Source organism: Rousettus aegyptiacus, unplaced genomic scaffold (assembly GCF_014176215.1).
Source record: "Rousettus aegyptiacus isolate mRouAeg1 unplaced genomic scaffold, mRouAeg1.p scaffold_m13_p_8, whole genome shotgun sequence".
Lineage (NCBI taxonomy): Eukaryota > Metazoa > Chordata > Mammalia > Chiroptera > Pteropodidae > Rousettus > Rousettus aegyptiacus.
This window is the reverse complement of record NW_023416311.1, coordinates 368,383-648,973: the sequence shown is the minus strand read 5'-3', so window position 1 is coordinate 648,973 and position 280,591 is coordinate 368,383. Positions and strand designations below refer to the sequence as shown.

The window sequence follows — 280,591 nt, the reverse complement described above, 5'->3', positions numbered from 1 at the left end:
TGCGTCTCGCTGGCCAGGCCAGGCCGCAGGGCCCTTCCGTCCGCAGGAGGGTCCGGGAGCCAAGCACCTTTCACCCCGGCCTATTGTCCCTCAGCCCAAATCAGGGTCGTGCTATTCAGAGAGAGCGGGGCAGGGGGCCGTGGGCAGGTGGTGGGCGAGGGCTGCCGCAGGAGAATGCACGGGCACCCTGGGGACCGAAGCGCAGCCAGGCCCGGGCCCCCTGTCTGGCGGGGGCAGGGAGCGCCTGCCACTTCGCCCCGGGCCTCTCGTTCACTCCTCTCTGCTCCCAGCTTCCTGTTTCTGCATGGTGTGGACCTGATAATCACTTTCGCTTCCCCAGGGATCAGGCCGGCTGCCCGCCTGACTTTCGTTCACTGGCTTCAGTTTCTGCAAATTCAGGGAAATATCAGGTCAACACTCATTAGCCAGGCTCGCGAGTTCTCAGCTACTGGCCAGGCCATGCTGACCCCGGCTCGGCTGCACAGGGGTTGGGCCCGTGGGCCAGGTCCTGAGCCCTGAGCAGCAGCTTCCCCGTGGAGGCACCTGGGAGGGCTTCTCAGGGAATTTCCTCTCTCCCTGGGAGGGAGAGGTGAGGCCTGAACCCTGGGGCGAGCGGGTGAGCCGGGGGGGGGGGGGGGGGTGGGTGAGAGAGTGAGCAGACCGGTCAGGCGCCCGGGCTGGGGGCGGAGGGCTGGGCCGGCCGCTCTCCCTTTGCTTCTACCTGAAGCGAAGCCCGAACAGCGCAGTGAGGACGCAGGGAGGCCAGGGCCGGACTGACCCGGGGTCGGCATTTTCCTGGGTGGGTGGAAAAATTAGACACTGGCATAACAGGCTAGATGACTTTGCCGAAGAGGATCATACCAGGGCCGATTTCGATTTCGGAGGCGGGCGATTCTGGTCTGATGGCCTGTGGTCTGGGGCGTGGTTGTGCCTCGTCCCTGCCGCGGGTCCCACGGGGGCCTCCTCTAGCTGTTAGGACGTCTGTGCCCGAGGCTGTGTTGGTGCTCGCAGGGCCAGCTGTCCCTCCCTGGCAGACGGCCCCCTCCCCTCATGTCCGTCTTGGCTGTGTGACTTCCGCCCCCGCCCCCCGTCACTCTGCGGGAGGGTTATGTGTTCCTACCTGGCCGAACACAAACGCCGATGGACAGTGGGCCAGAGTGATGTGTGTCACTTCTAAGCAGAAGTCGTGGGACGTATGCTCCCCAGTTCTCTCTCTCCCCTCCCGTGAGAGTGGCACTGGCCGGCCGAGGGCTAGCCCGTCAGGCGGGAGGCAGCGTGGAGACCGGTGACATGGGTGGGAGACGGGGGCCTCCGCGCGCCCCGGCCTCATCATCACGGCAAAAGCGACGTCGTCTGCAAGGCTCCGACTGAGCTGGTGACTTCCTCCGTGTCCCTTGTCCCCCGCCCCCCACCCCCGTGCCTGACTGGCATCCTGCTTCCAGGCCCGGCGCAAGTGTCCCCTCCCAGCAGTCTCTCGGATCCCCTCGCCGCCCCGCCGGCTCGGGACTCAGCAGGCCTCCCGCCGTTCTGCCTCCTCGCGTCTTCATCCGCGGTGTCGCTGTGACCACGACCTCTGCCCCCTGGACGGCGGCGCGAGCTCGGCGGGGGCAGACGTTGCGTCTGTGTGGTCCTTCACGGTGTCCCCGTGAAGGGGACACAGCAAGCCCTCAGGTAGCACTTTTCAGTCAGATGGACAGATCCGGGTGCAGATGGCGGGTGAGCCCGGAAGCCAGGGCCGGGCGGACGCGCGAACTGCGGGGCTGGGTGGAGAGCGCGACGCGGACCCCGGGCCGGCGAGGCGGCGGTGGGGAGGGGCCGGCGCGTGGACAGATGGGCTGCGGCCGGTCGGTACTAGGATGGAGGGCCCTGGGTGTGGGTGGGCACCGGCCCCCCGTTACACCCCATGCCAGCCCCCCGCCCCCAGCCCCACTGCGCTTTGATGGAGCCGCATGCCTCTAGTATATTCTACCTTATCTTGTGTGTTCATGTTTTTCTCTTACTTCCCTATAAGCTCCTGGAGGCAGGAACCATGTCTGATTTATCTTGTTATCCTCCCCATGGCTTAGCAGAGGTCCTGTCACAGAGAATCTATTTACTCAATAAGTGTTTGCAGAATTGAATTGTGGGGCTACCATCGCTCCCCAGGGCACTGCTAAATCAGGTCTGTTATTTTTTTAACACCATCAAAAGATATTGTCATAACATTGTCATTGATTCAGAGAACCTATTTCCAGAATTTTATCTATTAAAATTAAAATTTTTTTTTATCAAAGGAATAGATACACATGGCAGCCAGTTACATAACACAGAAGCGCTTACCGATGAGGAGCGGGAGGCCGTTCCCCGCGCCTGCAGCCTGCTCCCAGAGGCAACTTCTTTTTAACTATTCGTTCGTTGCCACCAAAATTCTTGCTAATATGCTGAGATCTCTATTTATTATTATTATTTTTGGCCTATCTGCCGCAGGCAGTTCTCGTTTCTCCTTTTCGGCGGAAGCCGGGGATGCGGCTTGGGTGCACGAACAGCGTCCCTCCCCCTTGCTCCTCCCAGTGGTTGATGCATTTGTTTTTCGTTCTTTGAAAATTACCTTGTAGCCTCACACGACACAGTTTAAATGTTGTCCTCCCACTTACTTTATCATTTTCCCTGCCTTCTTCAAAAGACTAGGATGCTGGCGCCCCTTCCACGTTTCCTCCTGCCTCAGCCCCCCCACCCTTCCTCGACTGCCACCCTGTCATTTTCATATTGCCAGGACCGTTTATAGCAGCGACGTTCTGTTCCGCAGACACGGTCAAATTGTTCCTTGCCAGGAGGCCGACACCGGAGTTAAATATAAACCCGCGTTCCCGTTATCACAATGACCAAGGCCTGGGCTGGGACCACATTTTCCTTTTTGCAGGTCTAAAGTCTCCGCCCTCGGGTCATTCAAATAAGAATGTCAAAAGCATTAGGTTAAAAGATTTTTATATTCTTATATCAATGGCTTATAAACGTGCCATGTTTAATTGCTTTCATGTTTAGACCAGGACTTTCTTGTAATTTTTTAAGCCTGGAGGTTCGACTCCTCCACGCGTTGCCAGAAACATCGTGTTCCTCCCTGAACCTTCAGCTTTCCCTCTCTGCGAGACCGTCACCGGACGCGTTTCTCCGGTCGGCCCCCCCTCCCAGGGCCTCCTGGAAGAAAGGGGGTTCGGGAGGATCGGGGGGCTCTGGCTCCCAGGTTGAACTGCAAGCTGTTCTCTTTTTCTGAAATTTATTTTTAAAATATCGGATTTTGTTAAGTGTGGTGGTGGGCAAGAGCCCCGCCGGTTCTGGATGGCTCCCAGGCCGGGCTGGGCAGCCTGCCTCGCACTGGGTCTGCTCACCGTTCTGATTGTGTTATTCTGTGCGGCTTCATTTTCTTCTCAAGAGAATGAGGGTAAGAAATGCAAACTGCGTCACAGGGAAAATGACTAGGAAGTATAATTCTAGGCTTTTCTTTTAGAAAAAAATATCTACATACAAAAGCTATATGCAGATTATGCAACGAGCTAGCTAAGGTTATCAAGCTTATAGGAGAGGGCAGATAACTTGAGAAATCACCTTATGGATCACACGGGGACACTGTAAAGTACTCGCCATTTTCGTTTTTGTGGCAAGGCCATTCATTCAAGACCCTCTGTGACTGTCCCTGGGGTTGGAGCACAGTCTGATGCCAGCTTCCACGCCGGCCTCCCAGTGACTGTGGGCGGAGGCGGAGCCGCAGGTGCGCTTGGGGGAGGTGCCTGACGCACACCTGGCCTTGGCGTCCTTGCCATTGCCACGCAGGCTCACACGTGGACACGCAGCTGGGCAACAGGCTGGCTCCACGTCGGAAGGTGCAGAAACCTCCTTGTGTCCCTAGGGCCTCGCGAGCCAACCAGGCATCTCGGGGTCACTCGGAAAGTGAAGTGTTCGGAGGTGGTGCCCTGTCCCTCCTGGTCACAGCTGAGGAGCCCCTCCCAGGGCTCAGGCCCCTCTCCTGAGTGTGCGCTGCCCGGCCTGGCCCGGCAGCGGTGACCCCTGTGGGGCGCCCTGCGGAGGGGCGGCGGCCCGGGGGGCATGGGCTGGCTGTCCCGTCCCTCCGTGCCCCGCGGACAGCCTCCTCCCTCCTGCCTCCCTCCCGCCTCCCCTGTCCCCCACCTCCCCCGCATCCGCGTGTTGCCCCTGGAATCCTGGCTCCAGTCTGTGTCCTGACTGTGTGACCGAGGGAACCAGCTCTGCGGGGTTACCCACTTGCTCAGGTTACACGGAAGGGCCTTCTATCATCTGGAGGGGACCCTGGTGTCCAGAGAGGGGGAGCGGGGGCGGGCGTGTGACCGGCTTGCGTCTCCGGGGGCGTGCACTGCTCCCCGCTGTGTGCAGCGGTGATGTGTCCTCCGTGGGGTCACCAGGCGGTGCTATCCCGCCGGCCCCTCCCCTCCCCGCATCTTCTCCCTCCACGGGGCGGGGCGGCGTTGGGGACCTGGGCGCTCAGTAAGTGAGCGACAGCGAATCTGGGGATGCGTCTGGGTTTGAGGTTCACGAGATACACAGCGCTGTTCGCCGTCACTTAGCGTGTGGTGACCCACGTCCTCTCTTGTCTGCTGTGCCCGCTCGCGGCGATGGGACGGGGCAGCACGGGCGGGGGAGCCCCCGCGTTTAGAGCGCCCAGGGCTGCGCACAGGACCAGGAGCCGGTGTGTCGTCCCCCCCTCCACACACACCCCGCTTCCCCTGCAGCAGTGACAGGCTTCCTGCCCTGGGTCAGAGACATTTACCAAGTTACCAGCTTAAACAATCAATCACAAAGTTAATGTCAATTAACCATTCTAGAGGAAAAATGAATTACCTTTCTGCTCTCCCCGTGGAAAATCGTGTTACAAAGTCGCCGTCATGTGAACGGGCTCCCAGAGCAGCAGCCGGAGACACTGGGACGGAAAGATAAATGTTGCATTTTCCTGGATTTAAGGAACTTTGCACTTCATTGTGATTTCTTTACTGGTTCTTAATACAAATTTACTTTTTGCATCAGAGAGTGACACCATGTTACACTTATCGAGTGCTTACTGCAGTGCCGTACCGTTACTTCTGCTTTTTTGTTTTTTAGAATGTACTTTTTCATTTGCATATTTTTTGGAGTTTGCTCTGTGAATTTGGCAAATGTATAGACATTGTATCTACTTTTATATTTGTAATTTGTGACCCCCCCCCCCAATCCCACACAAAATTATGTAGGTTCGGGCCCCGCAGAGCTCGAATTAGCTTCCTCGGCTCCCATGTTCCCTGTGCGGCTCTCCGGCCAGACTCTGGGCTGGGTCACGGGCCGTCTGCCCACGTTCAGCCCCGCGTGTGGCCCAGGGCCTGGCACGCGGACAGGCTGTTCCACATAGGTGCAAACTGCAGGCACAGTGGTTCTCAGCAAAGTCCCCAACGCCCAGGCCAGTCCTGGGCACGTGCAGCTCCCACCGGGAGGGGCTCGGCACCGCTTGCACCGCCGCGACTCTCCCCGGAGCAGCGACCAAGGCCTCGCATGTCCCAGACTGCTGCACGTCCTTGTCCTCTTCGCCATTTTATCACTAGTGGGGTCGACACCCCAAATCTCAGCGCTTATCTTTCCCAGTCCTTGTTTGCAAGACTGGAATTTTACCTGCGTCTTCTCCGAATTCCTGCTGGGCCATTCAGGGTCCCTGTTTGGTGGACCGATCCTGCATCCTGGCCCCACGGAGGGTTTCGTGATCTTGGCCAAGCCCCGTGGCGTTGATCGCCTTCCCATCTTTATTCCTAAAAGCGTTTGCTGAGAAGGCACAGGCCCCCTACCGGTTCTCGGGCCCGTGATTAATTAGTCCCCTCAGCAAACCCTGCTGTGCACTGCGCGCCGGGCCCGTGCTTGGCGGACGGGATGAAGCTGTCCTTGGTTCTGCAGAGCGCCCGGAAGGGGTCGGGGAGGGCAGAGCGAGACACAGGGGAAGAGTTCTGCTACGGGACGAGATCGGGAATAATGGGGGAGGCGGCGGTGCCGCCTTGGCTGGTGCGGTCGAAGACAGTGACCCTGAGACTCGAGGCCCGGAAGGTGCCGGCCGCAGGACAGGTGGGGAGTGCACCGTGGAGAGAGGGGTACACCGCAGGATGGCCTGGGGCCGTGCAGGTCCGAGGAGGGTGAGGGCGATGAGGCCCGTCTGGGGAGGGCTGGCTGGCGGGCAGTGGGGGTCGCGGGCCCGGCGGGAAGGTGCCGGGCAGTCGGGCCCTTGTCAGGCACGTGCATTTGCGTTAGGTGTCCGGTCAGGCCCTGCGGGGGCAGAGGCTGCCGGGATCGTGTTTTGGAGGAGCCTGCTTCTCGCTTCGAGGCATGTCGGTGCCAGGGCAGGGCTGTCCCGGGCAGCGCCCTAGGACTATCAGGATGCCCCCCGTAGAGGCTGCAGCGCGAGCGGGATCCTTGGGGTGGCCCTGGCCGCAACCCTTCTGGAAAGGCGGGAGAGGGGAAGGGAGACCATCATGACCAGAGACCGCGTTGCCCCCCTTCTCCCTGGGGGCCTCCACGGAGCACGACGCCCAGCTGCGCCCGTGCCCGCTGTGCAGAGTCAGACTCGCAGCTGGGGGCGGCCACGTGTCACCGGGCTTAAGGGCCAGTGCCTTAGGAGGCTGTCACAGCAGCCCAGGCCAGACAGGAGGCCGCTGGGCGCGGGTCGCGGCCCCGCAGAGGGCATGGGAGGCGCGCTTTCGAGGTAGAAGGACCGGCTCGGCTGAGGGCGGGCGGGGCGAGTGGGAAGCAGCGGATGACGCCCAGGGTTCTGCTCGGGTGACGGTTAGCAACGGCTGTCGGACTCGCAGGCGTCAGCCCCCCGGATGCTGGCCCAACCTGGGTCGCCGGGCAGGGCCTGAGAATCTGCATTTTTAATAAGCCCCCGAGACGCTGTGTCCAGGGAGCGTAGTTCTGTCCAACAGGAGAGCTTTTGAAACTCAGGAGCAGCCGCTCACCAGCGAGTTACATGCAGTGGGGTCCGGGCGTCACACTCCGAGTCCCTTGGGAGCTTTCCGATGCTCTCCCCAGTCCGGCCAGTCCCCGGGAGCCGAGTTAATTGGTCTGGGTAGGGCCTGAGTGCTGACATATTTTAAAAGCTCCTCAGGGATTCTTCTCGTCACGTGTCGCCAGCCGTGAGAGCCTGGTGACGTCGTGTGCCGAGATGTCCGGTGTCCTCTCCCCTTCTCCGCCACGGGCTCAGGGTCGCCCACCTCGGAGGGGCGGCCTGTCGTTGCCCCAGGCGGGAGAGGCCCCTCCAGCGTCTGGACCACCGGACGGGGCCTTCTCCTCCCCCACTCTCACTGCAGACACGTGATGGCGTACGATTCCCAGGGCCCGTTAGCCCCGTCTGGGTGAGAATACAGCAGGAAGTGACATTTAGGAACAGCTGCGCCCCGGCTCCCTGCGTGCCTAGCACAGTGCCTGACCCATAACGAGCATGAAGGACATGGTTGTGGACCACACGGACTACTTCATGAAAAGTGAAGAACCTCAGGAGCCGGGAGCTTTAAATACGAGTGGCGGCCAGCAGGGTCGGTGGCCCAGGGGCAGTGCGCGGGGAGGCTCGGCGCTGACCCAGCCGCTGCAGGCCCCCAGGAAGCAGAGGCGTGTGGCCGTGGCTTTCAGGGCAGTGGGTGGTCCGGGCAGCCAGTCGGGGCACCAGCGCAGGCAGCCAGGCCCACCTGCTTCACGTCCTCATCGGGGCGTTCTGACCACGTGGCTCGGGTTTCTACGTCCTGCAGGTGAGCAGGATGCCGCGGGCGGGAAGCTCTGCAGAACTTCACTGGGGTCCTGCTGCACTCCAGACCCAGGGTGGGCGTGGGTTTCCAGGCAGGATAGAAGTTTCCGGAAGCCGCCTTCCATCCTCAGCCCTCCTCTCCGTCTGCAGTAAGCCCTTCTGCTACCTTGGAATCGGGGCTCTTTACCCACACTGTTGAGATTCCCACTGGGCAAACGTCCCCGTGCGCTGGCTGCCTCCCCAGGGGCCCCGCACAGCGCTGTCCCTAGAGCCGCGAGCCTCCCAGGCCCTGTCGGGGTGAGCAGTCTGCGCCCCAGGACTGCCCTGCTGTTCGTGGTTGAAGCTCCCCGCTCCCACACTCCCTCTTTTCGCTCACCACTTTGGGCCGCCCCAGTCCTCCGTCCTCTGCCGGGGTGCCTGGCGTCATGCTGTCATTCGGGGCCTTTGACCTTCTCTGCAAACACTTGAGAGGGAGAGAGACAGAGGCCTGGCTCCTTCTTAGACCAGGAGGGGGCGGTTCAGGTTCAAAGGCACAGGACGCACGGCTGTCTTCACGATCCGTGACTCCGTGACATTGCGGCAAGCCACTCTGCCGCAGGCCCGCGGACGGGGACGCGCCGCGGTGCTGTGGGGGACAGCCCTCAGTCCCCTGGACTGCGCCCGGGGGACGGCTCCACCGAGGAGGAAAGCTGCTTGCAAATACAGCAGTTGCAAACCCCGGCAGGCAAACATCTGCACGGTCTGTGGAATGTTCCAGAACCTTCCCCTTAGTATCCAATGCATTTCATTAGAATGCCTCTTTCTAGCCAAAAGTGTTCAAAGGCAATACGATCTAATTCTCTCTGCGCAATCACACTAATGGCTCGCTCCCGAGGGAACATCTGCCCCGATTTGGTGTCTCCAGTGAACGTGGCCCTAACAGGTGCTCGCTGAGCGTCTGCCGCGTGCCAGGTGCTGCGGACTCGTGGGGAGAAGGGGCCTCGAGGACCTCAGTTTAGGGGGGAAAGCGCAGTGACAACATGGAGGGGAGGCCCTGGGAGCGGAGCCAGCAGGGGTCACAGCAGCAGTGACGTCCCCCTGGGCTGTGAATGCCGCCTGCCTGCCGACCTTTCAGGCGGGAGCGAGGGGGAGGGCATCCCAGGAAGGGGGACAAAGGGACCAGGGCCGGGCGTGGGCCACTTCCGCGTGGCGGGGCGCCCACGGTGGGAAGCAGGAGCCGGCTGGAGCTCTTGGGGACAGCAGGACGTGGAAGTCGGCCTCAGTCTGACCTGGTGTAGCGACCGACGTGTAAACCTTGCGTGTGGCTTCCCACACACTGCACTGTCGTGGCCGCCGTGGCTCGCCCTCCCGCCTGGGGGGGGGGGGTGGCTCTGGCCAAGCCCTTGCTCGAGCGGGCTCGACCGCCTTGGGGGCTGTCGCAGTCACGCCTCCTGACTCTGCAGGCTCCGCCCAGCCCGCACCGCGGAAGTTGTTTGCCGTTCCCACGTGTGGCTCTGTTCTCGCTCACATCGCAGGCGCCCAGAGACTCAGTGTCTGTGCCACTGGCTCATTCCTGCAGACGCAGGTGGTGTCAGAAAAATGTTGTCGTTGTTGAAGAGCGGACGCTCCGCTTTGGGGCAAACCGAAGTCACCCCGCGTGGTGTCCGCTTGGATCTGCTGTTCATCTGCAGGACTTTTGACCTCGCCATTTTGACCCCTCCGTTTCGAGGTTAAGGACGCGTGCTCCTGCTCGCTTGACCCTGAGAGCATTTTGAATCCAAGACTTTTAATTAGAATTATATCAACTCAGACGGACTTTCCATCCAGGGAGTGTTTTCCGGAGTGAATTCCATTAAGCCAGCTTAATCCCTTGATCAATTTTCTCCATGGCACCGTTAAACCATTTCCAAAAATGTTAACTCTACTGAAATTATTTTCATTTGGATCAATTCTTTTCCATTTAAAATTTGAAACAAAATTTGATGTATTGATTAAGTATTGTCCGTATCAAATTTTATTGACCCTGGCTTCTACTTTGTGTAATAGTCATTTTTTCTATCAGGTCCATTTTTTCTTGGGTCAAAATGTACAGATCTAAGTTTTATGAAAAATTAAGTGTGTTTCTTCTGTCGTTTGTGGTCAATAACAAGGTTTGTTGTATGCAGTCTTATTTAGCTTAGTTTTATTTAGCATTGATTATTTATAGCGGTAATTTAAAAAATCGACCTATCACGCATTGAACTTAAATAGTGATGCTTTGTATTTATTTCTTATTTATGGAAAATTGCGAAAAATTTTATATATGCGCACACACGTGTAAAAGAGACAGAGAGAAAAAGAGAGGGAGGGAGAGATGGTGTGGACGGGGGAGGGAGGGGACAGAGGCAGCCGGGGAAGTGGAGACACTGGGGGGGGGGCGGGGGAGAGAGGGGGAGAGAGAGGGCGGCAGCCAGAGGGCGCGGGCTGGCAGGGGCGCCACGCGCCGGGCTCCACGTATAAATGTCCCCGCGCCAGCGCAGCAGGATGTGGGCGCAGTGCGCCTTGTCCACCAGCGCCTGAGGACACGGCTGTCCGGGGCAGAGGCAGGAGCGGAGCCGGAGGAGGGAGGGCGCGAGGCCGGCAGGGCGTCGGGGACGCAGCGCACAGGCGCCGTCTGACGGCGGTGGCTCTCCACAGCCACCGTGGTCGGAGTCACTGGGCCGCGCCAGCCTGGCCTGGTTCTGCTCACGGCCCGGCCCCATGTGAGGGACCTCGCTACCGAGGGCGTCTTGGACTGTGGGCATCTTCAGGGTTTTCAAGACAAGCGGCCGTAGGCGAATTGTCACTGCGCCTTGCACCTTCCGTGGGAGAGCAGGCCAGTGCCCTGCAGAAGCTCGTCGCCGGATGTCCGTGTCCTGTTGGGTTCCGCAGGCTTCTTTCAGCATCCAGGGCGGCCCTGCCCGGTTCGCTTGCGTCCACTCCCGGAGCCACGCCCCGCGTCGCTCCCCGCCGTGCGCCTGCCCCCCGGGCTCCCTGGCGGTTTCCTGCGGCTGCCCTCCTGCGCTCCCCTGTCCGTCTCGCCTGGAACCTCCACTTCTTGCCCTCTGCCTGAGAACTCGCTCGCCCTCCGAGGCCCTCCCTCAGGGCCGGGTGGCAGGGACTGAGAGGGAAGGGAGCTGGGAGGGACAGGCTGAGGCCTGCAGGGACGCCAGGGCTGGAGCATGTGCAGGGTGGGGGTGCAGTGACACCCCCCGTCCCCTCAGGAGACACTCGTACGAGGAAGTGAGCTGGCGGGCAGGGTCCCTCTGGTCCCCTTGGGGCCGCCTGCTCATCTTTCTGTAGGACATTCTCTTCCACGTCCCTGAGCTGTGCTGCGAGGGGGATGCGTGACCCTCCCTCGGGAGGATCCAGGTTGTGAGATGAGGTCTTTACTTGAATTTTCTTCCAACTTTTCGCTCTCACAGGGTCTTTGCCTGGGCTCTGTTCGGGGCTGGATTGGGGACCATTTGCTAAGAGTTATGAGCTAGGGTAAGGAGAAGTGTATGGGGGACACCTGCTGGGGACAGCTGGGGGACAAAGGGTGGGCGAGCCTGCCGGCGTGTGGCCTTGTGCGACCTCGCGCGAGCTGCAGCCCCTCCGGGGCTGAGCTCCCGCTTCTTCGCGGCGGGGACCACACAGCTCTCTCTCAGGCTGTCGTAGTAAGTACAAGCGTTACGGCGCCTTGAGTGTTTATTTTTCCCATTTAGATTTTCATTCTGTTCCAATTGATTTTTGCGTCTGGTGAAAGGTTGGAACTTAACTTATTTTTTCCCTGAATGAATAGACAGTTATGCCGCAACGCCGCTCACCGAATCGCCCCCTCTGGCCGTCATCGGCGAGACGTCCCATCTCATCGTGCACCAGCGTCTGCCCTGGCCAGTTCTGGACATTTCAGTCGTGTTCGGCTGATCCGTTGGCCTGGCTGGTGTTGTGCTGTCTTATTGTCGTAGCTCCATAACACGCGGTGGCATGTGGCCCCATGCCGTGATTCTTCTATTCCGAGATTTTTTTGGCTCTTCTTGGGCATATTTTCCTCCAGGTGAAGGTTTTTATCAGCTTTTCGAGTTCCCCAAATATCAAGACTCGATTCTAACGCCGCACAGCTCTGTAGGATTTCAGGGGACGTCTCAGTTCGCGCGGGCTGCTACTGGGGGGCTTAAACTATGGATGTTTGTTCTCTGCACTCCGGAGGCTGCAAGTCCAGGACCAGAGGCCGGCCTGGGCGGGTTGGTGACAGCCCACTTCCGGGCGTGTGGGTGGCTGCCTCCAGGCCGTGTCCTCATGTGACGGAGAAACAGACAGCTCTGCCGTCTCCTCCTCTTATAAGGGCTTCGACTCCACCACCAGGGTCCCCCCCATGACCCCGCCTCCAAATGCCGTCACGTTGGGAATTAGGGCTTCACCATATATTGGGAGTGCGGCGGACACAGACAGCCCGTGGCAGGGAGAAAGGGCATCTCTTTAAAGCGGTGACTTCTCTTCGTCAGGACAATGGCGTGCATGTGGACGTCCACGCCCTTCTAACACATCGGTGTCCCAGGAATGGAATCAGGGGAGCTAGTCTTGTCATCCCAGCTAAGTTAGGGACGAGGAGACCCCGGAAGTGGGGACCGACCTCCGCCGCACCTAAGGGGGCAGACGGGCAGGGTGCTTCGGCTCAGCAGCCGTGGTCACGCGCACTCAAGCACCCGGGTGCAGAGGGATTTGCCAGGGCGACACTGCAGAGAGGTGGGGGACACACTTCACGGGGTGGGGTGGACGAAGGGTAGGTGCCCACCGCTGCGAGTCACGTGCCAGTCCAGTGACCAGTCAGAGTGGACAGCACAGGGCGAGTAACACGGGCGGGATTGGACCCGACGGGGCCTGACCTCAGAGACGGGGCTCCTTCTCCTCCGGGCGCTTCTCAGACACCGCCGTCCGCGCGGGGTCGTGGCGCCCTTCGCCGCTCTTTCCCCCGTGCCTTCCTCCACACCCCGCTGCCGCCTCCTCTCGTCCTCGTTCAGTCCTCGGCTCTCTGTCGCACTTTACTTTGGTGACTTTGGCCGACCATGAGGCCCCCCGCTTTCCCGGAGTGGGGGGCGGCTCGTAAGAGGGGAAATGACCTCTGCCTCCTTTGTGTCACTCTCTTCTTGCAGCAAATTGCCAGCATGAAAGCTCTGAGCCATCTGTAACGTCAGATTGCTCTATAAATGACACATAGCATGAAAATAGTCTTCATGTCCTAGAATAACAAATAAGCACCCTCCCTGCCCCACCGTGCAGTGTCCTGTCGGAGCCGAGTCGCCCCATCTAAATTCAGGCAGATGGCACGGTTTTCTTGTCCTTTGTCGTGTGCTCAGCTCAGTTCTGGGGATGAGGGTGCTGTCATTTTGCTTGGGGGCTCTTTGCTTCGAGTCACAATTTTTGAGGTGAGTTTGACACTTGATGGAACGTCTGTAATTAATGCGTCACTCAGGTGCCACAGAGGGAAGGAAACGTGGAGGGACCTTTTTATTGAGATGCAAATTCAACAGTCAATTTAAACATCCTTTGAGCACCTACTGTGCACGAATCACTGCCTGCAACTGGGGCTGCAGAGCTGAGCAAAGGGCCCTTAGCTGAGGGGACGCGGCCTTCGCAGAGACGGCGACCGCCACCGCAGGGCGATGCGTCACGGCGGGTGCGATAAGGAAGATGTTCACACAATGCGCTGGCAGCATTGGAGAGTTGGAGAAAAGGTACTTGCGACACATGTGACAGATAAGACTGTACGACGAGCCGTGACACACCGAGGAGCAGCGCACCAGCACGCAGCACAACAATGGAGAAGGGCGGGGCTGGCCGACAAGCTCACGTTCAGCAGAACGAGGCGCTGTTTCACCCTGCGAGACTGACAAGATTGAAAATGAGAGGATAAGCCCAGAGCTGGCGAGGGTGCTGGGAGAACTGCGCATTCTCATATGGCATCGGTGGAAACGCGACGCATCGGCGTCACGCGGGGACCAGCATCCCGCCAGTCACTCACCTAAAAATACACCTGCTCTTTGCCCTGCTCTGCCCCGCCCTCGGTCGTCTGCCCCGTGTGAACAGAGTTGTTTGCTGAGACAATGAGGTTGGAATCAACTGAACTAAGTGTGGCCCTTCTGTACTGTGGAATATTAGGGAGCCGATAAAAAGTAAGAGTCAGATCTATGACTTCTGACCCAAAGGATGTTTATTATGTTTTGTTAATGAGAATAGCAAGTTGTATAGGAACATATATACTACGATTTTACTTTGGCAAAACCAATGACAAAACCCGTGTGCGTGTGTGTGTGTGTGTGTGTGTGTGTGTAAGTGTTTACATGATTGTGGAGAGAGGATGAAATATCTTCTAAGCTGTTAACACACAATTTTAGTGGGAACAAAGGTGCAAAAGGAGAGAGGTTAGAATAGACCATCCTTACAAACATTTTCCCCTCTAAAAACTGGTTCAGATCTTCTGCATTTTGGGAAGATGGAGTAGATATAATTTTCTCAGTTTCTCTTGCTAAGAAAAACTAAAACTCCTGGGCATTCTACATGAAACAGACATAAGACTCCGACAAGTGGAGAGAAGGCAGGTTGGTGAGCTCGTGCAGTGTGATCTTCACCTTGCATTCCAGACTTGGAGCTGGAGAAGCCAGGAACCCGGAAATGCTAATGGAGCAGAGAAGAAGCACCCCGGTAACACCTGCTCTGTCCAGCCAGAGCGCCAGGGTGGGAGCACCAGGGCGGGAGCACCAGGACCAGGGCGGGAGCACCAGGACCAAGGCGGGAGCACCAGCCTAGCAAGAGCGGAGGCTTAGGCGGTACCTGCTCGGCCGGGCCCAGCACTGCAGAAAGTGGTGGCCCATCCCCAGCCTGGACCCAGAGGCTGAGTGGGGCGCCTAGGGCCCCACTTCCGTGGGACTCCAGCAGACGGGATCAGGGAAGACTGTTTAAGAAGCTGTGACTTCATGCCAACCAGCGGCAAAGTCCTTGCATCCTTGGCCTGTTGTGTCCATGGAGACCACGTGGCGTCTGCACATCTGTCCCTACCTGGCGGCGAGGGCACCTCGCCCTCCCCTGTAGGTGGTGCCGGGGGACGGCGGGCAGAGGCATTCACCGATGCTGGGTGGTAACAAGGCCAGCCCACCAAAGTCTCCAGGGAGACGGCCCTGGGAGGGGACGCTCCTGCCCCTCCAGTGTCGAGAAGCCCCCTGCCCTGTGGGGAGCCTGCATGTCAACCTCCACCTGGCGGGAATGAGGTGGCTGCCCTCTGTTGCTTCCAGAGTGATATCAGAAAAATCCAATGAAAACAGAAGGTTTAAACAGGTATGAAGTCTCATAATACGAACTATTTAGGCTTCCATTAAAAAGTCATTTATCAAACCAAGAACTCGGAAAATCTCAAACTGAATGAAAATAACAATAGATGCCAACACTAAGGTGACAGAGATGCTGGAATTATCTGACAAAGACTTTGAAGCAGCTGTGATTAAAAATGTTTCTACAAGCAATTATAAACATACTTGAAACAAGTAATAAAATAGGAAGGCTCGCCAAAGAAGCAGAAGACATGAAGAAGAACCAAGTGGAAATAATGGAACTTAAAAATGCAATAACTGAAATAAAAATCTCAGTGAGTGGGCTACGGCAGAACAGAGGGGGCAGGATTAGTGTCAGAGACCTGGAAGACAGAACAACAGAAATTCCCCAACCCAAACAGGGATAAAATGGGCTGAAAAAGAAATGAAGAGAGCTCAGGGACTTGCAGAAGATCTAATATTCGTGTCACCAAAGTCCTAGAAATAGAGGAAAAAGAGGACGGAACTTAAAAAAGTACTTGCAGAAATAATGGCTAAAAGCTCCCCAGTTTGGCAAAAGGCATAAATCTACAGATTCAAGAGGCCGAATGAGCTTCCCAAAGGATAAACTCAAAGAAATTCATGCCAAGACATATATTAAGTGTCTGGGAACTAAAGACACAGAAGACATCTTGAAAGCAGTCAGAGAAAAGTGATACCTTACCTTATAGGGGAAAAATAATTTGAATGGCAGTGCATACCTAATCAGAAACCACGGAGGTCAGAGGAGGTGGCATGATATTTTGTACGCGTTGAAATAAAATAACTGGCAATCCAGAATCCTATGCCAGTGAAAACATCCTTCACAAATGAAGGAGAAATGAGACATTTTCAGATGAAGGAAAACTAGGAGACTTTCTCAACAATAGACCTGATCTAAAATAATGGCCGAAGGAAGTTTTCTAAACAGAAAGGACGATGAAAGAAAGGATCTTGGAACACCAGGAAGGAAGAAAGAGCACAGTAAGCAAAAAATATAAGAAACATCACTTTTCTTCTTTTGAATTTTCAAAAAATGTTTGACATTAGGAGCAAAAATTATAACACTGTCGGATGTGATTTTAAAACACGTAAAGGACACATTTAAAACAATAAGTCGAGGTGGGTAAAAAGCATACAGCGTAGGAAAGGTTTCTATAGTTCTCTTGAACTGGCAAAATATGACACCAGTGGACTGTGATAATTGAGACATATGTTGTGTAATATGAACAACAACAACTAAAAACTGTACAAAGAGATAGATGCTCAAAAACACAGTATATAAATAAAAATGGGGTTCTAAATTCTCCAGTAACACGAAAGAAGAAAAAAGAAATCAGAGAAACAAAAACTGAGAGGACAAAGAGGAAACGACAAGCAGAGCAGACCGAAGCCCTAGCATGTCGGTAATTACAGGAAATGTAAACAATCTAAACACACTAACGGAAAGAAAGAGATGGGCAGAGAGGGTTAAAAAATGTGACTCGATCATATGCTGCCTGTGAGAATCTCACTTCGAAATAACAATGCAGGCAAGTCGAAAGTAAAAGGACGGAAAATGATATATTGGTACGAATCAAAGGAAAGCAAGAGTGGCTGTGTCAATATCAGATAAACTTTAAGCAAAGAAAATGACCAGCGACAGGAATAGCCATTACACGGTGACAGAGAATGAATCCGTAAGAGGACATAGCGATCTTGAACGTGTAAGCACCAAACAACAGAGCCGCAAAGTATGTGAAGTAAAGACTCGAACAGAAAGGAGCAGCGGACAAATCGACAATTACAGCTCGAATCTTCACTACGCCCCTCTCAACAAGTGAGAGGACAACTGGACAGACAGTCAATCAGCAGGGGCGTAGAGAGACTCGGTAACGTCATCCGTCAACAGAATCTAATCAACATTGATAGAATACTCCTTTCAACGACAGCAGACTACACGTTCTGTTCATGTGCCCGTGGATAGCACATATCCTGGGCCACAAAACCGATCTCAATGAATTTAAAAGATTTAAAATATATGGAGGGTGTTCTCCAGTCACAGTGGAATCAGGCTTCGGTGGCCCAGTTTCGGATCTGAACTGAGGCCGTGGCAGAGGGGACAGTGAGGAAGGGGCGGGTCTGTTTCGGGGGCAGAACTGGTCGTATGTGGCCGCTCATCGTCGGGGGAGGAGGAGGGAGAGAAGTCTCAGGGTGGCTTTGCTCCCTGGGGAACCGCTGCAGTTTCTCCCAAGATCAGTGATGAATGTGCCGCCAGACATGTGCTCTGGCTCTCGGGAGGTGGGGAGGGGCGAGCTCCACCGGGAGCGTTTGAGCCTGAGCTGCTGCAGGTCGTCCAGATTGCGGGTGTGGCTCGTCCAGGTGCTAAAGGGACCAGCTGTGCCGACACGCACTCGCACAGCGGTCTCGGGGAGACGTGCCCATGCCGCCCCCACGTCATAGAGAAACCGAAGCGTGGGAGTTGAGTGCAGTGGTCCCCCAGCTAGCCGGTGACAGGAGTGTGACTGTGACCCCTGCTCTTGGGCCCCAGCGTCCCGGCTCGTACACGGTTTGCTGGCCTGTCTCCACGCTCAAGAGCCGGTTCCGAGGCTGAGTCCCGGGTCCAAAGAGCACACCGCGCTGTCTCCAACACCGGGTTGCATCTGTGAGTGCCACCGGAGTCACCCTTCTGAGTGAGGGTGCCGGTATTCCCTCGGTCCCTCTGTCTGCCACACCGGGAGCCATGGGGTCGCACAAATGCCACGTCAGTGCCCTGGCCACCGAAGGTGTGGCAGTTCCTCCTGGAACCCCTGCTTCACAGGGGACCCGGCCTCTCCTGCCCAGCGCACAGACGGACAGGCAGGCGCGGGGGTGTCTGGAGGCCTGTTTCAGAGCTGCCGGGACCTTGCCCGGGGCGCAGCTCTGCCCAGGCCAGCTGCTCCTTGCCCGGTCCGTGCGAGGCGGCAAGTGTGGCGTGCAGGACACCCGCGCAGGTTCGGCCCACGCGTGCAGTGCGGCCCTTCCTCACGGGTTTCTGTACCCCAGGCGCTAAGCCCAGGGGTCCCAGCTTCCTGGAAATCCGATAGCACCAGCACTCACCTTGTCACGTCAGAGTTCCCGCGGGCAGGGGTGGCCCCTCTGCTGGCGGTGGGGTCAGGCCCACCCGGGCCTGAGGGGGTGGGAGGGACAGCCGCTTCCATCCACGAGGCGGAGATGGGTGTGCCCAGTGACAGCCTGCGGAGGTTACTGTCCCCTGGGCACCGGGCAGAGTGGCTCAGTGGGTATGTGCAGCTGGCACCAGCCGGAGTCTGCTGGAAGACCAGGGTGTCCCCACGCAGATGGGGAGACCCAGGAGAAAGCAGGTTGTGCTGTCCTAGAAACTAGCGCCTCCCTTCAGTGCGGCCTAGCCGGGCGTTGGCGAGGACTCTGCTCCTCGTGGCCACTCAAGCCCCAGCGAAGGGTGCCTGCCTGCCGGGAGGCCCCAGAGGGAGCAGGACACCTCAGTGCCGAGGGCGAAGCACCGTGCCCGTGCGGCCCCCCCCCCAGAAGTGCCGGGCACTGTGTCTGCTCACGCTTTATTGGCTGTCTCTTATTTTTTTAACGATGGGTCCCTTCCCTACTGGAAATCTCTTCCTCTCTCTTTGGAATTTCTCCTTTCCTCCATTAGCTGACTTTACACTAAATTTCTGTGCATTTTTTATTAATAAAAAAAATCAAGTTATCTTCTTTTTTCCACCCAGACTAACCTGGCTTTATTTAGAATGCCTTATTTCATGAACCAAAATACCTATTAAGCTATGTTCTTATGAAAAGATAGGTCAGTTACCTTCTCGAGAGGAATTCTGAGGTCAGCTTTAAAGAAACTGATTTTTTTGTCTTGACATATAATTCCTCCACTTAAAAAAAAAATCACGTCCAGAGTCAGCGAGGGAGGGTGACTCACCTGTGGCCACGCAGGGCCTGACACTGATGTCCTAACTGTGCGTCCTCAGCTGCGTCCTCCATCCTGTGCCCCACCCCCCCAAGACCGCTCTCCCCTCTGCCCAGCTTGTCTCTAATCCCGTGCAGTTCAACCATGCATGTAAAGAAGCCAACGCCTTGGTGAGAAGCATTAATTTTCGGAAGCTTTTATTCCAGTGACTCCAAAGATAATTGGTAAAAATGGGTGCAGTGCCTGTGAGGCGCAGTTGAAACCCCCGTCTGTGGCCAGGCACCCCGGAGGCGTGAGGCGTGTGGAGGACGCGGGGCCTCAGCAGCGGGGCCCGGTTCCCCGGGGGACGGGCGCGCGGTGAGCGCTGGCTTCGGAGGCGGTCTTCGGGCGCTGAGCGGAGCGGGTGGCTGTGGACGCCGGGACAAGTCCGGGTGGGCCCGGGTTTTCCGAGGGGGCGATGCGCGTTGTCCTCTGCGAGCGCAGGGGTGGCGTGGAAGCGGGGTGCCCGGGACCTCACGCCTGGGGCTGCTGGCGTTTCAGAGTCCACGGGCATGGTCTCCGCGTCTGCAGCCTTCAGATGGTGTTGGTGGTGCCCTCGGCACCCCGAGGAGACATCCCAGTGAGTGCGGGTTCAAGGTCGAAAAGAAACGAGCACCAGGCCGTAAGCGGCCGAGCCCCCACTTTCTCCGCTTCCCACTCTGGCCCGGAAAGGAGGCAGCTCTGTCGCTGCTGGCCACGCAGTTTGGGGAGGAGGCTGGGGGACAGTCCCTGTGGACGCTGGGAGCACTCGAGTGCCTGCCGAGTGTCCTCACTCCATGCCTCACGGTGTTTTTCTAATGTCGCAGGACAGCCTGGGAGGGCAGGGACGTTAACGTACCCCAAGATCACCCTCAATGGACTGGGGCGGGGACAGCGAATGAAGACCCCGGCCAGCCTCCTGCCCTTCAGAGGGACAATTCTGAGGGGCAGTGCTGTCCCTCCGAGAGTCATCGGCGGGGCTGAGCCACCGTTGCCCACAGTGTCCACCTGCTCCGACTGCTCTTCGGTGGCATTCGCTGGCAGGCACCCTCCCGGCCTCACTCTCACCAGCACCCACCGTCCCTCCCAGGGTTCCGTCCCAGGCGGGCTCCCTGCGCCCTCGCGCTCGGCGTCGCTCCTGGCGGGCCCCGGCAAAGGTGCTCGGTGGGCCGGGTCGCGTGCCTGGTTTGCTGAGTCGCGTGTCCGGGTGCCGAGTCACATGTCCGGGTGCCCATTCGCGTGTCCGGGGTGCCCAGTCGCGTGTCCGGGTGCTGAGCACTGGCGAGCAACTTGAGCTGGTCTTCTCCCCTCCCCTGGATCCTCATCCAGAGTCAAGGGCTGCGAGGGTCAAGCTCGGCAGAAGGGAGGGATGGGTGGTTGAGAGGGATTTTGATGCTGCCTTCGGAGTGGCTTGGGGAATAAAAAGCAGGAGGGGCAAAGGCGGGGGTCGAAGTGCAGGGCGAGGCCGTCGCGGGGCGGGACCGGGACTCGCTGGCTCTCGGACCGTGGCCGGCTGCGTGCGGTTGAAACACGCGCCGTTTTCGTCCATGTGTCTGTAATTACACTGCAGTAGCGCATCCCCCGCCTGTTCATCGATCTTAGTTGTTTTCTGTGAGCTGGATGTTTCATAAGTTATTTAACAGACCACTCGGCGAGGGCGAGGCCTCCTTTTAACTGTTATACAAAGTGCTGCAAGACGCACATGAAAACATCTCCAATCTTCCTCATAGCTCAAGTGCAGCAGATCGAAGGAACGGTGGCGTCTCTTTCTAGACGTTTTTGCTGTAAGCGCGGAACAGCTTGGTGGCGCCCGGCGTCCGCAGTGCTTGTTTGCAGGGACTCACGCGTAGGTGGACGGTGCGGACTGGCACGCAGCTTCGAGGGGCACTCGAACCATTTTTATCAAAACTTAAGATACGCCTGTTTATCATCGCGGCCTTTCAAGAAAATTTGACCCGCACTATGCTTGTGTGAGGTCCCAAAAATCACGCTTAACTGGGTGTGTGTGTGTGTGCACATGCGCACGTGAGTGCTGCTCTGTGTGTGAGGAAGACTCGAGTGGCCGGGATGGAGAGTTAGGTGCGTACGGACTCTGGCTCCTTCCTGAACCTGATTGAGGAGGCGCTGGGTGGTGTGTGCAGGGGTGGGGTGGGGAGAGCCGCGGGTCCCAGAGCCGAGCCGAAGCCGTGTGGCGAGGGGGACAGCGACTGCGTGCTGGTCTGAAAGGGCCCCGGGGTGCAGGTGCCACAGATGGCAGAGGCCAGTGGGGACCGCAGGGCGGGCACTGCCACTGCTGTCGCAGGGCGGGAGGCGGCGTCTGGTCAGCACGAGGCCATCTGCGGGGCGGGGAGCCGGTGCCCGGGGCCGCGGGGAGCCCGCCACCCCTGGGCACCCGCAGCAGGGGCGGCAGCCCACGGGGGCAGCGTTGTCTGCGGCCTGGGGTCTGGTCCTTCCCCAGGGAGGAGAGAGGGAGGGGCAGGCAGGGAAGCGGCCCGAAGGCGTCTGACCTGATCCTCCCCACGATCCTCCCCACGGCCCAGCTTGCAGGAGGAGTGCCGGCTGGCACTCAGGACCTCGCCACCAGCCCGCCTGCTCCCCGCTTACTCATCACAGCCGAGGCTCCAGACGGCTCCAAAGCAGCGTGAGCCCATGAGGCACTACAGCAGGACACCACATTAAATCATGTGTGCCATAAGAAGCAGAAGGTTAGACAGAATTAAAACAAAATTAGAATAAGGAAAACAGTCCTGAGAGAAAGAAGCAAAGATCTCAGGAGCATCGAGTTGAACTAGGAAGGGTCGTTTGGAGATTCGGGGCATTAAATTGTACTGTGAGAAACGAAAACCATGTGGTCAGCGGATGAGCCGGGCGGCAGAGTGACCGCGGCTGAAGGACAAATCGGTGGCCTGAAGGGGTCGGCGACAAGCTCCCGGCCAGCGTTCGGCAGGGCCCGTCTTCGGCAGAAGAGAGAGAACAGCGAGGAATTCAAATGCCAGTAAGAGTCTCAGAGGGAGAAGGGGACGGATGGGGAGAAGGCAGCGATTTGCCAGAATCAAAGTCGGGGACAGTAGTCGGGCAAACAGGAGAGACCTTCAGGGTCTCGGGTTCCTGGGACTGTCACCAAGAGCCCCTGATCCAGAGTGTCTCGGCAGGGCACGCGGGACTCCCGAGCGTATTCAAACACGGTAATTGATTATTATTTACTTACAAGCAGCAGTCGGTCCCTGACCTTCCCCTTCCTGCCGGGCTGGCTCGGGGCCCGCGCAGTGACAGCGTTGGGAGGAGGAAGGCAGAATGTGCAGCAGCTCGATGCCTCCTGGTCAGATCTTGATGGATAAAGGGATGCAAATGAGAGCGAGGCCCTTGTTAAGCACTGTCCCCTCGTCCCCTGTCAAGTCACCTCGTCACCTCGTCACACCCGGGTGGCAGCTGCACGTCTTAACCCCATGGTTCCCGCGCCATTTCCTCCTGCAGGCCTTGGCTGCGTCCCCTACCGGCCCGCTCCGCCCGTCGCGGTCGTGCCATAGTCTTTTCTTCGTGGTACGTCCCTTGCTGCTTCTCTTCGCATCCTTCTCCTCCATCGCCGCCGCTTCCTCCTCGCCTTCGACATTTCCAGAGTCATCCATTGCCTCGTCCCTCCCTTTATCCATCTGCCCGAGGTGTCCCAGGCATTGTCAAAGGCCCTGGGGACACGGTGCACGAGGCAGAACAGAGGTGCCCAAGCCCACTCTTGAGAGGGGGACAGATGGCAAGGAAGTCTTCCTGAGCTGGTGACAGCTGACCTGAGACCCGGATGAAAAGGAAGCATCGCCTTTGTGAGAGCAGACGCCCCGAGGCCAGAAGGACCCGTGTGCCCTTCTCTTCCCTCCTTCTCATCTCTCTTCCCTGGAGTGGATTCCGGGATAAGTGTCCGTGCGTTTGTCACGTAGGAACCCTGTCCTCACCCTCTCGGTTCCCTGGGACCTGGTTTCTGCTCCCACTATTTGCCTGAAACTAATTTTCCGCTTGCTTCGCTGTCGTCACGTGGCGGCCCGCCATGGGTTGACGGGTTATTCTGTCACAGGTCCTTTTCTGTTTTAAAGCGTCAGATTTTTGTAGAAAGCTGCTCTATTTATGCCAGAAACAGATTGGCAGGGACCTCATCTGGTCTAATCCCCTAAATTTTCACAGCGCATTTTATAGCATAGTTTTAGTCTAATTTGTAAGACTGATTGATGTAAGTTCTATAAAAGTTGAAAAAGCCCTACCCACTGATAACCGTAATGTCATTTTGTATTCCTTCCTTCCGGTATGTTTTCATGCAAATATACATATTCATTTATTTTACATAAGATAAGTCACATCGGGTTAGGTGTGTATTTTGTTCTTGTTTTCATGATGTGTGAGCATTTCCCCATGTTGTTCAGTATTTGTTAAAATACAAATGTTAACGGTCGTATATTTCCTCATCTGGATAAAAGTAATATATTTGATCATGCCCTTACTGTTAGATAGGTTAGATATTGTTAGATATTTTCAGTTTCTTTTTCACTAATAAAAACAATACTGAGATGAGATTCTTTCTATTATAAGTTTTTGACTGAATGTTTCTTTAGATTAAATCCCTAGAAGAGGAATTAATAAATGCTTATGGATGCTAAATTTTTTTTTTCCCGTTCACTTGTTTGGATTTTCTAGGTAGAAATATTCAAATAATGATAAATGTTGCCATCTCCGTTTCAGTAATTATACCCTTTATGTATTGATGTTTCTTGTCTTATTGCATTGGCCATACATTTACAGTGACGTTAAGTAATTAGGGTCATAGTCGATATGCTGCTTTGTTTCTGTTTTTAACGGAAGAACCTCTAGCGTTACGTTGCCATATATCCCATGGTTGTATTTTATTTAGAAATTTTGCATTTACACTGGTCGATGAAATTGGTCTGTGGTTTTCTTTCTCTACTCTTTCTTTGTCAAGTTTTATGATAAGGTTATGCTAGTTTTGTAAAATGTAATAGGTTCCTCTTTCGCAGAACACATCCTGTGTCAGAGGAGATGGCAATTTCCAGCAGGCAAACGTGTTGGGTATTTGACAGGCCAGTCGGGTGGTTTTCTTTCAAAGATGCAGGCAGAAGATACATAATTGAATTCCCACACTCGGCTCAAACTGGTTATCCTGTCAGGAAGCCGGCTCGCGAAATGACGTACAATTGCTTCAATTACAAGAATTGAAGCATTTAGACAATTCTCCTTCTTCTGTTTGAGATGCAGGCTCTGCCTGTGAGTCTGAAGCTGTCAGGAGTCCAATTTAGCCGATTCCAGACTTGAGGACTTCGTGGTGGGCCGTTCCTGGCCCCGCAGTGACAGCAGTGCCGACATGTCATCTGCCATCGCCGCACACAGCCCTCTCTCCCCGTTACATGCGCCTCGTGCTGGCCCGCTCGCCAGGAGACCTGTCGGGACCTTCGTGGGGCCGATGCTCAGCAGTCGAACCTCACCTTCCGAAGGGCCCTCAGAGTCAGTCGACCCCAACACGCGTCTCCGGCGGCTCTCCAAATTCCGGGCCCGATGTGGCGGGGCTTAGCTCTGCTCTTTCGCCCAGTGCAAACGTGGGGCAGTGGCGGAGATGAGAAGGTGACCAGTTTAACTCGCTCATGTGCCAGGAACTCATCTCTTCTTCTTCCGTTCTCACTGCCACCGTCAGGCCGCCGTCGGCTCTCACTACGTTGTCGCGAATAACGCTGACTGGTCTCGCTGTGTCTAGTCTGTCCATCCGTATCTTCAAAATGTCAGTAAGCGGGCGGGAGCCTGATGTGGTTCCCTCTTTTCTAAAATTTATGAATGATCCCCCAGGTGGTTTCAGATAAAGTTTGAGCATGGCACAGCTTATCCGGCAAATAGGCACGACCCCCCCAGTTTCCTCCCTAGCCTGCCTTTCTGCACCCCCCGCCTCCCCCGTGTAATCGGCTTCCAGCCATTCGCTCCTCTTCTGCACGCCACCCCCGTGCCTGAGAAGCGCCACCTGGTGAACAGCAACTTTTCATTTCAACTCAGATGTCATTTTTCATGGACGTTTTTATGACCAGAGGTCCTAGCCACTGACCTTGCATGCCAGCAGGACACAGCCAGCAGCCTGCCTGGTTGAGACGCTCAGCCAGCGGCCCTGCCCAGCGCGGAGCCTGCGGCGCTGCCTGGTCGCAGAGGCAGTGCGGGGTCTCGTCTGACTGCTGAGCTGAGTCTGCAGTCCTGCACGAGCACGGAGTCCAGCCAGAGGCACCGTCTGGTTGGATGGTGCGGCCTGAGGGGCCACCGACCGGGGGGTTGGCAGAGCACGGCATGTGCACCTGCACCTTTAGGTCCTCAGGAACCAGGAGAAGGGCACACTGGGCCTGAAGTTAGCAGACGGAAGGAGAGTAAGAGACTAGAGCAGAAGCGAGCAAGCTAGAGAACGGAGAGACAACGGCAAAGATGAACGAAACCGAGAGCTGGTTCTTTGACTAGATAAACAGAGTTGACAAAGCTTCACCTAGAAAACTAACCAAGAAAGAAGAGAGAAGACCCAATAAATGACATGATAAACGAAGGAGATGGCATCACGCCGTTACCACAGAAATACAAAGGATCATAAGACTACGATGAACAGTTCTGCGCAAACAAATTGGACACCCTAGAAGAAATGGATAAATTCCCAGAAGCATGCCATATACCGAGACTTACTCAGGAAGAAATAGAAAATGTGAACAGACCAATAATGTGTACGGAGACTGAATCGGTAATCAAAAACATCCCAACACAGAAAAGCCCAGAAACCAGATGGTTCTATCAGTGAATTCCACCAAATATTTAAACAAGAACGAACACAAATCTTTCTTACACTCCTCCAAAAAAGTGAGCAGGAGGGAGCGCTCCCAGACTCACGTTTGAGGCCAGCACTGCCCCGACGCCAAAGCCAGACCAGGGCAGTGCGCGGAAAGGAAGCTGCTCGTGATGAATATAGAAGCAAACATTTCCAACAGAACACGTTCGAACCAAATCCATCGGCACAGTAACAAAGTCGGTAGAGCACGACAAGTGGGATTTATCCCCAGCATGAAAGGATGGCTCAGCATGTGCAAATCGACACGTGTTACACATCACATTAATACAATAAAGGACCCGAAATCACATGATCATCTCAGTAGATGCAAAAAAAGCACTTGACAACATTTAACAGCCATTCATCATAAAAACACTTAACTAATTGGGTATAGAAGAAACATAACTCGGTATAACAGAGGCATAGACAACAATTCCACAGCTGACATCACACTCAATGGAAAAAGGCTGGAAGCTTTTCCTCTGCGATCAGGGACAGAGGAGAGCGCCCACTGTCACCACACCTGCTAGTCATGGCCAGAGAGCAGTCAGGCCGGGGCGGGAACGAGAGGAATCCAGATCAGAAAGGGAGAAGGACATTGTCTCTGCAGATGACGTGATGTTATACGTAGAACATCCTCAAGACGCCACCAAAAAAGTCTTAGGACTAATGAATGAATTCAGTAAAGTTGCAAGATATGAAATCAGTAATCGGTTGCATTTCTATACCCCAACAATGAATTATCTGTAGAGGAAATAAAAAACAATTCCATTTACAGCAGCCTCAAGAAGAATAAAATAAAGAATAAATTTAAACAAGAAAGTGAAAGATCTTTGACAACTATAAGACATTGATAAAAGAAACTAAAGTAGACACAAATAAATGGAAAGATATTCCATGTTTGTGTATTGGAAGAATTAATATTGTCAAAATATTCATACCGCCCGAAGCCATTTATAGGTCAAATGCAATCCCTGTCAAGATTTCAGTGGTGTATTTTATAGGAATAGAAAAAATTTCTAAAATTTGCATGGAACAACAAGGACCCCAAATAGCCAAAGCGATATTGAGAAAGAGGAACAGAGCTGGAGGGATCACAATTCCTGATCTGAATCTACATCACAAAGCTCTGGTAATCAAAACAGCATGGTACTGGCATGAAAACAGACACGTAAACCAATGGAACAGCACCGAGAGCCTAGAAGTGGGCCACACGTATACGGTCAGCTAACATCTGACAGCGGAGAAAAGAATACTCAATAGAGGAAAAGTAGTTTCTTCCCCAGATAGTGTTGGAAAAACTGGATATTCACATGCAAACGCATAAAATTGGACCCCTACCTCACACCACGCACGAAAATTAACTCAAAATGGATTAAAGACTCAAATGTAACACCTGAAACCATAAAACTCCTAGAAGAAAACAGAAGGAAAAACATCCTTGATATTGGTCGTGGCGATAGTTCTGTGGCTATGCCACCAAAGGCGTCAGAAACAAAGGCAAAAATCAGAAAGGGGCGCTATCAGACTGAACAGCTTCTGAACAGCAAAAGAAGCAATCAACAAAATGGAAAGACAGCCCGAAGAACAGGGGACGTTTTTGCAAACCCTTTATCTGATAAGGGGTTACTATCCAAAAATATAAGGAACTCATACCACTCGAAGCAAAAAAAAAAAAAAAAGAAGAAAAAAGAAAGAAAAAAGAAAGAAAAAAAAGATTGAGTTAGAATTGTGCAAAGGACTGGAATAGACATTTTTCCAAAGAATATATTAAAATGGCCAACAGATACATGAAAAGGTTCTTAACACCAATAATTACCTGGGACATGCCAGTCAAACCCACAGTGAGACATCATCTCCTACCTGTTAGATTTTCTGTCATCAACAAGACAACGGGTAACGAGTGCTGGGAGCATGTGGAGAGAGGGGACTCTCGTGCGCTGTTGGTGAGAATGTAAATTGGCACATCCACTGTGAAAAAAAATACGGAAGTTCCTCAAAAAATTAAAACGGGAACTACCACGCTGTTCCCCAGTCCCACTTCTGGGTATATATCTGAAGGAAATGAAATCACTGTCTTGAAGAGACCTCTGCACCCTGCGTTCCCACAGCCTTCTTCACAGCAGCCCGGACGTAGAGGCAATCTGAGCGCCCATCGACGGGTGAACAGGTAAAGAGGCAATGTGCACGGTGGAATATTATTCAACCACGAAAAAGAAGGAAATCCTGGCGTTACGACGACGTGGGTGGACTGTGGGGCGTCATACTCAGTGAAACGGGTCAGAGCAAGACCAAGCCGCACGGTCTCTCTCATACGCGGATCTAAAATCCTAAACTCATAGAAACAGCTGTTGGTGGTTGCCAGGGGCTGCGGGTGGGGGCCGGAGGGGACAGGCTCCCAGCGACAAGGCGGGTGCATTCTGCCAGCGCGATGTGGCATGGTGACCGTGCTTCACGACACCGTGTTGTGTATTTGCAAGGAGTCGGGAGAGGAGAGCTCAAAGGTTCCCGCCAGGGAACACTGCAGCTTTGTCGGTGGCGGGTGTGCCGACTGACCTTACGTGATAGCCGTCGCACAGCATGTCACGTGGTAAATCGCTGCGTTACACGCCTGCACACCGCGACGTGCTGTGCTAGTTAATTTCTCAGCAGGGCCAGGAAAAGACCGTTCTGCCCATTTGAAATTTGAACCATATGCGTATAGAAACTGTTAAAAATAAAATAAATTATGATTTAAGAAAAAGATTAAGCGATATTTAAAAGGTCAGTGATACACAGACGAGGCGTCGCTGCAGTGAGGTGACGTGGTGTGATGACCCCGGCCGGCAGCTCCGGGGCGCTCGCCGCGTCTGGGGGCTCCGCGTGGATCGTGTCGTTTTACCTCCCTGGTCGCCTTGGTTATAGTCTGTCTTCCTTTTATTTTTGTTTGTTTGTTTGTTTATTTCTTTTTAGGTGGGACAACCCTCGCTTGACCTCACAGATTACAAGGACCTTGCCAGCTTACAATCTCTTATTTTTTTAATTTTTTACACTTACAGCGCCTGGTCTTCCTAGGCGGTCTCCCATCCAAGTACTAACCAGGCCCGACCCTGCTTAGCTTCCGAGATCAGATGGGATCGGGCTCGTTCAGGTGGCGTGGCGTAGACAAAATATGTCTTCCTTTAGCTATGGAGTAAGCGAGCCTTAGGTTGAGTAAGTTGTCTAGGGTCACACGGCGGGCAGCTGCCTGAGCCTAGCGTCAGAGTCACGCTGGAACCGTGGAGGATGGCAGGACTCGGTCCCAGAGGGCTCAAGTCGCCATCTTGGTCCCTTCGTTCACGAGCTCTGCCATTCGCAGGCGCATCTCTTGAAGCCTGAGCCAGCCTCGTGCAGCCGTCGCGAGGACCATGAACGCACTGGCGTCTGCGCGGGCTGTCGGCCTTGCCACTGGCCTGTCCCTGAGCCCAGCGGAAGGCCAGTCGTCTCAGCGTAAGCAGCCTGGCTCCCCACCTTGCTGCGTGCCCCCGGCTCTTCCAGAGAGAACCGGGGACTCTGCCTCCTGGTGAGAGAGCACGGGCTCGGACCGTGGTCACCGACCCTCCCCGAGTCCCCGTGTCAGTGGTCCTAACGTGAGGCTGACAGCGGGTTCTCCATCCTGGGGTTGGCTGTGAGGACTGGATGAGGCCACACGTGGAAGTCCCCTGCGAGTTTATGGTGCATCAGAGGGCCTCAGCTGGTGACGCCAAGAGCGATACCTAGGCAAGAAATAATGGTAGCACGTCGTACATTGTGTCTATCGAAAGCACTTAGATATGAATTAAACCTATTTTATTCTCGAATTAGCCCACGACACATCCACTATTAGCATCTCATTTTACGAGCGAGGCCGCCACCGCTCGGAGCATTTGGGTAATTTCCCGGGGGCCCTGCCAGGACTTGTTGCCACCTAGGAACTCCTGCTTTGAGCAGAGCTTCGTCCACGTTCGCAGAGTTCTAGAAAGAGGCCCTTTGCAGGTAACAGCTCGGAGACAGTGTAACTTAGAATCCCACCTCCTAGGCCGTGAAATCAGCAGTCAGGGTGCAGACCAGGAGACCCACGCTGTCTGGCTCCAGCCCTCGATCCCCGTGCGTGTGAAGCCTGCGTGGGGCGGAGTGGACACGTGGCCGGGCTGCGGACGGGGTCGCAAACCCAGCGTCGGTGGCACACCCTCGTCGTGCTTTTGCTGAATCGCCACCGTGGTCGCCACCGTGGTCTCCATAGGGTGGCCGGTGCGGGGGCCGTGGTCGTTCCAAGGTGCCCTGCACATGTGGCCTTCGGTCTTCCCTGAAGGTCCCGGCCCTTCGTCTGTCTCCCCTTTCTCCTGCCCCGGCATCCGGATCTGCCCGGGGGGAGCGCTCGGCAGGTGCCCGTGCTGTCCTCTCCCTCTGCATCCACGAGTCCTTGACTGACGGGTGCAAGGTCAGGGTTGGCGCTTCCTGGCGAGGCACGCCGGCTCCGCGGTGTTGGGGACGCGCCCCCTGTTTTGCTCAGTCAACCGCGCGAGTCACGCGTAACACCTCGCGTGCCCGTCTCTGCCGGCCGCCGCCTCCCCCGGGCTTTGAAATGGTGTCTCTCTGCTTTCGGGTCCCCATTTCGTGACCCGGGACCCAGGCGGTGCAACGTGGGCAGGCGAGAAGCACTTCCTGACGGGGGCGGTGGCTGCCTCGCCGGGCGCCCTCCTCTGTAGCCGCCTGGCCCCGATGCGGGACCCTGTCTGAGGCTCCGTTTTCTCAGCTGGAGAAGGAAGATCATCATGCCCACCTGGCAGGGCCACGTGAGGATGAAAGGAAGTGAACGCGTCGGGGTCCCTGGGACTTCTGTAAGCACAGAGGGCACGTCGCTGTCCTTCCTCCCGCGTTAGCCCGCCCGTGCGTGGGGGCCCAGGGCAGACCCGCCTCGTTCGCACACGTCCCCACGGGCGGAGACGCGGGGCTGGTTTTCTCTGTTGCACCGTGCGCCGGCCTCTCCCGGGTCTTGTCTCTGCGATGAATGACCATGGAATGGCTCGAGCTGAGCCAGGCTGCTTTTCCTTGGATTCTTTTTTGAGTTTGTAAACTGAGCTGTGATCGCCTTGGCTCCAAAGATGGTTAAACGTTCTACAGGGAAAGAGCCCGCAGCCGCCGTGACGGGGGTGGGGGGTGGCGCTCACCCTGCGTCGCAGCCCCGCCTCCTCGCCCCGCATCCAGCCAGGAGTCACCCGTGACCCTGTCGGGGGGCAGTGTGCCTCCTCCCAAGCTCGATTGTCAAGAGGCCACCGCTGCAGCTTGACAAAGAGGATCTCTCTTTCCTGTCGCTTTTTTCTTTCTTCCTTTTTCTCTTTTTAACGCTCAGCAGAAAAAGGCTTTGCCGCATGCAGCAAGGACAACTACGTACCACGACCGAGGAGTGCTTTCGGTTTTGCTGGGGAGGGAGATTGCGTGTCAACCGCCTCTCCGGAGGGAACTTCAAAGGCCGCCCTCCAGAGATTCGCTCAGAGGCCACGTGGCCCGACAGTGAGTGTGTAATGTAACATTTGCTTTTATCCTCATAAATATTTGAACTCTTCCTTCACTCTGGATCCCTTGTCTCAAAGACAAATTTCTTTTACTTTGTCGCTTGACTGCACCTCGTCCCCGGCATTCAAGCCGCTCTCCGTTTTCCGCCCAGGGCTTGTGTGAAGGTGGAGAAAACCAGCCTCCAGCCTCTGCTGTTCGCGGCCTCTTTCAGGGGGTGGGCGGAGGCTGCTCCCTGTCTGAGCTCTCAGGAGACCCTTTGTCTCCTGTAAGCCGCCCTCCCCCGCGCTCAGCCCCCAGCCCCGCTGTGTGTGGGACTAACGCATTCCTTCCCTTTCCCTCCCGCTGCGTCTGCACTTTCTGATGAATGTTAACAACATCGATCGACGCTTCCTCCGCGTCGGGCCCCGCGCTGCGAGCTGGCGAGGGCCCGGGCGGCGTCTGCGGGCAGAGCGCGCAACTGTGCAGACGCAGCGTCCGAACGGCGGTCTGTCTGTCTGTCTATCTATCTACCTACCATCTATCTGATCTATCACCTATCCATCTATCTATCTGTCTATTGATCATCTATCATCTATCTCTCCATCCAGATACCTACCTAGATGCATATCCATCCAGACCCTGTATATAGCTATCTAGATCTGCTGTCTAGATCTACTTATGTATCATCTCTCTATGTAGAAAGATAGAGAGAGAGGTACCGCATCGGTCTGGGTTTGCAGATAGAGGTAGGTGGGTAGACTCACCGTGGAAGGAAGCACAGAGAAAAACCTAAGAGGAACTTAGTCAGGCCTTCGCGTGAAGGGGATCAGGGGAGCCTTATTTAGAGCTCTGTGCTGATGTTCGGTTAGGCGCTAGGGGGTGTGCCGCCGCGCGCGTAGGGGCAGGACACTGAGCAGACCAGGTGCCACGTGGCAGCCGCAGACACTTGTAAGACGTGGCCTGTCGCGCTGGAGGACGAGGATGCGGCGTGGGGCTTGTCAGGGGAACGGGGTCGCCGGGCTGCACAGGCGACCGCGTCCGTCCTGCATCTTTTCACATGGGGCTGAGACCCGCGTGTGGGACGACGCGAGCTTTTCACGCAAATCTGTGAGGCCTTCCGATGCGGAAGGCATTGCCAGTGACAGTGCAGAGTGGACGGGTTCAGTAAGAAATCGGGGCAGGGCGCTCCTTACCCTTTCTGTTTGCCAAATCCTGACCGAAATTTCCTGTAAGTCCCCGAGGACAGGCCGGTACAAAATGAGTCACCCCACGTCCCAGAAGCCCCTGAGTCAAATGCAGACCGAGTGTCCCAGGACGGGCCAGCCGCACGCGTACACCCGGTGAGGACGCACCGGGCGCATGGCTGGGACACCAGGGCCATGGCCCCTCACCGGCCACACTCGTGTTGGAGTCACGCTGCAGCCGGACTCGGGCGGCCTCGTCGCGCTCTCTGCCTCTCCTACCCGCGTGAGACCCGCCTCTGTGGCGGCCCCTTCGCCGGCACCCATGTCTCTCCCAGCGAAGCTCCTGTCTCATGTCGTCGCACACCTGCTTCTCAGAGGCACCGCGCGCACGCGGGAGGGGGCCCGGGGAGCACACGGGAGGCGAGGGGGACGCTGGCACAGAGCTGGGAGGAGGCAGCACTGAGCGGGGACCGCTGCGGGGCGGGCCCAGGGTCGTGGCATGGGGAGAGGCCGGGCGGCCGGGCGCGCATCCCCGGCTTCCCACCTCCCACTGGCGGAAGGTGCCGAGGGCATCGGCTGTCGCACTCCCGGGCTGCAGAGGAGGGTCCTGGGTGTCGGCAGCGGGGGCCTGGGGCAGAAGAGAGGGGTGCGCGCGGTGCCCGGGGAGCGCAGTCCTGGGCGTCGGAGCCGCTGCTGCGTGTCCGGCGGAGTGGAAAGGGGGCTCTAGCGGCTCGTGCTGCCCCGGGGGAAGCAATTCCAGAGCGTGCGTCAGTGTCAAGAATTTCATCTGGTGTCTCGGGAGTGTCTCTCATTGGCCAAACGTGTGTCCCATGACCGTCCCTGAGCCAGTGGCCGAGCAGTGGACCTGGAGCGTCGCGTCACCCTGGGGCGCATGGTCCTGCCGCCTCTCCAGCTCCAGCGGGGCAGGAATGGTCCCTGCGAGAGATGCTGAGCGGATGACGCCCTGACTGCCACTGGATGAGGTTTAGCCCGGGAGGCGGAGGAAGCTTCTGGAAGGCGGTGCAGCCGGGTGCCTGGAGACCTCAGTGCGATGTGGGTTCTTGGGAGCCGGTTCCCGAGTGTGGCTGGGCGCACTTCCTGCCGGGCACCACTCGCCCCTGCTCTGCCGCCCGCGGGAGCCTCGGGCTGGAGTGGGCGCAGAGCTGGGGGCATGGGTGCCTTCCCGCCGCACCCTGTCCCTGCGTGCCGCTCCGCGGTGGGCTGGCCGCCGGGGACGCCAGTCTGTAAGCGGCCCGCGTTTGCGTTCAGCTGGGCAAGCGGCCCCTGCCCATGCCCTGCGTGGCGGGACGGGAGAGGCGCACGGTTAGCAGGTAACAGCTTCATCCCCGCGCACGTGTCAGAGCTGCAATTAGCCGCTCCATCTGTCACTGACACCTGCCGGAGCCAGCCGCATCACAGCGAGCGGCGTGGCCCCAAAAGGAAACATTTCAAAAATATCTGCATTTGTTGTCCCAGGCGTCCCGGCCCCCTGAGTCGCTCCAGCCTCGCTTCCTGCAGGTGTATATGGTTCCGTCAGCCAGCCAGGAAGGCCGCGAGCTTGTGAACATGGGACTGGCGCGGTGCACGCCTCCCTGGGACCACTACTTCCGTCTGAGGACACGAGACCAGCCCTCTGGTCACAGTGTAGGGGTTGGGCTCCCAGGCCGAGATGGGGGCATTGTCAGAGGGCCAGTGGGTGAGCCCCTGTGGCTGCCACAGTCAGCAACAGCCCGTGGTCACACAGCTAGGGAGCGGGGAGCCCCGCCGGCCCAACTCCAAAGTCTTTTCTTAATCACGAGCCATCACTGATGTCGCATGGAGTTTGTGGACACCACGGTCTCATGGGAATTAAGAAAGTCAGGACAACTTACTTTTTGAGGCAAAACAGCCATGGAAAATTAGGCATTTAAAAAAAGTGTTTCTACTTACATAATTAATGCCTGTAATGTAAAAAGTGCAATATGCCTGGGTTATCCTTGAGATAATTACAGAATTAATGCGATAGGACTTCATAGTTCGTTGCCAGTGACAGAGCCTGAATGAGGGACACGAGCTAGGGCTTCACGGGAGGACGACACACGCGGAGGGGGTTCTTCAGAGGGGGCTCGTCTGCGGTGTGTGGGTGTAGGGGACCCTGGCAGCGCCATCGTCGGCTCGTGTCGGCCAGCTGTGCAGACACGTGGGTGTAGGGGACCCCGACAGCGCCATCGCCAGCTCGTGTCGGCCAGCTGTGCAGACACGTGGGTGTAGGGGACCCCGACAGCGCCATCGCCGGCTCGTGTCGGCCAGCCGTGCAGACATGTGGGTGTAGGGGACCCCGACAGCGCCGTTGTCGGCTCGTGTCGGCCAGCTGTTGTCACCGCTCTCTCCCGGGCACTCGTGGAAGGGCTATGCAGAGCGGGCCACCCTGGCCACATGGCTGACCTGTCGGGCGACAGCTGTCCCGAAGCGTCCTCGAAGGGCAGGACCCCGGGGAGAGCGACGTGGTCTTGTTGTCTACCCTCTCTGACTTCCTTCTGGGGCTCCCCACTTTCTAAGTGAGTGTAAGTGGAACCCACGGAGAAAGCCGAGGGCCTGGGCAGGGCTGGGGTTGGGGGGCATGTGAGGCATCGCGGGGTCGACACTTGAGGGTGGTCTGGCTTTCGGGATTATGTGCTCAGCCCCTCCTTGCTTCCCCCAGCCCCAGCCTGGGCGGCATCTGTGATGAGGGGTCCAGAGTCGCCTGCTGCAGTGGCCCGCGATGAGGCAGGAGGAGGGGACTCGGGGGGCTGTGGGGCATCCGGCACAGGGGGCCGGTGGGGGCTCTCGGGGACGTCCCCCCGCCATCGTGCTGCCCGTTCCGGGACCGTGCGCAGCAGCCTCACTTGGAAGGAGTGTCCGAGTCTGGACACGCCAGGTGCAGGACACATGTTCACCCTGCGGTCCGCTCGGGGGGCCTCGGTCAGCTGCGCTCGCTGGGACCGCAGCTGCTCTCCCTCTAGGGACACAGGCGGCGAGATGTGACGCGTGCCCCAGGGGACAGCCCTCGGCTCTGCGGCCGGCCTCATCCCGTCCTCGTCCCGTCCTCCTGGGGCTGAGCTCCCCACGCCGCTCACCCCTGGGCTCCAGCGCCTGCTGCTTCGGCCATTCTTTGCCGCTGAGCTGTTGGGACAGCTGGCTTTACCTCTGACATCGTCTGCGGCCAGGGCCCTCATTCCGACGAGCCGCTTCCGGCCCGCCACCTTCGGCCTGACCCCGACCGCGCTGCCCTGGCCAGGCGCCCCGGGTGGCCCCCCGCTCGCGGCCTCTGTCTCCCCGCGGCCCACGTGGCCCGTCACTGTTCAGCGCTCGGCCCGGTCTTGGCGGGAACTGGCCTCTCGCCCACTCACGCCCCAGCACACGGCGTCTCAGCGGTCATGGTCCTGTAGCGTGCTTTAATTACCTGCTGGAATTGGTTATTGATCTCACGTTAGATTTCTTTCTTAATATTCTCCAAGATTAACTTTTAAAGATTTTATAAACTTCTGCGGTGAGAAGGAAATCTCATTGGGCTGGTACTTGGGATTAGAGCCCGTGCGGCTGGCTTCTCGTTGGCACACACGGCTTTAGCGTCACCCCCCCCCCCCCCCCGAAAAACGAGGGTGGTGACAGAGCCCGTGGGTCCTGAGATCCGTGGCATCGTAGAATCATAATCATGTTGTCCTAGCCATTCACTTTTAAATTTATGTTTTTATAATAATTTTAGCTTTCTTACCGAGGGTCATGATCTCTAGTTACATTTAAGGCTTATTTACACATAATTGGAAAAAGAGTTTTTATAAATAGCACTTTTTGGAGGGAACTTCGCCAACCTCTTTTGACTCCTGAGTCCCTCTCGTAAGTAAATATACTGCTTTAAGCCTGTAGGAATTTTTTAATCTTTTGATAAAAAAAGGTAACCTCTTTTTTAAATAAAGGTTCTGTTATAGCACCATATTATTAGTTAGTATGCTATAGACATCATGCGCCCGTCTTCGAAACATGAAGACGAGTTTTGACCTGTCCCCACGTAATGTGTTTAACTTACCCCGGTCGTCGCCCATCATTCGACGGCCGAACGGAAACGAAGCAGCGCGTTAACGAGGGAAAACATGGCGCCCCGGCGGCAGGGTGGCTCCAGGCCGAAGGTCGCCAGACCGGAAGGTTACGCCCGCCTTGCAAGAGTTGTGCAGGGGCTGCCGAAGCGGCGTCACGGCTACGGCCAGGAGCAGGCGCTGTGCCAGCATCGTGCACGGTCTCGCTTTCCACTCACCAAGCACCGTGACTCCACACCTGCGCTGCGCTTTTGTAGAAAAGCGCTTGCGAGTACCTGCCAGAAACCTTTCTTTACATCTATCGCTTAGAACAACAATTACGTTCTTAAAAAATCAGCACGAAATTTAGAATTCCAAACATCAGTTCATTAGAGGAGTTTTTGTCTTTTTTTGATGCCTCGCAACACAGAAAACTTCTGTCCTGGGGCTGACTCAGGTTGACGCGCGTGGCTGGCTTCACGTGGTAAGTGGGGACAGCTCAGAACTTGCCTTAATTGTGTGAAGATCGTCGCGCGAATGCTACAGCATACTGTTTGATAATATAGTGCCATCACAGAACTTTCTCTTCTTCTTTTTTAAATAAGTCACTTATTTATCAGTGCCGAAAAGATGGGAAAGTCCCTCATGGTTTACAGCAGTGGGGCGCGTGAGCCAAGAGGCCGGAAGAGCTGGCCTAGCGGCAGGGCGCCTCGTTTGCTGCTCTTTGTGTCTGGGCAAAAGTCACGTAACCTGTCTGACCCCCAACTTTCCTCATCTGTAAAAACGGGAAAGACACTCCCTTTCCAGGGTCGTTTGGATGACGGCATAAAATGTGCGAAGTGCCTGGCGCAGAGGAGTGTCTCACCAAGTGGAAGTCGTTATTAATTTGCTCACTTAACGTATTTGTGGAGCGCCTACAGTGCGTCAGGCTTGGGGTTACCGACCTGCGTTGACCCATTTCCCGTTTGGAAAACAAAGTGCAGCTCGCGGCCAGCGTTAATCTGATTTTACAGAAACATGGTCTTTGAGGCCAAAGTAGACCTGACTGGTTTTCAGTGTGAAAATAAAATACAACACCTGTTCTCGGAGCTGTTTCTAACCAGAACGTGTTTCTAATCCCAATGTAACACAGACGTATGTGACGACCGGCATTTAGTGACGCTTTTTCGTGCGGGAGATTTCGAAGCAGGAATGACAAAGGGGCGCCTGGCGTTGCGCACACACACCTCGCGCTCTCTCCGGGCCTCTTGCTGCCGTCTGCCTGCGTCATTAGTTTCTGCAGACGATGGACATGCTAGCGCGACGCGAAAATAATGAGGAGTGAGATTCTGCGTGGCGCACTCGGGGGTCAGGTTAGGACTGTGACTCGCCAGTATTCTCGGGGCGACGGGAAGTGGGTGAAGAGAACGGACAGGTGGGCGCGGTGTTGGCGACTACAGCCCTGTGCCACGCGGCCGTGGGGCGCGGGGCTGGTGTGCAGGGGTCGGGCCCTCGGAGTGCAGGATGGGCTCGGGTGCAGGAGCGAGGCTCTGGCGGTGGAGGGGTTGGTCTGGTGTTGGGGGAACCGCTGAGTAAGTGGTTGGCTGTGGCGGAGAGGTGATGGAGAAGGGGGGCGACCCCGTGGTTGTGCGTGTCGGGGAGGGATGAGGGCGGCCCCGCCTCCCACCCAGGGGGTGCAGGCGGGAGAGGCGGGAAGGGGCGGGAGGGGCGGCCCCGTGGGGCGCAGCGCAGGGGACTCGGCGCGTCCAGTGCCAGGAACACCGGGCCGTACGTGGGATGTTGTCATAACACCAACCCGGCCGGCGGAAGTAGAAGCGGTTTCCCGGGGCGCATGGGGGGTGGAGGAGTGGTGGTGGGGGGGTCCTGACACTGAGCGGTAATTTGCGTGTGGCTAAGGCGGGTCCCGTCAACACCACTGGTGTCTGTGAAGATGACGAATCGTATCTGTGTGGACAGATGAGCTGCCCCACTCAGCGGAGGATGGGCCGTGGCACCCGGGGCTGTCGCTCTGGGCGCTGCGATGTGGGACCATGCAGAGGGCAGGGCGTCGCCAGCCAGGCCAGGAGCGGCGTCCTCGGGGCTCCCGGTGCAGCCGGGCGGGTCCTGCCCCCTCCAACCTCCAACCTCTCTGCTGCCCCTCTCCAGCCAGCTCCGCAGACAGGCCGGCGTAGCTGCGGGGTCAGTGGTCCTCTGCCCTGAGACCGTGCAGCGTGGGAAGGAGCACCCCGTGCAGCATCTCTGTGGCTCCGCCTGGCCACGGTCTGCCCTCGGCGCAGGCACCGTGTGCGCAGCGTGGGAGCCTCGCTCCACGGATGCAGGGCCCCAGGGTCGCGAGGGACGAGGGACGGCCCTCAGCATCACGGCCGGGCTGGGCGGGAACCGGCCCTTGATCCCTCTCAGCCAATGTCACCCGCGTGTGCTCTGTGGACCACCAGCCTCCATGTCTCCCAGGAACTTGAAGAGCTCTGGGCCGCACCCCAGACTCATGGAAGGAACCCTGTTTGTGCAGCCCTCCACGGGACCTTGCGCACGCCGGCGTGGGGGGGGCCGAGCTTACACCGGTCGAGGCCCTTTCACTCTCTCCCTGTCGGCCCCCTTCCCTCAGTTCTGTGGCGGGTGCTCAGAGACCCCGCGGGCACCCCCCGGCATGCTTGGGAGAGACCTTCGTCCCTAACCATCGAGCCACGGAAGGCGTGGAAGGCCATCGGGCGGAGGCGGTGTCCCTCCGAGCGGAGTCCCCTACTGCGGTTCATCCTTTGTCTCGGCGGCTGGGAAAGAGCAGGGCTTTTTAGTATTCTTGTCTGGTAACAAATACCACTTGGAAATCCATTTTATAATCATTTAAACTGGTTTGTTTTGGGTCTATTTACATAATTCCGTGCGACGCATAGCAAGAGAGGCAGCGTGTTATTTCTCAGCAGCGAACACAGAACAGCCACTTTCCAAGGTAATTACCACTTCGTTGCTCCCCGCGAGGTGAGAGGACACTGAGAAGTGTGCCTTCTGGGCCCGGGGCCGCCAAAGCGTGGGAAGCACGTGCTCCTCCGGGGTGCGGAAGCGACGCACGCGTGCGAAGCCGTTGCCCTGTGCGCACCATGGCCTGGCTGCCAGCGCCGGGCGGGAGCTCAGCTGAGACAAACAGGACGCTTCCCGGAGCCCTGAGGGGGGCCCCCGGGCGGGGACCCCCGGTGGCGCCTGCCGAGGACCAGGTCGGAGACGTCGGTCCCGGCAGGGCCTTCCTACGGGGCCAGGTCTGCTTCTCCAGGTGCCGGTCGCGCAGAAGAAGGCCACAGGGAGGAAGGGGCTGAGGAGTGGAGAGCAGAGGCCGCCCGAGCGACCGTCTCCCGCCCCTGCGCCCTGTTTCCCGTAGGCATCTGAACTCCAGGGAACCCGCTCCCTTTCTCCCGCCGTGCAGACTTCGTCATCCGCCTGGTGGCCCTGCTGGTGGTGGCCGTGAGTAACGCTGGTTCTGCAGGGACCCAGCCGCTTCAGGCCACCTGTTCGCATCCCGCCGGCATCCCGCAGGTGTGTCTGGCACATGTTCCCTCCCACGTGGCAGGGAACGGTCGGGCGCCAGTGGTACCAAGACGAATAAGACCCTTTAACCTCGAGGAGCGCAGTTCATAGCTTTGTTCTAAAGCCACGGTCTTGGACCTGATGGCCCAGGGGGCTTCTGCTCCACTGTGCATAAAGTAGGGGTTTGTAACCTGGGGCCCACGGACCCACGCGGGGTCAGACGCACACCAGGGTGTGAAAGTGGCATCTGTGTCGTGACCGTCCTTCTGTTCCTGTGACCTTCCTTGGCGGCCATGTTTCTCTCGCTGGCTTGCGTTCCACTTCAGACCATGACCCCCGGTCACGCCTGCGGATCGGCTGGCCGGCCCCCCGGGCTGGCTCGCCTTAGCTGGGGTGCCAGTTGCCAGGATCCTGGGCTTTTCTCAGAATGCCGTCCACCTCGCCACACCCTGCCCACCGCTGCTGCTGCCCTCACCCCGCACTCCCCCTCCTCGCGCCTCCTAGTCCAGCCGGCCGGCCGGCACTTCTCGTGGCTCACCTGCAGCCACGCTCTGCGGTCAACTTTGCCCACGTGATGCTGGAGAGAGTTTGACCTCAGAAGGCCACTGGCCGTCGACTCGTTCTTGCTCGCAGGGCCGCGCCCTTATTATTCAGACCCACGCACTGCAGTTTGGGGCACGAGCCTCCCCGACCCTCCTGCCTGACGGACAGCCTGTCTGTCTTTCCATCTTCGTGCTGCCCCCACAGACCGGCTTTTCCTCTGGGTCCACGTAGCGGCACGGCTGGTTCAAATCCCGGCTCTGCCTCTTTCTAGCTATGCAGCGCGTGCGTGCACACACACACACACACACACACGCACACACACACTTCAATAATCTACATGTTGGTTTTTTAGCAACTTCATTGAGGACTAATTGACTTACGGTTAATAAACTGCACATGCTTAAAACGCGTGAGCATGTAAATTCTGACCCCGTGTGCACCTGTAGGTCCTCACCACAGTCACGGTGGGGGACACCCCCGACCCCTGGATGTTTTCCAGTGCCTTTTGGCCGTCCCCTCCCTCTCGCTACGCTCCCCACGCGGCCTCTCCCAGGCCACCGCGGACGGGCTTTCTCTGCCGCACGCGCCGCTGCGTTTCCTGGAATTTATTTGAGTGGACTCGGACAAGGCGTGTGTTTTTTCATCTGGCTCCTTTCACTCAGCACGGTTATTTCGAGAGGACTGTATCGCACATCAGTGCTTCAGCACCCGGCGTGGAGGAGCGTCCCGTGAAGCGGCCACCCGGTGCTGCGATGGACGTTCGGGCTGCTCCCGGCGCAGACCAAGCTGCTGTGACTGGCGATCGGGGCGCGGATCCTCGTACGCGTGTCGCTTTGGCTTTTCTTCTACATACCTGGGCGCGGAGTGGCCGGGACATGGGGCAGGTGTGCGTGGAGCTTTCTCGAGCACTGGCGCGCCGTCCTCCGTGGTGGCTGTGCCCTGTCCATTTCCACCAGCAGCGTGCGAGGGCTCAAGGTTGTCCACGCGCCCGTCGCACTCGACGCCTTCGGTCTGAGCCTGGCAGCTCCGATGGCGGTCTGTGGCATCTCTCTGCGGTGCGATTTGATTTCTGTAACAGCTCATGACGTGGGTCATATTTCCATGTACTTCTTTCCAGCCGTGTACCCTCTATGGCGAAGTGTCCATTTGGATCTTTAGCCCAGTTTAAAAAATCAGGGTGTTTTCTTTTTAGTTAACTTGTGAGAATTCTTTATGTATCCCGAGTATAGTCCTTTATCGGATATTTCATTTGTAAATATTTTTCCCATTCTGTGTCTTTTTTTTTCAGTCTCTTTACTGTTCCTTTTGAATAAGTTTTTAATCTCAATGATGTCTAATTTATCGATTCGTTCTTATACAGATCATGCTTTTGCTAGTATCCAAGATGTCGTTGCTTAAATGAGAGTCACAGAAGCTTTCATCTACGATTTTGTTCTTGGAAATTAACTTGCTAGATTCTATAATCTCCAGTTAATTAAACCCACCGACCTCATTTTTCAGACTGCGACAACGCGTTTCTCTTCCAGACTGCCCCGAGCGCCCTCGCCGTCCACTGTCCTGTTGGCCTGGACGCCTGCCATTAGGACGACACGGGCGTCGAGGGCGTGCAGGGGCTGCTGGCCTCCAGGAGTCAGAGAAGCGTCTGGCCTACGAGATGAGAATCGGCTTTGCCAATACACTGCGATGGTCTCGAGTGTATTGGTCGACAGTGGAAGGGGATCGGCCAAGGTCGTCTGTGACCGAGATGTCAAGTTACAGGAGCAGAGCCTGCCCCTCCCCCCAGCCCACAAGCCCACTGCGTGAGGACTTCTGTCCTGCCCCGCGGGGCTGGGGGCCGGGGGCTGGGCGCCGTTTCTAAGCCAGGCGCTCCTGCCTCCTGGCCACAGCCGATTGAACCAGGAAGGACACTGGGCCCCGGCTGGACCGCGCATGCTAATGCATCCTCCCAGCGATTTGGGATTGGATGTGAGACTGGGACTTATTTCTGCTGGTTATTTCAAAACAAAAATATGCAAATTTGGCAAGTATGGGGCAGCCGCATTTGGCTCTTTGCTCTCCAAGTCAGCCAAAGCCGGTCTGAGAGAGGGAATCAGTGGACACACGGAAGCAGAGAGGAAAAGCCATCTGGACCCGGAGAGGGAGGGGCGTGGGGGAGAGCAGACGGACAGCTCTGCGGGGTTCCCGGCTGCCCCCCAGCTCCTGCTCTAGGGGGTGCTGGGAGGCCGTGCTCGCTGACCTTCGTTCCGAGCCACGCCCTGTGTCGCTTTCCCGTCCCGTGTGGTTTGAGGTAACGGAAGGAACTCGATTCAGGCGCTCGTGCTCCAGGGCATCTCTCCAGTTATGGAATGACGGAGCGAAGCCGCAGGTGGCTGGGGCGATGTCAGGGTGTGCATGACGCGGGCTACGCGAAGGGCTTGCCCTGGACCCCCCAAGTCAGTGCTGAAGACACAGATTGACTTTGCGGCAAGGGTGTGTCGGGGAGTGTCCTGACTCTCTGCCGAAAGGCGCGGCACCTGTGCCTCCTCCGGACAGTCAGGCCAGTGGCCGCGGCGGGGCAGCTGGGACTGGGGGGTCAGCCCAATGGGAAGAGTGTGAGGCTGAGGTGACCCAGCGATCTCATGTCACAATTCAGTGAAAAGGTGACTGCAGGGTCTGAGCTAAGGGAACAGACTGCTCGAACGGGCGGATCTGACATAGCAGAAGAGGTTCGGCCGCAGCGGCCGGAACCACCGTTTCTGGGGGAGGTGTGCCCTGACCGAGGACAGCGTCCAGTGTTGTCGGCAGGGCAGGCTGGTCCTTAGCCGGCCCCAAAGTGGGCGTCGCTTCTTTGTCTTTCTCAAAGGGGGCTTTCTGTGACTTCTCTCAGGACTCCACTCACAGGGAAACATGATCGCACTCAGGGTGCTTTCCTGAGAATTGGACGGAATTAGGGAAGAACTCGTGACCACTCTGCACGATTCTGCCTCTCGCGCTGCGGCCGACGCTGTCCGACGTGCCCGGACCAGGGCGGCCACTCGGCGCCCATGGTTTTGTGGCCCTGCACGCAGCCCGTGCGGCCGAGCGAGCGCCCAGAGGTGCTGCCTTTGGCTTTGTGACCGTGGGGTGGTGTCCCCATGGTGTCCCTGTGCGAGGCCCCCTGGGGGACGTGGGGCCAGGAGCCCTGCCACGGAAGCACGGGGCCTTCGAAGGTTGGGGCACCCCGAGAGCCAGCATCTCCCCAGACTGTGCCGACAGGCACGCGCCCCATCCGCTGCTCGTGTCCCCAGAGGGGCGTGCGCCCTCCCTCCCGGGGCCTGCCGTTCCAGCGTCCCATGGCTTTGCCGAGTTCCACCGACCTGGGATGTGCTTCGCCGCAGTTTGAATTTGGAGCCTCCGGACCCACAGAGTGGATATTAGAACCTCCCCCTCGCCACAGGAGCCAGTGCGTGTGACCCCGAGCCCGTCCCCTGCAGCCTGCCCTGTCCTTCCAACCTGGGCACGGCCGTCAGCATGGCTTGTGGGCCCCGAAACGCTCCCGCCCCAGGCCTGCCGGCGCGTCCTCTGACACACATGTCGTCCAGAGCGGGCCCGTGGCCTCCAGAGCTGCAGGCCTCTCGCGCCCATGCCCACTGGCCCCCTGGTGTCTGCCATAGATGGGTCCCTTTGTGTGGCACCCAAGAGTCCACTAAAAGTCGCACACCAACAGACCTAGCAGCTCCCCGCTGCCGGTGGGATGGCCCTGTGATGCCCTGGAATGAGGGAGGATTTCTCTCTCAACTCGAATTCTGGCATCTTGACTTCAAGCTCCCTCTCACCCTCTTCAGCCGTTCTCCACGGGGCACCAGACTGCATGGGCCATTCCTTCTGCTCAGTGTCTACTCCCCTCGTATGCGTGGCGACCACCTGCTCATTCTTAAAAACCCAGTCCAGACGTCACCTCCTCCATAAGGCCCTCCGTGATTCCACCCTGTGCCCCGCCCAGGAAGCTGCAGCACAGCGGTTTTCCCTTTGCAGCACACTGGGTGTCGCAGTCAGACTGTGCCGAGGAGAGCTGTCTTCCTGCGTTTACGTGTTTCCAGAAATAACGGTGCCGACTCCCACCATTAGCGCCTCCTCCGAGCCGGCCATAGAACTTCGGGCTTGACACCCGTTACCACCAGTTGACTCCACGGCAAAGCGCGTCCCCGTCAGGGACGCCACTGTTGCTCCGCCACGCCCCGTGCCCACTTTCTTCCTGGAAGTCTGTGACTTGCTGGGAGGCCTTCCCGGGTCTCTGGAGGATGCTCGGCTCGTGTCTTTTAGGGCCCGGTGGCGTGTCAGACCAGCAGCCCTGAGCCTCTCTGTGAGTAGCAAGCTGCCATTGGTGGACATCTGCCAAACCTTGCTTCTCAGGGACAAACTGGGGACTGTTCTGCTCCGTGTCCCTGAGGCGCCCAGTGGGACCCTCTGCGCGGCCTGCTGACTCACTCGTGTGCTGACTCACTCATGCGCCTCGCCTCGGAGCCTTCCCGCCCCTGGCCCACCCGCCCCGGGGCCTGACCGCTGCCTCTCTGCCGTCTCCTCCCGGGTCTGCTCCTCGTACTCGAATCCCACGCTCGGTGTCTGCTTCGACCCAGAAGGAACTGGTTCCATTAGGCAGACGAGGAAACCGAGGTCATGCAGCGTAAATGACGTCTTCGAGTTGCCTGCCCAGGAACCGGTGGAGGCGGTATAGAGCTCAGCTGCATCGAGAGCCGCCCTCCTTCTCCAAGCCCCGGGTGGAGAGGAGTCTGGGCAGACCGGCCTCAGGAGAGCCGCCCAGGGAAGGCGCCCGAAGGCCCACGTCCTGACGAGCCTGCCCGTTCCTGCTGTCATCCACCACTTGAGAACGAGCCGGCGCACAGGCCTCCGAAGGGCAGTGAAGTGACACTGAGTAATTGAATTCTGAACAAGCCAGACTAATGCAAATATCTGACAAATTGATTTAATTGCATTCACATACAATAAAGCTGAGCTCTAAAAGGTCAGCTAGAGAATGGGAAAGGGCCCGTGGGAGCTTCTGGGGAGAGGCCGAGTTTAATACACATTCATCACATTTTATCATCTAATTAGTCCGCACAATGCCACACTGATAGACGGAGACCCAAACCGGTGTATTGATTGATTGTTTGCTTGGCATCTATCATAGCACCTTACGGCTGTCCCCGACACGGCCAGGCAGAAGTTATTTAGTGGTTCAGCAAAAACGGCTGTGCATTTGGAGAAATTGTTTTTCTGTAAGGGATTTGAGGCTCTAAAAACGTTCAGGCCGGGCACGGAGGCCGCCCCGGAGTGGACCACTGGCTGGCTTCCTGCAAAGGCAGCCGCTGGAAGCCAGCTCGCCTGCACCCCGCTCCTGCAGAATGAATATTTATAAATCGTCTAGTACACAAAACCCGTTTAGGCGGCAAGATATTTAATTCAGGTAATTAACTAGTATCAGCCTTGCATGGAAATACCTGGGCAGAGAGAATGTTCTAGACGCATCAATGGGAAACCAATTGGACTCTGTAATTTTATTCCATTGGACATAAAAGTATGAATTTCAATCGAACAGTGTGTGTGGCGGGTGGGCTCAGGTGGCACATCGGCTCGGTTTTGCTCTCGCCAAAGAGGCCAAATCGGGGGTCCACCCAGCACTCGAGATGTGGGATCATTGTGGGGGCCAGTCTTTATGGCTGTGGGGCCTGCTCTGTGAGAGATGTCGGGGCACACTGCCGTGTCTCAGAGTCACTTGGGAGGCTCCCTTTGGGTGACATTAGGTCAGCAAGTAAGCACGCGGTTGGGTTTGTTCGTTTAAATTTACTTCTGGAGCCCGAGAATTGCATTTTTGTTTATTTAATTTTGTTTTATAATTATATAAAATACCAAGCATGGCCTCGAAGGCAGATCCATGGCACGAGGTCTGTTCAAAGACACCTGCTTTCACCTGAGACTCCTCCAACGCGCTTCCTTCCTTTCCTGGTGTGGTCATTTGAAGTGTCAGGGTTTACTCTATTATGTTAATTTAATATTTTGTCAAGTAATGATGTTATAATAGCATGCTGCAATAACATAATAATACGCGTATAACAGCAAAAACATTCTTATGACATTGATGGTAGCGTGACTATGTTACTCAGCACAGGACAGTGATACGTTGGCACAATTCAACATAACATGACATGCGTGTGTCCAGCGCGTGTAGTAATCAGGCGGACGTGTGTGTCTGTGTGTCGTGCCTCCCGCAGGTGGCTGGCCGTGTGGGACACGCGCGTTCCCCCGACTTGCTGACTCACCGAACACGCTATCCGGAGACCACTCCATACGAAGGGTTTTGAGGAGAAAAGCTCTTAATTCAACAGTAAAATTCTTGTTCAAATGCGAAACATTAGAAAAACAGTTTCCAAATAGGCAGGATCATGGAAGTATTTTACTAACAGCCAGCCGATAAACAAACCCCACCAAGGATTTATCTGTCTCATGTCTGGATGAATTAAAACAAGTAAATCTTGGAAAAGGGAATTGGAGGCCTACGAGGACTGCCAGAAAGTTCTGGGATCAATTAAACAGAGTTAAGACCCAAAATTGCTGTCAACAGCAGCATGCAAATGTGAATAAGCCTTGAAAGATTCCCGCAATAAAATAGCAATATTTTGAAAATGAGAACTTGAGCTTAAAATTTCAGATAATAAGTAACCGGGAGAAAGAAGGGAGAGCAGTAAAAACAAGCGGCGCTATTTTTCTCATCTGCGGACCCTGCGCACTCTCGGTTTTAATAACCGAAGAAGCGGATATCCAATTTCGAAAACGAACCGCGGGTGTGCGTTCTGAGTGACTAGGGACAGGGCGGACCATGGAGCGGATCTTGGGGGGCCGCGGGGCGCTGAGGGCGGCAGGCCGTCCCATAGCCGGGGTGGTGGTTGGAGGGCGCACGCACGCTCTCGGCTCAAGGCAGCCGGCCACCCCCCGGGGCCGGGCCTCAGCTTCCCCTGCCTGGGCCCGCGCGCTAGCGCTGGGTGACGGAGCGCTGCCCGTGTTCTCCGTGTTCACTCCGGTGGGGTCAGCGAGGTCGCCAACCGACCACGGTCGCCATGGGACCTTAGGGGACCCAGCGTAGTGTCCTCCATGGACCTCGAGCTCCGGCATCAGATGTGTGTGTGTGTGCCTGTCCGTGCACGTGTGTATATGTGCGCGTGTGCATGCGTGTGTGTATGTGCACGTGTGCACGTGTACATGTGTGTGCCTGTCCGTGCATGTGCGTGCGTGCGTGTGTACACGTGCACATGTGTGTGCCTGTCCGCGCATGCGTGTGTATACGTGCACGTGTGCATGTGTACGTGTGTGCCTGTCCATGCATGCGTGTGTGTATGTGCGCGTGTGCACGTGTACGTGTGTGTGCCTGTCCGTGCATGCGTGTGTATATGTGCGCGTGTGCATGCGTGTGTGTATGTGCACGTGTGTACGTGTACGTGTGTTACTGATTCTGCTGCTTCAAGTCCCGCCGAGAATGCCACCAGCGCTGACGCATGTGTGTGCTGTGCGCTGGGGGCGTCGGTACCGGGAGACGGGCCTGACTGGTAATTGGCCGCAGGCTTGGCCGGGCCACTTGCCCTTGTGAAATGGACAAATCTCATTACCCCGTGAACCTCAGGCTCCTCGTCTGTAACGCGACGAGTCGGCACCGCTGACCCCTAGGTTACCGGGTTTTTCCGTGCTGCGATGTGAGCCCCGGCGCAGGGCACGGCCAGCGTGGTGTGCAGCGGGCAGTGTCGTGGCACAGCTAAGCGGCTCGTTGGAGCGGAGAGTGTCGGCGTGCATTCCGTGGGGCGAGGCGCCGACCGTGGGCCCCGTGGTGTCAGATGCGTTTCCTCCTGGGGGCCAGGTCGGAAGAGCTTGAGAGGCACGTCCTTCTGTAACGGTCGGAGAGGCTGTCCCTCAGACCCCAGACCGCGTGCCCGCTGTGGTCCGGGCCACCCCAGCGGGGCCGGGCGGAGTCAGACGGGCCTCAGACCTGCGTCTGGCCGCCCCCTCCCCCCCCCCCCAACTCCTCCCGCTTCTTTCGTTTTCCTCCGCTTCCTAGTGCTCGGGCACGTGCACGAAGCACGTCGAAAAGAGAGTCGCTCGCTCAGAGCTCCCCGGGGTGTGGGGGCACGCCACGCTGGGGTCAGGGGCACCAGGCTGACCGGGAGGCGGAGGGGGTGGGGCCAGGCAGTGAGAGCAGAACCCACAGGCAGGGGCGGGGCGGGCGGGCGGCGGGGCTGGACTGGGCGGCTGAGTGATTCGGTGGGCTCTGGGGGGCACAGAGCCCTGGTCTGGTTCTTGGCCTGGGGGGCGGTCAGTGAAGGGGGTGGCGGCCGGAGGGTGAGGGCCCTCGCAGAGCCGTGGTCTGAGGGGATAGCCCTAGGTCTGGGGGGTGGGGGCGAGCCCGTGGAAGGCGTGGCGTGGGACGGGCCGTCACGATCCCCGGGAGCTGGCCGGCTCCGGGAGGGGCAGTCCCTGCGGGGTCGGCGAGGCCCCACGATGTGAGAGCGTCGGAAATACAGAACGTAAAGGGCACGATCGATGCAGCGCGTGGGGGCGGTTCGCCCTGGTCCCCAGCCGGCCAGGTTCACTCATTTTCTACAAGCGCTGGAGTTTGGGACTCCGAGCTTGGATCAATTCCCTGCCGGTCCAACGGCGAAGGATACCTTTCGGCCCTGCACGCGGCGGCGTGCGTTTCGGTTGCCCGCCGTGAATAGCAGAGCATGCGGAGTGCAGGGGGCCGTCCTGTGCGGGAGGCGACACTGCGGACTGCGAGAACGTGACGCTGGCCGCGGTGCTCTGGCTCGTGGCTGACGGCCTGGGGCTGCGGGACGAGACGCGGTGTCCCTGTGGCCTCTGACTGGCACGCGACCCGGTGCCAATGAGGCGGCATTTTCCTGGCCGGGTTATCAGTGCAGCTCAAACCCCTTTGGGCACTGGCCGTCCTTGGTCAGTGGCATCCAAAGCATTGCGTAGAGTTTTGCTTCTAAATTTCTAGGTTGGGACCGGCTCTTAGGATCATCTCTGCCACCATATTGGGGCCTTTGGGCCTGGGGGAGAAGTCAGCGTTTTAGGACTTTGCTCCCGGCTGTGCCAGGGAGCCGCCCCATCTCGTGGGGCCTCGCCGCCCGCTGCGGTGACCGTGTTAGTTCTCGAATGGCACGCCCGAAATGCTCCTTTCCTCTGGTCCCTGGTCAGCGTGACGTTGTGGTGACAGCCATGCTCCTCGGTGATGTGCAAGGCGCTGGTGCCAGAGGACGCCGGATCCGAACCCCAGCCTTTGCCGCTGCACACCGCGTGCTGTCGCGATGCGCCGGACTCCCGCAGGCCCCTCCCCCACCCACGAGGTCGGGAAAGCGAGCCGGACCCGGGTTGGTGTGAGAGCGCGGGGCGTCAGCTCGGGCGTCAGCCCGGGACGTCCTCAGCCCGGAGCCATGCCCCGCACGGGCTCCCACGCCGGCTGTTACTTCACTGTCGTTCATCAAACACGTCGGGCCAGGCATGGCCGGTGCTGCAGGTGTGCGCCTGGCCCCTGTCCCGAGACGGTGCACCCCAGCGCAGGGGCCGCCGTGACGCAGGGAGCCGCAGGTTTGCACGGGGACCTTTCTGGGGAGGGCGCGTGAAACGAGGGGGGCTAAAGCGCAGCGCCGAACGGGGGCGCGCAGGGTCGGGAGGCGCTTGCACGGCCCCGAGGGAGGGGCCTCCGAGCGCCGCGCCCTGGCACCTCTCCTGCGTCACCTGGTCCCTCCCGGCCCGGCAAGGGCAGACGCCACCGGAAGCGGGAGTGTGAACGGCGACGGCTGCCCCGGCAGACGGGAAGGCCCCGCGAGGCGCAGAGCAGGAGAGCGGGGCGGTGGGGTCACGCGTGTGACGTGCGGCCCAGCGCGGCCACCAGGAGGCGTGGGGGGGGGGGCACGGCCAGGCTGGGCAGGGCGACGGATGGGTCAGAGCTCTGCAGCGTGCGAGGCGTGTGGACCTTGTTGTCCGAGGAGCATCGCCAGGCGCCCAGAGTTGCTTGGTGTTTGTGCTCGGTGCCGGGGACCTCTGCAGGTGACTGAGTCAGCCACTTAGCAAGGAGCGCGCAGGACAAGACAGACAAGCACACGTAAACTTTTTCTGAGTGGCCGGGCAGGGGCCCTGAGTGGGCGGAGACACGCGACGTCTCTGCGTTCCGAGGTCGCCCGGGCTCAGTGTAACCGCGTCATCTTCAGACCGCCCGTATTGTCAGACTTGCCGTCACCCGAAGGCCTTGCACGTGGCCTCGCGCAGTCAGAGCCCGGATGGTGCCACCAGCACAAGGTCAATCCCCGTCATGCCGTGACCTCGGGCCCGTGCACGGCAGCACCGAGGGCCACACACGCGGAGTGACGAAGGAGCCAGGGCGCGAACGGCACCTCCGTGGCCTCCGTCCGCCCGGAGACTCCCGTGCCAGGATTTGCAGGGGAGACCTTCGGTTGGAGAGGGGCCCCGCCCTGGGCGACACTGGCCACTCCATCGCCTCAGCCCTTGGGAACGCGGAGCTATGGCTAATTTTCTGTAAGAAAGGTAAAGAAACGGAACATTTCTTGCTTTATATGTTGTAGAGAAGTTCTTATCTGCCGCCTACAAAGAATCAAGAATTCTTTTTTTAAACAATCCAAATAGGCCCCATAATTTATAGACACTGCTCTGGCGAAGGCAACTGGGTCAGCCGACTATTTGCAGCAGCATTTTGCATAACGAGCCGCCCGCCACGTGGGTGCTCAGAATACCCCGCGCTCACTCCAGGCTTCGTCGTCGGCGTGTGGCCGCCTTCGCTGTGCCAGGCCGGACTCCGTGCCTTGGGCACCAGTACGCGGGTCGGGCCCAGGGCTTGTGCGCGTGGCCTTGTTCTTTGTGGGTCAGCCGCGTGCTGGGGTGTGCTCGCCTGGCGGCAGGTCACGTGAGGAGGGAGCCCAGCAGGACACTCGGTGTCTCCTCAGACCTCGGCTCGGGCCTGGCACTCACGCTTCGTGGGTAAGCCAGGCCGCGGGCAGGCCTCAGGGACCGTGGCTCCCGGGGGCCACTGGGCGCTAATCCGGTCTGTGGCTCATGTTGCAGGACGGCTGGGTTGGCTCACGATGCAGATGATGGCCGCTTCTCGGCTGTGGGCCTTTGGTTGGTCACGTCGCGGATGGCATCAGCCCACTGCGCAGGCTTCTCAGCGAGCTCCAGTGGGAGCAGAAGCGTCTGTAAACGCCCGAGCACCTGGAGTTCCCTCGCTGTCATCGTTTCAACGGTGATGGTGGAACTAACCTGGGAGGGTCCTTCCCGACTTCCCCCTTGGACACTGGGTTCCTGCGGGGTGCCCCAGGGACAGCCTGCTGCAGCCCCCGCCGGTTACACGCAGCACCGGGCCCATGGCAGCAGTGGGGTGCGCGCTCCGAAGGTGCACGCCGGTCCGTTCCAGCACCTGGGATCCGCCTGGCTCCGGCGCGTCCCCTGCCCTCTGCTGCAGCGGGGGGACCTGGAACGTGGTGATTGTTCCTAGAAAGCCGCCTGGTCGTCCAGAGTGAGCATCACCCAGCACACGCGCCTGCGGGGAAACCCGCGGCCGAGCTGCGCCGTAGCGTCCCGTCTGTGCCGCCCGCACGCGGGTGGAGGCACCGGGCCTGCGAATGTCCACGCGACCCGGGGCCGGCCCGGCCGCTCTGCGTTCTGTTTCCTCGTCTGTACAGCACGGATAATAATAGCCGCCCTACTTCCTCACATGGTCGCTGTGAAGACAGAATGAGAAACATGTTGCAGAATAGGAAACACTATTCAAACGCAGGACGCTTTTAGGTTCCCACGGCCGCTCTGCGTTAATAATAGCTCCTCGCGTTTGTGCCGCGCTTGTCTGCGGCATCAGCCCGCCCTCGATTTTCCCGGGGGGGACGGAGGCCGGGCGCAGCCCCACATCTTGCTGAGGGCCCTGCAGCATCATGGGTGGTGGGGGTAGCCTGCGCTCTGTCCCCGGAACCTTCCACTTTGGCCTCTAGTCGGCCCTCGGAGCCCACGTGGAAGGGTGTCTGTGAGGCCGGGGCGGCCGGTGGTCAGGGCATGGCGCGCCTTCCTCCTGGGGGGACGGTGACGCCCGGCAACACGGATGGGCCTTGGGGCCCCGGCCCCTGGGTCGCCGGCAGGCTCCGAGCCCCGTCTCACTCCAGCAGCGTCTTGGGGCGGTGGGAGGAGGGCTTCCTGGATTTCCTGCGGCCTGGGGCAGAGCCCCCTGGGGACATGGGATTGCCTCATTACTTAAATGCAGGGAACGCCCGCACCTTTCTGAACGGCTCGTTCTACAGGTGGGGAAATCGGGGGACCAGAGGAGTGGAAGCCCACGCATGGTTAGAGAGGAGGTGTGGGGTTCTCGCAGATCTGGGGATCATTCTCGGCTCTGCCACTCGCCGTGGGGGGCGCTAACGAGACAGGTGTATTTAAAGACTGGGCCCTCAGCCGGCGCGGCGGCCAGCGGAGTCTGGACCAGACGGCGCGCTGGGTGGCGGATGGCCGACCAGCCCACGGGGCTGCGAAAGGCTCTGTACCGTGGTCGGGGAGCCCCCCGTGTTGTCTCCGTCTCCGAGAGCCTCGGTCAACCGGGGGCATTGTTGGTCCGCGTGGGGCGACGGCTCCCTGCGCTTCCGTGCGTCCCCCGACGTTCCCGTCAGAGGTCACTGCCAGGCAGCCTGTCCCCCGGGGCGCGCTGTCCAAACTAAAGTCCCGCCTGTGGTTGGCTGTAGGGAGCCTGCGAAGGTCCATCCTCAGGCTTCTCGCCTGGGGAGGTGGCACTCAGAGTGCGGGCGATTCCCCGACAGGGGGAGTCTGGGGTAACCCCTGGCCCCCGGGCTTCCCTCTGTCCGGCCTGCGTGCCCCACAGCTCCAGAGCCCGCCTCCTGACGTCACACTGTCCCTCCAGCCCGACCGGCGTCTGGACCGGCTCGAGGCAGCTCCCTTAAGGCGTCTGCCACTCCGCGTGTGCCCTGGGGCTGCTCCGCCGGCACTGCGGTCGCACGGCACGGTGCCGCCAGCACTTTCCCGCGTTGCTACCTGTCCCTTCGCGGCGGGACCTTTGACAGCCGCGCGGTGCCCTGGGCGCGGGCGCGTGGGGTGTACTCAGCCACCCCGGGTGCAGGCGCGTGGGGTGTACTCGGCCACCCCGGGTGCGGGCGCGTCCGGTGTACTCGGCCGCCCCGGGTGCGGGCGCGTGGGGTGTACTCGGCCGCCCCGGCTGCGGGCGCGTGGGGTGTACTCGGCCGCCCCGGGTGCGGGCGCGTGGGGTGTACTCGGCCGCCCTGGGTGCGGGCGCGTGGGGTGTACTCGGCCACCCCGGGTGCGGGCGCATGAGGTGTGCGCGGCCAGGTCCAACGTGCACATTCAAGTTGTGGTTGTTTTTCCCCCTTGGTAGAAATGACTGAGCAAAGAACAGCCTTGTGCACAATGCTCTCTGCGTGTTCCTGATGATTTCTCTAGGTTAGTTTTCTAGAAATATAAGTCAAATGATCTTTAACAATTCCCGATACGTATTGCCAAGTTGGACTCAGTCATGCGGCTTGACGAGCCACGTGGTGACACATGCTCGATCACATCCTCATGAACACTGGGAGTTAACATTCTTTAATCTTCACTAATTTTCTAGGTGAAAAATGTCTCTCATTATTACTGTAATGTAAGATCCTTTGATTATTCGCGATATTAAATATTTACTTTAATTGCTTTTTTTTTACTAGCAGATGCCTAAAACCATGGATACTGTTGAACCCTATGTATGCTGTATTTTTTCCTGTACATACGTATGAAAACATTTAGTTGATAAATTAGTCACAGGGAGAGACTGACGATAATAACTAATAATAAAATCGAGCAGTTATTATCATATACTGTAATAAAAGCTGTGTGAACGGCTTTGGGGCCATTAGTAAGTAGATTAAGGGTGACTCGAATGCAAGTGCTGTCACTCCATGGCAGGAAATCTGATACCCATGCTGGCCAAGTGGCCATTGGGCGGGGAGCACATACATTGGAGGTACGGGGACAAAGGGCTGGCTCACATGGGAAGACGGGGAACAGGACATGATTCCCTCGCGTTAGTCAGAATGGCGTGCAGTCTAAGACTTACGCATAGTTGATTCCTGGAATTTTCCATTTAATACTTTCGGACTGCGGTTGACCGTGGGTAACTGGGACCCTGGGAAGCAAAACCACGGTCAGGGGAGCTGCTGAATGTCGCCTGCCACGTCGACAGCGGCTACCTGTCAGCCGCGGAGCCGTGCGCGATTCATCTTCCTCTTCTCATGTGAACTTAGGATTTTCTCCCACAAACACTACTCGCTCTCGGACTCGGAAGGCCCATTATTTGTGTGTTTACCTGCGTTTCGAGCAATGATTCCCAGTGCTGACGCGGCTGTGTGGAAACGGGAGTTCTCATGACCCCACGGTGGGGGCGTAAATTAGATCGACGTTGCGGAAAAGCGATTGGTCGGAGCAGAAGCCATCAGAGCCCGCGTGCTCTCCAAGCGGACAGTTCTGCTGCCCTGAATTTATCCTGAAGTGTACGCGGGGCCTGAGATGTGGGAACGAGAATGTTCATGATGACGCAGGTATTTGCAGTTGAAACCGTGACAACGCGAGTGTTTGGGAAGACGTCACGTGTACAGTAAGTGGCGCCGCCCTGCAGGATGTCGCCTGAAGTGCCTCGAAGAAGCGAGTCATGCTCAAATATGCTCGAGAAACGCCACGCGAAGCGGCCCAGTAGTTTCTCCAGTCGTAGGACTTTCAGAGCCCCTGCAGCTGATGCGCATTGTAACGGTTCAAACAGGCGGGGTTTCCACAGGTCTTATTTTTCCTCAGTGTACCTGGTAGAGTCTTCAGAACGGTGTTCACGACGTCAGTTCTGGAGACCCCGCCATACAGCGTCACGCCGGCGGCACTGTGGAGGGTCACCCCAGCACACGGAGACGCGTGTACAACACGGCACAATCATCAGTGTGTCACAGAAGAGCGTGTGCAATGTGATCTCGCATTAATGGGAGTCCATGGATGCGTCGAAAAGAAACTGGAGAAGAAACATTAATAGCCGAGTATGGAAGTGGTTTCGTCTGAGTGCGGAGGGTGAGCGGCTTTTATTTTTTCTCGCTGCTTAGACACACTCAGTAAGATTTTACCGTGAACGTGTTGCTGCTGAAATAAGGAAAATGGTAAAAGCTATAAAAATGATTTAGAAGAATATGCAGGATATGTACATAACATGCTCTGTGGGAAAAAGATTTCGAAGCAGTTTGTCCATTACAGTTTATTTTTTTAATTTTCATTTTAATTTTTAAAAAATTACAGTTGACATTTAATATCAGTACAGCACACTGGTTAGACATTTGCATAACTTACGAAGTGACCCCCCCCCCCCCCCGATAAGTCTTGTACCCACTGACGCCATACGTAGTATTCGCCACGACGATCTTGAGAAAGAAGAACAAAGTTGGAGGCATTACACCACCTGATATCAAACCATACTACGAGCCTACGGTCATCAAAACAGCACGACGCTGGCATTCAACAAGCAGACGCGCAGATCGACGGAACAGAATCAAGAGCCCAGAAACAAACCCACGCCTCTGCGGCCAATTAACCTACGACAGAGGGGGCAAGAATAGACAATGGGGTAAAGACAGACTGTTCAGAAAGTGGTGTTGGAAAAACCAGACGGATACATGCAAAAAATGAAACGGCACCGCCTTCCGACGCCGTATACGAGAATAAACTCAAAATGGATTAAAGAATTAAATATGAGACCTGAAACCATAAAAGTCCTAGAAGAAAACCCAGGCAGCAAACACTGACATTGTTCAGGGAAATATTTTTTGAGGATACATCTTCTCGAGCAAGGGAAACAAAAGGAAAAATGAACAAATGGGACTACATCAAACTCAAAAGTTTTTGCACAGCGAAGGAACCCATCAGCAAAGGAAAGGACGACGCGGAGTGGGAGTGGCATTTGCCAATGACGCATCCGATACGAAGTTCATATTCACGATTTATGAAGAGCACTTACGACGTTATGATACCCACGCCCATCGAACGATTCAATTAAAACATGGGCAGAGGTCCTGAACAGACATTTCTCCGAAGAGGGCATACGGATGGCCCACGGACACATGACAGGACCATCCACATCACTAAGCAGTTCCCGTCGCTTAGCGCCACGGCCGCCACGGTCACGTCACCACCCACACGCGGGTGGCGACGCCGGCGAGCACACCGCCGCCCAGCGGGCCGAGCGAGGGCACAGCGGCGCGGCCTCGCGCCTCACGCGGTCCCCAGCAGCGGGGTAGGCAGCCGGCGCTCCGGCTTGCGTGTCTGCGAACGCGATCTGTGGTTTTTGTCCCGGCTTTGGAGGGTACTCTTTCTTCCGGCGCTGCCTGTGCAGCCACGTGCTGCCAGGCCCAGGAGCGGGAGGCTGGGAGTGTCGCCGGCGACGGCGTCTGGCGCGCGAGCTCACTGCGTGACGCTGGCACGACGCGGAAACGGAAGTCGGGGACCTGGGGTTTCAGAGGGCTTTGCCCACTGTTCCGCTGGGTCATCTCCTCGCGCTCGGCGCCGGTCCCGCGGCGGGCCTGCGAGGCTCCCCGGCCAGCTCTGCCCGCTGCTCAGGGTGCAGGCCACGGAGCCATCGCGTGCGCAGGGCTGGGGCTCTTCAAGTCGGTGAACAGAAAACAATGCATAAAAGTAGGCAGCTCTTCCTCAAGAATACTTTTCATGAGGTTTTGTGATTTTAAAAAGCGTTGACTGTAACTCTAAAGCGTCGAAACCTTGACATTTTCCTAAAGTGCTTTTAAAAACAGTACACGTGGTTTTCCATGTACAGAACTGCACGTGCACACAAACGGAGGTCTCAGCCACGTGCTGATCGGCGTGCAAGCACTGCGGCTCCCACACCGGGGTCCACATGGCGGGGCAGGTGCTTGCACCGGGAGGGGACGGTGGATTCCCACCAGCCACGAGGCGGACGGTGGATTTGGGCGTCTGGCTCACGTGCATGCATGCGCTTATGGGGGCGCGGCGGGCGGGACTCCCCGCATCACGTGAGCGTGTTCTCTCTTCCCCTCGGCCCCTCCACGACACATCAAGTTGCCTGATGTTAAGCGTTACAGGCCTGACTGTCAGCGGCTTCGCTTTGCCCCCTAAGTACAGTGCCCGCCTCACTCCTTTCTTGGCTGGACCTTATTTTGAGAGCGAAGCTAATGTGTCCGTCCACCTTTGGGTACTGGAAAGGTTTCCTGTTTTAGCCAGATGGACGCGTGTCGGCCCCGGAGCAGTGAAGTGCTGCGCCCCGCCTGCCAGCCTCTGCCGTCCCTTCTGGGCGTCTGACTTCTGGAAAGCTGCGCCCCAGGTGGGGGGCGCGGGGCTGGCTTCCGAGCTGATATTCGCTGTCCCCCAGATTCTGTCCCTCGCGTCTCCACCACTTTGCCCTGAAGGTGAGTGGGAGCCACGTGGAACTTTAATCAAGGATGCGACGGAATTTATTTCGTTGTTTTGGCGATGATCACGCTGGCAGTGAAAGAGAAAAATGGCTTTATAAAGCCGTCGGGCGATGATTTAGGCAAGAGATGCCCAGACGGGAAGAACGGAGGGACGAGGGACGAAGGACGTCCAGAGGCCGGGTCAGCAGCCAGCGATGGAGAACTGGGGCGGGAGTTAAGGGGTTAAGCCAGTTACCTGGAGAGGGGGAGGGAGGGGAAGGGAGGGAGATTTTCTTGTCTTGAATTCCAGGGGGGATTAGAGATGCAAACAAGCAATTAACATAGTAGTGGTAAGGACCATGTCTGTGGAAAAAAGTGTCCTTTTCCCTCGTTCCGCCATTGTCACCGCCTCGGTTTCCCTCCTTCCTCAGGTTTTCCTCCTTCGCGTGCTGCTGCTTCCCGCACCCGCATCTCCGTCCCCCCCCATGAATTCCCGGGTCATTTCTCCGCTGGGCTGAGCAGTTTCTCCGCGCCGCCCGCGCCGCTGTCCCCGTCCGCACACCCGGCGGCGGCGCTGCCCCGGAGCAGGCCGCGTGCGCGTCTGCACGGCCGTGTCCCGTGTCGCTGGTCCCCCCAGGATGCCGGCCCCACAGGGTGGGACGTGGTGTTCAGCAGGCGGCTCGTGCCCCGCGTCTCAGCTGTGCCGACGATGAGGCGTTTGGGTTTTGGAGACCTGTCCCTGCTCGGCAGACGCACCCAGGTCGCAGCGAGCCCGTCCGCAGTTGGAGTTTCCAGTCCCAGGGGCCCTGGATTTGCAGGACTCTGCTCGTGCCCCCTGCAGCAAGCTGGGTGCTCGTCCTCGTAGTGATCCTGGGGGCGTGGGTTCGCTGCAGGCTGGGGGCCGGCAGGACACGGCCGGGACTCATGGGTCCCCAGCGGGCGGCCTGCCCGCAGCCGGGGTCCTCGGAGCAGCCCCCGGCGCCGTCTCCGCCCCGCGTCCTCCTCGCTCTTGCCTCACCTTGCGGAGTCACAGTTCGCGTGCGTGGTGACCACTGCGAGGTCCGCTTTCCCAGCAGCTTTTGGATGTATAACCGGTGTCGTTAAGTGCCATCGCGCGCTGGGCACTGCACCCCAGAACAGACAGTCTTAGGATGGGACGTGGGCCCCCCTCACCCCGATCTCAACCCCGGTGGCCACCAACCCGTTCTCTGCTCCTGCGAGTTCAGTTTTTTTATTCCACATGTAAGTGAAGCCATACAGCGTCTGTCTTTCCCTGTCTTATTTCGCCGGGCGTAGAACCCTCGAGGGTTGTCCGTGTGGTCGCGCATGGCAGGACTTCCTTCTCAGTGATGGCTGGCAGTGCATCCTGTGACTCCCGCCTGGTCCCCCTCGGCTGCAGTGGACGTGGGGTGCAGGCGTCCCTGCAAGACAGCGTTTCGTTTCTGTTGGAGAAACCCCCGGATGCGGGACCGCGGGGTCACGGCGCAGCGGCATTTCTAACTCTTCGAGGACCCACCATCCCGTCTTCCACGGTGGCTGCACCTGGCACACTGCCACCTCTGGTCGTTGCGATGACAGCACCGCACCAGGCGTGAGGCGACATTTCATCGTGGGTTTGATTTGCACGTCCCTGATGATCAGTGATGTTGAGCACATTAGGGACCCGTTGGCGATTTGTGTGTCTTCTTTGGAAAATGCCTGTTCGGTTCCTTGACTCAAGATTGATTCGATCTTTTTTTTTTTTTTGCTGTCGAGTCGTGTGTTTCTTTTACGTTTTGGATGTTAACCCTCATCAGATAGACGGCTCGCGAATGTCTTCCCCTCTGCCGGCGGTGTCTCCTGCTGTGCGGAAGCTTTTTGGTCTGACGTGGTCCTGCTTGTTTATTTTTTGCTTTTCTTGCTGGTGCCTTTGGCACCATATCCATAAAAAACATCGCCAAGACCAACATCAAGAACTCTCCCCCCCCACCCCGGGTTCTTCTAGGAGGATCATGGTTTCACGTTTTACATTTAAGTCTTTAGTCCATGTCAAGTTAATTTTCGGGGATGGTGTAAGATAGGGGTTCGGTTTCATTCTTTTGCTGGTGAATATCCAGTGTTCTGAGCACCATTTATTGAAGAGACCGACGATCTTTTTCTCTTGAGTGTTTTTGGTTCTTCCGTCAAATATCAGCTGACATGCATGGAGTTATTTCTGGGCTTTTGATTCCGTTCTGTTGGTCTCTGTGCTTGTGTTTATGTGAGTACCCTACAGTTTCGATTACCTCTCAGCTTTGTAGCATGGCTCGAAGCCAGGAGCTGTGATGTCTCTGGCACTGTTCTCTCTCTCGGGGTAATTCTTTCTTTGCGATGAGAAGTGGCCCCTGTGTGCAGTTGGGGGACCAGTTGCCTATAAAGTTGGGGAGCCCGAAGGCCTCACTTCATTTTGTCTTCTCGCTGTTCCTTGCAGGCACATCTAATACAATGCCTTTAGGAACATAAGGAGATTCTCTACACCGATTCAAAATTTGCTCCATCAGACAAAGGACACACTGGAAAACACTCTGTGTAGCACGAGCCCTTTCTCATTGGGCTTCCTGGAGGCTGCTGTGGGAAACCGTTCCTCGGGCTTCTGGAAGTCCCATTTTGGATGGAGAAGGTCTCCCAGATGCCTTCTTAAGGTCCTCGGGGTGGGGTGGGGGGCTTATTGTCTGTTTGAAAGGGTGTGACTCACCTTCTGCTCTTTCTGATGTCTTAATAAAGACCCTTACAGCCCCACCCCCCAAGGCCCTTCCCTACACTGAGATCGTTTGCTGGGAGAAAGAGATTGCAGATGAGAAATAGTTTTATTTTTGAACCCAAAGCATCTTGTCTCCTTTACAACTCCTCTAAATTCCACTTGAAAACTGAGTAGTTTGCTAACTAGCTTACTCCCTTCACCTCGGACCGTTTCGTCGATTGCAGAGGAAGTCACGCGGCACCTTCCGCCGCCCGGCAAGTCTCTCGGCCAGGTGCTTGCGTTCTGAGGCACCGTCCTCCTCGTCCGCGCTGCTGAGGACGGCAGTCTGGCTGCATTTCACGCTGCTGCAAAGCAGCGACCTCTCTACCAGGGCTCAGCGCTGTTTTCCTTCCGCTGTGTAAGCGCTTGCCCGCGCCTCCTCGAGGCCCCCTGCACTGTCATCCGCACCCCGCGTGGAGCCTCGTGGCTTTCGCTCCATCTCCTCAAGGTTTTACAGGCATCCACTTTCCAGCCAGTCCTTAGGCCTATACCACTTTTTTAGTAATGGAAATATCACACATCCAGGTACAAAATTTGTGTTCTGGTTGTATTGCTACATAAAAAAAAAAAAAAAAAAATTACCCTGAGACTTAGAGGCCTAAATCAGCCATTTGAAATACACGAGGAACATCCGTAACAGTAACGACCGAACAAAAGCCAGTTAAAAACGGGCAAAGGGCTTGAACGGACATTTCTCCAAAGACGTGACATGAGCACATGAAAAGATGCTCAGCGCCTCTGCTTACGAGAGACATGCGAGGGGACCCACGACGGGAGCCCGCCCCACTCCGCTTAGGGCAGACGCTGTCGAAAAACAGGAAGCAGTAGTGCTGGGGGGATGTGGCGACGCGGCCGCCTCGCTATCAGGACGCGGCCGGTCGGCGGTCTCCGTGGCGACGAGGCCGCCTCGTTATCAGGACGCGGCCGGTCGGCGGTCTCCGCCGCGGGACCTCGCCCGTCACCCGGCTCTTCGCGGCCAGGGCCGTCCCCGGGTCTGGCCCTTCCGCTCAGCGACCTGGGCGAGCACGGAGAGGGAGCGACGCGGGAGGTGACGTCACGGCCCTCCGTCTGCGGTGTCCGGACTCACGACTTCAGTCGGCTCCAGGTTTTGACGTGGTCTCAGCCGCCGTGCTTCAGGAGAAAGCGTTCGCTCGCACTCGAGGTTCCGACCCGAAGGCCGAGCTGCAGCGTGAAGCAGAGAGCGTGTCACTGGCCCTTGCTTAGGCATCGGGTCGCGTTCTCTTTCTTTCTTTGGTTGCAGTGCCTGAGTGCGTGGGACGGGGCTGCTGCTGAGGAGGCAGCATCTTCCTCCTCCGGCCCATTTGCCTTCCCCTCCGGTCCTTTGCGTCTGGGGACCATCGCGCTTTGGCCGTGACTGCCGGTCACGCAGACATAGACCAGCTCTCAACGCAACAGATGCATTGCTAAGGCCCAGAGTCGCACAGCACTTCCAAAGTGAGGCAGCGACTTCTGGAACCTTCTGAGATCTCTGGCCACTCCCCTCCCCCAGCTCTCTTTCACTTGCAGAGCTGGAGGGGACAGCTTGAAAATGCGTCATCTGGGTACGAGACCCTCCGTCCTGCATCGTCACGGTCCCCGACGCACGTGGAGAAGAGCGTGCAAACACTTCTGCATGCCGAGAGTGCAGAGGAAGGACGGGAAACCCCGTGGCTGCCCATTTTCCCAGGCTTTTCAAATGGGTCAGGGTTGGCAGAGTCGGGAGACCAGCGAGGGGCCCCAGAAGGCGCCGCCTCGTGTGCAGAGAGCCGTCTGTCCTTCCACCCCGGGAAGGGGAGGGCCCCGCACTGCTCGCCGGCGGAGCAAGCACGGCGGCGAATCCGTGCAACAGACACGACTCAGCAGCCCCGCTCTCCGCGTGGCCCGCCACCTTCCCGTCTCTCCCTCTCGGGATCCCTGAGCCCCTGGCCCTGTCCCCAGAAGACTGTGCGTCGGCGACGTCTCGGCGCCCCGTAGGCGCTCATCCCGGGCGCCCCCGTGCTGCGCTCGCTGTGCATGCTGGGAAACTCCTGCTCGCCTGCCCGTCTCGCCCTCGCCGGTCTAATTGATGGGGCTCCAACTAGAGAAGCGGGGGGAGGAAACGGGGTGGGGGAGGGAGGAAATGGGGGGCTGGGAGGAAATGACGTTCCTCCTCTGCACCCTGGTTGAGGCCAGGGTTGGAATCTGCGTCGCCTACATATCAGACCGGCCAGAGCCAGGAAGGCACGAGGCCAGGGCCGTCGGGCAGCACCGTGTCCGGAGCGGAGGGTCTGCAGTGCGGGGCCGGCTGCTCCCTGGTGTTCAGTGAGGTACGGTGAGGATGCCGGGGGGCCCGGCAGACTCCAGGCTTCTCTGCAGCGGGGCTCACACGGTCGCTGGCACAGACTTTCTGCCCGTGGCCCCGGAGGAGGGTGTTGGGCTGGGGGAACGTAGCGCTGTCCTCGACTGTCTTGTGAGCCGGCTGGAGCCTGCACTTGCGGGGTTCAGAGTGGGGCATAGAAGTCCCCATTTTGCTGCTGCTGGTTTCCGGGTACGGTGCAGGTGTAAGTGATGCACACATAACAAAGCCATGCTGTTTCTACCCGAAGTGCAACTCTTCTCAGAACACATGACATTCTTACTCCCCATCTGATGAGAAGTAAGGGTTTCCAGGTAGAGAGAAGGAGAAGCAGTTCTGGGAAGACGGATAGCAAATGCCAGGACCCAGCTGCAAATCTACAAGGGTCCGTGGACAGCCGGCCCTCGGACACCACGGGGTCAGAGGCCCCCTCTCTCCATTTCCTACAACTTCTGACTCCCCCCAAAACTTAACTCTCCATAGCCTACTGTTGACCAGAAGCCTTCCAACCACGCATCGTCAATGAACACACGTTTCATGTGTTATATTATTATAGATTGTATCCTTATAATAGGCTGGAGAAAAGAGAATGTTCTCAAGAAAATTATAAAGGGAAAATACACTTACAGTAATTATTGAAGAAATCTGCATACAAGCAGACCTGCGCAGCGCAGCCCCGTGTTCAAGGGCCAGCGGTAGCTGGAGTGCGAGGCGCGTGACAAAGGCCGGTCACAGACAGTGTTCGTAAAGTAGCTGGGATCAGACCGGTTAGCGCAAAGGCCGTATTCTCCTTTTCTAAAGTATTTCCGCAGCACGTCGTGGGTGACGAACAGCAGTCAAAGGATTTCAAGTGGCCTCAGGTTTTCGCGCGAGTGGCGAGTGCAGCGGAGGGGTGACAGCAGAAAGACCAATGGCAGGCCCGTGTCAGCGTCCACTCACGCAACGGCGAGACCAGGACCGACACCCAGAGTGTCAGGGGACAGCCAATAAGACCAATTTGAGAGCAATTTAGGGGCCGGAACCAAGGTAATTCAGTGGCGTTTTAAATGTGGGAGAAACCGAGGTTCACGGCCAAGTCTCTTGCTTCAAGATTAGCTGGGCGGTGTCGCTGGTGGTCCAAGCTCGGAGCACAGGCCGGGGAGCCAGTCATTCGGGTGGTGACTCCGTTTCGATGGGTTAGTGTTGAATCGGCCGGTGGACGTCCAAACGGATTTGTGAGCGTGAGTCTGGGCCTCAGCGGAGGGGCAGGCGCCGGCTTCAGTGGGACATGGCCGTTCCCCGCCTGCCTGACATTGCGAAGGAGGACATCACCCGGACCCTCTCCGGCTGCGGCGACTGAATTACTGCCCTCTGTAAACATCGCCTCACTTCCCCAATTTGTGTCTTTTCCACGAAACGAGGCCTGACTGCCCTTCCCCTTAGTCGGGGGCCCCCTGAGCTCTGAGCCCCGGTTGGCACTTGTCGCTGGCGGGCAGCACCGCTTGGCCATCCGTCCCCAGGCCTGCCCTGTCCCTCTTCAATGCTGTGTGCCGACCCTGCCCAGCCACTGCGCTGGACCTTCCAGGGCCACTGACGACTCCCGGCGGCCAACCGTGCTGGGGTGTCGTCACCCCTTTCCCGGCTGGCCTCCCTGCAGCGCGGGAGGCTGGCTGCTCCCTCCTTCCCCTCCTCTCCGCGGCTTCCGGCTTCAGCCTCCTGACTCGGCCGCTCCATTTCAGTGTTCTTAGCCCAGGGCTCGTTCTCTGCATGTTTCTTTGTTGTTTTTATCATAGTGAAGTTATTTTTCTGATTTTAAAGTTGACATGCAAGTGTTGAAAAATTAAAGTGGGGCAGAACAGCACGTGGCTGACTGATTGAGAACTCCCCGAGGGCATCCCCTGCCGATGGCCAAGGCAGCCTATCCGTAGCCCTCGCCCGCCTCGATTCAAAATCGTGTCTAAACAGTTCTCTCCTCCCTGATTTTTTTGGGGTCGTTTTCGGTTTCGGAAGCAGCTCCACCAACCACGATTACCAGGGAGCCTGTTACTCTGCACTCAGTTTGGAACACACGACACCCCCCAGCGGCATTTCACAGGGAAAGCGCTTGTTTGCAGCTGGCGCCCTAAAGCAAATCAAGATGGACTATGCCTTGCCGAATGCCAGGCGATGGGTTCTGTCCCGGGGTCCAGACGAGGTGGGGATGGGACGAGTGGACTGCTTGCACTAGATCGGGGTGTTAGGGAGAAGCATGGAAAAGAGGGACCGAAAGCCACGGGAGCGGTCTTGGTAGGATCTTCGGGGTCTGCTGACGGCCACGCGGCGAGGTCGGAGGTATGGTCCAGCCTGTCCGTGACCTGCCGGGCTCGCATCCTGGACGCAGCCGCAGGATGGATTCTCGGTCGACAGGGACTTTGGAGTTTTAAGCTAGTACTTCTGGGGCAGCTCGCTGCACAGCCGTTGATAACCAGTAACTCCTTCTGCCCCGTTCCGTGGTCGCGTGGTGGCCGCGCGTGGTGGAAGGCTTCGACTCGCAGGCCCGTGGGCTGGATCCCGGGCTTCACGTCTGCTGCCTCGGTTGGTGGGGCTTTCAGAGGCCGCCCTTCGGGCGAGGAGGGTGTGTGTGTGCGCGTGTGTGTGCGTGCACACATGTGTGTGTAGGAGGGAGGGAAGGGACTGGTCGCGGGAAGAGTGTGGGCTACGGCATGTGGCGCCCCATTCACAGTTGCTGCTTTTCCTCTGGGCAGGGTTCCGCCTCTCCAGCCCATCCACCCCCGCTGGGCCTGTGGCACTGTCGGCCGGCGACGTGGGCAGACGTGGGGCATGCCATTTTGAGCAGCAGTTTTACGGTCACCTGCAGGTTCTCCCGTTTCATCCCTCCCCTGGGCCCAAGAGCAGGGTGTCCCAGGCAGGGGTGCTTCTCCACCCAGGCCCCCGTGGGGAGCATGTGCAACAGCCCCCTGTCATGGACACGCGGCCTGACCGAAGCCGGCCTCGCTGCTGTGCGCCGTCGGGATCTCGGGGTCCCTCGGCCCTGTGGCGTGGCTCCCTCTCAGCCGACTCTGTCGGTGACTCCAGTTCTCTGTGTCTGGCGCAGCGGTCGTGGAGGCCACGGGCCTGCGACGCGCCGTGTGCCCGGGGTGCATGGCGGGGGCGAGCGGTGTCTGCTCTGGTGGCCTCCGCGGCGTGAGCGAGGCCGTTCTCGTGCGCGCCCGTCTCCCTCAGCCTCCATCCTGTCTCTATCTGATATCGTTCATGGTGGATTTTCGCATTGCTTCTGATTTTTAAAAACAGTGCAGTGAGCACCGTTTGTCCCTGTTACTGAGGCGGGGTGGGGGGGGGTGCACCCTCAGACGCTGCGCTGATGCGACCAGACTCACCCCCATCCTGGCACTCCCTGAGGGGGCACAGGCGGAGACGGCGGCTCTCTGAGGCCACGGGGCTCGCCCTCGCAACCCCGTGTGACGTAGGGCGCAGGGTCCCGAGATGTCCCAGCTGGAGGGTCAAAGCAGCACCGGAAGCACAAGGCCACAGGTTCCGCCGACAGAAAGACTCTTAGGGAGAAAATCCCACACCTTTTCGGCAGAGGGAGGACCCTGAAACTCCAAGGGCCGACGCGCTCAGGCCGCCGCCACACGCCGCGAAGCGACGGCTCTCGGATCCAAACTCGGAATCTTCGCCTCCAGGTTAGGGTTCGTTCCGCTGTGATCCGCCAATTCCAGATCCCTTTCTTCACAGAAAGAAATCCTCTCCTCGTTAAATTTCATTCGGGCGTTCTGGGGAAAAATGTCGGGAAAGAATGCGAGTGCGGAGTTCCTTCGCTGTGTGGTTTCTCGAGCATGGCTTCACTCCAGTGCGGCCTATAAATGACATGGATTATGAGGTTATGTGGTATTTAGCTTTATGATAATTACCTATTTGAATAGCTGATAAGAGTTAATTTATCCTGAAGACAACTAGAAATAAAAGAATAATTGGGTTATAAAATTAAAGCAATAACATCTGTAGTTTCTACTACATTGAGCATATTTGATGTAGAGAATATTTCAATTAGGGCGGAAAAGAAAAACCCTGTGAATGCTTTTCTTCTTTATATTCTTCCTCAAAAGATTAGAAGGCCTAGCGCACTCGGAAACTAATCAGACCTAGAGAACTTCCCAGCCCTTCGACACGTCACGCTTTTCTGGAGAAGAGTCTGTCCCCGTGAGGTGGCATGGGGCAGCCTTCTGCCGGTGCGGCGTGCTGGCATGAGCTTTCCCCGGCCAGGCGCTCATGGGTCCCCTCCCGGCACCAGGGGCAGCACGACGGGCGGCCGTGCGACCTCTCCGGGCCTCAGCTTTCTCACCCGTGTTCACCCAGGACTTCACTGAGCCGGTGGGGCCCAAGACTTTTTTGTTCCAGACACCCTGCCGAGCACGGGGGCAGGGGCAGGGGCGGGGGAGGGGAGAGACCAATGTCAAACGGCTGCGGATGAGATACGGACGCGGACGCCGTTGTCCTCCGCACAGCCCGAGCGGGGTGGGAGGAAATGGAGGCGAAATGTAAGGGGGCGTCGCTGGCGCGGGGAGAAGTCGGCCCCCGGTGCAGGCCGTCGTGGGAAGCGAAGCGAATGGCAAAACCCGCTCCAGACGAGCCTGCTCGCCGTTGCCCCCCGTGCCGGCAGTCCTAAGTGACGTGAGTGCCACACGCTTCCCTCCCTGGGCTGACCGTGCCTGTCCCCCGGCCTGGCTCATCTGCAGGGTTAAGAGAAGACTCAGCACGGAAGTGGGAGGGAAGCCGGGTCCTGGGAAAGGTTAAGGCCCGTGGAAGGGCGTGGGGGAGCATTCGAGGGGCTGTGGGCCGAGCGGGGCGGAGGCCGAGTCCCAGAGACACGCGCGTTTCGCCCCGCGCTTTTACCACTGACCCTGCTCTCCGATGCCAAGTGTTTCACATCTAGTCAGCACTCAGGGGGCAGGGATCGTTAGCTCTTTGGCACACCGTGGTTATTTTCAATGTAATTAACTGGCCAGAGGAGAGAGGCGTGTGAGGTGTATAATGCTGTCCAGCGAGGCGCAAGAGCCGCCACGATGTCTTCGATCTGACGAAATAGACAACGCACTCGTGAGGAGAAGGAGCACGTTTGGGGTTGAAGTGCCCTGCGTGGGGAGGCAGGCCAGCACCTCACGTTCGGTTCCCCCGGCTTCTTCGTCTCCTTATTACTGAAGCTTTGTTCCTCAGGGAAGGTGGTGCAGTTGAGACGAGACAGGCTCTACTTCTAGCGCGTTTGGTGCGGGAGCACACGAGACGGCGAGGAGGAGTGCACGTTCTGTAGCCTCCGTTGGGGGGCACCCGGCCCCTGGTGGGCAGCAGGCGGGTCGGGTGGGGGTGCAGGCGGAGCCCGGGGCATGGCGGTGCCTTTGTTGGTTTGTTTTTCATTTTGGTGGAGAGAGCGCACTTTATGCTTGCCTGGCTTTTGCTTCAGCTCTAGACCTGGATTCTTGGTGTCCCTCTTGAACCAGCTGCTGAAGTCGGGGGTCCATAGCGTGGCCGTGGCCCAAGCGGGACCAGCAACCAGCATCGGCTGCCGTCAGCGCCACCTCGCAGCGGAGACGCCTTCGGCATTTAGGCGCGGAGGGGGAGCGCGGCGACTCCACGTTTTTCTTTGGTCAGCCCTTGGTTTCGAGAGCCTGGACGAAATGAGCATTGATCTGTTTTCCGGGGTGGTTTAGGAAGGATTGGGTAAGCCGGTTCACGCTCCTGTATTCCTTAAGCTAACTCGGGGGCCGTCTGGAATGGACGGCAAGGGAGAGTGGCACGTGCCGAAAGCCTGGACGGTTTGGACGCAGGTGCAGGTTGTGCGTCCAGCGAGGAGGCCGGGGAGGATGCGCAGGGCGCAGGCCCATGGGTTGTCGGGGGGCGCATCTGAGTCCCAGGCGGTGGTGGCGCCGGAGCAGGTAAGCCAGGGGCTGGTGGAACTTAGCGGTGTGAACACGCTGTAGTGGGCGGGGCTTCCCCAAGGGCAAGCGAGACACATCACGCATTTCTGAAAGCCACAGGCTTCCATCCGACAACGCTTCCCCGACAAAGGGGACGGAGAGGCTCGGCAATCCACCCCAGCCCCTCGGGGTGCAAGCCAAGACTGCTTACTGCCAGAGGCGTGGGGCACTCTGCTGTTGGCCTGCCCCTCCCCCTTGCTTGTGGGTGCACGTGGGATGCACTGGGATTTTGTGGTCCGGATCAGGTTCCTGTCAAGTTGTAGAGAGAACTCATGGCCTCATAAGAAATGTACTGCCCTACCACTCAGCTCCAATGCCTGGATTTGTGATGCTCAGCGTGGGGGACCCAGCCGTGTCCAGTATCCAGCACCCCTTTGTCTTTCGTGCCTCCTTTTGAGGGCCCCTGTGTATCCCTAAAAAGGCAAGCACGCGGCCCTACTGGTGTGTTTGCTGCATCGTGTGTGTTGCCATGCTTTTTTCTGCAGCCCACAATCAAATTGGCCAGTTTCGTGTGCTTTGTGATGAAGAAGCGTCTGGATCCGATTTATTAGGCCGTATTTGCCTTCAGGGGGCTACCACATGGGCTGGTTCCTGAGACCGCAGCATGCAGGTTGGCCACCGAGGACCAGCGTCTTGCCTGCTGAGGGCGCATAACGAGCGGAAGCGACCGACAAACGCGTGGGCTGTTTCTGAGTGTGGCGATGTCTCCCCATCTTTCCCCGCTCTCCTGAGTCAGTGCGTGAAGGAGAATACTGTCTTAAAATGCAATAACTTTCCGTGACACTTTATCATTCTAATAGGCATAAAATTACCAAACGCCGCATCTCCAGCTTTCCCGCACGGTAGCTAGGGAAACAAATTCACAGGCACGTCTTTCTTCAGAAAGCCAAACGGAGCGAGGTTCAGGGGTTTCCTTTTTATTTTAGTTTGTTGCCATTTCATTTGAGATTCATCCTTTTTTTTGTTCTCTCCCTCTCCAACCCGAGCATCAGTATATAAAAATGGTCAATAGCCGGGACCGGAAAAATTCAGATGCCGTAAACGGTGTGCAGGAGAGGGCCGACGTCTTTCACACGTCCCCGTGGAGAGTTTTAATGTTACTCCCCCTGGAAGGAGGGCCGGGGAGCCACACATTTCGTATTCCCATTTTTAACAATTCGGGCCGTCGCGTTGGCACCAAACTGAAATCACTAGGAATCAACTCCGCCTAATCACCCCTAAAAGCTCTAATGGACCCTCGCTGCCTGCGAGCACATCCCGGACTCAATCAATCTCTTCAGTTTCGGCTCCTCCAGCCGCTCGCGTGTGACCTCATTAGTCCCAATCGCTCATTCCTGTCGCCGCCTGTGTGCCGCTGCGCCTGCATGCCGGCGCACCCTCAGCCCCTGCTGCCGGGTGCTCTTCCACTGAGTCCTTCGGCTCGGCCGCCAGCCCCATGGCCGTGGAGAGCGCGTCTTTCAGCGTTCGGCCCAGCGCCCGGTGCGCGGTTGGCGCCCAGCAGGCGCGTCCGTGCTGACCGCCTGGCGCGGCGCGGCGGCGATCCTTCTTCCTGTCACGGCCCCTCGTGATTCCCTCCGCCAGTGTCCAGGCGGGCCTGCGGGCCGTATATTCTTTCAGCGTTTGTGCCTTTGAAGGCGACTTTATTTCGCCTTTACATTTAGCAGAAATGAAATTGCAGATTGAGGTGATTTTCCCTCAGCGCCGTGGAGGTGGAGTTCTCCGTCGCGTTCTGCCATCGGTTGCCGTTGAGACATCTGCCGAGAGTGTCACCCCCCTGCGGGCCATCCGTGTTTTCTTTCTGGGAATGGAATGATTTTCTTTTCGTGATGTCTCTAAATTTTACTAGGATGTGCCCAGATGTGCATTCATTTTCATTTATACTTCCTGGGTTTGGTGCATCTTTCAGCAGGTCTGGAAAATTCTCAGCCGTTACCTTTTTAAATGTGTTCGCTCCGCCACTCGTTGCATTGCATACTTTTACCATTCCCAGTAGACGTACGTCGGAAGCCATCGGTTCACCCTCCACGTTTCTTAGGTCCTGTTGAATGAAAACATTTTTATTTCTGCCGCATTCTTATTGAATTCTCAGTAGTATCTTCTAGTTCACTAATTCTTGCTAATTATATTCAGTTTGGATTTTATATCATCTACCGATTTAAAGATTGTCATGGCCATGCTTTCCATTTCCAACATTTTTAGGAGACACTTTTTACGTATACATTTTATAACCATTTGTGTCTTCCCATAACTTTATGGCTTTTTGTGCAGTAAAGATTTCCCTCACTGTAAACATTATATGAGACATCATTTTATTTATTTATTTAAATTGGATTTCTGCTCCCCCCACCCCTAGCTTTATGGAGATGCGGTCGACATGTAACATTGCATAACATTTCGCAAGTCCAAGGTGCACGGCTGTTGATTCGACACACTGTTGCATCATGAAACCATCACCGCCACCCCCTTGGCTGATGCCGCTGTCACGTCACACGGCTGCCATTCCTTTCCTGTGGCGAGAGCGTTAAGACCTGCTCCCTTAGCAACTGTGAAGCATGTAATGCGACACTGTTCCCTCCCATGGCGGGCTGCATGTCAGCCCCCAGAACTTACGCGTTTACAGCTGGATTTGTCCCTTCGGTCAACTTCCCCGTATCCCCGGCCCCTGGTAACCGCGTTTCTCTGCTCCCACGCGGTGGGAGCTCCGGAGCCCGCGTGTGCGTGATCGCGGGCAGTGTCCGTCTTTCTCTGTCTGACTGATCTCGCTCAGTGCGATGCGGTCAGGGCCGTCCATCCCAGGTGTGGCAGGCGGCGGGTTCACTCCCTTCTCCTCGTGGCCGAGTAACACCGCCTCGTGTGCACCTGCACCACGATCTCGTCGTCCGTCCAGCGAGACTGTTCCTTTCACCACTCTGGGGCATCCGGCCGCGGGTATTTTTGCTCTGACGCTGTGCGAGGAATTCTCCTGAAACCTGGCGTCCACGAGGCTCTGTCATCTGTGGGTGATGGTCTGACATGGTGTTCTCCAGACTGTGGCTGAGAGGGCTGAGGCCAGGCCGCGGGCCACCGCAGGGCTCACGGCCAGGCCCAGGGTCTGCCCACCTGGAACCTGACGCGTGGTCGGTGGGTCTCTTCCCAGCCTCCTTGGCATCCGACGCTGGACCCATAGTTCCCCACGGTCACTTGTGTCTGAGGACGGGAAGGGATGACGTGCACATGCATCGGCAGTCTGCGTGGTGCAGGACGCCATCACGTCAGCGAGCGCAAGCCACGGTGTGTGTGAGAAGCCATCAGCAGGGTCTGTGTGCTACGGGGCCCGCACCAGGATTAATGGGCTTGTTTTCGAGCACGAGCAGGCGACGGGAGACCCTCCAACATGGAAAAGCGACAGCAAAGCGAACAGACGTGAACCACGGTTCTGGAGGAAGCAGACCGCATGCGAAGAACAGGAGGGAACTCAGACTCTCACATGCGTCCCCAGATTCGCGACACAGGAGGATGGAGGAGACGCTTACCAAGAATCGGCTCCCGGATAGTAAACAGATTTGTCAGGACAGAAAAAAGCTGGGAAATTAGACCTGGGAAGAATTTCAGAAGTGGAACAGAAAAACGAAGAGGTGGAAAATATGAGGGAAACCCCAGCGGGTCAGAGCAGGGGCACTCGGCGTCTGGCCAGGAGACCAACGAGAGGGGAGGGGTCCCTGAAGTCGTGACAGTTCTTTGCCACAGAAGGACGTCGCATTCTGTTTGAAGGTGTTTGCCTAGTGCCCAGCGCGGTGAGCTAGAGCAAAAGGAAACCCCGCGTAGATGTCGCCACGAACCGCCGCACGTCGAGGAGAAAAGGGAGACGCGAAGAGCGATAGAGGAAAGAAACCCGAAACGGGAGCTCAGTCGGCATTGACGGCGCCCGTCAGCAGCCCTGGGAATTGGGAGCTTTGGCTTTTGCGGGAAAATCATATCAGTTTAGAATTCAATATATAAAACATTAGTAGATAGGGTGGTAGCACGGAGATGTCGCCAGACATGGGAGGCCCAGGGAGAGCTCTGCGGGGAATGGGAGGGCTCGATGGAGTGCTAAATTTGTAAGAGGTCGCGCAAAATTAAAAATGTGTCTAAAGTAATTAATTCCAAGAGAGGAACAAAACGGAACTCCAGGCAAAACGTCATGTGAGAAAGAACACTGAGTCACAGATGGAGCAGCGGCTGCTCGCGGACGAGCCACGGTCAGGCAGAATGAGGAAAGCACCATCGGTTTTCAATTTCCAGAATCAACCTACTGATAAAGCCCAGCAGACTGATTACCAGTAAGAACAAGACGCAGGTGTCGTAAATCTCACATTGTAAACATGACAATCCGGAAGAAACTGGGAAGTGGAAACGGGAGGAGCGCGGAAATCGGCACCTGAGCGCCCACGGCAGAAAGGAAGGCAAATCCGCCTGCGACGGAAGAACGAAGTAAGGGCCTTCTTCTCTTTTTAATTAACAAACAACAAAATGACACATAGTTTCACATCTTCTGGTTCTCATATCCATTTAGAATTATTCTGGCAGAAAGAAAAGCAAGGATTCCCTTTTGCAACCAAAAGCTATGTTCACGAAGACGACTTTCACTTCTGATATTGCTATTAATGAAGATTTCAATTTGTCACCATGAAAGCAACAGCCTATAACTTGAACTGTCGCCAGTTGGCACAGGCTCACATCAGGATAACAGAGGTGAGCGGGACAGAGACGAATCAGGCGAGGGCCAAGTAACGTAGCATCACAGGGAGCCGTACAAAAATGTGTTTCGCAGGTAGTTTACACTAAAAACTGACCTTGCCAAAATGAAAAGAAACGCAGCGGTAGTCATGTATATCCCGTTCTCTTAATGGGTGTGGATTTATCACAATATTAAATGTATTACTAGCGTATTAAATTAACTTTAAAAATGCTGTTAGTTTTGTAGTTTTATGTGCTTTAACGTGTATTTTCAAAAACTGTGTATTAGCTAGTGCACCAAAAGCACCTCCACTCCATGCAGAGGAGCAGGAGAGGCGTACGTGGGTGGTGCCGTTTCCTCGCTTCTGTCCCCTTTGGGACAGCAGCAGCTACGAGGTGCAGCGGGGTGAGTAGGCGCAGTGGCAGGACGGGCTGGGACCAGCAGGCTGGCCCCCTTCCCCAGCAGGTGGGGCCCGCGGCCAGCAGCCCCACCGTTTCCGTGTCCGCCACACGGCAGTGAGGATGCTTCTCGCACGTGGCGTCATGAGGCGTACGCGGGGTCGTCTGTGTGAGGCGCTCGGCGCAGAGTAACATCTCTTTAAACGGGGTTGTAATTATTAGCTGCTCTCAGGGGTCCCGGGCGATAGCATCCAGCAGGAGGAGGCTCCTGCGCCAGTGGTCTCCAGCCTCGGCTGTCGTCAGCCTCATTGCCCTCATCAGTAGCTCATTACTTGACTGTCAAGTCGCAGACGCTGCAAGCACACGCCATCACGCTGAGTAATAGCGATTATGGCAGGCGTCACGTAAGGCACTGTGGAGCTGGCAGCCCTCGGGCCCCGAGAGAGGCCGCGGGCAGGAGGCGGCGGAGGTCAGGAGCCAAGGCGCGCCGTCGCGTGGGCGGGCGAGCTGCCCGTTGCCCTCACAGTCTAGCCCAGTCTGTCTGAGCGCCTCCGCGCCCCCGCCCTGCGTCCCGTGCGGCGGGAAGCCCGAGCGGCTGCCCTTTCGTCCGTCTCACGTGAGGTGCTGCCTTCTGCTCAGAGGCGTGCGCCCGAGGCCCCCGCTGCAGCCTCGCCTTGTCCGCTGTGCCGCCGCAGGCCTTTTTCCTGCTCCCGCCCCGAGCCCCAGACGGAAGTGTTGTAACTGGATGAGGCCCTCCCCATGACCTGCTCCTCTTTTCCCCAGAGGCCCAACATGACCACGGACATGCCACCTCGTCCTGCCCGGGTCCCAGGAGAGACTGGGCTTCACGTCCATGTGGGGTCCTGTGTGCCCGAAACGGCTGGTCTCACTGGGTCTGGAGAAGAGGAGGTGGTGTGGGGAGAGGTGAACGTCACCCCGTAATTCTGCAAGACCGTGATGGGAACGTGAGCTTGAACATATGCCCAGCAGGACGTTTCCAGGATGCACGGGCAGGGAATAACAGGGAAGGGACAGCACCCCAGCCCTAGCACTCGCGGGGCAAGGGGTGCAGTGCACTGTCCTGTGCTGTCCCGTTCAATAACCCCAGACAAGTGTCTGTTCAACAATGAAACTGCAGCTCGCACGGGCCGAGGAGCCAGCTGGGCCCCGATCTCCGCTGGTTTCCGCCTCGTCCCTCATCCTTTCCACCACTGTACAAAGCTTCATGTAGTGGTGTCCGCTGATGGGCGGGCGTCAGCTCCCCGCTGTGAAGAGCGTTTGCACAGAGGCCGAGCCTGGCCAGCTACCCCAGGCTGGGGTGAAGCCGAGGACACCTGAGGATCGGAGCCTGGATTAATTTCTGGAGCGACACCATGAAGCAAATGGCCTGGAAGGAGGTTGTCAGTCCCAAACAACGCGAAGATCAAGATGACCCAGAATGTGATGCTGGAAGGTGCAGGCTCACAGCAGGCCGACGTGCTGGAGGCGCACGGCGGGGTCGGCGCGGGAAGGCTCCAGCTGGGCCCCGTGCTGCCCACAGACCGGCTCATCTGGTCTTCACGCGTGAATTCCTCCGTCGTGAATGGCCAACATGTAAACACAGGCAGATTTCACCCGTGAATCTAGATTTCAAAACTCCTCCTGAAAAACGGGCGGGCCTGGGAGCAGCGATCCCACGTTTCTGCATGGTCCCCTAGGCAGGACACGTTGGCTCGGGGTCGTGGGCTCCCACCACCTTCTGTGGCCTTATCTTCCTGCCTTTACTCGTTTGCATCATCTGCCCGCACTCTGAAAATAACCAAGACCAACTTGCGTTTTCTGCTGCCATGCAGGAGTTCAGCTTAGAAAGACAGGCCGCTACATGGTGAGATCGTGGACTCGCGTTCCCTTCGCGACTGACGGAGTTACAGTGTATGGAGAGTCAGAGAGACAAGCCGTTAGGATGTTTGCCCGGATACAGACCGCTACGGAATAGCATGCCCGAGCATGCTCCAGATGGTGGGCCGTGCTGGTCGCCGAGGGATGGAGAAGCCATTGAGTTAAACCGTGGACGAAACCCAGACATACCAGGACCAGGGCACATGCTCCCCCGGCCACCACTGCCAAGGAACTGCGTCGAAACCCTCGCGAGAAGATGCCGATGGTTACTCTTAAAAGGGTACTTTAGGTGTTCCTGATTGCGGGGTGGAGGTGTGTGAGTGTGAGAGTGAGAGAGAGGAGAGAGAGAGAGGGAGGGAGGTGGTGGGGGAGGATTGCATGGAATGTTTTCCGCATCGCGGCTTCAGTTATTTTCAGCCCGTTGTTCTGTGGTTTTTATCAAACTCTGATGGAAAAGAAAACACTGCAGTTTGGTACGAGATGGTGGCCGAGCCAGCTCGGTGCTGGACAGGTGGGCAGAGTGTCTTCTTACGGGCACCAGAACGGCCCCAGCAAACGCAGCAGAGGGCTTTATGGGAAGCCTGCTGGGCCTCGTGACAGCAAGGGCTGGAGAACAGTAGAGATAAGCGAGCGCCCGGAGTCCCCGCGGGTAGAAATGCGAGCAGTTTGGGGGCCGGAGTCAGGGACTTCCCGCACGTCTCCCTAGGGCTCCAAGCGGGAGTAGCTGAGTCCAGCCATTGTCAGCTATATGTCATGCTGTGTAAGACGGAATTCCAGCGGGACCTTGCCCAGCAGCCTAGCTCAGGTCAGGGAGGCTGGGCTGCACGCCAGTGTGTAAACTCCACCGAATCAGCCCTGGAGGTGCACCGGCGGTCCGCGCTTTCAGCACCAGGGACAGAGCCGGAGTCATGGGAGGCGCTCAGTCCACGTTTTCAGCACTAGGGACAGAGCCAGAGTCGTAGGAGGGGCTCAGTCCGCGTTTCAGCACCAGGGCCAGAGTCGCGGGGGTGCTCAGTGACTATGGTGAGACTATGGCCCATAGCGAGTAGGATAGGGTGCTTTTCCTGTGGCTAGGGTAAGACAGGGCGTCTGGGAAAATGGTCCCCCAAGTCCAAAGCCGTTGAGGAAGAGAGTTTCCCGAAGGAGGCCAGGATGCTGTCACCGGGGAGAACGGCATGGGCGCTGGGCAGCCAGGAGAGCGGGGTGTCCGGGAGATGCTTCTGCCTCCCCAGCGGGGTTTATGGAACCCACGGGAAACGGCAGCTCTCCCAGCCTCTCACGCTTCTACACAGGGCAGGGGGCCAGGGTCCAAACGTATGGGAGGCTGTCTTGCGTTTTTGCACACGCAGTGGCAGCGGATTTGGGGTGCTGTTGATGGGTGACCCGAAGCCCCGTGTCCTCCGTGTTCTGGTTCTGATGGGGAAGGCCACGTGCTGGTGCCGGCCTGCCCAAGCGAGCCCTCTGAGATGCAGGCGCGTCTCCTCCAAGAACATGCCATATGTCCGAGAGGCTGTTCCAAGGAGAAGCACATTCGCACATCCCACTCAGGGGCGGGGGCGGCCAGGACGGGTGCGAGGAGCCCCCGGATTTCCTGCTCTTCCTTGCGGTGCTTGAGGAAGGAGCACAGGGCTCATTTAAGGACCGAGGAAAGAACACCGCCTGGCGGGGGGTGGGGAGGCGTCAGTGCTGTGGCCTGGGGCGGGGGGAGGTGAGGCGTCGGCGCGTGGGAGCAGGGGCGCTTCCTCCTGCAGTCCGGCCGCTGCTGCAGCAGCCCGGCCCGCCCGCTTCGCCGCTGGTCGCACACAACTTCGCTCGCACTCGCAAGCCCCCTGTGGTCCCCAGGGCGCCTCGTGCTCACGTGTCACCGGCCGCTGGGGCACGGGCTCCTGGGGCCGTCAGAGCCTCAAGCCGGAGACCTTCGCAGTCTCTCTGAGACTCGGGCTCGAAGCGTGGGTGCCGAGTGTGGGGGTGACCTTGTTCAGAGAGGGAAGGGGAACTGGCCACCCCCGGAGCAGAGAGATCTGGAGGCCCAGGGACCCAGCCCCGCCACGTCCATTTCTTCGGCCTGCACAGGACTGACAGTTTTGAATTCTGTGAGATCAGAAGCTTCCACATCCCAGTCTGGGTGTTAGTCTGTCTCGAGGCTGCGTGAGGTCCTGTGACGCGAGGCCTGCTGTCCTGCACAGGGCCGTGCAGCCGAGCTGAGTGGTGGTGGCTCCGCTGGATGGAGCCCGGGCCGCGCACTCCGCTCAGGCCGTGACACGGTGCGCGAGCGCGCGTGTGTGCGCGGGGCTGTCGGTGCGTGCGTGCGCCCGCGTGCCCAGGTCTCAGACTGCCGAGGTCTCCCCGCCCCTTCGGATGTGGCTAATGGCTGCGGCAGGGCCTGCGAGGGCGGCCAGCGGCCTGGGAGCAGCCCGGAAGGTGGGGCGTGGAGCCGGGTCCCTGTGCCTTGGGGACGGCGGCCTGAGCTTTGAGTTCGTGTCCTGCCCTGTCATGTTCTGTGCCCAAGGGTTCGGGCAGGATTTTGTCTTGTGAAGCCCACGTCACCTTGTTCTGTGACATGCTGGGCGGGAAAAGGCCTCAGGCCGTGCTGTGGGGTGACAGGGTGGGGAGCGGGGGAGCGCCCCGCCTTCTGCCGCCCGGCGCTGTCGTGCCGTGTGGGGTGCGGCCCGCATCACGCCCGCTCTGTGCCCTGGTCCGCTGCTCCCGCCGAGGCCCCGCGGGCCAGGCGCGGTGGCCCCCGGAGCCAGGTTCAGCCACGCATGCGAGGACCTGCTTCAGAGCAGCGTGTGCTTGCGTGCCTCTCGGCCCGCAGTCTCCTCAGGGCACTCACATCGCAGGTGTCGGCGTGCGAGGGCCGTGACGCGCACATGGCCTGTCGGTGGCAAGACTTCTGTGGAGGCTGGAAACAGGGGATCCGGACTGCCTGGGGCATGTCCCCGGCCAGTACTGTGCAGCCGCGGGCGACCGCGGCGTCTCTGGCCCGCCCGTCACCTCTGGAGTGTGCTCCAGGTGAGTGACAGCGGCTGCCAGCCGGGGCTCCTACCGTGTGTCCGTTCGTTTGTTCATTTAGAAACCGCGCGGGCTCGCTCGGCCTCACGCAAGGTGGGCGTTCTAGGTAAACACAGCCACGGGGGAGAGAGCGGGAGCACGGGCCGAGACACGCACCTGTTGCGGTGTGTCCTTCGGTGTCGGCTGGTTTTACCGAGTGTGTGTGTTGCTTTCTTCAAGACCGAAAATCGAGTTGTGGGGCCGTGCGCTTCATTCTGTTTGAGAAACGTCCGACAGTCCGGTCCAGTTCCATCCCGCAGCCCAGGTTCGAGGAGGGGCCCAGCCGCCCTGCCCGGCCATCCTGGGCTCCTGGCGAGATCCGCCTCCTCGTCTCGGGATCCGGTGAGAACAGCCCCGGGCACTCTGTGCGGGCCCTCGCGAGCTGCTTAGCAGCAGCCCAGAGGACAGAGCCGGTGGCCTTGCGTGTGGCTCTGTACCTCGCTCGGCCGCAGCACCTTCTGCCCCTCCCCCCACATACCACTCCAGTGCACGGCCACCTTTGTCCCTCCACGCGGGGCGTGGTCTGCAAAATGAGTCTTGGGGTGAGACCACACCTTGGAGGGCTGTGTCCCCCGCCACAGTGCCTAAGAACAGTGACATAGTCTCGCCCAGCACCAAGGACGTGGGTGGAGCAGGGTAGGGCGGTGGTCCAGCGTGACCCCAGGGAGGCCTGGCTGGGGGTCACAGAAGGTGAACTGCTCAGCAGGTAGGACGAGAACGGCATCTGAGTAAAGAGCTGGGGTGCGAGCACCCCGAATCTGAGCAGCGGGGGCACCCCTGCAGGGTTCCGTAAGGGGTCCAGTCTGTTCCTCGGGATGTCGAGTCCTGGAAGGTCCCTAGAGAGGACCGTAAGGCTCTAGCCTCACCTGACACAGGAAGTGTAGGCTGGGCCGCCGGAACAGGTCCCTCAGGACCAGAGCAGGGAGAGGCCATCCCTGTGTAAGCTGTCCAGCTCAGGGTGACAAGCCCCCAAGGAGGACGGTGATGGCAGGGGGCGGGGCGAGGGCGGGGCTGAAGGGGTGTGTGAAGCCCAGCAGCTTGCCGGGGAGGCGGCGGGGCACCAACAGGGATCCGAGTGTTCACGTTCGCCTGGGCCTGAACCGCCGGGGACCCGGGCCCACGAGGGGGGCACACGGCTGGGCTGGCCTCCGACCCTGAGACCCCACATCTTTGTTTTTGCCCACGATCAGAATGGGTCATGAGGGAACCTCCTCTGATGGCGTTCTTCAGGTGCTCTCAGTGTGACCTGGGACAGGGAACTGTGTGAGGTGGAGGGCCGGGCGGTCTTCTACCACCTCCCCCTGCAGCCCGCCCAGGTAGCCCCTCCCTCCGCAAGAGCACTGAGGTCTGTAACAGTAACAGCACCATCCTTCCAAGGTCTCTTGGGCTCTGCTACAATGTCTCTTTTGCTCTCAGGCTCTGCTACAATGTCTCTTGCCTCCTGGGCAGTAACTGGGGTTGCCCAGGACACTCAGCAGGAGGCGACCGGATTATGGGCTCATAGCTGGGGCAGGGGGGAGGGGCTTCCACTTGGCTGCAAGCAGTCAGATCCAGGGGCGCTGTGAGCCTTTGCATTTGCTGGGGGGACAGAGCGAGACGGAGGGTGGGCCGATGCCCACTGGCAGACGGGCCTCTCTCGAGCTGCAGGTCCTGCACAGTGGCATCCTGGAGAGGCGTCATGGCGGCCGCCCTGGGCATGGCGGCTGTGCTGTCGGGGGCGGGCAGTCCTCCTGCACTCTGCCGGCGTGGAGGCTGCGCTCCCACCCCGAGCAGGATGCAGCAGGCCGGGGAGGTCCCACTCTGCCGCCTCCTCTGCAGCTCTCGTCTTGTCCGGGTGCCAGCAGGCCCTGGGCCTTCCAGGAATCCAAGCTGTGGCCTCCGGAGGCTGACGTGCCGGCTCTGAGCCTCGGCGCAGAGTCTCGCTTTCCCGTATGGCGTCTCTGACGAATGTTCGCCTCGCTGATCCCCCTCCCTCTCTCGTGGGCCCTTCTACAGACCCAGCAGCACCTTCGACGCTTCCCTATGAGGTTCTCTCCTTGGTCCTCTTTTGATCGCTGCCTGTTCACTTTCTTCTTGGGATGCCTCAGTCAACTGCAGGCTTTCGGGGATGGATCTATATATAACACGGAGCTGTATATATATATAAACTCCACACGCTCCTTTCCAGGCTCGACTTCTTGCCGGAGTTCCGGTCCAGCGTGCATTCATTCGGCCAGCACTTACTGACCGCCTGTGCGGGGCCGAGAGCGAGGGGGACCTGGGGGCCATGGAAGCTGCGTCCCGGGCCTTTGGCTGACCCTCAGGCACGTGGGCCCGCGTGCGCCATGCCGCAGGCTTCCAGCAGGGGTGCGGGCCCCCCTCGCCCCACTCTCCATGCTTCCCTCTCGTAGCCCCGTGTGACCCTGTCGCCCAGCTGTGTCCATCCTGCCGCCAGTTTCCCTCTCGCCGCCTGCATCCAGGTGTCCCCCGCCCCCTCCCCCGCCCCGCACGGGGTCTCCGCTGCTCTTACAGCCGTCGTCTCCTCTTCTCCTCGCTGGAAACTGAGGACGTTGCAAGCATTTTTGTGAAGCTCTTCTGTGACACGAAACCTTCCATGGCCCCTGCCATTTTGGAACGAACCAGGCCCCCCCACTCCAACGTTCCTCATCCGCACCTGGCCTGCCTTTCTGACAGGTGTGCAAGCCGCTCAGGCAGCAGCTCAGGAGGCCCTCTCTGGGGAAGGAGGGGGAGGGGAGGGGCAGAGGGGGGAGCAGCGGGGCGGAGGGGGCGTCTCAGGCCCATGGGTACAAGGCGCTGAGTCGGCCGCTCGCTCAGCACAGAGCTGGAGCCTTCATGTCACCGGCGCTTTAATCATCGTCCCCCGAGGGGCGCACATGCGCAAGCTCCCGCTGAAACACAAGGGGCCGAAATGCTGGGAGGCCATTCGGCCTGCCCGAGCTGAGTGGCGTGGCAGCCCGTGCTAGCCGCCCTGCTGGGAACGTAAGGTGGGCCGGGCCCTGCCAAGTGCTCTGCCCGCCTTTTCCTCACGAGGTGGGTGCTCAGGGGTCCCACCGTGCAGATGGAGAAACAGGTACGGAGAGGCGAGTGCCGCCCCGGGTCCGAGGCCACCCAGACAAACGTCCGCCCTCGTGTCCGAGAGCGACCGGCCTAGACGCCGCTCTTCTCTCCTATGCGTGGCCGGGTGTGGACAGAGGCGCCTGCGGCCCCCTCACCCTCGCCTTTCGCAGGCCGCTGCAGGGTCCCCGCGGCTGCCCCCACTCCCCGAACCCCCGCTTCCCTCCCCGCGCTCCCCTCCGCCCCCCTCAGCCGCTTTGCTTGCGGGAGAAGCTGCGCCTTTCCTAGTAAAATCGGTCGAGCCCCCCTCGGCGTCACGCGGTCGCCCCTCGGTGCCAGGCGCCCGGACCAGGGCCCCGCGGCCGTGTTCAGCCACCTAGTGCGCGTTTGGCCGGCACAGTGTTTAAAGCACTTCCAGGCAACGCGGAAGGGCTGGCGGCTTTCATAATTTTCATAATTTCAAATTTCCGAATTGCCTTCGTGCCCCTTCCGGGAGGCCTCGTAAGAGAGGGCCAGCAGCCCACGCCCTCCGTCCGCCTCATCCCGGCCACTCGCCCTGCCGACGCCATCCCCAAAGCCGGGGCCACTCCTGGCCGAATCCAGGGCTCCTCAAAGATGGGACAGTGACCGTGGAGAGAAGACTCTGCCCGTCGCGGGCCCCGTTTCACGCGGGGTGCGGACGGCGAGGCTGCGTGTGTGAAAAAGACCAAGGGTCCGGGCCGGGAAGAGGGCGTAGGCCCGGCCGCGAGCCCGGTGCCACGCGCCCGTTGCCGCCTGAGCTTGTGGTTCTACACCAGACTAAGAGGATGAAAGGACCCCGCTCACCTGCCCACGCCCGGTCAGCAGAATGGCAGACGCCCCACCGATGAGGCGAGCACGGAAAGCGGGGGGCGGAGGGTGAGAGGTGGTGACACGCGGCGTCTCCGGCCACCGTGGCTGCGATGGCCGGGCTCCCCCGCATCGTCACAAGCAGACAAATGAGCAAGCAGCTTCCTAACCCACCGCAGGCCGTGGGTGTCCTGGATGCCCCTCGACTTTACGTGAAGTGGCACCCCCGGCAGCTGCCGCAGCCGGCGGCGCCCACAGCTTCCTGACGCGGGCTGTCGCATGCTCTGTGTGGTACGTTCCGGACGGGAAGCCCGTGGGACTCTGCAGAGGGTTTAGGAGGCCCCCCAGGACACGGCGACAGCGGCCATCTCTTATTTTCAGTGCGTTTTCACTTCGACTTCTCAGCCCCCCGAGTTGCATTCGAGTTAAATGAACGTTAAAAATTGATACTAGGGACAGGCAAAGGCTTCAGGCTCAGGCATCAGCTTGAATTCCGCTGTCACTCACTCACGACTAATGTCCCGTGGGCGCGTTGCTTCCCCAGTTTGTGCCCCAGTTTTCACATCTATTAAAGGAAGTGATTGTGTAGTGTTGTGAGACAAAGATTTGTGGTGCAGTCGGATGCCCCGACCGGGGTAGATCGTGTGACAGCAACTCAGCTCAACCCAGCTGAGCAAAAAGGAGAATCTCTTGACTTTCCTAACTGAAAAGCTCTGGGCGCGTTGGCTCAGGATAGCTGGACCCGGGAGCTCAGCGTCACGGGACTCGGCCCTCTCCTTGTTTGGACTCTGGTTCCTGGCGCGTCTGAGCTCAGGCTTGGCCGAGCCTGGAAGACTAGCTGGCCGCTTTCGGGGGAAGCAGAACCGAGCTCAGAAAGAATGTGGGCTGCCGCGGGAAACCCGGATGGGGGCCTCCGTGGGCACCATAGCCACGAGGAGTGTCCAGAAGGGGTGGCGTTCGGGGCTGGCGTACGACCAAGACGCCGCATCCTCGTCTGAGCCACCTAGAGCAGGCGGGTCCAAGATCATAATCTCCATCTGACAGACGAGGACACCGAGGCGCTGTGTTAGTTTTCTGTTGCTGCTGGAACAAATTCCCGTAAACTTAGTGGCTCAAAACAGCGAGGTTTATCATCTCGCAGGTTTGGAGGCCAGAGGTCCCGAAGGAGCCTTACTGGGCTCTCAGTGAAGCGTCCGCAGGGCCGCGTCCCTTCTGGAGGCTCCGGGCAGAACCCATTCCTTGCTGTTTCCGGGGGGTAGGGGCCGTGGGGCTCCTCGGCTCCGGGCCCCTCCACGGTCTCGTCGGGTAACTGCGGCGCCGTCCCTGCCACCTCCGTTCCTTTATGACCCGGGGCCATGTCAGGCCCATTCAGACGATCCAGGAAAGTCTCCCTGTGTCACGGCCCTAAGTTTGATGCCACCTGCAAAGTCCCTTTTGCCACGGTGGGTGACATGGTCACAGGAGTTGGGGGTCAGGGCAGTGACTGACGCCTTTGCAGAAACCATTCTTCAGCCAGCCGCAGGCTGGTCGGGGCAGCAGCTCCTTGGTCACTTTGTAAGTTGACATCTGGGCCAGGCCTGGAACTGAGGTCAGTGGGTGGTCCCGAGTCAAGCCTGGTTCCCTGCTGCGCAGCCGTGCGGCCTGAGCCAGGCTTCCTGGCCTCGGAGTCCCCGACTGCAGAGCGGGGGCGCTGGTGCAGGGGTCAGAGACCCTGTCTGCCGTGCGAACTCAGCGCCCGACAGGGGCAGCAAGACAGCGGGGCCAGGCGCTCCTGCTTGTGAGCAGCCGGGACGGGCGGGTGCCCTCGGACGGTGGGGAGGACCGGGGACAGGCCAGTGGCGCGTCGGGGTGGCACGAGCTTTGGGACCCGAGCTTCGCTGGGTATCAGCTCCCTCATGAAAGACGGCGGGTGCCGTCCCTCTCAGCAGAGCCAGTGCAGGGCCTCAGTGGGCCGGCTCCCACTCGGGGAGTTCCTGCCGCCCTCCTGTCCCCCCCTCTCCTAGCCCCTCTCCCTCTCCTCCTCCCATCCCCTCCCCCTTCCCTCTCTCCCACTCTCCCTCCCTCCCTCCTTCCTCCCCGTCAGCCTCCTCCTTTCCTCCCTCTCTTTTCTGCTCTAGCTCAAGACCTCCTCTAAGAGCGAGGATGTTGCAGGGACTTCGGGCGTCTGCCCTTGGCCTCTCCTCCAGGGTGTGGCCGTGCTGATCCTTCTCTTGGTTAAGGTCTCAGTGGTCTGACCGCTGCCTGGCCTGCCCCACCCACATCCCTCTGCTGGCTCCGGCAAACAGGGTCCCCCCTCCGTGATGTGAGCTCAAATCTGAGCACCTTGGGAAACCTAAGGCCAGGACAGGTCCTCCCCACGGAGCACCCGTGGAGCTGGCCCACGCCCACGCCCACGCCCTGGCTGCCTTTCGTGCCCCGGCGGGGCTCAGCCTGATGCGTGGGCGCAGTGTGCCTGCCCGGCCTGGTGCCTCACTGGAGCATGAAGATGTTCACGTTCTGCAGCTCCATCCTGAACGTGAAGTGTTTAGAGATTCACTTCCCTCGGAGAGGCCCAGCAGCCGGCCATAGGCAGGCCTCCTCGGCTGTCTCCGAAGCGGGAGGGGGATGTGTGGTCGCTCCCGTGGGCCAGGCAGACTGTCACGGGCCTCCCTGTTGCGGGCCAAGGACAGTGGCCTCCCCTGCAGCTGGTGCTGGCCCTGGGTGTGAGGGCGCGCTGATCCGTCGCGTCTGCCACTTGAAGTTTGTCCAAGACGCTGGCTTGGGAGATCGCTTAGCTCTTGAGTCTGCTTCAAACATCAGCAGTGACACGGAGACTGACCGTGGACAGGGCCGCGGGGTGGCGGCTGCCTCCGGCGAGTTGTGGGCGACGTCAGCACAGGCATCGGCTGGCTGTGCTCTACGTGCTCTGCTCAGTGCTTTGTGGGAGCGACTGTCACTAAGAAGCTCTGTGAGGCAGTCAGGAGGCCACCTAACGGGAGGCCACCTCCCGGCCAGGCAGATCCGATGCTCCTGGGAGCCTCGTTACCACCCAGCTGAAGGCCACTGCCGCCCGTGTGCTTGGAGAATAAACCAGGGAGCGTCTCACGTCGGTCGTGCCTCAGGGGCTGCGCTTCGCCGAGGGGTTGCGGTGGCCCCCATGTGACCCGCGTGGCACCGGGGCGCCCAAGACTCTGGACCCACAGCAGTGGTGTGTCTGCCGCGGCGGTTCAGAGCAGGGGCGCTGGCATGTGCACAGGCAGGAGGGAAAGGCAGTCCCCTCGTGCCAGCGTCGAGCACGGGCCCCAGGCGTCTGGAGGGAGTTCGTGCGCGCTGGAAAGCACTCGCTCCCACCAGAGTGAGCCCGCTGCAGGCGGGGTGCCCGCATCCCGGATAGAGTATGTGCGTCCCCGGGCAGAGTGCCTGCATCCCTCAGTACATGCCTTGAAGCCCTGGCCCCTGATGGGTGGGGGAGGAGGCGGGCCTCAGGGTGGGCCTGGCGTGCCACCTCCCCCGCTGCCTTGCCGTATGAGGGTGCAGCAGGGGGCACTCCCATTAGGGCCTGACACGTTCGCGCCCTGACCTGGGACTGGCAGCCTCCAGCATGCGGGAAAGTAAGTTCCTCCTGTGCACAAGCCGCTGGTCCATGGGACTCGGCGCTGAGCCTGAGCTAAGACTCCGGTGCCGCGGCCGGTGTCCTGAGGGTGGGACCGCACAAGCTGCGCCCCAGAGCCCTCCGAAGGCGCCTGCCGCCTGCAGCCAGCGTCTGACGTCCGTGGCAACCCAGGATTTCAAAGGGAGTCGAATTACTTTTTCTCATATTATTGCAGAAACTAAAACATTCCTGAAAAGCAGAAAAGGAAATTAAAGTCATCCGTGATTCTACCCATCCATGCGCAGCCAGTATTTACATTTTAATGTCTTTTTTCTGAGATTTTTTTATGCACTGTTTTTTTTAATGTAATTATATCCATTCTCTACGTGCAATTTTTATCTCTCTCTCTCTCTCTTTTTTTGGTAACTATTATAAGCATTTTCAACATGATGCAGTATTTAGGAACATTGCTTTTTATGACCCCACCAAGTTCCATGTGAGGAAAACAGCGTGGATTGTTTAACCAAACGTTTACATGAGAGAAACCCCACCTCTGTGTTAGCCCGTGGTGGGGACGCCACGTGGCCCTCCCACCTTACTCCTGGAGCTGTGCCCTCCACGCTGTCATTGCCGCGTCAGAGGGCAGCGGTTCAAGGCCAAGGCCTTCCATCCACATCTACAAATTACTGTTTTAAAAATGCTGTGCCAATTTACCATCAGATCTGCAATGTCAGAAGACACTGGCCTTGCTACACTTGTTAATTCGCCTATTACTGTTTTAAAAGACCAGTAATCTGAAAGGCTTGATGTGTTGTTGTTTGTATTTGCATGGCTCTGATGGGTGGCAATATTGAAAACTTTTTCCATGTTTGTTAAACAGCAGCTCCTCTTTGGGAAATGTCTGGGTATGTCCTTTCTTCATTCATCTACTGGTGTCTTATTTCTCTTAAAGATTAGTATTAATTCGAATATATAAAAACACTGTCCTTTTGGATCTATCTGCTCCGAATGCATTTCTCTGTTTGCTGTTTTCCTTTAAAGTTTGATTACGTTTTTTATGAACAGAAGATTTAAACTTTTGGTGATCGCATCTGCCCATCTTTCCCTCTGTGAATTTTTGATCTTTTCTAAATCTAGACACCTCTTCTCACTCCAGAAACTTGATAAATATTCATTTCTATTTTCTTATAGTTTGTTTATGCTTTGTTTAAAAAACAGCTCTTTGATCTAACTGGAATTTTTTTCAGCATATAACATTTAAGAGATTTTTCACATGGCTGACCGTTTATCCCAGTAAAATTTGTTCGGTAATCTTATTTTCCCCTCCTTTATCATATATTAAATGTTCACGTGTAGTGGCGTATGATCTGAGCTGTCTGTCTTACGTAAGTTTGAGGTCAGGGTTCAGAGGCCAGGAGAAACGGCTGGCGAGAAGGACCTTTACACATCCCACTTGCCCAAGCACCCATGTCCCGGCGAGCCGCGCGTCTCCGGTGACCACTGACCCTTTTCAGAGTCTTACGGTTCAACTTCGTTGAGGCGTAGCTGGCATGTAAGTTTGTAAGGCGCTTAAAGTGCACCTTGCGGTGACCTGATGTGCCTGTACATCGTGAGGGCCCCCCCCCCCCCGGTGCCGATTGGCTCATCCGCCGCCTCACCTCTGCGTGTATGAGAACACGTAAGGCCTGCGCTCTCAGCAAACCTCGGTGCCGCCTGCTTCGCCTCAGACCCTCGGACCTTACCGCTCCCGCTGCTGGGCGCGCACCCTTTGGCCCACCCCCCCGCGTCTGCCCACGCCCAGCCCCCGCTCGCGCTCTCCTAACCCGTTTCTGCACGTTTGTTTGTTTCAAGGTTCCACACGTAAGTGACGCCGTGCGTTGTTTGTCGGTCTCTGTCCAGCTCGTTTCACGTGGCGTGACGCCCCCGTGCTCTCCCGAGGTGTTGCAAACGGCAGGACTGCCTCCCTTCTCCTGCACGCGTCCCGTGCCGTGGTGGGCTCTGGCTCCCGGCGGCCCCGTGGGCGAGCGGCACCCGCGACGGCCGGCCCTCGGCAGCCCGGCTCAGCCCCTGTGGACCCGTGCCCGCGGCTGCTGCCCGCGGCTTCTCTTGCGGGGTCAGTGCGTCTCACTCCTGCCTCCGCCGTCCCTGCCGCCCCGCTTCCCAGCGGTACTGTCGCCTCCAGGGCGCCCGCCTCCCGTGCGCAGCCGTGGGAAACCGAGAGGGTGACGTCCCGTCGCTTTTGCTGCATTCTATCCAGCACACGTTAAGTCACTAGACCCAGGCCACACTCGGGGGCGGGGGGGGGGGGCTTCATGGGGCACGATGCCGGGGGGTGGCTGTCACTGGGCCGTCTCAGGAGGCTGCGTCGTGGATTATCTAACAAAAGCATCGTTCGCACGTGGGCCACACGCTAAGGTACACTGCTTTGCTGCTTTGGGAGACTGAGGGCCCTGTGAGTCCCCACCCCCCCACCAGGCGCGCCTCTGGGGGCCTGGGGGCCTCCTCCTGCTGAGCACTGAGCACCGAGCGGCAGGTCTGGGGGCAGCTGCTGGCCGTCGCCGTTCACGGAGTCTCTGGGCCCCTCGGCCCGGTGCGGGCTTCACTCCACGCTGGAGACTGCTCTGGCCCCTGCGGGGTCTGCCCGTTGGCTGGGTCTGGATGCCGCAGGGAACAGGGAGAGAGCGGGGGCCGGCGGGAAGGCCAGCACTCACACGGAGAAGCCGCGCCGTCTGGGGCCCCGCCCTGCCTTCTCGGTACCCTGGGCCTGCTGCTGAGCCACCGTGCGGAGCAGATGTCCTGGGGCGGGGTCATGAGCAGCCGGACCCTGGCCGCCTCCGTGCCCTGCTCTCCTGCTCCGCGTTGGCCTCGCTGGGCCCTGGGCAGCACGTCTGGCCTACAGCGCTGCCCCTGGCCTTCATTCCGTTCAGGACGTGGCCTCCGGCCTGACGGGCTGTGCTGTGGCGACCCAGGGACCCCACTTCACGCCGGAGCCTTGGCTGTGGTCTCGACGCTGCATGGGTCCCCGACACACCTGGGGCCCCGGACACCGGTGGGCAGGGTGTGAGGAAGACCAAGGCGCTCCGGGAAGGCACTGCTCTGGTCCACACCGAGCCGCAGCTCGGACCGGGCCGGCCCCTCGGCCCATGCGTGCAGTCAGGCAGCAGCCGGCGGTGCGGGCCCTGGAGATGCAGAGGGGCCCTTCCTCACGTCACCTGCCACCATGCGAGGCTGCACACAGCCCAAGTCACCAGGGTCCTGGCCTCCACACGCAGAGACTGTGGCCTCACCGCCTTGGAGTCAGGCCTGGCGCTGGCAGCCTGAAGAGAGATGCCCCAGGGCCCCGCGGACGCAGCGGGGCTGAAGCCTGCGGCCTGGAACAGAGCCAGAGTCCGAGGCGGGATGAGAGGACAAGACTGCAGAGCTGTGGTGGCTTCGTCCCGACCCCCCACCCCCCTTCCCCTTGCAGTCTGTTCCAGATCTTTCTCCCCGACAAATGACAGAGCCGAGGTTCCTAGTGGACCCCAGGAGACGGTCCTGGCGAGCTTTGGTTAAGGGACTAGATTGAACTGGGGTTCGGGGCGCACAGCTTGCTGACCACACCTGGACGCGTCAGGGGCTGTGTGGGAACGCTGTCCTTCCCAGTAAAGCCATCCGGATTTTATCCTCTGACATAAAACCCTCCGGAGTCTCTTTTAAATTTATGATAAGAGGAGACTGTAGACTGGGAATTCAGAGAAGAGAAAATGAGCCATTTAAGAGCCTGCCTTTTTGAATGAAATGGGCCAAGTACATTCTTTCTACGAAGTTAACCAGGATAGAAAACCGTCTGAAACAGACGCTGTGGCTGACGGAGAGAATCCAGCGGGAACGCGGCTCCCACGCGCCCGGCCTCACCCTCGCAAGGGGCAGGAAGCAGGTCCGAGCCGGCCGAGCCGGAACGGCAGGCGGGGAGAGGGGAACAAAGCCGGGGCTCGGGGGAGCCCCCGGCGTCTCTGTGTTTTCCCGTGGCACCGTTTTCCTTGTCAGATGCCGGGAGCGGGGCTTCCGGTGCAGGGCCGGCGAGCCGTCACGCACAGGGACAGCGTCCTCCGCAGCCGCACAGTGCGGCTCTCCCCGAGGCCTCGGGCCTCGCAGACGACTAGGCGGCTGACCAGACCGCACACGGTTTCTGGGGAAGTGGCCTGTTATTCCTCGATGCTTCATTTTTATTTTGATTTCCTTGCCCCGCCACCGGGAAGGGAGCATTCTCGCCGCGCACGGGGCTCCCGCGGTGGAGCGAGCCGTGAAGGGCGGCGTCCGTGCGCCCCCAGCCTCCCCCCGCATCAGCGGGCAGTGCAGACGCTCTGTCTCTGATCCTTGGAAGCGTCGGTTCATCTTGGGGTCAGCACCCAGGGGTGCATGTTTTCACTCAGCACGTAGGGAAACCGCGCGTGGGGGTATGGAACTTGGCGTGGAGCCAGGTTGGTGGCGCAGAGGTCCCTGGGGGGGGGAGCGGGGGAAAGGGGGACCATTTCTCCAGACCCTGTCTCTGGCCTTGGCCTGTAACTTCTCGGCCGCCGTCCAGAGCAGGGACTTCATCTTGCGTTTTCTCAGAGAGGTTTTGTGGGGCTCCTCACAGGGGGGCTTGCAGGATGAGAACCAGTGTGAGCGAGCATGCCAGTTTGGAGACGGCCTCCCTGGTGTCTGCGGGGCCACGCGAGGACGGAGCCCCACTGCACCGGGGGTTCCCAGTCTGCTCACACCTGCCGTTTCGTCTCAGGCTCTTTTTGCCGCCACCTCACAGCTGCCCCCGTCCCCTGCCCTGTCCCCTGAGCGCAGGACCCGTGAACACACACACACATGCAGAGCCGCCCTGCACTCGGCGCTTCCGGGAGGCTGAGCGGCCGCCCCCCGCTGCACACCCAGCTCCGCAGACAGGCCCACGCCCGCCCCACGGCCCTGCGGGGGTGCTTGTCTGGGAGGGCCTTGGGTCCTGTCCCTGGTGACAGCTGTCCAAATGGACGAGGCGCTCTGCACTCGGAGAATGGAGCTGTGTGGCTGGGTTGGGGACGCGTGACCGTGAGTGGCAGACGTCTGCTCCTGCGTGGGGCGTTCGCACCCTTGCTTCCCTTCACTTCCCGAGCAGACGCGCTGGAGGGGGATCGTCCCGAGGAAACGCAGCGCCCCGGGCGTGTGTGTCACCACATCAAGTCATCGTCTGAAATGTGCGCAGTGAGCGACCGTGCTCGTGTGCATCTGCGCGTCGAGTGGACGGGCAAGTGGACGAGTGGGTGAGTGAGCGAATGAGTGAGTGAGTGGGTGGGTGAGTGAGCAGAGCTGACAGCTGAGGCCGAGCCGGGAGAGCGCCCCGTCCCCTCCCACCTGTCCCCACCTGTCCCAAGTCCCTGTCACCCCGATTCCCGCACACGCGTCGGCTGCGCTGATGCTGGCCGGGCAGCTTCTCCACGGCAGACGCTGCGCCTGGCCTCGTGGGCGACGTCAAGGTGCACGAACGGGACGTCACTTTGGCCTGGAGGAGGACGTGGCCTGGGGTGTGGCGAACCCGGGGGAGCCTTGCTTGTGTTCAGCACGTCATCGTTCGTTATCATCGCCTGTTTTTTTCTCGAGAGTTCCGTGGGAAAGCATCGAGGTGAATTTCCGAGCAGGCAATAACAACACAGCGGGGGTCCGCAGAGTCTGAAAAGGAGCCTGTCGCACACAGGGCTCGTCCACACCACCCGGCATGCAAGCGCGTCTGGGAGAAGCGGGTCAGTGTGCGGGGCCGGCTGCCGCGGGACCTCCAGCAGCCGCCTGGGCGGGGGCCCGTGCTCGCTCGGGAAGAGCCACAGATGGGACCCCTTTAACTCGTTCACCGCGCGGGGCTCGCTCGCTGTGCAGTCTTCAAGGAATCTTTCACGAGATGTTTCCATCCCAACCCGCTAAGAGATGGGCACTTCTCCCAGGAAATCTGACGACGTCCGATCGCATGGGCGGGTTCGTCGGCGCTGCCGGCCCCGCGGTGGGCCGGGGGAGACCTCCACGCTGGCACCGACGCGGCGCCGGCTGGGGTTGGGGACACTTCTGCCACAGCGGTCGGCTGCCCTGCTACGTGCATGTCCACGGGGGAGCAGGAGCCCTGCCCGTTTCCTGTTTTCTTGGTGGAGAGGTTTGTGATCCAGAGCGGGGCGTGGAAAGTGACAGCCCGAGGGCCCTGCCCGTGTCTGCAGAGTTTCACTGGCGCAGGGCAGCGGAGCCGAGTCGCCGTGACGGACTCTGGGGCCCGCGGAGCCTGGAGCACTCCGCGTGTGCCCTCCCGCGGCGCGGGCGGCCGGCCCTTCCTTAGGCAGCAGCCCACACGTGTCCTCCTGCTCGGGGACGGCTGGGGTTGCGGGGTTTGCCCAGGGAGGGTGGAAGCAGCATCGTGGGCACCCTGAGTTCGCACTCGCCTCCCCTTTTCCAGCCGTAAGCCCTATAGAGACGCCGGAGGGCATCGGAGTTGGCTTCGTGTGAAGGGGAAGCATTTTTATCCTGTCGAAGGCATAGGTGAAGTAAGGCAGGTCCATAAATAACTGTAATACAAAGATCAAAGTCACAGGAGATACAGAGAAGAGTATTCTGGGAGCTCGGTGTGGGAAAAACTACTTTAGACTTAGGGGAACAGGAAAAAAAGGCATTTAATCCAGGCTTTGAAACATGAATAGAATCCGAACAAGGACCTTATGAAAGGATCAGAATCGCGGGTCACGTGTGCCGTGAGGGCGTGGGAAAACCGCCCCGTGTCCCCGTCGGCCGCAGCCACCTGGCTGTGCGTCCAGTGGAAACCGATCAGTTTTCCACGAAGCCGCCGGCGTGGCGTTGTGCAGATCCAGAAACCGTGGTCTGACTCGTGCCCTGGACGTTTACGGGTTTGCCTAAAATGACCCACGGAAGGTTCAGAGGTCGGCAAGGAGAGGTCGGGAAGGTGGCCGCGCACGCCGCAGGCTTCGCGGAGCTTCTCAGAGCCGGAGAGCAGCTTGGCTGGGCAGGGGACGCCCAGGTGTCGGCGAGGTGTTTCTGGAGGAGGCGAGCGTTTAAGAGAGAAGGAGGTCGACCCTCAGCCCGTGGGCGGGCGTCTGTCGAGGGCCAAGTGGAGCCACGGGTGAAGGAAGGACGAATTCTTTCCCTTCTCGACCTGGGACTTCCGCCTCCTGGCCGTGGGACCTGGGCTCCTGGCGGGTGGCTTCGGATTCTGGGCGCTGAGCAGTGCAGCCCCTGCCCGAGCCCCCAGTCAGACCCCGTAGGAACTGGGACACCCACTCCCCGAGTTCCTGCCTGCAGGTGGGGTGCAGCTCTGTCTCCGGAGGACCCCAACTCCCGGGCCGGCAGCCAAAGCCACAGCCGCTGGTGGGAAGCGAGGACAGCAGGGCGGCGTGGCCCTCCCGGTGGGGAGAGGCCGTGTCTGGGGGCCGGACGGGCCGTGGCTCACGGGGAGGCGCGTCCTGCGGGCTCACTCGGCAGTTGGGAAGAGACGGCAACACCCGGCGGGGCGTGGGAGGGAAGCCTCCTCCGCGACGCGGCACCGCATCCCGCGGCCGCGTGGGCCGTGTCCCCGGGAGGCCGGGCAGAGCGAGTGTCCTTTGGAAGCAGAGGTTAAGTTCCATAGAACACACCTGTTCTGAGGTGTGCGGGCTCCGGGCTCTGGGGGCTGCCTGAGCCTCGGTCACTGGCAGCCGGCGTGGCGATCGTGACCCGGAGAGAGGGGCCGCACTCGTGCCGGGGCCCCGCATGGCCGCAGCTGCTCTGCTCCCTGCTGGCTGCGCTGTCCAGCCCCGCGGCGCCCGGCTGGAGCCGGGACGGCGTCGCGGGGTGCGTGCGGGACGTAGGGTGTCCACAGGGCTCGGCGCCAGCGCGGTTCCAGGCGGCCCCGGGGTCCTGGAGCGTGTCCCCCGCGGAGGAGGGGGCTGCGTCGCCGTGCGGCACACCGCCTTCCGGAGGCGGCCCTGTCGCTCTGGAGCCCGCAGGCCCCCGGCCCTCCAGGCCCCTTGGGAAGTCGCCCCCGACACCGCTTTTCCTGGAAGCCGGCCCGACGGGCGGCTGCTCTGCTCATTTGCTCTTCCGGGCACGGGATGCGTTCTCGCCCCCGGGTGCGGTGCTCCCCGCTGTCCGCACCGCGCCGGCTGACAAACCACTCACTGCGTGAGCGCCCCGCGCTGCCTTTGTCGTGCGGCGTCGCGCCCCGCTGTCTCCCCGACTCTGCCGACTCTGCCCGAGCTCCCAGGCTGGCGGAGCCCGGTTCAGAGAAGGAGGAGATGGGGTGGTCCGTCCCACTCAGCCTCGCAGGCGGCCAGCGGGGAGTGGGCTGGCCGCCCCGGGCCTTCGTGTGGCCGGGCTGGGCCCCCATCTACCGTGCTCCCCCCGCCCCGGCTGGTGTGTGGCTCGTCACCTCGGCTCCTCTGAGGATTCTGACTCGCCTTCTTTACAGAGGGCTGGTCACTCATTCTTGCTCCTCTGTAGTGGCCTATGGCTGTCACGGGGTCGCACCCCACTCTGAGGTTCCATGGCCTTTGTGTCGACAAGCAGTGGGGTCCTCTCCGGGCCCCAGCCCCACCCCTGATTCCTGGGAGGAGGCGCCTTGTCCTTCTCGCTTTGGGCAGGCCTGGCTGGCTGTAGCTCAGAGACATGGAGGTCCACGCACAGACATGGCTGGGGACCCGCGTGTGGGCTGGGCCTGGGCCGGGCCCGCTGCGAGTCCTCGCCCGTGGGCGCCGCCAGCACACGAGCCGCTTCCCTGGCGGCGGTGGCCTTCGAGGTCCCTCTCACGGACAGTGAGCGACCTCGTCGTGACCTTGCCCCTCCACCCAGTCACTGAGTGACCTCCTCTTCACCGCAGCCTCGGTCGCTTCGTGTGAAAGTGGGAGTGAGCTTAAACGCCCCTCGGGGCCGCGACCAGAGGTCTCCTGAGAGAGCCGGGCTGCAAAACCAGAGGACGCCGGTGTGCGCCCCGCCTGCCGCTTGCCAGCCGTGTGGCCGTGAAACGCGTCCCAGCGCCCTCTGGGCCTCGCAGGCCAAGCGGGCAGCGGTGGAGTGGTGGCCGCGTCACCGTGCAGCGTGAGGCCCGAGAGGAGCGGTCGCGCCGCCGGCCCCGGGGCCCAGTCTGCCTCCCGAGCTCGGGGCCCTTCGGCACCGTCGCTTCGCGGCCCGTCGCAGGCACCCGCGGGCAGCCGGGTTCGAGAACCGCCGCTTTCCGCTGCCCTCCCGCCTCAGCGCGGGCGGAGACTCGGCCCCCCTGGTCTGCAGTGGTCTAGTGCCCCCCGAAACGTCACGTTTTTCAAGAAGCTTCTTGGATCTCTGCCCAGTCCAGGCCCGTGTCGTTTTTTATCTGGATGGTCCCAAGGAAAAGCAGCACAGGTCTTTTATCTCCAGGGCCTCTGAGAGTCGTTTGATCTCAGGCGTGACTCGCGGGCCTCAGAATTCCCCGCTTGTTTACGAGCCGGCGAGCTCTCCCTGCCTCGAGGGGCAGCAGAACCGTGGCTTCCGCCCAGTCCCCGCAGGCCCGGCCCCCGTCTCCCTCTCTCCCCGTCCCCTCGCCCGCTCCGTCCTCCAGGTGTGCAGCATCTGAACGCCTTCTCGGAATTACCCGTGCGCACGTGTGTGTATCATTATCTGTCTGTCTATCTATCTATCTATGTGTTAATCATCTATCTATTAATCATCTATTTATCTATCATTATCTATTTATTAATCATCTATTTGCCTATCATTATCTATCTATTAATCATCTACCTATCTATCATTATCTACCTATCATCTATCTGTCTGTCTGTCTGTCTATCTGTCTATCTATCTCCCTATCTCCATCCATCCTGTCTGCCTATCTCCTCCGTGTCTAAGGTACAGCTACGTCCACATCTTTGTCTACAGACGTCTGCAATCCTTCTTTAATAGTGTCTTCTGCGTTCATGAGACTTTGTCTTTGGTTTTGGCCGATGGAGCCTCGTGCTGTGGCCGCGCCTGCCGCCCGCTCTCTCGGGCGGAGCGCGTGTGGAGCTTATAGCCCCAGGCGAACACGCGGAAACCGACCTCGGCTGTTCACCGCTGCCCAGCGTCCTGGCGCGCGTCCGCGGCAGCCGCACCTTTGTCCATCTCCAGCTGTACGAACCACTTTGCACCGAGCACTCCGCTAGGATATCTACCAGATTTCTTGGCGAAGAGTCAGATGCAAGTCTTAAAAAAACACTTAAGATACCATCGAATCGTATTTTAGAAACGCTGTGCTGGATGGACGTTCTACCAACGCCGTACGGAGAGGCTCGCCGGGACGCCCCGGACAGCGCCTACGCGTCCCTGTCCTCCTGGGAGAACCCCCGCGACTTATCGCTGCTGCTCTAGTTTACATTTTATCGGTTACTAGAAAGATTGAACATTTTTCATTTGCATTTCTTCTTCTTGTGCATTGCCTGTTTATATTGTCTGCCCAATTTTCTATTAAGTTTCAGTGTTTACATCTTACTGATTTTTGAGAAATCTTGACGTATTTGGACCTCGCGCGTTGGCTATCTCTCCCCAGCCTTGCTGAGCCACAGGTGCCAGGTGATGTGGTGTGAGTCTGCGGTGCCTGTGTCGATGTGCCGCGCCGTGATGACCTGCCGTCACAGGTGCCAGGTGATGTGGTGTGAGTCTGCGGTGCCTGTGTCGATGTGCCGCGCCGTGATGACCGCCGCGGGCCAGCTAACGCCCATGTTTCCGCGTCGCTGGTCGATCCCTCCGCTTCCGCGGGACGGCCCTCCCTGGGCGTTTCTCGTGAGGCGGGGCGGGTGGCGGTGACCCCCTCGTTTCTGGAGGGCCTCTCTGCCAGGTATAGTTAGCTTTTCCATTCACCTAACTTTACCTTTTGAGTATGGCGGAAGGCAGGCATCTGTGTTTTTTTTTTTTCTTTCCAAAAGGCTAAACACTATTCGCTGACTAACCTCCCCCTCCCGCTGCTTTGAGGTGCTGCCTCTGTAACACAGGAAACCCCGTCACCCACACGAGCCTTTCCCGGGCTCTCGCCGCTGGTCCACTGGTCTGTCCGGCTCGTCCCGGGGCAGAGCCGCCCTGTGACGGGTGGTGCCTTCTAAGGAGTTTTCCCGGAGCTCAGAGGCCACGGAAAGGAGCCGCTACCCAGGCGACTGGGAGGGTGACTTGCCCCTCTCGGCCACACTCCCACGTCTCTGGCCCAGCCCCTCTCATGCTGCTCGAGGCCGGGCGGCAGCCGGGGCTGAGGCAGTGTCAAACCTCGCGGAAGGAGCAGGTGAACGCCTGGTCCTGCCGTCGGGCCGGCCTCCCGGCTCCCCACGTCCTGTCCTGGGACGATCGGTGGCAGGAGGAGGCGTTCGGTTCTGGGCTGAGTGAGCACGTGGCCTTCCCGTCGGACAGCTGCACGGCGGTCCCACGCCGGTCACTCCCGAGTGTCTGGCGTCTGGCGTCAGAGCACGTTGCGTGCGATGTGACAGCCCAGGTAGCGTGAGAATGTGCCAGGCCAACCTCGTTACTGTCTGATTGCTCGTCAAGAGCCGGGAAACCCGCAGCAGCGTGGCGGCCGTCCTCACCCGGGTCGGGGCCGTGCTGCTGTCCCTTTGCCCCTGGACTTCATGGTGCGGCTTTTTGCTTCTTCGTCGGCCTCCAGGGCTGGACCACGAGCTCCTTCCGGGTGGGCACGGCGTCTCCTGTGCGCTTACCTTCCCTCGTCCTGCTTTCCAGGGCTTAGCGTGCAGCCTGGCACGGAGCAAGGACGTTATCGCAGTGGCATTTGTCTGAACGGACTGAATAGAGCGCCGCCCCCCGCCCCCAGGGTCGTACCTGCGTGGAGCCCCTCGCCCCGTCGCTCGCCCCGTTTCCACGTGCTGCTCTGCCCCCCGCAGCGCCGCGGTGCAGCCCCGGCATCTGTCGTCTGTGTCGCTCGGCTGTGTGTGGGACCCTGTGCCGGGCTCGGTCGGCGTCTCTTACAGCTAATCAGATAGCCGGGCCCACGCGAGAGGCTCCGCAGCCGGGTCCGCGAGCGGTGGAGCAGACAGCCGAGCGGCCGGCTTAATGGGCATGAAATGACGAAGCCATCTGTTCCACAGAGAAGATCTGAGTGTCACTCTCGCGTCTGCTCTGAAACGTCTCGGTCACTTCAGAGACCGTGTGCATCAGACGGCAGGTCACGGGAAATGGTTGCTTGAAGACAGAGAGCCAGAGTTTAGGGGAGCAGTGGCTTTGTGCCGCGTGGTCACCCTGCCTGTCCTCCCTGTTCTACGCCTCGGTCGCCACTCGTCCTTCTCTCGGGGGAGGCCAAGACGGGGCTGGACTCGCTGAGCTTCCAGAATTATAACTAAGCGGGGGAGCCGGTCGGCGACGACAGTCATGACACCCATGGTCATAAAGCGTCATCGTCTGCGCGACAGACACTGCGCCATCCCAGGTGGATCTGTGCATCCGCTCGGCCAGGAGGCGTCCGCCAGGAAGGACCGGGCAGTAGTTGTCCAGGCCTGAGGGCCACGCGGTCTCCGCCGCGGCAGCAGAGCCCGCCCTGGACGCATGAAAGCAGCCATGGGCCACAAGGAAGCAGGGGGCGTGCGCGTCCCGATAAAGCTTCACTTACAGAAACGAGCGGGGGCCGGACGTGGCCCACGGCTGTGGCGCGCCAACTCCTGCGTCCCCTCCCTGCCCCTCCCCCACAATGCCGCGACGCGGGCAGATGCGGGGTGCGGGACAGCCGAGGGGCCCGGGAGCCTGGAGCCGTGCACGGTGGTGCCCTGCGCCATCGCCCCGGGGGGTGCGCCTGTTCCCAGAGGCCCTCGCATTCGCATTGCGAGCCCGGCCCGTCGCCCCGGCGAGAGGCCGAGCCCGGAGGCAGGCGCGGGGCCGTCTGCGCCCAGCGGTCCTCCCCGCAGACTGCGGCCCTCGTGTACCGTGCGGGGTCCCAGCAGCCGCTCAGGTTCACGCTGCCCAATGCCCCCCCCCGGATCCACGCCCCCTTCCCGCACACATTTACGCGCCGCACGAACCGTGGCCTCTTTCTGTTGCTCGTCACGTTAGACTGTGAGCATCTTCCTATGTTACGCGCATCTCAGAAAGCGCATTCCAGGGGTCACACACCTCCCCATCCCAGGAGGTCGGCGATGTCTAACGGTTTGGATCCTTTCTCGTTTTCTCTACCATACGTGTGTCGGTTACATTCTATCTGAAAGTCTCTGTCCGAACCTCCGGTTATTGCCCCAGGATAAATTCCTAGAAGTATTATTGCTACAAAGAGTGTTAGTTATTTTTAAAGTTCTCGATACATAATTTCAGATTGAATCTTTAAAGAAACTTGTGCTAATTTTTATTTCCCTCAGTAGGTCGGATTTACTTAAGCCCAATCAACAATTTTTTTTTAATTTGATAATTTTGTGGATTCAAATGTGATAGTTTTACTTTGCTTTTTATTAAGTGGTGAGGCTTTGGGGTTTTCTTATTGATTTGTCAGAATTCTTTATATATTAAGGACACTAATAGTCCTTTTGCTGGCAGATATCAGCCCTAAGTTTTTATTTGCCTTGAAAACGAAAAGACACACTCCCCTATTTATTGTCTGACTCACAGCCGGGGGTGCACAGCTTGCCAGCGTCCAGCGAGAACAGAAAGCTTCCCTTGCCGCAGAGGCGCCGGGGGCTGGAGCTCACAAGCAGGGCGGCGTGGCAGGCACTCGGGTCTCTGTGCAGACCCGGGGTGTGCTGGGCGGGGCTGTCACGTGTGCGTCCTGAGGGCAGAAGCCGGCTCCAGGGGCTGGGAGACAGGGCGGGGCGGTTGAGGCTCCCTCCTGGTGTCTGCAGCCACGGTCCCTGGGGTCCCTGGCTGTTTCACCGTCTTCACATAAGGACAGGGAGGTGGAAGCAACGTAACGGGAAACTCTGCTGAGAGACCGTGAAATTCAAGACCGGCAAGAACTTCGTTTTCATACTTTCCCGGTAAATTTGGAGAAAGTGAAGATGTTTGGAGACCTGATGTTTCCTCTCCTCAATCCTCAAGTGTGTTTCATGTTGAAGAAAAATGACCCCTGGCGGCAGGAAGTCCCGCCTTGGGAACAATTACTTTCCTCCCGTGTTAGAACGGGCTCGGGTCGCGACCCCCAGCTCCGCATCTCAGCAGTCTTATTTTTATTACGATAATTATATGTTTTGGGGACTAAAGAATGGATGACTAGATGATTCAAGAGTTGGCATTTAAATATTTGAAGAATTGTGATAAAAAAAAAAAAATCCACCCACCCTCAGTCCACAGGGCTGAATTAATTACGGGGAGAAAGACCTTGGGACCAGTGTGAGAAATCGTCAGAATGAAGACTGTGCAGACACGAAACTGTCTCACTGCAGAACCAACGGGCTCGTGTGCACTGGCGGCGTTCACGGGGGGACAGTGGGGGACAGGAGCGAGCGGCCGGGCGGAGGGCCTGCCGACGGCGAGGGACCCCGCATGCATGGGGATCTTCCATCCCCGAAACTCTGTGTCTCTGTTTTTTGCTGTCTTTCTCTTAAAATATTTCGTATTTGGGCTGTATTGCCTCTTGAGGAACTTATTTCTTTTAAAACAGAAAATAAACTTTCCTAGAGTGCGCACACAGCATCACGCGCACTGGCTTCCCGGGGGCTCCTCGGAGAAAGCATGCTTTAAGAAGTGAAGTTGGAAACTCTCTACGAAAACAAACTATTTTTACTAGCCTCGAGCTGGAAGGTTTCTCGTGGTCTCTCTCAGACGCCATCTGGTTGGAACCGGGCACTGGAGTCGACTCAGCAGCGGGAGGCCATGTGTGTGTCTGGGGGGGCTGCACCCCGGCAGTCCTCACGGCTGGTCCTTGTTGAGGTGCCAGGCCCACCCTGCCTGAGGACTGGTTCTCCCGAGCCCGACCTTCTGAAGGACTCGAGCCTTCTCTCCTGCCCGCTGGCCGTCGCAGGTGACCAGAAGGCACAGGTCAGCAGGAGCAGTGGGCGGCAAGGGTCATGGGTCAGCAGAAGACATAAGTCAGGAGGAGCTGTGGAGCCACGGAATCCACAAGTTAGCAGGAGCCACGGGCCAGCGGGCGCCACGGGCCAGCAGGAGCCACCCGGCAGCCGGAGGGAGTCGGCAGCGGGTGCGGGGGTGGGGCGGGGTGGGCAGCGGCTGCGAGACGCACGGGAAGAGGGCAGCGCCAGACCACAAGGCGGCTGATGCCGCCGCCGCCGGGACGGCGGGAGCGAATCGAAGTCGGCTTAATTCGAGAAAACGATTCGTAAGGGCTCGTCAGTAGGAACCTAGAAAGCAGCGGGTGGGCTTCAGGGGTGGCTGGGTGAAGCCATCTGCCCTCCCCCCTGCCTCCGCGTGGGCGGTGGGGGGCTCTGAGGCCAGGTCAGGGCTGCGTGTGTGAAGGGGGAGTTAACGCCTGACCCCCCACCCCAAGCCCCTTGGCCGGGGACAGTTGCGGCTTTTCACTGGGGATGGGAGAGGCAAGTCAGAGCCGTGCCCGCAGACCCACCTCATGGACACGGGGCTTCGGGACGCCCTTCAGCTGGGCGGTTGCTGCCTCTGATAACTCCCAGAACGCCTTGGGCATTCCTTCAGTTACGCCCATGCCATCCGTCGTCCGGAATCAAGGCCGTGGTGGTCAGTGTCGCGAGGTTCCGGGCGGGGACAGAGGGGCGTCCCTGCCTGCCACACCCAGTGCGTGCAGTCAGCAGGGGTGACGTCCTGGAGCGGGCGTGGGGGCAGCGCGTGAGGACACCTTTGATGCGTCATTTCAAACAGCAGTGTATTTAAGTCTTACCTTCGGGGGGCTGAGGGCTGGCGGCCTCTGCGGAGCAGCGTCCAGGGCCGGCCCGTGGAGGGCAGCCTGGGTCCCCCTGGGCAGAGCCGGCGCCCCTCCCCCACCCTCCCTGGTGGCACATGGACGGAGGGATCTGACGTAATTCAGGACCTGCTCCCTCCTCACGAAGCTAACGGCTGTCCCCAGGTGCTTGGGAGTGCGAGGCGTCCCTGCTCCCGACTGGAGCTTCTCCTGCGTGAGGTCGTCTCACATGCTCCTTCTGTGTGAAGCCGGCTCGCCGTGCCCCCGAGAGGCGTCTGAACGTGCGATGAGTGCCCAGGCTGCTGGTGTCAGAGCGTGATGAAGGACTCTCCGGGCGGCGTGCCCCCCACCCCGAGAACCCCCACCAGGAGCCCCCGGGGGCGGTTGGCGTTAACTCCTTTTCCTCGTGGCCCCAAGTCAGGGTGAACGGTGAAACTCCATAGGCTGCTCAGAACCAGCCGACTCCGTCCCAGAGAGCCTGTCCCTCAGGGGACCCGAATCCGTCCTGGGCCACACTGTTCGGCGGGGGACACACGGGCCTAATCAGGCGGTGATAACACAGCTTAAAAAGCAGCGGTTAGAGAATGGCCCCAGTCCTGAAGCGCCTCGCAGGTGGGCGGGAAACCGGCCCGGGAGACCCAGCAAGAAAGCCAGGACCCCCGGGAGGGCGGGAGTCTGCCGGGCGCGGCGCCTGGAGCTCACGTGTGCCGAGACCCACGCGCCGGTCCCTGTTCCAGGGGCTGCCGTGTGTTCTGTGCGTGACATGTGTGACCCACACCGTGTGTTACAGAAAGCACTGTGGCTGCCTCCGCGTCCTCTCCCTCGGTCGCTCGCTCTGGGGAAGCGGCGGCGTGCCACAGGGACGCTGCAGAAGCCTCGTGCGGGGCCACGGCGGGGACCGGAGCCTCCGGCCGGCAGGGCCTCGCGTCCCCGCCGCACTCTGAGCCCACGGCCTCCGCCGCCCTCCGCGCCCGGACTCGGGACCGGTCAGCTCCACCGCCCCGCGCTGCTGAGCCACAGACATGAACAAATAGGGGCGTCACTTGTCACACGGCGCGGATGACCAGTTCTGGCGTCAGAACTTCTGGTCACAGGAGTCAGTATTTGGGGGCCAAAGCTCGGTTTGCTGAGAGCCAGCACGGAGCCGCGAGGCTTCCAGGACAAGTTACGGGGTGCTGCGGCCATCCTGCACGCTCGGGTCCCGGGGCCCACTCACCGAACGTGACACGCTCCAGCCTCCCGTCCCCTGCCCCCCGTCAGGAGAGGCTCTGCTCACTGAGGCCACCGGGAGCGTCGGCTCCGCTCCTCCACGCCGGGCGCCGGCAGGAGAGCCTTTCTCCCCAGCCGGACGGCGAGCTCACGTTCCGTGTCTGCCTCCGTGTGCCAGGCCTCTGGGCACCGCGGGAGCCCCGGGAGCCCCGGGGTGTCTGGGGGGCGGATGCCGCCCGCTCTGAAGCCTCGGGGCCGACGGGCGACGTCGGTTCCGCTTCCTCGTCTCGGCGTGGAATGTAGCTAGCGCCCGCGAGCAGCGCGGAGCGAGCCCCAGGAGGGACGTCAGTGCGCCGGCAGCTCCGCTGGCCACTTGCAGCCCGCGGCCTGCCACGGCCCAGTCCTGGGTGTGCGCGGGGTGACGGGGCGATGAGCCAGGGACCGGGGGTCTTAGGGACAGTGAGGCTGGCCGCCTCGGGGCACGCCCAGCGATGCGAACCGCCGTTCCTGCCTGTCCCCCGCACGGAGCCCTCCTTCCTGCCTTGTCCTCCGCCGTGGGCCCGGTTCCTGCACACAGGACGTGCCTGTTACGCACGCGCCGAACTGAAAAAGGCTGGTGTACAGCCTGATTAGTGTTCACGACACCCAAGATCTCTGGGCCAGCGGTCCCCGGCCTTTGTGGCCCCAGGGCCCGGGGCTCCTATGAGCACCTGAGGCCTGATGGTCTGAGGCGGGGCTGAGGCGGTGATGCCGGCGCTGGGGGCGGCGGCAGACACAGACGAAGCTTCGCTTGCTGGCCCGCCACTCACCTCCTGCTCTGTGGCCCGGTTCCTCACAGGCCATGGATGGGTACAGGTCTGCAGTCTGGCGTTGGGAACCCCTGCTCCAGGCTGTTCCTACAGATAGGGAGTTGGGTCTCACTTTAGAGGGTGTTTATGGGTAAAGAAGGACCCCGTTCAGTCGCCAGAGGCCCACGGCAGGCACGTCCCAGCACAAGGAGGCAGCCAAGGGTTATCGGGGCCCCAGGACGCTGGGGGTGGGGAGGTTCGGGGAGATAACATCAGAGGGGAGCAGCCTGGCCTCGTCGGTTTGTGCAGGGGCCTCCGCCGTTCCCGGTCTGTAAGCTGTCTCCTCGTTTGTTCTGGTTGCGGGCCCCTGGGTCCTGCTGCAGAGCCCACCCTTGTGAGTCTTGGTCCAGAGGGTCGGAGTGGGGTCAGCTCTCTACCTCTGGATGTGGGGGAGGCCAGGTGCTCAGACCTGGCCGTAGACACTCTGTGTTGTCCAGGCAACAGTGATTGGTTCTGGCGGGGGCACACGACCCACCCAGAGCCGACGAGAACCAGCAGGGCACACGCTGCCGCTGCCACCCTGGGAGGGGACTTGCCGCCGTCTCTGCTGCACGGGGCCTGGCAGGAGCTGGTTTCCGGGGTGCAGGCCTGCACCGGCCTCCGGGCAGTGGGGCTCAAAGGGAAGCCCGCTGAGCAGGGTCGGAGATGGGAAAGAACGTGAAGCTGAGGCTCCGGAGGAGCCCAGGTCCCAGCAGAGCTCTGGGTTTTTAAGGTGAACCTCTGGAATCCTCTTTTAATCTTAAGGTGGGCGGGTTTTGTTTTCTCTGTCACCTGCACCTTCGAGTCCTGATCACAGGGACCACAGCCGGGTGCTCTGCCCGCAGCCACGACGCCCACGGGGGCACGCAAAACACCAGGCTCAGGGTAGAGAGGCGGAGTCCGTGTCTGCCGATTTTGAACCTTATCTTGTAACTTCGTAAGGAAGATTTTTTCCTCCCTGTATTCAGCTATATACAGCCAACCCTTCTCCAAACGGTCGAGCGGTTCTCTCCCAATCGTCATCCCCACAAACGCGTGGTGCCGCCCCGTCCTCTTCCTTCGTGTAATTTGCACAACCACCTGTGGCCGCAAATACTTCAGAAGGCTTCATTCACAGCGAAGGGGCTGGCGGTCTCCGCGCAGGGCGTCCGGCAATGAGTCTTCTAGGCTGGGCAAGGCCCTGCTGCCGTGCCCGCTCGAGCGCACTCACAGACAGTGCACGGGCCAGTGGGCCTGGGCGTGTCCGACAGGACGTCACTGACAAAGCCAGCAGCGGGCCGCGGTTGGCCCGTGGGCTACAATTTGCCGACCTTTGTTGCAGGTCGCGGACTTGACCAGGAAAGTGGACAGCTGGTAGGGTCTCTGTTCAGCTGTGGACGCGCACTTGACTGCCCAGGAGGAGGCGTTACTGCCTTGGCCAACCGTAAACGTGTTCACAAAAACAGGCGCCGGGCCGGGTTCTGTCCGAGGGCGTGGCTTGTGGACCCTGGACACGCACAGAGGCGTCAGGTGCTGCTGCCCCTTACCTGGCACCAGGGCCCGGGGTGGGCACATGGCCACCGCTGGCCCTGCCGTGGGCTCCGCCCCCTCCCCGTCATCCGAAGCCGCCCACGGGGGCCTGCGGGGCCTCCTGTGGCCGCGGACCAGGCTCTGCATGTTAATGTCAGCTGCCGAGACAGGCGCCCGCGGGCAGGTCTGCGCCCCGAGTGTTGCAGGTCTGAAGCTCCAGATAAAGCACAGTGAGAAAGGAGGTTTGGGAAGGATCTCTCCAAATTAATTAACTCGACACCTAACTTTCATCCACACCGCGAGGTGTTTGGGGCCCGAGCTTCGATTCTCCTAATGAAGCCCCTCTATATATAGACTCACCTCCGCCTTTGTCTTGCCGCCCGACACACCGGAGGATTCATTTATATTATTATTGCGCTTTAATTTTAGATGAAGGATGCACTTTGGAAGGCAGAAGGGCTAGGAAACACCATAATTAGGGTGAGAAACGGCCTCCTTCACAGCGTTGCGAGGAACACGGCTTTGCCCCCCGCTTCTGCTGGCCCGTGTGCTCGTCCCTTCCCAGGTCGTAAATTCGGGGAGATCTGAGGGGGGTAACCTGACCGGGGCCTGCGTGTGCTTTGGCTCCTCGCCCTGGCACGTGGGTGGCCGGAGGGGATGCGAGGTCTCACAGGGGGTGCGGTGGGGTGCTCTGGAGTTTTCCTGGCCGTCCTCGGGCAAAGGGCACCCCGTCCCTCATGAGTGCAGGTCTGGTGCCAGGCTCTGTCCTGGTCCGCTGCAGTAGGGGGCGAGGGGGCCTCGTCCCCAAGGGAGGTGGCGCCGGCGTGGGCCCCGCCCAGCACCCCAGCTTGAGCGAGTGCTCGCTGCAGGCTCCGCGTGCACGTCCCCCGGCCTCAGCGATGCCTCAGCCACGGTGTGGCGACGCGTCACCGTTGCGGTGGCGACGCGGGGCTCACGGAGGCGGAACGACGGTCGGTGCTAAGCGGCAGGGTCGGGCCGGGGCCCGTCGGCCCCACCTCTGAGCGTCCGCGTGGCCGCCGGTGGGCGACCCGCGGACCACGCCGTGGGAGGCGCTGACCGGACCCCGGGCAAGTGCCCCGGGAGGGGCGGTGGCAGCCTCAGTGCAGTGAGATCACATCAGCTGGGACAGGTGACTTCCAGGACACAGGCGAAACCAGCTTCCGCCCCGCGTGGAGCACGTGGCTAGACGTGTTTCAGAGGGACAAATAAGACAAGGGCTAACCCGGCTTTCCTCCCGGAGACCCCCGGCTGACTCCCTCCCCTCCCTCAAACCCTTCTTCAAACGTCTTCGTCTGCAGAGAGCCGCCCAGCCGTCCTACGCACGTTGCACCCCGCGCTCTCGCCGTACCCGCGTCCCGTACCCCGCGCCCCCGCCAGGCAGGGGCCAGTGACGACTGCGGTGCTGAGGGCCGCAAGGCGGGCCGCGCTTCCCGGGGGGGCCCAGTGGGAGCTTCAGGGACTGGGGTGCCGGGGAGGCCCCGAGCGGAAGAGGACGGTGCAGGACGAGCAGTCCCCGGGGATGGGGGTGGGGGGCCTGCCTGGCCATGCAGGTGGCTCGCGAGCTGCAGGGGGCGTGGGGGGCACGGGGCTGGCCCTGCAACCACGTTCCCTTCTGACGCCAGCCCAGCGGAGCCCTGGGCGCGCCCGGCCCCTCCCGAGGTGGCGCCTCCGTCCCCCGCCCTGCAGCTGCCGGCCGGCCTGGGTGGGTGGCCACGGTCGCCCGACTACCGCGCGAGCTTCGGTCTCTGGTGCCCTCCGCCACCCCCGCAACGCGGACAACTGCACGGAAGTCACGTCCCCTCGTGGGGTCACTGGTCACATGCCGCCCCCGACTGTGGCACCCTGGCTTCCCGCGTGAGCCAAGTTTGCGCCCCGGCCTTCACGATGGTCACATCTCGGCGTCACTTCCATGCAGTGAGAATGGTAAGTGACGAGAACTTGTGTTTAAAAACATTTGCCTGTGGACGAATTCCTGAAGCAGCCGCGGGGCTCACACATCGGTCGGCGTCACCGGAGGCTCGTCCGATGAGGATTCACCACGTCTCATTAGCGCCTGTGACTCCCGCAGCCCCCAAGGGGCTGTGTTTGGGAGGAGACGCTTAGTCGTGGCTTCGAACTTTGAACTTTTGGTAAATGAACCCCCGAATCCCCATCCTCAACCAAATTAGTTTCATTTCAGGGTGAGAACTGCGCTGGGATTGACTTGCTGGTTTTTAAAGATTAACACAGAGTAGCATTTCCATGGAATCTTAGATTTAATGATTGTACTAAAGCCTCTAAAAAAAATAACCCTTTTTATCAGGTCAGACTGACAGCTTCGCCTCAGAAGGGCTTCCAGGCGGCTCTTGGTGAGCCCCCTCCCTCCTCCCACCTCTGCTCCCTACAGGGACAGGTGTGTGGCCAGGCCGAAGCCGTCCACCCTGGAGCCCGACGCGAAAGTCCGTCACAGTTACAGGGGAGGGGCGGGAGAGAAACGCCGTTCTCAGCAATAGCCAGAGGGACGAGCCTCTTCAGGGCCGGAGACGGCGGGTCTGGAAAAGCGGGCTTACTTGGGGGGCGCTCCCCGGGACGGGCGTGAGGGACGCGGGAGCAGCGGCGGAGCCGGCACAGGCGTGGTCTCTGCTGGACGCTGCCCCCCGGGAAGTGCAGCCCGCCTTGAGGCCCTGGCACCGCAGTCGTCACTGGCTCCTGCCCGGCCCTGGGCCGGGAGTCACGTCCCCACAGGGCAGCTCAGTGCTCCTGAGGCTTCATCTTCCAGCTCGCGCTGGCCGGCCGGGGTCTGGGCTCCGCATTCAGAAGGGGCTGCGCCGTCAGGGCCGTGGTGACAGCCGCGGGTTTCGGCGCGAGTGGGGAGTCGGTCATTTGGTAAACACACACTTGCACTGTAGGGGGACGAGGCGGGGCAGGCATCACGACGTCCCGAGCTGCCGGCGTCGGCGCAGGGAGCAGGGCTGGGTCTCACGGCCGCCCGCCGGGCACCAGGGGCCTGGGAAGTTATGCCCGTGGAGCACGGGAGAAAGCAACGCGCTTGCCGTTAAGCTGAAGAGTCCGAGGAGAGTCTCTGCACAAGCACTGTCAGGGGAAGCAGGAGCACGCCCCAGAAAGCGCCGGTCGTGTGTGCGCGCGATACAACCCAGGACACGGTTTGCTCCGCGAAACTAGCAGTGGGAAATTATGCGCTAAGTCCAGAGACTGAGACGTAAAGAGAGGGCATAGCAGCATAGATAGGGATAGAGAGAGTGGAGTGTTTCAAAAAGAATAACTTCTCCTCGAGATGAAGTGTAGCTTAGAACTAACAGGGATCCGAATTTATGCGATTAGGGATTCAGTCGACGATGCCGAAGCCGTTCGTGACTGGCTCTCTCAGAAAGAAGGGGGCGAGGGAACAGAGCTGAATCATGGGCGAGAAGGTTCCAGAGGTGGAGCGATTTCCCGTGTGACGACGGCGGCGTGTCTGGCGGGGAGCACGGAGCGAGCGGGAGAAGGCACGTTTAAACTCGTGTCAGAGGACGCTGTGCAGAACGCAGGCCCTTCCCAGCGGGCCCGGTCGTCGGAAGGACGCGCAACGTGCCAGGCAAAGCTAGTGAGAAGGAAGCGTCACCACAACACGCATCGGGGACATTTTTGAACTTAAAGAAATACAGTTTTCTAGGTCTCAAGGAAGGAAGAGGAAAATCGGTCACATCGTCATGACGCACGACTGCAGAGTAGTCGCGCAGCGTGTGTGGACGCAGACGAGGGGTCCCGCCTGCGAGATAAGCCATCCACAGCCAGACGACCTCTCATTCATGAGTAAACAGAAAAAGAAAAGAGAAAGATTGGCAGCGGTGAGCGAGGTCCCTGAAAACGCACCGCCCCACTTGGCGACAGTACCGGGAATGCGGTGAAAAGACCAGTCAGACTCAGGAACAATACCAGCCGCACGCAAAGGGGGCGAGGGCCGGGGAGGCATCAGACGAAACACCCCCAGGGCCGTCCCCGGCGAGGACGTGCGGGCCGGATGCTGGAGCCCTGGACGCAGGCCTGGGGCCCGGTCGTTGGGTGCTGGCCACACAAGCTGCTTGCAAGGGAAAGGCTCAGAGGTGTACGCCCTGAAGGAGCTTTGCGTCTGGGGACAGGCGGAGGCTGGGAGATGGGGCGGTGCTCCTTACAGGCGAGGCCGTGAGAGAAATGAGGACAAGCAGGGAGTAGCAAGGCTTCTGCAGAAATCAGCGGCAGACAGAATACAGCTCTCCCTCCCCGAAACGCTATCCATTCGAGAAACCGCGCTTCGCCGCCGCGGCAGCTGTGGGCTCCCTCGAACCAGGAACCCCGGCCACGGACATCGGGAGCGACGGGAACGAACACCCATACGACCTCCGGACGCACTTCCGGCGAGGAGAACAGAAACAGCAGATCAGAACGTTTCAGCTAACTAAAGCTTCTCTCCTCCGCGCCTCCGAAAACGTGACGGAACCAAACCGTAGCCCGATGGTCCACGTCCGAAGGCGTTAGAGAACACATGGAACCATAAACTCAGATGCTAAGAACAGGGGGGATGCACAGAGCCCAGAAAGAAACGCAGCGAGATGTGATTAAACTTAAGGCAAAAAAAAAAGAGAAGAAAAAAGCAGAGCCATTTCAGAAATGAAGACCGAAGTAGAAGGGGCCTCAGCAAGAATGCATTTTCGTGTGAAAATTGAATAAAAACGTTGAGTCGAGGCCTTAAACCACCGGACGGGTGTGATAGGCAGAGGAGGGTCAGAGGGCTGCGGAGGGAAAACGGCGGGGCGGGACCAGCGCTTAACGCTGTCATTCAAGAAAACTTCCTGGAAACAGCTTAGACCCGCCCTCATCCAGGCCGAGGGATGCTGAGGCCGTCCCACCCGGCCCACGGCACACCTGCCAGCGTCCCAGAGCGTTTTCTGTTGTCACAGATCGGGCCACTGTGCACCAGGCACGTCGCGGGCGGTGGCCGGCAGAGCCGTTACCGGGTACGCAGGACAGTCCCGCGTGACAAAGAGGTAGCCGGCCCCAACTGATGCGCGTCTGGGTTGAGGAACCGCGGCCAGCCAGGGGCGACGGGGAACTGGCCCGCGGGCTGTGGGGGGCTCAGCACATTCAGCTGCAGGGAGGGGGCAGCTGCAGGGAGGGGGCAGCTGCAAGGGAGCAGCACCCGCCCAGCGCCCTGTGCTCCGCCCAGGCGCAGAGGTGCACCCGGGTCGCCAGCACTTAATCATCGTCGTGGGAAAAAACAAAGCCTAAGTGGAACGCGAACAGAGACCAACGAACCGGCTCAAAAGTTTTGCAGAGTTAAGGCCTCATCAGCCGCTGGCGGACGAAATAACCGCAGGTCGATCTTGGGCTTGTAGTTGCGGCTCCCGCGGTGTGCGGTGTGCAGCCCGCACCAGCTTCCTGCCCTGTGCAGGGCCGTGCGGACGAGCGAGTGTGTCGACGTAGGGGCCGGGAATTCCCAAAACCCTCCCAGAGAGCCGGGGATCCTGGAGGAGGAAGCGCCGTTTCAGGACGGGGACAGGGGAGGCTGGGGAGCCGGACGTCTCGGCGTCCAAAAGGTGAGCAGGTACCAAACACAAACGTGGGGGCTTGTCGGGGACACGGGAGCCTGCTTACGGGCTCCCACTGGACATCGAGTAAGTAAGGGCCGTCGTGTCTTGTCCCCGCTGAATGAATAATAATCCGTGAATCTGTCCTGAGTAAACGGACAGGAGGAAGGATGGGAGGACGGACAGACAGACAGATGAGAAGAAGCACCCTTCCTGCAGTGAAGGGCCAGCCGTTAAACAGACGGGGCGGTGCGGGTGGAAATCGCCGTTTCGAAGTCCTTGTCATAAAGACAATAAGGAAAGGCGGGTCGGGGAGACGGGGTGCGCCTGATCCGAGAGTGTGTCCCGTACCCGCAGACGGCAGTGACCGCACGGGGAGCCCGAGCGGGCCAGCACGCCCCTCGGTGAGGAGCTGGGACCGCGGGTGGGTGGGCCGGCGGCCTCCACGTGGTCTCGGCCGCGGGTCGCGGAGGGCGCAGCAGCGCCGCACCGTGTTCTGGCCGGGGCGTGAAACACGACTTCAAACCTGAGGCAACGTCAGACTGGCCCGCACCGAGGCCCGCCTGTGAGGTGGCCTGCCACGTCCTACAAACTGTCTGTGCTTCGGAAAACGACGGCAGGCCGAGGGCCGTTTCCGGATGAAAGGACAGAGGAGCCACCGCGGCGGCACGCGGCGCCGCGTCTGGGCGGAGCCCGCGCCGGGGAAAAGTGCCGGGAAAGACATGGTTGGGACAGCCGACAAGGCCAAAGCGGATAAAAATCTCCTGTCGATGCGAAAGCAGCCGAACTGGGTGAGCGTCGTGCGGCCGCCTGCGGGAGCCGACGCGCAGTGAGCAGCGGTGGGCGCGTGGGCGTCACGTGCGCAGACGCCTTTGAGCCGCCCCCGGGCCTTGCCGCAGGTGTGGGGGGCTCTGCCTGTTAATCTTGTCAACGTTATGTCCACTTAATATTTCCTCAAAATAAAAGGAATTTAAGATAACTGCGGGTGAAAATACGAACCGCCACGGAATTATAGTTCCTCGAATTATGAAACGCGTGTACCATTTGACACAGCGATTCTGCTGTGGCTACAGAGACACATACGCATGTGTGCATACGTCACATACACGTATACGTGTATAGGCAAAATAGATGTGTACACACCACACGCACACACGCACACACACGTATGCCATGCGTCCGACCGAGGAATTGCTGAGTATTCAAAAGGAGGGAGTGCATCTGTATGTGCCAATAAGAAAAGGCTCCTAAATCTTTGTGACAAAATGAATTTGGTAAATGATATTATTTATAGTCCAATCCAATCTTTATTTATAACAGGAAAAAAAAAACGCCCATTGCCTGTCGAACTGTTACCAGTCGCTGCCCAGGGCAAGCCTAGGGTCCGGGGAGGGGGAGCTCTGGAGGCTGCTTGCAAATCCGCAGCTTCCAGCCCTGGTAACGAAGGCAGATTTAAGCCTCCAGCGCCCCGGCGCCTGCCTGCCTAACAGGAGTGTGGATCAATACCTTTGAAGCCTGAGAAGCAGGCATATTCTTCTCCCTCTTACATGTATATTTTCTGGCAGGTTTCTTTTCCCCAAAGAGACACATCGTGTCTTCCTGGGGAATCCGCGGGGGCGGCAGGTGTCGTTTCATCCCGCACGAGGGTCGCCAGAGCCGCAGGTGCTTCTTCCGTAGTCCGAGGCACGCGTGGGCCGGCTGTGGTTCGCTCTCAACCCCGGGGGACTAAGGTGCGAGGCAGGCATCGCCCGCAGCCGGTGAGGACCACCGTGCCCTTGGTCTCTGCACCCAGTGCCCCCAGCGTCAACGCTGGGGGCACTGGACCCCTGACCCCTCTGCCGTGGTCGGTCCGACCATTTTCTCAGCTCGTGATGAACGTAATTGATTTCCCAGGCGCGGTTCGTCCTTCCTGCTGAACGCCGCGGGCTCGGCCTGTGTTTCACACGGCACACGGGCCACCTCCCACGTTCCCTCGCCTCTGACCTCTGGGACTCTCTCCTTTTTCCTCTTTAATCATGGGCCCTTTCTTAGTAACTTTTTCAATATCCTTGCTGCTTCTCCACTGATCAGATATGGCGGTGCCAATAATGTTTGTGGGATATCTGAACACGAAGTGCGGCCTGGCGGACAGAGCCGGCCGACGTGACTGCCCGTCCCAGCCGGCGACCCGCCTGGCGGACAGAGCCGGCCGACGTGACTGCCTGTCTGTCCCAGCCGGCGACCCGCCGCTCTGGCTCGGAGAGGCAGCTTTTGTCACCTCTGCGAGGACGCGGAGTCCAGGGCGTGGGGCTCCCAACTGCATCTCTATCCTTGGCTTTATGTTTTGCTAAATTTGCTGCTATGTATTCACCTCCTATTTAGTAGTTACGAAACAGAAAATAACAGGAAAGGAAGCTACCTTGTAATCGTGTTATCTAGTCTCAGGCTGAATTGCATTTCTGCACATTTTTATCCCCCCCCCCCCGAAAACTGTTTTTGGTTTATTTGCTTGTTTAAGCTATCACGGTTTGAGAGTCCTTTGTGTCCAGAAAAACAACCGACTCTTGTGTTTTATGCAAAAGCACACTACTTAATTCGGGGCCGTGCCAATTTCTGGCTCCAGTTAAAAGCTCAAACCCCACGGAAGGAAGCCTTCCAGCATAGCAGAGTCAAATCAAAATGCTCAGATTTAGGGGGCGTGGCAGGACTGCACAAGCCACCACGGTCCCGCACAGCGTGCGTTAGGGACAGGCGACCATGTGAAATGGCTTGGAAACACATGCCTCTAAAAGAAGACACGTAATTGAGATGCGGGTCTGGCCACGATAGCGCGGGAGAGCCGAGGGGAGCCGGGCGTGAAGCTGGGGGCTTCGTTCACGTGGGGGTGCGCTGTCCGATCTCGTGGTTCGCCTGGGCTGGGTTGCAGGCGCGTTGCTCCCCGGTTAACGATGTCCGTGTGGGTTCGTGAGGGTGCTGCCGGGTGAGAGGAGCTTGTGATTCGTGGACCGAGGGAGGCGGGGGACCCCGCCCACGTGTGGACGGCGGAACGCCACACACGTCCTCATCCGATCAGCGGAAGGCCGGAGCCCTCAGGCTGGGGGCGGGTTCCTGCCTTTGGACTCGGACCGAGCCTGGTTCTCGGGGCCCTGGGCTCAGCCCGGAACCACGCCATCGGCTCTGCCGAGTCTCCCGGCTCGCCCCGCACGCCTTGGACTTGCCCCGTCCCCGCCGTCGAGTGAGCCAGTTCCGCACCCCTCGCTCTCCCCGTCCCCGCCGTCACCCGCCTGCGTCTGTATCATCTGTGTCTCTGGCTGTCGCCTCACCTACCTGTCACTCATCGATCTACGTCTCCTGGTTCTCTGGGGAGCCCTGACTCACACAGGAAGAGTTGAGATTCTTTATTGGTGGCATCCGAAAGCAGGAATTTGACGGGCAGAACCACGGGCTGTTTGCCCACATCCACATTTTCCCTTGTCCTGGCTGCACGGCGAGGCGGAGGCCAGAAGCCTGCAGCGAGATGTGGCCGGGGGCCGTTTCGGCCGACGGAAGGCCAGTGACGGCGACACGCACCACGTTCAGGCCGAAACGTGTGCGAAGCCATGTGTCAGTCCTGGGTGCCATGTGCAGACCGGTTTCAGGCCATGGTCCTGCCCCGAGGATTGGCAGAGCCAAGGGGTCGGGGGAGTGTCCGTGGGGACAGCCAGAGCCGCCTGCCGGACCCTGCACCCCTGCTGCGAGGTGGTCACAGGTGCCTCTTTGTTGCATTCTGTCTTTTTTGGGGACCCTCTTGTTATTTTCTTAAGTAATATGCAATATTTGCAACATACAGAAGGGCACATAATAGAACTTACATTTACGGTCCCAACGTTCAGAATAAACAGATGTTAAACTTGGCTGCAGTGGCTTCAGAGGCCGTGACAGCTGCCAGGCTCGTCACGACGGAGCACCCAGGTGGCCCAGGCCGCGGACTGTGCTCCCCGTGGTCCCGGGGGCCGAGCACCTGCGCCGGGTGATGGCTCCTCCTGTGGCCTCTCTCCTGGGCGTGGGCATGGCCGCCATCTAGCCCAGGCCTCACACGGTCGCCCTGCCATCCGTGCACAGCCCGCGGCCCCATGTCCTGTCCTTAAGAGGACACAGCCCCGTTGGATTGGGGCCTCGACTCCAGCCACCTGTCTAGAGGCCCTCTCTCCAGACACCCACGTGCTGAGACCCCGCAGCTGGGACTTCGGCAGATGCATCTGGGTGTGTGATCTAGCCCAGGGCAGTGTTTTCGTTTTTAAGAAACAAAATGCCGCGGTGACCCCTGCAAGCCGCCTTTCCGTTCCATCCTCCTCCCTCTCTCGCCGCGGGCATCAGCGCCCGCGAGGAGCACGAGGGGACGTGCGCGGCCGGCCCGCCACCCTCACGGCCTCGCGTTCTCACGCGTTTAAAACCGCGCGCACCTCCCTGGCCGGCCTTCACGAACCAGCAGGAGCTTGGCGAGCGCGTCGTGCGAACATGCGTCGAACCGGGTGTTTCTCTGCGCTGGGGAGTCACGTCCGGGTGCATGAGTAAGTCACAGCAACCCCTCCTCTTGCTTGGGGAAGGTCGCCAGTCACGCCGCCCTGCACACACGTCCTGGGCGGGAGCTGGCCCTTTCTGGCCCTTTCTAGCCGGTGACGTGTGACACCTGCTCCCCTGCGTCCTGGCTAAAGCCTGTAGCTCCGAGCCGCTAATTTTTGCCAATCTCAGGGGTGTGACGTGGAATTTTAACCACTTAATTTCCACTATTGTGAGTCATGCTGTGGTTGAATGTAATCTCAAGAGGACCTGCCGTTTGTACTTCCTCCTTTGTGAACTAACTGCCTCTTTATCGCCTTTTCATTTTTCCTGGTGATTTTCAAATTATTTGTGGGAGCTCCATATATATACATGTATATATATATATATATACATGTATATATATTCTGAATTTTAAGTCACTGTCCCAGGAAACTCCATTTTTTCATTTCTCTTTATGACATCTTTTGATTCAAAGAAATTTAAAATATAGGCAAATGTAGCATCTTTTCCTCTATGATGTGTGCTTTTCACATTTTGTTTATGACATTCTTTTCTACCTAAATACCAGAGAGATAATATGCTGTTTTCTTATGAAATTTAAATAGCTCAACAGTTCTTCTTCTCACACTTATGTCTGTAATCTGCCTGTATTTTGTTTTGAGTATGGTGTTGAGAGGAATCTGGTTTTCTCCTTTTGCCTGTGGACAGTCGATGATTTATTAAACAGCCCAGTCTCTCTCCCACTGACTCGTAACGCTTCTTTGTTAAAACCCAGTTTTCTGTTTCTGGGTTTTCTAGTCTCTTCCATTGATTTGTTTGCCAACCCCTGGGCCATTGTTCTCATTACTATGATTTCATTATATATATTTTTTCTTTTTTTCTTTTTTTTGGTATCTGATAGCGTGAATACTCATTTTTTATTTGTGTCCTTCAGAATTATGTTGGAGATTCTTGGCCCTCTCCCCTCGTGTGGAATAAACATAGTTCTCTGCTGTGTCTTAAATTTGGAGGCCGTCAGAGGGATTTTAATATTAATTGTTACAGAGGGAAGACAACAGACTGAGCTGATATTTAAACACCTAAAATAATGCTGAGGTCTTTGTCATTTGTGTGGAACCAATAATTCAGGTTAAGGTGGTAAAAAACAAATGATGAGTTACAGGGACGCAGCTAGCAATCCTGATACCGATACCACTTTCTGTGTTGACTAGGGTTGAACAAATACATCAATAAATTGTGTGTTGTGGGAGCCAGAGAAAGGAGTTTCAAGTAAGGAAGGGCAAAGAGTAGGATGAACCCTCTAGTGCTGAATTAGGGCCGGAGACATCAGTATGAGCTCAGGCTCACTTATACACACACACACATACACACAAACACACACACACACACACAGATTCGTGTGTTATTATATATTTTGTGTGGCAACCTGTATACAAGCTGGTTATATACTTGCATATGGTTTCCTGGGTCTGTCCATCAAGGGTGACTAGGAGCAGTGACGGCCGAGCAGCAGTGAGCACTCAGCACCCACTTCTTGGTTCCTAAGTCTCCTTCTCTGAGGAGAGGAACCAGGACTCCTCGGAGAAATGGCTGGTTTCAGGGTTGGACAGGGAACGTACGAAATGGGCCCGGAGTGTCCTGAAGTGTCCAGACAGAAGGAAGGAAGGACAAGAATAAATAAATAAAAAGGCGGGAGGGAGCCAAACGGATACAGACGGCAATATGAAAGAACTCCTAACGACAAAATCTGGAACATTTTCAGCCACGGAACAAATTATGATACTAGAAGATTAGGCTGATTATATGGGTCAAAGAATAAAATAAATATCTGTGAGTCCATACTGATGTAAATGGCAACTGAATAATCAAGCGGAGGGAAAGGGATGAATCTTCCTTGCGTGAGAATTTCAATTATAAATGTAGAACAGCGAGCGAAGCAGGAAGTCAGCGTTGGACCACGGCGGCCGTAGTCACGGCGGGCGAGCCCCGCGGACGAATGCTCAAGCTAGTGGGTGGCGCTTTGCAGAGAACGGGGCCTCCGCGGAGCCCCGGACGCCTCCCCCAGACGCGCGTTGAGTGCTGTCCTGGCTGTCACATGTGGTCGCATAACTGTGACGGTCCCACTTCCGGGAGGTGACACTTCATCGCCATCCCTGTACGTAGTCACTGGGCTCTAAAACAGTGATTACGGGACGAGGAGAACGACTTTGCAGTGGAGAAGCCTGGCGGGCAGCACCCCCGCCTTGTTTTCAAGGTTAATGTCACCGGCAGGTCACGTTGGCATCATGCGTCCCCGGCAGGACGTCGCGGGAAGGGCACGTCACCTCTGCTCTCCTCCCTGAAACCCGCGACCCCCGTCGAAGCACGAGGCGAGCAGCAGCGGAACCCCAAACCGAGGGGCGTTCTACAGGCACCGTCCAGCACTCAACAGTGTCAAGGTCGCGAGGGCAAGGGAAGGCGGAGGCCCTGCTTTGCGTGGGCTCGCGGCCCCGGGGGTCGTCCCCCCACCCCCCACAGAGGGCAAGGAGAGGCCGGGGAAGAAAGAGGCAGGCCACTCCAGACAGGCAGGCGGTGGTTCTCATGAGCGGGGGACCTCCCCCAAGAGGCTTGTCTGGGCGACCACAAGCCCAGTCTCTCTCTGCCCGCCGCCAGACCCTGAAAAGTGTGGAGGCCTTAACTGGGTAGTCGGTGCAGCGGACTCGGCACCCCCTTACTCCACCAAGGCCGTGCCCTTGAAATGACTCCCGTGGGAATGGTGGGCGGAAGGCAAGGGAGGGGGCGAGGAGCCTCCGGTCGCCTGGGCCCCGCTCGAGGGTTGGCCCGAAGCGCGGTCCTCTCGATGGCCCCCTCGAGCCCATGGCCCAGCGGAGAGTAGAAGAACGTAATGATGAAACGCAGCGTAATTGGGCACTGGGGCAGACAGAGGACACGGGGGAAGACCAGCGAGATGCAGGCGAGGCGTGCGGCCCGGCTCGGCCCGGCTCAGGGCGGTCCGCGCGCACCGGGCTTCCGTGGGCGCGGCGTCCGGGGAAGCCGCGTGACGGGCAGAGAGGAGCTCGCTGCGCCGTCTCAACAATCACCTGTCGCTCTCAAACTATTTCAAAACGAAAGGGATGTAAAACAGCCCACTGGGTTCATGGTAAACGAGCCACTGACATCGGAACAGGGAACGGTCACCACGTGTCGTAATTACGGAAAGTGCGTTTTGCGGATTTGGCATCTGCGCACGTGTGAACATTTGCATTTCAGGCAGGGGAAGACGTGCTCTGCCGTGAACACGACTCGGCAGCACGAGGCTTCCTTTGACATGGAAGGGCGGGAAAACACGCTGGAGCAAGCCCGTCTCTTAGCCATCGGGTTGTGCAGCCATGCTGGCTCCCGTGGGCGGTGTTCCTGCTCGAGGACTTCACCTTAGCTCAGCACCAACAGGGCTGAGCTCCGCGATGGGTCCGTGAGGTTGGCAGTTCGGCTCTCTTATCAGAGTATGGGGGAGAATTTCCCTGAATAAGCGAAGCATGTTTGGGGCCCAGGGATTTTCGTTGGCATTCCTGTTTCATCAAACCCCCTCTCCCTTCTTAAACGGACCTGCGTCTTTCTGGTTCCACGGTTTATCTTCTCCAGGAGGAGCTGATATGACCGCTCCCATGCCTCCGTGTGATATCAGGAAGTGACCGGCGTGCACGTGGTCCACAACTGCACGAGACCCTGCTGGGGTTTCCTCTGAGATTACTCAGAGGTTACAGATTAACGGTGAGAATTTTACCTTTGCGGAGCCGAGTTTGTCATTTGTAAATCTGAGAAGGCATAGGCGTGCAGCTTAGTTTGCTTATTCGGATATTTGTATGCCTGTTAGGAGTTGAATGGTGTCTCCGAAAGACACGCCGAGGTCCCACCCTGGTCCCTGTGAATGGATCTTGTTTGGGAATAGGGCCTCCGTAGACTTCATCCAGACGTGGTCACGGGGTGACTGGTGGCCTTACAGGAGGGAGAACGTGCCTGAGCAGACAGGCGTGCAGGCACAAGGCCATGTGACAGCGGGCAGACCCAGGGCCTCCGAGGAAGCATGGCCCTGGGCACCTGGGTTTCCGGTCCCCAACCTCCGGGACTGTGACAGAGACACACAGTTTGCGGTCTTTATTGTGACTCAAGGAGACGCAGTGCCCATCGTGAGCAGTGTGTAGCTCTGTCTGCAAGGGACCTGCTTGCCTTGGATCGGGTTTGTTTCTAAGCACCTAATGGGTTTTATTGTCGTCCTGAATAGGCGCCCTTCAAATTACCTTTTCCGATCGTGTCCTGATTGTACACACGCATGCTGTTCCCCTTGGCATTCGATTTTTGCTCAGCACCCTTGCCAAACTCTTTTGTTTGTAGATTTTCATAGATTTTCTTTTGCCATGGAACACATAGTTTGCAAGTGATAATAATTTGTTTCTTTCTTCCCCACTCTCACATCCTTTTATTGCATTACCTGGGAGCCCAGCGTAAAGCTGGGTCGAGGCCGTGGTGAAGATACGTGAGTCTTGCCCTTGCACTTACGGGGTTCGGCTCTACTGCTTTGTCATGTTTCGTTATGTTTGCTGTAGGTTTCTGGCCCCTTTCCTGTGTGAAGTTACCTTCCATGTAGGGTGCTAAGGGAATTTATAATGAATGAAGTGGGCGAGATGTTGCACATTCCAAAAATAGGCTTGCTTTACCTGGCTGAATCCAACCTTCCCTTTCCATATGGGCCGAAACGTCACCTCGTCTGGAGGCTTCACTCGTGCCAGAGGCAGCCTCCGCGCCCCAGCAGCTCCCCACGGCCCCCCCCCCCGCCCCCCACGCGTGTGCCATCTCTCTCAGGGACGTGCCCTGTCATCGTTTCTGCCTTCACGATGGTGGGGACCTTGCGTCTCCCTCACTATGGCCTCTGCCTCGAATCCAGGGCCCGGAACATCCTCGTCACTCCCAACGGTAGTCGAAATGATGAGTAAATGAAAGAAACAAAAAGAGAGCAAGGAACTTCACCAAATGAGAAAGGTACGATTAGATGCCAACACACGTATCCAGACAGAGTTGTGCAGACCTTCCATCAGTAAAATCGCAGGGTCCAGTAAAACATTGAGTGAATGGACATTCGTTTTCTGTATTTCTGAGTGGAAAAACGGCGGCATTATGGATTTATTATATAACATTTGAATTTCAAACAGTTGGGAAATGACTAGCGTTAGGAAAACAAAGAAAAAAACGAGGATGGGTTCTTGTGTGAAACCACGTGCCAAAAGGAATTTCAGATGGTTTCAACATTTAAGTTTAGAAAACACACCAAAAATGTACTAGAAGAAAACGTGCATTTTCTTTGGGGACACCATTCCACCGAAGGTAAAAACTGCAAAGGAAATAATTGAAAGATTCGGTGCACGAAAATGAAAACGTATGTGACCCTGAAAAGAATTTACTGGAAAAACAAACGGGTAACTCAGTAACTGGAAGACGTATGATAGAGGAAAAGTCTGATATCCTTGACACAGAAGCGGCTTTTGTGAATCAGTAAGAAACAGCAGCCGAGCAGTAGAAACGGACACAAACAAACATAAACGCCCCACGCGTGCGCGGTCGCACACCCCGAACGCGGGGGGCTCGGCGCCCCACCGGATGCCCCACTGGACGGATTCCCGTCCCTCCGGTGGGCCCGGGGGCGGGGCGGGACGCCGTGTGACCGCGCCGTCTGGCCGAGGGAGGACACTGGTCTCACGGCCGCCCTCGGTTCCTCGTCCCACGGCGCCTGCCCCTCCCTGCTTGACGCCGAGGTCCCAAGACCAGGGGCTGCGTGGGAAGCGGGAGCCCCGCGAGCCTGTCGCAGACGGATGGCCAGGGGCCTGACGGGCAGGACGCGCCTCGCCGTCTGGCTAACGGCGACCAGGCCGAGTCGCCAGGCGGTGGAGACGCCCGCAGCTGTCCCTGTCGCCTTGCCGTGCGGGAGCAGCAGTGCGTGGCGGGAGGCGCTGGCCAGACGATGCCGCAGCCTGCGGCCCAGTCCGGACTGTCCCCGCCCCCCGAGCGGGAGGCCTTGGGTGTGAGAGGAGAGAAGGGGCGACGGCAGCCGAGGGCGCGGCCGGGAACAGGCGGGGCTCGGAGCGGAGCGGGCACAGCCTCCCAGCGCCGTGACGAGGGGGGGACCCGGAGGGTGCGCCAGGCGCCGCTGAGGCCGCCCCTGCCTCGGGGGCCGGCACGGGCACGGGGCCCGCAGGCCCGCGTGGCCCTGGGAGGTACCCCGCAGGCGATGGGGGCCGGGGCAGTTGCTGAGCGCCGAATGCGGTCCTGGGCGTGCGCCAGCGCCCCTGCGCCCTGTGGGGCTCGCCGGCCGCGGTGTGGGCGCGGAGCCCTCCGACGGCAGGGAGCGGACGCGGGCCGCGGCCGCCCTGGCGCGGGGCTCCCGAACCCCAACCCGCGGAGGCGCCCGTGGTGCCGCCGCCTCCTCGTGGTTCCACCAGGACGACCCCGCGCACCTCGCGTTGTGGGCGTGGCTTCCGCAGAGCCCCCGGGTCACGTGACCATGGGCCTGGTTGCCAGGGCCCAAAACACGTGATTCAGGGGTAGGACTTCTAGTGTGCCACCCCCGCCCTCCTGGAGGGGGCGTCAGCCTCTGTGTCGAAGCTCCCTGGGAACCGGAGGTCGAGGCTCAGCGCTTTGGGGTTGGTGACGCGGGGCCTGGGGACAGCGGTGCCGGCAGAGGGCGCGGACGCTCCGTGCCCCTCCCCCACACCTTCCCATGCGTCTCTTCCTTCTGGGCGGCCCAGGGTCACGTTCTTTGTGATGAACTCAGGACTCGTTGAGTAGCACGTTTCTCTGAGTTGCATGAGCCACTCGAACAAATTAACCAAACCTGAGGAGGGGTCTGGGGAACCTCTGGGTCATAGCCAGTGGGTCGGTAGCACAGGTGACAATCCGGACTCGTCATTGGCATCTGCAGGGGGACAGGACAGCCTTGTGCGTCTGGCGCGGTGTCTGGGCTCGGCATCAGGGCTGAGTTGAACTGCAGGACCGCATGGTGTCTGGAGAGCTGCTTGTGGGGTCCCCCGCCCCCACACACACACCCTGGACTTGGCATCAGAACCTGTGTACAAACCTTGACAGACAGATGTCATAGCTCGGGTCCCCGTAACGGGACACCAGAGCACAGGTGACCTAAACAACAGAAATTGCCACTCCTGCTTCTGGAGACTGGAAGTCTGAGGTCACGGTCGGGTTGTGGGGACGGCCTTGGCAGCTTGCACAAGGTCCCCGTCCTGCTGTGTCCTCCTCAGACGGTGGAGGGGCATGTCCCCATGTGAAGAAACAGGGAGGGCCATCTCCTCAGCTCCTTTTGAGGCTACAGTCCTACCAGAGTGGGGTCCCACCATTTTGACTCCATGTTAGCCTTAGTTACCTCCTAGAGTCCCCCTCCCCGGACACGGCCACCTTGGGGGGCAGGGGCCCCCACAGGTGAATCGGGGGGAGACAGTTCGGTCCCAGGCGAGGTTAGCCGGCGCCGTCTTTGCCACTCCCTGTCTTCCCAGCCTCACCCGTTCGCTCTTTTTCTGGTTTCTTGAGTTAAGCATGAAGCTAGCTCATTTATCTTTAGTTTTTCTTCTTTCTGGATAAGTGTACTGGAGATAATCTCATGAGAATCACTTAATTCCATCCACTGGATTTCGTCACGGAGTGCTTGCGGCTCGAAGTGTCTCCCGATTTCTGTGTGATGTTTTTTCGCGCAAGGTCCCAGATGTTCGCGGTGGCTGCTGCTTGGGCTTGAGTCTTCTGCTCCCTTTACGAGTTTATAATGTTCCTCTTCGTTGCCACGTCGGCTTTGTCTGGAGCTTCGCCTGCAGATTCACTTTCTCATTGACAGGTCAAAGACAAGATGCGGAACGTATTCGAGGAGACACACGAGACATGGGTTCTGTGCACGCTGCCGAGACAGCGTAGGCTTCTAATCTGCCATGTACCCTTTTCTGCGAGGGGGGCTGGAACACTGGCTTACGGAAGTCCCTCGGTCAACAGCAGAGGGATTAGTAGCAGGGCTGGGTCCCTACGGTCTCTGCCCAGCATGGAGGGCTGTGGAGATGGCGGCCAAGAGGAGCTCACTCCAACCTCCTGCACGGTTGCCAGGCGGGGAGCACTCGCTCCCACCGGTGAGCCCCCACCGCCGGCTGAAGCTTCCGCCTGGAAGGGCTGACCTCACTGCTGCTCCAGGCTCCTCGGCCGGGGTCACCGAGTCACACGGAACTTTAAGGGGCCAGGGAAATATACCCCTTCTGTGGGCCACAGGGGAGCCGAGAAGCTTTGCCGAACGTCCTAACAACTATTCACTACACGCTCCATGTCCTTTCCAAAGGCCATTTTTGCTTTTTTGTTTGTTTGCCGATTTTTTAAAAGTTCCCTTCAGTTATGTGAGTCATTATACCTCCTTCCAGTAAATTTTTTATAACAAACAAACAAACAAACAAAAACAAAGAAACCTGAAGTTAGCCAGAGTTAGTTTGTGTTGCTTAAAAAAAAAAAAAACCCACCGTGGAAGGCGTTAGGCTTGGCATGATAAATGCCACCGAGTGCCTCTGGAAAGCGAGTCCAGCTCACGCGTCGGGCTGGTTCTGGGACAGGATACACACGCATTTTTCCAGGTGACGGGTTGCTTGGAGCGGGCGTGGCGCGCGTGACTGTTCCCACCCAAGCCGTCGCTGGTGGCCACATGTCAGGCGGAGTCCAGGTGCCCGTGCACACACCGCCTAAATCAGTCCCATCCTTTATGAAAATAACCTGAGGCGAGTCTGATCCATCATTTATATGTGCCGAAAATGAGGTGCAGGGAGATGAGGTGACCCGCCCAGGAGCCACGTAGCCAGCAGACGACAGCCTCGTGTTAGGTCTGTCACCTAGCCACCTTGGAGGGGCGTCAGGGGGGCCATGTGCGTGTTGGCACAGCACATACCCCTTGGGTCAGTGGGGTTCTGACATGCGTGAAAGCCGGGAGGGGACCTGGAGAGCAGAGGGAGGGGGGCTGGGTTGTCAGAGGTGGTGACAGGGTGCTCCTGGGCCGGCCAGGGGCCTGGTGCAGCTCTGCCACAGAAACGCCCTCAGCGACAGGGCGCGAGGCATGTGGGGGAATGCTGGGGAGCCTCAGGCAGGCCTGGCCGCGCGCAGGTGTGGAAACGAAATACTCACTGCAGTCTCTGGACCTCTGGGGGTCGCCGACCCCCGCGTCCTCCCATGCGACACCCCTGCTTTCCGTGACAGGAGGGGCCTGGATGGGGAGTGGGGAGGAAGGCCCCGGCCTCAGTGACACCTCTCCAAACCTCCCGTCCCACGAAACCACCTCTCCCCATCGGTCGTGGCAGACGCTGCCATTGGGCTCCGGCCCTTCAAGAGCCTCTCGTTCAAGTGTGACGCCTGGGGACGAGCGGCAGGGGGGCTGCGAGACCCTTCTGAGCCGCACCCAGGCGGCCCTGCCAGCGTGTGGGGACTGGGGGGCTCGGCACGCGCCCCACCCAGAGGGGCTTCTCGGCTCTGGCCGGGGGCCCCGCGTGGCTGGGTCTGCCTTTTGAACAGGTGTTTTGGGGAAAGCCCTCGACTGGAAAATGTCGCCCCTAGTTTAAGCTTCGTCTGTCACTGTGCTGGCCACGTCCACCTCTCCGTTTGCCATTGGTTAGCTTGCCACCACTGGGTTAAAGTTCAGTAGCCCTTTATGAAACCTTTCCAGGTGTGAAAGCGCACCTTTCGTAGAGACTCGAGCGCACGGGGACCTTGCGTCGCTGAGCGGGGAGAGGGTGCCTCAGTAGCCTGGGCACCGGGACGCCCTGCAGGGCCCCTGGCCGCACGCCCGGCACCCCCGTGCCTGGGCCCTGCAAAGGTGACAGGCAGCGGGTGGCAGTGAATATTTGCTGCAACCAGGGCCTCCTGGCCAGGCACCCTGAGCTGGGCTGGAGTGGGAAGGGGACGGGGCCCCATCAGCACCAGCCGCAGCACAGCCCTGCGGGACTGGAGGGGGCGCCCTGCCTCCACGGGATGGTGTGCGGGGCAGCAGCCTCTGCACGTCAGAGCCTCCAGCGCTCCATGAAAATGCATCCCGAGGAGCCCTGTCTCTGAGCCGAGCCGCGCTGCAGCGAGCGCCACACACGTCCAGCTGGGAGCAGCAGCGAGCTTCCGTTCAGGCGGGGAGCAGCGCCTGCTCTTCGTCTTATTTGATTAACATTTTTTCCCTCTTTGGCACTAGGTATCTAGTTAATATTTAGACATTATATACATTTTCTTTCAACTGTTGTTTCTATTATGTGATCAAACATAACCAGAGATGCCAACCGCATTGGCCCGCCAGGCTCCCAGCTGTGGCTGGCCGGGGAGAGGGACTCCTGGGAGCCAGCCCTGTCCCCAGGAAGCAGAGTTGGCCGGGGTACCTGGGTTGGTTACTCCAGGCCACTTCCTCCCAAGGCAGCCTGCCACATCCCCCGGTCCCTGTGCGAAAGGCATGCGGGGGAGGCTACTTGGGAATCTGCCGAGGCCTCTCCGTGCCTACCTCTCCCCAGGAGAGGGGCGAGGGGTGGGAGTCTCTCTGCAAAGAAAATACACTTAAAAAAAAAATTCAGTGAAGCAGTGCGGACGCCCTGAAACCCAGCCTGTGTCTGCTCGTTGGGTCTCGGGCCATTTCGGTCTGGAAAGTCTGAATTCCTTCAGCGGCGAGGCCCCTGAGGGACGAAGGGCGCGGGGCAGGCTCAGCCTCGTCTTTCGCAGCAGACACCAGTCACCCGGTGGCGGGACGCAGGCGGCAGCCCCGGGGCCTCGGCCCTGGGGTTCCCTCACGAGCGTGGAGGCCGCGGACGCAGGTCGCGAGGGGGGAGAATCACCCCCGGGCGAGGGGGCGGGTCTGGGAAGGGCCGAGGTCGCCCGGAGTCCCGCGGGAGAGGGGCGGCGACAGCTCGCCGCGCGGCCCCGTGGGGCCGCGCGCCCCTGGAAGCAGCCGGACAGGGACGGAGGACGCGGCGCCCCGAGCTGCGGGCCCCCCCCCCAGCGCGTGCGTGGAGCGGGGGGCACGATCTGCGCTCCCGGCGCCCCAGCCCTGCGCGCCCCCTGCGCGCTCCCCCGCCCCTCGGCGGCGCGGGCACGCGCGCAGCAGAAAGTTAGCGGTGGGGAAGGAGCCGGAGCCGCGGCGGAGCGGGAGCGGGGGCGCTGCGGGCGGAGCGCGGGCGCCGGCGGCTCCGCGCCCCTCGGTCCCCTGCCCGAGGCCGCGGGCAGAGCGGGGGGCCGTGCGGCCGGGCCCCCCACCCCCGGCGCAGCGGGACAGCGGCCGGGGCCGGGGGCGGCGGGGCGGCGGCGCGGCGAGAGGCGGGGGCGGCGGCTGGAACCATGTCCGCGGCGCGCCGGGGGCCGGGAGCCGGGAGCCGCGATGGCCCCGCGGCCCGCACCGCCCCCGCCCGCTGCCGCGCCGCCCCCGCCGCCCCCCGCACCCCCGCCGGGCGCCGCGGCTAAGGGGCCGCCGGCGCGCAAGCTGCTGCTCATGTGCACCCTGTCGCTGTCCGTCACCTGCCTGTGCTACAGCCTGCTGGGCGGCGCGGGCTCCCTGCGCTTCCCGCTGGCGCTGCGGGAGCCGCCCGACAACGCGAGCCGCGCGGGGCCGCCCGCCGCGCCCGGGCCCGACGGCTGGGGGCTGGCGAGCGGCGGCGGGGGCGCCCGGGACGCCTGGCTGCGGACCCCGCCGACCGCCGGCGACACGACCGCGGCGCCGAGCGCGCAGCTGGCGACGGAGGCGCGGGAGCCTGGCGCCCCCAGCGAGGACCTGGCGGGCCGGAGCGCAGCGGACGGGGCCGGCGAGGCGGGCGGCGGCGCCAGCACCCCGGACTACGGGGAGCGGCGGCTGCCCCAGGCGCTGATCATCGGGGTCAAGAAGGGCGGGACCCGCGCGCTGCTGGAGGCGATCCGCGCGCACCCGGACGTGCGCGCCGTGGGCGTGGAGCCGCACTTCTTCGACAGGAACTACGACAAGGGGCTGGACTGGTACAGGTAGGGCCCGGGGCGCGCGCGGGGGCGTCAGGCCACCTGGGAGCCCTTCACTCCGGGGCGAGCGCGGCAGGCGGCGCGCTCCGGCGGCTCGGGCTCCGGGCCCGGGGAGCTGCTTCCCGAACGCGCGCAGCGCCGAGCCTGGGGTCTCCAGCCTCGAGCCCGCGGGGTGTCCCCAAGCCAGGCTCCGGCGGGGCTCTGCGCCGGGGATGGGCAGCCGGGCGGACGGCCGGGCTTGGAGATCCTCGGGAACCCACCGGAGTCGCCCCCGGGCGCGTCTGCGTGGCTGGAATCCAACTTTCAGCGGTCGCGGGTCAGATAACAGCGGCGAGCGGGCTCCGGCCTCCTAGTAGAGCCCGGGGGTGGTCCCCACCTCCAGAACTTTCTGCTCCCCTCGCACTGAGTAGATGCTGGCTCGTTTTTGCCTCCGGAGCATCCCTGTGCACGTGACAGCGGGTGCCCCCCAGGACTGTTGGGGCCCGCAGGGGGGCTCGCGTCCTGCCAGATGTCCCCTCCCTCCTTCCCCACGTCGCCAGCGGGAGGGGAGGCAGAGGGCGCGCGAAGTTAGGCAGGTAAATAAAGTGCGTTAGCCTCGCTGTCTCACGGCTGTGGCATTTCAAACGGCACCGGTGAGGGGGGCCCCCAAACGCAAACCTCCTTGGCTTTTGCCTTTTTTTCCTGCCCCTCTTTCCTCCTGTTTTATGTCTCTCTGGAAAATACATCTGGGTGGCTGGCCCCGTCTCTGCTGCATCTCAGTAATTAATTGCGGTTGTCAAGCCAAACACGGCTTTGTGGGGTAAAGCGATGCTATCGTCTCCGCAGAGCCCACAGGTAAACGGGAGCCGATGCCTGGAAAGTCACCTTCCTGTTGATGAGACGGGCTTTCTAAGTTTAAATTACAGCCTGGAAAGTTTTAACAGTAACTTCAGAAATATATAATAAATGCGTGTATTGTGATTGATTTTTTTTTTTCCCACACTAAAGAATATGCCTTCTGCTTTGAAAGCTCGGGAGAAGTACACTTAGGCATAAACATTCCAACACATTAAACCGAAACAGCAAATGTGTCTGTTCATGTCATGTCTGTTTCAACAGAGAGAACTAATTGCAATATTTTAAGAGGCTTCAAACAGCCCCTTCCTATCAAAACACGAAGCAGCGAGTGCCTAATCTAAGTGGGGAAGCAGCGTGTGCAGCGTCGCAAGCCGCGGCTCCCGCTCTGACTGAAGGGTGCCGGCTGTGAAGGCAGCCAGCAGGTCGCAGGAAGCGCGTGACGCCCGCTCCGCCGACGGTGGGCAGCGTGGGCCCTGTGAGGTCACGGGGGCTTTCCCCCCCAGTCCTGATGTTAAGGCCCTGCGTCTGGCAGGGAGCGTCGCAGGCCCCGTCAGGAGGCGGCCGGGCAGAGCAGGTGTTGCCGGCGTGTGTCGGGGTGGCTTTGCCAAGCTGGCAGCAGACGGGGTGTTTGACTTGGGTACCTCAGAGCCGATGGGGGCCGCGTGGGGGGCGCGAAGGGCAGCAGCCTCGCAGGGCGGCGCGCAGGGGTCCTTTTCCTTTGCCCCTTTCCACCGGGCCTGGGAGAGGAGGCGCAGGGACGCCCTGGCTGTGGGGCTCGGCCGGCACGTTTGGGGCCCGCCGGTCGGCACCGGGCAGCTACTCACAGGGCTGCTGTGCCGGAGAGGAGCACACGCACCGTGTCCCGGTGCCCTGCCCGGCCCTGGAGAAGGAGCTGTCGGGGTGGAGGGAGCTGTTCGCCGCCCACGGGAGCTGTGTGCTGGGGCCACCGGCGTCCCTGCAGGCTGACCAGGGACAGCAGGCTCGGGGGCAGGAAGCGACTGTCGTCAGCGGGGCTCTGAGGCTCCTCTCTCCCCCACCCAGCTCTGCTGCCGAGAAGGGGCCGTGGCCCAGCAGCGCTCCCTCTGGGTGCCGCCCTCGTCTGCAGTGGTGGCATCTGGACGGATGTCACCGTCCACCCGCCCCTCCTGTGCCACGCCTCGCGCCCTGCCCGCCTGGCCTGGCCGGAGACCTGCAGGTTAACCACAGGCTCTGCCCCCGCCCCCCTCTGTTCCTGTCTCTCTTCTGTGCAGCGCGCTTCCCGGCAGCCACCGATTCTGCAGAGGCCACTAGCTCTGCGAACGCCTCTGGTGCTTCCGGCGCGGTGGGGGGCGGGCGGGGAGCAACCGGGCGGCCCCGGGAACCGCTAAGCAGCCCCAGCAGCTCGTGTCCTCCGTCCAGATCCGGGCTCTGCCGGCTCCCGGGCTGCCAATCGGATGTGGTTTAAAAGGCACATTCGAGATTAAAACATGGGCATCAGATCGTCAGGGCGCGATGGACTCAGGGATTAGGACACGCGCGTCACGGCGACAGAGAGCGTGCCGCGGTCCGCGGGCTGATGCAGGCCAACGATTAGCGGGGCGTTTCAGCCCCCCGCGCCTTCCTCCCCACCCCCAAGCCAAAGGGCAAAGTCACGTGTGCCTTTCGGGAGCCGATGCGGGCTGTCCGGGCAGCGTCCTCAGGGAGGGGCCTGCGGCAGGCCCGCCGTGGCAGAGGTCTCCTGGTGACAGGTGGCTGCAGCTCTCGGCTCTCCATGAGGGAACCTCTGGGCTCCAGGGCGGCGGGAAGTGGCCCTCCGTGGTCGTGCGGTGGCTTCACCCCCGGCCGTCCACACGTGTCCCACCGGCCCGGGGAAGACGGGCAGCAGGTGCTCTGGGAGTCGGGTCACGGCACTGCAGGCACGGGGGCAGCACGTGACTGGCACGTGGGCATCGGGGGGCGAGGCGCCCCGGCTTCTGCCCGCGCCCCCCACCGTGGCGGTCCGTGTGAGCGTCACGATGAGGCCGCACGTGAAATCGCAGCGCCCGTCCTCCGTCCTCCGGGAACCTAAGTAGGGGTGGAGACAGCAAACCAAGCCAACACCGCGGCTGTTAGTGCAAAACGCCCTCGCGGCTCCCGCGGTCCCTGCACTGGGCAGGGCCGCGGAGCGGAGCGCGGGAGGCACCTGGCGGTGTCAGGGTGCGGGCTCCGAGGCAGGGGGCCCGGGGGCCCGGGCTCGGCCGCTGCCAGCGTCCCGGGTGCTGCTGCTGCTGGTCAGGCGCTGAGGGCGGTGGGCACACCTGTCGTGGGGTCCGCGGGGGGTGCAGTGGGAGCGAGGGGGAGCGAGCCCCTCCCGAGCATGGGTCTCCCGGTGGCGGAAACAGCAGTGCGGAGGCCTGGGGCGGAAGCACACCCCCCGGGCCCCCGCCGCCTTCCTGGTCTGGAGAGCAGGGTGTGTGCGGCCGACGTGCGCCGGCTCAGCCCCGTCCGCCACCTCCCGGCCGGTGGCTGTGGCTGCATCACTGGTCAGCAGGCTCAGCTTCCGTCTGCTTCTCCGAGAGTCCGTCCTGCCTCGCCGGGCTGTTGGGAGGAACACGCGAAATGAAGAAGTGAGTGCACTTTCTAAACGGAAGCTGGGCATCCCGGAGCCGCGGCCCAGCCCGGCCCGCTCCTGCTGTCCCGCTCCTCACGGCAGCCCAGTCCGCTCTGCTTTCTGTCCCAGCGTCGTGGTGTTGACAGAAACGTTTCTTCGTCGGGCATGCTTTTGGGGAAGGTTTAGCAATGACCGGTGTAGCGACCGTATCTGCTTAACCGTTTACATCGAGGGTCACCGCGGCCCCCAGGGACCACGTAAGGGGGGAGTGGACCAGGCAGGAGAGATGGCGGGGTGCTCTGTCCGGGAGCCACCGCCGCTGGTCCCGCCCGTCCTGCCGGGCGCAGAGGGGATGTGGGGCCACTCCACCTTCCACGCCGTAAGAGAGCGTGGAAGCATCTGGTGTTGCTGTCGGCAGCAGCGTGGCGCGTCTCAGTGCCACGTGGGCCAACGCCGTGAGACCTGCGAAGCCCGTCTGTGGGCCAGATGCGTTTCAGAAAGCGACTGGCGCACCCGTGTCCTCGCAGCTGCCAGAGTGCGCCTTACGTGTGCCGTTCTGGTCCAGATCTGCCCCCTTCCCCCCGGAGCAGGCAACAGCGTGGGGACAGGCAGGAGGAGCTGATGCCGCTTGCCCCAGACGGGGCAGAGGCGTTCGGAATGCAAGGGGCTTGCCCGCCTTGCGTTTCTGCAGAGCTGGAAGCTGTTCGAGAAGACCCCACAACACCCCCGTCTCGGCGCCCGGCCACAGTCGCCGGCGTTCTGCTGCCGTCACGGCGCCAGGTTTTCATCTTTGTGAGCCGCAGCAGGCATTTTCACTCCTAAACCGAGTCAGGCGAGAGGCCGCGGCCTGCGCTGCGTGGGGGATCTCTCGGGCTGCCGGGCAGGCAGTTGCAAACGTTTCGGTTTCGCGAGGCGCTGCTCTCCCCGTGGCAGACCACAGCACCACGTTGTCACGGCCAGTGCCGCATCCCGGCCTTTTCTGCAGCTCAACGAGCTCCTCTAATCATTCTGGGAATTCAATCTGAAATTATAAGTCACCGAGGGAGCGTTTCAGCCCCTCTTGCCATTAATTAAAAGCATGTGGTTGGTTTTTCTTTCTTTTTTTTTTAACACTCAGTAGTTAGCATTGCCTTCCTTTAAAGAAATTTTGTTTACAACCTTTAGGAATGTAAAAGCATGTTTACAGGGAGGCAAAGCAACATGTAAATTAGGTAATTTTTTGTTGTTGTAAATGATAGGAATTGAACTTAAACTACTATTAAAAAGGCAAGTTATTGGCTGATGCAATTAGCACGCGTTGGGGATAATTGGCTTCCGGAAAAGCTGGGCGCAGGGGTCAGATGACGTCACTGGGCCTCTCTCTTGCCTCTTCTGGCTGGGCTTGTCTCTCCCTTGCTTCGTTATCAGGTCATCTCACTGCATTTTAGGCAAAATAGTAAGCAGCGAGCCCAGACACACACACGCTTCATGCTGATCGGTGGTTTGGGAAACAGCCTCCCTTAAGGGCTTCCGTGAGAGTTTCCTGGAGTCACCTCTGTCCCAGGCCGGGTCCTGTGCCCATTTCTGACGTGGCCGATGCCAGCACTCCAGCTGGGCCGGGTGCCGTGTGCCGCTTTGGGTTGGGGTGCTGCGGAGGTAGGAAGCAGGGTCCCTTCCAGCAAAACCACAGGAACAGTTTCCCCTTGGGTTCTGTTGCCGGAGACGGGGGCCGAGTAAACCATGCATTCCCTAAGGGCTCACGGACCCCCTGGGACCGTGCCAGTCCTCCCCGGGGGGGGTGCGTTTTGTCCCAGGAGGAGCAGCGAGGGTTAGTGCAGGAGGTTCGTGCGCGCGTCAGCTTGGTGCTTCATTCGTTTACTTGTGCGATGAGCTTGCACTGATCTTCGCTCCGTGCCGGGGTCAGACATGAATCAGTCGTGGCCCGTGACCTGAGAGCACTCAGGAGCAGAGAAACGGGCAGGTCGCTGGGCACCTTAGCCAGTGACGAAGGCCCCGATGAAGTGGGCTCGCTCCAGGAATGGAAGGATGGCTCGACCTTAGGAAATCTGATAATAATTCTTAATATGGGTAGATGAGAAAGTCCTACGATTTGTTTTATGGATGCTAAAGAGACACCCGATTAAATGAAATACGTATTCCTGACTTACAGAACAAGCCGCTAATAACGTCGGATCATACCCAAAGGCAGCATCTTCGTTAGTGGCGTGACACAGAAAACGTCCCCCTTAAATCTGGGGCAAGACCAGACTGCCCGTGACCATTACTATTATTTACCATTGCTCAGGAATTCATAAATAATGTCATTAGATGTGAAAAAGAGTAAGAACAGAGACGGTAGAATTATGACTGTCTGGCAGTAATTTCATCTCTTTTTGGAAAACCTTAATAGCCAATGACTCTATTAGAAACGATGGGAGGATTCATTAGGTGCTGGTAAGGAAATTACTGAGCAACATCTATGGTTTTCCTACATGCTTACACCAGTGGTTTTGAAAATATAATGAGAGAAAATATTCTACGTATAGAACCAACCAAAGAGACGAAGTAACGAGGAATAAATTTAGCAAAAATTGCAAGGGACCGGTAAGAGCAAAATTTTAATGCTTTGCTCAGGGGCATTGAAAAAACAGGAGTAAACAGAGGCCTCTTTCTCTCGGATAGTGCTTCTCGTCCATCCCTCTGCCCCTGTCCCCCCACACTTTTCGTTGTTCTTTGCGGCTGAACTGAGGGCCGGCGTGTGTGACAGCCTGAAATGTTCACGCGAACATGGCCGGAGCGGTGTTCCTCGCTTACAGGATCCTTCACATCCCACACTGTGTCTGAGGAGAGGACGGTGAGACGTCTGTCGCTCTGGGATTCGTAAACAGCGTTACGAATCCTTTGTGGGGCTGTCAACTGCTCTCTACCCCAAATTTAAGGGTTAGGACTGTGCCCCGGTGTGGAAGAACTGAAGTGGTGTGAATTGATAAATTTAGATTCATTCGTGTTGTTACAAAGCAAAAAAACAAGTCAGGGACAAGTAAGTGATGGTTATTTTTAATGGACCGGTGAGATTAAGAGTTGCATTTAAAAGAGTAACAGTAGCGGCAGTGACAACAGTAACAGTGGAAGTGGCAACAGTAGCCGCGGAAGCGGGAACGGTGGCCACGGAAGTGGCAGCAGTGGTGGCGTGGCCGAGGCCGGATGCTCCCTGTGCCCGGCTCAGCTCCACGGCGCGGATGCGTTCAGCCTTCACGGGAACTCAGCGACACAGGCGTTTCACAGGGGAGGGCACCGATGCTCGGCGGGGAGGTGGGACTCTGGCCGGGAGGTCTGGCCCGCGGTGCTGTGTGTCCTCCCGTTTGTCTCGGACCTCTGTGCCACTGGCGGCCTCGGCTTCCCACCCAGGGGGAGCGAGTCGGACGGGTGGCCTGTCTTCCCCGCCATGCACTCCCTGGGTGCACGTGGGCCCACCCGGCTGCAGGACTGCGCACCGTGGGGTGGCTCTGAGCCCGCTCCTTGGCGGGGCCCCTCCTCCTGGGGCACACGGCCTGCGGGGGGTGCCTCCCCCGCTCCCCGCCATCTCCAGCTCCGCCCTGTGGTGCCGGGCCTGGGCCTCGCTTCTGCTCCGCAGAGCGGCCTTCTCGTGCTTCTGCTCCAGCCTCGCCCTCACCCTCGCTCGCTCCCCAGCCCTGGGGCGCCCCGTGGGCGGGGCCTGGGCCACGTGCTTCCTGCCAGTGCCCAGACAGGCGGCACTTGGCCCCACAGACTGCGGGGCCAGTGAACCAGGCGGGGAAACGGTGCCTACGAGCCGCGCTGTGTTCCAAAACTTCAGAAAAGAAATAGCGCTCCCATTTCTTGGGAAGCCTGGCTGAGAATTGTTCTAAGCTCTCTCACATACTATTTTCGCAAGATTATTTTGGGTGCAAGAAAGAGAAGCCCACTCAGACGAGCCGCGTGGGCTCGGCAGTGTCCCCAGGGCCCCTGCAGCTGCTGGCGCCGTCTCATTCGTTCCTGGCAGGAGCCTCGGGAAGTCCCAGTTCAACAGATGAAGACTGCGAGGCCTCGGACGGGCCGAGTCCGTCCCGGCCGCAGAGGCCCTTGCGAGCCGGGTAGCGCTCGCCTCCTGGTGTCCGGCCTTCGTTGCTGCCAGAGTTTTAGAAGCACCTGGATTATGCCTGGTCGACGGTTGCACTCCGAGGTGCTCGGGATTCTGTCTCTCTAAATGCGTCATCACAATTGCATAATTGCCACTTGGCAGTCAAGCCATTACTCGAGGCCCCGTGTGCCCTGTGTCACTGCTGTGGGTGCAGACACGCCCTTCCCTGTGCCTCCAGGTCAGGCCTTCTGCGGGGGTCAGAGGCTTGGGAGCCCCGGGGCAGAGGCGGTATCAGTGTCATAGGGCGGTTGGGCTGTTGGGAGCTCCGTGGCCTTTCGGAAGAGAAAGCGGCACCTGGAATCGGAAACGTGGGACCCGGGTCCGAGCTCTGGGCCTGAGCGCTTCGTGTGCACGGGGGGCGTTTGGCCTTTGAACCTCTGTTTTCTCATCTGTAGAGTGGAGAAACGGCCTCTCGTAACTGCACCGCGACTTTGCAAGGGCCGAAGGGTGGCGACGTGCGGGGCCCGGCTCGGCCTGCGCGTGTGGGTCGTTGCCAACCCACGCACGTTGCCGCGAGTCCCTCCGGTAATTGGTTTCTGGAATGTCGCACTCCAGGGAGCATCTGAAATACAGGACAAGCGCTGTTATCACAGAGCCAGATTAAGAAGTTTAATTCACAGACACTATCAGGGGCCGCGGCTGTCAGGCCTCAGAGGGCGGATGGCGCGGGGCCCCCAGGGTGCCCAGAGCTGCCCCCGCCCGGCGGCTCTTCTCCGTGACTCGCGCCCACCGTGCGGCGTGCTCCTGCACCGTGTGGCTGCGCAGAGGCTCGAGGGCTCGCCGGCCTTCCAGGGTGGCCCTGCCGTCGACGCGCGGCGGAGGCGACCTGACAACACTCTCGTTTCATTCTCGGTCGGTCGGTCCTGTCTTTCTCTTACTCCCCGGGTCGTCATGTTAATGTCCCGCCCTGGGCTCTCCGACGAGCCTGCCTCGTACCCAGTGGGAGGCAGGATCACGGCCCCTAGCTAGCCGCTTCTGTGGTGGCGGTCCGGCAGCCATCGCCTCTTAGGCAGAAGGCGGGAGTGACCCTCCCACCCGCGCTCGTTCTGTTGCGGGGGATTTTGCCACATGGAGGCGTCTGGGGTTCATTCTGAGCGTCTCTGTGCCCGAGGAGTGGGGCGCCTCGGGGTCTGTCCACTAAAGTAAGTAACACGGGGATGCGCTCAGCCCTGTCCCCTTTTTCCTCCACCTAAAAGTGTCTCCAGGGCGAAGGGCGAAGTAAACCGAGCAGCCGCAGTGTCTGCACGGGACAGGGCGGCTCCGCGGGTCGCAGGGGAGCTCAGAGCGCGCGGCACCGACCTGCTTCCGTGACGGTCGCCCGGTCTCGTTCTCTGGACTTGGCATCTTCTAAACTTTCGCTGCGAGTATCACTCTTGTAGCTTTATTTATTTATTCATTTATATCATGTGGGTGTACTTGCATACATTGATTATTTTACGTGTAAAGTAATGATTTTCTTCAGTATTTTAATGACATCATTACTACAAACTATGAGGTGGACATGTGCGTACATGCTCGCCTGTGTGTAAATGTATCTATTTGTCCATCCGCCCACCCATCTGTCCATCCATCTCATCGCTCACCGTCATCCATCCAATCACCCGGCCACCCACCCACCCGTCCACCCATCCATTCATCCTGCCAACCCCATCCGTCTATCTGTCCATCATCCGTCCATCCATCCATCCATCCATCATCCACCCATCCACCCATCCATCCGTCCATCGGTCCATCCATCGATCCGTGTGTCAGTCTGGCCCCGCCCTCCCCACTCCCTCCAGGGCAGCCCGTGCTCAGCCATCTTGCCCTCAGCGTGGCCTTTTTCCACACCACTCGGGCCCGGCTCGTCCGCGCCTGGTCCCAGGGGCTGCGCCTGGCGGGAGGCGCCGGCGGACGGTGCTGCCGTTGATGTTCGCCTGCGCCTGTGGCTGCTCCCGCCCCACCCGGGTTTCCGGCGTCCTAATTTCCTGGTTCTTCACCTCCCCATTCTGACGGGAGGATCTCGTTTCTGTCCGGTGCCACAAAAGGACCTTGCCGTTGCCGCGGCCAATTTAAAAGCCGTTGACGCCCAGCCACCCCTGTCCTTTGGGTTTGCTGGCCCGGAGGGGCGGGTCTGTGGCAGGCTGGGCCCAGAGCCAGGCTTTCCCTGAGATGTGAGGCGTGGGCGGCTCCCTGCACCCCGGGCGTCCTGTGTGCTCGCCCCTTTGCAGAGGGCTCCCTTTCAGTAAACGACAAACGGGCATCGCAACAGATGCTCAGGGCGCGTGTACCGCACGCGCTCTCCAGGGCCGTCGGTGGCTCCTTTTCCCTATGCACTTCTTAGCCGGTTTCTTCATTTGGGTTCGGAGGGTGGTGCCCGGTGGCCTCGACCCCTGCCTCCCTCTCTGCCTGTCTGGACGTGGAGGAACGATGGACGTATCACATCATCGTGCATATACGCCGAGACATTTGCTATCAGGAAATAGTATCGTAGCACGGCGGCCAGGTAGTGAGTGGGGTCAGCGCACGTTTCAAATCTGAGGACCGCGCAGCGATTTCAACCAGCCAGCCCGTGACCTCACCAGGCGCATCGACCTCCTTGCTTAGAAGAAAACGGTGAGTTGGAACGTGCTGGTTCTCAGCCGCCGGTGACCGCTGCAGTCTCGGCCTGGTGCTCCTAGGTTTTCCCGAGTCTCTTTCCTGTTTCTTTGCTCTCGTCCGCCAGAGGAGGAGCAAGGAGGGACGCGCCTGATGTGTTAGGGCGCGCCTAGAGGGGGCCGCCCCGGAGGCGGGAGACCGGGCTTTCGCCGTGGGGCTCTTGCAGCCTGCAGTGTGCGGGTCAAACCCAGAAATCGGAGGGAGCGCTGAGCCACGCCCGAAGCGCGGGCCGAGTGTGCCGTGCCTCTGGGAAGTCCTGCGTGGGGCCGGCCTGGGCAGGGTGGGAGGCCTCATGGGTCTTCCGTTTTCGGAGTCTGCTGCCTGGGAGGCGGTGGGCCGCTTTCTTCAGCCCCGTCCCTTGTGGTTGCCCCTGGGTGCCAGCCCAGTTTTATCAGCCCAACGGCAGCAGGAGGGGCGTGCTGTCTTTGTCCCAGAGGCCTCCGCTGAGGTGGCATCGGAGCACCAGTCCTTATGGCCAGAGGGGGCGTGGGGCCCGAGCACTGGCCCCCGGAGCCGGAGCCGGAGCCGCGGCGAGCGTCAGTCCCCGGGGCACAGAGGACGCACGGCGCTGTTTGCCCCACGCACGGTCAGGACGTGAGTCTCACCGAGGGAACGGGGCTGGAGCCAAAGCGGCAGATGCCAGTTTCAGACGCGTCTGTTCCGATGCCATCTCTCCCCGGAGCAGGGTGCACAGGGCACGAGGAGCCTAGCTCTGGCTCGCATTGGGGTCGGGCGGTGCGGGCTGGCTCCCTCTCTCCACCACAGGAGGCACGGGGCGGCTCACACACCCCTCTGCCTCCCTGCCGGAGAGCCGCAGCCTCAGCTCAGAAGGGAGGGCAATCGAGAAGTGGAGATGCACTAAATCCTAAAACGCACCCCAGGGGACCTGCCCCCCAGCAATCGTAATTGTCTGTCTGCTCCACCGTGCCTGAGCGCCCCCACCCCCAGCCGCCCGGGGGCGGGGAGGCAGCTCCCCGCTGGGGGGAGGGGGAGCGAGCTGCCTCCCCCTCAGCGGCACAGCAGGCGGCCGGCCCCTGTTCCCCCAGCCTCTTCCTCTGAGCTCAGGCCTGTGAGGGGCTTACGTGCGATTCCAGTCGTTGAGCTTTTGGAAGACATTTATGGAAATAAATTCACATTTGGGGGAAAATTTTTTTTTCAGCAAGTCTGGTGTCCTGGCATTTAAGAGTCGGTCCCTTGTGTGTTTGGGGAGTTCTCATCAGCACACAGCAGTGTTGTGTGTGTGTGTGTGTGCGTGTACGAGAGGAAATTGCGTCATGGAGCTTCTTTCTGAAGGTCCCTCAGCAGGGATTCCTTGGACACCTGCGGACTTGGGGTCACTTGTTAGGTCCAGGCCACTTTCTCCCGTCACATGTAAGCTCTGGCGGCCCCAGCAGCCTCCACCCTGACTCCGCCCCGGTGGTGGGTCCCTCCCAGTCCTCTGTGGGGTGGTGCTCCAGCTCCTCCTCACGGTGGTGCCTCTGCAGGCGGGCTGCTGCTGTCAGGGGCCCAGGGGCCGGTGTGTGACAGGCCTTCCTGTTGGTCAGGGTCTGTCAGGTTCGGACAGCGGAGCGCTCGATTCCAGAGAATTCTCCAGGCCCTGCGCCTTGAGATTCTGAGGGCTTCTTCAAGTCGCCTGCTGCCGGGGTCCTGACGCCTCTGCGGCCGAGACGGGGCTTTGCCCAGAGACGTCACGGCCACGTCCTTCTCCCCGACGAAGACCCCTCCCCCCCGGGAGACAGGGGCCTCTGGCTAAGGCCTCGTGAGCAGTGCTTTCATTAACGCTGCAGTAATGGTGTCACTCCCTCGTGACAGAGCCTCGTGACAGAGGCAGGGGTGCTCCTGACGTGGAGGAGCTGGTGTCCCCCAGCCAGCTGCAAGTCCCGCCCTGCCGCTGCCTGCCTCACCACACCTCGGGCCACACCCATGGGGTGTCCTGCCCTGGTGACAGACACCCGCCCTCCTGGGCTTTGCCCTGCTTTGCACTTGTAAGGGACATTACGGTGACGGTGGATGCGGTCACACCTCCGAGGACATCTGCAGGCGCTGTCTCCCCAAACGGCAGCCCTCGCGACAGCCCCACGAGACGCAGACCTCCTCGTTTCCGCCGTTCAGCGCGTTTTCATGTCCTGTGGTCAGAAGCACACCACGCGAGGTCCCCACGTCGGCCGGTGTGCGGGGCACCCCTCCGCAGTGGTGGACGCGGCCCCCAGGGCTGTGCACCTTCCGAACCTGAAACTCGACTATCCCGAGCAGCAAACCAGAAACCTCTCCCCACGACCCCGAGAGAGAGGCCGTCCTCGCCCCGCCTGGCGCACGGGGACTCCGAGGGGGGGACGCCCGGAGCGCCTCCCCGGCCCCGCCGGGCCTCGTCGGCAGCCCGGAGCCTCACGATCACACTCCGTGTCTCGGTCTTGGATGTCCTGGATGTTCTAACTGCCCAGCTCTCGGGGCGGCGGGGACCCAGGACACGGGGGGACTTCACTTAAATTAACTTCATTTAAGCAACACGTATTCAGTGGGGACAACTGGAAAATACCCAGAGTATAAAAATCTTATCGCCCGAACATCATCATTATTGATACTTCAGCGTTTATTCTCTCATGGTTTTTTCAATAACTTATAAAGTATAGATAAATCATTTTCTTTCAAAAATGTTTATTTTTAAAAATAACCTTTTTTTTACCTGAAAGTATATCACCAATATCTTCCCATGTTAAACATACGATATGACTTTAACATTTGTGTGCGTGTGAAATGCGGACAGCGGGCGCCCCCAGAAAGCGCGAGCGCGACCACTGCCGAATCGCAGGGGAAGGACGAAGCGAAAGGAGTTCCGCTCACGACAGCAGCGGCAGCGCCACGAGCAACATGACAGCCTCGCAGGGCGCCGCACCGGCATCTTCATAACGCCGGGATGGCAGAGTCCTTGCAAGTCAAGATTTTTAAAAATGACAACCCGGGATCCATAAAGGGACAGCTTGACAGATCCGCACACAGAAAATGTGAAACTCACGCACGGCAGGGAGGGAGCGACCACCAGAATGTCCGCCTGCGAGGCGGCTGCGGCGCCGCCCTCGCCCAGAGGCCAGACGCCCGCCCGCCATGGCCGTCGCCCCCGGCGCTCTCCTCGGGCTCCCCCCGAGGCCGGCAGGTGGCCGCCTTCTGCTCCCTGTGCTGCCTCGGCGTTTTCCCTGTGTGCGTGTGCGTCCCGACCCCCACCGCACCAGGGCCCACCCCAGGGACCCGTCTCACCCCATCACCTCTTGAGAGACGCCATGTGCAAGCCCGTCACCTTCCGAGGTCCTGGGGTCGCAACCTCGACACCTGGATCTGGGTCATAGTCCAGCTGTGACACGGAGCGAAGGGCAGGTGAGGGGCCCGGAGGGCACCCGCAGGCCCAGGTGAGGGTCCCGGAGGGCGCCCGCAGGTGCAGGTGAGGGGCCCAGAGCGCCCGCGGGCCCAGGTGAGGGCCGAGTCCCTGTCCCCGAGGACGGCACCGCTGCTGTCTCGCCCGCCCGAAGCTGCCGGGCGCGGGTCTCCCCACCCCCGGCCGGGCCGGTCTCTGCTCAACTTCGTTAAAAGATGCAGCCGAAGTTTAATTCTTCGAGGCCAATCTTGGGAAAGAAAACTTTCTTGTACGAGTAATCTGAGCCGGTGTTAGAAAAGACGGTAACAAATCAACGAAAGTGGAAGGCGGGACGGTCCCCCGTCCACTGCCCACCCCCGCCTCCCGCCCCGCCACCCCCTTCCAGACGGAGCTGCCACTCACATGCTCCTGCCCGCCCCTGCACCGCGGAACCGCTTGCCGCTGAGCCCCGTCGTTTTGCATCCTCTCAGACGCAGGCCGGACCCTGCGGGGGGCCCTGTTCTGACCCGCTTCTCAGCGGAGCCAACCCCAGCTCAGAGACGCCGGGCCCGGGCTGGGGCCACAGAGCTGCTGCCCTCAGAGCCCGCCTGCCCGGTGGACTCCAGCCTTCGCGGTGACAGGCTAGGCGTGCGAGGACACCCTCGTGCTCCCGGACGGCCGCGTCTGTAGGGGAAGCACAGGGAGCTCGCACTTTTTACAGCTGGGTGCCTAGATCTGTCGTGACAGCGGTCAGGACGCTGTCTCAGTCCTGGGTCTTGGGACGGACCCCGCGCCGCCTCTAAGGAAGGACGTAGATTTAGCGAAACTCGGCCCCTTCTGAGCCCCAGGCCCGGAGTGGCTTCGGCAGAAGCTTTCAATGACAGGCGGAGCTGCGCACATCCCGGGAGAGGCAGGCGGGGGCTTCACTGGGAGGCGGGTCCCACTGAGGGCGTAGCAGCACGACGAGGGGCTGTTTCCTGTGCTCCTTCCTCTTCTGTGTGAGGGGGCGCGGTGAACACCCCCTTCTCTCTTTGAGCTGCGGCAGAATCGTTTTTCTGTGAGACGTGGGCATTCACGCCTCCTTTTTTAACTTTCTCAGGTGAATTTAAGTGGAGTGACAGATGGCTTCGGCGCTAAAGCGGGATCCGGTTTCCGAGGTGGCGGCTGGTGGCGGGTGAGGGAGGCCCTCTGTGCATCGGGGCAGCGAAGCCGGACTCCTGCCCACACCCTGCCCGGGGGCTCTGCAGGCAGGAGGCTGCCCTGCTCCCCGAGACGTCCCGCCTGGCCCCCACTGGCATCTGTGTCACTCAGAGACCACGTCCCGAGGTGGGGATACGCGAGTGACAGGGCAGAGGGCCTCGGAGGCCTCCCGCCCCGCTGCGAGGAGGAAGAGGCCAGGGGGCTGCGGGCACGGTCACACCGCATGGGGTCACCGGTGTCAGGGAGGGTCGCGCGCCGTGCGGCAATGGCGGCTTCAACATCCCAGACGAGCGTTTCCGTGCCGTGCCCCGTGCCCCGTGCCCCGTGCCCCGTGCCCCGTGCCTCGTGCCCCGTGCCCTGTGCCCCGTGCCTGTGCCCCGTGCCCCGTGCCCCGTGTCTGTGCCCCGTGCCCCGTGCCCCGTGCCTAGTGCCCCGTGCCCTGTGCCCCGTGCCCCATGTCTGTGCCCCGTGCCCCGTGCCCCGTGCCCCGTGCCCCGTGTCTGTGCCCCGTGCCCCGTGCCCCGTGTCTGTGCCCCGTGCCCCGTGCCCCGTGTCTGTGCCCCGTGCCCTGTGCCCCGTGCCCCATGTCCGTGCCCCGTGCCCCGTGTCTGTGCCCCGTGCCCCGTGCCCCGTGCCCCGTGCCCAGTGCCCCGTGCCCTGTGCCCCATGTCTGTGCCCCGTGCCCCGTGCGCCATGCCCCGTGCCCCGTGCCCCATGCCCCGCGCCCCGTGCCCTGTGCCCCACGTCTGTGCCGGGGGCAGCCATGCGGGGCGCTTCTGCTGCCCCCCGGCCCGTGTCGTCCCGTGGCAGTGGCTCCGGGGTGAGGCTGTCCGCTTCGCTGGCCGGCAGCGAAAGGGGCAGGTCTCGGTTTTGTCAGACACGTGCCCAGCTGGGACGGCACTGTGTTTCCCGGCCTGCCTCACGTGTGACGTGGCTGACGGCGTTAAGGTTGGGCCAGCGGGCTTGGCGGCAGAGGCCGGTGCTGACGGCGAGGGCACGTCCGTGGCGCAGAGCGGGTTGGCCGGTGCTGGCGATGCTTCCGGGCCTGTCCCCCGGGGGAGAGGCGAGTCGGAGGGAGGGGAGCAGAGCCGCGATGAGGAGGAGTCACTCATGTGCGTGAAGACACAAGTTCACCCGGTGCCTTGGTAGGTGGTGGTTTTTAGTACCAGCTCTGCCCCTCATCCACGTGTGTTTCTTTTCCGACATTCTCATTGGATTCCATTAAAAAGCAGCTATGTTTATCTAACATTGGGTGATCATTTTATCACTGTCTGTCTCCAGTACTTTGCAAGAGGCAGAGGAATAGACGGACAAATCGCAGGACCTGGAAATGTGGCAGGAACTTGACCGCATGCTCTCTGAATACCTCGCGTGACCCGCGAGGGCACCTGGCTCGGCCGAGGTTTCTCGGCGGCATCCGGAAGCAGGGGCGTGTCCCTCGCCTGGGGTTCGCGTCTCCTATTTCCCGAGTGTGACCGTGCGTGCGGAGGCGTCTCCTCTCTGCCCGTCGGCGTTGGCCCAGCCGTCTCCTGCTGCTCGTGTGTCGGCGGCGGCGTCGCCATGTCCGCGTGGCGGGCACCGCCTTCCAACGCGGCCGAACCCCTGAACCCCGCACCGAACAGGCACCCCGAGCTGCGTTGCCTGCCCACGGCGTCTGAGCTCTTTTAGGTCACATCCAGACCTGAGAAGGGTTTGGGGACCGAGGGAGCGGGGTGCCCTGGCTTGGCGCAGAGCAGTTTCTCCGGGCACCGCTGGGGTGACGTGCAGACTGGACAGTCTTGAGGGCTGTGCTTCCAGACCCCCCTCCAGCCCCCCGCCGGTCACTCCGTGCTCCCAGCGGGAGGTCGCACCATGGCCGTCTGCTCCAGGCTGCAGGAGGTCGGGTCCTCGGCCACTCCGCTCACTTGTCACGTGTTAAAAGGATGGCTTGCCGAGTTCTTGGGCATTTTAAAATTTAATGACCTCCGAAGGACACTCGGCGGCTGAGACCCGCAGCCATGCGGAAGCGTTCCCAGGGTTTGCGCTGCTGCGTTCTAAAGACGGGCTTTCCTTCCGTGCCTTGCAGGAGAGCAGGTGTTTTGGCGCTTTGTTTAGCTTTCACTCTTCCCCTCGCTTTCCTCCCCCCCTCCCCCCCTCCCTGCCTCCTAGAACCAACCGTCGCTTGTGTCCGCAGTGATGCCGTGACACAGGACACTGTTCATTCAGAACGGCCGCCGCTGGCTCCCACGTGCCCCGTTTTGCGGGACGTGCCGCCTGCCCCAGGACGTTGCTTCGCACTGTCTCCGAGAGGCGGCTTTCCGCAGGCGAGTGGCAGAGGTCCGAATGGTTGCCGTTCGTCATTCGTCCTCGTCACCGCCAATGCCCTCCCCGGAGCCACCGGAAGGTCGTGCTGACCACAGCCGCACTTGGAGATCAGGCCTGGTTTTCTCCCGGTGGCTAACACAGTCACTGCTGGTTGCAGGACGTTAGGAAGACGCCGGAAGCTCCCGGAGAGCCTGGCGATCCCCTTGGCCTCCCGTCCGGAGGATGTTCGTGCATCTGTGTTCGAAAGTTGGTGTTACCTCAAGCTTAGGCTTAGACTCTGTGATTTTTAACCTGTTTTTTTCTACCTAAGCGTAGACCGTTGACATGTTACCACGCTACTGAGTATTCTGTCACCACGGTGGCTTTTAACTTATTTTTCACTGTTCCTGCACTAAGAAATCCGTTTTATGAAATGACCCAGTGTACGCACACACGCATCCAAGAAGTTTCTCGAACGCATGCTCGCACACACGCTCTGTGCGATGCACCCTCCATTCTCCTGTTTGAAACCCTGGTCGTAGTTCACAAAGACTGGTTCCATGACTCATCAACGATCTGTGACCCACAGTTTGAAACCTGTTCCTTTACTCGTGGACTTTATCAGCCGTGGAGGGCTCGCTGTGGATGGCCGTGATACAGTGATCTGACGTCACACGGCTGGACGCTTACCCTGCATTCGCTGTGTCCTGACTGTGAATGGATTGCAGTGAACAAGGGTGTGCAGAAACACACATGCACACGTAAACACACAGCACCACATACACATACGCACAGCATACATGTGTGCGCACACACACACACAGACCCCACGCACACACACACGTCTAGGTTAATTCCAGGGACGCTTGGACATATAATTATTGGGTCAGAGCTGAGCGGTGAGCATGACTTTAAGGCTTTGCACACGCTGCCAAATCCCTTCCAGGAAGCTTATGTAAATATTTACACGCTCGCCGGCTGTGTCCGGGGATGCCCGGCCTTCCCTTCGCGACCTCACATGTAAAGGCCACATTTTCTGAGTGACAGCATCGCCGTCGCAGGTGACATCGGCACTGCCACTTGACAGTGGGGGGCGGAGGTTTCCGGCGGGCGGCCGGCCGGCCGTGACCAAGCCTGCTGTTGCGTCCAGGTCAGGCCTGGCACGTCCCTCGCCACGCGCTCTGCGGCTGATGTTTCTCTTGCTCACGGCGCCACCAGAGAGATGCACGTCGAACCCTGCACGGCGCTCGTGAGCTGGCGCTTCCGCTGGCGAGGCCCCGTGACCACGCGTTGTGGTTTCCGGGGCAGACCGTGCGTCGGGCGCGCACGCTCCCCACGGGTCCGCTCGTGATCGCAGTCGGCGTCCCCCGCTCTGCGCCGCGTCCATGGCGGCACCGCGCTCAGTCTGCAGAGAGCCCAGCGGTGCAGCGCAGGGCACAGGTGCGCGCTGCACCACCCGTGACGGCGACACACCGCCCCCCCCCCCCGCAGTGTACGCTGGGCGCTGTGGCCCGTCCACAGAAGGGACACGACGTGGCGTCTGAAGGCACAGCGGCCCGCAGGGCGGGGCACGGCGCAGCGGCTCCCCGTTCCCCGTTCCCCGCTCCCCGCTCCCCGCGACTTCCCTTTGCAAACGCCGTGACGAGCAGGAAGACAGTGTGCAAGGTGTTTCCGAGGAGCGACTGTCGAGGGGCACCGCTTGACCGAAGCCGCTGCGTGACGGTGCGGCTGAGTTCTTCCGGGAACCGCATGGGCTCTGGGAGGGGGTGGACGCCCCCCATTGCCCGCCCCCTCCCCCGGGGCCATCGGGGGCCACCTGCTGCGCTCGGTCCGGTCACAGCGAGGCTTCTCGGAGCCGACGGGTCAGCAGTGCCCCTCGGGGCGGGAAGGACGTCGCCTCCTCGGGCTGCTGGCCCTGCACGTGCTTCGTGGACGCGCGAGGCTGGGGGACCGTGCGGCACAGGAACAGGGGCGCCGCGCCGGGCTGGGCGGGCGGAGAGGAGGCGTGGCCCAGCGTGGGGGCCCCAGACACGGGCGGCGTCCGCCCCGCCAGCCACGACCCTCCTCCCCTCTGACTGGGCGCCCACAGGCTTGTACTCAGGTTGGGGACCCACCCTGGCCCAGGCTCAGACCCCGGGACGCCCAGCCCCGGCCCTGCGGCCCTGGGCTGACCGCTGGTCTTCCACGAGCTGTGTCTCGATCATGCGCTGTGGCCGCTGTCGCACCACGGGGCTGTTGGTCGGGTTCGAGGAGGCGAATCATGTGCGGCCCCCGCCTAGTGGCCACCCTGGGTGGGTACCCGCCAGTGGCTGTGCATCATGATGACGATGCCCCGGGAAGAGAGGCCCCCACTGTGTGGTTTCCGTGGGAACCGAGGGAGGTACCCCGGCCGGGCAGGGCCCGGAGGCCGGGTGCTGGTGCCTGGGGAGGGGAGGGCCCGCGGCGGAGGGTCCGTGCGCACCGCGGGGCCAGAGGGGTCCGCGGCGTCCCCTCCGTGTGCCCTCGTCTCTCAGCGGCGACAGCCGGGGGCGCTCGGGTGGTGCCGTCCTGCGGGTTCCTGCTGGCCGTGAGGGAAGGCCGGGCGGGGCAGCTCAGCGGGGATGCGAGGAGAGGCAGGACGTCCCGGGCCGTCCCGGGACAGGAGCGACCCCAGCCGCCTGCCGACGAGGAAGCCCCGCAGCGTCCTGCGTCGGGCACGGCCGCACACGTGTGCATGGCACCCAGCCTGGCTCCCGGCCGCACGGACACCGCGTCCTTCCCACCGCGGGCACGGGGGACGCGGGGTCGGGCTCCAGCCTTGCAACCGGACTTGTCCCCTCAGCTCTGAGGAAGTGTCGCTGGGCTTAAGCACGCCCCCTGGGCGGGTGGGGGGCGGCGTGTCGGGGTCGGTGGGGGGCACCTGGGGCGGCAGCCCCCAGGACGGACTTGGGGTTCGCGGGGGGAAGCCACGCGTGTGACACACGGAGCCTCCCGCGCGCACCTTCCTCCCCCCCGCGCGGCCGTGGGTACTTCTCCTCCCTGAGTCATTACATCTTGCACTTCAGCGGAATTTTATTGCTTCGGGACCGGGGAGTCTCGTGTGGAACATTTTTCACCGCATACGGCATAGTGCACAGAGGTAATTTCTTCCCCACGATTTTGGCTTGAAGTGGTTTTGAGTGAGTCGAGCAGGGTGGGGGTGTGGACCGGGACGAGCTCGTGGGGCCGCGTCCTGGCGTGGAGCGGGCGCCCTCGGCCCACCCTGCGTCCAGCGTGACGGCCAGCCCCCGGCGCGGCTCTCCACCGGGCTCCATCCGCGGCGCTCTCTCGTTTCAGCAGAGAAAGGTGTTGGATGCCGTGGTCTGTTTGAGTCCCTTCCAGGCCGCAGTGGAAGTTTCACGTTGCGGCCGTTTCCCGCTAACGGGGGTGGTTATTCCTGGAGTGCAGGTCCCCGGCCGTGCGGTTCGGCAGGGCCGTCTCGGCACCGGCCGCCCGCGTCCGGCTCTGCCTCCGACTGCCGTCTGTCCCGCCGTCCCGCCGGGCTCTGGCGCGTGCGCATTTCTCTCCTGTTGCTGCTTGGAGCCCAGACAGTGCGGAATTTGGCAGGATCGCGGCTCCTCGGCCCGTTTCCTGCCGGGTCCCTTCCGTCCTCGCCCTCCCTGCCTGGGGTGGGGTCTCAGACCCGACTTCGGGCTCCACGATCTGCAGTGGGGACTCGCAGAACCCCGAAAAGCTGTTCTGCTCAGCACCGTGGATTCGAGCCGAAGGACCCACGATGACACCAGCCAAGGACAGGCGCGTGGGGCTGAGGAGCGGGCAGGCCCGGGGAGCCGCACGGGTCGCACTGCCCTCCCAGCAGCCGTGGGCAGGCGGAGGCTCACGGGCCGTGTGCCCCGGGGTCGCACGGGCCGGTCGTGCAGGCTCCGAGGGCCTGTGCGAGTGGCCTTGGCCATGCAGTCTCCGGGACCCTCCTCCCTCCTCGGTGCAGCCGGTATGGCATGGCCCAGGGCCCAGACCAGACCAGCTCTTCATGGCACGGCGCACGGTCGGCTCACACTGGTCAGCACGGTCCCGTGTGTCAGGCCGGGAGAGAGACGCTCGGCAGGTGGGCTCTTCCCAGGGCAGAGGGCACCTCCCAGGTCAGGGTCAGGGGTCAGTCCTTTCCCCGGCTGCCGAGGGACCCCTTTAATGCGCCTGCCACCCCAACGCCCACCTGAGGTTGGGCGCATGAGCAGCGGGAGGACAGAGATGCCTCCTGACGCGGCGAGCAGCCCCGGACACGGCCCGGGCTGGCGGGCGCGTCTCTCTCGCTTTGCTGTGCGTGGGCGGCTGCCAGACCCCACGCAGGAAGGAGACCCCTTCCAGCGTGGGCAATGTCGCGTCGTGTCCACTGGCCTCCGAGTCATCGCAGACCCCGGGGGAGACTGGGGGTCCAGTCCCAGCTGCGGACCAGGCTTCTCGTTTGGGAACCTTTCGTCTCAAGTCATACATGTGGCCCCTCCCCTCCTCTCTCTGCCCCTCATGTCCCCGCCCCGGCATTTGGAGAGCTTGCAAGCAGGTCGGACGTCAAGGAGGCCGTGTGCTCACACCTTGGTCAAGGGGGGACCAGTGGCCAGACGCAGAGCCACAGTTAGTGGTTCTGGTGGTGGCTGTCCTCCTGTTGGGGGGCAGGTCTCTTCAGTCCCGTGGTGGCTGCCTTAAACCATGCTAGGTGAAGGGGTGAATGGAACAGTGATGGCCCCTCGCGGGAAGCGCCTCCCCTGCCAACGCCCGGGAGGGCGCCAAGCCACGCCTTTGATGGACTAGGAAGCAGGCTCAGAGAGGCGGGCGCTGGCTCCAGGGCCAGAGCCGGGGGGTCACACGTCCCCTGCCCCACGTGCATAATTGCCTAGAGGAAGGGGCTTTCTCCTCTCCCCATTGTTTACCCTTAAATCTCTCCGTCTGCGAGGAGCCACGGGAAGAAGGCGTGCGTGACATAGTCGGAGAGCGTGGGGAGAGTTCCTCGGCGCAGGGCCTGTTGTGAACGTCGCGTCCGTCTGGAACCTGTCGCTCTCGCATTTTTGATTGTGTTGCGTTGTGTGCGTGTTCGTGTGTGCACTTTACGTTTGCGGGAAGTGTCTGACTCGGAGAGATTTCTGTTTTTGAATCATCTATCTTCTTTCCTTCGCTTGCAGGACTTTAGCAAATGTTGCAAAATTCGTTATACGCGGACGGTTTTCTGTCCTGTTCTGTGCGTGAACATCAGAGGTGGCTCATCAATTGTTTTCATTTATTATTATTATTACTTTAAACGATGTACTCCTCGGCCTTTCTCGTTTTGTTTTTGTGTGAAGGAACGCATTTAACCTGCCAAGCTTTGATGTTGAGCACTAAGCACTGCGTTTCCTCGAGGATGCATTTGAGAAGGGGGGGGGGCGGCGTGGAAGGCAAGGTACCCAGCTTGGTAGGATGGTGCAGAGCTGAACGGAACACTTTGGGGCGCCTTTCCTCGGTGAACTTGACTGAGATTCAAAGCCAATAGGTTTTAAAAATAAAGAGAGGCTATTATGTCGCCTTTGTTAGAAATAATAGTAAAAAAAAGAAAAGCTGTATAATTTGCAACAGCCTCTTGCCTGTATTATTTAATTTAAGTGATTTTGATTAATCGAGAGGCGTCTTTTTCTGCCATGGATGGGCCTGGCCCTGCGCTGGGTGCCGGCCTCTGACAGTCCGTGTCCTGCTCTCAAGGGGCTTAGGCTGCACGACAGAGGTGTGGACGTATAAATGCACAGTGTGACAGGGTCTGGAAGCACAGCTCCGATGCACTGGCCGCCACTCCGTGGCAAGGGACAGAAACCAGCTAGAAGGAATTTATTTACTGACACAACTGAAAAATCCAGAGGTGCGTGTAGCTAACTGTTCAGCTAGCTGGGTCTGGGTGGGCAGATAGCCCCCCAGCCCCGGCCCCTGGCTTCTGCTCCCTTTCCTGTGGGTTCATTGACAGACAGGCTTGCCCCAGTGGTGGAGACCGTCCCGCTGCGTACATGCCTTCCTGGCTCGGGAGCCCCGGGCGGTATAGACAAAACACCTTTCCTACTAATTCCACCAAAAGTTTAATGTGGAATCTCAGGGGACCCACCTGTCACAAGACCACCCTCAGCCAACCCTGGCGATCAGGGGAATAGGCCACGCTTCTCGCCAAGCCCGAACACGGAGGGTCGTGGATGCTGGCATCAACCATGCCGGAAAATGTGGCTGAGGGGGGTTCCCAGAGAGAACAGGGTCACTGAGGAACAAGGAGGGGGGCGGATGGTGCACAAGGGAAAGCAGCAGAGGTCCCGCACACTTCTCAGTCATCCAGCCTCTAAAACGGGGCCTCAGCCCCGGGGCCACCGACTGGTCCGTGGCCTGTTAGGAGCCGGGCCACAGAGCAGGAGGCGAGCGGTGGGTGAGCGAGCGAAGCTTCACCTGTGTCTGCAGCTGCTCCCCGTGGCCTCAGCTCCACCTCAGACTGTCAGACGTTAGATGCTCCCAGGAGCGCCAGTCCCTGGTGCCACAAAGGTCGGGGACCGCTGCCTTAAAAGGCGCGTGCCCTGTCCCCGGGAGCGTTGGCCGTGCCGACCGCCACTGGCCCCGCCCTCCGCTCCCTGTGCAGTGTGTGGGCCCTGGGCCGAGCCTGAGCCTCTGCCCCTCCCTGTGCAGTGTGTGGGCCCTGGGCTGAGCCTGAGCCTCTGCCCCTCCCTGTGCAGTGCGTGGGTCCTGGGCTGAGCCTGAGCCTCTTTCGTCCTCAATCTCTGCTCTGTGCCTTCTCAGATGTGAAGGCTTCGTGGCTTTGGTTGTCACGCATCCCAAGGGCGACTTCAAATTCTTTACCCCTCTCCTCGACCTTCCTGACAGGTGTGTGCCTTTGAGTCCTGACACTTTTCTCCAACCGCCGTCCAGCTGTGTTACATGCCAGACTTGACACGTCACGCACCCAGCATATCAGTGGTTTCACAGAACCAGGGTCCCGCTGAACTTCCCCCCGGGCCCCAGTCGCTGAAGGTATCGGAGAGGTCCACACCACCCAGCTGCCACCTCAGCATTCCAGACAGTCAGCCGTTAGGAGCTGCTCCAGTGGGGGGCAGGGGGCGGCCCCACATGCGTCAATGAGGAGAACCCAGTGTGGCTCTCTGGTGAGGAGCGCGTGGGCTCCCAGGCCCGGACGCTGCCTTCGGATCTTGGCTTTGCCTCCATCCTTTTAACTGTGACCTTGGGCAAGTTATTTAACCTTTATTCTCAGTTTGCTCATCCATAAAAGCAGAGGTAATAATAGTAGCTACTTAAGAGTTTCTGTGAGTCAAATGAATTATACATATAAAGCACTCAGAATAGTGTTATCACATAATCACCTTAGAAATGTTAGGTATTTATTTTGGGCACAAGGTGAGGTGTAAATCAATTAATCAATCAGCATATCGGAGAAGTCAATATTTTGTAAGGCAGCTCATTTTCGGTTTGACGGGTCTTTGTACACCGAGTCCCTCCGACTCTCACGTCCTGTCCTACTTGCCTCCGCGACAGCTACATGGAGTGAGTCTCATTGCCCGAGAACGCGATGGCTTTGCGGGTATTTCCCATCATCCATGTCGTCCGTCTCAGGGTTCCCTTCTCTGGCTCAGATGGTCTGAATTCTTCAGTTGACACATTCCGGGCCCTTGGCCACTCTCTCTGTTTCACCCTGGGTCACTTCGGTTTCGTCAGCATTCTTCTTCAAATGAAGTGTCCGGAAATGAATGCAGTGTTCCGTACATTTTCTAAAAAGTCTATTCGAAGGCTTATCTCCTCTGGTCTCTGTGCTGCCTCTCTGTTAATGTAACCTGACTTCGAGTTAGCTTTTAAAAGTCATCTGCATCACAAAGGTGACTAATATCAAGCCCTGTAACCAACTGAGGCCCTACAAGTCTCTTTCATTTACCCCAATTTTGACCAGATGTCTTTTATCATTGCATTTTTAGTGGGTCTAGAAATTTGCCTGAAATTTGTTCTATCACCCAGCACACTGGACCATGAAACCAGCTTGGTGTGAAATGCAAAACTAATCAGCCACACGTGCGAGGTAGGGTTAGATTCAACTGTACATAGCAGAAACATCTCCAATAAAAGTGACTTAGAATAAGAAAACAGTTTATTTTTCTCTTCCGGTATAAAGGAAGTCAGAGTCGGGGTTGGTCCGACACAGTTAATAGTTTCCCCATGGCCGTCGGGAACCCAGGCTCCTTGTTGCAGGTGTTTCTCCCTCTGTAGTATGTTGCCTCGGGGACAGAGATGGCTGCCGGGACTCCAGCCATTGCGTTCATATTCTAAGTGGGAGGAACGGAGACTAGGAAGAGTACATTTCTTCCTTTTAAAGGACTTTTCCTGGAAATCTTAAAAACCACTTTCCACTGGCCAGGACTTGATCCCATGGCCATATCTGGTTGCAAGAGAGGCTGGGAAATATAGGTATTTTTTTTCCTGGGGAACTGTGTATCCATATAAAAAATAAGGGTTCTGTTACTAAAGATGAGTGAGAAAAAAATGGCGAGTTCAGCAACTGGCAGTCTCGGCCACACATACGTTGGTGATGACATTTCGAACAAGATCAAGCATTGGGTCATATGTCACACAACTAGGGACCCTCTCGAACCAGACTTTGAGTAGATGGTCAGGCCATCAGCATTTCTAACACGGTTGTTCTCAGACCATATCTTATCAGATTCACTAGAGACGCATATTAAAGATGCAGGATTCTGGACCATGTCCTATATTTTTATACACATTAAATATTTTATTACTCCCATTAAAATCAATTTTATTGAAGTATAGTTTAGATTCTGTAAAGTTCACAAAATTTAAGTATAAAATTGATGAGTTTCGATGACTGTATACCGTCACGTGTACCATCATGGCATGGAATATTTCTGTCACCCAACAAAGGTCTCTGTGCTGCTTTGCAGTCCCCTCCCCACTGTGACCTCAAGAAATATGCCTTACGTCATATATTTTTTTTTGCGTGTCCAGAATTTTATATAAAAAGGATTATATAGTGTGTGGTCTTTTGTATACCATTAAAAGTTGAGATTTACTAATCTACATGTTTTCCATAAAAAAAAATTAAGCTTTGACTGTGCTAAGCATTGTTTCATTTGGCTCTCATTTCTCCATCGGGTGTCTGTAGTATCATGGGACAATTTGTCAGATGTTATGTGTGGCAAGTACTGAAGCACAAATGTCCACTGCATGCAGCCTTTCTCCTTCGACTTCACCTGATTCAGGCATCGTCCAGACCTTGCGTAGATTTCCCGACCACCAGAAAGCTTTCTTCTTTCCTCTCATTGTGCAGCAGGTGCTTGATCCATCTGCCGCATATGGACCACCTCGTTGATCCTAAGCTTACCCTAAGTCTGCTTCACTAGACTGTGAGCTTGTACAGGAGGCCTTCTGGACTTTGAAGGAGTTTGCTAGCCAAAGAACAGGATTATAACATCCTAAATAAAGCAACCAATGTGTGAGAAAGCACAGGGATATGAGAGATGTGAGGTGTTTGAAGAGCAAGGAAGAGCTGTGGCGGATCAAGTATGAGGTGTGTAGCGAGCAAGGAGGGACTCGAGCTGTGAGTCAGCAGTGGAGGTCAACCATCGGAATTACTCGGAAAGAAGTGAACGAAACTTGGTGGCCGACATGGAGAGGGATACCCTCTGCATTGGCGTTACTCCTCCCGGCAGAGCTCTGGCCAGGTTAAGGCTGTGGAGGCCACCTTCAGACAACCACCGAGGGGTGTTTCAGAGGGTAGCGGCAGGCCGTGTTCAGCACCACGTCCGTGGACAGCACCGGGCCGTTCAGCACTATGGGAGTGGACAGCGCCAGGGCCATTCAGCACCGTGGCCGTGGACAGCACCGGCCATTCAGCACCACGGCCATGGAACAGCGCTGGGCCATTCAGCACCATAGCTGTGGACAGCGCCAGGGGACTATTCAGCGCCATGGCCGTGGACAGCGCCGGGCCATTCAACACCACGGCTGCGGACAGCAGCGTGAGAGCTATTCAGCACCACGGCTGTGGACAGCGCCAGGCGTTTCAGCACCAGGGCCGTGAACAGCGCTGGGCCGTTCTGCACCACAGCTGTGGACAGGGCCTGGCCTGAAGGTGGCGACAGGCCGTATTCAGCACTACGGCTCTAGACAGCGCCTGTTCCTCTCCCCTCCCCCCCTTCTGCTGCCCCCCACAGGCCAAGGCACCGGTTTGTCTCCATGCAGGACAGGTGGCTAGAAAAGGAGTAAGGCCCCCGCTGACCCAGGGCTGCGCAGAGCCTGTGTTTCCTCCCCTGACCCACAGCTCTCCCCAGGCGGGTGGCCTTTTGCGGGAGAGAACAGAGACACAGAGAGAAGACGTGGCTGGCAGGTCCTGGACCCCAGCTTGGGTTTTCCTGACCCCCGTATCTGTGCCCTCAGCCACCGCACTTATCCCCCCTGGTGGGTGTCTTCAGCGTCCTTCAGATGCCCAAGCATGGACACCCCCAGCGTGGAGCTGGGGCTGTAAGTAACACACGGCACAACCGTGCGAGAGCCAGCTCAGACGGGGAGAGAGGACCCTCCTGGCTCGCCCCTCCCGCGTCGGGAAGGGCGCTCTCGAATTACTGCATCAGCTGGCGAGCAGGTGTGAGCGGCGCGATGTTCCAGCACCTGCGCAGGGGGCTGGTGGGAAACAGAAGCTGCGTTTCTCTCGCCAACGGGAGTCTTTGATGCTCCAGTGGAGAAATCCCTCGCCTGCCTTTTCGTTGACTTCATTTGCAATTACACTTCCCTGATGGCTGCTCAGGACCTGGCCAGCGGGAGGCCCACCCCGAGTCTGTGGGGGGGAAGTGCTCGCTGTCCCCGAGGCGCGGCTCCTGGCTGTGCCTGGACGGGCATGCTCACAGATGGCAGAAACGCTGCTTTCCTGATGGCTGTGCGCCACTCCTCCTCACTTTAAAATGAGCCCATACTGTGCCCCATTAGCTGAAATTGGCATGATGGTTATTTTCAGTGCCGTTTCTTTAAAGGGCTCAGTCTCGCTGCACGTTGCTGGCTCCCCCCTCCTTGCTAAGTGGCACAGAGAACCCCTGGGAAAGATGGTGGCGGCTTCTCAGACACCGCCGAGCCCAGCCCCTGCCCGTCCACCCGCACATCACAGCACCAAGAACATCACACATTATACAAACATTAGGATTCCTCCCTCAATGCAGAACCCTCTGGAAATCTCAGGATCAAACAGCGCCGTGATAAAAATGCATGAAGCAATATCCTTATTGGTAAACTTACATATCCAGCTGAGATACCGCACATGATAATGCAATTTTCTATGCAAAAAGGGTTTATCTCCATCCAAATGCTATCCCATATCATTATTCATTCTGGAGAAGTGATTGCTGTCCTAGGTTAACTGATTGAACTTTGGGAATGAAAGCTTCAAGCTTATCTTAGTGGCTATTGCCTGACTTCTCATAAATTGCCATTAGATCGGTAGGAATGAATAAGTGTACACTCCATTAGGAAATATATAGAAGTTTTTATTCTAGTTTAGAATAAAAACATGATTAAAGGGGGGGCATTTCTAAGATTCAGTACAGCATGAAATTGAAATCTTTCTTGGCACAGGGAGTGTACAGTGTGAATGGGCTTCCTGCTTTGTGGTAGCCGCGGGGGACGGTGATGAAGAGTGGACAGACCGCTGCGAAGTCCACCTGTAGGTGCCAAACCCTGGGAAGCAGGGGAAGCCCATTTTGGTATTTCCTCAGCGCGTGTCTGCCAATTTTCAGATTCTTAAACAAAAACGACAGCGATAGTAACGCAAGTTTCTTAAGCCTTGCGTACGCGTCAGGCGCTGTCTTGCATGCTCGTCCGTCAGTTGGCAGAGGTTTTGCTGGTTAAGAAGCTGGAGAAGGCTGCTTTGGTTTCAAGTTCATATTCCGCCTCTTACCGTGACTTTCGGCCAGCTACCCATTCTCCCCGTGCCTCGGTGTCTCACTTTTAAAAGGGATAATACTTCGTGTGGTTAAGAGAATTGTTACATTGCATATGAAAAGTGGGTCCCGGAACAGAGGAAGCTCTAGACAAATGTTGGTTATTGTTGTTATTTTATGTTTGTGGTTCTTCAAACCGTTCCGAGAGCTAGATACTATTAGTCCTGTTTTCCAGATGCTGAAATTAAGGTTAATGATGTAGATATGGATTGTTTCCTGAAGAAGCGGAGAAAATAAACGCCTACTATTCTGGTTTGCTGTTGTGGGGTGAGAAGCTTGTGAAATCTTGTACCTTGAAACGACGACTGCTCTATGTTCTGTTAGGCTCATGGCTTCTGCCAGGGAGGCACATAGCAGTGCACGGCCTGGCGGGGTGGTCACAGCACCCAGGGCCTCAGCCGGGGAGTCACACACCCGGGTGCTGAGCCTCTGGAGGCCCCTCAGGTCCCGTGTCTGGGGCCTGGGCTGGTGTGGGGCAGAGGCTGCACCCGTCCGGGGTGCTTGGGCAGAACGCCCGCCCCCAGGCGGGCTGTCCCTGTGGCCTGCGTGTCTTCACAGCACGGTGACATCGGGGCAGTCAGACTGCGCAATGTGGCTCGGGGCTCCAAGACAAGTGTCCCAGTGACAAAGGCAGGGCCTGCGTGGTCTTCTGTGTGCTGGCCTTGGAGGCCGCGTGCCAGATGGCGGACCCGCCTGGGTTCCCGGGAAGAGCGTGTGGTTGTCCAGACTTCCACGTTCCACAGGAGACCGCGAACGTCATGGCTGCGTCGTGGCCGCCGCGCCACTGTTGACCCTGACATTCTGTACCTGAGCGGCCAGGCCTGGGCGGTGTCGCCGCCTGGGGCGCTGTGTGCAGCCACACACGCGCGGTTCCTCCCCTGCGAATGCCCAGGGTCCCGCTCCCTGGCTGCGTGTGTGTGTGCGTGTGCACAGCCCCGGCCTCCCGCCTGCATTCCCTCGTGGCTCCTCACCCTCCTTTTCCCCTTTTCCCTTCCTCTTCTCTCTTTCCAGTGGATTCAATTAGCTCTCTCCGCCGCCTTAGCAATAAAACAGCTCCCTCCACAGCATCAGAATGAGGCTCTCTCATTATTTCATTTAGACTGTTGTGGTGTTTGAAATCAGAGGGCAGGCTGGCGGGAGGAGAGGGTGCTGGCTTGTGGGACGTCCCGTTGCGTGCGGGGTGCTGCTGACAGGGGCCCCAGGGGCACGCAAGGGGCTGACGAAGGATGCTGGCCCCTCACGGCCCGAATCTCCTCACGCCAGGACCACAACTTCACAGGGGAGGCCGTGGGCAGGCCCTGGCCAACGCCCGGGTGGAAATGGCTGATGGCCATGGCCCCTTTGTCCTCCTCAGAGAGGGCTTTCGTGGTGACGGCGTGCGGACGGGGGTGGGTGCGTGCGCTTGAGCGTGCATGTGCGGCCTCATTCAGACGTCCACGCTCCGCAGTAAGGAAAGGCTCTTTTCGCTGTGGCCGTCACTGGGAAGATGCAGCAGGTGGCGGGGACCGAGCTGAGGATCCTCGTCATTTGGCTCACAGAGGGTCGCTGAGCGTCACACGAGTCAGGCGGTGAGCTCTGTGAGCCGGGGCAACACCGAGGACAGAGGAACGTCGTACGGGTGATGGCGACGCACTCGGGGCCTCTGCTGGGAGTCCGCCTGGCGCCCGTCGGGGGTCTGAGCCCCGGCTAGGGGACCGCACTTCGTCCCCCTTCACACTGTGCTATGCGGGCATCACGTTCGTTACGACACCGAACAGTATCTGAGGGGGCAGAAACGGCCTGGCGGGGAGTGGGCGGGACCGGACGCGAATCTGGTCGCTGCTCGTGTCCCCCGCCGTGTGGCTCGCACAGTGCTGGGTCTGCGGCAACGAGCAGCAGGCCGCGTGCTGGGAGGCAGGGTGCCCACGGGCTGGCGCTGCCCCCGCTGGCGGCGGTGGGCGGCGGGGGTCCCTGTGTCGTGGCGCAGAGACTGTTCGGACAACGCCTCCCCCACCGCGATCCCGTGGTCAGCGGGTTTCACACCTGCTCTGGGGCTCCTGCTGCCCTGTCTTTGTTCTGCAGCCTGAGGTTGCGCCCAGGGCTGCTCGGGAGCCTGCACAGCGGGGCGGGCGCAGGCGGCCGCCTGGCTCCATGGCTCCATGAGTAAGTTTGTCCGCAAAAGAGAGTTTCATGACGGACTCCGAGGGGCGCAGTCACTGATCGTCAGATCGAGGCTCTGGCTTCCTCTCGAGCACGGCCCGGCCAGCTGCGGACATGCTGCGCGTTTACACACGGCTGGCCGCACAGGCCGGTTGCAGGCTGTCAGCAGTGACCGCAGACGTGACGCGGAGATGCCCGCGAGGTGCGGGTGGGTGCACGCGGCCAGGAACGGCCGTGCCGCACGTGAGGCACGAGGAGCGCGGGGGCGCCGGTCGTCGGCCACGTCAGGCGTCTCGAGGGGAGGGGGCCGCGCGCTGGGGCTTTGTCGGGAGGGGGCACAGGCAGCTCTGGCGGGGGGGCGGGGGAAGAGCAGCCGCCACGGGCACTGCCGGCTCGGGGACCAGGCACCTCGGACGCGCTCGGCCGTTCTCGCCGCCAGCGCCGCGCCCCGTCCACGGCCGTGCGGACCCGGCCCCTCCTCGCCGTCTCCGCTCGGCCACGAGCCGCGCACGGGGAATCAAGTGTGTGTCTCCCCAAACCGCTCTGGAACGCCGCGCGCACCCCCGCCAGGCCTGCCCCGACGCGGCGCGGAGCCGCAGGGCCGACGCGCACGGCACATGCCGCCCCCCGCCCCCCATCCTCGTCCCCGAGCGCCGCTCCGGAAGCAGCTGTGCGGGGGCCCCCACAGTTACAGAGAGAGTTTCTCCCATAAACTGTTTAATTGTTCGCTTCTGGAAACAATTAGGCTGACGGTATTATGGAGCGAGAGTCGCATGGCAGCCGGCAATCCTCTTTATGAGTTTTTTCAGCAAAATACCATGTTGACATATGCCGGGCCCACAAAGCAGATCCGTACGTGGTGGGCTGGCCCCCAAGGGAACCGCACACGAGTCCCCCTGGGAGAATGGCACTGCCCAGAGGAAGCCGTTCTGGGGGCGAGCGGTGTCCTGGCGTGGGCTGCTGCTGCTCGGACTGGCACGGGGTCTGGACACCTGTCCCCCCACCAGGCTGGGACCCCGACTCCTTTGGCACAGCATGTGATGTGCCACTCATGACATTTGTCCAGCCCAAGAGGCTTTCACTAAGGCAGGCGGCTTGCAAAGCCCCAGTAAGCCACGCGCTCCAGGAAGGGGTCAGGTGTGTTCCACGGGCCAGGTCTCGGAACACCCGTGGGCAGTGGCTGAATAGTCTCCCGGCCGCCGGGGACAGTGTGTCTCCGTTGGGTGTTCAGTTAGTGGGGGGCTTTGTATTACGCGCCTTTCGCGCATTATGCATGGTGTGCTCTAGGCGCTTAAGTGAGACCAGAGCATCTGGACCAGTCCTTGGCAGCTGTACTTATGACACCTGTGAGGAGTCTCGTCACACAATCCACTGATCCTTCCGTCTGTCTGTCCATCCATCTATCCATCCTCCATCCATCCATCCATCCTCCATCCATCAACACATACCCATGCAAGTCCCCTCTGTAACAAGCTGCATCATTAGCGTTGGAGTCACAGGGATGAGAAAGGCATGATTCTTGCCTTTAAGCAGGTCCCATACTATTCAGAGCGACAGAAATTAATGCAAATAATGTGAAAAGTGGGCTCACGATGTAACGTTCAGGGTGCTATGGAAGCCCTGGGGAGGTGGTCATTGCCTCCTGCAGGGGCTTCCGGAAGGGCCTCCCTGGGGAGGTGACGTCCGAGGCACTTCAGGGGAGGGGTTTGAAGCAGAACAGGAGGCGGGGGAAACGTGCCCAAAGGCCTGGGTGTGGGCGACCGTGGGGTGCAGGGCGGCCTGAGGGTGACAGCTGTCTGGAAGTTGGGGGTGGCCTTCGTGTCTTAGGTCAGAGGTTGAGAAGCCTGGCGACTTTGGGCCCGCCGCCTCCAGGGCGGCCGTGGGCTGGCCGGCTGTGGGCTGGCCGCCCAGCGAAGGCTGCCCCGTCAGTGGGCGTCTGCCCCTCAGGCCGCCCAGCCCCTGCCCCCGCCCCGGCTGGGTGTGGGCTTTCTCTCAGCGCCTCGCTCACAGTGTTGTTTGTCTTAAAGAGGAGAGTGAAACGTTTCCTTTCCTTATGTCTCTACCAAAAAGAGGAAAACAAAAGCTAGGCTGAGAGGTCTGTCTGTTTCAGGGAAAGAGAGAGGAAACATATTTCTTGTGGAAGTAAAGACTATGCCTTCGCGTTTAATGTGCAAACAGAGTATGGCAGCGCGGGGCGGGCGCGGTCCCGGGTAGCGCTGCGGAAGCGCACGTGCCCGTGCGTGCACACGCCCCTCTCCCGTCTGCCACCTGCCCGGTCACGGGCCTGGCAGGCCCCGGGGCCCGCGACTGCCCGCAGGAGCGAGGAGTCTCGCGGAGCTGTGAGGGGTCGTTTGACCAGCGAGTCAGTGAGGCCGCCCCGGCCACGGTGGGTGGGTTCTCGATGGCGACGGTGGCTTCGCCGTGGGAGGACAGGGTGCGGGCGGACAGACAGACAGACAGGAAGGCCATCACCACGCTCCAGCTGGGGGCAGGGGTGAGTCGAGTGAGCATGAGGCAGAGGCGGGCGTGGAGAGCAGGGGCGAGCTGGAGCCGTGGACCGGACGCGGAGGCGTGTCACGTGACGGCGTAGCCTGCTGCGCGGTTGGAGCGGGGTCGCGCCGTCCTCGGCTCCGGTCTGGTGCGACTTTTTCAGTATGTCGTCGATACCGTGTAATAACTGTCCGGTGGCTGCCAGTTACTAGTGTAGCTTTTCAACCTGGGTTCGAATCCCAGCTCTAACACCTGTGGGCCGTGTGGCCGCGGGCAAGTCATTTACCTGCCTCGGCCTCGTGCCGCTTCTCGCCAAACCTGGTGCCGTCAGGGTGCCGCCCTGCGTCCTGGGCCCTGGAGCCGGCTGCCTGGGTCTGACCCGGCCTTTCCGCCGCCGCCCGGCGGGGAACTTTGAGAAGATTCACGCGAACGCTCCGTGCCTTCATCTCATCCTCCGCAACATGGGATGATGGCAGCGTGTGCATCATAAAATCGCTGTCGGGATCGAATGGGTTTATACGCATCCCGTGCACGTAGCGGCGGGTGCTTAATGCCAGTTCTCACGAGGGTCTGCCGTACGGTACGGGCTCCCTGCAAATCATTTCAGCTTAGCGAGCAAAACCTCGCACGTTTCACGGTGTCCGGTCCAGAACGTGCTGCCTACGCGTAGGGGCTGGAGAAGGGCCCAGCGCCTGCCACACGGTGGGTCGGTGTCCCGCTGGTCGATGAGTGTGTGCGCCGCGTGACACTGCCGTTTGGGTTGCGAAGAGCCTGGAACCAGGGGTGCCGGGGGCAGCGGGTGAGGCAGGAGGCCGTAGGGACCTTCGTGGCTGGGAGACGAGGCGGGTCTGATTCTTTACGCCTTATTTTAAATTTTACCTGTTCACCTGTTTGCTTCGTGGTGTGTTTGTTGCTGTCTTCCGCAGAGAGTGCTTCCCCGAGCAGCTTTCGATTCACAGCGAAATCGAGAGGCCGCAGGGTTTTCCCGCGACCCCTCCGGCCACAGCCACGTCGATGCCCCGCAGAGGGGCCTTCGTGACGGCGCAGCCACCTGCGCGGACACGTCACCCCGAGGCCCGCAGTTCGCGTGAGGCCTCACTCGGGGTGGTGCCCGAGCTGCGGCGTGGACAGAGGGCGGATGCCACACGCCCACGGTCGCGGTGCCACAGGGCAGCGCAGGCCCCGGAAACCCTCGGGCTCTGCCACCCCTCCCCCCCGTCCCTCCCCGGCCCGTACACGCGTCGCCGTCCCCAGCGCCGCACAGTCGGCGCCACGCGGCACGCGGCCCTTCACCCCGGCTTCCTTCCCCGGGGACATGCGTTTACCGTTCCGCCGTGTCCTTTGGCGACCTGAGAGCTCATTTGCTTTCATCGCCGGATGACCCTCCGTTGTCGGGTGGGCCACAGCGCGTTTCTCCGTCCGCCTGCCCAACGGTTGCAGCCAAGTTTTGGCAGTTACGAGAAAAGCTGCTGCAAACGTCTGTGCGCACGCCCGCGTTCAGCCTCTGGGCAAACAGACGCCATGGCGCACGGCCGCCGGGCCCTTCGGCGAGGGTGCGTTGGATCCAGCGCCCCCAGACCGCGTCCCGAGCGGGGCACCGCCTGCACCCCGCCGGCGGTGCACGGGGGCTCTCGTGGCCCCGCGTCCTCGCCGGCGGCCGGTGACGTCGGCGTTGCGGACTCTGGCCATGGTCCTGACGGGCGACGGCGGTGGCTCGTTGTTGTTTTAGTTTGCATTTCCCCGACGACGTACGATGCATCCTTATCACTCGCTCCGACGTCCACCGCCCTGTCCCCCTGCCTCTTCCTCTCCTCGGGGGTCTCTTTGTGGTGGGGGGGGCGGTCCGACTCCCCAGCCCTTCTCCCGGACACTGAGGTGGAGACTGCGTGCAGGTGTCTGCTCAGGTGTGGCTGCTGGGGCAGCAAAGCCCCTGGGGGTCGAGGGCGGAACCAGCCCACCAGGCCCGGAACAGGAGGAGCCACGGCAGGTGCTGGGCGTGGGCCCCGAGCCGGGCCGCGTGGCGGCTGCTTCTCGGTGGGCACACAGCCCTCTCCCCGCGTCCCTCCTGGGCCCCAGCGGCTGGGGACGGGGGGAGCGGCACGGGGGGACCCAGGAGGAGCGCTCCCCTCCCTCCCACTGTGACCCTGCAGGGCTATAATCCACCTGGGGCCTAGGCAGCCCCCCCCCCAGCCTGGGATGCAGCTGCTTCTGCCTCTGCCCCCGTCCCGTGCCCTCTGCCCTGGCCACGCCCAGCCAGGGGTCACCCCAGGAAGCTGTCCCCCGTTCTGTGGGGACGTTGTTCTGTCACTGCCCTGCAAACACTGTGCGGCTGCGACTCTCAGAGGCGGAGGCTGTGAGGCGTGCATATCCTGCACATCCCCGCCCCCAGACCCACCCCGCAGCCGGCGCCCAGTGGGTCCTTGCTGGGCGGGCCCAGCCTGCGGCACGGGGACCCCCACACTGAGCGCCTACAACGGTGCCTGTATCAGTGGGGGCCGCCCAGAGCAGCAGGATGGCTGGCGACGTTTGGGCCGGGAACAGACTCAGATTGTGAGGCCAGGCCGGCCCCCACTGCTACCCACCAGCTGGAGACCCCGGAGAGCAGGCGGGGCCATCAGCTGAGCCCAGCGGCCCAAGGGCAGGACGGGGAACGCGCCCTCCCCTGGCTGCGCCCCGTTCAGGCCCTGGGCCGCTGGGTGGCGCCCCCACCCCGGGAGGGGTCTTCTCACCCTGTGTCCCGATTCGCGTCTTCCGGAAAGGCCCTCACGGACTCAGCCCGGCACACGTTTTGCCGCCGCCGGGGGCTCTGGCCACACGAGGTGTCACATCGCGGGGGCCGCGCGGAGCCAGCGTGTGTTCTGCCCCAACCTCTTTGCACCCCCCGACCGCACCCCGCACCAGGGGAGGACAGGGTGCTGGCTCTGGCCAGCCTGCTCTGTCCGGGGTCCGACGGGGCCTGCTGGACCCCGGACACGCGGCCTCTGCTGCAAGCGCCCAGCTCTGCCGCTGGGGCTGAAGCGGAGTTTGTACGCGACGTGGCGGCCGGTGGCTGTGGCTTGCTGGCCGCGTCCTCGTCGTGGCCGGTGCTGAGGGCGGCAGCTGGGCTGGGCACAGTCCGCGTCGGTCGCCTCGGCCACAGTCTCGGCCGGGCCTCGGAGGCGTCCCCGCCTGCTCCCCAGGCCCCAGCTTCCTGCAGGGACCTGGCTGTGGCGAGACGGGCCTTGGCGTGAGCTCTGCGCTCGGCCCGTGTGACCCTGGGGAGTGGCCGAGCCTGTCTGCCCCTGACTTCTGTCACCCGCACTGCTGAGACCGTCACACCCACCTCGCAGGGCCACCAGGGGGTGATGACACTCAGGCACGGAGTGGGGGGTGGGGACGTCACTTACTTGTCTTCCTGCAGCCTTTGCCCTAAATCTCCGCCTTTCAGCCAGAACGTGGGCGTGTGACGTGCAAGGGTGGGTGAACCGGGGAGACCCTCGGAATTCTGGGAGGAGCCTTTGGAAAGCGAGAGACTCGAGTCTGAGGAAGCCGTCGCTTCTGCCTCGGCGTTGTCTTTGAGAGAGTGAGAAAAACTCGACATTTTACTTTCACACCTGGAATGTCACTTGTGTGATGCCAGCCTGGGACGGCAACTGGCCGTGACGTCAGGGGACCGGGAAGCCCGCGGCAGTGCAGGGTCGGCGTTGGCCACCCGGGGCAGAGGCGCCGCGCCCAGCGCCGCAGGCAGGCGGCTTCGGTGCCCGCGGAAGCGAGGGGACCCTCGGGAGGGCGGAGGGACCGGCCAGCCCTGCGCTCCCTACCCCCCCACGCCGCTCGCCATGCGCGTGGGCCCCAGCTGCTCGTGGGTGGGGCAGGCGGCCGCGCCCCGGGGAGCTGCCTGGCCCCGCGTTGCCGCGTCTGCCGCCCTTTCCTGCCGGCCCCCCGGCCCCGAGCGCGTCCGCGCGCCCCGCGTGGCCCAGGCCGACCCCGGCTGCTCGCTCCACCGTCCGCGCGCCTCTGCCCCGAGCTCTGGCGCTGTGTGTCGGGCCACCAGGGCCGGCCTCGCCCCCCACACCCCCCCACCCCCGCGCCCACAGGCGTGGCCGCTCTGACCCCTCCCTGCCTGCCGCTCCGGCTCACCCTGCCGCCTGGCTCACGCTTGCCCACTTCCCCAACTCAGCGCGCTCCACACGGGGACAGAGCCCCCAGGGCGCGCACCCGCGTCCCCCGCGTCCCCCGCGTCCCCCGCACGTCCCCGGGGCCCGTAGTTCTGCCCGCACCGCGTCTGGTCTGTTTGTTCCTCCGATCTCCTGTTTTGCTCGAGACCTGCCGATTCCCCTCCCTCCTCCCAGCTCTGCCAGGCCTCGGGGATCACTCATTTTTTCCCTCTGAGCACATGTTTGGCGTCGGCCTCCGTGTGTCGGGCCCAGGGCTGCGGGAGGCCGCGGTGGGCACCGCGGTGAGGAGCTGCCACGCCGGCCCTCGGCTGGCTTCGGTCCCGGGAGCTCATCTCAGCCTCGTCTTCCTGGCGAGGCGGGAGGGACGTTGGAGGCGGGTGACAAATGAGGTGGCTCCGCGTCTCGCCCGTGGGGGGGACAGACCGCACGAGCCGGGCGGGAGCAGAGGGCGCCCGTCCTGGCCGCAGCCGCCGTCCCGCGCTCCGAGCACAGCCGCCGACCTTCGGCGTCTCGGAGCGCGCTCCCCCGGACCGGTCGCGCCCGCCAGCTGGCCACGTGTTCCGTGAAGTCAGCCCGGGAAGCGGGAGGGTCTGGCCGGCGTGTCCCACGGAAGCGGGCCGGGGGCGCGCGAGGAGGGGCCCAGCCCCGGGGCCACGGCGGGCTGGGCGTCTGGCGGCGGCGGGGCTGCGGCCACGGGGCAGCCGGCTGCACCGGCGTGTGTCCTCGGCGATCCCCAGGCACGCGCCGCCCCCACGGCTGGGCCCTCCCGTGGTCTCCGGGCGGCGGCCGCTGCGCCCTGTGTCAGCCTCGCCACGCGCGCTCCTTCCTCGCCCGTCGGAAGGCGGGCTCCGTCCCGGATCAGACGCCAGCCTGCTTTTGGTTGATGTTCTGGCCACACTTAAAATTAATGAGATTTTATTAAGTCAGAAGATCCAAATAGGTTAATATAAAATCGAATCGACTCGCGTGTCTTTGCGAACACGAGCACGTGAACTCAGACGCCCAGGCTCTCTGGCTTAATAGTGTGGACGTGCTTTCCACAGCCCTTGGCTCTGCGGTCACAGCGGGTCAGTCGCTTCCGCCGTGACCGGCAGTTTCTTCCCCCGCTTCACAAGGAAAACCGAGTCCGTCCCTCGCCTTGCTGCTTCCTCTGGAAAGGGCAGGGAAGCGTTCGGGGAGGTATTAGGCCAATCCGCCTCGTTCCGATTTCTCGCATCAGGGGAATTCCGCCCTTTTTCCCTTCCTCGGATCGCAAGCGTTCGGCGACGTCGCGTGGGGAAAGGGCTCTGCTCCCCTCAGCACCGTTTCCCTGCGCCACCCTCAGCATCGCCTCGTCGCCGCGCTGCAGCACTTATAGCCCGAGACGCCGCTTCCAGACCTCCTCTCAGCCTCCAGAATGGCCCGGTTTTCACAGCCGCTGCCGAGCGCCCGCATCTCCAGCCTGCGTGGTTCGAGCCGTGGGGCTTTGGCAACGCCGCTCCATGCTGTGACGCCAGGTCCTTCATGGCCGCGTCTCCGAAACCCCGGCTCCGCCTTTTACCCGCCCTCCGGGAGTCCAGCCGGTTCAGCTTCGCCCGCCCGTGGTGACAAGTCCCACCTCCCAGGCCCTGGAGCCGTCTCGCAGCTGTTCTTCGGGGGGACTTTGTCGTATTGAAGGGTAGGACCAGGCGACAGTGGAAACTCTGATTAACAGAGGTGCTGTGGCGATTCGGATGCCAGGGCTTCGTGTTCTTAACTTGGAAGGAAGGTGCTCACTGACACGTGTCGTGGTACAACACACGTGACTTGACTGGCCTGGGGGCCCTGGGAGCCGTTGCGCTGCCCGGCCACCACGCCCGCTGCTGGAGCTCCTGCAGACGTCAGAGATTTTCGGCGGCTGGAGTGGCCGAGTCCGTTACGCGCGTCCACGCGTCCTGCCCACCGGCGCCCTTTCCCGTCTGCTCGTCAAGAAACAGCCTTTCGCTGCCTCAACTTGCAGCTCTCGTCTCGACGCGTCCAGGCGGGTTCCAGGCACACAGGCTTGGCTGACGAGGCGGACGCGCAGCGCGGGGCCTCGGGAGCTGGCCCGGTGGCGGTGGCCGCGCCTCCCCGAGGCATCCGACGTTCATGCACGGCACTCGCGCGGGCGGTTCGGGGGAACGAGGCGGGGGCCCCCCGCCCCGACTCTGCGCTCGGGTTGCGTCACCCGCCCTTTTGCTCTGTCGGCCGGGACTCGCGGGCATTCGGACGCGCTGCCGAGCTGTGTGCGCGATTGTTGTCCAGGGGCGTGGACGTCTGCCCGCCGCCCGCTCAGCGCCGCCCGCGTGTGCGGCACAGCGCGGCTCTGGCCTCCGCGCGCGTGCGGCGCAGCGCGGCTCTGGCCTCCGCGCGCGTGCGGCGCAGCGCGGCTCTGGCCTCCGCGCGCGTGCGGCGCAGCGCGGCTCTGGCCTCCGCGCGCGTGCGGCGCAGCGCGGCTCTGGCCTCCGCGCGCGTGCGGCGCAGCGCGGCTCTGGCCTCCGCGCGCGTGCGGCGCAGCGCGGCTCTGGCCTCCGCGCGCGTGCGGCGCAGCGCGGCTCTGGCCTCCGCGCGCGTGAGGCGCAGCGCGGCTCTGGCCTCCGCGCGTGTGAGGCGCAGCGTGGCTCTGGCCTCCGCGCGTGTGAGGCGCAGCGTGGCTCTGGCCTCTGCGCGCCGTGCGACGGTGACCGCCGCGAGTCTGGTGAGCGTGCGTCGTCTCATACAGATGCAAGAAGGGGAGTTTCTCGTTGCGGCGTGCTCTCGTGGGCCGTCTGTGTGGAGGGTGCCGTCCGGCGTGCGAGCGGTGCCTCTGCCGCGTCCGGCCCCGTCCGCCTCGGGCCTGCAGCCCGGCGATGCGGTGGGCAGCGTCTCCGGGGGATCGGCCCGTATGCCTTGCGCGTCCAGCAGCTGCCAGTCGCCGCCGACTGCGTGGCCAGCACGGTGGGTCGGGTTTCGCCAGCTTGGTCTCCCTCAGCCGCAGTGGCGACCCGGGCGGGCAGGGCTGGGTGTTGGTACCGGCCCGGTCCTGCACCTGAAGCCGGAGGACGCGGAGCTGGTGGGCGGGGGCGGGGCTCGACTCGCGCCTGTGACCCCGGAACGCACGTGGCTCCCCTTTCGCCGCTGACTGCTGCCGATTCAGACACGCCGGAGCTTTGGGGAGAGTTTCTGACTCGCGCAGACACACGCCCGCCGGCCGTGTGCTCACAGGGATATGCCGCCGCCCTCGTGAGCTGTGCAGAGGCGCAGGCCTGTGGGATGGTCCGACCCGGCTCCGCGTCCATCTCCGCGTCCCCTGGGGCCGGGAGCTCTGTCTCCTCGTGGTCCCTGGCATCAGCCACACCTGCCTGAAAGGGCCAGTGGACCTGAGCAAAGCCACGCGGGGTGGAGCCCAGCGGCCCAGAGGCCGCCACCCCTGTCCCGGCAGTGACCCCGGAGGCTCGTAGCCGGGACGCGGGAGGCGCCCAGCGGCCGGCACCTTCCGTCCCGGTGGGCCTCAGGGAGGCCTCGTCAGCCTCGTCCCCGGGTCCCTGCACGTGTTATCCAGATGTCAGGCCGGCGGCTGCCTCCAAGCCACGGCGCGTGGTCGTAAAGGTCACCGGAGTCGGGTTTTAAATTAATTTCCCTTCCGTTAATAGTTCAGATCAAATTCTCGATTATATTAAGTTATCAAAAGAGGAAAAAAAAACGCCCTGTAATTTCAGAGGCCCGAGCCTGGCAGGCCACGCGACGAGGCCGCGACAGGCTGCTTTGGGCAGCGTGAGTGGAAGCACGTCTCCGTGGTGCCCGCCCCTCGCGGAGGGCCCTGTGAGGGGAGCCGCCGCCGGCCGCCGCGGCGTCCACACCCCCCGAGAGAAGGGCGATGGGCTCCCTGCGGTGGGGCCGCACGGAGCCAGGGGGCTGAGCTCGGGGCGTCCCAGGGCATCTCAGAGGACCCTGCCCGGGTATCGCAGGGCACCGTGCCTGGGTTGTCCCAGGGGACCTGCCTGGGTCATCACAGGGCACCATTCCCGGGGCGTCCAGGGCACCTCGCCGGGCAGCGGCTCGGCGCGGGCTCCTGCGGGACGCGGAGCCGTCCTTCGGCCGCTGCACATGGGGACGGCGCGGAGGTACAGGGAGCGTTGGCGTGTGCCGGGCTCGAGGGCCCGTCCCTGCTGGGCGGAGACTCGCAGGAGGAGGGGCTGCCGGGTGTTTGGAGAGCGACGTTAGCGACGGCACAGCGTGTCCCCGCGTCTGGGCGGGAAAGTGGGGACATGTGGGCTCGCGTCAGAGGTGGCGGGCGCCGGTGCCGGCTTCTGTCCGCCCCGCAGATGCGTCTGTCCTGCGCGGGGCCCGGGGACCTTCCCGGCGGGCCACGGCTGAGCCGGCCAAGTCGCAGCTGGCCGCCGCGGCACTCTGGGGTCACTGCCTGACCCCCGTAGGACCGGCCTCTGCGGCCCTTCCCAAGTCTGTCCTTCCAGACCGGGCCACGTGGACCTCAGAGGATGCCGTGCGGGCAGGTGGCCTGGGGACATCAGAATTATCCAGTGTGTCTTCGCCGAGTGTCAGCCGCACAGGACGATTCGGAGGAAATACTTTCATATTTCTTTCCCTTTTTAAAAATTAATATGAGACTTCAAGGAAACATCCACTTGCCCTGCGTGTGCTTCCCCTCCTGGGCCCGCAGGGGTGCGAGCTGGACAGGTGTGACCTAAGCAGGAGGGGCCTTGGGGCATCTAACGGGCTCTTGGCTGCAGGTGACAGACTCCCAACCTCTGCCTCAGGCCAAAGAGGGAAATGAGAGGCTCGCGCAACGGGGAGGCCAGAGTCGGGCCCTGCAGCCCGTCTCCGCCCACCGCGGCACGTCACGCCCGCCGCGCCCGAAGGGGCTGTTCACGCGTCCGCGTCTGTCCGTGTCTGTCCTCGCCACCCGGCTTCGCTGGGCTGTCTGTCTCCTCCAGCACCTCCGTGGCGTTGGCGTCCCCGTGGCTCTGGGCTAACTGAACGTCCGGAAGCCAAAGCTTGTCCTTCCTCCCCCTGGCGGTCTCGTCCGGTCCTGGCCCTCTGGGCTTCCATGTGTATTTTAGGGTCATCATGTCAATTTTCACAAAAGTCACTCGTTGGATTTTGATTGGAATTACATCAGATCTGCAGCCTGGTTTGTGGGACAGTTGCCTCTTTATTTAATTGACCTTTTAATTCATGGACGTGGTGTATTTTTTAATTTATTAGAGTGGCGTTTAATTTATCTCAATAATGCTTCCCAGTTTTCTCATGAGAGGACTTGCGTGTCTTGTGTCAGATTTAGTCCTGCATAATTGGTGATACCGCAAATGATAAGTTTAAAAATTTCTCATTTCCTAATCATCTGTTCCTGGCATATAGAAATCCAATAGATTATTATTTTTTAATTTCCAAATCCACTTTCGTTTCTAGTGGTTTGACTGTATATTCTGATAGATTTTTGCGTGTGGGCGCGATAGGGTACCCAAATGACCCAGAATCATTTATCGAAAAGCTCACTTTCCCCACTGCAGCATCATGTCACGTTTACCGCAGCCGAAGTGACTGTGTTTGAGCCGTGAATGGTGACGGTTTCATTTCTTCCTTTCTAACCCTCCTATTTTATTTTCTCCTCTTGTTCCTTATTTCAGAGGCAGGCCTTTCAACATTTTAAATTTAATTCCGATCATTGCTTTAGGTCTTTATAGTTGTCCTTTGTCGGATAAAGGACATTTCACCGAACCGATCGTTTGCCGACAAGCGACCACGAATGAAAATCGGGGGGGGGGGGGCGTCAGATGCCTCTCCTCCCTCTGTTTGCCGTGGCCCTTCTCTCTTTGGTTCCGCCAGTGCGGCGGGTGCTGCTGACGGAGACGCGTCACCACATCCATCTCCTGAAGCCGCTGGGCGACTCCGACCCAGGGGCTTTGTGCCCGCGTGAGTCAGAGCGTGCGCGGCGGGGCGGGTCTCGGTTGCTGTTCAAGGTGCTGCTGGCCTCAGGGAACACGGTGGGAGGAAGTCCCTCCTTCTTGCCTGGAAGGGTTTGTGTGCGACGGGGGCTGATGACAACGTAAGCGTTTGGGAGACTTCTCCGACGACGTTCGCAGGGCCTGGAGACCCCCGAGTTTGCAGGTTCTCGTTTACGTTTAATCCTCCTGATTGCCGCGGGCCCACTCGGATTCGCCCTTTCCTCCTGCCCTGGTTTTCTCAGCCGCGGCGTTCGAGGAGTTTTTCCGTTAATCTGAATTTTCCAATGTGTTGGCATAAAGTTGCTCTTAAAATTTTTACACCATCTTTGAAAATCTGTAGGATTCGTAATGATGCTTGCTCGTTGTACCCCTCGATATTGTAATTTATGCTGTTTTCCTTTTCTTGACCATCTCGCTAGGCACTTATCAATTCTGTGTGTCTTTCCAAAGAACCAACTTCTACTTCTTTGATTTTTTTCTGTTTTCATATAAATTTGCCCTTGTATTTATTGTTCTTTCCTTCTCTTTTTTTGTTTATTTGGCTCTTTTATTAATTTTTTGAATTAGATTATTAGAAATTGTTTTCAGCTTTTCTTCTAGCATGTGCATTTAAGGCTATAAATTTCCCTCTAATTACAGCTTTAGCTCCCTTCTATCAATTGTATTATCATTAATATTCAGAGGGAAATAGTTTTTGATCTCCATATTAATATGTTCTCTCACCTCTGGTTCCTAACACTTGCATTTCTTAGTTTTCAAACATAGTGGATTCCCTACTTTTTCTTTTTTTATAGATTTGTTGCCGAATGCTAATGTAGTTAAATAATGTAGTCTGAAGTATTTACTTGGACTTATTTCATGATCGGAAATGATAGATTTTAATAAACATTCAGATACACTTGAAAACGTTGTGTTATATCAAGTGCAGCATTCTATATGTTCCAATTAGGTAAATACTGTTAATCAGGTTAAGATTTTAAAAGAATTATTTCTGGATTTCGCTTTGCTTATTCTACCAGTTATGGGACATTACTAAAAGAGTTTGTTAAAGTTATTATGTTTGTGCATTTGCTTATTATTTCTTTTAGTTATGTTATTTTTTTTTTTGCTTTAGATATTTGTAGTTGTGCTGTTAGTCGAAGATAGATTTAGAATGTTAATATCTTCCAGGAAGATTGAGCAATTTATCAGTGCTAAATGTTCTTTATCTTTAGTCATGTGTCTCATTTGCTTTGCATTAGCCTAGCTCCATCAACTTTTTTTAGTTTAGTGTTTATAAGCTGTAACTTTTTCCACCCTTTACTGTCAGCTGGTATTTGTTCTTGTATTTAAGGCGTGTCTCTTATAGATCAGCATATAGATTTTTATTTTAATTCAGTCTGATTATTTAAGTCAATGCGTTGATACTATATTTAATTTAATACTGATACATTGAAACTTTTATCTAGCAATTTGTTTTTTATTTTCCCAGTGTTTCTTATTCCTTTCCAACCCCGTCCGTGTTTTCTTTCTTTCCGATTAGTTCAACATTTAAAAAGTTATTCCATTTCCCTACTCTATTAGTTTGTAGATATTCCTTTAGGAGTTCCGCGAGGATTAAAACATTAATCTCTGAATTGTTACTACCTAATGTCTCATAGCAGCACATTCACCAACAGTGCTAGTGATGTGGAGCATTTTAACTTCTACCCCTGCAGCCGTCTGTGTTACTGTCATCTCGCATTTTAATTCTGCGCGCATTTCATGCAGTATAAGACAGTATGCTTCTTTTATCCAGTCGATGTTTTATTAAATTTATTCTCACATTTAGATGTGATTTATTCCTTCTTGCATGTCCTGTTTCTGTCTAGGATCATTTGTCTGCTTCCTAAATAATTCCTTGTATTATTTCTTTGGCATAGGGCTCTTGGAAATGAATTCTCTTAGGTTTTGTCTATTTGGGAATGTCTTTTTATCTCACCTTCATTGGTGAAAGATGTTTTCTCTGAGGAGAGAATTTTAGGTTAGTGGTTATTTTTTTTCCCCCATCTGCTTCAGAGATGCAATTCCACTGTATACTAGTTCCCACTATTTTGTCGAAAAGTCCGCTGTCTGTCCGATTTACGCCTCTTTTCCTCCCTGACGCTTCGACAATGTTTCGTTTCTTTCCTTGCAGCAGTCTATGTGCGAGGCGCTCAGCCGCGACCTCCTTGCATGTCCCCTTCCTGGGAGGGCGTCACTTCCTGAGTCCACGGCTTGATGTCACGCACCGGTTTTGTGACTTTCTGAGCTAAATACTGACCTGGTCCCGGGACTCAAACTCCATATGTGATCACCTTTCCCCCAGGCTTTTCTACATCTCTTTCTGAATTTTCAACCTTTTACGAGTTACTCCGGCGCGCTGCTACGAACGTGCCTACCCGCGCGTCGCCCAGCAATCTTCACCGCCGTCCAACCTGCTGGGATCCGAATTTGAGTTATTACAGTTTCGGTTCTAGAATTTTTAGTTAATTCTTCTTTCGTTTCCCTCGCCGGGTCAAATTCTCTAAGTTCTCATCTGTTTCACTGAGCACTTTAACCAGACGTTGACGTCTGAGTCTCATAGCTCCGATAACTGGACCACTCGCGGGTTTCTCTTGACCGTCTGTCACTTTTCCCATTGATCCTACCCTTTGAAATGCCTGGCTCTTCGGTCGGATGTTGGACACTGGGTGCCTCATCGCTCGGGGTGGTGCTGTTGCGTGGGGCACAGTGCGGCCCTTCCCGCGGCAGGCGGCGGGGGGCAGGGCGTCCCCGGCCGCCACGGAGCACACGGACTTGGGGCTGGGTTCCGAGTCGTGAGGCCAGTCTGCCGCCCGCTCAGCCTCGGCTCCGGGGTCGCGGCCTCGCAGCGTCCCAGCCCGTGGTATTTCCAGCACACGTCCCCCCGTCCGTCTGGCCTGCGTCCCCCCAGCGCCGTGTAGGTAAATGCCTTCTGAGGGGAGCTGGTGCAGGACCTGGTCTCGCTGCTCTCTTCTTCCCCGTCCTGATGTATGCTCCCCAAGTTCCGGCAGACGTGGCGGCCCTGAACCCCAATTCATTTTAGCCCCACTTCCGTGCATGTGGCACTGTCCATCCCGAGTGACGACCGCCCCTGCCTGACTCTCGCAGCTCCTCAGCCGGCGCCAGTCACTGACACCCACGGAGCCAACAGCGGCACACGGAAAACTGGGCTCGGCTCAGCGAGCGGCCCCCCCCCCGCCGGGGTCCGGCCTGGGACCCTGGCTGCCGCGGGAGCGCCAGCGCTGCCAGCGGGCGGGTCACGCTGTGGCTCCCGTCGCTGCCCTCGGCGGGAGCGTTGGCGTGCTGCACGCACCGCACTTCGGGAGAAGCCGCACGCTCGGAGTTTGACACGGTGCTTAGGTTCCTGTCCGTGGTCATCGGGCCAGAACCTGCCGCTGTTTGCACTCGGATGCGGCCATCTCACCTGTAGTGTTTGCTTTGTTTTGTTTTGTTTTGTTTTTACTTTCTCCATGTTACTACTTTCCTTGAGAGAAGAAGATTCTAGAAATGGAAAAATCCCCAAGTATTTTTATTTCTTTGTGTCATTAATCTCAAGCTGTGTCAGACATAATTAGGTGCTTGGACCATGATGTTAAGAGACTAAAATCTCCCTGTGGGCTGGGCCGTGACCCCCACAGCCTCCCTTCGACCTCCGATCTTCTCGTCCTTAAAGTCTGGATGATAAGTGGTACCTCGTCCTCAGGCGAGCCAGGAACGGCAGGAAATAAAGCTGGCGCATGCGAGGGGCTCGGGATACTCCGGAACACTCCGCGCGCCTGGCGAGAGCTGGCCCCAGCTCCCATGGCCGTGACGGCGGCGACGTCGCCGCGGCCTCCGACCTGCCCAGAGCCCCGGCGTCTTCACTCCCGTCCGCGGCTTCAGCGCAGCGTTCAGGCGGCGGGGCCGCGGGGACGTGGAGGCACCCTGCAGACACCGCCCGGGGCGGCCGCCCTTCGCCGCCAGGGACAGCCCTGCGCTGCCGTCGGCGCACACGGCCACGAGTGACAGCCCGCAGCCGGGCTCCCGTGAGCAAAGACCGCCGCGCGCTCCCCGGTGGCGGGGCGAGGCCGCGGGGTGCCCGGCGTCGGGGCCCCTGCGGCAGGAGGCCGCACCGTCGCTGTCGCGGGGCAGGCGGCACCAGCTTCCCTGGGCTTCGCTGTCCCTCCTCGCCGCGGCCGTGACGTGCGGTGTGGTGTCACGCCACCCGCCCTGGACGCGCCCCTCCTCTCAGAGCCCGAGCCGTGCGGGGTTCTTCCCTGCTGGCTGGCGCTCCCGGTAGCTCTCGCCCACCCCTTTCTGTTAATGCACAAAAAGCGCGTCCCCAGGTACACGTTCATCACGTACGAGGAGCGAGTCCTGTGTACCCTTCAGAGGTGAAAGAGAAACCGGCGGAGAGCGGGACACGAGTTGCCGCTGGGTCCACGGCCAGAGGTCACCGTCACTCGGGCCTTTCTCAGTCTGAACCGAACCCTCCCAAGGGTGAAAACCGCCGCGTGCAGCGATTGCCCCGGCGGACGCCGGGGCCAGACGGCAGGGACCCGCCACGGCCCGTCCCCCGCGCCCGTCGCCTGGCAGCCGTGGGCTCGTTTCTCGGACTCTCCGCCTGCCTTGCGTCTGCGAAGCGGTAACGCTGCTCCTTCCCGCGGTCGCCAGGAATACGTGAATTATTTTTCATAGCGTTCTCAGAATACCGCCTAACGCATATTAAGCGTTTAATATCAACAGCCATATTTTTTCCTTGATAATATATTCATGTATTCCTGTATCAGTATATCTACATCCGTGCCATCCTTTTTAATGAGATAATCATCTCACAATAGAGTATAGGACATAATTCTTTTAATCAATTTTATATTGGAGAATATTTAGGAAGCTTTCAATTTATTTCTTATTATTACTGAGAAAAGCTTGCCCTCGGATACCTACCTGGGAGAAATCTCTACAGCGCGAGACCCAGGTCAGGTCTGGGCTCGGCTTTAGGCCGTAGTGCAGACCCCAGTGCGCTCCGTCACGTCTGCACACGTCCTGAGGGGCCGCCGCGGCCTCACTGCCGCTCGCTTCCGTTATTTTTATTCATGCTATTTGATGAGTGGAAAGTTGTCAGGTTTTAACGCAGATTCGTTTTATTTCCAGTCACGTCGAATGTTTAAAAAATACCTTTATTAGGAATTCTTTTGGCCTTTACGCCGAGCGGCACAGCCCAGCTCGGCTTCTCCGTTTTCCGCTTGGTCGGGCACGCGCCCCACTCTTTCTCTCTCTGATGGGAAAAACGCTCCGTCCTCTCATCTCAAACGCAGTGCGTGCCGGTTGGGAGACAGAGCACATCACGGAGAGGGAACTCCCCACGGAACGGTGCCCGAGACAGCCTTTGCTTCCGGCTTTGCCGGTGGCTCCCAGGACCAGCAGCGTTAGAATGTCACCGGGGCTGGGGGAAACCCCGGTTTCTGAGTCCTGCACCTGGAGTTTACAATTCAGTAGGTTTAGGGTGAGGCCTGAGGGTTTTGGACAAGTTCCCAAGTAAAGCCGAGGCTGCTGGCCTGGGGATGATGGTGAAAACCAATGTCCGTCATGGGCACACACACAGAGACACACACATGCACACACAGACACACACACATATGCATGCACACACGGAGAGACACACACACATGCACACATATGCACATATGCACACCCAGACACACACGCACATGCACACAATGCACACACAGGCACACATGCACACGCACACGAGACCCCACGTACACACGCGCTTGGGAACTGCGGCTTCCGCTGCGCTTTCGGCAGGCGCTGTTCGCGCGTCCCGGCCCGCACGGGGCCCCTGGGCCCGCGTGTGGGTGCCCCTGGCTTATTTGGTGTCAGCGGCTAGTGTGATGGTCACAGCGGTGCCACAGGAGTCCTCGTCCCCACCGGGCCGAGCGCTGCTGGGACAGGCCTCTCTGCGGCCGCCCCTGGCCGCGGCCTCGCCGGAACGCGCTGGGACGCTTCCTCTGCTCATCGGGGAGACGGCGCTCACGTTCACGCCTGCTCACCGCGCGAGGGTCCCCGTGCCCTTCCGCCCTGGCCAGGGGCGGAGTGGGACCGGACCTGGCCGGTCGCAGGAGAGACGCGCGCCCTTTGTTATCTGTGATACACATTTTAAGTGTCTTTTGGCCATGGACGTTTTTTGTTTTGGACGCCACCTTTGCCCGTTTTCCATTCTACCTGTTTTATAAAGGCTATTCAAGCGTAGCACTGACAACACAGGCTGCAGATACTCTCCCGATCTATCCTTGACTTTCATTTGCCTTTTCTGTTGTAGAGAAAAAAATTTAATCCACCTTATAATTTATATATGTAATTTTATAATGTTTATATATAATTTTATAACTTTTCTTCCACATTACTTTTCCCTTTGACTTTATGCTTAGGCCAACTTTTTCCAACCTGCTATCATTCGTTTATTTGTTTGTTCGACAAGGTTTTTTGCTTAGCTGCTACATACTGAGAGCTCTCCAAGGCACTGGGGATAAACAGATAAAAATCCTACATTCCTGGAGCTCATGTTTTGGTGTGAAAAGACAGACGGCAAGCAAAATTATTTTAAAAATTGATATAATATTTCAGAAGCTGGTGAGTGCTATGGAGAAAAATTGAAGGAGGGGAGGATGATACGAACATTTCGATTTTCTTCTGTTTATTTTTATGATTTTATTTAATTTTTCGTCCGTTTACAAATGATCTTGGTGTAAGGTCCGAGGTGTGGTTTAGACCTTTCTTTGATCCGAATTTATATGTTGACTACGTCGTTCCTTTCCCACGTCTCTGAAATCTTGACGTCAGAGTCCATCGGATACTTAGGCATGGGGCCGTTTTCCTTCCTTTTCACGGTGTTCCCGGACGCCCTCAGTTAGGGTCTCGGGGACAGGTGTTTCCTGCTCCCCTAGGCCGTGACCTGTACTGCAGTATGGCGTCTTCTCCCCCATCGTCCTCTGACAGCGTCTTGCAGGTCGTTCCGATCTACTCGGCCTGCAGATGGGTTTCAGAACCACCTTGTCGTGTCCCAGATAAAACCGCGTCAGGACTTCGGTTTTATGTTTATGACGTCGAATCTGTAGAGTGACCTTTAGGGATTTAGAACCGATACCATGCCGTCCCGGCTCAGAACGCGGCCCGTCCAACAACGCTTCTGCATTTTTCCATCAAAGGGTAAATACTTTCCACACAGGTCATGTGCTTTTCTCTGTGAAGTTATTTCAAGCCGTCGCTGTAAATGTCATCATCGCACATTATGCTTTTTAGCTGGATGTCGTTGCCATTTAGGGAAGAAGCTAGGGGATTTAAGATTATAGAAATACGTATATGCGCACACATATAATCGAATTGTGTAACGTGGACTCTGCCCGCCGAGCCGTCGCGGGGGCTCCGCAGTGGCGTCTCTGGGACCCACAAACACTGACACAGTTGCCTGTTCCTTCGCAACGTGTGTGCGGTGTTTCCCCGCCTTCCAGGTTTCCAGAACGCAGTCCAGTGAGCACGGAGACGAGCCCCCCTCCTCGGTCTCGACTGCGGTGAGAGGCCCCCGTCCTGCCGTCGCGGTGGCTGCGACTCCACGGTTTGCAGGCGGCGTGTGAGCGGGGGCGGGCGGCCGTTCCTGTCCCCCGGCTTTCCTCTGACCTCCGTGCCTCCCCCACCGCCGAGGGTCTTTATTTGTGTTTTTTATGTGTTGAGCTCATTCTTCATTTTCCGAATGTTCTCGTGGATCTTTTTCTTTTCGTATGAAAGGTAAATGAGGACTTCCTTTCCTTGGTCAGCTTTATGTCAGAGAATTGTGCCGTTGCTTTCACAAAGGCGTTTCAGCTTGCCTGAATTCACGGCCCCTGGTGACAGCGGATTCCCATCAGAGCCGCACACTTTTCCCATTGTTTCTGGCGCCCAGTGCCGAGTTGGGGGGGGGGGGGAAGGGGGTGGGGTGGAGGGGTTGCCGCTGGTTCAATTTCCGTTTCTTTGCATTTGCCTGGGATCTCTGCCCCCCGGGGGGAACCAAAGGGCGTCAGGGTGTCCGGACGTGGCTTCATTTCTATCTTTTTCCCATTTTGTATTTTTGGGCTTCTTCCTCCGTCCGCGGGTCGACTCCAGCCCTGCCCTGCAGGCCCCGTGAGCAGGTGACTGACCTGTGCCGCACGTCGCTGGGCCCCTGGGCCTCGGTCCCCGTCCGCCGCAGGCAGGTTCAGTGCCCCCTCCGGGAAGGGCGGAGCGTGGGTGGTCCCGTGGGGCGGGCAGTCTCGCTGGTCCCTGCGCCTCTGGGGCTCCCAGCGTGCGTTCCCGCGGCCGCAGCGCACCTACGCCCACCACCATGAGGGCAGCTTCCAGTCAGTTTTACCTTCTTTCCCCTTTTCTTTCGCATTCAGGAAGAGCTTCTTCAATTTGTTTCGCTCAACGAGGTGTTGACATTTCCGGTGTTGTCAGCTCAGATCTCTAATGTTTTAATTCTGCAAATCTTTCTTTCTTTGAATTAATTCCTGAACTCTATCAGCTCTCTCTCTCTCTCTCTCTTTTTTTTCCTCCTCAGCAAATTGCCTTATTATTTCCTCTTAGTCTGCAGGGTCTGTTTTCTATGATTTCCTTGAGAGTGAAAAGCAGATGGCATCTAAAATTTCCCAAGCAGGTTTTTTTTTTGGGGGGGGGTGGACGTAACTCCCCTCTGCTGCTCGGGTGTCGTGTCGAACCCTCCTCCGAAGCCTCGCGGTCTCTCCATGAGCCGCCGTGGGCACGGCGTGTGCTGTGCTCCTGCCCCTCCGTCCTGGACTGTGGACGGCCGAGGCCCAGCTCAGAGCTGGCCGCAGCACTGCACGGCGTGTTCCTGGGCTGTGGCCCCCGCTCCCCGCGACCCTGACCCCGGTCTCGCACGGCGGCGGCCTGGCGGAGTGCGCGCGCGTGTGGAAGCTCGTGGGCGGAAGCTCGATCTTAGCGCTTCTGATCGTTGTTGCTGTCATTGCCATTACGGGGTTTCCTCAAGCGGGAGGGGACGGTGACCTTGGTGGGCATCGGAAAGTCGAGGCCCAGGCTGTGCACGTCCACGCCGCGGCCGTGGAGCGGGCGCAGGCCGGGGTCTAGGTGCCGGAGCCGCTCCGTCGATGGCTGCGAACGGGCCGCTTCGTCTCCCCGGCTCCGACCGCGGTTGGTCCGTCCGTCTTCCTGGCGCTGTGGGCTTTCCCGTCCTTCTTCCCAGGCGCCGTGGTTTGCCGAGCGCGTGTTCGGGATCGCTCCCTTCGCCGCTTCCACAATGCCGACCCAGCGCCCCGCGTGCCGCCTGGGCTTTCAGCACATCGTCCCCGAATGACTCGGCGAGTTCAAATCGAATCGCGCGCGGACGGGAGGAGAGGGAGCGTCCGTTGTTTCCAGCCGTGAATTACACATCGCATAGTTTTCAATGAAATCCGATTGGTTCCCCCTTTGTGTCTTCAGTGTTGACGCAGAGCTGTAGGTTGGGAGAGCGCGGGCCTCCGGGCGGGGCAGGGTTGGCGTGGACGTCCGCGTGTGGCCGCATGGCCTCCTCGGTCCTCGGGCTCCTCGTTGGAAGGCGGAGTGAGGCGCCTGTCCATCAGCAGCCCTGGGCGGCACGCGCACGCGCCGCCGGCTTCGGGAGCAACTAGGGGTTGGTTTCTTTAACAGAAAATGTTTCCCGACGTGGCTCGTTCCTGGGGGGGGCACGCCGTCCAGGGCCCCCCACCCTGCCGTCGGGGAACCCAGCTGCACCTCCTCGCGACTCTCTGACGGCGTCTCCCCCCACCCCGGCCCCCCGGTCCTCCGTCTCCGGCGGCAATGCCGACTCCCCACGAGCCCAGCACGTTCTCCTGCTCCTCGCTGGGCCCTGTGACCCTCCCCGAAGCAGTCCCACGGCTGGGAAGGTGGCTCGCGCTGCCGTCCGCGCCCACCACGCCTCCGTGGGCCTGGGCGCCAGGCGGGCCCCGGGGGGCTGGCCGCGTGTCTCTCTGTCAGCGCTGCCCATGCCGAGGCTGCTGCGTGAATCAGGAACCACACGCCGGGACCCCCGGGGGGCTCCCCGAGGACGTGCGTGCCGGCGGCGCTGGGTGACTCCAGTGTCCGCAGAACGTCCTCGCGAGGACAGTGTCATTGGGACGCCTGTGAGGGAAGCTGGGCTGGGTCCTGATGGTGGTTTTATTAAAAATTTTATTTGGTCAAAACCGACACTGAGTTCTGAGGTCCGGCGGGCTAACAGCAGTGGACGCCTCACGGCGACTCCGGCTGGGGCCAGGCCTGCTCCGGGCGTCCCCCACAGGCCCTCGGGGGTGACACTCCCCCCCCCATGTGGCCCATGCAATCGCTCCCCTTCCCAGGCCATCACGGCTCCGCTCTTCAGACTTTATTTGCGTATGAATCACATGAAATGTTAAAATGCAGATTTCCATTTAGACTTTCTGGGGTTCAGTGTTGCTGCTGAGAACCTGGGGCCACGGGAGGAGGTGTGACCACACGGGGGCAGGAACCCGGGCAGTGCGGCCTTGCCACACGCCCGGCCTCGTCCCCCGACCCGGCCTCGTGCCCCGACCTGGCCTCGTCCCCCGACCCGGCGTGCCCCAGCCTGGCCTCGTCCCCCCACCCGGCCTCGTCCCCCCACCCGGCCTCGTCCCCCGACCCGGCCTCGTCCCCCGACCCGGCCTCGTCCCCCGACCTGGCCTCGTCCCCCGACCCGGCCTCGTCCCCCGTCCCGGCCTCGTCCCCCGTCCCGGCGTGCCCCAGGTTCCCGCGTGCCTTGGGCACCTGCACCGATCTCCCTGGACCTCCCGGACACCCCTCCTGCTCCCCGCCCCCCTTCGTCCACCGTCTTCCTCCCTGAGCCTCCCCGTCCCCTAACCGTCCCCCAGCCCTTTGCTGGCGCCCGTGAAGCCGAGGCTTCAGGTAGCCCTGCTCGTGGGGGGCCCGTCCGAGACCTCGAGGGGACCCTACAGCTGCTGTAATGGCCGTGTTTTCTTTTTTAATCACAGGTTTTTACTTCCATTCGCCCCAAGCCTGTGAGGGGCTGAGCGAAGCCTCAGCGTTTTTAGCTCCACGGCGAAGTCGCCTCTGTGCCCGAGGGTTTTCTCGTGCCCGGTCTCCTTCCTGGGTCATTCGGCTCCATCCCCCAGGACCCGCCACCGCCCCCCGAGTTCACTGGGCGGTGGTTTCCGGCACCCATTCCCCAGCGTCCCCATTTATAAAGAACGTTTTGTAGAACCTCCTGAAATGAAATGCATAGGTAGCGTAACCAATCTCCGTGCATCAGCTAAGCACTCAGCACAACCTAGCTGTGACGTAGCGGAGGAGCAAAGGGGAGGGGCCGCCGCGCAGACCAGGCCCGTCCCAGCTCTGCTTCCGGGGCCCCCGCACCCCCTGTCCCGACGTCCCCGCGCAGGGCCCTGGCCTCGCCTGCAGCTGCCGGCTCCAGGGGTGACGGGCGGCTCCGCGGCCGGACCCCGCCCCGCGTCCAGGCCTGTGGCTCGCCCTGGCCGTGCCACACCGGCCCTGCCGATGCCCGACCCAGTTACTGCTGCTCGTCGTCTGCGTCCCGGGAGACTGCGGCAGAGCGGCAGGGCCTCGGGCGGGGCAAGCGGCAGCGTCTGTGTTCGGGGGCCGGGGGGGTCCAGGCCGCACCGGGAGGAGGAGAAACGAGGGCGCCGTGTCCATCCCGGGGGGCGTGTCGGGGGCCCAGTGTGACCTCCAGGCCCCTCGTCGTGGTGGTTCATCTTGGGCCGGTCACAGCCTCCCTGAGCCTCAGCCTCCTCCTCTGTGAAGCAAGGCGAACAATGTCACCTGCCGACCGCGCGGCCCTCCTGGGAGACCGAGAGGACAGATTCCGGCCGGGTGCCCGCACGGGCCCCGCGGGGCAGCTGCTCACTCCCGAGGGCTGCGGTTCCAGCCTCCCAGGCCCCGGCCTCCCCGTGGACTAGGACAGGGCCGGCGAGCTTAGCTGCAGAGGGCCGGGGGAAGTGTTTTCGGCTTCGCTCTGCTAGTCACCGTTACCCAACTCAGCTGCTGTCGCTGGGAGGAGCCACAGGCGATATGTAAATGAGTGGACAAGCCCGTGTGCCAATAAAACTTTATTTACAAAAACAGGCGGCCGCCTGGATTTGCCCCAAGGGCTGTAGTTTGCCAGCCGTTAGAAGCCAGGGCTATGGTTATACATCTTTATTTTTCTTTTAATAAAAACAAGAACATATTTTCCAATCTGTTCTATACCATTTTCTCTTCATTTATCAACATATAGAGGATGTATTTGGGGGAAATAAATGTGTTTGTGCAGGCTCCTTCTTATAGCCCGCATTGTACGTGGATGAACCGCCGTGTGCTTGGCCCTTCTGTTGCTGGAGCTGCAGGTCCAGTTTCGCCGACCGTGGGGGACGGACACGTCTGTCGTTTTCGGCCACCGCGCTGGACGCGCTTCGTTGCGGGAGGCAGACGCACGAGCTCCCTGCAGCTCAGGTCAGGTGCCGTCGGCTTCGGTTTGCGCCCGCCCCTCCCCCTCCTGCAGGCGGGGCTCCCTGTTCTCAGTTCTCAGCTCCCCACCCCGTGTCTAAGCCCCCCGGCCGCTCCTCCGGGGTCACGCCTGAGCACCCGGGGACCGCCCGGACACCCACGCTCGGTGGTCCCGTGTGCCCTCCCGTCTCAGGAAACGGGCCCCTCCTCCGACCGGCCGACATCGAAGGTGACCTGGTCCTCGTTCCTTCTTTCCCCTCACCTTCCAGCTTCAGGCCTTCGGCAATCCTGTCCTCGGTAGCTCTCGAACGTCCCCAGCTGGTCTGCGTGTGCGTGGCCCACGCCGAGTCCCCGGTCAGCCCGCCTCGTCTCTCGTCCTGAGACAGCGATGGCCTCGCAGCTGGGCGCCCCGCCCATGGTGACGATTCAGGCGTGCCAGTGCCCTGCGTGAGCGCTGAGCTGCTCCCCACGTGCGGGACGTCTCCAGACCCCGTGCCGTGGCCCTCGTCCCGCCTCCCCCCCGAGCCCCTGCGGCCGGCTCGGACCACGGGTCTTTGTGTTTGCGGGGCTTGGGCACTTTTCCCCGGCGGTCATGTGTCAGGCTGCATCTCCCCACCTGAACTGTCCCTCAGGTGTCACCTCTCCAGAGGAGCGGTTCCTCCCTGGCCCCTGAAGAGTGCGTCCCGCGATGGGCGCCTGGAACAGTCGTGCTCACCGATTTGCTGATCCGTCCAGGGGCCCAGGCCGCAAGCCCGAGGGCGCGGGCCTCCCCTGCCACGCTCTGCTCCGTCCGCAGCCACAGAGTTGTGCTGGCACGCAGCGGGTGCTCGGTCTCCGGGTGTCGGGGGGACACGTGCACGTCGGGGTCGGTGTCGGGGGGCTCTGCAGGCACACGGCCCTCCTCCTCCGCGGCCTTGCTGGCGGGCCCCGCGGAACCGCCCGCGCCCGAGCCCCCAGTGACCAGGGCCGGTTCTCACGCCGTCGAAGGTTACCCCGGCCGCGGCTCCCCGTCGTTCCTCCATGACAGAGAAACGCGCCAGGCAGCGAGGGCGTGACCTGGTGCTGCAGACGGGCAGACCCCGGCGGACGGAGAGGCCGGGGCCCCACGGGCTGAGAGCGTCCAAGCCAAGGCCACTGGGGGCGGCGTCCGCCCCGTTCCCTGCGACCAATCAGCCCGCGATGGCGGAGACGCGACTCCCCGCTCCCCCGCAGTTTGCTGACTTTGCCATTTTAGCAAGAAATAATTTATTCTAATGTAATTTGCATTGCATAAAATTATAATAAATGTTTGTAAGAACAAGGTGCTGTATATTTATGAAATCGCCGTGCTTACGTGAGGACGAGGCCCGGGACGCGGGGGGCGTGTTTCCCGGGAGCGCGGACGTGCAAAGCCGCAGCCTCGGCACCACCGCACCATTTGCATAAACCATAAACAGTGGGCAATTTCTTTGTCAAACAAAAAGTACTGATTACCTCAGAAAGGATATTAATACCCTTTCTCTGCCCATATTTTTGAATTCCGCTGACGGTATTTTGACGATCATTCGTCTTGTCTGGTATAGCACAACCTGCAGCGAAGACTCTCTCCTTAAAGCCCGAAGGGAAAGCAAGCCCCAGAAGGCAGCGGCCCCCGCGCACGACGTCTGGGCCCGGGCGGCTCGGCCGGGAGGACGCCTTTCCCCGCCGAGGTTCGGCCGTTGGGCCCGGGCACGTGCCAGGCGGACAGCTGACGGACACGGGGGGGGGGTCGGCGAACCTCTTTTCCAATTAAACTTCGTGTTTGCTTTCAGCCCTCTTTGCAGCTTTCCAGTTGGAGTTTTGCTCCGCTGAACCTCGCTAGCTCCGTCTAGGAAGAAAAAATTAGGTTGTTCAAATAATTCTCTGTGTGTTTCCTCTTAATAGCCTGGGGTCCTTGGGACTAATTTCGGCTGGGCTGATAGGAGTGGCTCCCAGGGCGTCCCTCCCCCCAAAGCTGGGGTTTCGTTTTACACGTGAAGAAGTGAGTGACTGAGAAACAGGCCGGACACTGGTGCTGGGTCAGCCCCGTCCGGCTGCCGTTGATCGGCGGCGCGCCCGGGGCCGGACCCCGCAGCCTCTGTACCCGTCGCTCCCTCCGTGAGAGGGCGGGGCTGGGGGTGCCTACGCCCCAGACTGTGGGGAAGGAGGTTCGGTGACCCAGGCGCACACGGAGCTCGGGCAGATCACTCGGCGGCCTCCGCGGTGGTTGCCGTGGTTTGTGGCTCCGAGACAGCAGGGCCTGCGGCGGAGATGCGTGTGAAGGTTCTCCCGGAGCGGGCGCCGAGCGGGCTCAGCCTCGTGGGGCCGCTCTGCCCCGATGGCAGTGCCCGAGCCCGTCCTCACGGCACGTGACCTCCACAGGCCGGGGGCCCTTGGCACAGAATTCACCCATGAACTTGAAATCCGAGCATGTCCCTTGCTCAGAGGAGAGTGTGGCTCTCGCCTCACAGACTGGCATCTTCCCTGTCCCCCGTCTCGGGCGCTGCGGGTGAGCCCGGCGACCCGGGCCCGTGGCGCCCGGTTGTCCCAGCTGCACAGCTGTGCCGTGCATCGAGTCTGCTGGAGCTGGAGAGACAGGCAAAGCCCACGGCCTGGCGCGGAAGCCTGGCCGGAGGCTTGGACAAGGGGCACAGGCGTTTTTCCAGGGCGGGTGAGGGCGCGGAGGCGGGACGCCGCAGTGTCCGGCTGCTGGAGGGGACGGGCTGACCGTTTCCGGCAGAGCCGAGGGCGTTTCCCCTCTGCCACCCGCCACCCCGTCTTGGCCGAAGCCTGGGGCAGCGTCAGCACCTCGGGGAGCTCACTGGGAAGGTGTGCGCTCTCCAGGCCCGTTCTCCAGACTCCCTTTCCACTTCGGGCCCCTGGGCGGGGCAGCCCCCGGGGCGGGAACCCTGGGGGCGGGGCGCAGTGCCCATGGCCCTCGGGTTGGAGAACCGCGGGGCGTGAGGAGCTCCAGCACCCCGGCGGGAGAGGGCTGTGACCTGCGTCGCCCCCGCCAGGGCCCGTGGAGCCCGGCGACACTGACCGAGCTGCGCGTGGCCCGTCTCAGAGCCGCTTCCCTGCGGAGGCTGCAGAGTGGCCCAGGGCGCGCCTAAGGGTGCGGGGGGTGGAGGGGGTGCGCAGCCAGGGCTGGACGATGGACGCGGGAGGCCCCTGTCCCCGGCCCGGCCGGCAGCCACGGGAGGCCAGGAGGAAGGGAAGGCGGCCATCTTCGCCCCCGGCACCCCCGAAGGGCAATTAAAACGACACTGGCGTTGTTTACGGCGCATTCGAAAGTGTTTTAATTTGTATTTAGCCGGAAGCCGCCCAGCAACGGGGCCGTTTTCACAAATTGAACAAATAATCATCAATAAACAGAGACTCCGCTTCTGCTACGTGGGGGACAGTCCCGTCAGGCGGCACCTGCTCGACAACATGGAGCTAAGTAAGATAACAGCGGAGCTTGAACCGGCTGCTTAAGCCATGGCTGAGGTGGCGCATCTGTCAGCATAGAAGTGACATTCGGCACCGGGCAGGGAGCCTCGCGTCCTGGAGGCGCCGGCCCTGGCTGCCGGATCGCCCGGGCCCGGAGCGTGGCTGCGTGCGATTCCCGGACGGGGGGCCCCGCAGTGCGGGTGGCCTGGCCAGCCGACCCGGTGGCTTCGAGACCGCGGTGTGGCCTCCGGGGCCCCCGGACCATGGGCGACGCGCCCCTCATCGGCGACACTGGGTGTGAGGAGGAGGGGAGGGTTTGCTGGGCTGCGCGTGGCCGCGTACCCACGTCCCCCGGACCCCGCTCCTCCTCGGGTCTGTGTGGGTCGCAGCCAGTCGCCGTTGCTGTTCCAGTCTTTAGCGGGGCTTGGGAGGCACCCGGCTCTCTCCTTGAGCAGAGGCGCCACCCTCGTTCGGGGGGCAGGGCCGGCGGGGGCGTTGCCACTGCGGTGTGTCACCTCAGAGACTGGCCGGGGGCCGTCCAGTGTGACCCGTGGGGGGGACCCCGGGCCTCGAACGTGGACGCGCACCCCCACCCTGCTCTCCTCTCCCTCCGAGCGGCCGAGGCGCCGACGGGCAAGCCGGGGCCCACGCGGCGGCTGGTCTTCGCGGAAGGACAGGGTCGTGGTTCCGGCTCCCGGGAGCCCGCGGTCCAGAGGCAGCAAACCCGACCGTGCAGTGCGACTCCCGCTCGCCGTCTGTCCTTCCGTCTGTCCTTCCGTTTGTCCTTCCGTCTGTCCACGTGGGGGTGACATCCACTCTCGGGTCCGCGGCCGGCTGCGGGTGAGCCGGGGGGCCTCCGCCCCCCTGCTGCTCCTCCTCCGTCTCTGGCAGACGCCCCCACACGGGGCATGTCCATGGGGGGCGGGGGGCTGCTCTCTCCCGAGGGGCTGGCACGGCTCCAGCCCACCGGCACGGGCCTCAGCTGTGAGTCACTGGACAGCGTCTGAGAAGTTTAGACAAGGAACAAAGCTCTCCTCGGCCATCCTTCTCAGGCCCGCTGCGAATCTGAGGGTCCCCTGAGGGCGGTGGTGGGGGTCCCCCGGAGAAGTCTCTGTGATTTGCCTTCCCTGCCACCAGGTGTCACTGTTCCACATAAATAGAATGCGGCCACTGGCCTTGGCACTGTGGATTTTGGCCTTTGGTTTAGGGGGTCAAGGGCACGGGCGCCTCCTCATTTTGAAGGGGTCCAGTAGCCGTCGCTGCCACCGGCACTGGCAGCGGAGCAGGAGCCAGCCCCGCGGGAGACGGGAGACGCCCTGGACCCAGCGGAGTCCGACACTTGCAAACCAGTGCTCCCGGGTACGCTCTTCGGTATCGGTCCTTTTAAGACAGACCTTTAAAGATTACCCTCTCGGAACAAAGGTAATGTGTTTTCGGAGTGTATTATTTATCTGTGGGGGGAGACATATCTGGCTGCATCAAGACGCCATGCAGGGAATGAGGGACCCCGCACAGGGCCGGACCTCGTCCCGTCTTTGAGAGGCGGAGGGAGCCGTAAACATGACACTACCCCCTTGGCCCTCCCCTTCCCCACCGGAGAAGATTTTTCCAGAGTTTTTCACCTGTAGGACAGTTGCCAGCGGTTTCCCAGCGGGCACGGGAGGGGGGAGGGGCAGGGATTGTCAACCACGCGACAGTCCCGCCCGCCCGCCCGGCGCACCGCACGGAGTCGCGACTGAGTGGGTGATCTCCGACACACGGGGGGCCCCCTCCCCCGGGTATTTGCGTGGCTTTGGTCCGACGCGAGGGCGTCGTGTTATATTCTGGCATTTATGAAAACACAGGGGCCTCCGCCGCGACCGTAGAGGTCCGTGAACTGTCACACATCATGCCGACTTTCGTCTGGGACGAGGTGGCGGAGTGGGGATCTGGAACCTCAGACGCACGAGGGGGAGGCGCGGCCGGAGGGGGGCCCGGCCTGGGGCGTTTTTAGCATGACATGTGCGTCTCGCGAGACGCTGGTCAGGTCCGGGACGTCACGGGTGCGTCATGCCGTGTGCCGGTCCGTGAGAGCCAGTGCTCGGCCACGTCTCGCAACAGCAGGCGGCGTCTCGGGCACCGGTGCGCCCCTTCCGTCCTGACAAGCCGCCGGGGCATGATGGGGTGACTGGGGCAGTTCAGCCAAGGTCCCTTCCACGGCCCCTCCCACAGGAAGTCTCTGGGGAGCCCTCGGCCGCCAGTGGGGGGCAGAGAGCTCTGGCTGTCACGGCAGAAGCTGGAGGCGGCGTCCGAGGCCTCTGAGCCACGCGGAAAAGCAGTGCCCCGCCGCCCGGAACCGCTCCACGCGGCGTGGCTCTGTGACGCCCGCGTGGTATCTCGACGGTTCCCCTAGGAGAGTTTGCAGAGGTTCCACTAAACAACGTCCGTATTTTATTTTACTTCCAACGTCAAATAAATTGTCGGTCGGCGTGTACGTTCCGGCCCAGCCAAGTCTCCATGTAAATAGTTCTTAGATGCTATCACGTTATAACGGTAAAGAAAATATAATGTCAGCTTCCCAGAATGGAAAAGTGATTTTTTTCCATAAAGGGCATTTTTAAATGGGTCATTAACTCATTTTATGAGTACCTTAATGCTTTGAGCTCTGCGAGGAAATAACGTATCAACCTACTGGGGCCAGAATTGGTTCAGAAAATGATTCCGTCACCTACGAAACATTCTCCTAGAAGGCGTTACTCATCCTAACGGCCCGGATCAAGTAAACATCGCGGGGGTTTGTGTTTGCAGGCGGTGCAGGGAGAAGCTGCACGTGTGCGAGCCTGCGGGGTACGCCCCGGCCACCGGCGGCCGAGACAGAAGAGTCTCGCCATCGGCCAAAAGAAATCCGGCGTCTACTTCCTGCAACGTTTTATTCCCTCACGTTCGATTCAAAACCAGGGTTGGCGGCACGCGGCAGTCCGCGCCATCGGGCAGCCTTCGCGGCGGGTCTCGCCACCCTCCAGTCTGCAAGTGCCCAGTGATGGTGGCGCGGGGCACCCCGGGCCGTCGCCGGCAGGTGCCGTGAGGGGCGCCCCTTGGGTGTGTGTCTCTCCCGGCCGGGAGAGCCTCAGACCCGGGGCACCATGGAGAGGGCGGGCTCCCCACGGAGGGGAGCTCCGAGCGCATCCCGATGCAGGCTCATCACGGTACAAACTGTGACGGCCGTCGCCGTCGCCGGAGTGGCTCTGCAGATGGCTCGATCCTCCGGCACTCGGTGCCATCTGGCGCCTTGGGGCTGAGCCCAGCCCCGCCGCCGGCGGCAGCCGCAGCCGCGTCGCACTGGCACAGACGTGGAGGTCGCCGGCTCCCGGCCCCGGGGCCCTTCGTCATATGGCGGGTCCCGGCGGGCAGGGAAGTGGCTCCGGGGAGGGCGCTTTCTGTTGAGGGAAGGTCGCCTCCAGGAGTCTCGAGGCGTGGGTGTGAGTTTGGGGATTGCATATGGCGCCGCGGGCCGCTGCTTTTCGGTTGGACGAAGCCCCGGCGGAGCCGGCGTCGGCATCCAGCAGTCTCCCGCCAAAGCCCCGAGTCGTGGCGACGCGAGCGTGGGCAGCCGGTTGCCGGGGCTGCGTGGGCTTTGCCCTGGCCACTTTGGCCTCGGACCCCGGTGAGCGTGCGAGTCGCCCTGCACTGCGCCCCGTCTCTCCCCTCCCTCCCCCACGGGCCGGGGCCTTCGAAAGCAGAGGCTGTCTTCGTCACCTTTTTATTCCGAGAGCGTGAGACCTGGACTGGCACATTTGAGGTGCCCGGTAAATGGATTGAATTAGCCCCCAAAACGTTTGAGTTTGCGCTTTGCGAACCCCATCGTCGGGCAGCGCTGCCACCAGAACCCTCAAACACCGGGTCCTCGGGGACCAGCAGCTACGTGGAGCTCACGGGCTTCGCGCGCCCCGGGTACCTGCTGGCACGGTGCTCGTCGGTGCTCCCGGCGGGGGAGGACGGCTGTGTGACCGTGCCACGCCTCGGCCGGCCACCCCCGCGGTCTCGAGCAGGTTGCTCGGCCCCTCGCGAGCCTTCGCTGCTTCGTCTGGAATGGAGCCACTGACGGCGTCGGGCTCTGCACGGGGGACTTCGCGGGGCAAGGCGCGTGGGTGGCAGGCAGAGCGGCGCGTCCCCACACTGTCGCAGCGTGACCCGCTCGTCCCTCCGCGGGGCCGTGTCTCCTTGAAAATGGGCAGCCGTTCGGGCTCTCTGCCGTTCCCAATGGGCGGCCACCGAATTTAGTGGCTCAGGCCAGCAACGCGTTACCTTCATTCCCGGGCCACACTGGGCTCCAGGGTGGTTCCCACTTGCCCGGGGTCCCCAGGCTGCTGGCGGCCCGTGGCGGGTGTCGGCTGGAGCGGGGACCACCACAGTGGCCTCTCCCTGCAGCCGGGGATTCTCACGGGCTCCAGGGAGTGGCCCCTGGCGGAGCAGCTCACTCCCACCGGGAGCAGCGCTCGGAGGCTGGGCGGCCACGACCCGACCCCAGACCCGGTCACTTCCCCCGCGCCCCCTTAGCCAAAACGGAGTCAGGCCCGTCCGGACGTGGGGCCGGCACTGAGTCGGGGCGTGGGCACCGGGAGGCTCGGTCCCCCCGGCGGGGTCTTCATCCACGGGCAGGGAGCCTGATGTGAGGCGGGGTGGCGAGTGTCTGATCACCCGCACCCAGCAGCTGCGGTCGGCGTCTGTCCTCCAGTCACGGCCGAGGCGGGTCCGGCACCCCCGTGATGGTGGCGGTGACGGCGACGCTGGGCCCCGGCACCCTGGCAGTGCTGGCCGCTGTGTTTCGCGCTCTCACTCGTCGGGTGCCGCCTGAGCCTGGGGGACGCCCTCTCGCTGTCCGCGCTGTCCTTTCTTGAGTTGATTCTTGGAAGTCTAACGAGCACGTTCGCTTGCCTGTTCTCCTCTCGCCGCGGTCCCTGTCCTGAGCTGCCTCCGCCCGGCGGCTCGTCTCCACCTTGGTGACGGCCCACGTGCTCCAAAGCGTCCCCTGCGAGGGACAGGGAGCCAGGTGAACAAGGCCTCAAACAAACAAAGGCTCCTTTTCCTGAAGTGGCGAGGAGCCTGGAGGGCGAGCGTTTGCTCTGCGCCTCCGAGTCGGGGCGCCGGGGTCTCCCGCTTTCTCCTCGTGGTCACGGACGGGCGGTGCCGGCGGCCCCCGCCCCGGGATCTGCAGGGAAGTCTGTCGTGTCTGACAGACACAGGGAGCGTCCGTGGCGGGCGACAGGGCGTCTGGGGCTGGCCGACCGGCAGGGCCCCCGCCGCGGTGCCCGCGCCCCGGCATTTCGGCTGTGTCTGCCCGTTTGCCACGGGTATCGTGTCCAAGTTCACGGTGTCTTTCGGCTCACGGGAAGTTGCCGCTGCATTTGCAGATGGTTTTAGTTTTCGTTCTCTCCGATATGAAAATGTTTTTCTGGTTTCTAATATATTCATTGTCTTTTATTTTAATGTTTCTTTTTAAAATCAATCTGGAATTTCATTTTATTTATGGTCTAATATGGGAAGATGTTTTTCATTTCCCCCGCATCCCATGAAAGAGATAGTAGCCGTTTCATTTTAAAGACGGGACGCAGTTCATTTTTCTCACACAGCAAAGGCGCAGGGCGCAGGTGCGGGGGCTCCTCCCCCAGCTTCGTCGCGGTGTGACCGGGAGGTGGGAGCTGCCCGCGTCGCCGGCATGCAGCCCAGTGCCCTGACACGCGCGCTCACCACGAGGCGGCCACCACGACGGGACCGGCCGGCCCCACACCCTCACAGCCACGTTAGAGTCCCTGCTGCCACCCGCCCTCTCCGCGGACTCCCAGCGTGCACCGCGGCGTTGCCGGCGGTAGCCGCGTCGCTGTAGCCAGGTGTGCGGAACTCGCTCACCTGGCACGATGGGAGTTCATGCCCCTGACCAAGGCCTCCGTCCCTGCCCCCGCCGAGACGCGTCCTGCGGGCAGCGTGTGGCTGGGGACACTCAGTACATTTCGGCGCGGCCCCAGCAGACGCGGGTGTGTCGGAAGTGGGCAGGTCGTGGGAATGGGGCCGCATCCTTTGCTGAGTTTTCCTGCGAGGGCCAGACGAGGCGGCCGCAGACGCCCCGAGGGTCACCGTGTGTTCACAGGTGGGAGGGGCGTGAGCCCGGAGCGGGAACACCTGGCCTGCCGGTGCCGCCGCGCCCGGCCCCGGGCAAACGCTTTCACCTCTGCAGGCCAGCTTCCCTCGCCTGTGCCGCGGGCCCCTTATCCATGGCCGGCTGCGGCCGGAAAATCTGAAATACAGAAATTCCAGATGTAAATACTTCACAAGCCTTAGATGACACTTCCTCCCGCGCAGCAGGATGCAGGCTTCCGCCGTCCTGCCCCATCCGCCCGGGCCGCAGCCCAGCCCCCGTCCAGCGTCTGTCTCCACGCCGCCCGCCCGCGACTCACTCGGGAGCCGTCCGGGTTCTCGGGGCGGCCGTGCTCGTGTGCAGGACGCCCTCGTTCTGCCTGACAACGGCCCCAAAGCCCCTCGCACAGCTCCAGCATGGCGTCGTCGGAGCTGCCCCGTTTGTCCTCCATCTCGTCCTCTGCCTCAGGACGAGAAATGAAGCTTCATCGTGGGTACGTTCGCGCGTGTAGGAAAAACGGTTCTGTGGCCTCCTGAGGGTGCGGCGTGTGTCCTCATGGGGGGGCGCTGCACAGTTAGGTGCCCTGACGTCGGGTCTCTGCATGGGCGATTGTGCCGTCTCCCTGCGAGGCTGGACCTTCAACCGTCACACCACGACCTCTTTGTGTCTAGAGGCCGTTTCCCCCTTGAATCTGCTTCTCCCGCCTCCTGTGGGGTGTGCGTGGCGTGGCCTTGGGCGAGCCCCTGTCCTGAATGCGCAGCGCGCCTCTCACAGACAGCCGGCCGCGGGTCCCGCCTGCCGCTCCGCTCCGTGCCCCGCTCCGCGCCCCGGGATCGGGAGTTCGATCCGTGCACATTTAAAGCGACGGCGGAAAGACAGGCCCGCGCCACGGCCGCTCGTCGGTCTTCTTTCTGCTCTGCGGTCACTTCGCGCTTGTCCTCTGCTGTCCTCCTCTGTTACCTGATTGTCTTCTTAGTGATTTGCTTTGACTTTTTCCCTTTGTCTTTTACGCACCTATCATAGAATGTTTCATTTGCGGCTACCTTGAGGATTGCATGGAATATATCGTATTTATAACCATCTGTTTTGAGTTGATAGTAAGTTAACTTCATTCACATACAAAAACTCTTCATTTTTACCTCCCTCTTTTAAGTGATCGGAGTTTGCTTCCTTTTTTCGTGTGTATTTACCTTCAGATTCTTTACCTTTTGATTTTTGTATTAAGGTTGAACATAATTGATGTGCCACCCTCGCAGGGTCCCATGGTTCTGCATCCGTCGATATTTTATCTTTACGGCGGAGATACTCATTTTCTGTGCTTTCGCATGACTGTTCGGCTTTTGTTTCAATTTGAAGGAATCCCTGAAGCACGTCTCGTCAGGACAGTCTACTGGCAGCCTTTTCTCCCATGGCGCTTTGAGCAGTCGTCCCGCTCTCCCTCGGTGAGAAGGCGCCTGCCGAGGAGCTTGAGAGTCGCACGCGGCGTCCCCGGCACGGGAGGAGACGCCTTTCTCTCGCCGCTTTCGACATTCTCTTTGTCCTCTACGCTGGACAGTTTGATCATGACGTGTCTGGGTGTGGTCTTCTTTTGGTTCATTCTCTTTGGAGTGTTTTGAGCTCCATGAGTCTGGGTCTTCATTTCTGTCCCCAAATTGGCAAAGTCTTCACTCATTTTTTCTTTAAATGAGCTTTGCTTCCGGCTCCTGCCCTTCTCTCCTGAGCACAGGCCAGATGTGCCTGCAGGGTGGTGAGGGCCGCTGGAGTCCTCGGCGGGGAGGTGGCCGTCATGCAGGGGAGGGGACGTTGTGGCCAGGCGGCGCCTCTCGGCGCTGAGCTGTGCCGGCCCAAGGGGGCGCAGGTGAAATGCTTCTCACGCTGTCTGTGTGTCTGTCCACCGTCGGCTTCTCTGCCGCACTGGGTTTCCTCATCGTGCTGCAGAGCCCCCGGAGCTGTTCGAGGTGACGGGCAGTTGTTAAACTACCGTGTTTGTCGGGGCCTCCGCATTCCCCGCCCGGCCGAGGTCGCGTTCTGGATGGTGAGCTGGTCCGTGCCCGTGCCGTCGGCTCTGTTTCGCCGGCTCATCTCTCCGGCAGACCGTGCTCTTAACCAGCTCGGCTTCTTGTGTGTGCCGAGGCCCGTGTCCGAGGCGACAAATGCCCCTGCCATCCCTCCCTCCCCCAACACCAGATTTAGTTTTGTTTTTGGCATATTCTCTCATGTTCGCTTCTCCAGATAAATTTTATAAGCAGTTTATTAAATTTCATTTAAATATATTGAAAGTTTCATAGGATGGCATTGAAATAATAGATTGATCAGTAAAACAAATAAAAGATTAATACTTAATCTTTTAAGTATTTTTCAGTGTACTTTAGTAAAATCGTTAATTGTCCTCACATCTCATGCATTTTTTGTTACACTTATAACCAGGTTTTTCATGCTGATGTGTAATGTGTCATCATAATTGGGGTCTTTTCCCACTGTGAATTCTTATTGGCGTTTGGAAGGGCTGTTAACTTGTGTTTGCAATCGTTCACCCTCATGATTTTCTTTTTTAAAAAATTAATAACGTTCTCATTCAGAAAATTAAGTTGATTTTAGAAGAGTTGTGGGGTTTTTTAGGTCAGGAATTAAAACACAGGCAAGTAATGATACTTTGTGGAATTCTTTATCATTTTAACTCTTCTCGAGTTTTGTTTGTTTGTTTTGTTTTGTTTTGTTTTGTTTTTGACTCGATCCAATATCTGGAACATCCAGAAAAATTTTGGATGATAACTATGGTGGAAAAAAACTTTTAAATTTAATTCTTTATTTTAATTGGAACATCTATCATATTTCACTGCTGAAGGTGATGTTTGTAATAAAGATTTCTGATAAATACCCTTTGTGGGGTGAAATAAAGTCTCCTATGTCTAGCTTGCTGTGGATTTTTCCGGGAATTTAGTTAGATATTACTCGGAACCCTTAGCGTGTGCCGGGTGGTTATACGGTGGTTCCATGGAGGTGGCTAATTACAGAAACCCTGTGAGGAAACCGGAACGTTCCTGAGCAGACCCCACTCGGTCCTGTCGGCGTGGACACGGCTGGGTTAAACCCCTCCTCTCCGTCACCGTTTTTGGCATTCAGACTTATGTATTAAAATGTTCTTTTTCTTCTTTTCTTTTCTGAGTCTTTGTTTCTCATGAAATACAGTTTGGCTTTTGTATCAGTTCCATCTCTGTCCCCGAGAACGCCTGGCAAAGCTTCTCACGGTTTCCGTTGTTCTGAAGATCCCGGGAAAGCACAGGTCATCTGCCGTGAGATGCGGCGGGACTCCGCCGCAAAGCCCCCCGCGTCCGGCGGCTGGGGAGGGTAGATGGTTTGCCGGGTTTTAGTGTTCTAAAATTCCTCTTTGCTTTCTCTAAACCCTTTTTGAGTTCACTTTGGTAAATTAAAAATCCCTAATAATGATCTATTTCATCTAGATTTTCAGGTTTATCGATATAAATTTATATATAGTGTAAAGCTCCCTCCCGACTGCAGTTACGCACCCTTTATCATCCTTAAAATGGTTATTTTCGCTCTGTTCCGTGATCAGTCTTGCTAGAAGTTTATTTATTGCTCTTTTTACAGACCTAGCTTTCAGTTTCATGGCCGCGCTCTCCTGGGTTTTTGTTCGTTTCCTTTTCCTTTATTTTTGCTTTTATCTTTATTTCTTTTTACTTCCTTTCTCTTAATTGTTGCTTTTGTTGTGCCTTCCCAGTTTCCTGAGTCAAACGTTTACTTTATTTACAATCTTCTTTGTTTTCTAATACAAATCTTTAAAGTGATACATTTTCCCCAGAGTCTTGCTATATCCCATAATTTAGGTATGTGATGTTCTCGTTATTGTCCATTTCCAGACGGGTCATAATTTCAGTTTTGAATTTCTGTTTAACTTGAGCGTTATTTAGAAAACAGTTTAAATCTAAAAATGGATAGTTCTTGGATGTTGTTTACTTTTTTTAGATCTATTTGTTAATACTTTCTAAATTTACCACATTAATTCCTCTATGCACTTTCAATACTTTTGACTTTTTTTTTTTGAATTTGAGATTTTTATGGCTTGCTAAAAACATCTAAATTTTTGCTAAATTTATTTTTAAAGGGTAAGGGTACAAAATACACATGCAACTGCAGACTTGCATGTTGACGTGCACGTCAGCGCGTATGTGAACATATCCGTGATCACACTCAGACTTGTTTACTGTCGTCACTGAAATCCTTGCTATACTTTTCTCTTGGTCTGTGAATATCTGAGCAAGAAATGTGTCACCCCTTGAAATCCTGAGCGTTGCTGATGTATTTATTTTGACGTTCTCTTGTCTGGTGCATGTCTTTTTATGATTTTTATAGCTTCTTAATTGATCGTCTTTAATTTTAAAAAGTCCCCATCTGTCCCTGATGATGTTTCTCACCTCTAATTCCATTTTTTTTCCTATTTTAATTACTGATTCAATTTTCTTTTTTTTTTTCTACATTTAACTGACATTTCGCCCTTTTGTTTTTGATTTCTTCAAGCTGCTTTATTCTAAACTTTCGTCATGTAATAAGCATAGAGATAATTTTTTTAAAAAAATTCTGACTTGTGGCATCAGGAATTTGAAAATTCCATATGGGCTGGAAAATCCCCACAGCACCACTGCCTCGACCTTGACAAAGCCTGCCCAGCCTTCGAGAGGGTGTTCAGACGTCACCCCCTATGCGAAGCCTTTCCAGACGTTCCCAGCCTTGAAGACGTGGGTCTCCCCTATTTCCAAGTCATTTTACTACATCTAAACCCCAGCTCTTAGTGTTGTATTGCGAGTATCTACCCAGCTAATTTTTTCAGGATTCATGAGAAAGGAAACAAAAGCCGTACCGCCATGCTACTTTATCCTCCCTGCCCCCAGCACGTCCCCAGCCCCTCCCCACAGAGCGAGGACTGCTGCCGCCCTTGGCTGCGCCCCCCGCGGGGCCCTGGGGTCCCCTGAGCTCAGAGGCCGTGCCTGCCACTCAAAGAAAGACTTCCAAGCGGAGGAGAGGCCAGCACTTTGTGGGGCCCGGGCAGCCGGCAGGCCTGGCCGGGGACCTGACTGGGTCGCTGTGGCTAGACACTGTTCTGCGTTATGGAAAGGACAGACGGCGGTGGTGGGCGAGGACGGAAGAGCACAGATCCTCACGCGGGAGCCCCCTCCCTGCAGAGGGACCCGCCGAGCCCGCTGGCCGCGACGCGGTCCTCGGGGCTCAGGGCAGACTGCCCGCCTGGTGCTGCCCGTCTCCGCCCTGGAGTTGCACGGCCAGTCGTTCTTGGGCTCCTGGGGACCGGAGCTGCATTTGGAGAAGTCCCTGGAGGGAAACGGTGCCGGGCCTCGGGACAGGCCCCGCGTCCCTCCGTGCGCCTGCTTTCACCCTGCGTCTCTCCGGCGACTCGTCCTCCTCCTCGTCCTCCTCGGACTCTCCAAACTCAGGCCTGCGGCGGGCCGGCAGCCCGCCACCCCCGCCACCCCCGCCGGCCACTGTCCGAGGTGCTGCCCCCGCCCTGGCTCTGCGGCTCCCCGGCCTGCACTAGGGTCGTGAGTCACACATCATGGGCCTAGAAATGCTAAGGGCGGACACGGCGGGAGGACGCCCCGCTCGCGAGTGAGAAGGTCGCAGAGGGCCGGGGACCCCCGCTCCGGCCCACAGCACCGGCCATTCTGGGCGCTGTTAAGACCTCAGCTCCGGCTGCTTGGCAGTCGGAGCCCCTTCTCCACGAATGTCCCTACAAATATTTGTCACCTATTGAGATGGTTTTTTTCTGAATTTCCTATGTGTATTTCCCACTATTTTTTTAAAAAAGGTGATCTCTCCTTTGTCTTTTAAAAATCTGTTTTAGAAGTTTTTGAAATACTGTAGATTTCTAGCCGGTCCCTGTCATCTACAATGCAAATAGTTTCTCCTAGAATGTTACTTGTGCTTTGCTGACCTTGTCACGTTCCTCGCGGGCTTTTATCAAACAGATGCTTTAAATTAATCACAAAGTCAAATCAATCTTTCTTTCCCATTTTTGATTCCTTTTTTTTTTTTTTGTCCTATATTGTCCTCCAATCTAACTTTTAATGTCCAGGTCTTTAATTCATCCGCAGTTTAATTTCGTGCACACAGGCTGAGAGGTGGCTCTCATTTAAAGAGCTCCGAATGTGTGGTCACGTGTGGTCATTTGCGCCAGTCCCGGGCCTTGAGGTCAGTCCCTCCAGCCTCCTCTGATACCCAGGGGCACTGTCAGGGTCCACACGCCCTTCAAGTCGGAATCCTGTTCCTGGCATTCCTCCGCGCCCGCTCCGCTTGTCTGTTCTAACAGATGAAAACGTCCTCTGCAGCGCTCTGAGCTTACACATCCTTAGAGGGCAGTTTGGAATATTCCCCTCGTTGAGGTTTTCGGATCTCCTTTAAGATGCTTCCATGAGTTCGTACCGTTTTCTCCGCAGTCGCCCTGCCCGTCGCCACCTGCGGCTCATTTGTGTGAAGCAGACACACCCGTCTGTCACGCCTCACCGCTGTTCCTGACGGTTCGCAAGGCAGCGTTTGTGTATTTATGAAGTATCTGGCCGCCTGACGGCATCGTATTATCAGTTAACATAGTTTTTCCATTGATTTTCTTCATTTTTCCCAGGAGTCAATCACATCTTCCAATAACAATGACTGTTCCAATGTTTAATTTCCTTTACATGTCTGATTTCACTCACGCTCTAGAATAACCTTACATAGTAAAAAAGGCGACCCCAGGAATTTCGTCTTTTTCTGACTTCGAGAATGTTTTCTGTGTGTGACGGCATTTATTTTAAAGTTTTGGTAGATGTACTTCTTGAGTTGAGAATTAATTTTTCCAAGAGTTCATAAAAAAAGAAGCGACGGGCGTGGCGGACGCGTGTGGCCTCTCTCCCGGCCTCTGCATGAGCGAGCGGCGGGTTCGCTCTTGTCCGCGGCGCGATGATCACGTGACCAGAAACTGTCGTGCCGTCCTCTGCTCTCGGCGTGCTTTGTGGCTTTGGCCGACGGGCGGACGCGACGCAGTTGGCGGCGGGGCCCGCAAGGCCGACGGGCCTTCTGCGTGGAGCCGCATGCGGGGCTGGCCGCGGGCCGGGCCGTGTTTATGTAGCCATAGCTGCAGGTGACTCCCGAGCCGCCGGCGGGCCGCCGTCTGCTCTGCACCGTGAGAACCTGGAGGGGCCCGGCGGCGAGGCCCGTGAGCGTGCGGGGCCTCCCGCTGGAGTGCGGAGAACTGAACGTTGGCTCCTTTGGGGCCCGTTCCTGGCACCGGGCTCCTGGCATCGCCGCGTAAGCGTTCGCTTGGTCTGCGGCCCAGACCCGACAGACTCGGAGGACTGCCCGTCCCCGCAGGCCACCGCGCGCAGGTGGCCCAAGGCCAGCCGTCGATTTTCCACTTGCTCACCGTTGTTTTCTCTTCCTGGAAGGACGGGAGTGATGGCTGCCCAGCTCCCTGCATGCCGGACGTGACGCGAGGGGCCCCGGCCGGGTCCGGGTGACCCTGCGGGGCCGGACGTGCGGCTGGCCCGCCCGTGGGGGGCGGGACGCTCCCCGCCTGCTTCTGTGTCTGCCGGGGGGGCCGGCTGCCGCTCGTCGCCGAGCGTGTGTGTGCAGCTTGTCACCAGGGCTCGCGGGTGAGCCGAGCCATGTCCTGTCTTTAGCGCTGGGGCTTTTGTCGCGTCTTAGGCTTGGCGGGACTCTCTGTGAGCAGCTCGGCGTGGCGGCCTCTTCCCGCCTTTATGCCTTTGTCCTTTCGCCTTCGTGTCTCGCGCCCTGAGTGTGCGCAGAGCGCGCGCAGACACGTGGCCGCTCGGGCCTGCGTGCGCACGCGTGGCTCTGCGTGAAGGGGCCGCAGCGGGGAGGCGTCTCGTCGCGGCGCCTGCACGTGTCGCCTTCGTTTCTCCCTGGGCTTTTCCTCTTCCTTTTCCAGCTCGTTCCCCAACCCTCCGTCTGTCACCGACGCTTGCAAGCTGGCACGTAGCTCCACGGCCGTCTCCGTGCTCGTAATCACACAGCTGCATGTGCGTGCAACGCACACGCACACGCAGCCACACACGCAGGGAATTGCTTCGATGGTCGTTCTGCAAACATCGAGGCGTCCGCGCGTGTGGCTCTGGAGCTCGCCTCCACCCCCGCCGCCTCCTGCACACTGCGCCGAGTTGCCCGATGGAAAGGTCCGGCTCGCGTTTCCGGGCGGGGCTTTCCGTGGCCGGGCACTCATCTGTTTCCTGCGCATGGTTCCGCGGGAGCAGCCTGGCCGGGCCCCATGCCGCCCTGTGTGTACGGTAGACCCCCAGCCGTGGGCTGCCGGGCGGCCTGGTCCGCGTGTTTTCACTTCGGTAGCTTCTGCCCAGGCGCTCGCCGGGCGCCTCGCCCGGAGTCACCTGCGACCGCGCGTCCGGCTTCTTCGCTGAGTGCCGGTCCGAGCCATTTTTCTACCTCTTCTCGAGTCAGTTCCAGTAAATCATATTTTCTCAAGAAGTCGTTTATTCCGCATGGGTTCTCAAGATTGGCGGTATGAATTTCACGCCGGGCTCTCGCGTGACTTTTAGAGCGCGCCCTCCCCTGCCGGGCGTCCTGCGGCTGCTGACTCGCCGGGTCTTTGACTCGGGATGGCCCGGGGCCTTGACGCTGCTGGCCTTTGTCCATCTGGGGTGTGCAGGAGTCCACCTCTCCCTCCTCCGGCGGCATTCCCTACCCTGCCCCCAGGTGGGGCGTGATGCTCTTCGTAAAGATGTTTTTGCCATTTCTTGGGGTTTTGGAGAGAGAAGGCAGAGGCTGCTTCCGCAGTCATGTCCCGTTCAGTCTCCTTCCCCTGGGTCCCAGGGGACCAGCGCGTGGAGCCAGCGTCCGTCCGGCGGGACGGCAGCGAGCACGGCTGCTCTGGCGCCCGCGGCCAGCCTCTGACGAGGAGGCGGCACGGCGCCCGCGAAGGCCGCCCTCCGTGCCCGCAGCCGTGCGCCAGGTGGCTCTGTGACCACGTCCACCTCATGGAGGAGACAGCCCGGGCCCGGCGGGGCAGGCGGGCCGGGGTCGGCCTCCAGCTCGGTTTCCTGACCGGCCTGTCCCTCCAAGCGGTGGGTCGTGTCACGTGCCTGATGGCGTCTTGTCAACCTCTGGACCAGGAGAGCGGCCCGTCCGGCCTCTCCGGCGGGCGTCTGCTGCGTGGCGGCCCATGGCGCTGGGAACGCTGGGTTTGCATGGTGCCCCACGGTGTCAGTCTCGCCTTGAGCAGGCAGAATGACAAAAGCAAAACCCCGAAGCCCCCAGAGCTTTGCTCCCTGGCCGGTCTTCCTGTTCGGGTCCAGACATGGTCGGGGGCTGCCGATCAGACGCACGTGCCACACATGGGCTTCGGCTGAGTCAGGGACTGGCGCCCCAGGTGCCGTGGCCCAGTGGGCAGCAGCCCCACAGGTGACCCAGCTCTGCCCGTGCCCCACGAGCTCGTGCCGTCGGCCACCGTGGTCTGAGCCGTGGGCCGCGCGCGCTCTGCTCCGCTGAGCGGGCCGGCGGTTCCCTGCGGGGTCGGCCTGTTCCCCTCGTAGGTTTTGTGGCTGACACCGGCGTGTGTTGAGAACCTTCTGTTTGTTCTTAACTTTTTTATCGTAACATAAAACATCTAGAGGAAAGAATGCCAGAAAGCACAATGAACAGTAATAGCACAAAGGCCGTGGGCCCGTGCCCGGGTCGGGGGGCTGCGCCCCTCAAATAGCCTGAGCGAGATCCACTTCCCTCTGCTTCTCTTAGGGAAGAAAAGTGGAAAGTTGCAAGCATCAAGTCCATGCCTGTTAAAAATCTGTCCGCCTGCCACCCCTCCGCAACGCGGCTTTGCCGATGTTCTCGGACACACACGTGTCGTTCTGTGTCTCACTTGCTTCGCTCAGCCGTGTGACAGGTGCCGCCTGCCACGTGTGCCTCTGTGTGCTGTGCCGTCGTCGCCGATCCGTGCAGGTCCACACGGTGCCCTCAGGGCCTGAGTGTCGTGGCCAGAGAACACCGGGGTCCCTCCCCAGCACTCATGCCGAAGCTGCCCAGACAGGCCCCAGCCGCTCGCCACATAGGCCCTTCCCCGGTTCTCCGCGGGCCGAGCCGGACGCCGCCCAGGCCAGCTGCTCTGGCATCGTCTACTTGGGTCACTGTCGGACCCGCCAATGAGGGGCTCCGTCCCACGAGGGCACCCCACTTTGGACGCCAACCGCAAGCCATGCCGAGGCAGGGGAGACTGAGCACACTGTTGCTCCAGGCCCGGGGGGAGGGGAGGAGGCTCCAGGCTTGACAGCGGGTGCCGGGGACGGTGGCCCCGCTGGTGGCGGGCAGGCTGACCTCCTCTGAGGAGCCTCTGTGTGGCTTTCTCCACTGCCTGTGACAGAGTCGCCCTTACCATGGGGCAGGGGCCAACGCCCAACGGTCTTCAGAGAACGGCTAGGTCAGTAAAGCGTCACCTTGTGCAGACCGAACTCTTGATCATCCCCGTAAACTCTGGGCATTCCTAGTCTCAGGGTCCCCTTGTCATGGCTGCTTCTCCACGTGTGTTTATGGGTCACGTCACCAACCGGGCCGCCGAGTGCTTGCCAGCTGACAGCAGATGTGGGGTGGTGACGTCGTGACGGGACTTACTTCTCACTCATATCAAAACGGCTCTACTTCTGGGAACAGCTTCTGTCTTTGTCATGAACAGGCAGATTAAAACCACTTCACTTAAGTCGTGAACAAGTGGCCTTGGGGTCATCGAGGCCGCACACGGCACCCCGCCCAAGCGGTTGTCCGACACCAGCCGGCTGCCCTGCAGTTCGGCTCCGCTGGACGCCTCCGCCTGAGGTAGAATCGGGTCACGTGGCTCAAGGGCTCGGTCCTGCTGCCCCCCAGTCAGATGCCAGTCGCAAGTCCAGGTTGTCACCTGTGCTTCTCACCAACCGGTGACCGGTTGGTGTTCCCGCAGTGCCCGCCACGCCCTCCCCGGGTTCGCTCCCTGTCCTGGAGTGGCCCACAGGACTCAGGAAACCCGTTCACTCACTCGGTTGCTGGTTTGTCACAGAGGATTTTAAAGGATATAGATCATCAGCCCGATGAGACACACGGGACAAGGATGGAGAGAGAGCACGGAGCTTGCACGGTCTCTGCGCCACTGTCCCCAGACCGCCACCCAGAAGCTCCCCGAAGCTCGTCCTTCTGAATGTTCATGGTGGCTTCGTTCCGTAGGAGATTGATTAAATCACGGTAGTTGGCGACTGATCCAGCCTCCAGCTCTTCTCCCTTCCAATCAGGTGGTCAGTCTTCTCGATGACCAGCCCCCATCCAGGAGGTGTCCAGTCACCTCCTTAGAAAAAAAAAAGATTGTGCTATTGCCGAGGAAATCCCCAGGGACGCAGGAGCAGTGTCAGGAGCCAGGGTCAGAGACCACGTGCTGGAAGACCACGTGCCAGCCCCTCCATCGCTCAGGAAATGACGAAGGTTTCAGGGGCTCTGGCCAGGGGTCAGGGATGAAGACCTAGGAAGTGTTGGGCCTTGGTTTACCCAGCTGCAGAATACACAGGCAGATGGACAGGGAGATGGCTAGACAGGTAGGTAATTGGTAGGTGGGCAGGGGACACTAGCTGTGTGGATTTGGGTACGTGTCTCATTCAGAGTGTTCTTGAGAGACGGGAAGAGAAAGCAAGAAAAACCCCGGACCAGCTCACACCGGACGCCCTTGTGTCGCAAGGTGGGACTCTGCACCGCCTCCTGGTCCCGTCTCTCCCACTGCTGCTCCCTCTGCCGGCCCCACCTGGGTGAAGATGGTGCCACCGAGACAGAAGAAGCCGGGACCCAGGCCCTGTCTCTGGGATCCTGCAGAAGGGATGGAAGTCTTAGAACTTGGGCGGCTGCAACAACTTCTATGCCAAAAAGCTGATTTTTTTTTTAAATCGAAGATTCGTTGTGAGATACTAAATCCGGAAGAACAGCAGGCGTCACAACCTGCTTCCCTCTCCAGCGCGCCTCCCGCCCCCCATGGGGTCCTGACGGCAGATGTCCCTTCTGCCAGCCCACACGCAGCAGGCGCCGGGGGGGCCTGCCCCGCTGCAGGGTCCTCTCCACGGGAGAGAAGCGCAACCTGCTTCGGCCGGAGGAGAAAGCGTGGTGAACGGAGGCCCCCTGGCGAGGCCCCCTGTGAGAAGGGTCAGGAAGCAAACGAGGGGGAGAGACACCCAGGGCCTCATCAGAAGGCGCCACTCCTGTGAGGGGGTCCCCTGAGGAGCAGGCGGTGTCTCTCAAAGCTGGTCAGGAGTCCAGATGATGTAGCCCCTGTCACCGTGGTTGTCACCTACCCCACCATGCTCCTTGCCGGGGACTGGGTGGGGGGGGGTCGCTAGCACCATGCCTGCCCCTGAGTAAGAAGCAGAGGGAAAGGTCTTGGCGGGCAGGCTCGCTGGAGGAGGGCGCTGCCCGCGTCACAGCCCCGGAGAGGCCCCGTGCCGCTCGAGTGCTTTGAGAACGTGTCTGTGTGTGGAGGGGGCGGGGCGGCGTGGAGGGGGCGGGGCGGCGTGGAGGGGGCGGGGCGGCGTGAGGGGGCGGGGCGGCGTGGAGGGCGGGCGGCGTGAGGGGGCGGGGCGGAGTGGCGGGTCGGGGCTGGGGGGGCGGCTGTGGTCTGGTGAGGCGTGCTGCGGGCGGGGCGGGGCGGCGGGGCGGGGCGGGGCGGCGGGGCTGGGGCCGGGGCGGCGTGGAGTTGGCGGGTGCGGGCGGGGGGCGGGGCTTGTGGCGGGGCTGGGCGGGGCGTGGTCGGGGCGTGCGCGGGCGGGGGGGGTCGGACGGGGCGGGGGCGTGGCGGATGGCTGGGTCGGATTCGGCGGGGCGGGGCGGCGAGGTCGTGGGCGTGGCTGTGGTTCGGGCGGGGGCGGCTGCGGGGTCTGGTGGGCGGGGCGGCGTGGGGCCTGAGAGGCGGCTGTGCGCCGTCCTGGCCCGAAGGCAGCAGGCATGCGGGGTCCTGGGTCCGCTTGCTCAGGAGGACAGTGGCCCTGGTGGCAGCGAGCAGGAGAGACAAGGGGACACAGGCGGGACGCGGCGTCGGGCGCGTGCTGGCCTGCGCCTCCGAGAAGCCGGAGAAGCCGCAGCTGGTGCGGAGCAGGACACCCGCCCCGGAGGTCCGGTGGGTGAAGGCGGGGCGCGGGAGGGGCCGGGAAAGTGTCCACACCGTAGGCCAGTCCTGGGGACACTGCACAGCGGGACGAAGGACCGGGGAGGAACCCTCACGAACACGCTTCTGAAGGGAGCGCCTTGTCCCCAGAGGCGGAGGGGGCCCGTCAGCAACGTCGTCGCAGTGGCTGCCAGGCGTGTTCGTGGGGGCCTCAAGGAGGGGCCCGGGGCGGGCTTGGGGGACGAGCCTGACGCCGGAACCCGGGCGTCACGAGCCGCGCGGCGGGCTGGGCTCTGGGGAGCGGACGCCCCTTCGTGCCCAGCTGCGTTTGCTTGTCAGACAAGCTGCTGTCCGCCCCGCCACCGAGCACTTCACGGGGGTCAGGGTACCACAGCGTCCCGCGTCGTCCGCACCCGCTTTCCAGGGGCTTCCCCCCCAAACTTGGCTCATTTGAGCATCACAGTTTCCCATATGGAGGCACCGCCTGTGGGCAGTGCGCGTAATTGTGTGTGCGATGTCGCCACATTGTGTCACACTCGTCACGCGCACTGTGTTACACGCGCGTGTTGTGACAGTGAACACAGGGGGATGCGTCTGTGTGTGTGAACGTTTATTTCGCGTCTGTGCTTTGACTTCTTGCATTTGACTGAAAACTTCCCGTCGTTTATACAAACGGGAAAGAAGCACGAGGCCAGCAGCCCGTGGGAACCGTAAACGTGACACGCCACGTGGGGAACAGGACGGGCGATGCCAGGCCTTTGGCGAGGGCCGGCGGGATCGGCTCCCCGCCCCTGGAAGGGCCTGGCGGCTGGGGCGCCCGCCGTTCACACCCCTGCCGCTGTGAGCTGGGTGCAGCACGCAGGCTGACGGGGGTGTTCGTGCGGACTCTGGGGACCCCTGCGTGAGCCCAGGCGGCCACCAGACCCGTGCGGTCACTCTGTGGCCAGCGCAGTCCCCCGCCGCGGCCCAGTGCTGGCCGTGTCCCCGGGCCTCATGAGGAGACCGTGCTGGAGGCGCGGAGAGGACCCGAAGCTGGGTGCTGGGTGCTCCGGCGGCGGGAACAGCCCGGCAGGGCGTGGCAGAGACCTCGGCCTGTCCTGGGGGGCGGGCGTGCTCACGGTCCCGGAATGGGGGCGGGGCGGGGCCGACCCGGGGCGTGGTCTCTGCGTGACCCCAGCACGCTGCCGCACCGTTCCTGTCCCCTGCTGGTGTCTGCAGGCAGCAGCGCCTTCCGGAGGGGATGCGCTTCTGCCGCATGAGCGCGCTGCTCAGTGTCGTGTCGGGGGCGGCTGGGAGAAGTGTGAGAGCTTCTAGGATTTCGTTCTGCTTCCTGGGAAGTGCGGGCTGAGGGGAGACGAATTTCTAGGGATAGCGAGAGAGAAAAAGGCTGCTGGCGGGCGTGGGGATTCGTTAGGGGGGTGACAGCGGTGTCCGGTGGGGAGTGGGGTCGGATCCCTGCTCCGTGGGCAGAAGCAGATGTGCTGTTGGCGTAGGAGGTGCGGGACACCCCCAAGCGGATGAGGAGGTGACGCAGGGAGGCGTGGGGAACATCGGCAAGCCAGCCGCCCCGACTTCGTGCTGCAGGGAACTGTGGGAAACGGAACCGTCCCCGCCAGAGCACACGCCCGTGGTGATAGGCCAGCCTCCTTGAGACACCCATCCCCCGCTCGCCAGGTGTCACGGGCGCAGGTGACGCGGGGTCTGCCGCCTGGGGCAGCTGCCCACGAGGACGGGCGTGCCTGGGAGGGTGAGTGGGGGTGTCTGCGTCCCAGGGCGTGGGTCCTCGGGCGCACCCCGTGTCTGGGCATCGGGAGGCTGAGCTGCTCACGGGCTGTGACAGCTGCTGAGCATCCATGTCCAACCCCGTGGGGAGCAGGCGCTGCCCGGTGCCTGCCTCACCCGCTGCACAGCCCCCAGGAGCCGTCACACCTTTCCTAGTCACAGTGACAACAGCCCAGGTTGGCCTGGAACCAGGCGCAGTGGGACTCCGGGTCTCGGGGCGAGGTCTCCAGGGGCCGGAGCGGCCCCTACCCCTCTCACCCCGCCGGCCGCTGATCCCTCTCTCCCCGCCCTGCCTCCCCGCCTGCCCCAGCAGCAGGGCGGCTCCAACTGAGTCCCTGGCCCCCACCGGCATTCCCGGGGTCACGTGTGTGGCCCCGGGTCACTCGCTGGGGTGGCCTCGGCTCTGGGCAGGTGGAGGTCACGTGGCCACCTCCCTTCAGAGTTGCAGGTGGCCGACTCCTGCCCGGATCTCGTGTACCGGGGTTAAGTGCACGTTTCCCGAGGTTAAGCAGGTGCCATTGGCAGGACGAGCAGAGTGACGGGTGCTGGGCCAGCGGACAGTGAGGGGGCCCCCTGCAGACAGGGAACCAGCAGAGCACCCTGGCCTGCCCTCAGGGCCTGGCATGAGACCCCAGCCCCTGACCCCAACCTTGACCCCAGTCCTCACCCTGAGCCCACGTCCCTTCGCGGCCGGGGCGTTCCGAGGTGCCGGGTCGCCCTGAGCTGCGGCTTCGTTGGCAGCGTTTGGCATAGACCTGTTTCCACCCCTCCCGGACCCCGTGGCAGCGAGCGCCCCGCGGAGGGAAGTTGAGGGCTCCGGAGCCGCGTCCGTGGATCCCGCGTGAATCCCCCGCCTCGTGATCGTGGGCCCTGCTCAGGCTCGTCACCGGCAGGACGGGCGGGGGCGTCACTGCTGCCCAGGGCGATGCGGGAGGGTGGAGCACAGCAGCGTGCGTCTGGGGTCCGGAGCCGCAGCTCACTGCTGTGTCCACGGGTCTCGCCTCCACGGCCACGGCTCCGCTCAGAGCCAGGACTGCATCGCCCCGGGGGGCGGGGGAGGCAGGAGGCGGGACACCGGGACCTGTGACAAGCTGGAGGGGTCAAGAGCAGCCTCCAGGGGTGACAGCAAGTCCTGTCTCGCTGGCAACACCTCGTGTCACAAGGTGGTGGCTGCAGACAAGAAGCGGTAATTGAGGTTGGCTGTTGACACTCGGGAAGGTCAACAGGAAATGACGGGGTGACACCTTGGGCTGGGGAAAGATGACGAGCCTGTCACTGGGTGTTAGAGATGGAGCCGGGGACAGCTCAGAAGCCGGGCTCTGCAGGCTGAGTGTGTCCAAGGCTGTGGCCGGCAGGGGTGTTCCAGGACCCGTGGCTGCGTGACAGACCGCAGCTGGCTAGTGACCGTTCCCGCGGGCTCGTGCCTCTGTCTGCTCCCTGGCATCTGGTGGCTCGCTGGGAAGACAGGGCCGGCGGTGGTGACGCAGGGACCGGGCTGATGCTCCCCAACGCCGGTTGTCTGTTCTCCAAAACGTCGGGGCGGTGGCGAGGGGTCCTGGGGGCTCATCGGGAGGGAGGGCTGGGCCGGCGCAACTGGAAGACGCTCGCGACCCCCGAGGCTGGCGTCCACCTCCGTGCCCAGCTCGCGACCCCCGAGGCTGGCGTCCACCTCCGTGCCCAGCTCGCGATCCCCGAGGCTGGCGTCCACCTCCGTGCCCGGCACGGCTGCGCGGCTGTTCTCAGCCCGGCTCTGTTCCGCTTCCCTGCGTCCAGGCCGCACAACCCAGGGCTTGCCGCCCCCCCCAAGCTTCTGGGACCATGGGGGTGGGGGGAGGGGGACTCGGGCGCCGGCAGCCCAAGGCGTCTGTGGAAGGGAGACGTGTTTTGGTAGTGTGGGAACGAACAGATTTCTGTAACAAAATTAAGTTTGGGGGGTTTGTTGATTGTTTTTGTTTTGGAATGAGGCTTCAGACTTGTCTTATTTGCCTACAACTTCTGGCTCTGTGTTTATGCTTGAAAACTAAGAAAGACGAGAGGCAGGAAAAAGGAGTCACATTCAGGCGGGAAGAGCTGGTCCCAGCCGTGGTTCCCGGCCCCTGTCCCCGGCGAAGGCGCTGACTGGCAATCGCGGCTTCCGGCCCCGTTCACGAGTTGACTGGCTGGTGGCTCATCCAGGAGCAGGAGCCGGAGGCCCCGCTGGCTTTCTCTGGGGAGGGGACCGGGGCGCCGCGTGCCTGCCCATGGCTGCAACTTCGTGGTGACAGTGGTATGGAAATCTCCTTTTTCGGCCGTAAGGTTCTGCGGACCTGTCACTCCGCCATGGCACGTCCTCACCACTGCGCTCTCACTTGGAACGCAGTCCCTGCTCTGGCTGGACCGGAGCGGGCCGGCTGCCGGACATGACCTGGGGACTCTGTGCAGGCAGGCGCCCGGGCTGCAGGCGGCCGACCTCCGCCATCTGGCGGTTGAGAGCCGTGGACGTCGCCGTCCGGCAGAAAAGCAGGGCTCCGCCACCCCTTCGCCGTGGGGTTTGGGCGGGCCGCTGTGACTCGACTAGGACGCCGTCATTACAGCAGAGGAAGCCGTTTCCTTTCCAGCTCCTTTAAGCAAAAAGGACGAGTTCTCTGGACGCGTACAGAGCATCCAAAGAATCTGGGATGCAGTCGAGTGAAGCCAGCCTCACGAGGGCCCTGGACAGCAGCCAGGGTGGAGGGGAGGTTGGCTCCGTCACCGTCCCCAGACCGGGCGTCCAGGCTCCGGAGGACACGCTCCATGTCTCCAGACAGCAGCCAGGGTGGAGGGGAGGTTGGCTCCATCGCCGTCCCCAGACCGGACGTCCAGGCTCCGGAGGACACGCTCCGTGTCTCCATGGCCGGCCGCGGGCACACCCGCTCGGGTCGGAGCCGGGACCAGGACCCAGTCACCGGGGTCAGAGGGAGTCGCAGGACGGAGCCCTGTCTGCCAGGTGGGGGGCGGGACAGTGGGGAGGGACACTGTGGCCAGGCAGGAAATCCTGGGTCTCCTCACCGTCCAGAGCTTTCCGAGAGCCTTGGTTTCTGAGCTCCTCCCGCCCGTGTGACCAGAGGGAGCAAATCACACGTCAGCCCATCCCCCTCCCCGCTGGCCGCTCACACGGCCGCACACATGGTACACAGTCCCTGCAGAGTGCTTTCCGCCCGCTGGGCCCCGCCACGCCCGTGGGGGAGGGAGGCATGCCGGGCAGTTCCCGCCCTTGGACCCTGCGTCTGGTCTCCGTCTACACATGGCCCAGCAGCAGCCTCAGGGCACGCGGTCGCTCCCACCACCGGGGTGTAGGCCATGCCTCTGAGAGGCCGCGGGCAGCAGCGCCTGGCGCACTGAGCACTCACGGGGCCGATGGCCACGCCGCGACCCTGCTGACCATCCGAGTCCTTCAAGTGGACCGACCGGCCGTCCAGACCCCTGTTCTTTGGGGCGGGGACCTTAGACGCTGACCTCTGCAGAGGTGACGGCCAGTCTCAGACCCCGGGCTGTGTCCTGGTCCCTCCCCCTGGCTGGCTGTTGCTCCGGCGGCACCCGAGCCCACTGTGTGCTCGGCTGTGGCCCCCAAGTCCCTGGTCCCACACACCATCAGAGCTTCGGGTGACTCAGTGGCCGCCACTCTCGGCCGTCCACCCGACTTCCTTCCTCACCCCGGTCGGCTGCCTGGAGTCGGCCAGGCAGCAACAGCTAAGGTAGCTTCCTTGGTTCCCTGACGCTCTTCCTGGTGACGTCGCCGAGCAGAGGCGTCTGGCCTCGGCTTTCTGCCTCCAGCTTCATCTGAAGTCAGGCTCAGCACCAGGTTCAGCACCATGGAGAAGGCCGACCTGCCCGGTTTCTGGAGGCGGGTCTGGAAGCTGCTGGCTGGGCAGTCCCGCCCTGGAGTCAGTGGTCTGTGACCCCTGCCATGGAGTGTGACCAGCACCTGCTCCGTGCCCGTGAGTGCTCGCCACCCCCCCTGACGGAAGGCTGGTGGCTCCTGCGGTCCCTCCAACATCGGGGCCCTGGCTGGACATCCCTCCTCTCAGGTGGACGCCTCGGACCCACTGCTCAGTGTCTGCTCCTGCTTGGCTCTGACCACCACCCTGGCCTCTGAACGTCCAACCTTCCTGGGCTCAGAGCAGTGACCAGGCGGCTGGCGGGTCGGAAGCCATTGCCCGTGACAGTGGGGGACGGGGGAGACGAGCCCCGCCGTCCATGGGCAGGCAGGTGGCCCCACACCTGGAGGCGCTGGCTGGGGGCAGGTCTGGTCTCTCGGGGTGGGAGGGGGGTTGAGGGGACCGTTGTGCCCTCTTAGGAGTAGGAACCCATCAGCTCTGCTAAACAAGGTGACAGCGCGGACTGCTGGATGCGGCCGGGCAGGCTGGGGCTGTGCTGACGCCCGAGCCGGCCGGGGGTCCGGACGGTCCTCTCCCAGCCCCGACAGCAGCCTCGGCTCACGAGCGGGGCAGGGAAGGGGAGGGCTGCAGGTGCAAGGCCGGCGTGGCTGGCGGGCTGGACAGCTTTCTTCCTGCAGCTGATAACGCGATCCCTGCCTGGCCAGGCACGGTCTTTTTTTAAAAGCCAGAACTCGAGACCTTTATATGAAATAAAAAGGTCAGCTTAACTTTAAAAATCATCTCTGGGGCAGCAGGGCCCGCCCTCTGCCGGATCACCTATGGAGCGTCTTCACGGGGCCCTAGCAAGGAGACAGGGACGCATTTAGTTGACGGTGACACCCCTGTGCGGATCGCTCGCTGGCCGAGCCCTGGGATGGGATGGACGGTCCTTTTTGCCCCGGGGGAGAGACTTCCACCGAGGACCACGGGCCAAACGCGGCCTTCCGTGTTGCTCTGCCCCACGCGACACCTCTAACTCGGGGAGCCGACTTGGTGAGGATCGGGGGGCTGCTGCTCGGGTGGGCCAGTGATGCGCAGCTGAGCGTGGTGGCTGCTGCGAGGCACGGAAAAACCAGGACTCAAACCTGCCTGGCTCGGTCGGGACGCAGAGACCCCGGTGGGGTCCAGTCGGTGTGAGGCCTGGAACCTGAGCCCCATTTCCCATCGAGAAGGAAAGCCCGCTCGAGACGCATTCACGTAAAGGGGGGAGCGAGGTCCGGGAGGGCCTCTCCGCCGGGGATGAACACAGCCACGGTTTGGGCAGATGATGAAGACGCCCAGGCCAGACGCGGCCAGCCGCACATCCGTCAGCTCGGCCAGCGCGTCCTGGGCCAGGGCAGAGGGGCGGAGGGTGGCGCCGGCCCCCGAGGCACTGCTGGCGGCACCGTCAGACGCACCGCAGCCCGGACGGTCAGTCCACAGGCGAGGTGCCCCAGGGCGCACGGCACCTGCCCCCCCAGTCGGACGGCGTCGTGGCGGGGGCGGAGTGGGCGTCGAGGGAGCCCGGGAGTGCGTCAGCTGAGCCGTGGACAGTGGGTGGCAGCAGTGGGAGCCGCGGACACCGTGCCCGTCGTCACCCGGCGTCTGGCGTTCGGCACGTGTGGCCGCGGGCGTCTCGCGGGCCTCGCGTGAAGTCGACTGGGCCCCGCGAGCTGGCTCAGCGCATTCTGTGCCCTGGCCCCCCGGGTGGTCCAGTTACGGACAAGGCGATGACATTCTGGGACCGCGTCAGGGTCCCTGGGAGTGTCGCCAACGAGGAGGGAGTAGGAACTATGGCCACCAGTGGTGTCGTCAGGGTGAGGGCGGAATCCTCTGGAAGGGAATGGAGAGAGAAGTGAGGACGGAAGTTCCGTCGTCCTCTGAACCCCGAGCAGTCGTGCTGGGGCTGCTGCCGGTGGACTGTTCAGATCCGCAAGCCCGCCTGCCCCGCCCCCGCCCTGGCCACGAGGACCTGCACGCGGAGGCAGGCGGGATGGGCAGGCGGGGCGGGCAGGCGGGGCGGGCAGGTGGGGACTCTGCGTCAGCTGGGCCCTCCTCGGCAGCACCGGCTGAGTCCTTCAGCCTCAGGCCTGCTTCCAGGTTCAGGTCGCACTGGCGAGTGTGGAAGCTCCCAGCACTGTCCCCTGGGACCTGAGACCATGGTCGTCTCTTCCCGGAGCCTCACGCCACGTGAGCCGTAGTCCCCAGCAAGGACAGCTAGGCCCAGCGGGACGAGGAGCTCGGAGCAAACAGAACCTGCGGGCTTTGTCGTCGGCACATGGGAGGCCCGGGGGACTCTCGGGAACAGCTGGGAGACAGCTGGAGGGCCTCGGGCTGTGGCAGCGTGCACGTGACGGAGGGCACCAGTTCATCTGCCGTCTCCGGCTGACGAGGTTGGGGACAGAAGAGGTACAGGTACTTCATCGTCCTTTCAGGGGTGAGAGAAGCAGCCTGCGTCTCCTGCAGGGGTGCCTCGTGCGTGTGGGAACGGACGGGCTCGCAAGCCTCCCCCTTCCTGGCCTGCCGGGCTGTTGTAGGGAACACGACAAAACTGATAAAGCCTTGCGAGGCTTTATCTACAGAATTACGAATGAGGAGGGGACGCTGTCCTCCGATCCCCGCGACGTGCCATGTCCTCTCCTGCCCCAGGGCCAGCGTGCCTGGCCCCTCATCTGGGGACCCCCTCCTGCCATGCTCCACACCTGTCGTCTGCTCGTCCTGCGACTCAGCCAAATGGCGCCACACCAGAGAAGGCTCCTCCAGTCGAGGGAAGGCAGGACACCCTTCTGTTTAGTGACACTCTGTTTTTCTTTGGAGGCGGGTCTCGCCTTTGCAGCCAGTCGGGCAGGTGACTGACTGTTCATTCCCTTTCTTCCCTGCTTGACGGGACGCTCTGCCTCGGCAGCTCTGGGTCCTCCTGCCCACGACTGGGTCCAGAGACAGATGTGCTGTGTCACCCCTGCTGAGTGACCCGTGACAGTCTCTTGGACAAAGGCATCCAGTCGGCCATTCCAACTGCAGACCAGAGATGTTTGCGCTGCTGTGGCTTGTGGACCCTGCATGCAGAGATCGGAGGCTCGTGCCGCCTTGGGCCGACGGGACGGTGGCAAATGGGGGCTCGTCTGTGACCCAGAAGGCACAGGTGGCTGCTGGTGGCCCGGCATGCCAAGGGCACCCGGTGTGGGCACACATAGTAATTTCATAAGGAAAGCTCCGGAACCTTGATTTTCTGGGCCCCCTTCTCCCGGGAGCAAGAGCTCCGCGCCTCAGCGCACGCCGAGCCCCTCCCGGACCGCAGTGCGCCGGCGCCCGCTTTCCCGCCTGCTCCCCATCTCCGTGGCCTCCCTGCCCCCGCCTGGCTCCCGGCGCCTCGCCGGGACAGCCAGCGGCCTCCGGTCTGCCGCCACCCGCAGTCCTGCCGTGGCCCTTGCAGCCCTTCCGCCGGGAACGCGCCTCCTGGCGCCTTGCACGCCGCTCTCGTTCCTGCCCGAGCAGACCAGGGTCATCGTCCACGCCCCCCGCCCCGGTCACTCTCGGCTGGTGCCCTGCTGTGTCCAGCCCCCTCTCTGTTACTGGTCCCCGGCCCCGGGATGGAGCTCGGGGGGTCACGGCCTTGTCTGCTCACTGATCCTCCGAGCTCGAGCTACACGTGACCTTCAGTGTCTGCCAGACACGTCAAGTGGCAGACGCCATGGTCCATGGGACAGAGTCAGCTCACCTAGTGGAGGGGTTGAAAAAATTCAAGGGGTGAACAATCCAATTAAAAAACGGGCAGAAGACCTGAACAGATACTTCTCCAAAGAGGACATACAGATGGCCAATAGACGTGTGAAAAGATGCTCAGAGAAATGCAAATTAAAACCACAATGAGCTATCAGCTGACACCTGTCAGAATGGCTATTGTCAATAAATCAAAGAGCAGCAAGTGTCGGCGAGGATGTGGAGGAAGGGCGCGCTCACACATTGTGGGTGGGATTGTAAATGGGAAACAGTCTGGACGTTTTTCAAAAAATTAAAAATGAATCTACCTTTTGACTCAGCAATTGCACTTCTGGGTATTTATCCAAAGAAAACCAAAGCAATAACTTGTAAAGATCTATGCAGCCCATATGCGTGGCAGCACCATTTACAACAGCCAAGATGTGGTCCCGTGGGGACCCACTTTCCTGCCAGAGTCTCGGCTGCAGCCTGGGCGATCGGCGTCTGCAGCGCCCCCCACGAGGCGTCCCCAATGCGGCTCCGTGATGGACCTGAGCGCGAGGTGCGTTTGCCGCCCCCGAGGGCACCGTCCGGTCCCCGCGGGCCGCCCAGGCCCCGCTGAGGCAGCAGCTGCACCACGCATGGGTCGGAGCCGCGTGACCGGACTTGTCAGGGAGCCGGCGAGGTGGCACCCCCCCCGTGCGTCTGCAGCGCCACCTGTCACCCTCGCGCCCGGTGCTTGCGGCCCCCTGCCCAGGCACCCCCTGCCTGGCCTCCTGCCCCCGGCCAGCTCCGAGTCCATCTCAGGCCGGGGCAGGCTGTGCAAGGAGCCCGCCCTCCCCGCGTCTGTGGAAACTTCTTTGGAGCCACCTCCTCCAGGGTTGTTTAAAGGTCACCACGCACAGCCTCCTCTGACCCCCTGCTGAAAATGGCCTGCACCCCCACACCCCGCTGGTCTTCCCAGCCTGCTTTCGCTGGTCAGTCGTCCTGGCTAGCAGTCGCCCGTCCCTAGCAGCAGCCGACTCATCCCTGTTGTCTTTCTTCTCCTGCGAGAGCATCGTGTCGCAAGAGCCCGCTGCTCTGCGCATGTCCCCAGAACTCAGAGCGTGGCTGGCGTCATGGACGAATGCTTGCCGCGGCCCCCCGAGCTGGCTTTGTCATCCAGCCCACTTCGCAGACGACAAGGCTGAAGCCTGGAGGACTGTTCTGCTGTCGTTTCTGTCTTGAGTTCATGGTCCCCCCACCCCCCAGTGACACAGCAAGGGAGAGGCCAGCGCCTGACCCTGGGCCGCGCTCCCTCGCATGCGGGCCCCGCTGCGTCGGCGGTGGGCGGAGGGACAGGCCGTCCGGTGGCCGCCCCGCGTGAGTCAGCTCTGCTGTTCGTGCTCCGTCTACGAAAATGTTATTTCAGTCCTGACACTGATGCTCACGAGTAAAATTTAGTCCCCGTCCAAAGGCACGCTAGCCGGAGCCATTTGGCGTCCCATGACACTGTCCGTTTCTGTGGGGTACGCTGGCCAGGAGGGCCTCCCCGCAGACGGAGCCAGCCCCTGGAGGGCCAGGTGGGGCCGGGCCATGAGTGTCAGGGGGCCCTGCATCTCGGGCTCCGCTGTTACGTTTCGTTAGCAGGGCAACCAACGTAAACCGTACATCGCTGACCAGAAACAGGCTGCTCATCAGTCTTTCGCAAGCGTCTGCGGCCGGTGGGGCAGACTGCAGACGGCCGGCGGCCCAGGCTCACGCCTCGCCTGGCAGCTCGGTAAAGCATGCCACCAGTAACTTCACTAACGCGTGCCGAGCTGCTTCCCCTGTGCCGCTAAGCACCACATCCTCACGACGGCCCTAAAGGACTGTCCCCATGTGACAGGCGAGGGGCTTCCCGTGGTCCTCACAGCCCGAAAGTGGCAGGCATGGGGACCAGCCCAAGCGAGTGGACTTGGAGGCGTGGCCCTAACAGCCACCTGCCTCCCTCCTTCCTAAGTGCCTCCACTTGGGGGGGACGGGGACAAGGGTGGAGCCACTGCTTCCCCGGCCACCTGGAGGACGCTGTGGGAGACACTTAGAATCTGCAGGGCTGAATTTCAGCCCATGTGTCACACAGCTGAAGTGACCAGCATGGCCAGGCCCGGCTCATTTGTCTGACTCCGCCTCCACGCCTGTCATCTGCGAGCGGCGAGGTGGCAGCTGGCCCGGTCGCATCCTATTAACCTTGTCTGTTGGAATGACACCTGGCTGTGCGAAGCCCTGGTTCCTGTAATTAGGAATGTAAACAAGGCCGGCTGCCGCCCTCCGCGCTGGCTCTGTGCCACCCCCCGGCCCCCGCCTGGGCCCTCCACAACAGCACCCCCCTCCCCGAGCTGAGGCCACGCAGGGCTGCGGGAGCCATAGTCTCGGGTCCAACACTTACTCCATGGCCACCTGCCCCGAGCCAGATGCTCTCTAAGTAAGGCGCGACCTCATTTAAACTCATCGTGACCGCACCTGGGCGGCTCATCTCCGCTTCACGGAGAAGAACGTGGACTTCCGGAGAGATTCAGTACTTGGTCTCAGGTGACACAGCTGCTTCATCTCTGGGACAGTTGTTTGTTTTGCCACAGAAAGTCCATATATTAGTGTTTGCTCTTGTTTGGACAAATTTACGAAGACAAATATCAACCATTCCGCGTCACACGGAGCACTTTGCTGCCCGAACAACCTCCATGCTCCACCTGTGCCCTCTCGCCCTGTGCTCCCTGGCAGACGCTGATAATTTTACTCCCTCCACAGCTTTGCCTTTTCCGGAGCGTCACGTGGTTGGAGTCACACAGCAGGTAGCCTTTTCGGACCGGCTTCGTTCACTTAGTCACATGCATTTAAGTTTTCTCCCTGTCTCTTGTGGCTGATAGCTCATTTCTTTTCTGCGCCAAATAACATTCCATTGTCTGGATGCCCCACAGTTCGTTTGTCCGTCACCCACTGGAGGACGTCTTGGGTGCCTCCAGGTTTTGGAATGGGGTACAGGCTGAGGAGGTGCAGGGTTCTGTGCGGCCGTGTTCTCAGCTCCCTAGGGTAAATGCCAAGGAGGAGGGCGCCTGGGTCCCAGGCGGGAGCACGTCCAGTTTCGTAAGAGACCGCCAAACTGTCTTCCGACGTGGCCACACCGTTTCGCCCCCTGCCAGCAGCGGCGAGAGTCCCTTCTGCTCCGTGCCGGAACAGGGTGTCGTCAGTGCTCCGGATTCCAGCCGTCCTAATGACCTCGAACCCCGGGTGTTTTGGCTCTAAGTCCAGCGAAGCTTCTAGTAGGATTACAGTGCATGCCCGGTGGGACCAGCATGAAGGTTAAATGATGCCACACATGGACTATGACGATGACAATCCTTAACTGTGCCGAGTGACTTGGGCGGCTCCAACCCTAGCAGTGACCCAGGGACTCGAGTGCTGTCCTCATCTGCATTGTGCAACTAAAGAAACAGCCGAGCAGAGATTCTAGGGCGGTGCCCGGGGACGTGCGGGAGTGGCAGAGCTGGGCTCAGGCGGAGACCTGCCTGCCTCCCCGCCCGGAGCCACTGCGCCCCGCACAGCCTCACACATGGCGGGTGTTCAGTAAAACCTTCGCGCCTCTGCCTCAGGCACGCAGAGGGCCGGTTCTTGCCCACGTCAGCGCTGCGATGCCGGGTCTCTGCACAGTGGCCTTCCGCGGCCTTCCCCGTGGCTCCCAGCGTGAGACCCTGCAGTCCGCTCCCCCGCACACCCCGGCAGGACCCCGCGTCCGTGCCTGCGGGGCACACGGACACCTGGAGTGTCGCCCTTCCACGGCCTCGGCTGCGTCGCTGACTCGGGCTGTGCGAGCGCGTGCGAGCTGGTGCTGCGTGGATGCTAAGTGGACACTAAGTGGCTGTTCTAACTCGGCGGAACTTTTCTTGCTTCAATTAACGCAAAAGGTGGCAACTCAAAGGAAATATTAGCGGCATTAAGTTCTCTACTGGCGCCATTTATTAGAGACGATATTTAACACTTTTAATCACTTTTTATTTCCGTGTTGACAGCTACTGAGAGAAAAAGAGCTTCCCGCGGTGACTGTGACCCAGGAATTACTGTCAGGCTGAGACAGATTATCATTAACCCCTGAGCTGTCATGGTCTCCTGAGGGTACAGTGAGGCTATTATTAGCTTTATTAATGGCAATCATGGAGACCAAGTTAGTGACTAGCAAAGAAAGATCCTGAAAGAAACAAATCCCTTAGAAAGGGTGAGATGACAGGGAGGGGAACTAGCATTTACCGAGCACCTACTGTGTGCCAGGCACGTGCGGGGCTACGGACTGACAGAATTAAGTCTCCAAGCAAGCCCATGAGGCCGACAACTGTCACGTCCATTACACACACAAGGAAATGGTTTGTGCATCGGAGCTTTTGCACTGTGCTCTTTCGCATGGGGTACTGATAGTGAGCACTCTTGCACACTCTCTGCCCTCATGGGGCTTCCGTTCTGGTGAGGGAACTAGATATTTGTAATAGTGAGACAAACGCTGAGACAAGGGAAGCATGGAGGTGCTTTGGGAACCTGGAAAAGGTGAACCTCATTTAGATCTTAGGGTGAGAAGTCAAGGAGGGCTTCCTGGAGGAAGCGATGTTTAAGCTGCAGCCTTGGCCAGGCACACCAGGGTGGTGGAAGAGGAATCCGGGTACAGGGAATAGTACATAGCAACGCACGGCAGTGTGGCAAAGCTGCTAACGTGGCCAGGATTGTGCATCTAGGGGGCCAAAGCTAGTATTTGAATCCATGTTAATCTGACTCTTTCTGTTGAAACCAAATCCCAAAGGGGATCCTTTATCTTCCTAGGGTTATAATCAGCATGTCCAGTCTTCAAAGGAAGCAGCTCCCCGTGAGGGCCACAGTGGGCTGACGGTGACACCATGTCCCTGGAGAGCGTCACACCTGGCAGGGTGTCAAAGTGAGGAGCAAGCACACCCTTGGCTTCCTTCGTGGCTTCTCACACTGGGGCACCTTTGCTTGAGTCGAAGTCACTGTTTGCACGTTCTGGGTAGAGAGGAGGAGAAGCCGCAGGCCCGCTGGCCAAGTCCTCCGAAGTGCAGGGCCACATGGCTGCAGGGGTGGCTTGATCGCGGTGAGGACCTAGGCTGCCCTTACTCCACTGCTCCGCCCCGTTCTGTGCACCCCACTCCCAAGAGGCCTGCCCCTCTGTTGCCACTGCAACGCCAATGGCTTGGAGTGACACGGGCCTGGCAGGAGCTGCACGTGGTGGCACGGGGTCAGAGCCTAAGCCTCTGAGAGCTGTACGGGAAAACCTGCGGTCTGGGGTGGTGGCTCTGATTGGCTGGATTGGTCACCTGCCCATGTCGGAACCAACCACTGTTGTGGAGGGAAGGCGACAAGCTGATTGGCTAAGACCTGGGTCACCTGCCCATGATTGAACCAATCACCGTCATGAAGGGAAGGTGAGCAGCTGATTGGCTGAGGCTTGGGCCACCTGCCCATGATTGAACCAATCACTGTCGCAAAGGGAAGGTGAGCAGCTGATTGGCTGAGGCCTGCCCCCGCCCCAGCTGCTCGTGGGCCGGGTGCGTAGCCGGGATGGATTCCGAATCCATGGGCTGTTGCTGAAATCTTGGGGGTGGGTCCCGGGCGCCATCCTTTACCCGACACCGGAGGCATCAATCCAGACTTGCAAGCCCGGTGATGTCCACAACAGGAACCAACTTTGGGGTGCTGAGGGGATCCAGGCTGTTCAGAGGCAGTGGCGGTGAGCGACTTGCTCTAGAAACCAGGGACTGGGTCCCCACCCAAGCTCCACTCGACCTGTGTGACCCGCCCCCCCCCCCAGGCGCATTTTGAACCTCGTGGGAATGTTGGCCCCGAGCTTACAGGGTCCCCGTTAAGACAAACGAGACACCGAATACGCACCTAGCACCTCACAATGCACAGGCTCAGTGCCAGGCACCTCGGCCGCGTCCAGGCCGCGTCCAGGCAGCCCGGCACCTCGGCCGCGTCCAGGCGGCCGGATCCCTCTGTTCCTCGTCGCTCATTATTTCACTTCACTCCCTCGGCTTCATAACATACTCCTCGTTGCTCATCATTACCTTATCGCATTTTGATTTTTATTCTAAGCAGGCTTCTTCAGTGTTTTTAATCTTTTAGATTTATTTTTCAATCTTATTATACCTTATTTATTCTTTTCATTGCCCATTTTATCTTATTTATGTTATCTACATATCTTACTATTTTATACGATATTTTAAAAAGAACATAAAATGTATAGTGCTTATTTATAGGTCGCCATTTTTATCTTTCTGATACTGCCTTTGAGCTAATTTCTCCTATGAGTAAATACAATTAACTTGGTCCTACATATTTATTTTTTAAGCAATGTTTATTTCTTAAAACATTACTTGTTTTTAATGCTGACTCTAAAGACTTGCTATTATATGTTGTGATAATAGCGTTGGAACTCTAAATTGTACTTACATACCCCAGCAACACTATATGACATTATAGCTTTTGCAATTAAGAAAAATAAGTAAAAGTACTTTAATAGACAAGATCTTATTTTCATCTCACAAAGAGAAAAAGAGAAAGTGTGGAGGCTCAGAGAAGCACATCCTCTCGCCGAAGAGCACACAGCTAAACGGAGGAAGCCAGTTTGTCTTCCTTTCCTCTCAACTAGGAGCCTATTGTCCTTTCCACTGCAACTGGCTCTTCCTCCCTCCTACCCTGTACCTTGAAATAGAGCCAGACCCTTGGGAAGCGGGTTCCATTGTTTTTCTCAGCACAATTTAAATCTCCTTTCCATCGACTTTCTTAGAATGCTCTTCCCCGATCCCATTCATCAAAGGCGGTGCAGTGTTCACAGCAGGCTAAGGAGGTGTCACATGTCACAGTGATTCTTTTGTGAATTGTGCTCTCATCCTTCAGCTAATAAATAGTGCTTTTCCTGGACACATGGCCTCGTGGGAGACCGGGGCCTTTGGAGTCAGACGGACATGATATCTAGACCCCGTCCCTCCTCGGCTCCTCAGTGATTCAATCGAGGTGTTTTCTGTGCAGGGGACAGCGGCTCACCATAAAGCGATGTGGGCAGGAATTTATCAGTGTACGTGTCCACAAAGGCCAAAGGCAGCATTTGCCTGCGGTTTGGCTGGGCCTGGGGCTGAAACTATGCTATCCAGACACTGTCTCTTGCCCGCCCCAGCTCATGGTTACGCTTTACCCGCCTGGCTCTGTGCAGTGGGCAGCCTCTGGCAGCTCCACGCCTGCAGCTCACCAGCTCAGCCACCTGAGTCCAAAGGACTTTTGTTTTTCAACAATTCCCACAAAGTTTTTAAGTGTTGGTTGTGATAGGGCTGACCAGAGTTCCATGCCTATCGCTGAGCCTACCACTGTGTCCGGGGGTGAAACCGAATGATTGTCTGTGCCTCGGGCATGTGCCCTGGGCACCCAAGGACTGAGAATGGGCTGGGAGGGTTCTTGCAGAGAGATCGGAGGACTGGAAGGAGAAGGCAGGCGGGAAGACACACAGGGAGGCGTGGGCCAGTGGCCTCCAGAGGGGTATCTGACCGCGCTGAGCCTTAGTGCCGTTTACATGGCAGGACGATGGAGCCTCTCGCTCGGATGAGATGCTGCAAGTGTTTTGCATGTGCAGGTGAACAGTAAATGTGAGTTTTCTTCCCTCTCTTCTTCTGTTTTCCCCACACTCTGCCGGGACGGTGCATCGGGATGGCGACCGTTTGCCAGCTCGCTAAGACGCACCTTCACTTCCACTGATTTGTTCTTCCGACTTAAGAGAAATGGCATATTCGTAGGTGAGATGGACCAGGAGATGATCGGTATAAATTATGAGGCAGGAAGTTTTTCCCTCGCCTGGGAACAAGTAAAGAAACGTGATCAGGGACCAGATAAGATTCGGCAAAGTGCCTTCTCGTCCGTGGTTGTAGCAGTTCTCTGCAGGCCTGGTGGTGCCGGTGCCACACCGGATGCTTTTCTGGGTTCCGCAAAGAATCTCGTTTGTCATGTGATTGCTCTGCACCCACCCTCGTCCCGCAGAGGGCGGGGGTAAGGCTGAGGACACGACAGAGTGCTAACGGTTTTATAGCTTCTGGGTGTTTTGTTTGGTTTAAATATCTAGCGACATACATGCTATTTTAAGTTATAACCTAGGATTTCAACTATATTATTTTTTCTTTACATTTAGATGTTTAATCTATCTAAAATTTAATATAAGATAATGGGTGTCATTTTCCCCCAGATTCTAGGAAGTTGTACCAGCACCATTTATTAAATAAAACTGTTTTAGTTACTGGCATTTTCATTATATATGGTTGTCACATAAAATGCAATTTACCTCATTCCATTTCCTGCCTCTCTATTTATTGGTTTGTACTAATACCACTTTGTTTTGATTATGTTTTGAGGTCAGTCCTCACCATTCTTCTTAAATCATATTTTTGGTTATTTTAGGAAATTAATTTTTCCATATGAAAATTAAAATTATTTTATAAAATTATATTGAATTGATATAGTATATATAAAATAATCGATATTTTAATTTAATAAGTATCCCATCCCTGGTCAGAATATATTTTCCTACTTACTGATATCCAGATCGATATTCTTAAAATAGCGATTTTTGGATTTCTTCATATAAGTCCCATACCTTTTGAGATTAGTGCAATCCTAAGTGTTTCTTTTACCATATTTATGAAAATGTCATTTTCTGCTTTCATTTCTAGCTAGTGGGTGCTTGATTTAGAAAAATATTTTTTTGTATTTATCTTACATTTTGCCACTTTATCAAATTAAAACGGTTTTTATCTGTAGCCTCTTAGACTTTCTAGATTTACAATTAATTATATCGACGAAGAGGAAACGATTTTAAACCTGCAGAAAAATGCAGAATAATGCTCGTGAAGCAGGTCATTCTCACTGCATTGTCGATTTTAACGAAACGGGTTTTGAGAGTTTCAGAGAGCGGTAATGTGCTCCCTGTGCCATTTCGATTTCAAAACCAACAGTTCCTACCGCCACTTCCCGCGTGGCATGTTCATAAGGTCAGACTGGCTAGAAATCCTACGGCGAGTGGCAGACACGGAGCGCGAGTGACTTAGGAGCGTTTGCGGGTTCATGTAACTGAAGGGGCCACGGGCCTGCGATGTCTGCTCCCTGGCTCCTGGCCACAGTGTCCCCGGTAACCCCAGACTTCATGTCCCCAGCACGAGTGACCACTTCCCTGACAGTTCCAGCCGAAGTCCTGACTCGACTGCGGATCGTGAGCCTAAAAACTAAAAGTTAGAGCCAGTTTGGCCGGGGATGGAACTGAGGTAGGGCTCCCCGGGTCGTGTGCCCGCCGCCCCGCCGACCGGGGCTGAGTGCGGGGCGGGGCGCTCCCAGGGGAAAGGAATCCCTGTCCCCGAAGAGCGGGGACAGCCCAGGTGCCCCCTCGCCGTCCTCGTGTGTGCGCGCGTGTGCACGCGTGTGTGTGTGCAGGCACGTGTGTGTCCTCTGTCTCTTTAGAGAGCCGACCCCCCCCTTACCCCTGAGCGCGGCGTGGGAGCGTGCTGAGCGCGGTGTGTCTCCCGGCCCTGCCGGTCAGCGGACCCCGCGCTGCGCACACAGCTGCTGACCCCCGGCGCCTCCCGGCCTCCGGTGACAGTCCACGTAGCTTCAGACTCGGCTCCGCCTCTCCATTCCTGGCCTCCACGTTTGCTCCTTTTCCCGCTCAGCCCAGCCTCGTGTGGCTGGGCGAACATGCGTTCCCTTGGGCTGTCCGCCTCCCCGGCCCCCGCTGCCGCGCGGACCCCCAGCCCCGTCTCAGTGGAGCCGTGTCAGACGCGGCACGTCGCCTGTGCACGCGTCACGTTACGGTTTGAAAGAGCGCTCCGTGACCGGCCGAATGCGCGCGGCCCCTCTCCTCCCTGGCGGCCGAGGGAGCGTCCCGGGCCGGTGTCTGCTGCCCGCGGGATGGAATTGTCTCTGCCTCTGGGCCCAGCCGCGTTCTCGCCTCAGCATCATGGATCCAGGTTCTGCTCTCCTCTTGATTAGGTGACCAGATGTTTCGTTCAGAAAACCACGTTTGGGATTAAATCCATCCTTTAAACTGTTTCTTCTCCTCCATAATCTGCTAAGCCCCGCTTTTCTCTCTGTAAATTACCGCCGTTCCTTTCCTTCGCATTTATCCTCTCTCTCTACATCTTCGAGTTAAGTATAATTTATTTCCATTTGTAGAGTTAAAATTTTTAAACGTTTAGAACTATGGCATTTTCCCCCGAGAACCACTTCGGACATGTCCTGTGGGTTTTCAAAGGTTCATATGGGACTTACTGTTTAAAATGTCCCTGTAAATAGTTGCGTACCTGTCACTCTCCAGACCTCCTGTGAGCATGGCCGAGCGGTCTGCACGGCAGTGTGATCACGGAGCCCGAGGAGTGTCGGCCATGGTGTGGGCAAGCGTGCACAATGCAGGAAATGCGAGTGTGTGTCACCGCGAGGCTGCTGTCAGGCGGGGTCCCAGCAATGCAGGTCCTTGCGGTTTGCAAGGTGCACGTGCACTTAGCCTGGACGACACAGAATTTACTCGCTCGTGCAGCTGGGACGTGCAGGCGAGGAGGGCTTTGGGCTCGGGCGGCCAGGCGCTCCGACGGCGGGTGGCATCACCGCACACCTGTCCCTCTCCACGCTGCCACTCGCAGGAGGGAGCCATCCGCGGTGTGACGAGACGCCCTCCTCTGCACGTTCAGACGTGTGCGCCTCATAACACACGGCCCAGAGGAAAGACACGTGTCCCGAGAGGCTCGGCGAGTCCCGGCGGCCTGCCGTGGGGCCCGTGCTCATGGCCGGGGAGAGGAAGGACTTTGAGGGACGGCTCCCGGTCCCCGTGCTGTCCCTGGAACTAGAGGGTGGGATCTCGTCAGCCAAAGCCAAGGATCGAGCAGAGTTAGTGAGGAGCAGGGAGGAGGGCGGGGGGATGTTCCCTATGGGGTTGGTGTAGGGCAGCCCAGCAGCGGCTTTGGTGGCTGGTCCCCGGGGTCGGCCAGCCAGGGTCGGCTGGCAAGTCGGAAGGGGGGCTGCGTGTGCTCTGAGAAGGGTCTGAATTGAGGGAGCATCCGGTGGGGGAGGGGTGAATTCGAATCTAATCACGAGGAAACAGCTGGCAACTCCAAATGAGAAAATTCTATTTAAAAGGAAAAAAAAAAAGGGACTGTGTTCTTCAACAAATGTCAATGTCATAAGAGATAAAGGCTGCGGAATCTTTCCAAATGCTGGGAGACCAGAGGGGCCCGGCGGGGAGCGCGGCCCCTGGTCCTTGGCCAGGTCTCACACTCGAGGGAGGCGAGCGGCGAAGGCCTCGGTCAGGCAGCTGGCAGTGCTGGCCTCGGACGCAGGGAAATCCGGTGGAGGGGGCGGCCTGCCGAGGCCGCGTGGGAGTCCCCCCCGGTCGCAGAGGTGCGCCCCGGGAGAGGCCAGGACGCGCACGACGCTCTCCCAAGAGCTTCTGATCAAGAACCGCGCGCGTCCGCGGGAACCTTCGCCTGTGCGGAGCGGACGAAGCGAGCCAGCGTCCGCGGTGCCCGCGTCTGGGGATGGGCGCCCAGACATCCCCACACCGTTGCCAGCCTTGCGGCTTCTCTGCGAGTTTGCAGTCATGTCCTTGTGAAAAGTTTAGATTTATTAGGGTTTATCGTTCTTTAGGCAATAACAAAGTAATCGAGGTTTTCCGACAAGCTTGCGATAGAAGAAGATACGTTTTTAGGGCTATTTCGAAAGACACTGCAATTAATAGACGCTCATCCCTGCTTCAGAGAGGGATCGATTTCACCCCGTTGCAGAGATTCCATTTGCGGGCATTTTAAAGGGAATTCGCGAAAGGGCTTTTTCTCCACTCGCACCTGCCCTGTGGTTTCTCCCTGCGGTTCCTCCCTGCAGTTTCTCCGAGGCTCCAGAGGCCTTTAGAGGAGGGACCGGGCTGGGGAGGGGGGGTCGGGGTGGGCCCAGGGAGGTGGGTGAGTGTGCAGCCATGATACGCGTGAGGAGGGCGGGGGGACTCTCAGAGGTATTTAAGGGCGGCTGTCCTTGCTGGGACTTGGTGACTAACTGAACGTGGGGGTCGGGCCAGGATGGTGCAAAGCCAGGTCTGCCGTGGGATCCTGAGACGATGACAACGCCCTTAACAGAACGGAAACGTGGGCGGATGTAGGCGGGTGGCTGGGGGTGAGCTGCCCGGAGGGCAGTGGGTGGTCCTGGGTGCTGCTTCCTCCTGGGCTCCGGGGGAGTAGGGATCGAAGGTCATGTTCAGAGTCAGCTCCCTACAATGTTTGGGGCCATTGGTGCCACAGTGGTCACGAAAGCCTGGGGACCGGCTGGGGCGTCGAAAAACAAGGGGCCTCATCACAGATGGCCACGTGATTTTTTTTAATGGGTCACTCCAGACCTCTCAGGGCAATGACCAGGCACAGTGGGGCGACGTGGGGTGCAGCCCCAGTTAGTTCATGAACGAGAGAGGAAACCAGAGGTCGTGACCCCAGGCCCCTCGCTGCCCAGAACACTGAGCAGGGCAGCAGGTGGAGGGCGGGCCCAGGAGCGGGGCCTCCAGCAGTAACAGCTCGAGGGGACACGCGGCCCGGAGGAAGAGCTCACGCCCCGGGGTCACAGGCTTCCTCCACACACCTGAGAACTCCGGCTGGGACGGCTGCGGGGCAGCTTGGGCTCCACAGGTCCCACAGTAAATTCCATCAGCGGGGCAGGCAGGCTTGTTGACCGCACAGGAGACACCGGGTGCCTGCTCCGCCCTGAGCCGCCCCAGGCCGCAGGTCACTCCCCAGACAGAGGAGGGCGTGGGGCTCGCTTTCTGCTTTCCGTGGGGAGCACATGCAGATCCCGGGGCAGAGGGGCCGCCTCCTGCCGGTGCACAGCGAGCCCCTGACCTCCGTCTTCCAGACGCGTTTACGCCGGAACCGGGAAGATGCTCCTGGGGTTTGGCCAGCAAGAGCGTGGCCCGAGGGCTTGCCACGAACGTTCAGTCGGCCCCTCCTCTTTGCCGTGCCTGCGGCTCCACGTTCCTTGTCCTTTTTTATCTCATTTCATCGTTTTGTTTACTGTCCTTTTCTTCAAGCATAAAGTTGCTTCGTCTTCGCCGAAATGGCCTTTTAAAGAAGAGAGGTTCCCCTGGGACCGTGTTGTCAGGGCCGAGGGCGAGCATCACGTCCAGGCTCATGCAAACCTCCGCTTTCTGGGCTCTCGTCCTGGAGGAAGTGCTCGGGCCTATCTGAGAAATCAGGGGCAGAGTGGGAAAGTGACATTTCCTAAGAATCCAGCCCAACCTGAAAACTAAGTTGACTTTGTTTTTACTCAATAACATAATGAGTTTCATTTTGAGTGATGCTGGATTTAATGGCTAAATCAATATGTGTATTTAGCGCTGGGCTTTATTTCCGCAGAAGTGACGGAAGATAAGCCTCCCAGAGTGTGTTAATTGGTTTGTGTTTAGCATTTATGCTAATCACTAGCAGCAGAGGTGCCCTGGGCCACTTCAGGCCTGGTAATGGGTTTATCTGGAGCAGGCTTTGTTTACACTATTGACTGGAGTTGAATCGCTCCTGTGTCTTACACACTTGAACATTAAGCTGGATTTGCAAGTGTAACTGGAGACCTTCTGCAAGAATTAGCTCAGGTCTGGAACAAGGCGCATCCAGTGCTGAGCAAGGAAGAATGCGGGGCCTGGCACCGCAGACCTGGTAGGCGCAGCTGGCCGAGGAAGGCTTCAGACGGAGCCCAGCGCTGGGGGAGCCCAGGTTAGACCAGGGTGGAGATTACGGCAGAAGGGGAAGTGGAGTCCATTTACACTGACTTATTAAAAACATGTTGGGGACATCTGGGGTCGAGGCCCGAGTCACAGGCATGAGGGGACGAGGCCTGCGGAGTCCGACTTCTCCCCCCGCAGGCCTCAGGCCGCGATTGACGATTGACGGGCCGCCCAGCCCCCGCCGCTTCTGGAGGGGAGCGAGAGGCCCGTAAAGTTGAAGAACAGAGTGGATTCCGCACCCGAACAATCAATTGATGCCTCTTTAATGATCGATAGGGAGATAGGTACAGATTCCAAATCAATCCCAGGAGTTAATCAACCCGGCCACCAGGGCCACGTGTCCCTGTAGACAGCCCGCCGGGGGTGCGTGCCGACACTCCCGCTCCACCGTGGAAGGGGCGCGGGGGTCCCGTCCCCCCTCCCGTCCCCGGCTTGGGGGAAGGACCCCGCGGTTGTCACCACGTCCGAGCTCGAGGACTGGGGCGAGGAGCAACGGACTGATGAGAGCAGAGAGCAGGGGAGGCTCTGCCGTCCTCCGCGAGCCCCGTCCCCTGGACACGGGACGCTCAGAGGAGCGGACTCAAGATCCAGGCGGCGGAGGGGCCTGGTGCTCGGGAGCGCCAGGGAAGAGGTCCTGAAATTTGGAATTCTGCTGCCGTAGCCTTTGTTTCTCAGAAGCCGCTAATATTTTTTCCATTGCTTATGAAAATGTCCAGACACACTGGCGATAAATTTTATCCGTCGCAACCTCTGCTGACACATCCCTGTTGGGGAGACAAGCTGAAGACACATGAGACAATTAAACGGCGTCTCAAGGCCTGAAATAGTGCATTATAATTTCGCGCTGTTTCTGCCCCCACGTTCCCGCGCGCGCAGAGGCCGGGCCCACAGCTTCACATCCTCCGTGTCTGCTCGAGGGCTGGGGAGCCGGCGGGCGTTTGATAAATGCTCACGGAATAAATACATTTATTAAATAAGAAGTCCACATGGAGGTCCAGGGGCGTTTAGAGAGGTCAGGAAAAAACAGGAGACCGGGTCTCGGATCGCGGCCGCGGTGACGACCCGGGGACGCAGGCGGGCAGGGACACGCGCTCACGAGCCCAGCGCCCGGCTCCCGACGCCGCTCGTTCCACTTAAAAGCCGCATGATTTGGGCAATTTCCGTAAGATTCTCGGCTCGATTGCCCATCCATAAAGACGGAAAGCCGATGTTAGCAGCAGGTCGTGAGGGTCAGAGAAGTTAATCGGTATCAAGTGTACGGCACACACGGGGTTCACCGCTGTCCTCCTGGCTCTGACCGCCTCTGTGCAGGTGCGGCCAACAGGTGCAGGAATTTCCCCCCAGTGGCCGGTGGGCGGCCCTCTGTCCCGTTTAACCCTCGGGGGCCACGTTCCTGTGCTCCGGATGCGCCGAGCTCGCTCCTGGCCCCGGGGCCTTTGCAAGGGCGACGTCCCCTCAACGTCCCCTCGACGGGCTCCGTGGGGAAGATCGTCCCCCCTTACTGTGCCTTCCTCGCCCCTCGCCCTGTGGCTGCTGCGTCCCCTGGAGTTGGCGGTTTGCTGTCCATCTGTCCTGCTAGAGCTGGGGCTCCATGGAGGTGGGACCTCGTGTTGTCCCCGGAGGCCAAGTCACTGTGGACACTGCACGGATCCTAACTGACCAGGCGAATGAATGAGTGAATGAATGGGTGAGTGAATGAATGGGTGGAGGTCCCGTCATCACCATGTGACGCACGAGGACAGCAGGTCTCACAGAGGGGCGGTGACGTCACCACCACAGGCGAGCGGTACCCTGGCGTGCGCGCGTGGTCCAGAGGCCAAGCTGCTCCCACGACACCCGTGTGATGTCCCCGTGGGGCCCTGCCTGGCTCCCAGGAGAAGGCTTTTTAAGACAAAATTAATGAAATCGATGGTTAAAAACAGATGACTGGAGCGCTTCCAAACCGGAAGCAGGGGTACCGCCCTCCAGACGTCAGGTCTGCCCGAGACCTCTGACCTTAGCCCTGAGTCGGGGGGGCCTCGGGGCCACTTTCCTTCAGACCAGCTGGCTGCATGTTTCGAGGTGTCCACTGTGGCTGTCAGGTGTGATAATTCACCAGGACGACTCAGGTCTCGAGACGCTGCTGCACGGTTATGTTTTATTACAGCAAAACAGACACAGGGACCCCAGGCTGCGGGAGCGCGGCAGAATCAGGCGTGGGGGGCGGGGCGTGTGAGAGACGTCCAGACCTGTCGGGGTTGCTATCAGAGTTAATTGGAGCCAAAGCTGACGGCAGTTGCCGGGGAGCACGATCTCAGATGCTTTGGAGGGCGGCAGTTTTACTTTTCTTTTATGGACTTGAGACTAAGGAGGGACCGTGAGGAGGAGCGGGGAGCCTGCCAGGCGGGACCGGACGCGACTTAGCCAAGGCGGCGTGCTCGCTCCAGGGGGGCCCCGCTGTCTCGGAGGGGGCTGCGTGCACGGTTACACCCCTGGGCCGGGGCCGCCCGCCGTGACTGCCCGGGTAGCGGCTTGTGGTTTACTACGGCACCCCGTTTCCCTCCACCTGGGGGTTCCAGATGGCAAGCTCCTGTCACCCGCAGGTGCCTTACCCTCCCGCCTCGTGTGGGGAGGTGCGGACGCTCACCCAGACCTCGGCTCAGCTTTTCCCGTGGCTCCGTTTCATGGGCTCGGGCGAGTGAGCTGCCGCCACGGGGTCGAAGCCAGTGTCCGGCCCTGCTGCGGCCCCTGGCCGCCAGCCTGCTGCCGTGCGGCCGAGACCCACCTCTCACCCCGCGGCTGGCCCACGCGGCCGCATGGCCAGCCCCTAACCGTCTGTGGGCCCAGCAGGACCACTGGCTGCAGCCGCCCCGAATAACAGAGACGCTCCCGTCGCTTAGGGGCAGCCCCCAGGGACAGGACGGAGGGCAGACCTCTTTTCGGAGGGCACGTTTCTTACTCCACAGCCTGTCCCCGCAGGAACCCAGCCCTTCTCCACTAGGGGAGATGGTGACCCCTCCCCGGGGACACTCGGCCAGGCGTGGAGACGGGTGCAGCGGTCACAGCCGGCGTGGGGGCTGGTCCTGCTGGAGGCCAGGGTGCTGCCAAATACTCCACAGCACGCATGGCCACGTCCGGCAGCGGTGAGACGGAGAAGCTGGGGACACGGGGGCCTGTGTGGCCCCTGAGGACAGCACGTGTGCGGGCAGGCGACCCCTCACGCCCGGCCCGGCCTGCGAACACAGGGCTCTGCCGAGGCTGCTCTCACGGGTGACACGTGGGGCCCGGCCCGCCGTGTGGTCAGCCCAGCCCCGCCCCGCCGCAGGTCGGGGCCGCCGCTGTCCCCTTGGCCCCTGTGAGGCCGCGAGGGCAGGGCATTCAGGGTCAGCAGGTCACGTGAGGCGGAGTCACTCGCGTCTGCTGGCACCGCGGGGAGCGTCCGGTCTGGGGGCCCCATGTACCTAAGCCCCTCTGTCACCGGCTCGGCCCCATCCCACAGAGACGGGGGGTCCTGGACCCGGGCCCCCACCAGCAGCATCTGTGCAGTTTCGGGGGCGTTTCATTTCTGCTTCCGACGCGTCGGCACCTACCACCTGTTTTCGGCAAGTGATGCAGGTGGCCGGGTCACGCCCCCCACACAAAGCCGCCCTCCGGGACCGGCGGGCGCTCGGTGCAAGCAGCTGCTCACCTTCGGTGCCGTCACCAAGCCCTGACCTTTCACCTGGCCCAGCTCACCTGAGCGTGGCACCTGCCTGGCCCCCGAGTCCTGTGACCTGGCCCCACCTTCTTACCTCTTCGCAATGCCAAGGATTCTTCCGGAAACAGGCAGAAAGGCCGCCCACCGGCTCGTTCCCGTCTGTGTCCCCCTTCCTCTCACCTCCCCCCGCTACTCCAGGTGTCCCGGCAGGAGTGTCCCGGCTCCTGTGATGTCCACACGCCCTAGATCCCAAGTCGCCCGTCAGCGGTATGTGGCAAAAGCCACCGTCACTCAGAGTTTCCATTTCACAATGGTCTTGGTCGCTAAGTTCCCTCGTTACATATGCAAGAATGGTAATTTGCTGGTATTTTAATGCTCTTAAGCATTCAATATTCATATTAACTCAAGTGCCTTTTTTCATCCATAATTGAATGCTTGGCACTATTATTGCTCTACGGTGGCGACTGCGTCTCCATTTTCCTGTAGGGTGCCTAATGCCAGCAGCGGGGCACTCACAAGTGCCAGGGCAGGCTGGACTAATTGCCTTCATTAGCAGAGCAGCGAGCATTCCTGCAGCAGAGTGACAGATAGTTCTCGGGACTGCGGTGAGCGTGGGCAGGGTGGCGGGTCCTGCGGGCGCCGCGTGCCACTTCTCGTCCAGACGGGTCCCGGAGCCGCAAATCAGCTGAGACACAGAATAATCAGAGTCGTGATCCTCATCTGAACCCCATCACATGGCCAGTGCAGCCGCAGCCCCGGCCCCGGCTGGCGGACACCCACGTCGCTTTCCGTCCACTTAGAATGTCTCTGCTGCTGCAGACGACAGCTGTAGGGCGTCTGTGCCCCCCAGACACCCTGCTCCCGCCGGTGCTGTCTCCGAAGGCTGGGAGTGCCAGAAGCTTCTGAAGAGGGGGCTGCGGCACCGAGCACGCAGCGGCTGTCCCCTTGGACGGTCGCTAGTGGAATCAGAGAAGTGACTTGCGTCAAAGTGGATAGATTCGTCTCGCTTGATGGCGGCTGCCCGGAGGGCACGTGCACAGACAGAGAAGGTCTGGATGTGGCCGAGGTCCGCAGACGCTTTATTCATAGACACAGGCGGCAGCGTGCCTGGCCTGGGCTGTGGTTCACTGGCCCTGGTCTATATCATAACGCTTCTAAGAGCATAGACTCCAAGACTATCCTGCCAAACCATGGCACGTGGTCCCCTCCGCGACCGAGGCGGCTCTCGGGGGCGGTGGCATCAGATTCTGCACCAGTAGGTTGGGGCCGGGGCCTGGGCGGCTGCGTCTCGGCCAGCAGAGCAGAGGATGCTGTGGGTGGACGTCGGGTCCGAGAACCCCTGGCCCGCTGAAGCGTAAGGTGCCTTCGCATGGCTGGGGAAGCAGGCCTGGCGGGCAGGCAGCCTGCGTGTCCCTCCCAGCCCCGTGGCCCCGCGTCCTGCCCCAAGCGTCCCGGGTCCTCTGTAGGCCTGAGGGCTGGTGGGAAGGAAGGGCTCCCGTCTCACCCTGCAGCTCGTGCAAAGCCTCTTCTCTTTTGCGACATGGAGGGAGCAGGCAGCCGTTCAGCCGCGTGCACGATGGCAGGCGGCCCGGCGTCCGTCGGTCTGCGCGCGCGCGCTCATGGCTCAGCCGCGGGAAAGCGGAGCCTCGCTCTGCAGCGGCAGCCTCGGGGCCTGCGGGGGGCGCGTGCGTCGCTGCCGTCTCCTGACCTCGTGAACCCGTCATTCCGGGTGGGCCAGGTGGGCCGCGGCTCATGGGCTCTGGCCTTCGGCAGTCGATGGCGCGGAGGTCACCCAGCCGCCTGCCCCGCCCCCGGCCGCCTTCGCGCGGCCCAGCGTGGTTTGTGGTTTGCGGCTCTCTCTCTCCTTCGCGGGGTGAGGGTGAGAATCAGTCTCCCAGGAGACGGCAGGGCGGTCTGCAGGGTGCCGTCTGTGCTGTGGCTTCTCCTCCTCGCTCAGATTTACATTCCGTTCCCGCGGTTCACCCCCCAGGGGGCAGGAAGGTTCTAAATCCCACAATTGAGTCAAATCACTATTTAGAGTGCTTTGGACTTTGGAGCCTCTTGCTGGTTTGGGCAGTGCCATTTTCCGCGGTAAAAACCCTTCCTCCCAGGTAATCTACGGTATTACTATCTAACATTATTCACCACTTCCTAACACCCCCAATTTCACTTAGCGCTCAGCTGAGCAAATAGTGCCCAAGAGTTAAAAACACGCTGTTCACCTTCGAGCGTGCGCGTTGTCACGCGGAGGTGGCGTCGCTGTGTCCCTGGTGTCCGTGTGCGTGTCCGTCTGCGCGTGTAACGGCTCTCGGCACTGCGGTGAGACACGGGCCACGCCGTGCAGACGGCCGCGCGCAGAACGCACAAAGCGGCCCTCGCGGCTCGGGCGGGTCCCCGGCTCTGCGCGCGGTTTTGGACACAGCGGCCCGGCTCAGGGACGGCGTCTGGGGAGCCCCCCCCCCCCCCGCTGGTGTTGGGGGCCGTGCGCGGTACCGGAGCCGGCCACCCAAGGAGCCTGCTGTGCGGTCCTGGCGCGTCACGGGCCCCTCTCTGAGCCTCAGCCATCTGCTAGGGACGGAGGTGACAGCTGAGCGTCCGCCTCAGGGGGCTTAGCCTGGGGACCAGGTGAGGGAGCAGAGGCCCCAGACACCGGCGCCTCCTCCGGGGACCGTCACCTGCGTGGTGACGGCAGTGGAAGTACCCGGCGGTGTCCAAGAGCCGTGGGCATCCGGGGCCGGAGACGACAGCGGCGGGGGTGGGGGGGGTGGGGGGGTGTGCGGCGAGGTGGCGGTGGGGGTGCCGGTGGGGGCGGGAGGGAGGGGGTGGCGGCGGGGGTGGCGGTGGGGGTGCCGGTGGGGGCGGGAGGGAGGGGGTGGCGGGGGGGGTGCCGGTGGGGGCGGGAGGGAGGGGGTGGCGGCGGGGGTGGCGGTGGGGGTGGCGAGCGGGGGGGGCGGGAGGGGAAGGGGGTGGCGGGTGGGGGGGCGGGAGGGAGGGGGTGGCGGCGGGGGTGGCGGTGGGGGTGCCGGTGGGGGCGGGAGGGAGGGGGTGGCGGCGGGGGTGGGGGCGGGGCAGGGGGGCCGGGAAGAGGACGCAGCGTGGCAGCTCCCGCTTCAAACGCCTAAGGCGTCTTGGCTTTCGGGTTCCCTGGCGCGGAACGCGCCCGGGGCGGGGTTCAGCGCGCTCTTGCTGTGTCCCCTGGGGCGCTCGGCACCACCCCAAAGCTCTGTGCATTCGCGTCTCCGCACGGGACCCTGTGCGGCTGGCACTCGCGGCGTCCCCGTTGGACAGGTGGGGAAACTGAGTCCGCGTAACTTGCCGACCTTACACAGCCGGAGGCGTGGGTGCCGGGCGCCGGTGCTGGCGTCCGCGCTCGCCCCCGACAGGCACCTCTTCCTTCCTGGGGGGCGGTTCCTCCCTCCTCGCCTTCCTCTCCGAGCCATGCAGGGTGCGTGCTGCACGCGTTAGAGCGCGGGGTGGGGGGGCGAGGGTCCAGGGCCTCCCCCACCCCCCACCCCTGAGCTCCGTGGCCCTACTGCCTCCGGGGGGCGCTGGGCGGCTCTGGGCGCCTGCGCTGCGAGGCGGCAGAGCCCCTCATTCTTCTGCATCCGGGACCCTCCGTTCTTTGGCTCGTGGACATCACTCCAGGCCCTGAGCAGTGTGGTCGATACTCCTTGTTCCCGAGGCTGCGGGAAACAGCCGTCTGGTGACGAGTCCATTTCCATGAATATTTCAGTGGGAAGTTGGTGGAGAATGAACCCGTCGTTTGCCAGCTGGTGTCTTTGCCCCGATCTGGTCTAATTCTTAAAGCCACCATGCAGGACGCGCTCATGAGCCCTGCTTGGCAGCGAGAGGGCACGAGCTTGGGGTCCCTCGCCGGCCACCGAGGGTCGCACGGCTGGCCCGTGGCAGAGGCACAGCCCTCACCAGACCAGCCCCCAGGCCCTCGCGTCCTCGGCCGTTGCTCACTCCCGCCCTCTGCAGGCCGCTTCGCACCACGCACCCAGTGCCGGCTCTTGGAGGACTCTCCTGAGCTCCTTGCACAGAAGGAGCTGGGTGGGCAGTACCAGGCGCCGCCAGCTGTGGCTCCGGCTGCGTGGCAGCCGCGTGCACGGAAGGCCACCGGCCTCGGCAAAGTGGGACCCGCATCTCTGTGGAAAGCTGTACATACCTCACAGAGGATGACGCTCGGAGAGGGGCAGGGCGTCGAGTTGGACCCCAGTGGCGCGGTGGGCCGGGCAGAGGCCGGAGGACACCCAGTCAGTCTGTGAGGGCAGCGGTCAGGAGGCCCCACCCACGGGCGCCTCGCCAAGACGGGCAGCTTTCTCCCAGTCCTGGGGCTGGAGGCCAGGCCGGGGCGTCCGCCGGCCGATCCGTCCAGAGGCCTCTCCCCCTGTCCCTCGGTCCTCACGTGGACGTCCCTCTGTGTCCATGCCGTGACTTCTCACCTCGTGAGGACCCCAGCCCTCTTAGAGTGGAGCGCGTCGTGACGACGTCTTCTGAATTTGAAGTAATTGTCTGCAGATGCACTTTCTGAGGTCCTGGGGGTTGGGACCTGCGCATATGAATTTTGGGGACACAGTTCGGCCCCCGATGGGCCAGAACCAATGGTGCATTCAGGCAGCAGCATGAGGAGGTTGTGGATAGAAGCCAGGCCATGTGGCCCAGTGCTTGGGACGCTCGCGGGAGTGGGGACCCCCTCGTCTCAGCCCACTGTCTCCCTGGGCGTGAACGGTAACGGGGACCCCTCGTCTCTCAACCCACCATCTCCCTGGGCGTGAACGGTAACGGGGACCCCCTCGTCTCTCAACCCACCGTCTCCCTGGGCGTGAACGGTAACGGGGACCCCTCGTCTCTCAGGCCACCGTCTCCCTGGGCGTGAACGGTAACAGGGACCCCTCGTCTCTCAGGCCACCGTCTCCCTGGGCGTGAACGCACACGAGCCCTGTGGTCACGTGTCGCGGGTTGCTTTAAGCTGCACTAGGGTGTGACATTAAATCGCGCTGCACCCACGGCAAGGAAGCCGCTCCCTCTTCATTTTTCTTTCAATTTTTCAAGGAGAATGTCTCAGTCGGTGCCAATATGTCATTCACACCTGCCTGACATTTGCTAATAGCATTGGAGGATAATGGTATCTAGCATGAATTTGATAATACTCTGTTATTCTCATCTTATTCAATTTTTATGCTTGCCTTTCGTTTATGACAGGTGATTCTGGCTTCCACGTGCAATAATAACATGAAGCTGTCCTTTAGCACCTAAAGGGAGCCACGTTTCTTTTTAAGTGGGTTAATTTAAAGGCAATATTAGAAAAATAGTAGAATGACTCTTATGAGCCCCGGAAAAATGGTGAAGGCGGATTGCGAAAGCACAGTCCTGGGAAACACTGGTGCGGGCTCAGGGGGGACAGTGGGGACGGCCACTGGGAGTGTCAGCCGGAGGACGGCGTGGCTGTGAGCGTGTGTGCACGTGCGCACGTTGTGCGCCCGATGGGCATGTGTGTGCGTGCATGTGTGTAGACGTGTATGTTGTGTGCATGTGACTGTGTAACGTATATATTTGTGTGTGGTGTGTTCGTTGTGTAATGCGTATGTGTCTGTTGTGCGTCTGTGTGCATTATGTCTGTGCGATGTGTATATGTGTGCCCGTGTGTGTTATGTGTGATGTGTGCATGTGTGCATGCATGTGTGTTATGTGTATATGTGTGTGATACATAGACGTGCGTGTCGTGTGCATGTGATGTGTAACGTGTATGTGTGTATGTGTGATGTGTGTGCACGTGTGTGTTGTGTGTGCTGTGTGCGGCCACCCCTGGACCCACCCGCGTTAGGAAGGGTGGCTGTGCCTCTGCCCTCTGCCAGCAGAGCGGTGTACGTCCGCACACTCTCCAGCACAAGGTGGCGTGAGTCAGGCTTGTTGCTCTGGAGACAAAGGGTCATCCGGGGAGGGTCGCCAGGCACCCCCTACGCCAGGCTGGGGCAGGGCAGCAGCGGCAGGAGGGGCTCGGGCAGGCGGGCCCGGGGGGCCATCACAGGTCGGGGGGCACCGCAGCAGCACCTCGCGCCAAGTTTCTGACTCTGTGGCCTCGGCTTCCCGCGGTGGCTGAGACAAGCCAGTCGTGGGGACGTCTGAGGAGACTAATGGCCGTCAGGGCTTTGAACGGCGGCCGCACTCTGAGCCACACCACCGTCCCCGTGTGGCTTCCGGCCAGTCGCCGGGCCTCCCCGAAGCCCCCTCCCCGAGGCCCCCTCCCCACCGCGACAGGCTTGCTGGGCCCCCTGCCCCTCCCCGCAGACGGGAGCAGGACACGTCAGCTCCCCCGGCCCGAGCCGTGCAGCCGGCAGGGGCCAGCACCCCACCGGGGCCGGGGTGGCATGCGTTGCTCCGGCAGGTGACCCACGCCTTCCGGACCCACGCGACAGCGCTCTACAGTGACGGTGTGGGCCCCGGACCCGCAGGACGGCGCTTTATGGCGACGGCGTGGACCGCCGTCAGAGGCTGCCTGTGCGCTACGGGTTTCTTTGCAGCCAGTTCAGAGAAACCCAGAGGACAAGGAGCTGGAAGCCCTGGGAAGTGGCCGCAGCAGCTTGACCTTGACCCCTGCTCTCCACTGAGTGCAGCCCTGGGAGTGTCTGTGGCCAGTCCCTGGGGCCTGTAACCCCAGAGCTACGGTCCCTCCCGCTCTGAGAATCTCCGGGGCCACCGAGCTGCCGACGGACTCGCCGGCCTGAGCACCCTGCCTCCCCTCGCACGGAGCTCGGCGTGCGGGGTCCTCAGACGCGGCGCGTCCGCTCTGCCCTCTGCCAGCAGACGCTGTGTCCAGGGGCCACCGGGTGGGGCGGCACCTCTGTGGTCTGAGCTGGCGTGACAGCTGACCCGCACGGCTGAGCGCAGGGCCCGTGTTCGGTGCACCCCCAGGCGGGTGCTGAGGGCAGGGCAGCCGCCTCTAGCTCTCCTTGGTCTAGAGAAGCCCCGGGGGGCAGAGGGGGCAGAGGGGGCTCAAGCCGCCCTCGGCTCCTCTTCCCGTTCCCTTCGGCTTCTGCGTCGCTGGAAGAATTCGCTGTTTTCCGCGAGCTGGCTCGTCTACTTGGCAACGGGTCCTCGTCTTTTGTGAAGATGTCCAGGAAGACAAGTGCGGTCTGATCCACGAGGAACACCGTGTCCCTGTCCCGCGAACGCCATGTCTCTGTTCCCGGTTGCGGGCAGACTCTGTGCTCACGACGAAACGCACACACGGCCCCCGGCCTTGGCAGTGCAGTGCTTTTGAACAGGTTTTGTTGTGGAAATTTGTCAAAGGTTCTCTTGTCTTTCTTTCTTTGTTTTCTTTTCTTGCTTTTTTTTTTTTAAGGCTAATTCAATTATTTCCACAGACTCCTTCACCCAGATGCCAATTTGCCACCTCAAAGCACTGAGCCGTGAGTCGAGCGGGTCGGCTTTCTCCAGGGGGACACTGAGCATCGCACGGCACGCGCTTCGGGTTGCGCAGCGCGGTGCCGGCTGCGGCCCGGGTCCGGCCACGGGGGAGCGAGCCGGCCCTCGCCATGCGAGCCCCCGGCCCCCCGTTCCCAGCTGACAGGGCCACGCTCAGCCTGTCATAAGACGCGACAGGCAGGAATGGAGCGGGCGAGAGGCTCGCAGAACCGTTCCGAGGAGCGTCGAGTTGGAAAAGATATCACGGGCCACAAACGAAACTTCCCCTCTCTGGGAAAAGCCCTCGCTGTGGCCGGGGACACTGCCCGTGGCCCTTGCAGGCCATCTCCTCTCCAGCCTCCGTCATCTGTCCCGGGGGCTCGGGGGTCGCTAGGCTCTGCTTGGCGTTGGAGGCAGAGAATGAAGTTAAAGAGCAAGGGCTAACCCTGGAAAGTCGCCGTGAGCCACGGCGTCCAGCCCACAAGCGGTGACGTGGCATCTGGTGACGTCCTCTCGCTCGCCGGAAGCCAGGCGCCTTCTCCTGCGTCACTGGACTGTTTGACGTCTGCGCCTTCGGCTCTGGCGTGTGATTTCAAGGGTGTGTCGCGTATACGAGTCGGCGTCTCGGTTGACCGTGTGCAGAAACCGCCCCGCGCCTTCGCAGTGGGACGTCGAGGAGCCGGGTCTGCCTCCGTACCCCCGGAACCTGGGCTGGCTTCGTGCCTGGCTTTAGCCGACAGAAGGCGGGGGAGTGACAACCTGCCTGTTCCGACCGGGGCTCCCAAAGGCCGTCTGAGACGTCCGGCTTTTGGAGCCCTGCTCTCCCGTGAGAGCACGTCCCGGGCAGCCTGCCAGGGGGTGACGCTCTAAGTGACACAAAGCCGCGTCACCTCCGCCGGCGCCCCCTCGACTGGCCAGCCCCAGCAGACCTGCCCGTGAGTGCAGCCTCCCCAACAAGCCTGGAATCGGAGGCGCCGGCCCAGACACGCGGCGAGTCCCGGCCGGCCCAGGGGCTCGCGAGGAGGATGCACAGGCCTTGGTGAGGTCGCCGCGGTTCGGGGGATTTGTTACGCAGCAGTAGCTGACTGGTGCAGCTTCTGTCTCAGAGCTTCGCCGGCCGGGGAGAGCGGTGGGCCAGCCCTGGGGTGATGCGAAAATTTCCTGGGCGATCACCAGCCCTCGAGTACGCTGGCAACTGGAAACTCCCATGTTTTCTGTACATCCAGTTGCTATAGCAACCAGATACTTTTGTTCCCAGCTCTGGTCTTCCTGATCGGATCGCATTGCAGTCAGCCAACATGAAGTTGGAACCTTGGTTGTCATGGTAACTTGAGGCCATTTTTTAAAAAATGTGTGCCATTGACACTGTTTGCGAGGAGACCGGAGGTTTTGTCTCGTGGTTGCTGGGAGGACTGGTGACACAGGGCACAGAGCGTTTCCGGGGACGCCCCCGGGGGAGACGTGCTCGGTGAGGTCCTTGCGGGGCCGCAGACGACCCGCACTTTATAGATTTTCCCTATTCTAATGCTTCTCAGAATTTAGGCGAATTGCAAAGTACGTTTGGAAAAGTCCTTAAAGAGCCTGAATTGCTAGAAAACATATAGCCGAACTGTCATGAATTATGCATGAAACCCCACAGGAGCCCGTCCAGAGCCCCCGCAAGCCCGGGAGAAGGGATGCTTCATGATCCGACCTGTGATTGTGGGGGTGGCGGCAGGTGTGGGGCGAGGGGGAGGGGGCCCGGCTGGGGGCCTGGGGAAGGGCCTGCAGGACCCGGGTGTTGAGGGGCCTGAGGCCTCAGTGCCGCCTTGGGCGGGAAGGGCGGGTGGGGGGAGGGGCGGGGGGCCCCGGCACAAGCAGCCACCGGAGGGGACAGTGGGCGTTTCTGTGCCCACAGACGTCTCGTTTCCGAGGGGCCGAGGGCACGCGTGTGGTTTTTTGGGGTTTTATTTTTTGAAGCTTCTGCTGTATTAAAAAATCATGAAATGCCAAAACGGTTATAAAACGGTGGCATATATCAAATGTTCACATTTAATGCTTTTACTAAAAAAATACGATGCAACAGAGTCATGCTCTTCCCAAGGTGATTAGAAGGTTTGTTTAAGATGTGCTGGCAGGCGAGGGTGGGCCGGGGGCTGGGCCTCCCGCCGTGGGGGGTTTGTCTGAGAAGTCGGCAAGGCACCGAGCAATGCGAAGCCTCAGCGCCGGGGCCGTGGGTTCTGGGCCCCGCTGCCGCCGGCTTCGGCCCGCGCCTCTCCTCCTGGCCTCTGTTCCCAGCTCTCAGGAAGTACGTGGCTGATCTCGATGGCGGGGCTCCGGTCGAGGGGTCGCTGGCCTTTGCCGGAGCAGCGCAGTCCGGAAGGGCTGTTGCAGCTAACGAGCTGGTGGTACGTTCGGTTTGGGACATGGGACATCAAAGTTGGTACCGAGCACCTGGCCGGCGGTCTCCAGAGCCGCAGACAAGGCTGGGAAGAACATCTTTGTGACGGTGGCCTCCGTCTTAGAGGTGTAAGACGGCGCCCAGGAGCCGGTCGCCTCCCTCCCTGCGCTGAGCGCACGTTGTGAGGGGCCAAGACGCTGCCGCTTCCGTCCCGGGCTCAGTGAGCCGGTGCCGCAAAGGTCCAGAGCGGCGTCCGGCCTGGAGCAAACGCCCGTCCACAGTCTCCCGTCCGCGGTGCACCCAGCAGACCCGCCCCGGGCACGCGCCCTGCACCGGCCCAGGGCGAGCGCAGCGCGGTCGCAGCGGCCTTCAGGGGGAACGCGGCCCCTCGCGGGGCGCAGCGGTCCTCAGGGTCCTCTGGGCTGTGCAGAGCTGGGAACCCGCCGTGCTTCTGACCCCAGGCCTGGCAGTCTCGACAGTGAAATACTTGTTAAGGTGTCAAAACTACCAGTGCACTCCCTCGACGTCCCAGCAGAGACCAGGAGGCCCTGGGGACGCGGCGCCAGAAGCTTCTTCGCGTGTGACCTTGTCACGCTTGGGGGTCCCGGGTGCCCCCTTGGCTCCCGCTCCCCGCGGGGCTGTCAGGGACTGAGGGAGACAAGTGCAGCTGTGTCGTGAGCTCTGAGGCGCCCCCTGGAGGTAGTTACGTAAACGGCGGAAGTTGGTAGGCGGGCTCTGGTCTACAGCATCTGTAATTTGCGTAATTTTTCCAAGTTTGGTGATTGGTCCTGGATATTTCAGATATTCCAGTAATGCCCTCTGAAGCGCCCAGGGTCCCGACCGACCGAAGCCCTTCGGCGGCAGGAAGTGGCCCCCCGCCCACGCCCACCCTGCACCGCCGAGGGCAGGAGGCTGGCAGCATCCCGCACCTCACGGAAGCCTTCGTTCCCCCAAAGCAAAACTTTTGCCGAAAATCCCCCGTCAGACACGGTTGTCTGACCGTTCTCAAGCAGCTCCTTTCCTGCCTTTGTGTGCGGAAGAGCTTCTCAGCCCCTTTGCGCGGCCACGGCATTTTCCAGACAAGGAGATGCCAGCGGAGCTTGTCGGGGGCAGTTCCCTGAGTGACACGAGAGCCACCAGCACCTGCTTCCCTCCGCCCCGCCTGCCCGTGACGTGGTGGCTGGGGCTGGGGCAGCCGCCTGGCAAGGACCCCGTCACTCACCCTGCTTCTCCGTTACTCGCCCTGTTACTCTGCTACTCACCCCAATACCATTACTCACCCCATTACACATGACGTTACTCACCCTATTGCTCACCCATTACTCACCCCGTTACCCCATTACTCACCCCGTTACACATGACATTACTCACCTGTTACTCACCCCGTTACTCACCCCGTTACACATGACATTACTCACCCATTACTCACCCGTTACTCACCCGTTACTCACCCCGTTACTCACCCGTTACTCGCCCCGTTACTCACCTGTGCCAGCTTGGGTTCTACTGCTAAGAACATGTTCCCTTCTGCAGTGTGGGGCGCTTCCTTCTCTGAAATCCTTGTCAAAGTCTTAGCCTTGGTTGGCCCCACGACGCTGTCGTCAATATCTATGGTAATTGTTGTCGTGTAGAAATTTAACAGTTGCTCTGCAGCCTTTATTTCCGAGTATAATCCATTTCTCCACCGACGCCCCCAAACCGGTACTGGCTTGGCCACCGCCTCAGGCCCCGCCCTCTGGGCGGCTGCGGCGAAGGCGCTGGGTCTGAAGGAACGGCCGGGGCGGCATCACGGGCTGGGCGGCTGAGCACACGGGGCCTCGGAGCGAGGGCCGCTTTGGTCCTTCCGCTCAGCAGCTGGGTACAGGACGCCTCCTCTCCGAGCAGAGTCCCCTGAACTGGGAGCGACAAGTCCCACGTAGGCTGCAGGGCGGACCGCACCGAGGTGACGGGAAAGCCCCTCGGCCGATGGCAGCTGGTGTTCTGGGCGGTGAGGGTGGCAGGGGCGCCAGGGGTGGGGGCGTGGAGCAGCGGCTTCTGCGTGGCAGGAGGCTCACAGTGCCGCCGGACAGGCCAGGGTCCGCGATGAGAGCCACCGACAGCGTCCTTGCCCGCGCGGCTCTCTGCCCATCCCAGCCCCGAGGCAGCTGCGCGGCCGCCTGGCCCCGCCCCCGTCACTCGGGCCCTGCATTCTGCGGTGCTGACGCTCTGGGCACCGCCACCCCGACACGGGCGTGTCTGCCTGTCAGCCCGGGCCTGGGATGCCCGCGCCAGCTTCGCGGGCTCCGTTCACCGCCGCGTGCCCGGCACGCACCAGGGCCCAGGGGCGGCTGGTTGCACGGTTGAGCTGAGTGCATATGCGAGCGGCCTTTGTGTGAGTGTGACGGCAGGAGCATGCCCCCGGGCCCGTCCCGCAGCCTCCGTCCCGAGCAGGGCCACTCGGGGTGCAGCGGGGTGCGGGGTGGGAGGAGGAACAGCGAACGACCACGTCTCCCTCGCCAACGCTGCTTGCGCGCTCATTCACAGCCTAAAAGCAGAGCCGTGCGCGCAGCCCCCACCCTAGCAAGGGGCCTGGCAGAGTGGGTGCTGTCTGAGCCAAGACCTGGATCACGAGAAGGAGCCAGTCACGGGACGAGCAGAGGGGGGTGTGCGTGCGTGTGCGTGTGTGCGCGTGTCGCAGACTGGGGACTGGTGCGGGTACACACCTGGGAATGAGTCCTCACCCTTCACATCACAGCGTGTGTGTTCGTACGCGTATGTGTGTTCATGCGTGTGCACACGTGTTAGTGTGCTGCGTGCGTGCACGTGTGCATGTGTGTGCATGTGTGTATGTGTTAGCGTGTTTGTGTTGTGCGTGCGTGTGCACACTCCCAGGAGAAGCTGCTCAGCGTGTGGACGCCCTGTGAGGGGTGGGTTCCCAGAGCCCGTCCCCGTTGGTGGGCGGGGGGCCCACATGTGTCAGGCAGCCGGTGAGAGTCACTTAGACTCTCCTCCACGCGCCCAGCACCTGGATGAGCTTGGCCCGCTGCGGGCTCCGTGACCCCGGCCGTGATGCCCAGCACCTGCTCTGTGCCAGGCCGGACGCCTGGCCTCTTTCCTGGGTGACGAGTGTGTGTCGTGTCCTCGTCCGACGCTCCTGGAACAGCAGATCGGAGGCGTGCGGTGAGCCGCGCGGAGCACGGGCCGGTCTGGGCGGCCCGAGGCTAAGGGCGGAGCCTCGGGTCTCGCCAGGTGCACGAGACCCTCAGCCGGCGCGTCCCAGCCCGAACGCCACGGCCCCGTGAACCCACGGGACAAGGACCGACCTGGCCGACGGTCCGCCCGCCAGGACGCGCAGACGCCTCCAGGGCAAGGCCTCGGCCCTGCCGCCTCACGTCAGCGCCGAGTGGCCAAAGTAACGGACACACGCTGTTCTCTGCTTTTCTTTCTTCATCCTGAGATATCCGCGTGCACCCGGGGCGGACTGTAAAGCGGCAGAAACACCGAGACCCGGGTTGCTGTCCCCACCATGTGGTCCAGCGTCACCTAAAACCGCGACGCTCTCCTCGCTCTTCCGGGCACTTAAACCCTTGGCGTCCCGGGGGCTCAGCCCTGCTCTGCCCTCCTCCCTCCTCTCCTCCCCTCTGCTTGGCCCCTCCTGTCCTCCTCCCCCCGTGGTCCGCCGAGATTCTGCAGACGTGGCTCTGTGTGGAAGGAAGAGCCGTCGGCCGCCGACAGGGACGCCGACCTGAGCCACAGACCACGGCATCCAGGCCGCCTGTTCAGGGAACGTACGGTCTGTGGGAGGGCAGCAGCCTGGCCGCGTTGCCATCGACGCCCGCCCGGCACTTGGTGGGGGGCACGCAGCAGCCGGTGCCCTCGGAGCCCGTGCGAACCAGTGTGAACGTGGCCCCAGCCTCACACAGGCCCAGAGAGGGCGCGTCCCTGTCCCAAGGTCGCTCAGAACGTGAGTCCTGGGCCACGGCTGCGACTCAGGGGGCTGCCCCTCTCTGCTTCACTGGGGCCGATGGCCAGGCTCTTCCTGGGTCTTTATGTGAGCAATGAGGTCGCCAAACGGACCGACTTTTCACCTCAGGGTCCAGGGCTGGGCGGGGCTGGGGCTGGGTGTCCCTGGACGGGTCCCTTGTCTCTCCCACCCCCGGGTTGCTCGCCTCTGCCCCAGCCTGGCTGCATGCGCCGTGAGGCCCTCGCGAGGTGGCCCAGGACGCCCGTGAAGTCACCCTGATCCGGGCTCGGCACAGAGCGGGGCCCGGTGGGTTTCTGGCCTCCGTGAGAACCAGTCCTGCGGCCTCGGTTTCCTGACCTGTGATGCGTAGAACCTTCTAAGGGAGTCGGAGCTAGTGGACTGAGCGCCGGCTTCACGCGAGGCACTGTTTTCGATGTGAACTCATTTTCCTTTTCGCGAATCACTGTGAGTGATGGAACCGAGCCGCCCACTGCTTGCGTTGAGTAATTTTCCCAGGGTCGCATGGCCAGGAAGTGGATCCACACTCCGCGGGGCTGGGGGCTGTGGAGTCCGGACTCTGGAGGCCCAGAGACGTTGGTCTGCGATCAGGATTTGAACCCCCAGCCAGGGCGTGGCATGGAGCAGCGCCTGGTAAAGGGCGTGTGACAGCTGTCTTTGTGACGGCTCCTGCAGGACGGCCTTCGGGCGATAGCTGTCGTGTGACCACCACTGCGGCGTGGCTCCTGCGTGATAACTAGCGCATCGTGGCCGCCGTGCGGCGGCCGTTGTGATGAGGGCTGTGGCGTGCCGCTACCTCATGACGCCGTAGCCGCCATCGATTCCTGTGAGGCCCGACGCCGACCTGCTCGCCCGGGGCCGGGGCTCAGCAAAGCGGCACCGCCAGCACAGCGGGGAGGGGCCGAGGGGGCTGGAGAGAGGCCCGTAAACATTTGGGGCTGCACGAGCATCTGTGCGATCTCGCGGAATGATTCTCGCTTCGGGACTGTGTTGACGCTGATGTCACGGCTGCTCTGAGCTCCCCAGATACTGTGAACGAGCTGTTCCAGGCCCAGCTGCCATGTTTTCTCGCCATATGTCCCCCCTGAAGTGCACGGTCTTTCAGACAGGGACGGCGTGGGGCTCAGACACGCAGGACGCGGGTCGCCGCGTGCGGACGGCGGGCCCCAAGGAGCCAGGCCCTCCGGGCCGCCCCGCTCCCTGACTCCCGGGACACGTTCTCACGCACACGTCCTGCGTTTAGTCATCCGGTGACCACGTGGGCGGAGCCGGGTCGGGCGCAGGGCATGCAAAGGGGAAGAAGGCCTCGCCGTGGCTTCGAGGGACCGAGACCAGCCACGAAGGGCAAGGGCGCAGAGCGCATCATGACACTCTAGGCCCTGTGATACAGGCCGTGCCGGGGACTCTGGGATTAACAGGAGTTCGTGAAAATCCTTGTAATAGAATTCAAATTTTCTTGCTTACCCAGCACCTGAATGCCTTTTAAACTCGAGAAAACTCCGCAGATAGGCAGAGGCCAGGTCCTGTCTTCTCTGGGCAGGGGACCGTGAACAGGCGACATGAGTGTCCACCTCCGTCGTGGGTGTCCCTTGGGTGTCAGGCTCCTGCATCGTGACTCCTCGGCGGCTGCACTTGGGCCTGTAGCAGACACCTCGTGCAGCGGCGCCGAAGTCAGGCTTGGCGCCTCCCCCGAAGCCCGCTCTCCGGTCCATCGGCGCCGCCGCCTCACTGTGGGCTCGGCCAGCCGCGCTGGGGTCGTCACGACGCCGCTCTCTCTCTTGCACATGCATCCCGCCTGTCACAGAGGACCACCGGCCCTGCATAAAATGCGCCCGAGGGGAACACTTCTCACCACACAGCACTCCGCACCGCCGCCTGCACCGCCGCCCGCACCGCCCACGCCGCCTGCACCGCCACCCGCACCGCCGCCCACACTGCCTGCACCGCCGCCCGCACCGCCGCCCGCACCGCCCACGCCGCCTGCACTGCCACCCGCATTGCCGCCGTCCCCAGACTGTCGTCCCCATGGCCTCCTTGCAGGTCGCCTCCCTTGCCCACTCTCATCTGCTCTCAGCAAAGCCGCTAGAGAAGCCTCTTGAAGGGCGACGCGTATCACATTCTCTGGTCCTGTGTCCTTCGGTGGCTTCTCGCCACCTGGAGCATGAGACTCAGCGTCTGCCCCATGCGCGGCCTGCGAGGCTCACCTTGACCTGGCCTCCGCCCACGCCGTGAACATAGGCCGTGGGTTTCTCACCTGCGTCCACTCGCTGGCTGCCAGGGCCTGGCGTCAGGCGCCGACAGTGGTGCTGCGTGGCCCTGCCTGGCCGCCGAGCTCAGAAACCGGAGCCTTGCTCATCAGCGAGACCTCGGAAGCCGTCTTCAGGCTCCGAGTCTGTTTCCTTCTCTGCAGAATGGTAATGACACCTGCCCTGTAGGTTAAAAACAGTGATTTACGTGATGCCATGAAGAGCCCCGCATGGATCGGGTGTGGGCGTCAGTCCGGGAGCCCCGTGGAGGACGGACACGCGCCTGTTTTGTTCTCCATTATGTCACCATTTCTGGAATGAATGAATGATAACAAGTCAATCACAGTCAGCTTGGGGAACTGCTACTTCATAGCTTTTGAGCGGCCTCTGGACATCTCCTGCCTGGCAGACTCCCGAGTCACTCACGCCACGGCAGTGCGTCTCGGCCCAACGAGGCAGTCTGACGCCGTGAGCCCCAAGGTCAGGGACTGTCCCAGGGCACACGGTCTAATTCATCTGTAACATGATGATTGATGCCATGAGGCTCCTCGGCCACCCTGTACCTTCTCCAGCGCCTTCTCCAGCCCCCCTCACCCCCCTTTGCATCAAGAGCTCAGTGGGGCACCATGTCCTCCCCTCTACACACTGGTTATCACCGGGGACAGTTTCATCTCAGATGCTTCAGATAAAAGACTCGAGATCCGCAAAGACCATTGCAGCCTACGGCAGTTGGCCAAAGTGAAGGAGATGAGTTTGAACGGAGGGTGTCACGTAACAACGAATGCTGAAACCTAGAGGTGAGTGGCAGGGGACGGATGAGAAGAGAGACCCAGCAGCGTCTCCTGCACGAAAGGAAAATGCAACAAGACCAACGAGCGAAAGGACGTCTGCGGGACAAACCGGAGAGAACCGTGGAAAGATACCTACCTTCGAGCACCTCTGCGTCGACAGTTATGTGACATTTCCGCGACACGATGCGAGTTCCTTAAGAGACAGCATCTCTCCGGCCGAAGCAAAGGGAGGATGTCGGTTGTTGCTGAGACCCCGATGAGCTAAGAGTAGCTCCCCGGCTGGCCCCGGCCTCCAGATCAGGCGGCGCGGACGGCGACGTTGGCTGGAATCAGACCACCCTTTTTTCCTGGATCTGTTTCTTAGTTCCCACGCTGGTCAAACGTAAATATTTTTCTCTGGTTCTTCTCTAAGGATTTTCATGCCAGTGACCTTGTGCGCCTGGCTTAAATTTAAAAAAACAAAAACAAAAAACAAAAAACCCAGCATCAGCTGGGGACTGTTCTAAGTGATTCGCCTGAAGTGTCAGCTTTTAGCTTTAGGACGATCCATAAGGGAAAGACTTATTAGCCCTGTCTTTTGGGTGAGAAAATCGGCACTCAGAGCGGGCGAAGTAACGCCATCGGCGTGACAGGGGTGGTCAGAACTCGTCAAGCATGCCCGTCCGCTTGCCAAAGCCCGTGTCCCTTGGCCCCACCTCTCTGAAGGAGACAGCCACACCTGGTGAGGCCGGACAGGCACACGAACGTGCTTGGAGGAGCACGGCGGCCCAGGACGAGCGTGATTCCGGCAACACGATGGCTGCGACCCAGACGTCCGCGCCGCCCCCAGCAACGCCATCCTCTCCGGCAGCATCCAGCCCTGTGGGTCTCTCTGCCAGCCCGATGCCTCTTCCTAATCACTGTGCTCGCCGAGAAAGCGCAACACCCAGGAGCAATTAATTATTGACAGAGCATGTGAATTAGAGATAAAAGGAAAGCCGTTTTTCCTCTACCCAGGCGACAGTAAATAAATTTAATTATGGCGGGGAAGCTAAGGGATCTCCGTCTGTATTAAGTTTCATTAGCTGAGGCATTTAAAAGCGTGTCATCCTAACAAAGAGGTCCTGTGTAATCCTAAGTGTTCCACTTTGGCGTGAGGCAGGGGAGTGCGCAGACTCGACGGAGCACGTGGCGGCAGGTGGCCTGCCGTGCACGGCGCATTGCACAGGTGCGTCGGCAGCTGACTTTGCTCCGCGCGAGCCCATAGCAGCTGACTGTAGAAGGGGACCCCGAGCCTCACCTGATCAGAGTAGCCCTGCCATGTTTGGATCGGGGGCCAAATGGCAGCAAAGTGCTTCAGCATCTCGAAGCTCCCAGATGACACAGGCCACTCTGAAGGTGTATGTGGACGGAGGGGAGGCTTTCGAGGAGCCGCCTTGGGACGGAAGCAAGGGGCCGGGCCCCAGGGCAGGGCGTCTGTCACAGGCCCGTCGGGCAGCCGTAAAGGCGAGGGAAGGAGAAATCCCATTTGCAGAACCAAAGTTGTGCTAGATACTGTCACACTGTGTGCCGTTTCGGTCTCCGCTGAACATGAGCTCAGCCTCAGCATTTTACAGATGAGGACAAGACAGGGCGCGACTCGACTTGCCGAGGTCACGAAGCCTGTCCCCGGGCCTCGGTTTCCTCACCTGCACAGTGAGGCACGACGAGGGGTCAGCAGACTCGTCCTCGGAGGGCCCTCTGAGGACGAGTACGTGCGTTTGGCTTTGCGTGTCCTACCGCCCCGTCACCACCACGGGCCCCTGCCGAGCCGCAGAGGCACCACGGGCAGCGCATCCGGCACCGCGCGCGGCTGTGTTCCAGCAAATGCTGATTTACAGTCACCGAAACTTGAGTTTTGTGCAATATTCATGCATCGCAAAGTGTTATTATTACTATTATTATGTTTTTTCCCCAACCATTTAAAGATTAAAAATCATTTTTAGCTGCAGGCATTACAAAAACCAAAGGTGGGTAGAAGTCTGCCAACCCCTGGACTAGACAATCTCCGAGGTTTTGTTGAGCTCAAACATTTCCTGAAATATCTTTGATCTGTTAAGCTCTCGCACGTGCCAGATTCTGCGCTGAATGCTGTGCGAGCATTATCTCTCTTAATCCTCATACAACGGCGTGAAGTAGGGGCTGTCATTATCTCCATTTCCGAGATTATAAAACTAATACATAGAGAAATTAAGAGCATATCCAGCTTGCACGTGACTGGGCAGAGATAGAACAGCAGTTTAAATGTGGATGCGTGAGGTGCCCAACCGCGGCCGCCCGCCAAGCCCCAGGCCGCCTTCCCGGCCAAGACCACGGTCGGAGCTGCAGCGGGACGTGGGGCCAGGAGGACGTCCCCCCGTGGGATAGCGCCGAACCCTGTTCGGCAGCTCCCTCCTCGGCCATTTACATCACACGTTTCCCGCAAAAAATAAAAAATAATAAAAATAAAAAATACAAGGTTTTCGGGTAGGGATAACTCCGCTCTCTCCTTTTTCTCCCTCTCGTAGAAGTGTGATGCCCAAGACCGTGGATGGGCAGATAACCATGGAGAAGACGCCGAGCTACTTCGTGACCGGCGAGGCCCCCAAGCGCATCCACGCCATGGCCAAGGACACCAGGCTGATCGTGGTGGTGCGGAACCCCGTGACCCGCGCCATCTCCGACTACACGCAGACGCTGTCCAAGAAGCCCGAGATCCCCACCTTCGAGGTGCTGGCCTTCAAGAACCGGACCCTGGGGCTGATCGACGCGTCCTGGAGCGCCATCCGCATCGGGCTGTACGCGCTGCACCTGGAGAGCTGGCTGCGCTACTTCCCGCTGGCCCAGATGCTCTTCGTGAGCGGCGAGCGGCTCATCGTGGACCCCGCCGGCGAGATGGCCGCGGTGCAGGACTTCCTGGGCCTCACGCGCCTCGTGACCGAGAAGCACTTCTACTTCAACAAGACCAAGGGGTTCCCCTGCCTCAAGAAGCCGGAAGAGAGCGGCGCCCCGAGGTGCCTGGGCAAGAGCAAGGGTCGGACTCACCCCCGCATCGACCCGGACGTGATCCGGAGGCTGCGGAAGTTCTACAAGCCCTTCAACGCCATGTTCTACCAGATGACTGGCCAGGACTTCCAGTGGGAGCAGGAAGAGGGCGACAAGTGAGGCGAGCGTGGGGCGGGGGGCGAGCGCGCAGCCGAGGAGACCCCCGACCGCGTCCCGGACCCCGGGGCCTGCCGCCTCGGCCTGGCGGAGTGCCCCGTCCCCTCGGCCGTGTCCAGCCGGGATGGCTCCCAACGCTGCGGCGGGGGGAGGGACCCCGCGGGATGCTCTGGGCCACCGGGGCCCGCCGCTGGCTCTCGGCCTCTCCTGGTTCACCGGGCCCGAAGACGGGGTGGGATGGCTGTCGCGCTCAGAGGCAGAGCCGTGGATGTTCGTCCACAGGATGAAAACAAGGTCTACCTTTGGGGTTCCCCGCCCTACTTCGGGAAGCCCGACTTCCAGCCCGGGCCGTACAGCCCCTGCTTCGGCACCCCTCCAAACGACAGCTGTGGCCGAGGGCCCCGGGACTCCCGGGGACCAAGGTTTTGAGGTGTCTCCCGCCTTCCTCAAGTTCTCATCCCACGACCCTTCGGCTCCCCCTCCTCGTCTCGCAAAGGGAGGGGCGTGCACGGCCCTCACCCCGCAAAGCTCACCGGGAAGCCTTCCCGCGGTGGTGGGGGGGTGTCTCCATCTTCACGAGCGCCCCGGCAGTGGAGACGCCGGGCTCCTGCCCTCGCGGGGGCCGTGGGGCCACCCGCCAGGCCGTGCCACGGCTGCCGCGTTCCGAGCAGCTCCGGGAACCAGGGTTCCGGGGGGAGTCTCCAGACCCGCAGACCCCTCGCCAAGCACTGCCGTTACGACACGAGCTTCTTGGGTGGGCTCCGCCCCGCAGGGTCCCCGGGGGCGGGGACCAGGACGTCGCATGTCTCTGTGCAGCGCGACCCCTGGCCACGCAGTCTTCAGGGTCCTCGCCACCCCCCGTTGTCCCCGTGCCTGCCCACCTGGTCATCGCACGCTTCCCTTGCTCCATTCAGAGGTGGCCCGTGCTGGGGCCGCGGCGCGAGGGCCGACTCCCCGCGTCGGACCCGGGTCACGGGGCGGGGACGGCAAGGGCTGCTGGCCGAAGCGCCCCTTCCCGTTAGCTCGGTTCGGCTCAGACGCGGCCTTTGGCGCACGGCGCTGTCTGGAGCCCCCCGAACCCGGGACCTGCCTGGGGAGTGGGGGGCGTGGGCCTGGGGGGCGTGGACCTGGGGGAGCCGACGCCGGCGCCGCTGAGAAACTGTCATTTCCCCCCTGAATGGAGCTGTGTCGTCATAAAGCTTAATGCAACCCGACTCACGCGTTCGCTGGCATGTTTGTGTCGGTCGCCAGGCTTCCACGGCTGCCTGGGGGGCACGTGCTCGCTCCTGGGGGCCCGGGAAGGGGTTGCAGGAGAGCTTCAACGACAGTTTCGCCCAGGTCTGAGTGGCCGTCACCCCACCCGCCCTCATCCCCGATGTCCCGAGGGGACGCACGCTGACCGTGCCGCCGACCACACGCGCTGCCTGTCCCCTGCCCAGCCCCCCGCCAAGGCCCCCACTGTCCGCCTGGCCCCTCAGCTCAGAGCATCGAGGCCTCACGTGCTGCCGAAAGAGGAGCCTCGTACGCGTGTGTCCTCGCGTGAGAAGCTAATCCGTTTTTAATACGGTCAGCTGACGGTTAGCAGCCATCCTCACCCAGGAAACAAGAGTGGGGAGCCCCCTTAGAGCATGTACCCCCTCGTGCCAGCATCCTCTGGGGAAGCAGGGCGGAGGCCTAAGCCTCGCGGTCTCAAGGATGTTTATTTCGGGCGTCTGGGGACGCGGCTGAACGCTCGCGGTTCTGAGAAGAAACGCGAACCGGACACGCTGAGCCTCTTCTCTGTGGCGTCGGCTCTGGCGTGGCCCCCGGGCTGGGCGGGGGCCCCTGAGCCCCCCCTTCCGCGGGCATCTTGACTAAGGGGCGATTTCCAACCCCGCAAAGCCAGGCCGCCTGCCGAGACACGGGGCCGGCGGCCCGTCCGCCCCATCTGACCTCTGCACCAAGCGGAGGGCTGATTCCCTTTGGTTCAGGTAGCCGAGCGGAGCCGTGCTTGGTTTTCCGTTTCCCGCCCCGGGGGACGAGCCGCAGCTCAGGAGAGGCTGCCGTGAGGTCCAGGGCGGGAGGGGGGCTCGCCCTCCCCAGCGGTGCCACCCCCCCGTGCCCCATTGCGGGCGTCACTCTGCGCCCGGGGCCCGCAGGAGCCGTGGCTGGCCGCGCGGACCTGCCAGCCCCACACGGCCAGCAGCTGCAGACGTGCTCGGCGGCCCCGTCGATCTTGGGGCTGTGGCAACCACGACTGCAGGCGGCAAAGACGTGGCTGCTCGCGGGGGCGCCCCGCACCCCAGGAGGCTCGCAGACTGACGCCGGCTTCTTCGGGAGAGCGGGGCCGCCCCGCCCCACGGCCCTCGGAGCCCCCACCTGAGCCTCTCAGAACCCGAACTCCTGGTTCTCCCGGGTTCCCGCCTTTCCTGCCCCCTCCCAGCTGCCGTGTCCCCGACGGAAGCGGCCGCCGCGCGACGGTCAGAAAGGCAGGCGGCTTGTCCTGGACTCTGTGTCCCGGACACAGCGCTCGCCACCTGAACCTTAGTCGTCACACCTGGCGCTGGCGACCCCGAGCGCGCCTGAGGTGGCCAGCCTGAGGCAGTGCGCGGGAACACGTTTGGAAACAACGTGCCTTGGTGAGGCAGGGGCCGGAGGCGATGGTGCTGCTGCTGCTGAAGGAGGCGGAGGTGGAGGGAGCAGCAGGGAGGAGGCGGCGGGGAGGGGGGGCAGGAGGGCGGAGGGGAAGGGGGGGAGCCGGAGAGGAGCGGGGAGCGCCCTCAGCCCCTTTCGGGAGCCTGGACCAGACGACGGTGCCGAGGGTGCCGACAGCAAGGGCACCACACCCGTCCGCCCAGAGCCGAGGCCGGGGGGGCCCCACAGACCGTGGCGGCCATGCTGGGTTTCAGGCGTCCAGGTGCAGACCTGTCCCCCGACCCCAGGCGGGGCCACTCCCGCCTCACGCGCAGACACTCGTCCTCACTACGGCCTCCGGCCAGCTCCACGCAAGAGGTCCTTTCAGGTGCACGAAGCACCGAGGTCCGTCCACACCGGGCCAGACGCATCCTCTAGAGATGGAAGCGGGCTGAGCTTCCCGGCCCCCAGGTCCCCATGCCTTGCCCGGAGCCCGGGCTCGACCGCTCACACGGCGGCCGGGGGCTGAGAGCGGGTGGCTCTCGGAGCGGGTCTCAGGCATCCCTGGGGATGAAGTGGGGGGGGGGGCTTCTCCTCGGGTCCTGCGTGTGACAGGTGGGGCTGGGCACAGGTGGCCTCCGATGATCTCCACCTTCTCAAGAGGGGGAGCATGCGTCTTTTCCAGACAGGAGATACACGAAACCACTTATTTCAATTTTGAAAATATAGGACAAGGTAAGACTGGCACATCTGTCATCAAAGCAGAAAATACGGGCTGGGAAAGTGGGGTGGGCGTGTCCACGGGTGGGGGGGCAGGAAAGTGTGGGGGGGCGCGTGTCCACGGGTCGGGGGACAGGCATCCCGCGGGTCCCGGCTGCAGGAAAACCACCCTGCTCCGGAGTCCGTCGTGGTTCATTCGGGCTCTTGTCCCACGGACACGAAGAGCGAGCCCGTGGCGATGGGCAGCCGGGGGCGGGCGAAGCGGCACCCCTCACGCGGCCCCCAGCGGGCGAGAAGGCGCACCTGAGGGAAGCAGGAAGGGTTCGTGCCGACGCGAGAGGTGCCCGGGGTGCCGCGGAGACGCGGAGCTCAGGGCTGGCGGGGAGGACTCGGGAGGAGACGACCACCGAGCACTCCCGGCGTTCGAGAGCGCGCGCTGCAGGATTTCGCCACATCCCAAATCGTGACCGTTCTGCCCCAGAGTTAGGCCGAAGCGTGAAGCAGACGCTGAGGGTTTGGTAATCCAGAGAGCTTTGAGGCAGAGGTTTGGAAGAAGCGAGCGAGAGAGCAGTGTGTGTGAGGGACCTTGCTCTCCAGGATAACCTTTGCCCTAAAGGGAGCCTGCTCTCTCCTTTCTCACGTGACCATAGCCAAGCCACTAACAGGGGACGTGTCCTTCGAGAGAGCCGGGCCACCACCGGTAGCTTCTCTGTCATCCTCCTAGGCCAAGGTCAAAGGACACCCCTTCCCTTAGCTGTCAGCTACTTGCTGCCTCATATCAAGAAGGAAAGCAAACTGATAGTCATCCAACCTTTCTGAAAATGTGCAAAAATCAGCCATCTTTAAAATGAACACACGCTTACACACTCGCCCATCCAAAGTCAGGTGGGAAGGCAGTGTGGACGCGTCCTCTGGCCCTGGGATCACCACGTCACAGCCCCGTCTTTTACAGACGGGGCTGTGAGGGTTCAGGGATTGAGGGGTTCCCCCACCCCCGAGTCCCACAGCGATGCGGCTCTCTGCGCTGGGGATGGTGGGAGGGGCACAGTCGGCCCACCAAATAGCGGCCACATGACTTCGAAGGTCATAATGTTCCCTCTCAGCCCAGGAAAGGTCACTTCGATGCCATGTCATCATTCGGAACCACCCGCGAAGGCAGTTTGGAAGTAGAAAGATGACCATGAGTGGGCAGGAGCCGGACCAGTCCCTTGCGCCTGGGGTCACAGGGGTCTTTCTCTCAGCTCCTCTGGCTGAGGGGGCCCTGCTGCCATGACGACGGAGGCGTCAGAGGGACCGAATGTGAGACGTGGACCTCAATTGGGTTGACCTCTCACGGGCCAGTCTCAGGCATGACAACCCCATTTCCTGGCCCATGGTCCCAAACAGATGAAGCTCTACATTCGCGGTGACACCCAGGGCAGTGGACACATCTGTCCGTAGCCGCCCGGCCCGAACGACCTCGGGCAGGTGTCCCGGACGGCCTCTCGTCTCGTCCTGGCGAGTCCTTACCCTTCGCTCTTATCCTGCAGCACCGTGTCCCTCCGTCTCTCGCGAGAAGCGGCCCCCCAAGGCAACGCCCGATTATCCCCATGCCTCAGGACCGGGTCCTGTAGCACCCCTCCAGGACAGGCTACAGGAAAGTGGGGGACCCCAGGGGTGCCCGAGGACTGGACAGCACCAACGCGGGAATCGGGCTGAGGATCTCGGCGCAAAGAACCCTCGGGTTCTCGCTGTTGGGCTCCACGGTCTTGACGCACACTCAGGATGCGTCCGGTCTCAGCCACGGTGACGTCATGACGAAGTGACGAGGTGACAAGACGAGGTAACGTAGGTGGCCAGACTTCCGGCCAGATCCACGGACCCCCAAGTCCACACGTCAGAGTGAGGGGACAATTGGGCAAATTAGACGAAACGTAGCCTGACAGGCTGGTCTCAGAAATGGGGCGCCCCTACAAACGCGGGCGGGGAGACCTCGGCAAGCGTGGGTTGCGTGTCTGCGGGTTCCGGGCGCACCCCAGGCTGGCCTCGCGGAGTACGGCCCAGCCTTTCCCAGAGGTGCGCCCGACGTCTGGGGCCTCGCCTGGCGGAGGCGTGGGGTGTGCACAGGACGCCCCATCACGAGGCTTAAATAGGACGAAGACGCCCATCTGCCCGGGAAGATGCGAGAACAGCCCGGGCCGTAAGCGAGACCAGAAGGGAGGGCGCCCCGGGGCCCCTCGGCTCAGGACCAGCCTCAGGTAGGAGGGCGCCTCGGGCTGCGGGGATACTGCCCCTCCCCTCCTTACGTAGCCATGTGAGGCAGGGGTTCGCGTGAAGCTGCTAGAAAATTTCTAACTTCATTTTTTCTCTTTTTGACCTCTCCCTACCTAGAAGGAAAAAGGGGACTGACATGAGCTGGGCTCGCAGGACGGGGCCGGGACCAGGCCGGGAGTGACCAGCGTGGCCCTGGAAAGGGCACGAGCTCGCCCCTGCGCGGCCCGCAGCAAAGGCGGGGCCGGAGTGGGGCTCGGCTCGGCGCTGGAGCGAGAATTCAGTCTTTTTTCCCTTAAAAAACATTTTCTTTTCGGGAAGCCCCAATTCCCAGCAGGTCCACCTCTGCCACCTCTTTACTTGCAACTTGGTGACAACCGTGTCCCCGGAACAAAGGGCGTTTTCCCCCTTAAATGCGCACGTCTTTAGAGGCCGGGCTTTCGTCACCCGCCGGCTTCTGAGACGGAGACGGATTGGCACGATCAGAAACGACAGTGAATGGCATAAAGGGAGAAAAGCCGCGTGTGTCCCTTGGGATGCCTCACGGGAAAAGCGACCACTCGCCCCTTCCACCCCGCGCAGAAAGGCGGGCAGCGCTCGGGAAGGTGGCCGCAGACTCCACATGGCTCTCGCCGGGGGAGGCTGGGCTCTGCCGGAGCAGGCGGCGGCCCCTCGTCTGTCATCCAGGGAGGACACGGGCCCTTGGTTTCGATCCTGCTAGAAGCGCCCGCCAAGGGTGCCAGGGGACAGAGCCGGCTCCCAGGAGTGCTCGTGGGAAGGGCTCCGGAAATAAGGGTTTTCATTCCCCGGGCCTTCCGACGAGAGGACGATGAAGAGGGGAGCCGTTCACGCCCTGGGCGGTGCGTCCACAGCGCGGGCCGAGTCTGAATCGCAGGCCGCGGACGGCCCGCTCCGTCACCCGCTGCCGCGCCCCGGCTCCGGCGGGTGTGCCGATGGGCCCGCGAACGCCTGGTCTCCGACCTCAGCCGGGGCCCAGCTCCGCCCCCCCTTCCTCCTCCTCTCCCCGCCCCGGCAGCTCCTCTCGCTGCCCACGTCCCAGCCTCGTGCTCCGGAGTTGGCCGGAGGCGGGGCGCTGAGCTCCTCTCTCTGCCCATCACCCCCGTCCCCTCCCCCGTCACACGCAGACGAGGCGGGGGTGGTGCCTGCCTCCTACCACGGCGCGAGGGCGCGTTGGTGACACCTGCCAGGGGCTCACGGGAGGGACCAGCCAAATAAAGGGCCCCAAAGACCTGCTATTACTGTCATCGTTATAAATTTTCAAATTCGCCAGCTGTGGCCGGGTCCCGGGTTCCTCGCCCCCATCTCGTCATGTCCTGCTCTTGCTGTGGGTCCTTTACCCTCCCGTGTAATCCGTCACTTTAACTGGAAGTGACAGACGGCACAGCTCAAACAAGATCGAGGACGAAAGGGAATTTACCGGCTCGGGCAACTCTTCGAGGGCGGCCGACTTCAGGTATGGCTGCATCCAGGGGCTCCTTGTCACGCGGCAAGGGTCCTGTCTTTCTGGGTCTCTCCGTGTGACACCGTGGTGGCTGCTCGCGGCCTGGCTCGCCGATGCCCCAGGAGACACTTTCCTCAGAGCTCCATCGGGAATGGCTCACTCGGTCACCGAGGAAGCCCTCTCTGGTCTGGCTTACGTCATGCTGGCGACCGGCGGGGCCAGCCCCTGCCCTCCTGACCTGGGGGACACAGTTCCCGAGCCGGGGAGAAGGATCCCGAAGGAGATGCTGAGGAAAACAGAGAATGCTTTTCGGGGTCCCTCTGCCTGCACACAGACGCCAAGCCCTGGCTCGCCGTGCGAGGGCGCTGCCCACCTGCCCACAGGGTCCGTGTACCGTGTGCGCGTGACCCGTCCCTACGCCGGCCCCTCCCCTTCCTGCAAAACGGCGCCCGCTTCAGGCCCGAGGGACGTTCTCGGTAACGTCACTCAGCGCGCCCCCCAAGACCGCTGCGGTTTGCTTACACTCCGCTGGGGACAGCAGCGCTGCCGAGGACGGCCTTGGGGGACCCTGGGAGAGGCCCCGGGACACGGCTGTAAGCAGCTCCCCTCTAGTTCCTGATCGTACAGGGCTCTGAGGCCAGAGACCGGACAGAGCCTGCTCACCGCAGGGAACGGATGGACGGCAGAAGCGAATGCACCCCGTTTGCGTGGAGCCGGGAAGCCGGGGAGGGGGCCCGCATGCAGACCCCCCACCGCAGCCGCCGGTCCAGCAGGTGAGGAGCCGCCCTCACCTGCAGCCGGTTCCAGCGATCGCTTTCCTGCGATGAGCTCCTGTGCACACCCCCCGCCCGCCTCCGCCTTGCCCTGTAAAAGGGGCCCTTCCGCCCCCTTCTGCTCCCCCCCCCCGCTTGCCCGTGGCTCCTCATAGCTTGTTTGTCCCTAAGTGCGGTCTCTCTGCTGTCCCCACATCGACCGCTCTGCAGCCTTGTGACCTTCGTGGTGCTCGTCAAGGATGCGGCGTCTTCTCCGAGAGGACTCTGTGGATGGGGAAATGGCCCCGGTGACCCGTCACTGGACCGATGAGTGGACCCCTCTAGACTCTCAAACAATCCATCTTTATAACACCAGAAAATTGGGGACGCTTTTTTGCTGAGCTGTCTAAACGTTCGCAGCCGCGTGGCGACATCCGCAGACCGAGCTCAGCTTGCGGGAGCATTTCGCCCGGCCCGCACACACCTGCGCTACTTTAAGCAGAATCGGCGTCAGAATCGGCGTGGGTCGCTCCTCCGCCCCGGTCCCCCAAAGCCCTGAGAACCCTGTGTCAGCTGATCTGTGATATTTGTCCGCCTCTGAAAGGTTCCGGATTTAACGACACAGATGGGGCGTTTTGATGAAGCTACAGGTGGAGCTTCCAGTGTTTTCGTGACAGTTACACTTGAAAATGTGAAGAGAAACAGCCTCCGGAATCTCGGTGGCATCCTCCGATTTCTCGTCCGGAGCACGTGCCCACGTGTTTGCTCACGGCATCGTTACACGGCGTCGGTTCTTGCAAACGGACTGGGACGGGTTGGTCCACACCCCCCGGAGAGCCTCTCGGAGCAGTTCTCAGGGGGAGCCCGCAGCTCTGCGTCTCACACGCTTCCAGGACATGACGCTGCTGGTCCACGGACCGCGGTGTTAGCAGCAGGCAGGGGAGGGTGCCGCACCTGCTCACAGGTGCAGGGACCGGTTGTCACCTGGGAGGGGTGTGAAGGGTGCCGAGGGCCTCTGTCCGCGCTGGACACGGGGCAGCGCACTTCCCTGCGGGCTCCAGAAGGAGACGTCTGATCGAATCGTTAGTAACATTTTTGTAACCGTATTGTGACCGTATTCCGGTCTCTCCGCCTCTCCTGGTGCTTTGGCTAGCCTAGCGGGTGGAGAGAGGGAGAGGAGAGCTCGTGGGCGGCCACGAATGTTTCTGCAAGCTCGTTCAGCCACAGCGCTATCCGCCTAGTGAGGAAACAGTTCTCTACTCTCGCCGCTAAGGTTAAGAATTCCCAAGGTCAAAGCTAAGCCGCCTCGGAGCTGCACTCTTACGATTTTTCCCGGGTGTTGATTAGGGTAATTTACTGCAGATTCAGATGGGAGATTGGGGGGGGTGGGTGGCCACGGAGGGAAAAATGGCCCTTCCTCCAAATTGATGAAAATAGCTAATAATAATTTTTCTGAATGTGTTTATCTCCTGAGGGCCCCCATGTTACTCCACTTCGGGCAAGTGATCTCAGCACGTTGCATCGTGGCGCCTGATGAAACCACTGGAAAAAAAAAATGTATCCACAAAACGAGGGAGTAGTGAACTATAAAATTGCTAATTATTTTCTAGTAAATTTACTTTTAAATAACTTTCGACATCAATTACAGGCACCATTAGGCAGCATTAAGCCCTGAGCGTGTTTACCAAGCCGGGGTGGCCCCACCGAATCCGCGGCCCCCGGTCGCGCCCGGCCTCCCCCAGGCCCCCTCCCCAGGCCCTCCGCACAGACAGGCCGCTGGTGTCGAGAGCTGAAATTAAACTCCGTAAATATGGCGGATTGTTTTCAAGTGTCACTGCCCGGCCAAGCCCCAGGTGTCTGCGATGGAGGTTCGTTCAGGGGACGGTCTTAATTTTAATTGTCAGCTTTGGACGCTGTTCCTGGCCCGGTGTTTTCCTACGTTGCTGTCTATTAGAATCACCTGGGGAAAGAGCAACGGGAAAAAAACAGCCTTTATCATGCCCGGGCTCCACTTCAGGCCAATTACACTGGAACCTTAAATGTTTAAAAAATTCATCCCACGTAGCTCTAAGTGCAGCTGAGGGTGACGACCACAGCCCAGGGTCACGTGCTCAGCCCGGGGTCACGTGCTCAGCCCGGCCGCCCGCAGCTGCCTCGCACGAGGCCCGCCCCTCCCCCACACGCCGCTGGTTGGCTGGCGGTCAGGACGAACAGCAAGCCCGAGCCCAAGGCCCTGGCTGGGCCGCCCCCGGGGCCTCCTCAGGTGAGTCCCCACCTGCCCGTCCCATACACCGCTTATTCGTAGCGCCCCTCCACGGTGCGATTCGGCGTCCCGCGGGGGCCGCCTGCCTGGCCCCAGACCCAGCCTTCTCAGGACTCGGCCAGACGCAGGCTCCTCTTCTGCAAGCCGGGACGGGGGGCGCGTCCGGGCGCGTGCGAGGCGCGTGCGGCATCGCTGCCCGGGAGGCTCGGAGCTCGGCGCGGCGTGCAGCCGTCCGGTCCTCAGCCTGCTCCGCCGCTCACGCCGCTTGGCCTCGCCGGGCCTCGTCCCCCTGAGCTGCGGTCGTGTGGGGCGATGGCTGGAGTGCCAGGGCAGGCCGCGGGCCCTGGAGGCCGCGCAGAGCACGGGGCCGTCCGCGCGGCGCTGCCGCCGTGTGTTTGCGCGGGGGAGGCACCGCGCCTACACGCCGAGCCCCCCGACGCGTGTGGGGGGAGCGTCCGCCTCATCCCCGTTCTGCCCTCGGGAGGCAGGGCAGCCCACAGAACGGCTGAGAACATGGCCGTGCTGGGCGACCTTCGCCGGCAGGCTGGGTCGTGCTGGGACACCCTCGCTGGCACCACGGCCGCCTGCCCCCCAAGACCTGCGTGTGGGGACCGGGCTGGCAGACGAGAGGGCGCCCCTCCCCACTTCACTCTGTCCGATGGTGGTTCAGCTCCGGGCCTGCTGTACGGAGCGGCGTCGCCCCAAAAGCAGGGGCGTGGGATGGGACCCCTCGTTCCAGGCCAGCCTTGCCCAGGCCCCAGGTGGCCTCCGCCGTGGCGGAAGGGGTCAGGGGGGCGCGTGGGCGTTCACAGGGCCGGGGCCGGGCCGGTCTTAAGAGCAGGATCCGCCCCGGCCCGTTGGTTCCGTATCTTCTCCAGCCTTGGCTCAGGCCATGGGGCAGCCGCGCCCTGCGTTGGGACTGACCCAGCCCCGGCCCGTGACAGCGTCCTCTGTGCTTGCGGAGGACCACGCGGACCCAGGGCGTTCGCCCAAACCGCTTCCGGAGGGGTGGAGGTGGAGGGCATGGGGGGCGGACGCGGGTGGAGCTGGCCTCGGGTTCCATTGTCTCCTGGAGCCCACGGAGCCGGCCTCACCGCTGAGCTGGGCATGGCGCCGAGGCCACCCCCCACGATCCGCGAGGCCCACGTGACACCTGCTTCACCCAGACCCCGCTTCTCCGCCGTTTATCCACACCGGGGAGGCCCTGCCACTTCCTAAATGGAACCTTTTTCGGGAAGAGCCTGCAGATCCGGGCGGGGACCGCGGCCGGGGCTGCCTGGGCTCTTGGGCAGAGAAAACAAATCGGGGATCAATAAAACCACGAGGCCGCGTGCGTTCCCACGTGTGAGGACGACAGCGAGCCGCGAACACACTCGTGGTCGGCTCGGCGGTGTCAGCGTGGGGCCGGGCGTGGGCGGCTGTGGTGGTTTGTCCCCGGCAGGGTGCCCATCCCAAGGCAGCGGCCTGAGAGCAGAGATCTACGAGGCAAATTGATTTTTTCATTGCAACATTTTCTCCCATTAGCAATTATGAATTTAATATAACGACAGTCTGGAGAGCTTGGTAAACGGAAGAAAATAACCTCCGTACAGACCAGCCTCCATCACCGCCCTGACTTTCGCGCGTATGTTTCCTCCCCTCCTTCATCCCCGAAACGCAGGCGAGCTATCTTTGCTCGTTTGCCGTCATCGCCTTGTTCGATAAATACTGACTGGCCTCCTTTCTCTAGGACTCAGTCCCTGGCCTTGACCGGCTCCCGCGTTAGCGGGGGAAACAGAGACGTAGGCAGATTATCGTACACGGAGAGGTAGCCGCACTGATGGAGTCAAATCTCGCGTCTGAATATGAGTAATGAAGATAATGGCCTAACTCTTCCCGGGCGCCTCGCAACTGTCAGGCGGGGCTGGCGACGTGAGCGTCACGCGGCAGCGCGGCACAATGCGAAGGCTTCGAACTGGGTCAATCTCTCGCAATTCTGCAATCAGAGGCTTTTTGGGCAAGGCAGACATGGTGCTGTGGCGAAATGGAACTCGTCACTGATGTTAAAAAGAGAATCAGGCGTGTTCATGTAAGAACCCAGATTTCTGGGTGCAGCTGAAAGGGAGAAAATCAGGCCGCGTCAGGCTCACCTCTCCTCTGGGGGGCGCCCCTGCTGCAGCCCGTTGGGGGCGCCCTTGCCCGGCCCACGCGGACGACGGGGTCTCGCGCGCTTCCCCGCGGCCGGCGCCGTCATGAGCCGGGGCCTCGCAGAGGCGTCCGCCACACATCTTCCCCTCCGCCGTCGTCCCCGCTCCGGCCTTCGCCCGCTGCGCCCCGCGCCTCTGCCTCGGTCTGCGGCTCCCCCACGCCCACGGACGCCACCCCTCCATCCGCCAAAGGTCCCTCCCACTCACCTACCCCTGCGGCCACCCCCCACCTTAACACACCTGCTCACTTCCCCTCCCTTGGAAGCGGTCGTCCAGGTGACGTAGCTGTGTTTATCGTTCCTCCCCGTGGCCCCCGTTGGAATGGCAGGGGCGGCACAGAATTCCGGGTGCCCGGGGTGCTCCTCGCTTTTCCCTTTGTTTGTTTCGTCGTGGGGAATGCGCACAGCATGAAACACGGAGGCTGTAAGCGTGCACTCGCAGGCTCTCCGCACGCCGCGACCCTGAGCAGCGCCCCCACCCCCGACTCTGCAGCTCTCTCGTCGTGTGGCACGGACGCTCTGTCCCCAAGATGCCCCCCTCCGCCCCGCCCCCCCCCCAGCAGCCGCCGTCTGCTGTCTGTCCCTGTGACCCCGAGCACTCTAATACCTGGTGGGGTGTCCGCCCTTTGGGGACGGCGTCCGCCCGGTGTACTGGCCTCCGTGCCCACGCTGCGGCCCGTGTCGGAACGTCCCTCCTTCCTAAGGCCGGTCGCGCGCCAGCGCCTGGACAGGCCTCGTTCGGCCGGCCCGTCTGCCCATCGGCGGGCACTTGGGTCACTGCCATGTTTTCGCCCGATTCGTTTATGTTGAATAATACACAACCTTCGATTAGACTGTTGGGCTTGGGAGAGCTAGTTTTTGACCTCAGCTCCGACTTAGGCGCTGACAGAACTTGGCAAATCACCAAATCACTCTGGCCTCAGTGGTAAAATTAATTGGAGGCTTAAGAATTATAATATAGTAAAAGGTAAGTATATAGTATAATTCACATTGCACATATCGTGCAGGAGATGGACTGTTACCAATTTGCTTGCTGCTGCGGCTTTTTTCTTTCTTTCTTTTTGTTTTTTTTGCACAGAGAGGTTTCAAGTCTTCGAAATAGCCATCGTGAGTGAGGAGAATAGCCATCACTGTTTGGAGCCTCTGCCGGTCTGAGCACTTTGCTGAGTGCTCTGCACAGCTACCTCGGGCCGCAACGACCTGAGCACTGAGCATCGTGATTCCGACCGGCCGATTCTGCAGACCGGCTCTGGCCGGGAGCTGGAAGGGGCTGGACAAGAGGCTGGGCGGGTGGCCGGGGCCGGCCTGTGGAAGGGGCGCGTCCCCCACGCTCCTCCCTCCCCCGGGAGGGGGCCGCACGGTGTCGGTTCTCCAGGCCTCCATCTGTCACCTTCGAAGGGGGACCGTCTGGTTCTCCTCCCAGCACTTTTATTCGTAAGGGTTGGACGGCCCCAGAACAGCGTTTAGCCCGAAGCACATTATCCGCAGACGCCCGTGGGCCTCGCCATGTCTCTTCTTGCCTTTCCTAATGTCTCTGTCATGGCCGAATTGTGTCCCCCACCAGAATCGCGTGTCCGTGACAGCGCTAACCGCCAGGACCCGAGGGTGCGACTGTGGTTGGAGAGAGGGTCTTGAAGGAGGCATTGAAGGAAGGAGGTCACGGGGAAGGCCCTCGCCCAGCGTGGCTGGCGACCTTCGTCAGAACCGGCGAGGACACAGGCGCGCGGGGGTGGGGCTGTGGCGTTTCGTCCCCGGCCCCGGCAGCCGGCCACGGCACAGTCCACGGACTGGCAGCGTGGACGGGCAGTTTGAGCCCTCTGCGGCCGGTGCCCTGGGCCGGGGCGGGGCACCCGCTTTCTGCCTCCGCTGTGTGTGCCCCCTGACGCCTCGCCCTTCTCGTCCGGACGCCGGTCCGAGCAGGTGTTCACTCGGGCACCTCTTTTAAGGCTGTCTCCAAACTCGGTTGCATCCTGGGTCCGTGGCGGTTATGACTCCAACATACAAATTTCGGGGGAACGCATGTCAGCTCATAGCACGGCCCCGGTGAACTATGGGTCCCCGAGGCCCAGCCGGACGCGGGAACGAGACGGCTTAGGGGCAGAGACAGCAGACCGCGCAGGGGCCACCCCTAGGGGCAAACTCCCACGCGCCCCCGCCGACCTCCAGACTCGCCGGCCATGCCTGGCCTTCCATCCCGGGCCCTGTCCGCGACGCAGGCCGCAGGGGGCCGTGGCTGGGGCTTCCGGCGCTGTGCCGAGTGGAGCTGCTGGCCCTGGGCTCACCTCCTCCCTGGTCTGGGGAAAAGGCCTCCAGCTTTTTGCCGCAGGTGTGAGAGGGGCTGCTGGTGGCTGCGCGTGCGTGGCCTTCCTCACGCTGGGCGTGCGTTCCTCTGGGCCCACTCCGCTGAGCGTCGAGTTTTATCAAATGCCTCCTCCGCCCCCGTTGAAACGCTCGAGTGGTTGTAGCCTCTGTGTTTATGTTGTGCGCCACGTCGGTTGACCTGTGCGTGTCAAACCACCCTCACGGCCCCGGACGAGGCCCCGTTGGTGAGGGCCTGTGGCCCTTTGCACGCGCGGTCGAATCCGGTTTGCTGGCATTTTGTTGAGCATTTTTGCGTCTATGCTCATCAAGGATGCTGGCCTGTCCTTTTCTTTTTTGTAATGTCTGGCTTCATAAAATGAGTTCGGAAGTAGTCTTTCCTCTTCAATTTTTTGAAGTCATTTAGGAGGAATAGGTATTAATTCTTTTTTGACTGTTTGGCGGAATTTGCCTGCGAAGCCATCTGCTCCTGGACTTTTATTTGTTGGGAGTTCTTTGATTGCTGCTTCGGTTTCACTACAGTAATCAGTGTGTTTGGATTTTGTATTTCTTCCTCCTTCAGGGAGCTTTGCATATTTTCAATACTCTCTTTCTGTTACATAAATAGCAATAGAATAAACATAAATATTCAACAATTTAAATATCTCATTTCTGTTACACACATGACAAAAATGTTTTCTACAATTTATAATTGGCCTCTCAGTTTTGTTTTTGGTGTTTTTGATATAAAAATTTTATTTAAAAATATTTAAAGTAATCAAATCTATTGATATATTCCTTTGTTTTTTTCTTTTGAGTTGTGGTTAAAAAAAAAAAGTCTTCCTATCTATATCAAGTTTGGGTGCTTGAGTATCTTTCATTCTTTTTCAATTTCATTACTTCCTTCCTTTCTTCTTTGTTTTGCTCATAACAGTAAAAGTCTTTAATCCACCATCCCTCATTTATTTTGTTTTATACAGTCAAGTAACCAATATCACCTTCTTTCTGCTTTTTTTCTTCTTTTTCCTATTATTTTTATAAATGTGTAATGGATTGACTATACGTTAACTGATACCCAAGACCACCTATTAAGTAATTCTTTCTTTTTCTACTGATAGAAAATGCCATATTTATCACACTGTATCTTTTATAGATACTCATCTTTTCCTGGGCTTATCTCTACTTATCCCGTGATCAAACTATCCATGCTCAAACCAGTTCCCACAGTGTTTTAAACAAGTATAGTAATTTTATTAACATAATGTATTTGCATATTAATCATTATCGTATAATTACATTATCATAGTAATCTATTAGTATACTAATATACCTTCTTCCCATGCTTATTGATAGTTTTCTATTTACCTGAAATGTCTGTTTCTACAATTCAAGAATCACTTTGTCAAGATGTAAAAATTATTAGGATCGTTTGTACCTCTAAATTAGGAGCGTTCATGTTTTTAAAATATTATCCTTCCAAACGAAAACACAGGGATCCTCTGTTCTTCCAAATCTACGTTGACGAACGCTCGGGAAACACCCGCAGCCGCTCTTTCTTGCCAATCTCGGACCATCCATGTCCCGCGTGTCGACGTCGTAACGACTCCTGACGTCTGGCCCGCAGCGCCGGGGAGCCACCCCCCTGCGGCTCGGTCCTGCCTCACTCGCCCGACCCCAGACCGGAGCCGGCCAACTGCTCAGCAGACGACAGCTACCTGACTTCCGACCGCAGCGGAGGGTCCTCCAGCCTCCTGTCGTTAGGCGCGTTCGGTGGTTACGCGTGATTCCTGAACAGAGCGATGAGGGTCCAGGCGGCGCCGTTCATCTCGTGCTCCTCACTTCTGGCCACCCCGACTCTGAGACGTCACGCGGTGGCTCTGCACGACGGGCTCACAGGGCGGGTCCCCCGAACTGGCTTCCTGTCCCCTCCCTCCCTCCTCCCCTCATAGCAGCACGACGCCTCAACCCGCCGTTTTTCCTCGCTCCGCGTGTTCGAGGATCCGCGCATCGTCGCCCCCTTTCTGCGTCTCTTGCTCCCTGTTTCTCTTCCTCTTACCGTTGTTACCTTTGCAGATGGTGCCGGCTTGAGCAGAGGCCGAGTGACGCCCGAGCCCAGCTCTTGGGGGTGATTCCCAGCCCTGCGTGGTGGTTCTCCATGTGGGTCTGGGGCGGGGGCGGGGATTCCGTGTGACCACGGCTCTGGTGACGGCTGATGGGCGCTGTCCCCACACTACCGTTTTGGGGACTAGCGTGGAAACCCCTCCAGCCTGTTGCAGACGATGGCCACTTGGATGCAAAAATGGGAGTGAGGAAAAGGCGGGCTGACAGGGGCGCAGAGGAAGAGAAGGGGGTGCGTGTCAGGGGGCGCAGGCGGAGCAGAGGCCGAGGGAGGAAGAGGGGCTCGCGGGAGGGGCTGGGCGCAGGCGGCGGAGTCGAAGGACCAGCCGAAGACAGAGGAAGACGTTAGCGCAAAAAGAAAGAGAACAGGAGTCTGGATGACTCGGTTTCTGCAGAAATCGTAGTGGAAATGTCCCCAGATACTGCCAACGATACAGTCTGTGGCTGCGTCATTACGCAGAGACGGGCCGGGGCTGGAGCACGGAGTTAATAGGGTAAGTAATTCTGTCCCTTCGGCAGCATCTTCCTGCGTGAAATGATGATTTCACGTCTCACTTCTCTCCAGCCCACACGTCCCTCATGACAAACAGTTCCACAGTGAGCGACTGTGTCCCGGGCCGAGCGTCGGCATTAAGGACTGTCCTCTGAATCCTCTTCTGCAGAGGGACCTCCGTCCAGGAGCCTGAGAGCACCTTCCAGCCGGGACGATGGAGCAGCTGTCGGCTGTGGGGCCGGAGTTTGCAACGTGGAATCAGGCAGCCCTGGGTTCGAGCCCACCCGGGGCCACGACCCGCAGAACTCCGCTGCTTCTCGGTCTGCTGCCTCCTTGCACAAGGGGGACGCTGAGGTCCAGCCAGCGCGTGGAGGAACAGGGCTCGCGATGCGAGCGAAGGGGACAGCTCTCATCCGACAGCGGCTTAATGGTGAGCAGGACCTGGATTTGGCTGCGTGGGCGTCAAGTCCCATTGCTGCCTCCCGCCCGGCCACCGGGCAGTGCAGGCTGATGGATCCCCGCCCCCCGCCGTCCCCTGCTGGGCTCTCAGGAGGAGGTGAGGAAGTGCCCTGGCTGCCCCCTTCCCAGCCAGCGACACCCCGCGTCCCCCGTGACGGAGCGCACCAGACTCTGCCCTGCGGAGTGCCCAGCCCGCTCCCACTGCTGACGGAGTAATAGCACCGTCGTGGGGACATGATCATGCGCCACGCGCTGGGTGTGTCACCGCCTCATCGGCCACTCGCCGCAGCAGTCCTGGGAGGGGTCGGCACGCTTCATTGCACGTGGGGAAACTGCCTTGCTCTGCGGTTCCTGGGTTAGCGGACACAGGGGGCCTGGACTCTGGGCGTGGCCGGTGTTAACAGGAGGCTCCCTGGGAAATAAAATTTCTCTGGTGTGACCGTTTCCGTCACAGCCTACTGCCAGCCCCCATGGGCTCCTGCAAACCCACTGGTCCAACCAGACGCCCGTGCTCTGACTCTACCTCCAAACAGTGGTTCCGCAGGGCGGGTCCCAGACGGGCCGCAGCGCCGCCTGCACCACTGCTGACCGCACTGGAATGGCAGGCTCTGGGGCCACCCCACAGCTCACCCGCATCGGGAAGTCCGACGCGCTCCACCAGCCCCCCGGGTGGTCCTGAGGCTGCGCCCCTCAGCACCAGCACGCCCCTGGCACAAGGAAATATTCATCGAACTAAACCAGATGGGCAGCTGTAGAGAAACCTTCGGCTCTAGAGCCAGGCTTATCCCCAAGTCCTGCCTCAGGGAACAAGAGAAAGGCGGTCAGGACCTCAGGCGGGGTGGCATCTACCCGGAAGCCCTCCACAGACCAGTCCCATGGAATCTCGCCTGCCTGCATCCTCAGCCTCCCAGGAGCCCCAGCTGGAAAGCTCCCCCTCTGAGTGACTGAGGCGAGAGCCGTTCCTTGAAATCGGTGCTGCTAGAGGTAGGGTCTGAGCTCCCGTACTCTATCTGAGCGTCTTTGCCTAAGCCAAGATCACAAAGATGTTTTCCGATTTTGTTCTGGACAGTTCATGGCTTTTCCTTTTATGTTGTGGCTTGTGATCCATCTTAAGATATTTGTTGCATATGGTGTCGGATAGAGCTAGCTGCCCATGGTCCTCTACGCGGAGAGCCAGTTGGTCCATCACCATTGTGTAGTAAAAGAACAGTCATTTCCTGATTGAATTGCATCTGTACCTTCGTCAAAAATGGGTTAACGATGTGTGTGTGAACCTATTCCTGGATTTTCTATCCATTTCCATTGATCTGTGATTTTGTCAGTACCATGTTGTCTTAATTATTATAACTTTATAGTAAGATATATATATATATATATATTACTTTTTGGTAAATTTATTTCTGAGCATTTTAAGTTTTTGGCACTAATATAAGTGGAATCGTTTTAATTTTATTGTCTAATTATTTCTGCCAGGACCCAAAAATACAGTTGAACTTTGTATATTAACTTTTATCCTGCAAACTCGCTAAATTTAGTTTTTAGTTCTAGTAATAGTTCTGTAGATTTCTTAGGATTTTCTACAACTGACAAACGAGATAGTTTTATTACTTTCCTTCCAACACGGGCGTATTTTTCTTGCCTCATTTCACTGACTCCAGGAGATGGTTGAATAGACGTGGTTTATCCTTGTCTTATTTCTTAACTTATGTGGAAAGAACTCAGCATTTCTAAATTAAATATGGTGTCGGCTCTCGGTTTTTTTATAAATTCCATGCGTTAGGTGAGGAAGTTCTCATCTATTCATAGCTTGCCGAGTGTTTGTTTTTTTCTAAATCCCCAGTAAGTGCTGGAATTTGCCAAATTATTTTTCTTCATCTATTAAAAAGACTGCATATTTTTCCTTCTTTATTCTGTGAAAATTATGAATTATATTAATGGATTTTAGAATGTTAAACCAACCTTGTGTTCCTGGAACAAACCCCACTTAGATATGATGCATTATCCTTTTAATATACTGTTGGATTTAATTTGTTAATATTTCTTTATAGAGTTTTGTGCCTATGCTCATGAGAAATATAGGTCTGTATCTGCATTTATTGTAAGGTCTTTGTCAGGTCTCGTATCGGAGTAATTCTGGCTTCATGTAATGCATTGAGAAGTGTTCAGTCCTCTATTCTCTGAAAGAATTTGAGTAGGATGGTTGTTATGTCTTCCCGTAAGCCGGGCTTTAAGGAGATGACGCTGCCCTCGGTGACCAGAATGGTCTCGAGACCGATGATACCTGCAGGGACCGACTACAGTCACTCAGCAAGGCGAGCACGGTGGCCGCTTATCCTAAAATGGTCGTCAGACTCCGGATGTATGTGAAAGGTCAAGCGAACAGGGCTTCTGGGCCAAGTTCATGGGGATGTAAATCGAAAGGATGACCCCGAGGATTCGGCCTTTGTACCGGGAGGGTGGAGCTGCCGTCGCACAAGGCAGGAAGGCTGTGGCTGAGCGGGGTGCGGGCAAGCCCAGAGTCCAGCTCTGGCCGTGACATGTGTGAGGGTCTCTCAGACGTCCTGGTCGAAGTGCTGGCTGAGCAGCCTGATTTCCGAGTCGGAAGACTGGAAGTGAATTCCGGGCCCGAGACACAGAGCGGGGAGGAGCCAGGGGCACCAGGCACAGCCAGGACACTGACCGAAGCACCGACGGGTGCGTCTGTGAGCAGAGAAGGACGCAGGCCGGAGGGCTGAGAGGTCAGGGGACGACGAGGGCCTCCGAGGTGACCCGGAAGGGGTGGCCGACGAGACAGGAGCAGCGCGGGGAAGGCCGAGTGAGGAAAGGCTGTGCGGGGGTGTGCACGACGGTGCGGGGCGCTGCCGGTGGTTCAGGTGACTGAAGCCCGACGGGCAGCGTGGGGTCCCGGCCCCCCGCAGAAGAGCGGTTTCTGTGGTGCTAGTTCAGGAGAGGCAGGGAGGAGCACGAGAGTCAGGAGGCGCGGAGAACTGCGTGTCTCCGGCCGGCGAGGTGGGGCGGGCGCTGGCGGGAGCAGGGGCGTTGCGACCTTTTTTTTAACGGGAGAAATAGCAACACGCTCAGCAGGTGACGGCCTCTCGCGACCCCTTTCCGGGCAGCGTTCGCGATGCGTTTCGCACGTTTCCTGTGGTAGCTCTTGCCTCTTCCGTGTTCTGACCTGAATCTTCCTCTGACTTGAACTTGAGAACATGCGGCCAAAGGCCCCTTTTCTGTGTCCCTAGACCCGAAGTCACAGTAAGAGCCGAAGGTTCAGCCCGAACTGGCGGCCGATCCTTCGTTTCCGTCTTGCGGATGTTCGTTCTGTGCGTTTTGACTCCCTGACACCTGCTCCTGGCACAGGTGTCGTTTCTCGGGTGACTCAGGTACAACACCTGCCAGGGGCACCCACAGGTCTGCGGAAGAGTTTGCTATGAAAACCTAATCCAAACCTGGGTGAGTCCAGGGACACCCAGGGGCGACTACCCAGTGACACGAGAGGAGTGATTTCACCTGATTTTTTTGGTATTAGAACAACACTCAAATGTGGATTTAAAAAGTATAATAATAATAATTAAAAAAAAAACACACACACAAAAACCGACCATTGTGTCTTCCCCTGCCTCTGCCTCCATTTTTAACCAGTACCGTCCCCAGCTCTCTGGTGGTCACCCCCATATTGTGAAATAATACCGTCCCATTATCTTTCGATTTATCGACTTCGCGCTTTGTTACTGACTTCCCGTTGTACGGCGGTCGGTTAGCTTTCTCGTCTCACACACCGACACGATCGTCCCCCCACTTGCTCTCTCCCGTTTGAGGTCTTTCACGATGTTTGGTAATTCTAGTAGTTTCTCCTGCCCGTACCAGAAACACCTTTCCTGGTTTGATAAACCACAGAGAGTTTGTACATGGGTTTGAAACTGGGGCAGGGGTTTCTGAGGACAGGGACAAACCGAGTGGCAGCGAGGGTGGACGTGCCAGTGGACAACGTCGTGTAAAATGATGTGGGTGTAGAGACAAGTCCACCGGGCCCTCCGCACATGTGGCAGCCACACCACGGGGACCCCAGAATACGGCCGCGGTGTCTGGAGAAGCATCCAGGGCACTGCAGAGGAACAGGTTAGAAAAGTCGCCCCAGACTTGTCACAAAAGCAATTTCTGTCATCCATGCTGCCTCATTAGCAAAAACAAGATGCCCAAAGCATTTTTCATTGAAAAATATCTTCCCAGTCAGATATGAAATATGTTTAAATGTCACAGCCTTTTTAGCTACTTTCATAATTTGGAAACCAAGAAGAAAGAGGTATTTTTCAATTAAGTCCTGTCTGGTATAAATTTGTAAATGGAAAGGCTGCACACACACAAAAAAAATTATTTTGCCAATCTTTGGTCTGAGAATTTAATTAAAAGAGCATATTACTAAAACCTACACTTTTCTCTTGTATAAGCTGCTACACATCAGATTAAATTTTAAGTAACATATCAAAGCATTGACGTAGAACGTGTCAACATGCGAGGAGCTATGCATGCTGTAGTGAACAAAGCCTCAGCAAAACCCTGCAAGACACGCATAATTGTCACTTGGTGCGGGAGACGCAGAGAGTAAGGCTCAAAGGGCTTGAGCGACTGAACGTCGTTTCCACACAGCGGCGACGACTCACGTATTAACACGTGCCGGGCCGTGTCTGCGCCAATCGCTTTGCCAACGCCACCTCATCGAACCCTTCCAACACCCCTGCTCCACAGGCTTTGCTTCCCATTTTGCAGATGAGGAGTTTGGGGTTCACCGAGTTGGCGCATTACAATGTTCCCGCACTTCTTGGGTGGTTAAGCTCGGACCCTCCTCGCCCGGCAGCGTGGGGTCCGCAGGGCAGCCCCGCGTTGCCAGTCCAGTGGGAGGCTCCCCGGCCGCGGTGCAAGGCACGCAATGACGCCTCCGCGAGTGGGAAAGGGTTCATCGCCACACCCGGATGGTGCCCGCGAGCACCCGGTGACGCCCCCCGGCGACGGCCGCCTTCCTCGATGGACCATCTGCTTCTGGAGTCGGCACATGGCCCCAGAGTCCTAGGGAAAATGCCAGAAGGGAAAGAAGGTTAGGAATCCACCGCGGTCGGGTTCTAAGATGGACCGGAGACGCCTCTGCCCAAGCGTGCTTCGTGGAATGCCAGCCTCACAGGTGCCCGCGGCCGGGACACGCCGCGGGGGCCGCCCGGTCCGTTCCTTCCCTTCGGCCCCCGGCCCGGCTCCGCTCTGTGACTCGATGGCAGAAGGTCACGGGCGCCTGCCGAGGCGCATCCCCGTGTTCCTTATTGCGCCTCCCCGCGACCGCCGCTCGCACGCCCGCGGCTCTGTCCTCGGAGCCCGCGCGGAAATCTGCTCCCTTTTCCACGCGTTTTGCTCGTTTAGTCGACCGTATTCGTTATACCCGACTACGCGCCTGGTAGACAGGGTGGGAGGGACAGTCGTGCCCTGAAGCCCTGACGTAGAAGGAAGAGTTCGTGCTACCTGAGGAGCAGGGGGAGACCGTCCGACCGGAGGCGAGATTGTCCTGGATGGGAGTTTCAGACTGGCCGGGCTGGGACGTGGAATGCCGTACCGCAATCGCTGGCTCAGAATTCCAGGGACATATTGAAAGGACAGGGAGCCAACTCGAAGCGCCAGCTCCTGGCCAAATCTGGGACAATTCGGTCATCAAAGTAAATGTTGATAGAGATGGACCCTAATCCGCAGATGAAGTAAAAATGGGTGAGTCGATTCTGTGATAAATTGATGGAAAAGTACAAATGTAAATATCGGGTGCAGGGGGAGCGCGTTCCTGTGGAAGAACGCCATCAGCAAAGATAACGGGGTGACAGAAACAGGAAATTACCGGTGCCCGTAAATTAGTGGTTAAAAGGTTTGTGGGGAATGAGCTTGTATCTCCTCACAGGGCCCCTGCGGAGACAGGACGGGAAGGTGGAGCCTCAGAGCAGAGACACTTAGTGACCTGCTTCAGTCGGCGCATCACGGTCACGCGCAGACACCGGGCCGCCTGACGCCGAGGCCGCTCGGCGGTGACCCCGCCGCGCCTCTGGGGTGCCGGCCGGGATTCTCAACCCAAATCCAGTCGACGAGGAGGCATCGGGCAAACTCTCACTGAGGGGCCTTCTGCGAGACAAGCAGCCCGCGCTCCTCAACATGCTGAGGTCCGAAGAAACGGGGAGAGGTGTGGGGCCGTCGTAGGTCAGGGGCCATGACGGCCGAGTCCCACGCGTGACTCTGGACTGGATCCTGAACTGGAAAATGAAAATAACTTAAAAGGACATGGTTAGGACAATCGACAGATTGGGAACACGGCCTGTGGATTAGATAACAGGGTTGAGTCAGTGCTAAAAGTTCCGATTTTGATAATCGGATATCTGAGAGAATGCTCTTATTCTTAGAAATACACACTGCAAATGCACAGCACGTTTCAGAAAAACGTCTATCATCTATCTACCTATCTATCTAGTCTACCTGCCTATCATTACCTACCGTCTATCTAGTCATCTAGAGAAAAAAATTATAAATCAAATGGGGAAATTGGAAGGAATTGATCTATCTCAGTGAAAAGAATGTGAGAATTCCATGTGTCACTCTCACGATTGTTCCATAAATTTGAAATTATACCAAATTCCAGAAAATCCAGATTGGCTAGTGAGCTAGCAGAGCCGAATGCAGAAGTCACACAGGTCCCCGTACGCCATCTTTCAGGTCTGAGGTAAGACCACTTGGAAACTTTTGAAAGGCGTTCTCCCCGAGAGCATCAGGCGAGAGCGTGTTACCTCTCAGTCGGGCAGGAGGCAGCGGCACCTGTCGATGGCGGGAGCAGGAAGGGATGGGCCGGCGGTGGGGTGGGCCGGCCATCGCGGCTCACCGCGTTGGGGAGCGAGAGGGGAGGCGTGTGCCTGGGGCCAGCGGTGGGTGGCACCTCCCACCCAGTTGGAGGAACGGTCCTGGCCGACACCGCGCCTGTGACAGTTTGTCCTTGCCTTTCAGAGAGAGGGGCCACTTGACCTGGTTGTACTGCTCCACGCTGTGTGTGAAAGTCTAATCCACATGTATATATACACGCATGTGTGTATTTTTTAAATTTTCAATTACAGTTGGCATTCAATATTATGTTATATTAGCTTTGGGTTAGAACCTGATTCTTACGGGCTGGGCATCTCTCTTCTGTCTTAAGGAACCCATCTCCAGACTTACCCAACTGGCTGCTGAAGCCTCTCGCTGATTCTGAACCTCACAAGCCACACGCATCCGCGCCTCCCTCTGCACCTCCGGGACCACTGTATTCATCCAAATGATCGTAATCCCTCTTCCAGATTTTCTAATTTCTTTATATCTTACCTTCATCTTCCCCCTGCACATCCATCCTCACGCCGGATAGAAATACGACTAAAATGCAAAGCTGGACGTTTTCCTGTGTTAGAGGGACCCCCAGTTCTTGATTGAAGTGGGTCCCGACTTCCTATCTGGGCGTGCCCCATTGCGCCCCGACATCCCGCCACTAACTCTGGCTCCGTCTGCTCACTGTGTCGGTGACATGCAGGACGCCAGAGCCCCGGCTGCACTCTGTCCCCGACCCACAACCGCGGTGCCGTTCTGTACGAGTTTTCGTCTCATTCAGAGGATCTGTTTCGTCTCTTGGAAAGTGGCGCGGACACTGTCGCCGCGTTTGGAGACAGGATTGACCGAGGCGGTGCAGGCGGAGAGCTCGGCGCGCTGCTCGGCGCACGGCCGGTGCTCTGCCCAAGGCACGAGGCGCTTCTCAGCTCTCCGGACAACCGTCGAGGCTAACTGCCTCCTCTGGGCCTTGGCAATTGTCCACCCAAAAATTCCACTCAGCTTTAGACACTCGGATCAAATGCCACCTCTCTTGAAAAGCCTCCCAGATTCCCCAGGCTCTGGGGAGATGTCCACAGGGGAATCGTAGCATAATTTCCTCACACGCTGGGAGCTCAGTGTGTGCCCAAAACTGTGATGACACTGGACAGAGACCAGAGAAAGGGGGTGTCCTCCCCTGGAGCATGTGACCCCGTGCAGAGAGCAGGAAAGGAGAGAAACAAGCGAATGAACAGACAGGGTAACTGGAGAGAATGCCAAGTCCTACACAGGGCGTTAAACGAGGACGTAAGGAGAGCGACCTGGGGTGGTGGCTCCGGTTGTGATGGGGAGGACCCCGCTCCGCTTGGCTTCTCGTGGCTGGCGAATAACAGTGAATAACCGACCGACACAAACCAGATCACCAGGAGAAAACCGATTTAATGCGTGCGCACGGGAAACCGTGGATGATGCTCAGAGACGTGATCAGAACAGGCAGCTGTTTACACTTTTAGACAACGAGAGGATGAATTTGCAAAGGACTGACAGCACACGGAACGAGGCCTGGGCGCGCCGAGCCAGCGGGGGGTGACGCGGCTTGTTTCTCCAGGCTGCTCGGCCCTGGATTTCGTGACTCTGGCGATTCACGGGTTTCTCTCGGGCCTTCCCCACCGGCAAGGAGGACCCTTCACAGGAGAGACTTATTTCCTGCATTCAAGGACACAAGGATGGGGTGACATGTTACGCGTTTACCGGCTGCTTTTCAAGTAACTTAATTTGAAATAACCAATATGCGTTGAAGGATTTTGGGGGGAGGGGTCCGCCCTAGGCCTGCCAGTAGAGAAGGCAGATAGGGAAGAATCCGGGGCGTCCTAAGACAGCTGAGGCTTGAACAAAGAGAGAAAACCATGGGACTAGCAAGAGGAAGGATATCGCTGGCAGACGCAGAGCACTTGAACTTGCGCTAAGCTCGTGTGGGTCCGGGAACACACCGTGACTGCGTAGGTTGACCACGAGCTGGTTTGCAGACCGACCTGTCCTCTAGGTGGGAGGCATGACTCAGGCGCCGACGTGCGAGGCCTACGCAGTCTGCGTTCCGTCCTGTGAGGACATCTCTGCCAGGAAGAGGGGGAGCAGTTGGGGTCCGCGATGGGGACACCGGCGAGGGGCATTTCGTTGCTCTGTTTAATATCAGCTGCTGAGAGGAAATCGTGAGGAAAGCATGCCCAGGAATACGCCTTCCCAAGTGCCAAGAGCGTTGCGGTTGCTTCACTCGCAACTGGAAATATGTATTTCAGAATAATGCAATATTGAACGTTGTGGCGGAATGGACCTTATTTTGCAGTTAAGTATCCACGAGTCACAGAGTCAGTCAAGGAAAGATAAATACATGTTTGAAAATGGCTTCTGAGATTTATCTTTAAAATGCAAATAATCGTCGTGTGTGTGTGTGCAATTTGTTTAGCTATCCATCTATCGACGAGCATTTTGGGTTGTTTCCACG

General features: G+C 60.0%; 1 protein-coding gene and 1 pseudogene across 1 annotated transcript; one reads left to right on the top strand and one right to left on the bottom strand.

Moving 5' to 3' along the window:
- Window positions 1–28,873: 28,873 nt before the first annotated feature.
- Window positions 28,874–28,990, bottom strand: LOC118607585 (annotated as a pseudogene).
- A 98,397-nt stretch (window positions 28,991–127,387) lies between these two features.
- HS3ST4 (heparan sulfate-glucosamine 3-sulfotransferase 4) lies at window positions 127,388–253,663 on the top strand. The gene is made up of 2 exons (XM_036225815.1): window positions 127,388–128,001; window positions 253,002–253,663. Exons 1-2 carry the CDS (start codon window positions 127,388–127,390, stop codon window positions 253,636–253,638), a joined length of 1,251 nt encoding a protein of 416 aa, XP_036081708.1. The 3' UTR covers window positions 253,639–253,663.
- The last annotated feature ends 26,928 nt before the right edge of the window (window positions 253,664–280,591 follow it).

Excerpts from the sequence above, each read along its gene's own strand:
- HS3ST4 (XM_036225815.1), top strand. The coding sequence starts at position 127,388 with ATGGCCCCGCGGCCCGCACCGCCCCCGCCCGCTGCCGCGCCGCCCCCG. Across the intron at positions 128,002-253,001 it reads AAGGGGCTGGACTGGTACAG|AAGTGTGATGCCCAAGACCG; the intron begins GTAGGGCCCGGG and ends TCCCTCTCGTAG.